Source organism: Oncorhynchus gorbuscha, linkage group LG08 (assembly GCF_021184085.1).
Source record: "Oncorhynchus gorbuscha isolate QuinsamMale2020 ecotype Even-year linkage group LG08, OgorEven_v1.0, whole genome shotgun sequence".
NCBI classification, from domain to species: domain Eukaryota; kingdom Metazoa; phylum Chordata; class Actinopteri; order Salmoniformes; family Salmonidae; genus Oncorhynchus; species Oncorhynchus gorbuscha.
In genome coordinates, this window is record NC_060180.1 from 24,502,128 (window position 1) to 24,790,485 (window position 288,358).

General features: G+C 42.9%; 5 protein-coding genes across 10 annotated transcripts in view; 3 read left to right on the forward strand and 2 right to left on the reverse strand.

The window, feature by feature from the left end:
* The first annotated feature begins 13,122 nt into the window (after positions 1-13,122).
* Positions 13,123-20,057, forward strand: LOC124041391 (placenta-specific protein 9-like). The gene is made up of 4 exons (XM_046358912.1): positions 13,123-13,273; positions 13,372-13,463; positions 17,137-17,228; positions 18,523-20,057. Exons 2-4 carry the CDS (start codon positions 13,400-13,402, stop codon positions 18,676-18,678), a joined length of 312 nt encoding a protein of 103 aa, XP_046214868.1. The 5' UTR covers positions 13,123-13,273; positions 13,372-13,399; the 3' UTR covers positions 18,679-20,057.
* A 3,740-nt stretch (positions 20,058-23,797) lies between these two features.
* On the reverse strand, positions 23,798-180,525 carry LOC124041392 (serine/threonine-protein kinase 32C-like). Its single transcript, XM_046358913.1, has 12 exons — positions 179,984-180,525; positions 124,573-124,628; positions 76,704-76,855; positions 61,671-61,844; positions 51,251-51,288; positions 50,090-50,179; positions 49,747-49,850; positions 49,383-49,499; positions 43,876-44,001; positions 42,385-42,513; positions 41,383-41,450; positions 23,798-27,284 (listed from the first exon to the last, which is right to left on the reverse strand). Exons 1-12 carry the CDS (start codon positions 180,063-180,065, stop codon positions 27,089-27,091), a joined length of 1,332 nt encoding a protein of 443 aa, XP_046214869.1. The 5' UTR covers positions 180,066-180,525; the 3' UTR covers positions 23,798-27,088.
* Positions 180,526-181,007: 482 nt separating this feature from the next.
* Positions 181,008-196,420, forward strand: LOC124041393 (PWWP domain-containing protein 2B-like). 3 transcript variants are annotated; one of them, XM_046358916.1, is made up of 13 exons: positions 181,008-181,091; positions 181,604-181,909; positions 182,012-182,142; positions 182,237-182,295; positions 182,547-182,699; positions 183,426-183,654; positions 184,097-184,237; positions 184,719-184,824; positions 185,125-185,283; positions 185,998-186,137; positions 187,009-187,135; positions 187,270-187,387; positions 190,957-191,039. In XM_046358916.1, exons 2-12 carry the CDS (start codon positions 181,703-181,705, stop codon positions 187,375-187,377), a joined length of 1,560 nt encoding a protein of 519 aa, XP_046214872.1. In that variant the 5' UTR covers positions 181,008-181,091; positions 181,604-181,702; the 3' UTR covers positions 187,378-187,387; positions 190,957-191,039. The 3 variants fall into 3 exon arrangements, with proteins under 3 accessions (XP_046214872.1, XP_046214871.1, XP_046214870.1); XM_046358915.1 differs by lacking the exons at positions 181,008-181,091; positions 181,604-181,909; positions 182,012-182,142; ... (7 more) ...; positions 187,009-187,135; positions 187,270-187,387 and adding exons at positions 187,403-188,127; positions 188,410-188,718; positions 194,866-196,420 and having other exon boundaries at positions 190,957-192,681; XM_046358914.1 differs by lacking the exons at positions 181,008-181,091; positions 181,604-181,909; positions 182,012-182,142; ... (7 more) ...; positions 187,009-187,135; positions 187,270-187,387 and adding exons at positions 188,186-188,718; positions 194,866-196,420 and having other exon boundaries at positions 190,957-192,681.
* An 11,617-nt stretch (positions 196,421-208,037) lies between these two features.
* Positions 208,038-218,220, reverse strand: LOC124041395 (cysteine sulfinic acid decarboxylase-like). Of its 3 annotated transcripts, XM_046358918.1 has the most exons (15): positions 218,000-218,217; positions 217,569-217,664; positions 217,212-217,366; positions 216,789-216,915; positions 216,214-216,304; positions 215,721-215,943; positions 215,557-215,636; positions 215,399-215,453; positions 214,994-215,110; positions 214,685-214,749; positions 214,378-214,459; positions 209,890-210,089; positions 208,905-208,956; positions 208,726-208,815; positions 208,038-208,584 (listed from the first exon to the last, which is right to left on the reverse strand). In XM_046358918.1, the coding sequence occupies exons 2-15, from the start codon at positions 217,648-217,650 to the stop codon at positions 208,411-208,413; spliced, it is 1,593 nt and encodes a 530-aa protein (XP_046214874.1). In that variant the 5' UTR covers positions 217,651-217,664; positions 218,000-218,217; the 3' UTR covers positions 208,038-208,410. The 3 variants fall into 3 exon arrangements, with proteins under 3 accessions (XP_046214874.1, XP_046214873.1, XP_046214875.1); XM_046358917.1 differs by having other exon boundaries at positions 217,569-218,216; XM_046358919.1 differs by having other exon boundaries at positions 208,414-208,584; positions 208,722-208,815; positions 217,569-218,220.
* Positions 218,221-266,096: 47,876 nt separating this feature from the next.
* LOC124041396 (inositol polyphosphate-5-phosphatase A-like) overlaps positions 266,097-288,358 on the forward strand; it is a 300,331-nt gene continuing 278,069 nt past the window's right edge. For both annotated transcript variants that reach the window (XM_046358921.1, XM_046358922.1), the window contains exon 1: positions 266,097-266,559. In XM_046358921.1, the coding sequence (XP_046214877.1) occupies positions 266,488-266,559 (72 nt within the window). In that variant the 5' untranslated portion in view covers positions 266,097-266,487. The remainder of the gene's footprint in view (positions 266,560-288,358) is intronic.

Below are 288,358 nucleotides of genomic sequence, written 5' to 3' on the forward strand. Positions count from 1 at the left end.
CAATGCCATACAACACTCCTTCCGTGGCCTCCAACTGCCCTTAAACGCTAGTAAAACCAAATGCATGCTTTTCAACCGATCGCTGCCTGCACCCGCATGCCCGACTAGCATCACCACCCTGGATGGTTCCGACCTTGAATATGTGGACATCTATAAGCACCTAGGTGTCTGGCTAGACTGCAAACTCTCCTTCCAGACTCATATCAAACATCTCCAATCGAAAATCAAATCAAGAGTCCGCTTTCTATTCCGCAACAAAGCCTCCTTCACTCACGCCACCAAGCTTACCCTAGTAAAACTGACTATCCTACCGATCCTCGACTTCGGCGATGTCATCTACAAACTGGCTTCCAACACTGTACTCAGCAAACTGGATGCAGTCTATCACAGTGCCATCCGTTTTGTCACTAAAGCACCTTATACCACCCACCACTGCGACTTGTATGCTCTAGTCGGCTGGCCCTCGCTACATATTCGTCGCCAGCCCCACTGGCTCCAGGTCATCTACAAGTCCATGCTAGGTAAAGCTCCGCCTAATCTCAGTTCACTGGTCACGATGGCAACATCCATCCGTAGCACGCACTCCAGCAGGTGTATCTCACTGATCTTCCCTAAAGCCAACACCTCATTTGGCCGCCTTTCGTTCCAGTACTCTGCTGCCTGTGACTGGAACGAACTGCAAAAATCACTGAAGTTGGAGCCTTTTATCTCCCTCACCAACTTCAAACATCAGCTATCTGAGCAGCTAACCGATCGCTGCAGCTGTACATAGTCTATTGGTAAATAGCCCACCCATTTTCACCTACCTCATTCCCATACTGTTCTTATACTGTTTTTATTTATTTACTTTTCTGCTCTTTTGCACACCAATATCTCTACCTGTACATGACCATCTGATCATTTATCACTCCAGTGCTAATCTGCAAAATTGTAATTATTCGCCTACCTCATGCCTTTTGCACACATTGTATATAGACCCCCCCTTTTTTCTACTGTGTTATTGACTTGTTAATTGTTTACTCCATGTGTAACTCTGTGTTGTCTGTTCACACTGCTATGCTTTATCTTGGCCAGGTCGCAGTTGCAAATGAGAACTTGTTCTCAACTAGCCTACCTGGTTAAATCAAGGTGAAAAAAATAAAAATAAAATAAATATATTTATATATTCTTATTCCATTACTTTACTTAGATTTGTGTGTATTAGGTATTTGTTGTGGAATTGTTAGATATTACTTGTTAGATATTGCTGCACTGTTGGAACTAGAAGCACAAGTATTTCACTACACTCGCAATAACATCTATGTGTGTGACCAATAAAATGTGATTTGATTTTGATTTAGTATGATATGTCATGTTTGGTATGGTTACATAAGACAGAAGGTTACTTAAGGCAAAAACTAATAATGTTTACGTCTAGTTACCCAAAGATTGCGTGTTCGAATCTCATCTTGAACTATTAGCAACTTTGCAACTACTTACTACTTTTTTAGGTACTTTGCAACTACTTAGCATGTTAGCTAACCCTTACCCTATCCCTAATTTGAACCATTTAACCTAAACCCTAACCTTAACACTAACCTCTTACCTAGTTAATGTTAATCACCCAGCAAGCGTTAGCCACAACAAATTGGAATTCGTAAAATATCATACATTTAGCAAATTCGTAATATATTGTACGAATTGCAATCTGTAATATATCATACAAAATGGATGATGGACATCCACAAATTACTACCGACTGCCTCGATTTGGTCTTATGTAGCAAATTTGGAAATTGTGTTTTTTACATTGGATAAAAGTAGAGACTCAGAGCTAGAAAAAGGTATATCATTCATTGCAGTTGAGGAACAATGGGAAAGTAATTCTGCTTTGAAAGTTGATCAGCATGTAAAAAAAACAGAAAGTGTCCAGATAAAAATATTTTATCAATATTAGATGCACTTGTCTAAATTGATGGGTCATGTAAAGGAAATGCTATAACCACCACCCAGCCACATCTATCTAGGTGGACGGGTCACTATTGTCTAGACACATGTTCATGATATACAATAGATGGCCCCAATCCCTCCCAGACACACCTGCTTTATTTGATGGGTCATGTAATAATCCAGCCAAAGTAGAGTCTTTTGTATAGACATGTAGACAGCTAGCTAAACAATGAGCCGACATAATCCCAACTCATAATACTACTAATACAAACATTGTCATAGCTGTTCTATAAATCTGCAGGTAGATAAAGCTACCAACCTCGGTTCAATCTTGTTTCCATTGATCATCCTTGAGATGTTTCTACAACTTTATTGGAGTTCACATGTGGTCAATTCAATTGATTGGACATGATTTGGAAAGGCGCACGCCTGTCTATATAAAGGTCTCACAGTTGACAGGCATTGTCAGAGAAAAAAACAAGCCATGAGATCGAAGGAATTGTCCATAGAGCGCCGAGACAGGATTGTGTCGAGGCACAGATCTGGGGGAAGGGTACCAAAAACTTTCTACAGCATTGAAGGTCCCCAAGAACACAATGGCCTCCATCATTCTTAAATGGAAGAAGTTTAGAACCACCAAGACTCTTCCTAGAGCTGGCCGCCCGGCCAAACTGAGCAATTAGGGGAGAAGGGCCTTGGCCAGGGAGGTGACCAAGAACCCGATGTTCACTCTGACAGAGCTCCAGAGTTCCTCTGTCGAGATGGGAGAAACTTCTAGAATGACAACCATCTCTGACAGCCACTCCACCAATCAGGCATTTATGGTAGAGTGGCCAGACGGAAACCACTCCTCAGTAAAAGGCACGACAGCCCTTTTGAAGTTTGCCAAAAGGCACCTAAAGGTCACTCCGACCATGACAAACAAGATTCTTTAGATTGATGAAACCAATATTGGCCTGAATGCCAAGCGACAAGTATGAAGGAAACCTGGCACCATCCCTGCGGTGAAGCACGGTGGTGGCAGTATCATGCTGAGGGGGGGGGGTTCAGCAGCGGGGACTGGGAGACTAGTAAGGATCGAGGGAAAGATGAATGTAGCAAAGTACAGAGAGATCCTCGATGAATACCAGCTCCAGAGCGCTCAGGACCTCAGATTGGCGCAAAGGTTCACCATCCAACAGAACAGCGACCTAAGCACATAGGCAAGACAATGCAGAGTGGCTTCGGAACACATCTCTAAATGTCCTTGAGTAGCCCAGCCAGAGCCCGGACTTGAACCTTATCGAAACATCTCTGGAGAGATCTGAAAATAGATGTGCAGCGATGCTCCCCATCCAACCTGACAGAGCTTGAGAGGATCTGCAGAGAATAATGGGAGATACTCCCCAAATATAGGTGTGCCAAGCTTGTAGCGTCATACCTGAGAAGACTCGAGGCTGTAATTGCTGCCAAAGGTGCATCCACAGAGTACTGAATAAAGGGTCTGAATAATTATGTAAATGTGATATTTCAGTTTTTTAAATCTAAAAACGTGTTTTTGCTTTGTAATTATGGGGCATTGTGTGTAGATTGATGAGGATTTTAAAAAACAATTTTAGAATAAGGCTGTAACAAAATGTGGAAAAATTCAATGGGTCAGAATACTTTCCAAATGCACTGTATAATGACAAAAGAGAAGCTCTGACAAACAGCGCTGTCGCACTGCCACTTTCCACCACAGATGTTGAAGGCTGAGATAGGTGGATTGAGACAATATCTCTAGCTCAAACTGACTGATTTTGATGTTTTTTATTATTATGTTAATTAGATTGACGCACAGGTTTTGATTGACGCACACCATCCTGATCCAAGATGGCGTAATAGTGCAGACGTGTTTGTCATTGTCCTTGTAAATGTTATGTTTTTTTAGTCTTTTTTTGTATATATTTCAATCTTAAATTAAATATACCTTCCGGGAACCCGCCTCACCCAATGTGATTCAAATCTGCTATTTTTATACCTTATAGCTAGAACCTCCATCAGAGGCTAGCCATCAGAAGCTAACCAGCTAATTAGCTACTGGCTATTTAGTCATAACAGCCTTTACCTTTTGCTCAGACACCAGCCGATGTTAGCCTGGATAATACCTGCCAGTCTGCACAGCGCAATATCAACCTTGAGCATATCGGACTGGTTTTCTCCACTACAACACCGGTTTCCTGCCGTAAACTCTGGACCATCCGGATCATCGCAGCTAGCTAGCTGCTACTGAGTGGCCCAGCCCCGAAGCAAGCCTTGAGCCAGGCCCAACTCCCAGCCTGCTCAGTGGATCCTATGATCATTTGGCTACACAGCTAATGGCTCCCGGACTCTTCCGGACTCTTTACTTCCGGCGCCGACAGAGATGGCCGCCTCGCTTCGCGTTCCTAGGAAACTATGCAGTTTTTTGTTTTTTTTACGTGTTATTTCTTACATTAGTACTCCAGGTCATCTTAGGTTTCATTACATACAGTCGAGAAGAACTACTGAATATAAGATCAGCGTCAACTCACCATCAGTATGACCAAGAATATGTTTTTCGCGACGCGGATCCTGTGTTCTGCCTTACAAACAGGACAACGGAATGGATCGCATGCAGCGACCCAAAAAACCGACTCCGAAAAAGAGGGAAACGCAGCGGTCTTCTGGTCAGACTCCGGAGACGGGCACACCGTGCACCACTCCCTAGCATTATTCTTGCCAAAGTCCAGTCTCTAGACAACAAGGTTGATGAAATCCGAGCAAGGGTAGCATTCCAGAGGGACATCAGAGACTGTAACATTCTGTGCTTCATGGAAACATGGCTCACTGGAGAGACGCTATCCGAAGCGGTGCAGCCAACGGGTTTCTCCATGCATCGCGCCGACAGAAACAAACACCTTTCCGGTAAGAAGAGGGGCGGGGGCGTATGCCTTTTGGCTAACGAGACATGGTGTGATGAAAGAAACATACAGGAACTCAAATCCTTCTGTTCACCTGATTTAGAATTCCTCACAATCAAATGTAGACCGCATTATCTACCAAGAGAATTCTCTTCGATTATAATCACAGCCGTATATATCCCCCCCCAAGCAGACACATTGATGGCTCTGAACAAACTTTATTTAACTCTTTGCAAACTGGAAACCATTTATCCGGAGGCTGCATTCATTGTAGCTGGGGATTTTAACAAGGCTAATCTGAAAACAAGACTCCCTAAATTTTATCAGCATATCGATTGCGCAACCAGGGGTGGAAAAACCTTGGATCATTGTTACTCTAACTTCCGCGACGCATATAAGGCCCTGCCCCGCCCCCCTTTCGGAAAAGCTGACCACGACTCCATTTTGCTGATCCCTGCCTACAGACAGAAACTAAAACTAGAGGCTCCCACGCTGAGGTCTGTCCAACGCTGGTCCGACCAAGCTGACTCCACACTCCAAGACTGCTTCCATCACGTGGACTGGGATATGTTTCGTATTGCGTCAGATAACAACATTGACGAATACGCTGATTCGGTGTGCAAGTTCATTAGAACGTGTGTTGAAGATGTCGTTCCCATAGCAACGATTAAAACATTCCCTAACCAGAAACCGTGGATTGATGGCAGCATTCGCGTGAAACTGAAAGCGCGAACCACTGCTTTTAATCAGGGCAAGTTGTCTGGTAACATGACCGAATACAAACAGTGCAGCTATTCCCACCGCAAGGCTATCAAACAAGCTAAGCGTCAGTACAGAGACAAAGTAGAATCTCAATTCAACAGCTCAGACACAAGAGGCATGTGGCAGGGTCTACAGTCAATCACGGACTACAGGAAGAAATCCAGCCCAGTCAAGGACCAGGATGTCTTGCTCCCAGGCAGACTAAATAACTTTTTTGCCCGCTTTTGGACAATACAGTGCCACTGACACGGCCTGCAACGAAAACATGCGGTCTCTCCTTCACTGCAGCCGAGGTGAGTAAGACATTTAAACGTGTTAACCCTCGCAAGGCTGCAGGCCCAGACGGCATCCCCAGCCGCGCCCTCAGAGCATGCGCAGACCAGCTGGCCGGTGTGTTTACGGACATATTCAATCAATCCCTATACCAGTCTGCTGTTCCCACATGCTTCAAGAGGGCCACCATTGTTCCTGTTCCCAAGAAAGCTAAGGTAACTGAGCTAAACGACTACCGCCCCGTAGCACTCACTTCCGTCATCATGAAGTGCTTTGAGAGACTAGTCAGGGACCATATCACCTCCACCCTACCTGACACCCTAGACCCACTCCAGTTTGCTTACCGCCCAAATAGGTCCACAGACGATGCAATCTCAACCACACTGCACACTGCCCTAACCCATCTGGACAAGAGGAATACCTATGTGAGAATGCTGTTCATCGACTACAGCTCGGCATTCAACACCATAGTACCCTCCAAGCTCGTCATCAAGCTCGAGACCCTGGGTCTCAACCCCGCCCTGTGCAACTGGGTACTGGACTTCCTGCCGAGCGGCCCCCAGGTGGTGAGGGTAGGCAACAACATCTCCTCCCCGCTGATCCTCAACACGGGGGCCCCACAAGGGTGCGTTCTGAGCCCTCTCCTGTACTCCCTGATCACCCACGACTGCGTGGCCACGCACGCCTCCAACTCAATCATCAAGTTTGCGGACGACACAACAGTGGTAGGCTTGATTACCAACAACAACGAGACGGCCTACAGGGAGGAGGTGAGGGCCCTCGGAGTGTGGTGTCAGGAAAATAACCTCACACTCAACGTCAACAAAACTAAGGAGATGATTGTGGACTTCAGGAAACAGCAGAGGGAACACCCCCCTATCCACATCGATGGAACAGTAGTGGAGAGGGTAGCAAGTTTTAAGTTCCTCGGCATACACATCACAGACAAACTGAATTGGTCCACTCACACAGACAGCATCGTGAAGAAGGCGCAGCAGCGCCTCTTCAACCTCGGGAGGCTGAAGAAATTCGGCTTGTCACCAAAAGCACTCACCAACTTCTACAGATGCACAATCGAGAGCATCCTGGCGGGCTGTATCACCGCCTGGTATGGCAACTGCTCCGCCCTCAACCGTAAGGCTCTCCAGAGGGTAGTGAGGTCTGCACAACGCATCACCGGGGGCAAACTACCTGCACTCCAGGACACCTACACCACCCGATGTTACAGGAAGGCCATAAAGATCATCAAGGACATCAACCACCCGAGCCACTGCCTGTTCACCCCGCTATCATCCAGAAGGCGAGGTCAGTACAGGTGCATCAAAGCTGGGACCGAGAGACTGAAAAACAGCTTCTATCTCAAGGCCATCAGACTGTTAAACAGCCACCACTGACATTGAGTGGCCGCTGCCAACACACTGACACACCTCCAGCCACTTTAATAATGGGAATTGATGGGAATGATGTAAATATATCACTAGCCACTTTAAACAATGTTACCTTATATAATGTTACTTACCCTACATTATTCATCTCATATGCATACGTATATACTGTACTCTATATCATCGACTGCATCCTTATGTAATACATGTATCACTAGCCACTTTAACTATGCCACTTTGTTTACATACTCATCTTATATGTATATACTGTACTCGATACCATCTACTCTATCTTGCCTATGCTGCTCTGTACCATCACTCATTCATATATCCTTATGTACATATTCTTTATCCCCTTACACTGTGTATAAGACAGTAGTTTAGGAATTGTTAGTTAGATTACTTGTTGGTTATTACTGCATTGTCGGAACTAGAAGCACAAGCATTTCGCTACACTCGCATTAACATCTGCTAACCATGTGTATGTGACAAATAAAATTCGATTTGATTTGATTTGATTTAGAAGCCACTACGTCACAGGATTCCTGCCGTAAGCTCTGGACCTTTGCATCGGATCATCGCAGCTAACTAGCTACTACCGAGTGGCTATAGTGGCTAACGCCCTTGTCCCGAAGCTAGTGTAACGGATGTGAAACGGCTAGCTTAGTTAGCGGTGTGCGCTAAATAGCGTTTCAATCGGTTACGTCACTTGCTCTGAGACCTTGAAGTAGTAGTTCCCCTTGCTCTGCAAGGGCCGTGGCTTTTGTGGAGCGATGGGTAACGATGCTTCGTGGGTGACTGTTGTTGATGTGTGCAGAAGGTCCCTGGTTCGCGCCCGGGTATGGGCGAGGGGACGGTTTAAAATTATACTGTTACATTGATGCTGTTGACCCAGATTACTGGTTGCTGCAGAAAAAGAAGGAAGGTCAAAAGGGGGATGAGTGTAACGGATGTGAAACGGCTAGCTTAGTTAGCGGTGTGCGCTAAATAGCGTTTCAATCGGTTACGTCACTTGCTCTGAGACCTTGAAGTAGTAGTTCCCCTTGCTCTGCAAGGGCCGCGGCTTTTGTGGAGCGATGGGTAACGATGCTTCGAGGGTGACTGTTGTCGATGTGTGCAGAAGGTCCCTGGTTCACGCCCGGGTATGGGTGAGGGGACGGTTTAAATTATACTGTTACACTAGCACCAGTTAGCCTCGAGCCAGGTGTTATGCAGGTGAATGAGGACCCAAAAGCGACTTGGCGAAAACAGAGTCTTTATTCCAGTAAAGGATATAAGCAATACTCCTGGACAATCAGAGCAGAAAACAAAACATAAAAAACTTAATTCCACTCGTAGTGACGAGGACAGACTGGAGACTCGACCATTAACTGTAGGTTGCCTCGGGAAGGCACCGACCGTAGCAGACTCAGACACCTGCTCACACGCAGCATCTGAGGGAAACAAGACACGACAGGGCGAGACAAAGACACAGCACGGCGAACATCATACAAGGATCCGACAGGACAGAAACGGAAAACAAGGGGAGAAATAGGGACTCTAATCAGAGGACAAGATAGGGAACAGGTGTGAAAAGACTAGATGATTGAGTAGGAGAATAGGAACAGCTGGGAGCAGGAACGGAACGATAGAGAGAGGAGAGAGAGGGAGGGAGAGAGAAAAAGGGAACTAACCTAATAAGACCAGCAGGGGGAAACGAACAGAAGGGAAAGCAAAATGACAAGACAATATAAGACAAAACATGACACCAGGCCCGTCTCCCGACTAGCAAACAAAATGACTCCAGCTACAATACCTCTTTTACCAATTGGCCTGGACCCTTTGTCGATACGGAGCCTCGCTGACCCATCACGACTCGTCCGCCGACGTAATTCCGTTCGATGTGCCCTCAACCGGCCTTTGCCGGACGTCGTTGAAGACGCTTCTGCTAGCCCCCGCTGTTAACTTTATGAACGCTGTGTCTCCCGCTTGCTAGCGTAGTAACTACTACCTAACGGCTTCCCTGTTTCATACATTGCTGTTCACTGGACCCTATGATCACTTGGCAACATAGCTGGTGCCTTCTGGACTGTTCATTAATCACGGTACTCCATTTTGTTTTATTTTGTCTGCCGGTCCCAGCCTCGAACCCAGGCCCTGTGTGTAGTTAACTGACCCTCTCTGCCCATTCATCGCCATTTTACCTGTTGTTGTCTTAGCTGAATTATCTGTTGTTGTCTTAGCTAGCTCTCCCAATCAAATCGTGTTTGCTTTATGCCTCACTTTATGTCTCTCTCTAATGTCAATATTCCTTGTATACTGTTGTTTAGGGTAGTTATCATTGTTTTATTTTACTGCGGAGCCCCTAGTCCCACTCAACATGCCTCAGATACCTCTTTTGTCCCACCTCCCACACATGCGGTGACCTCACCTAGCATAACTAGTGCCTCCAGAGATGCAACCTCTCTTGTCGTCACTCAATGCCTAGGTTTACCTACACTGTACCCGCACCCTACCATGTCCCTGTCTGTACATTATGCCCTGAATCAGTCCTACCACGCCCAGAAATCTCCAACGCACTAGACGACCTGTTTTGATAGCTTTTAGCCGTACCCTCATCCTACTGCTACTCTGTTCCTCGGGTGATGTAGAGGCTAACCCAGGCCCTGTGTGCCCCCAGGTGCTCTCATTTGTTGACTTCTGTAACTGTAAAAGCCTTGGTTTCATGCATGTTAACATCAGAAGCCTCCTCCCTAAGTTTGTTTTACTCACTGCTTTAGCACACTCCACCAACCCTGATGTCCTTGCTGTGTCTGAATCCTGGCTTAGGAAGGCCACCAAAAATTCTGAGATTTCCATCCCCAACTACAACAATTTCCGTCACGATAGAACTTCCAAAGGGGGAGGAGTTGCAATCTACTGCAGATATTCCTGCAAAGTTCTGTCATACTTTTCAGGTCTATGCCCAAACAGTTTGAGCTTCTAATTTTCAAAATTAATCTCTCCAGAAATACGTCTCTCACTGTTGAGATCATAGGATCCACTGAGCAGGCTGTTATAGACCCTCTTCAGCTCCCAGCTGTGCCCTGGACACCATATGTGAATTGATTGCCCCCCATCTATCTTCAGAGTTTGTTCTGTTAGATGACCTAAACTGGGATATGCTTAACACCCCGGCTGTCCTACAATCTAAGATATATGCCCTCAATCTCACATAAATGATCAAGGAACCAATCAGGTACAACCCTAAATCTGTAAACATGGGCACCCTCATAGATATTATCCTGACCAACTTGCCCTCCAAATACTCCTCTGCTCTTTTCAATCAGGATCTCAGTGATCACTGCCTCATTGCCTGCATCCGTTATGGGTCTGCGGTCAAACAACCCCCACTCATCACTGTTAAATGCTCCCTGAAACACTTCTGCGAGCAGGCTTTTCTAATCAACCTGGCCCGGGTATCCTGGAAGGATATTGACCTCATCCCGTCAGTAGGGGATGCCTGATTATTCTTTAAAAGAAAATTCCTCACCATTTTAAATAAGCATGCCCCTTTCAAAAGATGTAGACCTAAGAACAGATATAGCCCTTGGTTCACTCCAGTCCTGACTGCCCTTGGTCAGCATAAAAACACCCCTGTGGTGTACTGCACTAGCATTGAATAGTCAGGAACCAATACACACAGTCAGTTCCCAAAAAATTGGGACACTGTGAAGTCCATGGAGAAAAAGAGACCACCTCCCAGCTGCCCACTGCACTGAGGCTAGGAAACCCTGTTACCAACAGCTCCGCACCCCCGACAACTACTTGCCCAAGCCTCTCCAGCTTCTCCTTCACCAAAATCCAGATGTTCTGAAAGAGTTGCAAAACCTGGACCCGTACAAATCAGCTGGGCTAGACAATCTGGATCCTCACTTTCTAAAATTATCCGCTGCCATTGTTGCAACCCCTATTAATAGTCTGTTCAACCTCTCTTTCATATTGTCCAAGATTCCTAAAGATTGGAAAGCTGCCGCGGTCATCCCCTCTTCAAAGGGGGTGACACTCTAGACCCAAACTGTTACAGACCAATATCCATCCTGCCCTGCCTTTCTAAAGTCTTCGAAAGCCAAGTTAACAAAGAGATCACTGACCATTTCGAATCCTACTGTACCTTCTCTGCCGTGCAATCCGGTTTCCGAGCCGGTCACGGGTGCACCTCAGCCATGCTCAAGGTACTAAACGATATCATAACCGCCATCGGTAAAAAGACAGTACTGCAGCCGTTTTCATCGACCTGGCCAAGGCTTTCGACTCTGTCAATCACCATATTCTTATCGGCAGACTCAACAGCCTTGGTTTCTCAAATAACTGCCTCGCCTGGTTCACCAACTACTTCTCAGATAGAGTTCAGTGTGTCAAATCGGAGGGCCTGTTGTCCGGACCTCTGGCAGTCACTATGGGCGTGCCTCTGTATACGTATATCAATGATGTTTCTCTTGCTGCGGGTGATTCCTTGATCCACCTCTACGTAGACGGCACCATTCGGCATACATCTGGCCCTTCTTTGGACACTGTGTTAACAAACCTATAAACGAGCTTCAATGCCATACAACACTCCTTCCGTGGCCTCCAACTGCTCTTAAACGCTAGTAAAACTAAATGCATGCTCTTCAACCAATCACTGCCCGCACCCGCCCGTCCGACTAGCATCACTACTCTGGACAGTTCTGACTTAGAATATGTGGACAACTACAAATACCTAGGTGTCTGGCTAGACTGTAAACTCTCCTTCCAGACTCATATTAATCATCTCCAATCCAAAATTAAATCTAGTATCGGGTTCCTATTTCGCAACAAAGCATCCTTCACTCATGCTGCCAAAAATGCCCTCATAAAACTGACTATCCTACCGATCCTCGATTTCGGCGATGTAATTTTCAAAATAGGCTCCAACACTCTAATCAGTAAACTGGATGCAGTCTATAACAGTGCCATCTGTTTTGTCACCAAAGTCCCATATACCACCCACCACCGCGACCTGTATGCTCTCGTCGGCTGGCCCTCGCTACATATTCGTTGCCAGACCCACTGGTTCCAGGTCATCTATAAGTCTTTGCTAGGTAAAGCTCCGCCTTATCTCAGCTCACTGGTCACCATAACAACACCCACCTGTAGCACGCGCTCCAGCAGGTATATCTCACTGGTCATCCCCAAAGCCAACTGCTCCTTTGGCTGCCTTTCCTGCCAGTTCTCTGCTGCCAATGACTGGAACGAATTGCAAAAATAGCTGAAATTGGAGACATATCTCCCTCACTAATTTTAAGCATCAGCTATTTGAGCAGCTTATCGATCGCTGCAGCTGTACCCAGCCCATCTGTAAATAGCCCATCCAACTACCTACCTCATCCCCATATTGTTTTTATTTACTTTTTTTTGCTCTTTTGTACACCAGTATTTCTACTTGCACATCATCATCTGCATATCTATCACTCCAGTGTTAATTTGCTAAATTGTAATTACTTCGCTACTATGGCCTATTTATTGCCTTACCTCATTACTCCATTTGCACACATTGTATATAGATTTGTCTATTGTGTTATTGACCATACTTTTGTTTATCCCATGTGTAACTCTGTGTTGTTCATTGTCGCACTGCTTTGCTTTATCTTGGCCAGGTCGCAGTCGTAAATGAGAACTTGTTCTCAACTGGCCTACCCGGTTAAATAAAGGTGAAATATATATATATTTTTTAAATAGACTCTTAAGGATGATTTTTTCCTTCACTCTGAATTCACCCAGTGTGTCATTACATATCATATCGTTCCACAATGATTACAACCCCACCTTCATGCCCTTCCTGCTAAATGTTATCCGTGTTGGAGTATGCTTCAGTGCAGGCTCCAGCTAGGCTGAGGAGTTCCACCCTAGAAACAACCCCCCACCCCTCCCCTCAGATAAAGGGCTTTTGTTCTGCATCTAATGTTTTCATTAGGAAACTGGGTGCAGCCGAGGGAAGAGGAGAGACAGAGAGACTTTCAATACGTTTTTGGGCACTGAATACACTGTGAGTATTTCTTTCTCTCTTTATTCCTCTTTCTTTTCTACTTCCTCCATATTTCTCTCATTGCAAGAGACAGTTAAGACTCTGCTTTCACCCTCCAGCTGTACTCCAAGTTTCCTCTCCTACGCCATGACCCGCCCCTACACCATCTCACTTGGACTCCTGCTCCTCCTCATTGGCTACGCAGCGGCAGGTAAGAGACATGATTGGGTGTTGCTGGGGTTAGAGGTCATAGGGGAAAGGGCAGGGGGCACAGGAGATGGGTAAAAAAAACATCAATAGGTGTGTTGTTTACTCTGTCAGATTCTGTTTTCATCTGGAACCAAAAATGATTTTCCTATGGGGACACTTTTGTTACCCTGTTTTCTAAGAGTGTAGCAATGCAGAGCACTCACCATGCAATGGAGTTGAAGAGTTATTTGTGCTTAGTGAATCGCTGGAAATCATTTTTAAAATCAATCAATCAAATGTTTTTATGAAGCCCATTTTATATCTGCCGATGTCACCAAGTGTTGTACAGAAACCCAGCCTAAAACCCCAAACAGCAAGCCATGCAGATGTAGAAGCGTAATGAGATGTCGAAGCTTACATGAATTGGGGATCTTTCCACTGTGAAATGGACCTGCTCTTTAAGGAATATCAATCTTGGTCATTCAGCATATAGGTTACAGGATGTGTGTGTGCGGAGGTGATGGTTGGATGAACATGTGTGCGTGTGTGTGTGTGAGAGAGAGAGAGAAAAAGGCCGTGTCTGAATACCCAGACTAGAGTATTAAATAGTATGAGAAAGAAATGATGTTTTATAGTATGTGAAGTTTAGAAAGTAGTTTTCTGAATGAATCATTAAATGCGCAAATGCGATGACTCCCGCCATTCTTTAATTTTGGTGCAACGCGTCAATTTATCTGATTATCAGCTGTTGTGGAACACGTGAGTTGGAAAAGACAATTGAATTAAAATGCCAAAATGGGTATACAGTTTATGTAGTACGCTAGTCTGGGTATTCAGACACGGCTAGAGAAGAGAGAGAGACAGAGAGAGAGACAGAGAGAGAGAGAGAGAGAGAGAGAGAGAGAGAGAGAGAGACAGAGAGAGAGTGACAGAGAGAGAGACAGAGAGAGAGAGAGAGAGAGAGAGAGAGAGAGAGAGAGAGAGAGAGAGAGAGAGAGAGCGAGAGAGAAAAGGGACTCATGGGGTTAGAACATCTGTTTCTTATTTTTAAAGCGTCATCGACCATTCTCCATGTAGTACTTCATCAGTACAGTGTTTGACTACAAACATCTTCAATCGTATTCATATGTCCTGTGTCTGTCTCCAAACCTATCATTCCAACCTTGTTCATTGCTCAAACTGACTTCCAGAGAAAATCACAAACACTTCGGTCACTCCTCCATATCCTACTCAATATAGGCTTGAGTGTGACTTCATACACCAGGAATGGCCAACTGTGGCAACAACACATAGAACCACACATTTCTCGCTCTCTCTGCCAACACACTATCGATCCAGGAAATAGCCTGGAGATCTGACTAACAACTTGTTAGTCTTATTTTCATTGGCGGGCCTGTATTAGGCAATAGCTGGTTTGTGGGACCACTGGTGTTGTGTACTAACTGATCTAATGTTCTGACTCAGACTGTGTTCTTCATTATTCACTCCACCGCAAACACGCACGCCATCTTCCCGAACCCTGTCTCCCAGGGCAGAGTGTGTTAGATCAGGCTCCTGTGGGCTGCTGTTTTTTCCTTTCCTATAGCCGGTTTCCTCTGAGTGTGTGGGTCAGTATTTCTCAACCTCCTGGTGCAACTATGATAGAATACACAAAGGAGTGTGCACTTCATCAGGCATGTCATCATCTGCCTCATTTGCCTTTGTCCAACACACGCTCCCCCCAGACAAGCTTTAGCTGCAGTCTTAGGGCCTTTTGGTGTCCCGACATGTTGATAGCCAAACCAGAGAAGCACAGGCTGTTTTAACTAACAGAGCAGGGAATTCTGACATTCAACCGCAAACCACTACGCTCCGATTACATACGCTGGATAGCCATAGGACCGAGACGGCATCCTGCCTGCATCGGTGTGCCCGTGTGTTTGTTTGTTATCACGTGCTAAACTTCAATTCAAAGACAATGCCCTCCATGCATCTTTCACAGATTGTGATCAATTGACATGTCACACGTCTCCCTCAGGGAAAAAGCCTTGAAGTTTGCCGACCGGCTAATGTGTCCAGATGGATTTCACATACGGGAAGTTATGGGACCGTCTGTAGTACTGACGCAGAGACATGTGGTGCGTTTTTCTATTGAGAGAAATCCAAAGAGGAGCTCCATCTCACATTCATCCTTTGGGATTCCTTGGCTTTTCTCCCGGGTCCACTTGGCATGCTCTGTGGTGGTGTAATGGAGCTTATGAAATTGTACCGTGGGATAGCGCCATAAAAACAGCACAACTGGTAATTCATGACTGCTGTTCACAGGGCACTGGAGGACAGTCATGATGTTGGAAAAGTAAATGCTCCTTATGTTGTGTTACTTTTATGACCGGCAGGGAACAGACTACTATACATGTGAGAGAGGCCAAATTCAACCCTCAACAGACTGCTATATATATATATATGTTGTATGTAACGGTCTTTGTTCTGTGTTTGTAATGCCTTTTAGTGTGCATGTCTACATTTAAAAAACATTCCTACGGTCCTAGGACGATATATAGTAAGAAAGACATTTCCAGCTTGAATGCTTTATGTTAAAACGTTCTGTGACGTCATGGAAACCAGGTGCAACAGGAAGTGTGGCTGAAGAGAATAGACAGGGCTCCATGCCATAGATTATACTGTACATGCTCTATGCGTCATTAAGAAGACACCTGTCTTCACAGACAAACGGACCACACATCCCAGCCACATTCCTCACTGCCATAACCACCAGCCACCAGCGCTTCAGCTCACAGAGAAAAATAAGGGCTCTTAAAAAGGGGTAGGTGGTTAATTGGAACCATAAAACCTGCATGGAAAATGGAAAAAGGTGGTCGAACAACGTATGGATGTTTTTCCATGTTTCTCCACCACACCCAACCCATAAAGGTTCAAGGTTGATTCCAACTGAGAGCACCACACAGTTCACTGCCAGACAAAGTGTTGAGTTGTGTATCAAAGCTAAGCCAAAAGGTGTAGTCTATTTGGCCTAAGGTTATGCAAGTATGCAATGCTGCACTAACTCTGTCCCATACTGCACTGACTCTGGATCATCGGCATCTCTTCTGAATAAACTGGGTCACGGCCTGGTGAAAGTGAGGGTGTACTGATCCTGGTTCCGTTTGCTGGAGCGCCATGTCAGCAGAATGGCATGTGGCTAGGGGTTTGTGGTGAACTGATTGGCTGGGCAGCAGGCTGCCTGCAGAGCGGAGCTGTAGAGGTAATAGAAAACACGTTGAACGGTCTGTGAACCAGACAGACGGGAGAGGGAGGGAGAACAAGGGAGAGGAGACAAGGAAGACTTGTTTTGGTGACCTTTACAGATTAGTTGGATGCAGATTAGTTGGATTCATAATGGAACAGAACTGAGTTTTTTTCTCATTTCTGCAGAGAATAAATTAAGCTGTGGATAGAGATAGTATAGAAAAAAAATACACTGGGTTTTCTCAGGGAGGTTTTGAGAATTCTGCTCTGGTGTGTATTGAAGTCTATAAGTATGTCCTCTAGTCTAGCCTGTTTGAAGGATGTACAGTAAGACTAAGCTATTGAAATGATAAAAGAACAGGTGTTGGTTAAGTCAGAAATAAAGTGAGAAAACATGATCTGTTCTTCAAGATAACACATATTTGTCTTGTAATCCAAAATGATCCCTGCTGGCCTGTGTTTTCCATCAGGACCCGAGTCTGCGCTCCAACCCAGAGATGTCCGGTCGAGTGCCTGTCAGGACCACAGTACTCTTCATGACAGACTGGATGTAGTGGAGAAGGTGGAGTAGTAATCAATGCTGTTCACGGTCTTGTTTGGTCACACGTTAAACAAAACACATCTAATAAAGCCTTTAGAAACACGTTATAAGACATATGTTTCTGCTTCACAAACCACTCATAACCAAACCTCATGGCATAATAAAAGGTGATATAACAGGTCCTTACATATGCTGTGGTGTGACCTTTATGGCACTCTTTAGTATGACATAGTAATATTATATTATATTAATATATTATAATATATTCTTATTTAAGTAGTAGGACTTAAAGGGTTCAATCAGGAATTTGGAAGATTTCCCAGTGGTTTGTAACATTAATACTGTATATCAACTTGTTTTTCGTTTGATCGAAGGCCAAACTATCTGCACTATTTCCTTTTAAGGATCAGATTTTTTTTTAGCTAAAGAGCCCATCCAAACGAATCAGCAGTGGAATTCACTCAGTTACTAACATTTCTTCCTCTTTAAATTCACGCCACCCAGAGAGTATTGATGTTGAGTGAATATTGAGTGCATTTGAGGAGAACCTATCCTCGGCGGGTAGCCTAGCGTTGAGAGGCGATCCAGCAACCGGAGGGTTTCCAGTTTGAATCACGGGTCTGACAGGGAAAATATGTTAGGAAGTGAGCTGATAGCTGGAGGGTTGCTGGTATCAAATCCTAGATGCTGTTGTGCCCTTGAGCAAGGCACTTAAATCCTCAAAACAGTGGTGGGTATAGGATAGTTAAAAACAATGGTAATAGCTTCAGCTTGTACATTGATATGCTATATGGAAACTTTGCCATATCTTACTTACTATCCAATTCTTTAAAGAGATTCTCTGGTACTCCGATTCTCCGGTACTTTCTAGTCATTAGTTCTGAAAGTAGGCTCAAGACCCAAAAGTGATCCCCGAAAATTGCTTACTACGTCACATATGTGCAGATATGTGCACCGTGTCATTTCTCTCTCAATCGTTCTGCTAGCTGTCACTCAAATTGCTTGGGGGCTGGCCCATGTGGGGAGAATGTAGGGAAAATGGCACCACACAGCACCAGAAAATAATTGTTTTCATACTCGGGATTTCGTGGGTAATTAAGGTAAAACAGTAAATCTGCTCATAGTTTATGCATGTATGAACTACACATGGACACATCCAGCCCAAAGCGGGAGTTTAAAAAAATACTTACTAGTCGCTAAAGTTCCTTACTAGTCGCAAGTCTTTAAGATCGACACTCAGGTCTAGGTTAAAGGGACAGGGCCTAAGAATCCATGTGAGTTGGGCTGATAGATGGTCCCTGTCTGTCTCTTGCAGCATGTAGAGGACACAGTACAAAAGCTGGAGGCTGAGCTGGCCATGCTGCTGGATGCCATAGAAGCCCCCGAGTGGAGTCCCCTGCTGGAAACTGTTGGAAAACCATTGGTGGACATCCTGGACGGCCAGGGACTGGGAGAGAATGGCGACTCCTGAGAGAGGAAGAGGAGAAGATCTCTATTGAGCAGCTACTAATTCTACTTCACTTTAGCTTTAGGAAGTGATGAGGGTGCACCTGGCTAGGTCAAACAATGAAAGACTAAATGTACAGTCTCTGCTGTTTTGCTGAAGTTGTATTTTGTAAGTGGACAAAAAAGGTATAAAACAAGCCTTCTAAAGTGTAAACACAGGCTTAGTATATATTCTGTGGTATAGTCGCTGGATCACAACACGAAAGCTTATTTGTCCCCGTAATACACTGCTCTGTTCCTCGGGCACTCATCCTTTCTCTCGTCTTTGGCTGAACTTGAATCCCTACACCCAGGGGTAAGTGTGTCCCCAGCCTCTCCGGATGTTTACATTACCAGTTTCTCTGGTAATGTCTTCTGTTTTGGGTGGGATTGACCCTTTTCTGTCCCATGCCTCTCTTCCGCCCCCTGGTGGTGTCAGTCAAGAGTGACACATGCAGCACCGAGTCACAAGGTAGACCTTGCCCTTTAACACAGATCAAGAATCGGGTTACCCTAACCCCCAATCCAATACCAAACCATTAGGAGGCTGTAAATAATACCTGACCCTGTATCCGTGGTTAGGGACCACTAATCATCTCAATGTGGATGAATGACAAAAACAAAATCATTACAGAGACTACTAGAAGGAATGTATTTATTTATCAAAGCAGTTAAAGCACTATGTTTCAATACACAGAGCAGTTTGAATAGGTACAGTACAAGGCTTCCACTGAGACCCAGGCTAGTTGCAAGTGTATTTATTTAGTCACCATAAAAATCTTACAGAACATGTTCAAAATCGGATCACAAAAAGGAGAGGGGTCATAGATCATCAAACCAGTTTTTTTTTTGTTCTTAAAAATAATGTACACTATTTTACTAAATGTTTCTACAAAGATCAGACACTAATGTTAGATGTGAGAGCGTTGATCCTTATCCAGTTCACGGTAAAGGTGCTGTGGTAGTTGTTCACTCGCTCTGTAACAATGCTGTTTGAAACACCCAGGTAAATATACTTACAACAATGTTATCCGATAAACTAGAATGTAAACACATTGGTAAGAACATGGTTTCGATTTTTTTGCGAGTTAGGCAAGCAACATCCGATCAGGAATGGAGATGAATTTTAGATACCAAGGGAACGATATTAGGCTACAATATTGTTGAAAAAAGCTATCCAGGGTTCTATTAAATCCCATGACTATTCATTACAATTACTGAACATAATTACATGGCCATTTCTAGCAGTGGAGACTGAGCATCCAATCAACTTTTGAATCTAATCGTCATTAGAGAGGACAATGTAAAGAGATGTCGAAGAGCTGTATATATACTGTATATAATAAACCTGTGGTTTGAATTGAAGAGAGCGGCCCAGAAGTGTAGAAGAAGGTTATCAAGGGTCTGGAAGGATTCTGTATGGAGGAATGGTCTAAAATCCCCCCCCCCCAAAAAAAAAAATCCCTACTGTTATCCTCGTGAGGTATTGAAAGGTATTGAAAAAAGGGTGACAATAATTTTGACCCCTACCTTTTGAAAAAAGTCATAATATGATAGTATATGTCATTTAGCAGACGCTTTTATGCAAATATGAAAGTATTACTTGTTAAACAAAATATCTTTCTCTGAGCAGTTGTATTAGTATAAAATAATATTTTTAGCATACAATATAGCTCAGTATTTGAATTATTTATATGGTCATTTTTGCTAATTTTTTTCAAGGGTGTGATTTATTTCAGACCCCACTGCATGTGTGTGTGTGTGTATACATACATACATACATACATACATACATACATACATACATACATGCATACATGCATGCATGCATGCATGCATGCATGCATGCATACATGCATACATACATACATACATACATACATACATACATACATACATACATACATACATACATACATACATACATACATACATACATGCATGCATTGCATTCGTACAGTATTCAGACCCATTGACTAAGTTTTTGATACGTTACAGCCTTATTAAAAAATTGATTTAATTGTTCCCCCCCCATCAATCTACCCCATAATGACAAAGCAAAAACAGGTTTTTAGACGTTTACTTAAAAAATGTAAACTGAAATATCACATTTACAAAAGTATTCAGACCCTTTACCCATTACTTTGTTGAAGCACCATTGAGAGTCCTTTAGGTGCCGAGACTTCTTGTGTATGACGCTACAAGCTTAGAACACGTGTATTTAGGGAGTTTCTCCCATTCTTCTCTGCAGATCCTTTCAAGCTCTGTCAGGTTGGATGGGGAGCTTCGCTGCACAGCTATTTTCAGGTCTCTCCAGAGATGTTCGATCGGGTTCTTCAGGTCTCTCCAGTGATGTTTGATTGGGTTCAAGTCCGGTTTCTGGCTGGGCCACTCAAGGACATTCAGAGAAGCCACTCCTGCGTTGTCTTGGCTATGTGCTTAGGGTTGTTGTCCTGTTGGAAGGTGAACCTTCATCCCAGTCTGAGGTCCTGAGCTCTCTGGAGCAGGTTTTTTTCAAGGATCTCTCTTTCCCTCAATCCTGACTAGTCTCCCAGTCCCTGACGCTGAAAAACATCATGATGCTGCCACCACCATGCTTCACCGTAGGGATGGTGCCAATTTCCTCCAGATGTGACGCTTGGCATTCAGGCCAAAGAGTTCAATCCAGAGAATCTTGTTTCTCGTGGTCTGAGAGTCCTTTAGGTGCCTTTTAGCAAACTCCAAGCGGACTCTCATGTGCCTTTTACTGAGGAGTGGCTTCCATCTGGCCACTCTACCATAAAGGCCTGATTGGTGGAGTGCTGCAGAGATGGTTGTTCTTCTGGAAGGGTCTCCCATCTCCACAGAGGAACTCTGGAGCTCTGTCAGTGTGACCATCAGGATCTTGGTCACCTTCCTGACCAAGGCCCTTCTCCACCGATTGTGCAGTTTGGCCAGGCAGACAGCTCTAGGAAGTGTTTTGGTGGTTCCAAACTTCTTCCATTTAAGAATGATGGAGGCCACTGTGTTCTTTGGGACCTTCAATGCTGCAAAATGTTTTGGTACCCTTCTCCAGATCTGTGCCTCAACACAATCCTGTCTCTGAGCTCTATGGACAATTCCTTTTACCTCATGGCTTGGTTTTTGCTCTGACATCCACTGTCAACTGTGAGATCGTACATAGACAGGTGTGTGGTTTTCCAAATCATGTCCAATCAATTGAATTTACCACAGGTGGACTCCAATCACATTGTAGAAACATCTCAAGGATGATCAATGGAAACAGGATGCACCGGAGCTCAATTTCAAGTCTCATAGCAAATGGTCTGAATACTTATGTAAATAAAGGTATTTCTGTTTTTAATACATTTGCAAAAATGTCTAAAAACCTGTTTTCGCTTTGTCGTTATGGGGTATTGTGTGTAGATTTATGAGGAAAAACAACTATTTAATCGATTTTAGAATAAGGCTGTAACTTAACAAAATGTGGAACAAGTCAATGGGTCTGAATACTTTCCAAATACACTGTGTGTGTGTATACACACACTACTGATCAAAAGTTTTAGAATACCTCCTCAGTCGGGTTTTTCTTTATTTGTACTATTTTCTGCATTGTAGAATAATAGTGAAGACATCAAAACTATGAAATAACACATATGGAATAATGTAGTAACCAAAAAAGTGTTAAACAAATCAAAATATATTTTATATTTGAGATCATTCAAATAGCCACCCTTTGCCTTGATGGCAGCTTTGCACACGCTTTCTCCAAACCAGCTTCATGAGGTAGTCACCTGGAATGCATTTTAATTAAGAGGTGTGCATTCTTCAAAGTTAATTTATGGAATTTCTTTCCTTCTTAATGAGTTTAAGCCAATCAGTTGTGTTGTGACAACATATGGGGGTAATATAGAAGATATCCCTATTTGGTAAAAGACCAAGTCCATATTATGGCAAGAACAGCTCAAATAAGCAAAGAGAAATGACAGTCCATCATTACTTTAAGACATGAAGGTCAGTCAATCGGAAAAATGTCAAGAACTTTGAAAATATCTTCCAGTGCAGTCACAAAAACCATCAAGCACTATGATGAAACTGGCTCTCATGAGGACCGCCACAGGAATGGAAGACCCAGAGTTACCTATGCTGCAGAGGATAGTTTCATTAAAGTTATCCGCCTCAGAAGTTGCAGTCCAAATAAATGCTTCACACAGTTCAAGTAACAGAAAAATCTCAGCATCAACTGTTCAGAGGGGACTGTGAATCAGGCCTTCATTGTCAAATTGCTGCAAAGAAACCACTACTAAAGGACACCAATAATAAGAAGAGACTTGCTTGGGCTAAGAAACATGAGCAATGGACATTAGACTGATGGACATTTTTCCTTTGGTCTGGAGATATTTTGTTCCAACCGCCATGTCTATGTGAGACGTGGTGTGAGTGAATGGATGATCTCTGCATATATGGTTCCCATAGTAAAGCATGGTGGAGGAGGTGTGATGGTGTGGGTGTGCTTTGCTGGTGACACTGTCTGTGATTTATTTAGATTTCAAGGCACACTTAACCAGCATGGCTACCACAGCATTCTGAAGCGATACGCCATCCCATCTGGTTTGGACTTAGTCCCACTATCATTTATTTTCAACAGGACATCTAGTCTTGAAGGAGTTTCCACATATGCTGAGCACTTGCTGGCTGCTTTTCCTTCACTCTGTGGTCCAACTGATCCCTAACCATCTCAATTGGGTTGTGGTTGGGTGATTATGGAGGCCAGGTAATCTGATGCAGCACTCCATCACGCTCCTTGGTCAAATAGCCCTTACACCACCTGGGGGTGTGTTGGGTCATTGTCCTGTTGGAAAAACAAATTATAGTCCCACTAAGCGCAAACCAGATGGGATGGTGTATCGCTGCAGAATGCTGTGGTAGCCATGCTGGTTAAGTGTGCTTTGAATTCTAAAATTCTAAACCAGCAGAGCACCCACACACCGTCACACCAACTCCTCCATGCTTCACGGTGGGAACCACACATGCAGAGATCATCTGTTCACCTACTCTGTGTCTCACAAAAACACACCGGTTGGAACACAAAATCTCAAATTTGAACTCATCAGACCAAAGGACAGATTTCCACTGGTCTAAAGTCCATTGCTCATGTTTCTTGGCCCAAGTAAGTCTGTTCTTATTGTTGGTGTCCTTAAGTAGTGGTTTCTTTGCAGCAATTCGACCAGGCCTGAAGGCCTGATTCACACAGTCTCCTCTGAACAGTTGATGTTGATGTGTCTGTTGAAGCACTTATTTAGGCTCTAATCTGAGGTGCAGTTAACTCTAATGTTAACTCTAATGAACTTATCCTCTGCAGCAGAGGTAACTCTCGGTCTTCCTTTCCTCCGCGGTCCTCATGAAAGCCAGTTTCATCATAGCGCTTGATGGTTTTTCTGACTACACTATCCACGATTATTATTATCACTATTATATTACTTCACTATTATTCTACCATAAAGAAAATAGTAAAAATAAGGAAAAACCCTGGAATGAGTAGGTATGTCCAAACTCTTGACTGGTACTGTATATGTATGTATGTATGTATGTTATTTAGCAGCAATTTAAGACTTTTCACATAGCCAAGACCATCTAAGGGCATACTTAAACACTGCCCCAAACCTTTGGGCTTATACCTTTTCCATATACATAACTAAGCACATAAAACTCTAACTTACCCACATTGGAGCATAATTACTGACATATTAAAACATCAATTTAAGGAAGGAAAAGCCTGTGCACTTGAACATATTCTTAAGACAAACTACGGGATGTCAAAAGTTACTGCATACAATCTAAAATATTATACCATCCGTTTAACATTGGGAATAAATGATTTGTACAGTTGTAGGAGGTCGTAAATCTTGTTTTTAGTAAACCTAGACATCACATAGACAGGCAAACAGGGCAGGGCTACACTGATTGGACGAGGCGAAAGTCAAGGTATGCTACTGCCATAGACTTAGACGACTCATCTTGGTATCTATACCATTATAGCGTCTGAGAGCATGGGCATCGCCATTGAAGTGGTCAAATTTCTTCTTCTTTTGTGTTTGAAAAATGCATACAGCTTATATTAGTGATTTACCACCACCTGCAGTGCAGGAGTCCTAAACCAAATCTTGTGTGTAATTTATTTATTGTGGCCACTAATGGCATTGATACAGCTTAATTAAAGCCATTTACCAACCAGGTAATCTGGTTGGAAGTAGAATTTGAAGTAGAAGCAAATGCTCTGATTATTAACTTATTGCTCCCAAGCATAGGAATCCCCACCCAGTTGACTACTTTAAAATTGAGGAAGCCCTCAATAGCAATGTCCATGAAAAAACAGATTATTGCCAAGTAAAGATCTCTATCCATCTCTATGGCCGAAGCTTGCATGTGCACATACTGTAAGCCATGCAAACCCTAGCATTTGGCTCTCCTACAAAATCAGAATAAAACCTTGAATAGAGGTACATGCAGTGTTCGAGACACTATCGCTGTAGTTAATGCGCTTATTTTTATAGGAAAACTGCATTTTTTCCCACCTCACCTTTAAGAGGCATCTTGATTTTTTATTATATAATTAAATACTATTTAATTCCTCCCAAAAAACATTAATTTATCTATAATCACAATAAAATGGTTGTATACAAATGATAGTATTTTCACTTGCTGAAGAAACAGTGGTTCAAAGCACAACAGAGAGGAAACATACATTCACACACTCAAAGTTCCTAAGAAATGGCTATGCAAATGGTAGAAAAGCTTTGGCATATGTGCCTACAAGTTGTGCCTGCACACTTGGAAATAAGATCAGTACAACAATGTATGAAGGTTTGGCTTCATACAACTCTTAATTTAGTAACATTTACGTTAATTTAGTAAGAAGTCCCACATAAAACTGTGGAGAGTTAGGCTAGTCTATTTACACGTGTTACTTTGTTAGGCCTTAGGGTTTTAAGGCGGACTATGCTACATGTTCCCAGATGCCCATGCTGAGAGTAAATGGCACCACCTTAAATGTACCACTGTCTCTACTAGGTGAAAGTTTAAACTACACAACTCAAAACACTGCCCAATGATAACTTTCTATATGAAATGATCGAGACAATCATATTTGAGAGACAATTGTCAAATTCCACTAGGTTATAGCTATTGTTGTCTATTAAAGGATAATGTAGCTATTCAAAAGTTGATCATTTCTGATCCATAGAAATAGAATGACTAGAACGACTGATCCCCTGTTAGTGACGAGGTTTGTGTTTAACAGGTAAGAACTGAAGCAGTACGAGCATATAGCCCACAATGGAACAGTGTGAGAAGAACAGCATCTTGGCAACAGTCACAGAGATCGATGGTGAGGGAAACCTTCCATTTACACCGCAGTTTGGAAATCTAACACCGTAGGGGAATATGTTTTGGTGGAGGAGCGTAATCACTGTAGGAAAATCAAACTGGCATGCTGATGCATAATGTAGATATAATTACGTGTGATGAATGGCTATTGATTAACAATCAACACCATTTAAAGTGGTTTTACAGTATTGAACTAGGGATTTATTTACACTTGCAAAACCTCCTTATCCTTAATGGCCCATACAGTATTATATGCTAATAAGGCTCACTCTCTGCGACTGGAAACAGTATTAACCTCTTAAAGTCTCTATCCACTGCACTACCTTAGAAATAGAATCACATAGAACATAGTAATATAATAGTAATCCTATTTCTATGTGCACTACACTGTATATTGGCATTGTGATACAATTATATATTATCATTGAAATGAAAGGCATTTGGGGAAGGTAACCCAACAGTACTATTGTAGATCTGAATAGGGTGCACAGAGAGAATGAGAGGGATTGAAAGAGCTACACAGGCAAAGAAAACAAAGAGTGCCTAACTCTATTTGAATAATTCAGCATGTGAGTTTGCAGTGGGAGCTACATCTAGTCGAGGTTGAAAGAGCAGAGAGGCTCTGCTAAAAAATATCTTACACTCTTAAACCTGGCTCCTATTGCTCTGTATGTCATCAGGCTCATGTACTGCGTCTGCGGCTACTGCTGCTTGTTATCCCCTCTCGTAATGATACCTTACCTTCATGCTATACTGTACGTTGCATAGAAGAGAGTTAGCGCTTACTCTAGGGGCGTGAAGGGCAGGACCGCTCTGGAACCTGCAGTCCCATTCATGCCTTAACAATGGATGCTACAGAAGACGAAATAGGGGAGCCATTTTGTGTCCTGCTGTGTATTGTTGTTCTGCTGTGCGTCCCTGTTCCCACAGTCATCATGGCTACATAGGAGAGGTTAAAGTATCTATAGGCATGGTTACACACACACACACACACACACCAGCCTGTGAGACCACCAGGTGGCGGTGTGGTGCTAGGAGCTTCCAGGAGAGGAGCAGACCGAGCCGCACATGCTCAGTTTGGAGGAGGACTCAGGTTCGGGTTCGGGATCCTCATCCTCTGTGCCTCCCTCAGCCTCTCCGGATCCGTCTCCGTCACCATCATCACCCCCCTCGGCAGCTCCTTCACACTCCCCTCCCTCTGCACCCTCCTCCTGACTCTTTTTCAACCTGAGAGACAGATGCAGACACACGCACCAACGCACACACACACACACAAACACAGACAGACGGAATAGAGAAAAAAGCCCATTCGTGATTAAAATACATAGTGGGAGTCTAAAGACTATGATATACTCTCTGTTCAGAAATGATGCCCAAGTAGTAAAAATAGAACTCAAGCTCCATTAATTACAGCAATAAAGAAACTCCATTTGCCATGCAGGAAGAATTCCAAATTATGCTGCAATCTCAGACACTGGTAAATAATGAATGGGGTATTCATTTAGATCAGGGCTGAACCAATATTCTCTCCCTCATGATCACAGAGCAGTCCCATATAGGGCTGTGGCGGTTACAAAATTTCATCAGCCGGTGATTGTCAAGCAAATAACTGTCGGTCTCAAGGTAATTGACCGTTAATTAACATAAACACATTTAGCATCTGCTGGCTTCCACACATAGTCTACAAGCCATTTTAAAATGTCTAATAAATCCATGTAACATACAGTAGCAGTCAAAAGTTTGGACACACCTACTCATTCCAGGGTTTTCATTTATTTTTACTATTTACATTATAGAATAATAGTGAAGACATCAAAACGGTGAAATAACACATATGGAATCATGTAGTAACCAAAAATGTGTTAAACAAAACAAAATATATTTTGATGACCACTTTGCAGAATACTTGGTGGTTTTTGAGGCCGGTTTGGTTTTGGTTTAACTTCTTCGAGATAGGGGGCGCTCTTTTAATTTTTGGATAAAAAACATTCCCGTTTTAAACAAGATATTTAGTCACGAAAAGATGCTCGACTATGCATGTAATTGACAGCTTTGGAAAGAAAAAACTCTGACGTTTCCAAAACGGCAAAGATATATTATGGCTAAGCAGTTGCTAGGGACTCTCCTGGAAGAAGCTAGCTAGCTTACAAAGAATAACAACAAAAAATATCTAGTTAACAGAAGAAAGGAAGACAAAATAAGGACAAAAGAAGGACAGAAGAAAAAGGAAAAGAAAGAGGACAACAAAGTGAAACAGTCAGCACTTCTATTGCAACTTCGTATTTCGTCGTCCTAACGTAGTCTACACTGCTATCTGCCCAGCAGCTAGCCAGCTAGCAAACGTCCACTGTCTACCGAATAGCAGCACTGTAGAAACTATTACACTCAACTGAACGACTTGATTAGTGTAGTGTTAGCTAGCTACATAGTTGTCTTTGCTGTCTTCGTATCCAAGATAATTGTGTAGTTTAGAGCGTGTAGTCTTAGAGTGATTATCTTAATTTACCGAGGTTAGCTAGCCAGCTATTTGTCGTCCTTAACGTAGGAGACACTGCTAGCTAGCCAACAGCTAGCCAACGTCTATTGAATAGAACTTCCGCACTCAACAACCCGGTCGCATTCCGCTTCGCTCCACAGGTAGTATCACATTTTTCATTTCATTTCATTACAGCACAACGGTTTGATTTGTTTGATCGTAGCTAGCTACATAGCTAGCTACATAGCCGTCTGTGTATCAAAGATAATTGTGTAGTCTAGAGCGATTTTCTAGGTTAGCTAGCCAGCTATTGTCGTTCTTTTAACGCAACGTAACGTAATCAACACTGCTAGCTAGCCAGCTAGCCCCCGAATAGCAGCACTGTAGAAACTACTACACTCAACGGAACGACTTGATTAGTGTAGTGTCAACAACGCAGCCACTGTCAGCTAGCCTACAAAGTCAACAACGCAGCCACTGCCAGCTAGCCTACTTCAGCAGTACTGTATCATTTTTTATAATTTTAGTCAATAAGATTCTTGCTACGTAAGCTTAACTTTCTGAACATTCGAGACGTGTAGTCCACTTGTCATTCCAATCTCCTTGCATTAGCGTAGCCTCTTCTGTAGCCTGTCAACTATGTGTCTGTCTATCCCTGTTCTCTCCTCTCTGCACAGACCATACAAACGCTCCACACCGCGTGGCCGCTGCCACCCTAATCTGGTGGTCCCAGCGCGCACGACCCACGTGGAGTTCCAGGTCTCCGGTAGCCTCTGGAACTGCCGATCTGCAGCCAACAAGGCAGAGTTCATCTCAGCCTATGCCTCCCTCCAGTCCCTCGACTTCTTGGCACTGACAGAAACATGGATCACCACAGATAACACTGCTACTCCTACTGCTCTCTCTTCGTCCGCCCACGTGTTCTCGCACACCCCGAGAGCTTCTGGTCAGCGGGGTGGTGGCATAGGGATCCTTATCTCTCCCATGTGGTCATTCTCTCTTTCTCCCCTTACCCATCTGTCTATCGCCTCCTTTGAATTTCATGCTGTCACAGTTACCAGCCCTTTCAAGCTTAACATCCTTATCATTTATCGCCCTCCAGGTCCCCTCGGAGAGTTCATCAATGAGCTTGATGCCTTGATAAGCTCCTTTCCTGAGGACGGCTCACCTCTCACAGTTCTGGGCGACTTTAACCTCCCCACGTCTACCTTTGACTCATTCCTCTCTGCCTCCTTCTTTCCACTCCTCTCCTCTTTTGACCTCACCCTCTCACCTTCCCCCCTACTCACAAGGCAGGCAATACGCTCGACCTCATCTTTACTAGATGCTGTTCTTCCACTAACCTCATTGCAACTCCCCTCCAAGTCTCCGACCACTACCTTGTATCCTTTTCCCTCTCGCTCTCATCCAACACTTCCCACACTGCCCCTACTCGGATGGTATCGCGCCGTCCCAACCTTCGCTCCCTCTCCCCCGCTACTCTCTCCTCTTCCATCCTATCATCTCTTCCCTCTGCTCAAACCTTCTCCAACCTATCTCCTGATTCTGCCTCCTCAACCCTCCTCTCCTCCCTTTCTGCATCCTTTGACTCTCTATGTCCCCTATCTTCCAGGCCGGCTCGGTCCTCCCCTCCCGCTCCGTGGCTTGACGACTCAATGCGAGCTCACAGAACAGGGCTCCGGAAGGCCGAGCGGAAATGGAGGAAAACTCGCCTCCCTGCGGACCTGGCATCCTTTCACTCCCTCCTCTCTACATTTTCCTCCTCTGTCTCTGCTGCTAAAGCCACTTTCTACCACTCTAAATTCCAAGCATCTGCCTCTAACCCTAGGAAGCTCTTTGCCACATTCTCCTCCCTCCTGAATCCTCCTCCCCCTCCCCCCCTCCTCCCTCTCTGCAGATGACTTCGTCAACCATTTTGAAAAGAAGGTCGACGACATCCGATCCTCGTTTGCTAAGTCAAACAACACCGCTGGTTCTGCTCACACTGCCCTACCCTGTGCTCTGACCTCTTTCTCCCCTCTCTCTCCAGATGAAATCTCGCGTCTTGTGACGGCCGGCCGCCCAACAACCTGCCCGCTCGACCCTATCCCCTCCTCTCTTCTCCAGACCATTTCCGGAGACCTTCTCCCTTACCTCACCTCGCTCATCAACTTATCCCTGACCGCTGGCTACGTCCCTTCCGTCTTCAAGAGAGCGAGAGTTGCACCCCTTCTGAAAAAACCTACACTCGATCCCTCCGATGTCAACAACTACAGACCAGTATCCCTTCTTTCTTTTCTCTCCAAAACTCTTGAACGTGCCGTCCTTGGTCAGCTCTCCCGCTATCTCTCTCAGAATGACCTTCTTGATCCAAATCAGTCAGGTTTCAAGACTAGTCATTCAACTGAGACTGCTCTTCTCTGTATCACGGAGGCGCTCCGCACCGCTAAAGCTAACTCTCTCTCCTCTGCTCTCATCCTTCTAGACCTATCGGCTGCCTTCGATACTGTGAACCATCAGATCCTCCTCTCCACCCTCTCCGAGTTGGGCATCTCCGGCGCGGCCCACGCTTGGATTGCGTCCTACCTGACAGGTCGCTCCTACCAGGTGGCGTGGCGAGAATCTGTCTCCTCACCACGCGCTCTCACCACTGGTGTCCCCCAGGGCTCTGTTCTAGGCCCTCTCCTATTCTCGCTATACACCAAGTCACTTGGCTCTGTCATAACCTCACATGGTCTCTCCTATCATTGCTATGCAGACGACACACAATTAATCTTCTCCTTTCCCCCTTCTGATGACCAGGTGGCGAATCGCATCTCTGCATGTCTGGCAGACATATCAGTGTGGATGACGGATCACCACCTCAAGCTGAACTTCGGCAAGACGGAGCTGCTCTTCCTCCCGGGGAAGGACTGCCCGTTCCATGATCTCGCCATCACGGTTGACAACTCCATTGTGTCCTCCTCCCAGAGCGCTAAGAACCTTGGCGTGATCCTGGACAACAAACTGTCGTTCTCAACTAACATCAAGGTGGTGGCCCGTTCCTGTAGGTTCATGCTCTACAACATCCGCAGAGTACGACCCTGCCTCACACAGGAAGCGGCGCAGGTCCTAATCCAGGCACTTGTCATCTCCCGTCTGGATTACTGCAACTCGCTGTTGGCTGGGCTCCCTGCCTGTGCCATTAAACCCCTACAACTCATCCAGAACGCCGCCCGTCTAGTGTTCAACCTTCCCAAGTTCTCTCACGTCACCCCGCTCCTCCGCTCTCTCCACTGGCTTCCAGTTGAAGCTCGCATCCGCTACAAGACCATGGTGCTTGCCTACGGAGCTGTGAGGGGAACGGCACCTCAGTACCTCCAGGCTCTGATCAGGCCCTACACCCAAATAAGGGCACTGCGTTCATCCACCTCTGGCCTGCTCGCCTCCCTACCACTGAGGAAGTACAGTTCCCGCTCAGCTCAGTCAAAACTGTTCGCTGCTCTGGCTCCCCAATGGTGGAACAAACTCCCTCACGACGCCAGGACAGCGGAGTCAATCACCACCTTCCGGAGACACTTGAAACCCCACCTCTTTAAGGAATACCTAGGATAGGATAAAGTAATCCTTCTCACCCCCCTTAAAATATTTAGATGCACTATTGTAAAGTGGTTGTTCCACTGGATAAGGTGAATGCACCAATTTGTAAGTCGCTCTGGATAAGAGCGTCTGCTAAATGACTTAAATGTAAAATGTAAATGTAATATTATCTGTGAGTGCCCCAGAACTAATGCTACAGGCGAAACCAAGATGACGTTTCATATAGGAAATGCCCCAGATTCTGAAGGCGCTGTGTTCCAATGTCTCCCTATATGGCTGTGAATGCGCCAGGAATGAGCCTGCCCTTTCTGTCGTTTCCCCAAGGTGTCTGCAACATTGTGACGTATTTGTAGGAATATCATTGGAAGATTGACCATAAGAGACTACATTTACCAGGTGTCCGCCCGGTGTCCTGCATCGAAATTATTGCGTAATCTCCAGGTCCATGCTCGTTCCATTTCTTCAGAGGAGAAACTAAACTGCCACGAATTACTTATCATCGAATAGATATGTGAAAAACACCTTGAGGATTGATTCTAAACAACGTTTGCCATGTTTCTGTCGATATTATGGAGTTAATTTGGAAAAACGTTCGCGTTTTAATGACTTAATTTTCGGGTTTTTTCATACCCAAACGTGATGAAGAAAACGGAGCGATTTGTCTACACAAATAATCTTTTTGTAAAAACTGAACATTTGCTATCTAACTGAGCGTCTCCTCATTGAAAACATCTGAAGTTCTTCAAAGGTAAATGATTTTATTTGAATGCTTTTCTTGTTTTTGTGAAAATGTTGCATGCTGAATGCTAGGCTAAATGCTATGCTAGGCTATTAATACTCTTACACAAATGCTTGTTTAGCTATGGTTCAAAAGCATATTTTTAAAATCTGAAATGACAGTGTGGTTAACAAAAGGCTAAGCTTGAGAGCAAATATATTTATTTCATTTCATTTGCGATTTTCATGAATAGTTAACGTTGCGTTATGGTAATGAGCTTGAGGCTGTATTCACGATCCCGGATCCGGGATGGCTAGAATCAAGAGGTTAATCATTTAAAAAATAATAGCTTTATTTTATTTTAATAATGACAAAATGATTTTAGCTTTTCTTTATTGATTTATTTTTTGCTTTTGAATGGAAATTAGTTAACATTCAAAATATTCCATTCTCTGTCAAATCCACATTAAGTAGACATAAATAGGAAATTACTATGAAATAATAATATATTTCAGTTATTTATACTGTACTGCTTGGCATTCCTTAAAGTCATCATCTCATCTCGGCTCAGGCAGTAGCAGCCAGACCATCGAATGTTATCTCTGTGCTCCCCATACTGTAGTCTTTAGTCATCCTATTTAGCTTGGCTAGTCCGACTGAGTATGCTGCGGAGCTTTCTCGCTAAATAATTTGACTAGTTCTTCAAAATAGATAAGGCATACTTTGTCTCTATCCCTCTCATCATTGTGTTGTGTACTGTACATTCCTCTCTAATGTGGTCTATGCGGATCTAACCTGAAGTAGCAGGCATAAAAGTGTATCTGTCTGAGACAGAAAGAACAGGTGCAATGGATTATGTTCATTGTAGTCAATTACCACGTTTCTGCGCTAAACTAGGTTGAATATTTGCTTAATGAAAACCAAATCGCTCTTCAGCCCAGCGTCCCACATAGTTCTTAACCTGAAGTAGCAGGCATAAAAGTGTATCTGTCTGAGACAGAAAGAACAGGTGCAATGGATTATGTTCATTGTAGTCAATTACCACGTTTCTGCGCTAAACTAGGTTGAATATTTGCTTAATGAAAACCAAATCGCTCTTCAGCCCAGCGTCCCACATAGTTCTTGACTTGATTTCTCTCATTAATTATTTGATTTCTCTCTAGAGAAAATGAAAAAGAACTTAATGGAATTGATGTAATTGAACCAACGTCGGTGAATTAATTGTTTAGTAAGAAAGTTTAAATTAAAAAATGGGTTAATCGCTCAGCACTAATAGAGGAATGTCAGTGTCACTGGAAGCTACATGGTCAGGAAGGATGCAGAATATAAACAGTTATTCACCATAAAACTTAAAAATGGCAGAAACGAAAAACTAATGAGGCTAATTCATTCTACCACATTTTAACCCTTGATATGATGACCACATATTGCATCACTGTTCTATAAGGAATAGATACCATTGCAAATAATGGTCATAGCTCTATGATAAGGTTATATAAGTTAACAATGATTTTAATGTTAATAAGCTTTTCATTAGACCCTGGGGTTCTCTTTCAGTTGTTAGTTTAAATATCTCACAAGTGGGATTCACCAGAATCTCTAAGGAGCTTGAAGAACCAAATGTACACATCTGTCAGAGATAGACATGTCGAGTGGCGAATGAGGGAGCCGCTCCCCTCATACTAAAGAGCCACTCGCCCGCCCCAATCATACTTACCTCTCTTATTCTCAGAATAGTTATATCCAACTCTCCCCAGCACGACTTGACCTGTTTTCCTATTTAACTATTCACATGTGTGCCGTCAAGGTTATGATGCGGAGCGCAGGGTTTTCAGCTCTCGTATTTTGTGTTGGGTGAATTTACTGAAAATATTTTTACTTAGGGTTGTATGGCGTTGAAGCTCGTCTGGAGGTTAGTTAACACAGTGTCCAGAAGTATACAGAATGCGTAGAAGTGGATTAGAGAATCACCAGCAGCAAGAGCGACATCATTGATGTTTTCAGAGAAGAGAGTCGGCCCGAGAATTGAACCCTGTGGCACCCCCATAGAGACTGCCAGAGGTCCGGACAACAGGCCCTCCAATTTGACACACTGAACTCGGTCTGTGAAGTATTTAGTGAACCAGGTGAGGCAGTCATTTGAGAAACCAAGGCTGTTGATTCTGCGTGTGGTGTGGAGTGTGTGTGGTGATTGGAGTCGAAAGCCTTGGCCAGGTCGATGAATAAAGCTGCACAGTATTGTCTCTTATCGATGGCGGTTATGATATCGTTTAGTACCTTGAACATGGCTGAGGTGCACCCATGACCAGCTCGGAAACCAGATTGCATAGCGGAGAAGGTATGGTGGAATTCTAAATGGTCAGTGATCTGTTTGTTAACTTGGCTTTCGAAGACCTTAGAAAGGCAGGGTAGGATATATATAGGTCTGTAGCAGTTTGGGTCTAGAGTGTATCCCCCTTTAAAGAGGGGGATGACCGCGACAGCTTTCCAGTCTTTAGGGATCTCAGATGATACGAAAGAGATTGAACAGGCTAGTAATAGGGGCTGCAACAATTTCGGCGGATAATTTTTAGAAAGAGAGGGTCCAGATTGTCTAGTCCGGCTGATGTGTAGGGGTCCAGATTTTGCAGCTCTTTCAGAACATCAGCTATCTGGATTTGGGTGAAGGAGAAATGGGGGAGGCAATTACAAATACCTAAGTGTCTGGTTAGACTGTAAACTCTCCTTCCAGACTCACATTAAGCATCTCCAATACAAAATTAAATCTAGAATCGGCTTCCTATTTCGCAACAAAGCATCCTTTACTCATGCTGCCAAATATACCCTTGTAAAACTGACTATCCTACTGATCCTCGACTTCAGCGATGTAATTTACAAAATAGGCTCCAACATTCTAATCAGTAAATTGGATGCAGTCTATCAAAGTGCCATCCGTTTTGTCAACAAAGCCCCATATACTACCCACCACTGCGACCTGTATGCTCTCGCTGGCTGGCCCTTGCTTCATATTCATCGCCAAACCCACTGGCTCCAGGTCATCTATAAGTCTTTGCTAGGTAAAGCCCCACTTTATCTCAGCTCACTGGCCACCATAGCAGCACCCACACATGCTCCAGCAGGCAAATTTCACTGGTCACCCCAAAAGCCAATTCCTCCTTTGGCTGCCTTTCCTTCCAGTTCTCTGCTGCCAATGACTGGAACGAACAGCAAAATCACTGAAGCTCATCTCCCTTACTAACTTTAAGTACCAGCTGTCAGAGCAGCTCATAGATCACTGCACCTGTACTTAGCCCATATGTAAATAGCCCATCCAACTACCTCATCCCCATATTGTAATTTATTGATTTATTTTGCTCCTTTGCACCCCAGTATCTCTACCTTCACATTCATCTTCTGCACATTTATCACTCCAGTGTTTAATTGCTATATTGTAATTATTTTGCCACTATGGCCTATTTATTGCCTTACCTTCCTTAATCCTACCTCATTTGCACACACTGTATATAGACTTTTTATATTGTATTATTGACTGTATGTTTGGTTATTCCATGTGTAACTGTGTGTTTGTGTTGCACTGCTTTGCTTTATATATATATATAATAATATATAATATATGCCATTTAGCAGACTTTTATCCAAAGCGACTTTGTCATGTTATCATTCTACGGGGTGGTCCAGGGGATCGAACCCACTGCCCTGGCGTTACAAGCGCCATGCTCTACCAACTGAGCTACAGAAGGACCACATCTTGGCCAGGTCGCAGTTGTAAATGAGAACGTGTTCTCAACTATCCTACCTGATTAAAAAATATGAAATAAATCAAATAAAACTTTACACAGAGATCTGCTGAACCAGATGAACAGAGAGATTTTCCACCCTCACCCGGATGCAATGGCCTACCCTGTGAGAGGTTAAATCTGGATGCGACAGGCCTGCTTCCAGGAGTCATTAAGACTATCCAGAGTGCTAAGAGCCCTTCTAGACACTCACCGTATGGAAATACGTTTTAGAGAAGTGGTTTGTCCAAAAATAGATAATTCCTTACCAATACTCGGTATCCAAGGTTTTATGCTTTCTGCTGGACCTTTTAGACAGAGGGGAGGCCTTTCTTCCACTGTTAAGACCTTGCCCCTATCCCGGCCTGTCATATAACCTTCAACAAGAACATGGTGGGAAAACACCCCACAGTATGTTGTTTTATTTTTTATTTTATTTAACTAGGCAAGTCAGTTAAGAACAAATTCTTATTTTCAATGACGGCCTAGGAACAGTGGGTTAACTGCCTGTTCAGGGGCAGAACGACAGATTTGTACCTTGGCAGCTCAGGGATTTGAACTTGCAACCTTTCTGTTACTAGTCCAACACTCTAACCACTAGGCTACCCTGCCGCCCCAGGGGGTTATGAAGGGGGTGCCTTGCATACGACCAGTTACCAAGCTTTTACTCCTGGCAAGGGAATATCTTGTGCTTGAGGCTTTCATAGCCTTTTGTGCCGCAGGAAAGCGTATTGTTGAAATTCAGTTGAAGTCGGAAGTTTACATACATTTACATTTAAACTCAGTTTTTCAATTCCTGACATTTAGTCCTAGTAAAAATTCCTTGTCTTAGGTCAGTTAGGATCACCACTTTAATTTTAAGAATGCGAAATGTCAGAATAATAGTAGAGAGAATGATTTATTTCAGCTTCCATTTCTTTCATCGCATTTCCGGTGGGTCAGAAGTTTACATACACTCAATTAGTATTTGGTAGCATTGCCTTTAAATTGTTTAACTTGGGGTCAAACGTTTGGGTGAATTTTGGCCCATTCCTCCTGGCAGAGCTGGTGTAACCGTGTCAGGTTTGTAGGCCTCCTTGCTCGCACACCCTTTTTCAGTTCTGCCCACAAATGTTTGATACGATTGAGGTCAGGGCTTTGTGATGGCCACTCCAATACCTTGACTTTGTTGTCCTTAAAACATTTTGCCACAATTTTGGAAGTATGCTTGGTGTCATTGTGCTTTTGGAAGACCCATTTGCGACCAAGCTTTAACTTCCTGACTGATGTCTTGAGATGTTGATTTAATATATCCACAATTTTCCTCTCTCAGGATGCCATCTATTTTATGAAGTGCACCAGTCCCTCCTGCAGCAAAGCACCTCCACAACCTGATGCTGCCACCCCCGTGCTTCACGGTTGGGATGGTGTTCTTCGGCTTGTTAGCCTCCCCCTTTTTCCTCCAAACATAACAATGGTCATTATGGCCAAACAGTTCTATTTTTGTTTCATCAGACCAGAGGACAAAAGTATGATTTTCATCCCCATGTGCAGTTGCAAACCTTATTCTGGCTTTTTTATGGCAGTAATGGAGCAGTGGCTTCTTCCTTGCTGGGCAGCCTTTCAGTTTATATCGATATAGGACTCATTTTACTGTGGATATAGATACTTTTGTACCTGTTTCTTCCAGCATCTTCACAAGGTCCTTTGCTGTTGTTCTGGGATTGATTTGCACTTTTCGCACCAAAGTACATTCATCTCTAGGAGACAGAACGCGTCTCCTTCCTGAGCAGTATGACAGCTGCGTGGTCCCATGGTGTTTATATCCTTGCATACTACCTTCAGGAGTTTGGGCATTACTCCCAAGGATGAACCAGACTTGTGGAGATCTGCAATTGTTTTCTGAGGTCTTGCCTGATTTCTTTTGATTTTCCCATGATGTCAAGCAAAGAGACACTGAGTTTGAAGGTAGACCTTGAAATGCATCTACAGGTACATCTCCAATTGACTCAAATGATGTCAATTAGCCCAGCAGAATCTTCTAAAGCCATGGCATAATTTTCTGGGATTTTCCAATCTGTTTAAAGGCACAGTCAACTTAGTGTATGTAAACTTCTGACCCACTGGAATTGTGATACAGTGACTTTTAAGTGAAATAATCTGTATGTAAACAATTGTAGGTAAAATTACTTGTGTCATGCACAAAGTAGATGTCCTAACCGACTTGCCAAAACTATAGTTTGTTAACAAGAAATGTGTGGAGTGGTTGAAAAACGAGTTTGAATGACTTCAACCTAAGTGCATGTAAACTTCCGACTTCAACTGTATATCTCTTCTTTACGACGCCATTACTGGTCTCCCTTACATCCGCAAAGCCAGTGGGTGAGCTATACGCACCGTCAGTTCACCATTCCTGCCTACAGTTTCCCTAGGGCTTTTCCCCCCTAGGTTACCTTGTTGCCCAACCCCGCTAAGGTTAGTGGCAATTACAATTGTCCCCCCTTATGCTTGTGGCTTTCCACCCGCCGCCTTTCCCATCAGAAATACAGTGTAGACATTGTAAATGTTGTAAATGACTTATGTAGCTGGAAACAGCTGATGTTTTATGGAATATCTACATAATCTAATTGATTATTAGAAAACCCTTATGCAATTATGTTAGCACAGCTGAAAACTGTTGTCCTGATTAAAGAAGCAATAAAACTGGCCTTCTTTAGACTAGTAGGGTATCTGGAACATCAGCATTTGTGGGTTCGATTACAGGCTCAAAACGACCAGAAACAAAGAACTTTGAAACTTGTCAGTCTATTCTTGTTCTGAGAAATGAAGGCTATTCCATGCGAGAAATTGCCAAGAAAAGGAAGATCTCGTACAACGCTGTGTACTACTCTCTTCACATAACAGCGCAAACTGGCCCTAACCAGAATAGAAAGAGGAGTGGGAGGCCTCATATACAGTGCCTTCAGAAAGTATACATACCCCTTGATTCATTCCAAATTTTGATGTGTTACAGCCTGAGTTAAAACATTTATTGCATAGATTTTCTTTCTCACCCATCTACACACAATACCCTAGATTGTATTACCTAATTTACATAAGTATTCACACCCGAGTCAATACTTTGTAGGAGTCTTTTTGGGTATGTCTAAGAGCTTTGCACACCTGGATTGTACAATATTTCCCCATTATTCTTTATAAAATTCTTCAAGCTGTGTCAAGTTGATTGTTGATCATTGTTATTCAATGTTGTTTTGGTAAACAACTCCAGTGTAGATTGGACTTTGTGTTTTAAGTTATTGTCCTACTGAAATGTGGATTTGTCTCTCAGTTGCTGTTGAAAAGCAGACTAAACCAGGTTTTCCTCTAGGATTATCCTAATAAAAACTCCCTAGTACAGGGCCTCCCGGGTGGCGCAGTGGTTAAGGGCGCTGTACTGCAACACCAGCTGTGCAACCAGAGACCCTGGTTTCGCGCACCAGCAGTGCACGCTAACCAAGGTTGCCAGGTGCACGGTGTTTCCTCCGACACATTGGTGCGGCTGGCTTCCGGGTTGGATGCGCACTGTGTGGGTTGGTTGGGTTGTGTAGCGGAGGACGCATGACTTTCAACCTTCGTCTCTCCCGAGCCCGTACGGGAGTTGTAGCGATGAGACAAGATAGTAGCTACTAAACAATTAAATTGGGGAGAAAAAAGGGGTACAAAAATAAAATTAATAATAATTAATAATAATACAAATAATACAAATTTAAAAAACTCCCTAGTACTTGCTGATGACAACACGATGCAGCCACCACCATACTTGAAAATATGAAGTGTGGTACTCAGTAACGTGTTGTGTTGGATTTGCCCAAAACATAACACTTTGTATTCAGGAAAAAGGTGCATTTCTTTGAAGGATTACTTAAGTACCTTGTTGCAAACAGGCTTCCTTCTTTTCACTCTGTCATTTAAGTTACAATGTTGTTGATCCATCCCCAGTTCTCATATCACAACAATTAAACCCCGTAACTGTTTTAAAATCACCATTGACCTTATAGTGAAGGAGCAGTTTCCTTCCTCTTCGGCAACTGAGTTAGGAACGATACGTAGTGACTGGGTGTAAGCTGAATTAATACTTAACCATGCTCAAATGGATATTCAGAGTCTGTTTTTTTTATACACATCTACAAATCGGTGTCCTTCTTTGAGGCATTGAAATAGCTCCCTGGTCTTTGTACTTGAATCAGTGCTTGAAATTCAATACTCAATTGAGGGACCTTACAGATAATTGTATGTTAACCACTATAATTGAATACAGAATGAGTCCATGAAACTTACTATTTGATTTGTTGAATACTTAGACATTTCAGCTTCACATTTGTTATTAATTTGAAAAATGTTCTTCAAACAACATTCCACTTCGACATTATGGGGTATTGTGTGTAGATCAGTGACACAAAATCTACATTTGATCAATTTTATATTAAGGCTTTAACAACAAAATGTGGAAAAAGTAAAGCAGTGTGAATCATTTCTGGCACTACAGAGCTAAGAATGATGTAATATTAATATGTTTTGTATTCGTCTCCCAGGTTCAGTAATTGGTTCTGCGTTTATATAATCTTAGTATATTATTATAGAGCTAACAATGCTTGGGTCAGGTGAAACAAACATTTATAAATATCTATTCACGTCGTGTGTGTCAGGTGTCATATAGTCCTTATGTAGGTGGTATCTCAGTCTCATGCATACCACTTTTAAAAAAAAGCATTCCACAAAGGTTTAACATGAATATGTTTTGATTCGTCACCAGGCGAAGGGTTTGGTTTGTGGTCTTACTTCTCGCGGTTGAAGATCATGAACTCTGACTGCACGACTTCAAGGCACTCCTGTAGGTAGTCGTTCTCCTGAGGGCAGTGAAGGAAAGAGAATAGCCATTATCATCACCACCCGCACAGGTCGACAATGATGAAGTACGAGATCAACCTCACCTCAATCAATCACCAGTGAGACCTGAAAGATGACAAACACCCCCTTCTTCCCTCTTTTAAATTACACCCAGTGATATGTTTGTGTGCTTTCCCTCAAATTGGTTGTTTGGCACAGGACAAAAATAGAAGCTCATATTTCCGAAAGCACTTGGAGGCATGACATCACCACTGATGGCTTCATAATTTAATCATCTAGGTAATAACTGAGCCCCCTCGCACACAAGAAGACTGCTCAGGCCCGGAGTAAGATGGGGGCCTATTGTTAGAAGATACAAGCTTTACTGCTTTTACAGCGCCCAGAGATCACTCTTGATAACACCGAAGGTCGACTTTAATAATGTGGTGCTCGTAATGAGGGGCTTGGCCAATGAAAACCCGGCACAGCTCATACATATGGATGGTCTAAAATCCACGTGAAATAATGGAAATAAATAATCACAGATAAGGTGGATTTCTTATAATACTGTAATCATGTAAGAAAATAACCGGCCTTTAAGACAAAAAGAGATTCATGATATTCATGAAATGAAGGGAGAAAAATAACAACTGGGGAAGAGGAGGCTACAGACTGCCCTCGGTGTAAACCAGATCTGCCACACTGTCCTAGCACTATTTAACATTTTTTGGGGCAACATAGAACATTTCTAATTGGACAAATTCAGGTAGTCCCTCCATGTTTCCTTCCATTTGGTTGACTTGTCTGTATTCTGTTTGTACATTGTCTATTGCTGGCAGCACCTATTCCCTAAGTCAAATTCTGGGTATGTGTTAAATGTACTTGGCGAATAAAGGGATTCTGATTAACATGACCCAGGTACAGTCAGTAGTGACTGGTTGATGTGACACTCACAGACTGGGAATCCTTGCTGGCTTCCCGTGACCTGTTTTTGGCCAGCCTCTTCTTCTTCTTGTGGAGGGGACGAGATTCTAGTATCATCTCCTCCAGCTCAAAGGTGGGGTCGCAATGCAGACGGCCCTTCTGTGGAACCAAGACACACACAGTACACTAATGAATAACTATATACCTAAATCCACGCACGCACGCACGCACGCACGCACGCACGCACACACACACACACACACACACACACACACACACACACACACACACACACACACACACACACACACACACACACACACACACACACACACACACACACACACACACACACACACACACACACACACACACACACACACACACACACACACACACACACACACACACACACACGCAAACACCACACACACAAAAACATATTACAGACTCCACAGCATGAATAAAATGGACTAGCATAGTTTATTGGCTACAATAGACTTATTATAGTTATTTATATGTATTTATTTCAGTACAGTGAAGTGCTTAACTTGCAAGCCCTAGCCAACAGTGCAGTATTCAATATAAAAAAGTAATAGTAATAAGAGAGGACGCTATTTATGGGTTGCACAACTGTCCCTCGGTCGTGTCGGTTGCCTTTGTTATCAACGATCTACAGACACCACAGCAGTATTGATGCTCAAAAGTAGAACCAGGGTTAATGACTGTTTAGTTTAAATTACACTATAGGGGCTTGGGATTACGATGCCATTGCTAAAGTAGACACATTTAGTAGGAAACAACTTTGCCATCATCACGTTGTCAATATACTTTAGACGGCTGGCAATGTTGTCATTAGCGAGCAAAGTTAATAAAAAATAGCTAGCAATGCTAATGTTAGCTAGCTAAAATCTGGAGGTCTACCCTTAATCTTAGCTAGCTAGCTAACGTTATAATGCATCTAAAGTCCATCTAAAGTCCATCATTTAAATGATGACAAAAGGTTTTCCTACTAATTATTTGCCTTCTTTTGAAATGTAATGTGTTTTCAAGCCACAGTAATGCACTTTAGACCAAATCTTCATCAGCGCCCAATGAGGATGCATTGAGTAGAATGCTGAGTTGAACATCCGTCCTAAAACGAACGTTCAAAACAATATTGTGACGCAAATTGCAACCCATGAATATACAACGTCAGTGCCAGTACCACATGTATAATGTGCAGGGATACTGGAGTATTAGAGGTAGATATGTACAGGGATTAAATAATAATAGAAATAATAACAGCGAAACAAATACTGGACATTTCACAGAATGTAACAAGTGTGAGAGACTGGATTATGTTTAAGACTACATGTGTACGTTTATGTGTCTGAATAAATGAACAAGATGAGATAATGTAGTAAATCTTATATACTGTATGTGTGAAGTGTGAATCAGTGTTTACAGTCCATAAAAAGGTGAAAACGCAGCACACTGCATTCTATGCTCCCATGTGATAGATTTACGGTCCATACTTACGTTAGGGACAAAGCCAGCCTCTATCTTCTTCTCGTACACAGCGTCCCAGTTGATGTCAGAGAGGTAGGGAGCCGTCTGCATGTGAGACAGGCTGGAGAAACGATGCTCTGGGTTCACCGTCAGCAGCTGGGAGACACACACACACAGATTATACTATACATCATTTAGTTCCATTAAAGTCTCAAACACTATCACCTCTACAGTATCCACTACATTACTTTCTAATTTCTCCGCAGGGATTAATGAAGTCGTATTGAATTGAAAAACCTTATGGCTTGTGACTAAACAGGTTGAATGTTAAAATCAGATCCAATAATCTAGGTAGTATCGACATTAGGGGGCACTCTTAAATCAGCCACAGTTTTACTGTACAGGGATCCACCCCGATTAGCATACATTTAATTAGATAAGGATTGAGATCATTGTCAGGGATACAATAAACTTGTATCAATAGTATTGTATCTACAATGAAGGGAAATCTAGGGTATTTACGAAACCCCGGTTCTATGATAATATGAGATAGACGTCTCACATATGGGGATTTGCTCTAGCAGATTCACGAAATGAAGAACCAAATCACAGCATCTTTTGGAGACAGGCGGGTAAAATTGGAGAAGAGGTGAGCCCCTCCCCGCCTTATAAGGCACAACTCCTCTGGTCCGCCTCTGGTCATTCTCAAGCACGCCTCTCATCCAAATGAAAGGAGGATGAAGGCACTCTTAATATAATTCCTTTATTTGTATGGCATTGTTCAATGGAAACAAAGTTTAAAAACTCATGCCTCTCTTCCTTGCGAGCATGGAAATGCAGTGAGTCATCTCACTCACATTATCACAAAACCTCTTGTGCCCAAGAGGTAACCATACCTTTGGTGGAATGAGCCCTCAGGCCCTCCCGGGGCTGTAAACAGGGCTGGGTAGGTTACTTTCTAAATGTAATTCGTTACAACTACTAGTTATAGATATGTTACTAGTTACGTCCAAAATTGTATTCAGTAAAGTTACTTTTGGATTACCCAAACTCAGTAAGATAAAGTGATAATTTTCAGTTACTTTTGAATTACTTTCCCTTTAAGAGGCATCAGAAGAAGACAAAAAGCATCCATCAAACACATTTGACATGTCATCATAGTGGTCTTGTACTTGCGGTCAGACTCGTTCAGGACGAACAAACTTAAATTTGTGCCTTTTTCCAATGCTGAACTGAATGTCATTGAGAAAACAGAAAGGTGTCATAATGTATCTTGAATATAAAAGTATCCCAAAAGTAATCATCTAGTTTCTCAAAAGTATATGTAATCTGAATACAATATTTTTGCCTGTAACATAACTGATTACAAGAAAACGGTACCTGTTATCAGTTACTCTTCAACCCTGACTGCATACCCTTGCTATTATAAGGCAATACAATAGCAATATATATAATAATAATAATATATGCCATTTAGCAGACGCTTTTATCCAAAGCGACTTACAGTTATGTGTGCATACATTCTACGTATGGGTGGTCCCGGGAATCGAACCCACTACCCTGGCGTTACAAGCGCCATGCTCTACCAACTGAGCTACAGAAGGACCAGCCTCCACTGTCCAATGGGATAGCTGTTGACAAGAGAGGGGCCCACTCGAAGAGTTGGTCACTCTTTCGACATGCTCTCGTTCTTTCAAAGCATTGGACATAAATGGTGGAGACGCTCTTCTCCCGTAGAAGTGAAAGGTGGCTGCTGGAAAGCCATAAGCTCTAAGAAGAGACCATTTTAATTGCCTCTGACCTTAGGCATAAAGGCGGGGATGGGTAACAATGTTACCTTGGATAACACTGGGGCAAACTGTAGGCACGAATGGTGGACTGACAAATCATGCAGGTCACTCACTTGCTTTGCTGATGTAAGGTCAGTCACTAAAGCTGTTTTAAAGGAGAGATATTTCATCTCCACAGTATCCAGCGGCTTAAAAGGCTGCTGCAAAATTGCCTCAAGCACAATAGACAGGTCCTAAGATGGTGCCAAAGGCTTGGAAACTGGGCAGAAGCAACGCGCTCCCTTCAAAAAAACGATATAACCGAGGGCGTATCCCTACTATGTTAGGTTGTTATGTTATGTTGTCCAAGCCTATATGACAGGCCGAGATAGCAGTTAAATAGACCTTAACCAGTGGAAAATGAAAATGTCTTCCCTCTGCCTAAAATGTCCTGCAAGAAGCATAAAACCTTGGATACTGAGCATCGGTAAGGAATTATCTGAAGGCTATTGTTCACACCACTTCTCAAAAACGCACAACTTGTTTCCATACAGTGAGCGTGTCGAAGAGGCCCTTGAACTCTGGATAGTCTCAATGATTCCGATTGGCAAGCCTGTCGCATCCTCTCACGGGCCAGGCCCAGAGGGCCATAATTTCTGGGTGAGGGTGGAAAACATCTTTATTCACTTTGGGTCAAAAGATCCTAATAGTAGCAGCCTGGGCTTATTGTAAAGCAGGAGAGTAGAGCTTCCATGGCCATCAAGTGGCCATCGAGAGGAGGGATAAGCCTTGTTCCCTCACTCTGTCCAGAGTGGGGAGTATCAAGCAGAGAGGAGGAAAAGCGTAAATCATCACCCTTGGCCAAGGAGGTGTCAGTGGGTCCAACCCCAGTGGTGCATCTCCTGCTAGGAACAACGGACAGTGTGTGTGTCTTTGTTCGATGCGAAGAGATCTACAGTGACTAGATCGTGTATCTCCCAGATCTGGTTCACCACCTGGGGATGGAGTCTCCAATCCCCGTAAAGTGGATTCCCTCTGGACAATAAGTCTACTCCTACATTCAGTACACCCAGGAAATGAGTTGCGCATAATGGGAAGAGGTGAGCTCTCTTCTATTCTCAGTAGTCCTAGCGGTACAACTGAGATGGGGGACGCAATCAATCCCAGCACTCAGAGGCAGGTTTTGAGCGTGACCAAGTGGGAGAGGGAGAGGCACGTGATGTGGTTGTCCAATAGCGTAGCCCGATGAAAGAGAGAATCCTTGCCTGACAACTCAAACTGAATTAATCTGCTGCTCTATCATTCGCTACATACTTCAGTCTGAGACTGAAGTTGTTTGTGGTGACGTCAAAATGAGCGGTGTTGTACAAAACAAAGTAATCAGTGATTTAGTCATCTCTAACCAATCAGAGTAATTAAAGCCAATGACGAATTTTCAGTCATCTTCTTCCATGATAATAGGCTAACGTTTGGCCGGTGAGATGGGTTAAAAGGGAAGTCATGTCGCATACAGCTTTCTCCTGTGTTGGGGCTGCTTCCACACACTTGCTGAACGTTTGTGGAGCTAGTGCTAGCCCGAAGGGGACAGTGAGGTAATCGCAGGCTGTGTCTTGAAAGGAAAATCTGAGAAACTTCCCGTGTGCTGGCAGAATACTTATGTGAAAATAAGCATTGAGTAACATCGCCTCGACGAATAGAGCGAGACAGCACTTTGAGCGTAAGAATACGAAACGTGTACTTTCTCAGATAGCTGTAGAAGTAGGTCCAGAATGGGGTGAATGATCATTTGTCTTTTTGCCTCAGGTGCTTGTGAATGTGCTGAAGGAGAGCTATGGCACAGGGGACACTTGGGGACAGGCCAAAACATGTAGTGACTTGTTTGCTGCCCCTCTCTACAGCTGGGAACGCACCCCTAGGTCAGGTGACCCTTCTTCCCAGGGGAATCAGGTGGATGGGACCTGGATGCGGTAGCAGCGAAGGACCACATCCCCCCACTGTCGGCCTCTGTAAGGGGAACCAAGTGGTGGGTTCGCAGCCTGCTGTGTCGGCTGGGGGTTTTGCATTGTGTTTTGCCCTCTAACTGCCACGAAAAATCCCTGGTGCCAGTGTGATGCCCTCTACCTGCCACGTAAAAACCCTGGTGCCAGTGTGATGCCCTCTCCCTGCCACGTAAAAACCCTGGTGCCAGTGTGATGCCCTCTACCTGCCACGTAAAAACCCTGGTGCCAGTGTGATGCTCTCTACCTTCCACGTAAAAACCCTGGTGCCAGTGTGTTGCCCTCTCCCTGCCATGAAAAAACCCTGGTGCCAGTGTGTTGCCCTCTCCCTGCCACGTAAAAACCCTGGTGCCAGTGTGTTGCCCTCTCCCTGCCATGCTAAAAACCCTGGTGCCAGTGTGTTGCCCTCTCCCTGCCATAAAAAAAAACCTGGTGCCAGTGTGTTGCCCTCTCCCTGGTGCCAGTGTGTTGCCCTCTCCCTGCCACGTAAAAACCCTGGTGCCAGTGTGTTGCCCTCTCCCTGCCACGTAAAAACCCTGGTGCCAGTGTGTTGCCCTCTCCCTGCCACGTAAAAACCCTGGTGCCAGTGTGTTGCCCTCTCCCTGCCACGTAAAAACCCTGGTGCCAGTGTGTTGGCCTCTCTACATCCGTCAATGGCTCCTCTAATGAATGTGCAACAGACACGTAAAACATCTGGAAGATGGAGGCGGAAATGCGCTCTGTCTTCCCAGGAAGAGAAGTGTCGGTCTGTGACGCAGCACTGGGCTTGATGTCATTGGCCAGTGACGGCTCAACTACCTGGGGCTTGCTTGTGACGCTAGCTACCACCGGAGACTGAGGAGTAGAAAACTATTTATACTCTAAGCAAAACTTTCCTCTTGGTCAGTACTCAACACTATCGACAGGAGCTGAGGTCCTATGTTCTGCAGCTTTAACCTCACGGTTTCGCCTGAGAACAGTTCAGTAGGAGACAGTGATCTAGTCGCACTGAGGAGAGCTTCTCCAACAGACGCTGTGATTGGTTCTTCAGTTAGTGAATGTTCTAGAGTGAATCCCCATTTGTGAGACATCGACACAATTATTTGAAATAGAACAGCTGTTAAGTTTCGCCGTGGGATAGCTTAACATAAACCTAGGAGAAATGATTTTGGGATGTAGTTCAGTTGCCATGTCAACCATATCTCTCCCACTCTGAAAATTCAGACGAGTCATTTCTCCCAGAGGGCTGGTTAGGTCCGTCTAGGTGGGGTTCAGACATGGTAATCGATCCGCAGCCAAGCGGAAGATACAGATGCCATCGCCCTGGAGCCTCGTTGGCTCTGACTGGAGCAGACACGCACAGATTAGAGAGTAGTCCCTCACTACTCTGACTCCCTGCCACTCCATTTGTCTCTCCTCGTCCTTATATCTCTAAATCTCTCCCTCTGTTCCCCTCGGCCTCAGGAAACTCTCCCTCCATCCACTTTCACCTCAACTACTTTTGTGAGCCCCCCCTCCCCCAATGTCTTCTGACCACTGACTCGACTCTCTACTCCACTGTAGACTTTCCCCTGACAACTCTCCCCTCTACAGCAGCCCATCTCTCCACTTCTGCCCCTCATCTCCTCTCCTCACTTTTACTCTCCTTTCCTCTGCTCACCGCTCTTCTTGGACCCCAGTAAGACTAGCTGTTGCTATTGGCATCGACTAATGGGGATTGTAATAAATCAAACATCGAAATCCCCTCCGCTCATCTTTCTCCTTCCCCCTTCCACTTCCCCTCCCCACTTACCTTCCTCATGAGATGGACCAGATCCTTGGGCCAGGTGGAGTTGTACTGCACACTGACTGTACTGAAGAGCTGCATTAAAGACTCCACTGAGTTACTGGCATGGATCTCATAGGGCCTCTGACAGAGGGAGAGAGCGAGGGAAGGGGGAGAGAGGAAGAGAGAGTAAGAGAGAGAGGAAGAGAGAGGAAGAGAGAGATGGGGAGAGAGAGGAAGAGAGAGAGAGAGAGAGAGAGAGAGAGAGAGAGAGAGGGAAGAAAGCATAGACAGACTGAGAAATGGAAAGAAGATAGTATTAACCACCTACAGTAAGCTTCAGTTTTCGTTACTCAAGAACAGCTCCACTTCCCATAATGCCCTTCCTTACCCATCCACGCAGCACCTCAAAAACCGTCACGCCGAGTGACCACCAATCCACCTCAAAGGCATAACCCACCCCCCCGCTCACAAAGGACTGGAAGATCTCTGGGGCTGGAGGAGATACAACACAGACAGAGTCAGTCAGCTAGGCTACACCTACACGGGACCATCAAACACGAATGGATATTTACACAGTATGTTAGTGATACGGTTCCAGATCGGTCTCGTCATAGTCGTGACTAGGACCATAGGAGTTGGCAAGACAGTACAAACAGATCTGGGTCCAGGCTAGTGACAAAGGTTTCCAAGGGCTGAAGGAATAACAGGTATAACATTTTAAAAAGTCTTACCCATGTAGGGCTTGGTTCCAGCTAAGGCCGTGGCCCTCTCTCCATCCTTGATTATTGTAGCAACGTTGAAGTCTGTCAGGTGGGCGTGGCCTGGGAAGACAGCGCCCCTTAGAACTAAACTCAAATATACTGTAACACCACATCCATAAAACTCCCAAAAACATGTTTCTTTCTTTAAACAAAACGATCCAAAAGAAACTTAAAGCTACGGTATCTATTTTTGTCTGAAGTTGAGTAGGCATTCTCTCTTTATTGCCTGATGTAATCGAAATCAAATTTGTTGTCTCTGACTAACTTTGACTAACTAACTGACAAACAAAAACAAAACACAAATAGCTTTTAGTAAAAACATGATTCAGTGTGTCAACGAGACATTTGTTTGCCGGAGTCTGGTCTCCCCGCTGGCGACTCCACATATACCCGCTGGCGACAGGGTCAAGAATCCTGCCTCGGCCCTTACTCCCAGTCTCCCTCTGTATCTGTCTCCGTCTCTAATATAATAATATAATAATATATGCCATTTAGCAGACGCTTTTATCCAAAGCGACTTACGTAGAATGTATGCACACATGACTGTATGGGTGGTCCCGGGGATCGAACCCACTACCCTGGCGTTACAAGCGCCATGCTCTACCAACTGAGCTCTACCTTCTGCCTGTCACTGTCCTTAAAACAATAAAACACAGTACAAATATATATCTAAAAAAAGACTTGAAGCAGTCTGCCTGAGCATTTTACTGTAAGAGCTGATGTCTACAGACCACAGTAGTGAAGAGGACTAGTGTGTCCTTGTGCTTCTTTCTGCATGTCTTCAAAGCATGGTGGGGTGTGAGACACACATTCTGGCTATTCTGCATGAGTGCTGACCCCATTACCGTGGTGATACCTACAGTAACATCCTGCAGAGTCATGACTGTGCGTCCTATCTGTCACCTTGGACCATTTTCCTTCTCAGAAGCTCGCTTTACTGTACATAGGGACATTTTTCTCTTTCTCCTTCTCTACCCCACATACTGTACACATGCACATGAACAACAATGTCACTCAAATGGCCTACACGAGCCTTCAGAAAGCATGTGACAAAGGTAAAACACACACACACACATCGTAAACATCTAATGAGTACAAGATAAAGTCATCTCAAAGAAGAGGCATTCTCACCTTGCTCATCTAACAAGATGTTGTCTGGTTTGATATCCCTGTGAGATAGAAACAGAGAGAAACACAGAAATCATTGTCTAAGAATATGGAACTGCATGTTTGTGGAACAGAATGGGTAGCTGTAAGTGTTACATGTGTGTGGAACAGAATGGGTAGCTGTAAGTGTTACATGTGTGTGGAACAGAATGGGTAGCTGTAAGTGTTACATGTGTGTGGAACAGAATGGGTAGCTGTAAGTGTTACATGTGTGTGGAACAGAATGGGTAGCTGTAAGTGTTGCATGTGTGTGGAACAGAATGGGTAGCTGTAAGTGTTACATGTGTGTGGAACAGAATGGGTAGCTGTAAGTGTTACATGTGTGTGGAACAGAATGGGTAGCTGTAAGTGTTGCATGTGTGTGGAACAGAATGGGTAGCTGTAAGTGTTACATGTGTGTGGAACAGAATGGGTAGCTGTAAGTGTTACATGTGTGTGGAACAGAATGGGTAGCTGTAAGTGTTACATGTGTGTGGAACAGAATGGGTAGCTGTAAGTGTTGAGGCTTGTAAGTATTGCCTGGGTTGTTCAACAAAGAGAGATGCTTTTGGGGGCGTATAATGCTGTTAAGAAAAACCTTTTATTTCACCAAATGTTTATATTCTGACATAAAGAGAGCATGTTCCACTTAATATATATATATTTTTTAAAAGAGGTGAAATTAAGAAAAATGTTACAAGGTTTACCATTGATTATTTCATTTTAAATCAGCCATAGCTCCCCTTGTGACAGGGGGAATGGAAGTGCAGCAAGGAGAGGCAATTGAATGAAAGCTTAACACTTTTTTTTTTTTTTTTATTAACTCTTTTCTAGACCATCTACTATGGGTAACAGGGGTGACATGTTATGGTCGACTCTCTCAGTTTTCTACCACAAAACACCAGAAAATGCTCACCTGCTTTCTCACTATGATTTGAATGTTCAATGTTTCTTTTGAAAAAAATCATTTAAAAAGGAATAGTTTCACCATATTCAAATTATAGTTCAGTCTATGTGACAGGGTTGACCTTAAAATGAGGGACAAATAACGATCTACAGAAATGACTTTGTCAAAGCAACAAAATAACCTGGGCTTGACAATCATGGTGAAAACGTCAAATGGGGTTAAATGGGGTCAAATGTTCCTAGAAAAAGTGACGTGGGACATTTCCTTATTCATAAGAAAAATCAGATTCATTACATTTTCCATGTTGTTTATCTTAAAGCTAGGGCACTGCATTTAATATAACAAGCTTTTAAAATTAAACATTGGAACGACCAACCTGTGTGTGTATTACGTATGTGACTGTGTGCCGATGTGTGTGCGTATGCCCATGTACTGTTCCCTACACCACTATATTCGACATGGATGAATGGGAACATTGGGAACATGGCAATTTCCAATCCCAACGCCAGGGAGGCACTCCCAGGTTTTCTCCACACATGCTTTTTTATGTGGGGCACCAATGCAGTGGAAACCAACATAAACAACAATACCTTGGTGTTAACCCACATGCACAGCCCCCTCCAAGCCCACAGCCAATTAACAGAGCCAACCCCGCTTATTTAATTATGCAGCCTGTCACGAAAGTGTGAATAATACATTTAGTCCACATAGAGAGTCTCATACGCTACACTAACATGATATCAGGCTACAGTACGTCTTTTTTAACTGGTGTTTTCCTTAAGAGGTTTAATGGAAATGTGATCGCAAACCCAAGCCATTTAGTCCACAGAGTCTGTGTCTCAAAACCTACACTGATTTAAAAAGTAATGTATGCACAAAGGCTATGCTATACCAAGAAGGAAGTCTCTATGTTAACTGGTGTATTTCTCAAGAGATTTCAATGGAAATGTACGGGAGGAACTCAAATATGAAAGCCTCTACACCGCCACAGTGGTTATTTGATGCAAAATCAGCTCATACACTTCACTAAAGTAACATTCCTGTTAGCACTGACCCACTGGGAACACACTGGTAGAATCAATGCTTCCAGGTCATTTCAATGGGGAAAAAAACGAAATTACGTTGAACCAACGCGGAATAAACGTTGACTTGACGTCTTTGCCCATTGGGGAGGCTATACTGTACCATAAAAGTACATCTCTATGTTAACTGGTGTATTTCTCAAGAGATTTCAATGGAAATGTATTCAATTCACGTGCTCTATGGCCATGGGAGAAATTCCAATATGAAACCCTCTGCCATCCCGCCACCATGGTTATTTGATGTAAAACCATGCAGAGCATTGCACATTTAACACACTTCTTCTTTGACGTGACTAGCAATGCAGTCAAACGGGTTTCCTAAGTATGGAATGGAAACTCCAGCAGCAGACGACTAACACGTTTGAGGTCTAATTCCACCTCTAAGGCCTTCACTATAGAAGAGGGAAGAGAAATCAATGTTCACTTTTTAGTTTTTCTTCAGTGCAGAAGAAGTAAAGAGAGGGGGGCCATTCTTGTGTTCTTTGGGGACTTTTTTTTGTTGCTTAGACTAATTCCACCTTCCTCAGGCATCATGGCAGCAGCAGACTGTTGCTAGGAGACACTTCTTCCCCCATTTAGTGCAACAAAATAATAGTATTCTCCTGTCGCAAACCCACAGCGTGGAACCAAAATGCAGAGCAGGAGATACAGATAACCAGGGATTGGATTAGGCCTCCTACAGCAGACACAACTGTGTCAGAGTCAGAAGTGTTGATGCCAGGATGAGAGAAAAAAAAACACACAGAGACTTGGGCAAACTCCCTAAATCTTCTACCGAATAACTTAATTGGTATTTAAATAATGGCAAAGCACATTTATCAAGTTGACAGGGTGAATTACTGTTTTAACTTGAGTTGAGGACAAGTGTGTGTTCATTCTAGTTGGAACTACAGTGCCATCAGACAGTGTTCCCACTCTTGTACTTTTTACACATTTCGTTGTGTCACAAAGTGGGATTAAATAGGTTTATTTTTTTACACAAAATACTCTAATGTCAAAGTGGAAGATAAATGTGAACATTTGTTAAAAAAAAAAAAGAAAAATAAAGCACTAATATATCTTCATTAGATAAGTATTCAACCCCCTGAGATATTTCATGTTAGAATCACCTCTGGCAGTGATTACAGCTGTGAGTCTTTCTGTGTAAGTCTCTAAGAGCTTTGCACACCTGGAATGTCGAATATTTTCACATTGTTCTTTTAAAAATTCTGTCAAGTTGGTTGTTGATCATTGCTAGACAGCCATTTTCAAGTCTTGCATAGATTTTCAAGGCAAATTTAAGTCAAAACTGGATCTGGGCCACTTTCAATGTCGTCATGATGTATATATGGCCTTATGTTTTAGGTTATTGTCCTGCTGAAAGGTGAATTTGTCTCCCAGTGTCTGTTGGAAAGCAGACTGAGCCAGATTTTCCCCTAGGATTTTGCCTGTGCTTAGCTAAATTCCATTTATCACAAACAGGATTCCATTATCACAAACAGGATGCATGTTTTGGAATATGTTTTATTATGTACAGGCTTCCTTCTTTTCACTCTGTCATTTAGGTTAGTATTCTGGAGTAATTACAATGTTGTTGATCCATCCTCACATCACAGCCATTAAACTCTAACTGTTATAAAGTCACCATTGGCCTCATGGGGAAATCCCTGAGTGGTTTCCTTACTCTCTGGCAACTGAATTAGGAAGGACGCCTGTATCTTTGTAGTAACTCGGTGTATTGATACACCATTCAAAGTGTTATTAATAACTTCACCATCCTCAAAGTGATAGTCAATGTCTGCTTTTAATTTTTTTTAACCCATTTCCCAATAGGTGCCCTTTGTGAGGCATTGGAAAACCTCCCTGGATCTGTTTTTGAATTTCACTGCTCAACTGGGGGGGGGGGGGGGGGGAGTACAGTGATGAGATAGTCGTTCAAAAATTATGTTAATGCAACTTAATTAGGTTACTTCATAAGCACATGTTTACTTTGCCATGACAAAGGGGTTGAAGATTATTCACTTATTCCCTCAGCTTGTAAACATTTAGAAAAACATAATGGGGTATTGTGTGTAGGCCAGTGACAGAAAAAAATTAAATGGAATCAATTTTAAATTCAGGCTGTAACACAACAAAATGTGGAAAAAGTCAAGGCTTCTGAAGGCACAGTACATGATTGCTCAATGGCACAAATGCACAAACACACTCACCAGTACGCACACACCCAGATATTTATTTTGCACTTTAGAGGAGCAATTTGCTAAAACGAGCTTTGGAGTTAAAGGTTAAAACATCGAGGCCAAATGGTTAAAACATTTTGAGTGGAGTTTGTGGTCTACAGGGACCTAAACACTTTCATTTACAGCACCAACACTTTGCCCTGTGCTCAGCACTTTCAACAAAAGCTCACAACTGCAAGTCATACCATGCTGAAGAAGATTGATTTTAACAACTGCAGCAATATAGAAAAGCCTTCATTAAAAAGGGATTGCCCAGGTCCTTATAGAAAGAATACTATTCAGCAAACAACAGACTGTTGGACAAACAAATCGGCTACTAAAGCCATTTTAGTTTCATAATCCGATGGATAAAAACCACTGCCCAGTGATATACTAGTGAATTCAAAAGGTGTGGCTTTTCTTCCAACGAGCACCACATATTGGAGCCGACATCATTAGACCCAGAGCACAGGTTTTCCAGTACTGCAGTGCGGTGAGTATCTCCTGTAGCCATCAGGCCACACATTAGGTGTCAGAGCTGGGAGAGTGAAAAGGACGATGCAGGACTGCCCGTTCTGCCCGGGGACACTCAAGACAGATGAGAAAAGGATGATGATGAATCATTACACCCCTTAACACAGGGGATTCATCTCCTTTCGGGCATGATGGTGAGGAGATGTCTGTGTCTGAAACAGGGAGTAGAAGAGGGAGGCCCAGGAGTCCCAGACATGTCACCCAGGATAGGAGTAATCAGGGAGGTACGTACAACTAAAAGCAGACAAGCAGTGATCCCCTGCTGGGTGTCAGCGAATGATGGCTGTTTACGCCATTTCAGAAAATGATCAGAAAATTCTGGTCAGAGTGACCGGAATGTCGCTCTCTGCTTTTAACACAAGAAGCACAGAGGCAGTATTTTGACTGCATATTCATTTAAAATGTTAATATCTCTGCAATTGTTTAAGTCATGCCCCCCCCCCCTCTATCTTTGACTTTCGCTAAATAATTATATTTAACATACATATGTTTTTATATCAGAAACATCATGTGTTAAAGCTGTTTTAAGAGGACATCATTTTCACCCAATGCCAAAAAGTGACTTTTTCATAATCCTCCTACAGAGGCTCATTCAGGTAAGACGAGCAGACAGAGCCGATTCGGAGGTTTCCAACTATCACTTTTTCCAAGAATAATCACTGTTCCTTTGCGGTCCATACATGAGCACTCGCCAGCAATTTTCAAGTTTTATTGTCACGTGCACAAGTACAGTGAAATGCCTTTCTTGCAAACTCTTTCCCAACAATGCAATTATCAATATCAGTCGTACTATAAATAAAGTACAGTAGAACAAAAACCATGCGAGAAATAGAAATAAGAAGAACACGAGAAAGTAAGTAAACTAAGTGGTCAGTTCCAGGGTCAGTGGCAATACAATATTAACAAAGTGCAGGGATACTGGAGTGGTAGAGGTAGATATGTAAAAGGGGGAAAGTTGACTAGACATCAGGAGCATATATGATGATCGTATGTGAGTGTGCGTGTGTTTAGTCACTATTCTTTATTTCATTTAAACCTTTAACTAGGCAAGTCAGTTAAGAACACATTTTTATTTACAATGACGGCCTACCCCGGCCAACGCTGAGCCAATTGTGCGCTGCCCTATGGGACTCCCAAACACGGCCAGATGTGATACAGCCTGGATTCGAACCAGAGACTGTAGTAACGCATCTTGCACTGAGATGCAGTGCCTGAGACCGCTGCGCCACTCAGGAGCCCAGGGAGTATGAATGTGTGTGCATGTTGTGTGTGTGAGCAAATTAAGTGAGTATGTGTGAGTGTGCTGGAGTGTCAGTGTGTGCAAGTCCTGTGAGAGTTCATAGAGTAAGTGTGAAAATAAAGTAAAACAGTCAATGCAGATAGTCCATGTAGCCATTCTGTTAGCTATTTAGCAGTCTTATGGCTTGGGGATAGAAGCTGTTCAGGCACCTGTTGGTGTCAGACTTGTTGCTCCCGTACCGCATGTCATGTGGAAGCAGAGAGTACAGTTTATGGGCTTGGGTGGATGGAGTCTAACAATTTTCCAGGCCTTCCTTTCACAACGCCTGATATAGAGGTCCTGGATCGCAAGGAGCTCGGCCCCGTGATGTACTGGTCTAGCCGCACTACCCTCTCTAGTGCTATGCATTCGAGGGTGGTGCAGTTGCCATACTAAGCAGTGATGCAGCCAGTCAAGATGCTCTCAATGGTGCAGTCACCTCCCCGTTTCCTGTAGTCATTATCGCCAGTGATCAGGCCTATCACCGTTGCGTCGTCAGCAAACTTGATGATGGTGTTGGAGTTGTGCGTGGCTACGCAGTCGTGGGTAAACACAAGAGTGGACTAAGCACACACCCCTGTGGGTCCCCCGTGTTGAGGATCAGCGTGGCGGAGGTGATGCTGCCTACCCTCAATACCTGGGGTCAGCCCATCAAGAAGTCCAGGATGGTGACGAGCTTGGAGGGGACTATGGTGTTGAACGCTGAACTGTAGTCAATGAACAGCATTCTCACAAAGGTATTCCTCTAATCTAGGTGGTTGAGGGCAGTGTGGAGTGCAATTGAGATTGCATCATCTATGGCTCTGTTGTGGAAGTATGCTTGGAGTGTGTCTAGGATGTCTGGGATGACAGAGTTGATGTGTACCACAACCAGCCTTTCAAAGCGCTTCATTATTACAGATGTGAGTGCTACAGAGCTGTAGTCATTCTGGCAGGTATCCTTAGAGTTCTTGGGAACAGGAATGGTGGTTGTCAGCTTGAGACGTGGGGATTATAGACTGGGACAAGAGAGGTTGAAAATAACCATGAATATTCTTGCCAGCTATTCTGCACAAACATTGAGAATACACCCTGGAATAGTTCGGCCCCGTGGCCTTGTGAGCGCCGGCGGGGGCCCTCATGCACAGCTTGGTGTTGTATTTTGCCGAAGTGAGATTGTTTAGTAGAAAGGCACTGTTGGGCATATCACGGCTGGGTCTTCCTTTGTAATCCATCATGCCACATGCGGTGGGTGTCAGAGCCTGTATAATAGGATTCCACCTTATTCCTTCTGTCCTTTTGCTAGTTTGAAACCTCTGCAGCGGTCGTAACAGGAGTTGATTGTGTCCTCAGCCGTAGGCTCGGGGGTTGGCAGTGATAGCCCTCTGAACCGTAAGCCTGGTCTTTATCTTAGTGCCAACCTCTGTGTTAATCCAGGGCTTTTGATTGGGGAAGCAGCAAAACTTCACTATGGGGACAACATCAGAGGTGCATTTCCTAATGAAGCCGGTGACGGAGGTGGTTAGCTCGTCAATGTTATCAGAGGAGTTCCAGGAAATATTCCAGTCAGCTCTAACAAAGCAGTCCTGTAGTATAGCCTCTGATTCGGCGGACCATTTCTCTGTGGAGCGGGTAACGGATAGTTCCTGTTTGAGCTTCTGTTTGAAGACAGGAAGCAGGAGTATAGAATAATGATTGGCCGAAGGGGCGATACATTGCCTTTTATGCTGCTTGTGGGTAGAGTAACAGTGGTCTCGGACATTATCACCACTAGTGGTGAAGGAGACGTATTGATGGAAGTTGGGCATCACGTAAAAAGAAGCAGCCTCCGTCCGGGTGCATGGTTTTCCTGCTTGTTTATAGCCTCAACTACATATCACCTTTAGTAGCATAAATGCTATTGTGTTCTTGGAAATGCATTGTTTCTCGTATTCTAATGTTATCAAGACTTCCATAACCACAGCCAAAGGATTATTTTTCCGATAGAATACAGTATATGACTTATTTATTAGACTGTTAGCATGTTGCAGTCAAAAGGGCTGCTTATTGACATAGTAAGGGGGATAGCGAGGACTGGCAGTTCTAGTGTTAACAGTTCGCCATCGCAGTGTGTTTGAGCTCTAAAGGAGGGCCAGGAGACGCAGACACAATTTTGGTTAGCGATGGCTAAAATTAGCTGAAGTTAGTAGTGGCTGTTTATAGAAATCCGAACAGTGGATTACTGTCCTGGCCCATAGATTACTGTCAGGGTAAGAACCATATAACTGAAATCCTTTTAGACTGACATTTGGATTTAACACTATTACGAAGGCAAGGACACACTGTGTCATACACTCAATTAGTATTTGGTAGCATTGCCTTTAAAATGCTTAACCTGGGTCAAACATTTCAGGTAGCCTTCCACAAGCTTCCCACAATAAGTTGGGTGAATTTTGGCCCATTCCTCATGACAGAGCTGGTGTAACTGAGTCAGGTTTGTAGGCCTCCTTGCTCGCACACGCTTTTTTAGTTCTGTCCATAAATTCCCTATAGGATTGAGGTCAGGACTTTGTTGTCCTTCAGCCATTTTGACACAACTTTGGAAGTATGCTTGGGGTCATTGTCCATTTGTAAGACCCATTTGCAACCAAGCTTTAACTTCCTGACTGATGTCTTGAGATGTTGCTTCAATATATCCATATAATGTTCCTCCCATATGATGCAATCTATTTTCTGAAGTGCACCAGTCCCTCTTGCAGGAAAGCACCCCCACAACATGATGCTTCCACCCCCGTGCTTCAAGTTTGGGATGGTGTTCTTTGGCTTGCAAGCCTCCCCCTTTCTCCTCAAAACATAACGATGGTCATTATGGCCAAACAGTTCTATTTTTGCGTCATCAGACCAGAGGACATTTCTCCAAAAAGTACAATCTTTGTCCCCATGTGCAGTTGCAAACCTTTGTCTGGCTTTTTATGGAGGTAATGGAGCAGTGGCTTCTTCCTTGCTGAGCGGCCTTTCAGGATATGTAAATATAGGACTCGATTTATTGTGGATATTGATACTTTTGTACCGGTTTCCTCTAGCATCTTCACAAGGTCCTTTGCTGTTGTTCTGGGATTGATTTGCACTTTTCGCACCAACGTACGTTCATCTCTAGGAGACAGAACGCTTCTCCTTCCTGAGCGGTATGATGGCTGCGTGGTCCCATGGTGTTTATACTTAAGTACTATTGTTTGTACAGATGAATGTGGTACCTTCAGGCGTATGGAAATTTCCCCCAAGGATGAACCAGAGTTGTGGAGGTCTACACATTTTTTTTCTGAGGTCTTGGCTGATTTCTATTGATTTTCCCATGATGTTAGACATGTGACTAACAGAGATGGAATAATGTGTCCCTGAACAAGGGGGATCAAAACCAAAAGTAACAGTCAGTATCTGGTGTGGCCAGATCTCCTCATCATGGACTGCACCAGATTTGCCAGTTCTTGCTGTGAGACGTTACCCCTCTCTTCCACCAAGGCACCTGCAAGGCACCAATAAGCTCAGTCCGATGATGCTGTGACACACTGCCCCAGACCATGACGGACCCTCCACCTCCATATCGATCCCGTTCCAGAGTACAGGCCTCGGTGTAATGCTCATTCGTTTGACGATAAACGCAAATCCGACTGTCACTCCTGGTGAGACAAAACCATGACTCGTCAGCGAAGAGCACTTTTTGCCAGTCCTGTCTGGTCCGGCTACGGTGGCGATGTTGTTGCCTGTGATGTCTGGTGAGGACCTCCCTTACAACTGGCCTACAAGCTCTCAGTCCAGCGTCTGTCAGCCTACTTCGGACAGTCTGAGCACTGATGCAGGGATTGTGCATTCCTGGTCTGCCACTACGAGGATTATTATCTGCTGTCTGTCCTGTAGCGCTGTCTTAGGTGTCTCACAGTACAGACATTGGAATTTATTGCCCTGGCCACATATGCAGTCCTCATGCCTCCTTGCAGGATGCATAAGGCACATTCACGCAGATGAGCAAGGACCCTGGGCATCTTTCTTTTGGTGTTTTTCCAGAGTCAGTAGAAAGGCCTCTTTAGTGTCCTAAGTTTTCATAACTGTGACCTTAATTGCATAACGTCTGTAAGCTGTTGGTGTCTTAACGACCGTTCCACAGGTGCATGTTCATTAATTGTTTATGGTTCATTGAACAAACATTGGAAACAGTGTTTAAACCCTTTACAATGAATATCTGTGAAGTTACTTGGATTTTTACAAATTATCTTTGAAAGACAGGGTCCTGAAAAAGGGACATTTCTTTTTTTGCTGACTTTAAATATATCTATATTTTTTTCTAAAAACTTTGGGGGGACAAAATAAAACACTTTTGCCACCTGTTGCCAACCCCTGTTATATCTCATACCAGTGCAGCGGATTCTGTGTCTATGGATAATGTCCATACCTGTGGATGATGTGCTGGCTCTGCAGGTAGTCCAGTGCCAGGGTCATCTCACACAGGTAGAGTTTGACAGCGTCCTCATTGAAATGGACGTTCTGTTGGAGGTGGTAGCGCAGATCCCCTCCCAGCAGCAGATCCACCACCATGAACATGTCCTCCTCGTCCTGGAACGAGTACCTGGGACACAAGGCAGGGGTCAAAAGGTCAAGAGGGCTCAGCCAACATCCTGCTAGTGCCAGGACACTGACAAACAGTCAGACACTCAGACACTCAGGATTGAGAAACACACACACACACACAAACAAGGCACAGAAACACACAGAGACACACACAGACACACGGAAACAAAACTCAGAAACACACAGGTGCAAGACAACATGCTGACCACATGCATCCTGCCCAGATAAATAATAAATAAAACACAGTAGCAATAAAACATAGTAGCATATCTTACTCAAGAAACTCACTATGCATGTGTGGAACTAAGTGTGTGTGCACGACTGTGCATAGATCAGGGCTCTCAACCCAGTCCTGGAGATTTTCACTTATCTAGTGCACCTTATTTTAATAATTAGCTGGTTGAAAAACTGAGTCAGATTAGGGTAGCTCTGCAGGAACAGGGTTGGAGAACGCCGGCATAGATGAATAGCCGATAATGTGTTAATGTATCCAGGAGTTGGTGTGAATGTGTATTCACTTGTAAACTCAAAACAAGCACAGTGGGAGCCATTACTTTGAGATTGATCATCATCTTAATGAGCTGCCATTTGTTGGAGTGAATGCAGGAGAGTGACTGTCAAATTAAGGCAAGAACAAAGCCAGCCTTTGATTGAGGTCTTAACTGAAAATGGCTAGTGGACGGCTTAAGATCATACTGATCTGGGTGGGGTTTGTGACAATCTACTACACCATCTCGCCACAGGCATCTACTAAACATCAAGCTCTACTGGCACACTACAGCAAGCCTTGTACAATAGAAATCCAATCCAAACCACACAGTACATAAACAAAACGTCAGAAACCCACAATCACCCCTTTCTGTAATCATGAAAAGGGAGAGATCGAGAGAGCAAGAATAAGAAAGTGAGAGAGAGGCTTTCCGGAGGTTCTCAATCCGTAAAAGGTGAAAAACAACTGTATCAAACCCAGGTTCCAATCCTGGTCACTATTGCAACATTATAATTTATTTTTCATCTTGGCAGATTTCCTATATAGCTCCATTTCTCAGAGTTTAGCCCCACACACTCAGGGGAGGGGGCATTTTGATTGGCCCTCTCCAGGCGCAATTTCCTGCTATCTATATCTGACAAATGGAGCACCATGCTCAGAGCAAGCAAAAATAATTCCATCTCACTGGGACATCAGTTCTGCAAAGCCAAACACCATTCACAACACTATACAGGTCAAAAGTTTGGACACACCAACTTATTCCAGGGTTTTTCTTTATTTTGACACACATGGAATCACGTAGTAACCAAAAAGTGTTAAACAAATACAAACATATGTTATATTTGACATTCTTCAAAGTATCCACCCGTTGCCTTGATTATAGCTTTGCACACCCTTCTCTCAACCAGCTTCACGAGGTATGCATTTCAATTAACAGGTGTACCTTGTTAAAAGTTGTGGAATTCCTTTCCTTCTTAATTCGTTTGAGCCAATCAGTTGTGTTGTGACAAGCTAGGGGTGGTATACAGAAGATAGCCCTATTTGGTCAAAGACCAAGTCCATATTATGTCAAGAACAGCCCAAATAAGCAAAGAGAAATGACAGTCCATCATTAATTTAAGACATGAAGGTCAGTCAACATTTCAAGAACTTTTAAAAGTTCCTTCAAGTGCAGTCGCAAAAAACATCAAGCGCTATGATGAAAATGGCTCTCATGAGGACTGCCACAGGAAAGGAAGACCCAGAGTTACCTCTGCTGCAGAGGATACGTTCATTAGAGTTACCAGCCTCAGATTGCAGCCCAAATAAATGCTTCTCTTCTTCTTATTCAAGTAAGACACATCTCAACATAAACTGTTCAGATGAGACTGCGGGAATCAGGCCTTCATGGTAGAATTGTTGCAAAGAAATCACTACTAAAGGACACCAATAGGAAGAAGAGACTTGTTTGGGCCAAGAAACAAGAGAATGGACATTAGAGTGGTGGAAATCTGTCCTTCATCCTGGTCTGATGAGTCCAACCACTGTGTCTTTGTGAGATGCAGAGTAGGTGATCGGATGATCTAAGCATTTGTGGTTCCCACCGTGAAGCATGGAGGAGGAGGTGTGATGGCGTGGGGTGCTTTGCTGGTGACACTGTGATTTATTTAGAATTCAAGGCTCACTCAAGGCTCACATGGCTACCACAGCAGCTATACGCCATCCCATCTGGTTTGCGCTTCATGGGACTATCATTTGTTTTTCCACAGGAAAATGACCCAACACACCTCCAGGGCTATTTGTAAGGGCTATTGGACCAAGGAGGAGAGTGATGGAGTGCTGCATCAGATTACCTCTACAATCACCCAACCTCAACCTAATTGAGATGGTTTGGGATGTGTTGGACATGCAGCCAACAAGTGCTCATTATACTGTATGTGGGAACTCGTTCAAGACTGTTGGAAAAACATTCCAGGTGAAACTGGTTGAGAGAATGAATCTCAAAATATTTACATTTGCTTCCCCTTTTTGGTTACCTCATGATTCCATGTGTTATTTCATAGTTTTGATTTCTTCACTATTATTCTACAAATGTAGAAAATAGGAAAAATAAAGGAAAAACCTTGAATGAGTAGACGTGTCCAAAATTTTGACTGGTACTGTATATACAAAAATATGTGGACCCCCCTTCAAATTAGTGGATTCGGCAATTTCAGCCACACCCGTTGTTGACAGGTGTATAAAATCAAATATTGGCAGTAGAATGGCCTTACTGAAGAGCTCAGTGACTTTCAACATGGTACCGTCAAAGCATGCCACCTTTCCAACAAGTCAGTTCGTAAAAAATGTGCCTTGCTAGAGCTGCCCCGGTCAACTGTATGTGCTGTTATTGTGAAGAGGAAACGTCTAGGACCAACAGAGGCTGAACCGCAAATGGTAGGCCACTCATCTCACCGAACGGTACCGTCGAGTGCTGAAGTGCGTCAAAATGATCTGTCCTCGGCTGCAACACCCACTAACGAATTCCAAACTGTCTCTGGAAGCAAGATCGGCACAATAAATATTCGTCGGGAGCTTCATGAAATGGGTTTCCAGGGGCAAGCAGTCGCACACAAGCCTATGATCACCATGCACAATGCCAAGCGTCGGCTGGAATGGTGTAAAGTTCACTGCCATTAGACTCTGGAGCAGTGGAAACACATTCTCTGGAGTGACGAATTACACTTTACCATCTGGCAGTCCGACGGACCAATCTGGGAGGGCGCTACCTGCCCCAATGCATAGTGCCAACTGTAAAGTTTGGTGGAGGAGGAATAATGGTCTGGGGCTGTTTTTCATGGTTTGGGCTAGACCCTTTAGTTCCAGTGAAGGGAAATCTTAACGTTACAGCATACAATGACATTCTAGACAGTTCTGTGCTTCCAACTTTGTGGCAACAGTTTGGGGAAAGCCCTTTTCTGTTTCAGCATGACAATACCGCCATGCACAAAGCGAGGTCCATACAGAAATGGTTTGTCGAGATCAGTGCGGAAGAACTTTACTAGCCTGCAGAGCCCTGACCTCAACCCCATCAAACACCTTTGGGATGAATTGGAACGCTGACTGCAGTCCAGGCCTAATCGCCCAACACCAGCGGACGACCTCACTAATGCTCATGGCTGAATGGAAGCAAGTCCCCACAGCAATGTTCCAACATCTATTGGAAAGCCTTCCTAGAATAGTGGAGGCTGTTATAGTAGCAAAGGGCGGACCAACTCTATATTAATGGCCATGATTTTGAAATGAGACGTGACGAGCAGGTGTCCACATACACTACATGACCAAAAGTATCTGCCTGACATCAAAAGGAAAACACAGATCAATTGATAAAATGGTTAGATTTAAAAAAAGCCTCCCATCTTAATTAATATTCTCCATTATATTTCTGTTTAATATTTCTGTCTAAAGCATAGGTTCATAGGAAGTTCTTATGGACAACTGGTAGGGATTGGCAGAGATCCATGCTAAACAAAATATTTGACTTGCTGTGAACCGCATTGTATAAGGTTATAGTAAGTCAGTGATATCATCTATAGCCTAGTTGTAAAGTACAGCCTCTTGAAGCCAAAAACAGCATGACATTGGAGGATTTCCACCAGACCTTCCCTCTCTTTCAGACCAATAGCAATCCCATGCAGAATCCATCCGTCGACAGCCTGGTGACGTGTCCAATAGAAAGTCATCCGACCAAGCTAACAAACCTAACCTGTGCAAGATGACGGGTCCCCCACTCCAAACACATACAGCTTCAACAGATGGCCAGTCTGAGATTGGTTGAGATGGTGTTTGCTGTCCACAGGTCCAGATTATTATCACCCTATTATCACCTCCTTGTCATCCCCTGATCCGGAGAAGCATCCAGCTGATGGTGAAGGCCCTCTGTGGCATCCAGTGTGATGCCAGTGGTATTTGAGCCCATTTTCTGAGTCTCCTTGGTTAAGATTAGTGCAGTTTCCACATTTCCTTCACTCAATGACAGGTAAACTGTCAGACATGGTGCTGACATCTGAGCCATATGAAAGCATGGAGAGTGATAGCGGTGTCACCTTCAGATGTAACACCAAGGACAGAGAGAACAAGAGAGAAATAGAGTGAGAGAAATGAAAAGTGATCATTGCAGATGAATGTTTTTTCAAATACAGCATGTGTCTCACTCGATATGTTTGGGGAATTCAAAATCAGAGCCCACACACAATGTCTGTAAAAATTGTTCAAAGAGAGGCCAAGAACGCAGGTAAGACAAATGGATGAGACTAACACAAGTTAGTGAAAGATGAACATTATAAATCTGTGAGACCAGACCCAAATGGAGTTCTTTAAATGTCTCCTTTTGTCTCTTCTCCCATGCAAAAATATAATACAGAAGTTCAAGTTCAGACCAGAAACTTTAAAGAGAAAGTTATAAGAGGAAGCGGTTTGAGAATGGACTTGTCATGGGTCAAATATGCCCAAAACAGATGATTGGGGACCTGGCTAAGGCCTGAGCCCGGGGAGCACTGTGACAGAGCCAAGGATATGGGCCATGTGGAACAGCCAGGCCAAACTGACTGGGACAGCAGAGCACAATCAGGCCATGATGAAAAATGAGCTGAGGGAAGCAGAGAGAGAGGGCGAAAGAGAGAGAGAAAGAGAGATGAGTGAGAGAGAGAGGGATGCAGGGGAGAGAGGGTGAAAGAGAGATGGGGGTGATATGGGGAGAGACCGAAGTAGAGCGAAAGAGGAAGAGAAAATGGATGAGAGAGACACTGGGCTCTGAATGTGGTCTGCTTTGTGACTGTGGCCTAGATAGTCTTGTGATAGAGAGACAGCTTGGCTGAGGCTGGTCAAGGGGCTGGATCACAAGACACACCTGGCTCCTCTGAGGATCCATCTAACAATGCAGTGAATGTGTGAGCGCTGCCTCTCGCCCTGCAGTCCCCCGCCTAGTCCCCCATGTTACCCCCCTCTGGTCCCGTCAGCACATCTCTCTCTCCACCCCCACTGGCCTTATTTCACAAGGTGCACTTCTGACGGACGTCCTACAGGAACTTTAAATGGTAAGGTGGCACTGGAAAGTTCCAGTCGCAGAGAGAACAGAACACCACTAATGGTGAGGTGGCTTTGGAAAGTTACAGAGTCCTTTGACCGTGACGTTAACGCCTGTGACGTTCCGTCTACTGCAGAATAAATGCGTGTGTAACAGCAGAAGACGAAAGTGAAAAGAACTAAGCCCTCTGAGGAAATATCCTTCAGTTAGTTTTATGGATGACAACAGCACCTAAGCTGCCACTAGTGGCGGCTCGCCGGCTAGGGCGTTAGGGGCGGCACCCTACTTGTGATTGGTCCAACCCCAAAAATATTTACCCAACAAATATATATTATCATGTTTTAAATGCTTCTAAAAGTGTGGTAAATGTGTACATTTTCATGCTTCAAATATTGTTCAAAACAAGCTGTTTAGTTACTTACTACTCTGCCCCTCTGTGACTGCCAGCAGTGGCAGCTCCGCCTCCATTGGGCGCACAGGCCGTGCAAACATTGCTTGAATTGTTTTGCCAGCAATTTGCTATGAGGGGGAACTGCCCCAATGATAGGATTTCATAGCATAAATTATAACAGCACAAAGTAAATGGACTGTCCTGGGGTGCTCAAATGTGTGTTCAGTCAGAACTTCTGGGTCTGCTCTAGTCTCCTCCTCCCAATGAGTCTCTTGAACCAGACGGCTGTGAAGGACGAGATGCTCGATCAGGTACAGAAGGTGCTAAAGCCAAAAGCTAATTGTAATGAACTTGTAAAATAAATCATCGTAACAGTCATAGGAGCCTGGGGCCTGACAAACCAGGCAAGAGTCAAAAGACAGCGGGATACACTAGCTAGACCCTTCTCATCGCTGATCTGGTAGGACAAAAAAAATCATGGCATATATTTCCCCCTGATGTTTATCAGGTTCTACTCTTCTTATTAGGTTCCTCAGGGAGACATGTAATATATAATATATGCCATTTAGCAGACGCTTTGGATAAAAGCGACTTACAGTCATGTGTGCATACATTCTATGTATGGGTGGTCCTGGGAATCGAACCCACTACCCTGGCTTTACAAGCGCCATGCTCTACCAACTGAGCTACAGAAGGACCTAAACAGCATAAAACCTGTTGTATCAGAAAGCATTATCAAATTAGGCAGCTAGAGTCATTTTGAGAAACATTGATAAATAGTATGGTCAATTTGTTTTGTAAACTTCACCAGTTATTTGCTTTTGATAAGCAGCTGGCTAGCTATTGCTAGCTGGTAGCTTGCTAACTAGTTAGCGCCCACGTCAATTTCAAGCCGTTATAAAACTCATATCTGACTAACTCGGAAATATGAAACATTACTTTGTGACATTATGTTAGCTAGCTATCCCCAGTTTGATAATGTGTTTTCACTTACTGCATCTGCATGCTTGTTGGGTTAACAACCATATTGGTTAAATCAGATGTGGTCAGAGAGAGAGATCCCCTGTAGATCATGTACCTCTTGTAGCACCATAAGGAAGTGTAATAACTTTTTATGCCCACAGACTTCTAGGACCTATGAGATAAATTCAAGTATTTATATGTTAGTGTTCTTGTCATAAGAATTTTATTGGATAAACATCCCACGCCATCCCAAATCCATGATTAGACCTCAAGATATCACCTTGCCAGTTGCGAGACACTATATAGCAAAAAAACATTATATTAATTAATTGCATTGCGTAAGAATCAAAAAAGTTAATCCACCATGTAGATGAGGTGATTACAACAAAAAATGACTCCAAAGAGAAGCCATGTGGATATATAAGAGTTTCATTTATCTCCACACGGTCTAAATTAAGAATTCGATTTCACCTCCTTCTTATAAGCCAAATTTACTGTTGTACAAGAACACCGTCCATATCAGATTTAGCATATCGTTTAACAGTTGGCCCCATATATTTATGAACGGCTGTACCTGCTGTCCTCTGTGGTGAATCATCATGAATTGATATGTATTCAGGTGAGCGGACACCTGGGGCAGTTGATTTGTGAGTTGCCCTTCGTGCCCACTCCCATACCCTATAATTCTGTATTTCTTTGTGCCTAATTTGTATACATGTAGACCAGAAAAGCCACATCCAGATGAGTGGCAACCATGATTAGAAGCACCTGCTGCTAATCGGGTGTGTTCTCTATAAATGCTGTTTTGAATAAAACACATTTTTTTGACCTACACACTGAGGAAGGCTGTGAAGCAAAAACGTCTGTGTACGCTATCCCTGATGCAGTGAAAAAATAATAATAATGTAATAATGATGTAAGATTTTTGAGTGCGAACCCACAACACCTTTTTGAATTCATGGGTTTTACGCACCAGCCAAGCTTCTCTGGTTCTCTTTGATGCTCCTTGGGTTATCCCCTGGTGCACTCGTTCGTTCGTGAGCTGGCTGCTCATTCTAAATAGTATAAATCTGTTCAAAACAGTAGCAGCATGTGCAGCAGTGGTCATTCGTTTTTGACAAGCAAAAGTGAAATAGATGCATTTCTGCTGTTTGCACAGATCACTGTATATACGGTGCATTCGGAAATTATTCAGACCCCTTGACTTTTGCCACATTTTGTTACGATACAGCCTTATTAAAAAATGTATTACATTTTTTTTTTCTCATCAATCAACACACAATACCCCACAATGACAAAGCAAAAACAGGTTTAGACATTTTTGCAAATGTATAAAAATAAAAAAAAAAATATCTCATTTACATAAGTATTCAGACCCTTTACTCAGTACTTTGTTGAAGGACCTTTGCAAGCGATTACAGCCTCCAGTCTTCTTGGGTATATGGCTACAAGCTTGGAACACCTGTATTTGTGGAGTTTCTCCCATTCTTCTCTGCAGATCCTCTCAAGCTCAGTCAGGTTTACATTTTACATTTAAGTCATTTAGCAGACGCTCTTGTCCAGAGCGACTTACAAATTGGTGCATTCACCTTATGACATCCAGTGGAACAGCCACTTTACAATAGTGCATCTAAATATTTTAAGGGGGGGGGGGGGTGAGAAGGATTACTTTATCCTATCCTAGGTATTCCTTAAAGAGGTGGGGTTTCAGGTGTCTCCGGAAGGTGGTGATTGACTCCGCTGTCCTGGCGTCGTGAGGGAGTTTGTTCCACCATTGGGGAGCCAGAGCAGCGAACAGTTTTGACTGGGCTGAGCGGGAACTGTACTTCCTCAGTGGTAGGGAGGCGAGCAGGCCAGAGGTGGATGAACGCAGTGCCCTTATTTGGGTGTAGGGCCTGATCAGAGCCTGGAGGTACTGAGGTGCCGTTCCCCTCACAGCTCCGTAGGCAAGCACCATGGTCTTGTAGCGGATGCGAGCTTCAACTGGAAGCCAGTGGAGAGAGCGGAGGAGCGGGGTGACGTGAGAGAACTTGGGAAGGTTGAACACTAGACGGGCTGCGGCGTTCTGGATGAGTTGTAGGGGTTTAATGGCACAGGCAGGGAGCCCAGCCAACAGCGAGTTGCAGTAATCCAGACGGGAGATGACAAGTGCCTGGATTAGGACCTGCGCCGCTTCCTGTGTGAGGCAGGGTCGTACTCTGCGGATGTTGTAGAGCATGAACCTACAGGAACGGGCCACCGCCTTGATGTTAGTTGAGAACGACAGGGTGTTGTCCAGGATCACGCCAAGGTTCTTAGCGCTCTGGGAGGAGGACACAATGGAGTTGTCAACCGTGATGGCGAGATCATGGAACGGGCAGTCCTTCCCCGGGAGGAAGAGCAGCTCCGTCTTGCCGAAGTTCAGCTTGAGGTGGTGATCCGTCATCCACACTGATATGTCTGCCAGACATGCAGAGATGCGATTCGCCACCTGGTCATCAGAAGGGGGAAAGGTTGGATGGGAGCGTCACTGCACAGCTATTTTCAGGTCTCTCCAGAGATGATCGATCGGGTTCAAGTCTGGGCTCTGGCTGGGCCCCTCAAGGGCATTATGAGACTTGTCCTAGTACTATGAGTACTTGTCCAAAACCACTCCTGCATTGCCTTGGCTGTGTCCTTAGGGTTGTTGTCCTGTTGGAAGGAAAACCTTTGCCACAGTCTGAGGTACTGAGCGCTTTAGGAAGAGTCTTGGTGATTCCAAACTTCTTCCATTTAAGAATGATGGAGGCCACTGTGTTCTTGGAGCTCTACGTTGCTCAATTCATCTTTCCCACAATCCTGACTAGTCTCCGAGTCCCTGCTGCTGAAAAACAACCCCACAGCATGATGCTGCCACCACCATGTTTCACCTTATGGATGGTTCCAGGATTTCTCAAGACGTGACGCTTGTAATTCAGGCCAAAGAGTTCAATCTTGGTTTCATCAGACCAGATAATCTTGTTTCTCATGATCTGATAATTATTTAGGTGCCTTTTGGCAAACTACAAGAGGGCTGTGGTGCCTTTTACTGAGGAGTGGCTTCCGTCTGGCCCACTCTACAATAAAGGCCTGATTGGTGGAGTGCTGCAGAGATGGTTATCCTTCTGGAAGGGTCTCCCATCTCTACAGCGGAACTGTCAGAGTGACCATCGGCATCTTGTTCACCTCCCTGACCAAGGCCGTTCTTCCCCGATTCCTCAGTTTGGCCAGGCGGCCAGCGCTAGAAATAGTCTTGGTTGTTCCAAACTTCTTCCACTTAAGAATGATGGAGGCCACTGTGTTCCTGGGAACCTTCAATGCTGCTGTCATTTTGTTACCCTTCCCCAGGTCTGTGCCTGGATACAATCCTGTCTCTGAGCTCTATGGACAATTCACCTCATTGTTTGGTTTTTGCTCTGACATGCACTGTCATCTATGGGACCTTATAAAGACAGATGTGTGACTTTCCAAATCATGTCTAATCAATTGAATTTACCACAGGTGGACTCCAATCAAGTTATAAAAACATCTCAAGGATGATCAATGGAAACAGGATGCACCTGAGCTCAATTTCGGGTCTCATAGCAAAGGGCCTGAATACTTATGTATGTAAGGATTCTGTTTAGTTTGTTTTTTAATAAATTTGCAAACATTTCTAAAAACCTGTTTTCGGTTTGTCATTATGGGGTATTGTGTGTAGATTAATGAGGAAAAAAATAATAATTCAAGCAATTTTAGCATAAGGCTGTAATGTAACAAAATGTGGAAAAAGTCTAAGGGTCTGAATATCGTCCGAATGCACTGTATCTTCTCAAAGAAACTCCTGGTCGTTTTAAAACATATCATTATATTTCTGTCTTGATGCTTTGTTGACAATTCCAACCATCTTGCGTCCCAGGTATTCAGCCAATCAGCGGCTGCCGCTGGCTGCCACCCAGAGCTTGTTATGACTATTGTGTTTGGGGTAAAGCCTAATTCGTCTCAACGTCTCCCAGAGCTTTGTTCTGTTCAGCCGGGAATCAATATTCTAAATGGACATCGAGGAGGACAGGGTGTGCATCTATTCTCACCACAGTGACTGCTCTCTTGCTCTCTCTGAGATGATGGATCGACAGCGGATGATGACTGCGAATCAGCGGATCCCACTGATGACCTTACAACCCTCTTAAAAAGGGTCTCCAAAGCCGTAGCTCATAGACGACAAAAATCCCAGTGCTCAGCGCTAACACATTCACTCCCTCTTGCTTCCCTTCTTCCTCACTTTCCCACATGGCTGCTAGGCGTCTCACTTGGTTCAGCTTTCAGAGCCTCGATCCAGATCTCCGGGGAAACTGGCCAATGGTGTTTGAGAGTAATTTGTTGCAATGTAATGCTTAAGGCAAAACCTTGCTCTGGTGATGATTAACACTGGAAAGTGCAAGGGATCAATTTCACCGCGTACACTTACGGCATGTAATACTGTCCGTCTGGGTAGGGGAATATGACCTCCAATTTAGAAATACAAATTGATCGGGGTGGAAAGAAAGCATCTACAACCTACCTATGCTGTGATGGCTTATGGGATTTTTGCACGCTGCAGATAATACTTTCAAGGTGGCTAATCCATTTAAATATATCCCACTCCTACACATCATACGGTATCTATCATCAACAAGTGAAGGGTCACGGCAATTACTGCATGCAGCAAACTTGACAGTCCTCCAGGCTTAAGCAGTCTTGTTCTAGTTTTGTGGATTCAGTGCCAAGCATTACAGATTCCCTCTGATTTTCTCTGAAGCAATGGATGGAGCTTCAAAGAAACTCAGCAACATTCAGGACATAATGAAAGCAAACATAGGATTCAAAGCAGTGTGTGAGAGAGAGAAGAAAGCAAACCAATAGACGTTGAAACTCTGTTTGGACAAAGTAATCAAAATATATTTTTGATTTTAGATTCTTCATAGTAGTAAATTATATATTTTGATTTGTTTAACACTTTCATGGTTACTACATGATTCCATATGTGTTTTTCATAGTTTTGATGTATTCACTAGTATTCTACAATGTAGAAAATAAATGAAGAAAAACCCTGGAATGAGAAGGTGTGTCCAAACTTTTGATTGGTACTGTATATACAAAAACAACCATTCCCAAAGCAAAATAAAAAATGAATCACTTTGTCTCTGTGCTGAGCTCTCTTTCTCTGGCTTCAGGAGATAAGTCTGAACTCTCTCAAGAGATTTTTCACAGAGCAAGCAAGTTCGTCTCAGCAGGACATCAGATGTCACCTTCAGACATGCCTAGTAAACGCCAATTTATGCTTGATACGACCATGTGGTCCGGAGGCTCCGTACATAGGGTGTGACACAATTGCAATGTCTTCGGAGGCTTGCGGAGGCCGTATCAAGCTCCGTACCGCATCGCCGTGCGCCTCCCAAATGGTGTAACAATGCAGTGGGCTCCGTATAGCGCCGCGTTGACATGTTTGGTTGACAGTAGGGGGCGGTAAATCCCGTATAAACACAAACTCACTTCCTTGACAACAAAACATCATCTTTATGATACCTTGTGTAGGGATTTCAAAGAGATAGGGGAGGTAATGGGGATAGATGCCTGTAAAGAGGTCAATGGAATGCAGACTGTGGGGGAAAGATGGATCCCGTATTGGCGCAATTTTAAACAAATCTGATCTAACAAAGTGGATATTTGTAAAATCCTTCATGATTGCTGTATTTATTGTAGCAGGCTCACAATGTGGTTACTAAAATCAGATTTGGATATATTTGGCAGTTTTTGCTGCATAACATTTAAAATGAGTCCCTTTTAAGGTTTAGAAAAAGTGACAGGTAAATGCTAACTCCCATTCGTATAAGCTGGTAGCATAGCTAGCATACAGAAATCGGTGGTGGTAGTCTAAGTTGTTTTTAACTGTAATGCAGTTGATTGGTGAAGATGACAGGAACATGCATTGGGGTTGACATCCATACAGCATTATTCTCTGACTTTAACCTCAACATAGTGTGAAATACACATATATACAATAGACTAAATGTAGGCTAATTTTGCTGAGCGGCAATGGGGAGACTCGGGATGGAGATGCAGGTGGGAAAACAGTGCTGTCTTTTTACTATCTTGGCAGAGCTCCTATGTCAAGCACTGGGAAACGGACTCCAACATCTCAGAAGAGGTACGGTCTTGTCTTTTTGTTTATCCAGTTGCTTTTAATTAGCGGGATGGCTATAGAGATTAGCTTTGAATCACTATGAGTGGTGCAGCGCAGACCAATTCATTGGATCCACGACAGCTCCCTGAAGCACAAGAAGTATGAATGCTCTCACTACTGCCATGGCCGCATCGCAGTAAATGCTGTACGGCCACCGCAGACGTCGAATTGACCATGCAGAGCCTTTAAGAGTCCAACACAGCCACAGGAGGGCTGGCCAGTGAGAGCCTGCCTCTGCAGGAAAGATCCACAATGAGGCTAGCGTGATTGATACACTCTGTAAAGTTATTTTCAAAACTCCTTGAGCGGAATAGTTGGAATGGTAACAACTACATCAATCACATGGTTTCCAGGTGTTTGATGCGATTCTATTTTCTCAGTTCCGGGCATTATTATGAGCCGTTCTCCCCTCAGCAGCCTCAGGTGCTGTGGCCTGACAGGCAGGCCATCGCCATGTTTTTTTATTTATTTTTTCAGATTTCTCCATTTTGTTGCTCAAATCTGGTCAGTTTGATGGTGACGGCAGGCAGCCGCTTGCGAATGTGCCTCTCTATCACCTCCCCAAGATATTCACCAGCAAAGGGATACAGAATAACGCAAACGTTCTATGAACCGTCCAAAGCGTATACTGGATGAGAGTGATGTAACCAATTCCACAGCACACAGGAGTGTCTTGGGTATTGTTCAGGAGGCTGTAGGAGACTACGAGTGATTGTTGTTTTGTCCCAGTGTAATTTGAGATGGGCTGACCACTTTCACAATTCTTCCCTCTGAAGTAGACTTGAATTGCAGGAAGATGTGGTGCGATCTAAGGAGCCCGATAATTTCCGCCTATCCATAACGCTGCTGTCTGCTGTCTTTGTCGCTAATGGGGCTTTGATGTGCCATAGCCAAGCAGAGCAAAGCAGGGAAACTAGAACAAGGATGGGGCTGGCAGATGTACACTACTTGAGGGAACTATAATATTAAAAAAATACACTGGCCCTACTACCACCTCATTAAAAAACCCTCTGCTTATTTTAGTTGGGAGGACGCTTCTCATTGAGACACCCCCCCAGTGTTATTAAAACTTTGCCAACTTTGGAGAGAAAAAGAACATGCATACAAGACATACAGTAGTGTGCGGGTGCACAGTGGGTGCGGGTGCACAGTGGGTGCGGGTGCACAGTGGGTGCGGGTGCACAGTGGGTGCGGGTGCACAGTGGGTGCGGGTGCACAGTGGGTGCGGGTGCACTTTTGTCTTGGTCTATGTATCCGCTCAAATTCTTTATGTACTAAAGGATGTGTATGAAATGATTGATGCTCCCTATATCAATTACTCAGAGCGTAGATAACCACCGAGAGCAATATCATTCTACCAATTACACAGGAGTAAAGTGCTTTGGTGTAATTTGCTGTGAACATTGTGCCACCTGCCCAATTATATTTAGAATATGTGCTGCAGAGACACTGGAGATGGTTAAATAATGAAACGGGTTCCCTACTTCACCCAGATATCATACTCCTGGGAGGGAAATATGGGGTCATCTGACTTTACAGTGCAACAATTAAGAAATGTGTGGTGCAATGGGCCCGCATTCCCACATGCCCGAACACACACACACACACACACACACACACACACACACACACACACACACACACACACACACACACACACACACACACACACACACACACACACACACACACACACACACAGGGTTCCAGCAGTGGCATGCAGAATGTACGAACAGTATAGAAAATGAAAAGAAAACACAGGATAATCACCAGAGGTTTACTAAAAAAACATGTTCAATTTCCTGTAGGATCTCTAGCTCTCTAAAGACGTTTCGGACCTCGTCTCTCTCGATGCACTGCTGTTTGTTCATGTACTTCATGGCGTACATCTTCTCTGTGTCCCTCTTCTGCACAATGCACACCTTCAGGGGAAATAAGGACAGAAGAACAGAGAGTAGGTTACCCACTTAGGACTGGAACCAGACTTGCATAAAGCAAGTAAAGACAGATGCACACAGACACCTTAGTATACAATAATATACAGTATACCAGAGCATGTGACAGGATTGGCTTTTCATAATGGCTGATATTACTGCCCTCCATTAGAATATTTACAATGGGGCTTGGAAAACATTTACAAAAACACACAAACAGTCTCCGACCTCATGTGCTCATTAAAAGTTGATGTTTCGTAGAGTGGAGAAATGTCAATGTGAAATGTCAAGAGCAGGACAGGGGGTATGGGAGGGCAAGCCTCATTACTGTAACATTCAGTCATTAGGAAGCTATGACCTCAGCTGCTGTTACGCAAACAGTCGCTGCAGAAAATAAACAATGGTTTGGAAAGAAAAATCACTTCTATAAAGAAGTACTAATCTCCAATGAAGAACGCCAAATTCTGGCGTTATTACAGAAAAATCAACTGTACAGAGTAAAATATTGAAGTGATCAAATATTATATGAACACACTGCTGATACCTATCCCACACCCAAGTGGAGTAATGCAACAATTCATGCAAGTTTGGAACAATTTCAAAACTTTTATTTTTATATATACTTTATTTTTATTGAACACAAAAACACAAAACAGGAAGGCAGGTAGAGCACACATACGTACATCAGATTAGTTACAAGTAACATCATCTTTGAATTAGACAACTTCCAAGTATGGATCCCAAAATAATATTTTAGGTTTGGTAAGGCCACACTCCCACTGTGTTTTGGTAGTTACAATGTTGTACATTTAATTCTTGGTTTCTTACTGTTCCAGATAAACCTTGATATCCGTTTATCCCATTCTCTAAACTGTTTAGGTGGGATTTCTATAAGCAGTGATTGGAACAAATACAGTAACCTCGGCAGGATGTTCATTTTGATCGTTTCAATTCTACTACTAAGATCCAAAGGAAGTCAATTACACCTGTCCCGATCATCATACATTTTCTTGTTGATGGGAACATGATTTCTTTCATAAGATTTTGGTGTATCCTTTGGCAGATTTACTCCAATATACTTAATGGATGAAGAGGTCCACTATTCAGCTCTTGCTGTGGGTATACTTATATACAAGGGTTTGGGTCTTGTGTACCCTGAACATACCCTGAAAATGTTCCAAATGTTTATAAAACATTCGTCAATCTACTGTACACTTGAACCTGGGTCTTTAGGAAATATCAGAAGGTCATCAGCACACATGTATACCTTGTGTTCATTGCCTCTTATTGTTATTCTCCTGAGGATGGGTATTTTCTTACTGCCTGTGCGAATGACTCAATGTACAACGAGAAGAGCGTGGGTGAAAGTTCACAGCCTTATCTTGCCCCTCGTTTTAGACTTATTGTTTGTGACAAATGTCCATTCATCTTTATTCTGGCAGTCGGATATGAATGTAGTGTTTTGATGCACTGTATCACTTTGTTGAAATCAAATCTATCCATAACTTGGAATAGATAATCCCATCCCACTGAATCAAATTATTTCTCTGCATCTAGACTGTCCTCCATTCTTTTTGCTATTATTGATGCATACAGTTTATAATCCACATTAAGAATTGCAATAGGTCCTTTGAAATTGCATTCCTTTTGATCTTTACCCTCCTTTGGAATTACAGATATTATGGCTTCTCTCCATGATGGTGGTAGATCCCCCCACCTGCCTTCTTTGGTTGCTTGTACAGATCTGTATAGTATGATTTAAATATAGTATTCTGTGCTTTTTGTTTTCATTCTGGCAATTTTGTTGCCTTGAGCCGGCTTCCTAATATCGTAGTTTCAGGGACCTGGGCGTTTTCTCAACTTCTTCACTATAAATCTGATCATTACATTACATTTACATTTAAGTCATTTAGCAGACGCTCTTATCCAGAGCGACTTACAAATTGGTGCATTCACCTTATGACATCCAGTGGAACAGCCACTTTACAATAGTGCATCTAAATATTTTAAGGGGGGTGAGAAGGATTACTTTATCCTATCCTAAGTATTCCTTAAAGAGGTGGGGTTTTTGATCAATTTCCTGTTTAACCTTTTGAATCTCACGCATGCAATATACACTACATGACCATAAGTATGTGGACACCTGCTCATCCAACATCTCATTCGGTCCTTCTGTAGCTCAGTTGGTAGAGCATGGCGCTTGTAACGCCAGGGTAGTGGGTTCGATCCCCGGGTCCACCCATACGTAGAATGTATGCACACATGACTGTAAGTCGCTTTGGATAAAAGCGTCTGCTAAATGGCATATATTATTATTATTATTATTCCAAAATCATGGGCATTAATGTGGAGTTGGTCCCTCTTTTGAAGCTATAACATCCATTCTTCTGGGAAGGCTTTCCACTAGAGGTTGGAAAATTGCTGCAGAGACTTCCATTCATCCACAAGAGCTTTAGTGAGGTAGGGCACTGATGTTAGGTGATAAGGCCAGGCTCACAGTCAGGGTTTCAATTAATTCCAAAGGTGTTTGATGGGGTTGAGGTCGGGGCTCTGTGCAGGCCAGTCAAGTTCTTCCACACCGATCTCGACAAACCATTTCTGTATGGACCTCACTTTGTGCATGGGGGCATTGTCATGCTGAAACAGGAAAGGGCCTCCCCCAAACGGTTTCCACAAAGTTGGAAGAACAGAATCATCTAGAATGTCATTGTATGCTGTAGCGTTAAGATGTCCCTTCACTGGTTTTAAGGGGCCTAGCCCAAACCATGAAAAACAGACCATTATTCCTCCTCCACCAAACTTTACAGTTGGCACGATGCATTGGGACATGCGTTCAGATAGCCATCAAGAACATGTCACCGCCTACAGATCAAGAGGGTGCACAAAGTTTCTATGTGCACAAAGGTTCTATGTGCACAAAGGTTCTATGTGCACAAAGGTTCTATGTGCACAAAGGTTAACTATGTGGGCAAATTTGTACCTAATCTGGCAAAACCAAAATCTCAGCAGATGCCTCTATAGCAGGTTTCCAGTTCCTTGCAAAAGTAATCACCCCCCTTGGCTTTTTTCCTATTGTTTTGCATTACCTGTCATTTAAACGGATTTTTATTTGGATTTCATGCAACATACATTCACAAAATAGATCAAATTGGTGAAGTGAAATTAAAAAAAAAAATTGCTTGTTTAAAAAAAATGACATTAAAAAGAAAAATGGAAAAGTGGTGTGTGCCTACTGTATGTATTCACCCCCTTTGATATGAAGCCCCTAAATAAGATCTGGTGCAACCAATTACCTTCAGAAATCACATTATTTTAATTCATTAAGTGTTGTGAAAACAGTGGCAACCAGATCGATCATATGATGAAATGACACCCGAGGGAGTTACATACAGGATAAAATAAGAGACAAGAAGATACAACACACTACAAATAGAAAAGGTTGCCGACCCCTGGTGTAGCCTATTAGGAGCATAACAGCAGAAGTGTAACAGCAGAATCTGCCAAGGCCCGCAGCAGCGGGAGGATGAAGGTCGAGAACAGGGTTTTTTCCTTCTTCTCGTTAAGCTATCTTGATCTCTGTCTCCCTTGAGCCATTTGTGTCTTAGTTATTTAAATCACAGTGTGTTTGAAGCATCAGACAAGCTCAGTAGCCTTCATATAGTGGACTTCATTAAAACACATAGGGTGTGTCTATATAGGGAAAAATATGTTTAAACATTTTGACCAATCGATTAGTCGAAAGAACAGACTACTCTAGGTCGACCAATATTTGTTGTAGTTGACGGCCTACCAAAAGGCAATAAAGGCCTCCTACGGGGGCTGGGATTAAAAATAAAACAAAATACAAATATAGGACAAAAACACAGATCACGACAAGAGAGACAACACTACACTACATAAAGAGAGACCTAAGACAACAACATAGCAAGGCAGCAACACATGACAACACAGCATGGTAGCAACACCACATGACAACAACATAGCAAGTCAGCAACACATGACAACACAACATGGTACAAACATTATTGGGCACAGACAACAGCACAAAGGGCAAGAAGGTAGAGACAACAATACATCACGCAAAAGCAGCCACAAGTAACTCTGCAAGATCACGGTCGAACCAGGGCCTGAACCTGTTGTTAATTTTCATTTTCTTTATGGGGGTGTGTTTGTTAACAATAACACCGAAAATATAAAAAAAGAAGGTCCAAGCATCTTCTAAAGAGGGGATCAAGCTGATTCTATCAGTTCATGAAGGAAGGCTTGCTCATTAAAGTTTTATAGCAAGCGTCTATGACAAATCAGGACAGCTCGTTTCACTGAGCAGCCAATACAAAACACAGGCTGTAAAACAGTGATCACTAAGGTCATTACAGAAAACACCAGACTGATACCTATCAGGATTATTTGTGGGGATAACATCAAGAAGAGTAGCCTTTTCTGGGTGTTTGGAGTCAAACCTTGTGGGATTGGTAATAATATGAGAAATATTTAGAGAGTCCCATTGCTTTAGGACTTGGTCAGGTGGTTTAAGTATGTCCCAATTTAGGTCACCTAGAAGAACAAATTCAGACTTAGTGTAAGGAGCCAGGAGAGAGATTAGGGCAGGTAGGGTACAGGCCGGTGCTGATGGAGGACGATGGCACCCAGCAACAGTCAACAAAGAGCTATTTGAAAGTTTAATACTTAAAACCAGCAAATCAAATTGTTTGGTGACAGACTTGGTAAAGACAACTGAGCACTGAAGGTGATCCTTGGTAAAGATTGCCACTCCCCCAACTTTGGAAGATCTGTCTTGCTGAAAAAGACTATAATCAGAAAGGTTAACATCAGTTAACAACAAACACTCTTCCTTATCCACGTCTTAGTAATGACCAACACTTATTGATTGGAGCTGTGAACCCACACTTTCAATTGATCAATTTTAGGTAATAAGCTTCTAGTTTTAACATATAGAAAACCCAGGCTTTTATGAGAGCAGAAATCAGTGAAGCAGATGTAGATGGGCCAGAGTGTACATGCATATTTCCAAATATCATCAACAGTAATACAATCAAGGCACGGCAGAGGACAGGGAGAGCTCTGCAGTGCTGATTTATGACATCTGAATGTGCATCAGATGGCAAAAATATAATATTTTACAGCAATTTCATCAGGTAACATGAATACAAAGCCAGTGTAGAGGTGGTTAGAATGGGATGGGAGGCCAAAAATGAGTAACCAACAGAGAGTATGAGTCCCGAGTGTGGGAACAGTCTATCCCAGGGTTGGGAAATGCAAGTTCATAGTCAACAAAGCATGCAGGAGTCATGAGGCAAATAGCAGAATGCACAAAAATAATAATAATATATATAACGACTTGGGGCTAGCCACTAAGTTCAAAGTCACTCGCTCCAGTGAGTGTGTGCTGGAGGCGAGCGAAAGTTCAGGAGAGAGAGGGGGGGGGGGGGGTCAGAGGACTGTCTCCTGCCTATGGAGTTTAAGGGGGATGAGTCTGGGGGACGGGCCCCTCGGCCAAGTATCAAAATGCATGCAGCAGTTGCAACCAAAATGTATTGGTCGCCTAGACACATCGCTTGAGTCAAAGAGAAAGGTGTATTGGTATTGTGTGCTAAGGGGGTGAGTATATAGCCCATAATAACCTACTATGTGTTAATATAATCCATCAACCATATGCAATTCATTTATTGAATCCTCTTCATGTTATAGCCTTCCATGACGTTGTCAGTGTCATTCATCATTAGCTAATGGATCTGTTATTAACGTGACCATACCTAAGGTGCCAGTCGAGGCCACATACTTCAGGCTACTCACCCTTAAAGCAGTGGGGAAAAATTGGGGAGCTGTTTTATCTCTTGCAAAATCGACCATAACGGCCCAATATGTCTAACAGCTGGCTATAATTTAAGTCCGTTAAATCCTATTCAGTAACATCTATCTTCGCGTTGGAAATTTCTGAGTCTGAGTCAAATGTGAATGTCCTCTCGCCGAGGAAACCTCCCTCTTTCTCCACGACTCTGCACGCACACCACGGGTCATGTGGGGAGCTGCTCGAGTATTTCCAATGGTAAAGTCACCGTTCTTCTGGCGGTATACTCCACTGGGATGCCCTTCGACTTCAGGTCCTCAGACGCCTCGTCCACAGAAGCCAGCTCGTATAGTGCCATCTTGATAGCTGTGTATTCCTTCCTTCTTCTCAGTATCTTTCACACGTAGTCATGATCAAATGACACCCGTTGACCTGGGAAGTTAACAGGCTTTTTCAAGGCTGCACGGAGGACTCTCTCTTTGACGGAGAATTGTAGGAAACATGAAACTATGGATCTTGGTGGGGCAACGCTGAGGGGGTTTGAGGTCAGAGCTCTGTGTGTTCTCTCGATTCCCAAGTCAGTGTCATCTTCTAGTATGTCCTTGATTATAAACTGGATGGTTCAAGCCCTAAATGCTGATTGGCTGACAGCCGTGCTCTAAGGCCAATATACCCTCGGCCACAGAATAAAGTCTAATGTTATTATGACTTGAAAAAAACGGGTTCTACCACTTTGCTTGTAGTGCGTGTTGGCCTTTCAAAGACTGCACAAGTGTGTCCTTGACCGCAGTGTTCCACGTAACCGTTTCCCCAATGCGCTGTTCTGCATCCCCCAATTGTTGTAGATATGGGGTGAAGTTCCTCTTTTTTCCCTTTGAATTTCTGGTTAATGACCCTCTTGAACTCCTTCAGTTATTTTTGTACATCTTCTCAAAGCCAGCGAGCGCCTCATGCAATTCCTTCATCATATCACGGAATGAGGGTTCTTTTGCTGCTAGCTGTTTTGTGTTAGCATTAGCAATCTCTGCTTCGTAGACAATTTTAACTTCTACTAGAGGACTATCATTGCAGCTCCACTACCTTTTCCTGCTTTCCCCTTTTACATTTTATTATAAGTTACTAAAATACTCTGACTAAATACTTGAATTTATGAGTTAAATACCCAACCAATGTGTAGTTGCCATTTCCGAAATTACATCACCGGAAGTCTTTCACATAACCTTTCTTAGTAAAAAGTCACCTCAAACCCATTTAAGTTAAGAGTACTCAGAACAGGAGGGAAATAACTATTTTTAGAACAATTGGTACGCAATTATCTATCTATCTATGAGCAACAATGCCTAATTAATCATAAATATTACAGATAACTAATCCTAATTGCCTCATATATTCAGTCAATAAAAAACTATTTACATTTAATTTATTTATTGAAACCGTAATATAAACTGATTATATTATATCGTGGAACACAATCTTCAAAAAGGCAGTAATCTTGTAAAAGTCTATGTCTGTTTTGTTCATTTAGCAATACACTCTTATTTCCCGTGCCCTTATTACAGTCAACACACTATTTTATAGCAAGGAACATGATGTAATAACAGAATAAAAAATAAAACAATATTTTTCTCAATGAGAACATTTGCCAGTGCGAAGTGATGTGCATTTGGCGCTTCTGGAACAGTTTCAATGAGTGATCATTTGAAACAGGCTTAGTTTGGCACATTTAAATAAAATAACAAAATTCAAGGTTACAAACCAAAATCTGTATTTTCAATGTAGTTTATTCTGCCTGTTCTTTGGAATTTTCAGTTCCACATTGTACACTGCATGGTGATGAATTACAGCCACTATATCTGTTGGCTGAGTATGTTCTAATGAAAATACACTCTTTGTCTATGTTTAGGGGGTTTATAGCCTAGGCTAACCATTTCTAAATGGCACTAGCAAAGTAGCCTATGCGAAAATAGATTGGACGCAATTATTCTAAAACTTCAGCTCGTTGTTGGAACACATTTCCCTATTTTAATCCAGTCCATTTTGAATTTGTGATAAAACGGTCATCATTTGGCAAGGAATGTAGCTTGTGAAACCCATCAGTTAAAATTTCATTTTTTTCTCCACGACAAGCCACAAAAGCACATTCCACCAAATACTTTCACAGTATTTGAAATTTGGATCTCTGAATTAAGATGGAGTGTTGACGTCTGTTTGAGTACTAGATTACTCATGGCCATCCCTAGTACCAGGATGATACAGCCCACCCCAGCTGTCACGTCTCAGGTATTATCAAGTTACTGCGGCGCCAGAGGCAGAATGATGTGTTTGAGCTGCTCCAGCTATCCAGCACCATACAGCAGAAGGGTCTAACTGAATTGAATTGTCCACAAAGGCCCATGTCTCCTCATTACAGCTCAGCAGATGGCTGGTTTACAGCATTAGAGGAAGAAAAGTCAGGAGGAAATCTATTACCCTACAAAACACAATCTAATTGCCCGCCTCCCTTCGAGCAGGAGCACAAATAAGAGCTGCTCTCCATCTTGCTCTCCTTCCCTCTCTTCTTTCATACACAGGTTTTTCCTCCCTTTGGCTTTGTCATAGGCTCATTACAGTCTAGTATAAACTAATACCATTTCCCTCCTCCTTAAGGATCAATGTGAGTAAGGAGAGAGGGTGTGGGAAGAGACACATCAGGTAGATGACAGAGGACAGGTTTGTGGTGGAAGAGGAGAAGCTTGCGGAGTAAAAGCAGGCTCTGGTTTCGCCATCATGGAAGCCGATTGGTAAAATGGACAATTCAGGGGATGAAAGAAGTTTTTAAAAACCAATTTTGCCCTCTCATGGTGACACTGCGGTTCATGGCCCATTTATATTTCCTCCTTCCTCCCTTGTTGCCCTTCACACAGACCCACTTTCTCTAGCCAGTCATCTGCCCTTTGCGAGGGGATGGACGATAAAGGGAAATAAATGAAACACTGCAATTGCTAACCAAACGTCTAAAGCTTTTCCCTCTCGTCCAGCTCAGGCTGTTAGCTTGCCTTATGATTACACTTGTTGCTGTAAAGCATGGAGAGCTGGAAAAGGCTTGTGATTTCCTGTGGTCCCCAGAGCAAAGCAGTCTTTCACACTCTTGACAGTTAAACTAAACTATCTACTGCACCGAGGAGCCGGCGACCTATCAGACCTGTATCAAATCATCAGTCAAATACCCCATCTCTGGCCCCTCATTTGAGTTCAGATATGTTTCTTGACCGACCATCAGCCAGAATTATGATTTGTTAAGAGTTTATTCTATGTCTTGTGAATACATGCCCACTAAGAACATTGAGGATTGATCAACACTATTTTTCATTATAGATGTTTATGTAGTGTATCAAGAGCATACATAATGTATGGAGTCAATATAAGACAAAGATATGTTCAATACCACACGTGGTGGATAATACTGAAGATTTGTTATTTATTTTTGTTTTACCTTTATGCAAGTCAATTAAGAACAAATTCTTATATCCAATGACGGCCTACAAACAGATCTGCCAGAACGACAGATTTTAACCTTGTCAGCTCGGGGATTCGATCTTGCAACATTTTGGTTACTAGTCCAATGCTCTAATCACTAGGCTACCTGAATACATGAACGTGTGTGACATGGAATGTCAATGGAATTGTGCACCCAGCCCAAAATAATTACAGGGCCCAGACGTGCTCAATGGGATTGAGATCCGGGCACTTCGCTGGCCATGGCAGAACACTGACATACCTGTCTTGCAGGAAATCGTGCACAAAACGAGCAGTATGGCTGGTGGCATTGTCATGCTGGAGGGTCATGTCAGGATGAGTCTGCAGGAAGGGTACCACATGAGGGAGGAGGATGTCTTCCCTGTAACGCACAGCGTTGAGATTGCCTGCAATGACAACAAGCTCAGTCCGATGATGCTGTGACACACCGCCCCATACCATGACGGACCCTCCACCTCCAAATCGATCCCGCTCCAGAGTACAGGCCTCTGTGTAACGCTCATTCCTTCGAAGTTGAAACACAAATCCGACCATCACCCCTGGAAAGACAAAACCACCACTCGTCAGTGAAGAGCACTTTTTGCCAGTCCTGTTTGGTCCAGCGACGGTGGGTTTGTGCCCATAGGCGACATTGTTGCCGGTGATGTCTGGTGTGGACCTGCCTTACAAAAGGCTAACAAGCCCTCTGTCCAGCCTCGCTCAGCCTATTGCGGACAGTCTGAGCACTGATAGAGGGATTGTGCGTTCCTGATGTATCTCGGGCAGTTGTTGTTGCCATCCTGTACCTGTCCTGCAGTGATGTTTGGATGTACCAATCCTGCGCAGGTGTTACACGTGGTCTGCCACTGCGAGGACGATCAGCTGTCCGCCCTGTCGCGCCGTCTTAGGCGTCTCACAGTACAGACATTGCAATTTATTGCCATGGCTACATCAGCAGTCCTCATGCTTCCTTGCAGCATACCTAAGGCACATTCACACAGATGAGCAGGGACCCTGGGCATCTTTCTTTTGGTGTTTTTCAGAGTCAGTAGAAAGGCTTCTTTAGTGTCCTAAGTTTTCATAACTGTGACCTTAATTGCCTACCGCCTGTAAGCTGTTAGTGTCTTAACGACCATTCCACAGGTGCATGTTCATTAATTGTTTATGGTTCATTGAACAAGCATGGATAGTGTTTAAACCCTTTACAATGAAGATCTGTGTAGCTATTAATATTTTTACGAATTATCTTTGAAATACGGGGTCCTGAAAAAGGGATGTTTCTTTTTTTGCCGAGTTTATATGAGGTATCATGTCTTACATTTACATTACATTTAAGTCATTTAGCAGACGCTCTTATCCAGAGCGACTTACAAATTGGTGCATTCACCTTATGACATCCAGTGGAACAGCCACTTTACAATAGTGCATCTACATATTTTAAGGGGGGTGAGAAGGATTACTTTATCCTATCCTAGGTATTCCTTAAAGAGGTGGGGTTTCAGGTGTCTCCGGAAGGTGGTGATTGACTCCGCTGTCCTGGCGTCGTGAGGGAGTTTGTTCCACCATTGGGGAGCCAGAGCAGCGAACAGTTTTGACTGGGCTGAGCGGGAACTGTACTTCCTCAATGGTAGGGAGGCGAGCAGGCCAGAGGTGGATGAACGCAGTGCCCTTATTTGGGTGTAGGGCCTGATCAGAGCCTGGAGGTACTGAGGTGCCGTTCCCCTCACAGCTCCGTAGGCAAGCACCATGGTCTTGTAGCGGATGCGAGCTTCAACTGGAAGCCAGTGGAGAGAGCGGAGGAGCGGGGTGACGTGAGAGAACTTGGGAAGGTTGAACACCAGACGGGCTGCGGCGTTCTGGATGAGTTGTAGGGGTTTAATGGCACAGGCAGGGAGCCCAGCCAACAGCGAGTTGCAGTAATCCAGACGGGAGATGACAAGTGCCTGGATTAGGACCTGTGCCGCTTCCTGTGTGAGGCAGGGTCGTACTCTGCGGATGTTGTAGAGCATGAACCTACAGGAACGGGCCACCGCCTTGATGTTAGTTGAGAACGACAGGGTGTTGTCCAGGATCACGCCAAGGTTCTTAGCGCTCTGGGAGGAGGACACAATGGAGTTGTCAACCGTGATGGCGAGATCATGGAACGGGCAGTCCTTCCCGGGAGGAAGAGCAGCTCCGTCTTGCCGATTCAGCTTGAGGTGGTGATCCGTCATCCACACTGATATGCCTGCCAGACATGCAGAGATGCGATTCGCCACCTGGTCATCAGAAGGGGAAAGGAGAAGATTAATTGTGTGTCGTCTGCATAGCAATGATAGGAGAGACCATGTGAGGTTATGACAGAGCCAAGTGACTTGGTGTATAGCGAGAATAGGAGAGGGCCTAGAACAGAGCCCTGGGGACACCAGTGGTGAGAGCGCATGGTGAGGAGACAGATTCTCGCCACGCCACCTGGTAGGAGCGACCTGTCAGGTAGGACGCAATCCAAGCGTGGGCCACGCCGGAGATGCCCAACTCGGAGAGGGTGGAGAGGAGTATCTGATGGTTCACAGTATCGAAGGCAGCCGATAGGTCTAGAAGGATGAGAGCAGAGGAGAGAGTTAGCTTTAGCGGTGCGGAGCGCCTCCGTGATACAGAGAAGAGCAGTCTCAGTTGAATGACTAGTCTTGAAACCTGACTGATTTGAATCAAGAAGGTCATTCTGAGAGAGATAGCGGGAGAGCTGACCAAGGACGGCACGTTCAAGAGTTTTGGAGAGAAAAGAAAGAAGGGATACTGGTCTGTAGTTGTTGACATCGGAGGGATCGAGTGTAGGTTTTTTCAGAAGGGTGCAACTCTCGCTCTCTTGAAGACGGAAGGGACGTAGCCAGCGGTCAGGGATAAGTTGATGAGCGAGGTGAGGTAAGGGAGAAGGTCTCCGGAAATGGTCTGGAGAAGAGAGGAGGGGATAGGGTCAAGCGGGCAGGTTGTTGGGCGGCCGGCCGTCACAAGACGCGAGATTTCATCTGGAGAGAGAGGGAGAAAGAGGTCAGAGCACAGGGTAGGGCACTGTGAGCAGAACCAGCGGTGTCGTTTGACTTAGCAAACGAGGATCGGATGTCGTCGACCTTCTTTTCAAAATGGTTGACGAAGTCATCTGCAGAGAGGGAGGAGGGGGAGGGGGAGGAGGATTCAGGAGGGAGGAGAAGGTGGCAAAGAGCTTCCTAGGGTTAGAGGCAGATGCTTGGAATTTAGAGTGGTAGAAAGTGGCTTTAGCAGCAGAGACAGAGGAGGAAAATGTAGAGAGGAGGGAGTGAAAGGATGCCAGGTCCGCAGGGAGGCGAGTTTTCCTCCATTTCCGCTCGGCTGCCCGGAGCCCTGTTCTGTGAGCTCGCAATGAGTCGTCAAGCCACGGAGCGGGAGGGGAGGACCGAGCCGGCCTGGAAGATAGGGGACATAGAGAGTCAAAGGATGCAGAAAGGGAAGAGAGGAGGGTTGAGGAGGCAGAATCAGGAGATAGGTTGGAGAAGGTTTGAGCAGAGGGAAGAGATGATAGAATGGAAGAGGAGAGGGTAGCGGGGGAGAGAGAGCGAAGGTTGGGACGGCGCGATACCATCCGAGTAGGGGCAGTGTGGGAAGTGTTGGATGAGAGCGAGAGGGAAAAGGATACAAGGTAGTGGTTGGAGACTTCGCGTTAGAAAAATAAGACCAATAAAGAATTAGAAATACTAGAACAGAAAGAAAATAGCTTAGATATAAATGTTGACACCCTTCAACAGTTGAACACTTAACTTAAATATAATAAACACTCGGATGTTAGCATAGTAATTGATTTTTCCAGAATTAACTGTCTTTAAAACATTTTATGAAAAACTGTATCAATCCGAAAACAAGCAGGCCCATATTAACGTGAACAGGGCTGTAGTGGAGCCGGTCGAGAGTTTCAAGTTCCTAGGTGTCCACATCATCAACGAACTATCGTGGTCCAAACACACCAAGACAGTCGTGAAGAGGGCACGACAACATCTTTTCCCCTCAGGATACTGAAAAGATTTGGCTTGGGTCCCCAGATCCTGAAAAAGTTATACAGCTGGACCATCCTGACCGGTTGCATCAGCACCTGGTATGGCAACTGCTTGGCATCTGACCATAAGGCGCTACAGAGGGTAGTGAGTACAGCCCAGTACATCACTGGGGCCAAGCTTCCTGCCATCCAGGACCTATATACTAGGCGGTGTCAGAGGAAAGCCCCCAAAAATGGTCAAATACTCCAGTCACCCAAGTCATAGACTGTTCTCTCTGCTACCACGCGGTACTGGAGCGCCAAGTCTAGGACCAAAGGGCTCCTTAACAGCTTCTACCTCCAAGCCATAAGGCTACTGAACAATTAATCAAATGGCTACCTGGACTATTTACATTGACACCCCCCCAAATTTGTTTTTTTACACTGCTGCTACTCGCTGTTTATTATCTATGCATAGTCACTTCACCCCTACCTACGTGTACAAATTACCTCAACTAACCTGTACCCCTGCACATTGACTCAGTACCGGTAACCATGTATTTAGCCTCGTTACTGTTATTTTATTATGTCACTTTAATAATGTTTTACTTTAGTTTATTTGGTCAATCTTTTCTTAACTCTTTCTTGAACTGCACAGTTGGTTAAGGGCTTGTAAGTAAGCATTTCATGGTAAGGTCTACACCTGTTGTATTCGGCACATGTGACAAATAAAGTTTGATTTGAAACTGACACCATTTTGGGATAATGCCTGTACTATCATATCATTGTATCTAGGAATTTATATCCATCCATCTAGATTATGTCTGTTGGGAAATGTAAATATTGGTGACCAATATCAAAGAAAGTTTTGTAACTTTGGTGTAATTGCTGATTATTTTCTTTATAGCTATTCATAGGAAAGCATCATACTCACTGCCAATAACAAACTCGAGGGCTGAACTGTGTATTGAAAGGGGAGGCTACTGTGTTTTTGTACGTTCATGGACAGGTGTGGGCATGTTGTGGTGTGTATCGGTTGTGGTGGTTGTGTTGTTTTTGTGTTCTGTTGGTTTGAGTTTATGAAACCCCCCCCCCACCCCACCCCACAACATTAATTTATTCATATATTTATAGAGAATATTTGCAATTCAATAGCTCAGAGACCAAGGTATGGAAAATTGGAATATTTTTTTTTTAGCTGGTCTGTATCTGACATTTCCCATAAAAATTACCTCATGAATATAGAGTACAGTAAAGACCTTTCAACTGTCAAAACAATAACACGTTCTATATGCACGCACAAGCAAGAGGTTCCCCAGTGAACATCCGTTGCTGCCGCGCACCATAATTGCTAACTAGCACAGCAAATAACCACAGGTCTAGCGTAATGTAGGTAGAAAACGCTCACCGTACCTTCATTTCTGTGAAGACAGCCAACACTATAACTAAACTGTAACTAGCATACGAGTCCAATGTTTGACGGCCACATTGTTTACATCAAAGTTAGCGAGCAGCAGTAATTACCCTGCTATTAACCTCTCTCTCCCCCCTCACTAATCTCTCTCCTAGTTCTTTGTCTGCGTCCTCCAAAACTCAACTGTGTTTTACTCAGATGTATCGCCCACTTAGTTTCAATTAAGAAACATACTGTAGTTTTAATGAACCGCTAGCTTGTGCTAGGCATGTATTATCGACCTCCCCTTAGGACCTCTAGCTAAGCTAGGCTATAATACAAATGTTAGCGACGACACGTTGTGGTGATCATTTTGAACTGCATATAATTACACCAGGATGATACATAAGATGAAGCTAACAAATTGCAACTTTATTTCAAGCAACATGTATTTTGAAATTAAATCAAATGAATTTTGAAATATTCCTTTCTGCACACCCTCTTGATCGTGATATTTGCTGATAATGCTTATCTCCTGAGCATGTCATCCGTAAGGCCTACCTTAATTTCAAGGGTAGGGCTTGCACTAATCAATCAATTTCATGAAGGCATGTGCAGTAGCTGTAGAAGTTAAATGTGGTATCCTTCAACATGGCAATCCTCATTGTCTAATGAAAAAGAAAAACCCACACACTGATTTTAACAGTATAAGCCTTTTCTTTGATTTCAAGTTAGTAGCAAATGATTAACACACAAGTTCTCAGATGTGAGTGCTTTTCCTATTTCTTGTAGTATCATTTCAAAATGGAGAAAAGATCAGCAAAACGTTTTTTTTTTTTAAATGTGAGGATTTGCGAATCCTGTTTCAGTATAGAAATGACAAGCCACATGTACAAGTGCATTGGACATGCCCACGAGGCCAATACTAATCTCATCATGTCTGCATTCGCAATGCATGCCATAAATAATCTCTCATCCACTGTAACCAAAAGGGTAGAGCATGGATAGTGGAGGCAAGGGAAAACTACCCTGGAGAGTGACCACAGTGAAGGGTCAATTTTACAGGGCTGGAAATTAGCTATGTAATATATGAGTTCCATCCCTGTATGGCTAACCTGGCCCCTAATCCCTAATCAAATTACATTTGTAGCTAGCACGCCAACCACTGAAGGAGGACAGTGAGTGTAGCAGAATGAAGTAAATCGGCGCATAATTGCAGGAGGGGATCCTCCCGTAGCCGAGACGCTTACAGTATTAAAATATAGATCCATTCATGATTGACAGGTGGAGACACTACTTCCAAGTCTCAAGGGGGAATGACATCTCATCACAATGGCTATGAGAACTCAACTGCAGCTTAGGTCTGCTACAGTCACACCCCTTTCACCGACAGTATTCAACACCATAGTACCCTCCAAGCTCGTCATCAAGCTCGAGACCCTGGGTCTCGACCCCGCCCTGTGCAACTGGGTACTGGACTTCCTGACGGGCCGCCCCCAGGTGGTGAGGGTAGGCAACAACATCTCCTCCCCGCTGATCCTCAACACGGGGGCCCCACAAGGGTGCGTTCTGAGCCCTCTCCTGTACTCCCTGTTCACCCACGACTGCGTGGCCACGCACGCCTCCAACTCAATCATCAAGTTTGCGGACGACACAACAGTGGTAGGCTTGATTACCAACAAAGACGAGACGGCCTACAGGGAGGAGGTGAGGGGCCCTCGGAGTGTGGTGTCAGGAAAATAACCTCACACTCAACGTCAACAAAACTAAGGAGATGATTGTGGACTTCAGGAAACAGCAGAGGGAACACCCCCTATCCACATCGATGGAACAGTAGTGGAGAGGGTAGCTAGTTTTAAGTTCCTCGGCATACACATCACAGACAAACTGAATTGGTCCACTCACACTGACAGCGTCGTGAAGAAGGCGCAGCAGCGCCTATTCAACCTCAGGAGGCTGAAGAAATTCGGCTTGTCACCAAAAGCACTCACAAACTTCTACAGATGCACAATCGAGAGCATCCTGGCGGGCTGTATCACCGCCTGGTACGGCAACTGCTCCGCCCTCAACCGTAAGGCTCTCCAGAGGGTAGTGAGGACTGCACAACGCATCACCGGGGGCAAACTACCTGCCCTCCAGGACACCTACACCACCCGTTGTTACAGGAAGGCCATAAAGATCATCAAGGACATCAACCACCCGAACCACTGCCTGTTCACCCCGCTATCATCCAGAAGGCGAGGTCAGTACAGGTGCATCAAAGCTGGGACCGAGAGACTGAAAAACAGCTTCTATCTCAAGGCCATCAGACTGTTAAACAGCCACCACTAACACTGAGTGGCTGCTGCCAACACACTGTCATTGACACTGACCCAACTCCAGCCATTTTAATAATGGGAATTGATGGGAAATGATGTAAATATATCACTAGCCACTTTAAACAATGCTACCTTATATAATGTTACTTACCCTACATTATTCATCTCATATGCATATGTATATACTGTACTCTACATCATCAACTGCATCCTTATGTAACACATGTATCACTAGCCACTTTAACTATGCCACTTTGTTTACTTTGTCTACACACTCATCTCATATGTATATACTGTACTCGATACCATCTACTGTATGCTGCTCTGTACCATCACTCATTCATATATCCTTATGTACATGTTCCTTATCCCCTTACACTGTGTATAAGACAGTAGTTTTGGAATTGTTAGTTAGATTACTTGTTGGTTATCACTGCATTGTCGGAACTAGAAGCACAAGCATTTCGCTACACTCGCATTAACATCTGCTAACCATGTGTATGTGACAAATAAAATTTGATTTATAACTCAGTTCACACAGTCTGCTCTGCTGGCTGCTGAGGTTGATGAGGACAAGGTCAGTACTGATGAGGACAAGGTCAGTGAGTGTAACAGAGGGGTGAGTGTGTGGCACATGTGAGCTAGTTGACAGGTGAGTGCTAGGCTCTTTCTCAATTCATTCTTCCTCGATTCCTCATCTCCTTCTAAAAACCCAGTGGAGAAGAAAGTCAGGGGGGGAGGGACCTATTACCTTCTCCAATACAGTTGCTGCTTTGTGGATACAGGTGAGGAGATGGGATGCGAGTAATCAAAGAAAGACAAAGTGAGAAAGCCCTAGCCATCCTGTGGTGAAGTCACCCGCCCTGAGACCTAAAGTACTGTTATCCTAGCCCAACTAAGATCAAGGTTTTGGTATGATAATGGATGCTGCTTTGTGGATATGTAGTGCTGTTGAGGACAGTTAGGGGTGTTGCGGTGACCATAATATCATGAGTCATGGCCGCAGTAAAATTCCACATGACCGTTGAGTCGCGGAATCTCCTCTTATATATTCTTGGACATGCTAGGGTAGTATCCAACTAGCTAATGGCCTGGCACTCAGGGCTCTGTTGTCCTTCTAACCACTCGGACATCAAAGCAATCGAAAATGAAAAAAATAATAATCACAAAACAGTATCGTGCTTTTAACTCACCTCACTGTGATTGATCAATTTAAAGAAAGAAGATCAACAACAGGCTGAAACTGAGTGGAAAACAAGGTCATTGTGGATGTTGTTTCAAAGCCAAACAGCGAAATGGACAGCGCTTTCTAAAGGTGATGATTAATTAAACACATTAGAGCTTATACATACACAGGCCTACATATGAGCCCAAGCCTGAAATGTATTTTTATAAAAATAAAGATTGTGCCGTTCCTCATACAATACATATCCTACCGCATATTATGCACTGCTGAAACACATTTCAAAAACGGATTTAAGAGGTCTTTAATTAAACTAGCCTATAATCCCAAATTAAAAAATTCTAGTAAATCGGCTTTGAGAGTGGACTATGTTTTTATGCATACTGGATGGACAGGCTACCTTATGCTACGCTCCAAAGTTTCCATTCATGCATCTGGCAGAGAACGTATAGGCCTAGGCGATGCAGTTGGATCATTGATTGTGCAGGGTGGCTTACAGAGTTAGCCTACAATAGTGAATTTGTATTTGATTTTGAATAGCATAGTAATAGTGAATTTTTTATAATTAATAAGATGACATGAGCCTACCCTTAGCTACAGAATTTCTCACCACCGTGAGCTTCCATCTCCTCCCCTTTCTCCATCATTACTTTCTCAAGCATTGCAGAAGGTTTAATTAAATAGGTTGTTGTGAAAATGTGTTACTTTCAATGTTCCCTAACAGATTTCACATGGTTTCCCAAAATAAGCATGTGTTAGCTGCCCATGGGTTGGGGAGCCCATGGCATAGAGTTTGGATGGAGTTTCACCTGTCACACAGCGTGAGGCTGCTTGCTCCTCAAACAGTGGTTGATGTGGGAATGAAATAACCAGAGTAGCCTACCCGAACAAACAAATCAAATGTTATTTGTCACATACACATGGTTAGCAGATGTTAATGGGAGTGTAGCGAAATGCTTGTGCTTCTAGTTCCGACAATGCAGTAATAACCAACGAGTAATCTAGCTAACAATTCCAAAACTACTACCTTATACATACAAGTGTAAAGGGATAAAGAATATGTACATAAAGATATATGAATGAGTGAAGGTACAGAGCGGCATAGGCAAGATGCAGTAGATGGTATCGAGTACAGTATATACATATGAGATGAGTATGTAAACAAAGTGGCATAGTTTAAAGTGGCTAGTGATACATGTATTACATAAAGATGCAGTAGATGATATAGAGTACAGTATATACGTATACATATGAGATTAAACAATGCTACCTAATATAAATGTTTAACATACCCTACATTATTAAAGTGGCTAGTGATATATTTTACATCATTTCCCATCAATTCCCATTATTAAAGTGGCTGGAGTTGTGTCAGTGTGTTGGCAGCGGCCACTCAATGTCAGTGGTGGCTGTTTAACAGTCTGATGGCCTTGAGATAGAAGCTGTTTTTCAGTCTCTCGGTCCCGGCTTTGATGCACCTGTACTGACCTCGCCTTCTGGATGATAGCGGGGTGAACAGGCAGTGGCTCGGGTGGTTGTTGTCCTTGAGGATCTTTATGGCCTTCCTATGACATCGGGTGGTGTAGGTGTCCTGGAGGGCAGGTAGTTTGCCCCCGGTGATGCGTTGTGCAGACCTCACTACCCTCTGGAGAGCCTTACGGTTGTGGGCGGAGCATTTGCCGTACCAGGCGGTGATACAGCCCGACAGGATGCTCTCGATTGTGCATCTGTAGAAGTTTGTGGGTGCTTTTGGTGACAAGCCCAATTTCTTCAGCCTCCTGAGGTTGAAGAGGCCCTGCTGCGCCTTCTTCACGATGCTGTCTGTGTGGGTGGACCAATTCAGTTTGTCTGTGATGTGTACGCCGAGGAACTTAAAACTTACTACCCTCTCCACTACTGTTCCATCGATGTGGTTAGGGGGGTGTTCCCTCTGCTGTTTCCTGAAGTCCACAATCATCTCCTTAGTTTTGTTGACGTTGAGTGTGAGGTTGTTTTCCTGACACCACCCTCAGAGGGCCCTCACCTCCCTGTAGGTGGTCTCGTCGTTGTTGGTAATCAAGCCTACCACTGTTGTGTCATCCGCAAACTTGATGATTGAGTTGGAGGTGTGCGTGGCCACGCAGTCGTGGGTGAACAGGGAGCACAGGAGAGGGCTCAGAACTCACCCTTGTGGGGCCCCAGTGTTGAGGATCAGCGGGGTGGAGATGTTGTTACCTCCCCTCACCACCTGGGGGAGGGCCCGTCAGGAAGTCCAGTACCCAGTTGCACAGGGTGGGGTCGAGACCCAGGGCCTCGAGCTTGATGACGAGTTGAGGGTACTATGGTGTTAAATGCTGAGCTGTAGTCGATAAACAGCATTCTCACAGTGTGGTTGAGATTGCATCGTCTGGAACTATTGGGGCGGTAAGAAAACTTAAGTGGGTCTAGGGTATCAGTTAGGGTGGAGGTGATATGGTCCTTGACTAGTCTCTCAAAGCACTTCATGATGACGGAAGTGAGTGCTATGGGGCGGTAGTCATTTAGCTCAGTTACCTTAGCTTTCTTGGGAACAGGAACAATGGTGGCCCTCTTGAAGCATGTGGGAACAGCAGACTGGGATAGAGATTGATTGAATATGTCCGTAAACACACCAGCCAGCTGGTCTGCGCATGCTCTGAGGCCGCGGCTGGGGATGCCGTCTGGGCCTGCAGTCTTGCGAGGGTTAACACGTTTAAATGTTTTACTCACCTCGGCTGCAGTGAAGGAAAGTCCGCATGTTTTGGTTGCGGGCCGTGTCAGTGGCACTGTATTGTCCTCAAAGCGGGCAAAAAAGTTATTTAGTCTGCCTGGGAGCAAGGCATCCTGGTCCGTGACTGGGCTGGTTTTCTTTTTGTAATCCGTGATTGACTGTAGACCCTGCCACATACCTCTTGTGTCTGAGCCATTGAATTGCGATTCTACTTTGTCTCTATACTGACGCTTAGCTTGTTTTGGGTCACAGGCTGGGATCCATTCCGTTGTCCTGAGTGGAAGGCAGAACACAGGTCATATTCTTGGTCGTACTGATGGTGAGTTGATGCTGCTCTTATCTTCAGTAGTTCTTCTCGACTGTATGTAATGAAACCTAAGATGACCCTGGGGTACCAATGTAAGAAATAACACGTAAAAAAATATAAAGGAACGCGAAGCGGCCATCTCACAGGCACCGGAAGCGGGAAAACTGCTTCCCCATTCGAGTGTATAACCGGATGATGTCATTTTCCCCTCTGCCCCTGTTCCTGCCCATTTGATAACAGGCCATTCTTAATCAAAACATATTAGCCGCGTCCTCAGAGCATGCGCCAACCAGCTGGCTGGAGTGTTTACGGACATATTCAATCTCTTCATATCCCAGTCTTCTGTCTCTACTTGCTTCAAGATGTCCACCATTGTTCCTGTAACCAATAAAGAAAACCGAACTAAATGACTATCGCCCTGTAGCACTCACTCCTGTCATCATGAAGTGCTTTGAGAGGCTAGTTAAGGATCATATCACATCCACCTTACCTGACATCCTAGACCCACTTCAATTTGCATACCGCCCTAATAGATGCACAGACGATGCAATCGCCATCGCACTGCCCTATCCCATCTGGACAAGAGTAGTACCTTGGTAAGAATGGTGTTCATTGACTACAACTCAGCCTTCAACACGATAGTACCCTCCAACTCATCATTAAACTCTGGTCCGTGGGTCTGAACCTCGCCCTGTGCAACTGGGTCCTGGAATTCCTGACGGGACACCCCCAGGTGGTGAAGGTAGGAAACAACACCTCCACTACACTGATCCTCAACACAGGGGCCACACAAGGGTGTGTTCTCATTCCCCCCCTGTACTCCCTGTTCACCCATGACTGCGTGGCCATGCACGCCTCCAACTCAATCATCAAGTTTGCAGACAACAGTGGTAGGCTGGATTACCAACAATGATGAGCCTAAAGGGAGGAGGTGAGGGCCCTGGTGGAATGGTGCTAGGAAAATAACATCTCCCTCAACAAATAAAAGGAACTGATCGTGGACTTCAGGAGACAGCAGAGGGAGCACGCCCCTATCCACATCAACAGGATCGCAGTGGAGAAGGTGAAAGGCTTCAAGTTCCTCAGCGTACACATTACTGACAATCTGAAATGGTGGACCCACACAGTGTGGTGAAGAAAGCGCAATGGTGCCTCTTCAACCTCAGGAGGCTGAAGAAATGTGGCTTGGCCCCTCACATGCTGACCACACCACTCACGTCACGGTGCGGGAGCATTGCAAAATAAATGTACACATACATATTATTCAAATCATTGCACCCTCACTTACACGCATCAACGAGCGTCTGCATAGCCAGCCACTAAAATAGAACTTGATTCTATTTATGACACTTGACACGCTGCAGGTTCCGCATCTCCGATCTCCTCATTGGTTTTTAGGAGCATATACACACATGGACATATTCAACTCAACTCATGCTCAGATCCTCATTGCTTTTTTAGGTGCATATACCCACGTGGGTGATTGAAAGATGAACTGAGGTCCACACTCCAGTCCAGTTGGTGGCGGTAATGCACCTTAAAGTTGGTTGCCAAACGCCATATCAAGTCTGGAAGTCCTGCCTCCAATTAATTCGTTCTCACAACGAACGTACGTCCCGTACTTCCTGTAAACTAAAGCCAATGTGGGTGCTTTATTGTCCATCCAGGATGGATATTTTTATTTGGCATCACCTTCCATTAAAAGGATCACATACATTCTCACATCAGACACATTTAAACCAGTCAGTCCATCATGCTGCATGTTCACTCACAAACGACCACTGACCCAACTGCACTGGATAGAGAAGTACATGTACTGATGCAATTTCCATTGCATTTAGTAGTCCAACAGCACAGGGAACTAATTCATGTTTGAACACGCTCTGCTTGGCCATGAGAATTCTGAAGCGCCTGCCAGAGGGAAGCCTCTTGAACTGAGGGTGTAGAGGGCGGGTGTCGCCAACGGCAGCCAGTGCCTTCATTTTGGTTTACTTGTGGAACAGTCAACCAATTACTTTCCTGGCTGTGTTTACTGTTCTGGTCAGTTTTGCCTTTGCTCCTCATGCTCAGATTACCACACCAGACTGCCATACTGAATGTGAGGATGCTCTCCAACAAGCTGCTGTATATTCTCTCCAGAACATCCTGGCTGACCCCAAACCCCTTTAATTTCCTGATTAAGAACAGGCGCTGGCTTGCTTTAAAAAAAATACAGTCTGCATTCTCTGAAAAACTCAGCTTATCAACTGGTTGGTCGTTCAGAGATGGTGGTTGGGACATTGGTATGTTGCTGCCATTGATGATCGTCTCCTTTGTCTTTCCCACATTGAGGTGGCCACTTGACCGGCACCATTGTTGAAGGTTGATGGCCTGTTTAAAAATAGCTGTCCATATCTGACGTAGCAGCTTTTTAAAAAACAGACCCACCAGAGCCATGTCATATACATACTTAAAAACAGACCCACCAGAGCCATGTCATATACATACTTAAAAACAGACCCACCAGAGCCATGTCATATACATACTTAAAAACAGACCCACCAGAGCCATGTCATATACATACTTAAAAACAGACCCACCAGAGCCATGTCATATACATACTTAAAAACAGACCCACCAGAGCCATGTCATATACAAAACAGACCCACCAGAGCCATGTCAAAAACAGACCCACCAGAGCCATGTCATATGACATGTCATATACATACTTAAACACAAACACAGACCCACCAGAGCCATGTCATAGACCCACCAGAGCCATGTCATATACATACTTAAAAACAGACCCACCAGAGCCATGTCATATGCATACTTAAAAACAGACCCACCAGAGCCATGTCATACTTAAAAACATTTTTTCCTTGGATGTTCATCTCGTTAGTGGAGATAGAGAACAACAGCAGTGAAGCCTGTGTTCAGGGTCAGTTCATCAAAGTGGGCCCCATTCAGTGGGCGGGTAGTTTTAAAATCCTTGATCCAACCTGCGAAGCCTCCGTTGACATTCCGGTCCAGTAGTCGTTTCAGCAGTGTGTGTATTTGCATTGTATTGAAAGCTGAACTAAAATCAATAAATAAATGGTTGCATATGATTTTAAATGTTGAAGGTGACTAGCCACCATGCTCAGCAAGGTCAGGGTATCATCCTCAGTCCCCCTCTGTGCTTTATAGGCAAACTGCTATGGAAAGGGTAAGGTGCTTACTAACAACACTTTCCATGCATTTGGAGGGCCACAGGTCGAAAGTCATTTGGTGATTTGGCCCCCGACTTCCAAGATTTTGGCACTGTACAGGTGCTCAGCAGGAGTTGAAACAGTCGTGTGAAAACTCCCTTGAGCTGGTCAGCGCAAACCTTCAGTACTTTACCCCATTGTCTGTCTGGGCCCGGTGCGTTGTGTGCTTAATATTTAACAAGCACGAGGCCACATCATCCTCTGTTATCTGGACAGGAGAACATTTAGGGATACTCACATATTTGTTTACATTAGTCTTTAAAATCAATCAATAGTATCAAATCTTCCATTAAAAAAAAAGTTTAGGTCGTTTACAAAGGATGAACAGTCTGCCATATTACTGCTCTCTCTTTTCCTTTCTCTTCCCATCATTGCATTAAGCCCTTCCTATGCTAGTCTTGGATTGCCTGTACAGAACCTCTGTTCCACTTTATCCTTGGTTGGGTTCTGAGAATATGAAATATACTTATTCAAGTCACTGAGGGAGAGAGGGTAATGAATAACCTTTACATTATATCAGGGATTCTATTGAAATATTGAGTGCTTAGGGTTAGAGGGTCTACACCAGAAGTTAATGGTTATCTGTAGGAGGAGGGAACATAGTGTGTACAATTATGCTTGTAAGGTGCTGACTGCAGGGAAAGCGATCAGGTGGCAGGCATTGATAAGGGGAGAGCGCCATGGATTAGTGATGAAGGGGGTTGAGGTCAGGTCACGTTAAGGGAGAAAGAAAAGTGTATCGAACCGTATCACTTAGTGTCCTGCTGAGCAGTAAAGATAATGTTTTTACAGATGTGTAGGAGACTCAGCCTAGGAGGAAGGGTTAAATATCAGTGCTTGTGTGAAAATATCTTTGTCTAAATGCAGCTGTACTAACCCTCTGAAGAATAAACTTGGTTAAGCTTTCATAGTGTCCACAGAGTTTTTTTTTACATTTGAGAATTAGAACCGAACACCTTGAAGTCCTTTTTGTCTTTCATATTTCTGACCTGACTTAATTTTCTTTCTCCTTTACAGCATCAGTATCTCCTTTCAGGAATGTAATCTTCCTTTCATTGAGGCATATTTTCAGGTACTTAGACACCCAGGGCTTGTTGGGAAATACTCCGTTTTTGTGTTAATGACAGTATCCTCGCACGTCTTCAAGATACTACAAGGATCCAACTAAAAAATACGTGGTCTGGAGAGAGATGGCAAAGACCATGCGCATTTCAGGTAAAGTATAACAAACCAATGTTCATCCTCCAGTATAAAACAAACCAGCTAGCTGAATGTGAATGGCGTGGTGTGCTGTATGCTTTTGTTAACACAGAAATCCTCTGAAGCCAACAGTCATGTGAGAAATTAGGTGGAAAATTACTAGTATTTCCATTTTTCAAATGTTCATTTCTTTTTGTTCATTGTTGAAATAATGGTGGAATTGTACAATAGTTGCAAAGTGTAGAATGAATACACAAAACAAATGAAGATGTCAAAGTTGAACTTACTGTCCCATGTTGATAAATCAGGTAGAAGGATTTTTTTTTAACCACACACACACACAGCTTCGAAGTAGGCGTAGATACAACCATTCTTTCCTGGAAGTAAATTCTGCCTGCCACAGAGGTGAAATACTTTGTAAACTTTTGCCTGACAGAAACTGCTTCCTGACCTGCTCTGTTGGCCCGGATGGCTATGCCTCTCATGCCTTACCTCATCCCTGCCCCACCCTGCTGTAATGCCGCAAGGATCCCGAATGCCTTCTCCACTTTCATTCTAGCTCGACAGAGAAGATACAGATGTATTTCTCATAGCTGATGTTGTGCCCGGCATATGGCCTAATCAGGGAGGGCTTTAGTGGGAAGGCAGCGTCCCCCAGCATTTTGTATGGCATCTTTCCCAAATCTTCACCCCCAGGCAGAAAGGCATCTTGGGGCACCTGCAGAGTTTTTGACACCAGTGCCCTTCCAAATGGGGAGTTGGCATAGACTCCGTCGTCACAGTTTCTCCCAAAATCACTCACCTGAATAGCTGTGAAGCCGTATTTGTCATCCACAAGGGCGAGTAGCATCACGGAGAAGGTTCCTTTATAATAAAAATAAAAAAACATCTCCCTGAGTTTGGTGATCATAATATGTTTTATTAAACTCTTGAGAAGTTTGTCTCTACGTTTCCTCAGTGGGTCACCAGCATCCTTCTCTCTATGGCATCACAGGTCTCCATAATGCACTGCAACACTGTCTCGATTCCAAGACAATAGGTGAAGGCCAGGCTGCAAATAGAGTCTCCAGATGCAAAGTGACAAAATAAATGTTCTGTTTTTGGCTAACAATCAATTCTATTTTACTCTTCACAGAAGTTGAATTTTGCAAAACCAGATGGAAGTCCCTCCGTGACACTTTTGTAAGGCACCTACAGAAGGCCCAGCCCAGTGGTACTGGGGGAACCAATCAGAAAGAATGGAAATACATTAAAATATTATCATTCTTGAATCCTTACGTCCAGCCAAGAAGGTAAGTTATAATATACATTTGAATTGATTGCACTGAATTCTGAATCTCAAGGTCTTGCAGTGACCCTAGTCATAGACTGTTCTCTCTGCTACCGCACAGCAAGTGGTAACGGAGCGCCAAGTCTGGGACCAAGTCTACCTCCAAGCCATAAGACTGCTGAACAATTAATCAAATGCCACCCAGACTATTTACATTCACTATGCATAGTCCCTTTATAAATTACCTCAACTAACCTGTACCCCCGCACATTGATTCAACACCGCTAACCCCTGTATATAGCCTCGCTATTGTTATGTAATTTTCTTGTGTTACTTTTAAAAAAAAGTTTCTTTTGTAAATATTTTCTTAACTTATTTGTTGAACTGCATTGTTGGTTAAGGGCTTGTATGTGACAAATACAATTTTATTTGATTTATTACATTTCTGAATTAGTGACTATATCGGCCTATAGATTACAAATCAGTCTCTTATTACAGAGGAATGATGAAAACCATCAGTGTTAGACTTTGGCCTAGATTTGAGAAAGATTCATTGAGCCTGAGCTGAGGTTTTTAAAGTTTACTTAAACACATTTGACTTCACATTTATATGTTGACCTATTTTCAGCTCAAGAGGAAACCTTTGCCTTGAAAACGCTGATTCATCTCAGCTACAACCTGTGGAGCCCGATGACACTGAGGACGACATGGTGTCCCCGAGCCATGACCCTGTGCTTCAGATGCCTGAACAACAGTCAAGACCAACTACTAAAATACACAGTTCAAGACTAGCAGCCAAGAATTAGAAAACAGAAGGTCAACCATCAAAATGTGGATGAAGAGCTGCTTGCATTTGTCAGGAAGTCAATCCCTTCTGCTACTACCTTGGAGGATGAGTCATTTTTGCTCAGCCTTGAGCCAGAGCTGAAGAAAATAGGAAGAACCAAGGAACGTCTGAAATTGCAACTACTATCATTGATTGTAAACTGGGATGACCAGCATGCAACACCTCTGCTACCACCACAATGGCTCGTTGATGCTCCGCATGGAAAAGTTGGACTGCAGCCTATGATGTACGGCCAGCCTCGGCATCAATACTCCTACTCACCAGGATCTAGGTCTCCAACACATAACTGGCATAACCAGCAGGTAACACCACTGCCACCACCACCGCCCGCAAGTACTCTGCACAGAAGAGGTGGACTGCAGCCAATGATGTACGATGAGGCGAGGGATCAATACTCACCAGAACCTAGGTCTAACATATAGCTGGGATGACAGTACATTCAGTACATTCTCTCAAGAGACCTGTTACAGAGACTCCCAGTCACATCAATAATCACCTCCGAAAGGCAGAACCCAACCCTGCGCATACTTAGGCCTATGTTCTGTTTTAGAGTTTCAAAAAGGGAAATGTTTTTGTTTACATTATTTGCACTTCTTTGTTGTTGCAGTTATATTTGCATTGCACCTTGTATTTAACTTTCTTTTAAATTGTAATTGGAATACTGTCTTCCCTACCTTGAGTATAATGAAAATACACTATAGCACCTGGTGATCTTGCTGCTCCCTTAATGTAATGAAACAGACCTACATCTGTGGAGCATCATGATCACAAGTTTGCTGGAGTTTCTTTACATCCATGCACCTGCTTACACAATACAACCTTTTCCAATAACTAACCTTACCGAGTGACTGCTAATCTTTGCTTAGGCTCTATTTGGGTCCAGTAGTTGGTCGTCTGTTTGGTGAGGTCTGGGCCAACAAAAGTCTCCATGTCTTCTGCACTCATCTGGAACTATCAGTGATGTCGGGCAGGGTCCAAAAGCAACTCCTGGACAACTTGGTAGTATTGCCCATGCTCCCTTCTCAGCACATTTATGGGATGCACCCATAACCACCTCCTCCTTCCCTGTCTGAGCCTCAATAATTAATACAAGTGCGACCAACTTGTCTTAACAGGTGGCGTCTGCTCTTTAGAAAAGCATACAAAGTATTGATTATTTTTTTACTTCTTTGGGTGAGTATAATATTAGTTTCTATCTCATCCCAGAGTGGTTTGGTTGTAAGGTGAAAGGGACTGGCTAATTATAGTACTCAGCCTGTCATCATGTATACTATAGGAGCATGGGAGTCAGTGACAGGAAAGTGCCTAGATGTGTAAAACTATCATTTGCATTTATTAAAATATACTCCTGTCTTGGCAATACTATCACTATTTTACCATATGCAATCATGTACTTACCCATGTTACCACTCCTCAATCGCAGTGAAATCAGAAGAGTCAGAATACATTTCAACGGGGTAACTGAAAAACGCAGGCAAGAAAAGGCTCTATCAACATCGTCCCGCCCCAAAGTAATAGCATTGGTTCAGAGTTTGTTTTGATATTTCAAACTGCGTGTCCTGATCGTAGGCCGTCATTGTAAATAAGAATTTGTTCTTAACTGACTTGCCTAGTTAAATAAAGGTTAAAAATCAACATGCGCACGATCGCCAGCATGTAAGACCCAAACTTTTACAGATGCACCATTGAGCGCTTCCTGTCGGGCTGTATCACCGCCTAGTACAGCAACTGCACTACCCACAACCGCAGGGCTCTGCAGAGGGTGGTGCGGTCTGCCCAATGCATCACCGGGGGCAAACTACCTGCTCTCCAGGACACCTACAGCACACAATGTCACAGGATGGCCAAAAAGATCAAAGACAACAACCACTCAAGCCATGGCCTGTTCACCCCCTTATCATCCAAAAGGTGAGGTCAGTACAGGGGCATCAAAGCTGGGACCGGGAGACTGAAAAACAGCTTCCATCTCAAGGCCATTAGACTGTTAAATAGCCATCACTACCACCTGGCCACTCAACCCTGTACCTTATAGGCTGCAACCCCATGTACAAAGACATGGAATCACTGGTCACTTTGATAATGTTTACATACTGTTCTACTCATTTCATCTGTTTATACTGTATTCCAGTCAATGCCACTCTCCGACATTGCTCATCCTAATATTTATATATCTCTTAATTCCATTTTTTTGTTTTACTTTTAGATTGTGTGTATTGTTCAATAATACTGCATTGTTGGAGCTAGGAACACAAGCATTTCGCTACACCCGCAATAACATCTGCTAACTAAATGTATGTATTACTCATTCAAGGGTTTTTCTTTATTTTTACTATTTCCTACATTCTAGAATAATAGTGAAGACAAACTATGAAATTACTACATGATTCCATACATGTTAAAAAAAGTGTTAAACAAACCAAAACATGTTATATTTGAGATTCTTCAAAGTAGCCACCCTTTGCCTTGACAGCTTTACACACTCTTGGCATTCTCTCAACCAGCTTCACCTGGAATGCTTTTCCAACAGTTTTCCCACATATGGGAAGCATCCCACATATGCTGAGCACTTGCTAGTTGCTTTTCCTTCACTCTGCGGTCCAACTCATCCCAAACCATCTCAATTGGGTTAAGGTCGGGTAATTGTGGAGGCCAGGTCATCTGATGCTCCATCAATCTCCTTCTTGGTAGAATAGCCCTTACACAGCCTGGAGGTGTGTTGAGTCATTGTCCTGTTGAAAAACAAATGATAGTGGGACTAAGTGCAAACCAGATGGGATGGTGTATAGCTGCAGAATGCTGTGGTAGCCTTGCTGGTTAAGTGTGCCTTGAATTCTAAATCAGTGTCACCAGCAAAGCACCCCACACCATCACACCTCCTCCATGAGTCTCACAAAGACATGGCAGTTGGAAACAAATCTCAAATGCGGATTCATCAGACAGATTTCCACCAGTCTAATGTCCATTGCTTGTGTTTCTTTGCCCAAGCAAGTCTCAAACGCATTAAAAAGGAAAGAAATTCCACAAATTAACAAGGCGCATTCCAAGTGATTACCTCATGAAGCTGGTTGAGAGAATGACAAGAGTGTGCAAAGCTGCCATCAAAGCAAAGGGTTTAGAATCTCAAATATATTTAGATTTTTTTCACACTTTTTTGGTTACTACATGATTCCATATGTGTTACTTCATAGTTTTGATGTCTTCAAATATTATTATACAATGTAGAAAATAGTAAAAATAAAGAAAAACCCTTGAATGAGTCGGTGTGTCCAATCTTTTGACTGGTACTGTATATATAAAGTAATTATGCCCCCCCCCCCACTTCTAAAACCACATTTGTGCTCCTGCATATTACTCCAAAACAAAAGATGATTGAATAGTTAAATTAATAGTGTAAGTAATAAGCAGAATGTCAGGGCTGGGCTAGAACAGAAACTTGCACAACCATTAGCTAGATCTCTAGGAGCAAGGTTCCTCATGCATGTTCTAGTTCCATACATTGTTACTTTTAACAGACTACAAAAATTAACAGTAAACCAGTAGCATAAAGTGCCATCGGAAAGTATTCAGACCCCTCAACCTTTTCCACATTTTGTTACAGCCATATTCTAAAACTGATAAAATTGTTTTTCCCCCCTCAACAATCTACACAGAATACACCAATAATTGTACTAATTTATACAAAATAAAAATGAAATATGACATTTACGTAAGTATTCAGACCCTTTGCTCAGTACTTTTTTGAAGCACTTTTGGGAGCGATTACAGCATCGATTCTTCTTGGGTATGACTCCAAACTTGGCACACCTGTATTTGGGGAGTTTCTCCCATTCTTCTCTGCAGATCTTCTCAAGCTTTGCCACGTTGGATTGGGAGCGTTGCTGCACAGCAATGTTCAGGTCTCTCAAGAGACGTTCGATCTGGTTCAAGTCCAGGTTCTGGCTGGGCCACTCGGAGGACATTCCTACGGTCGTTGTCCTGTTGGAATGTGAACCTTTGCCCCAATCTGAGGTCCTGAGCAAGTTATCAAAGAACTCTGTACTTTGCTCCATTCATATTTTCCTCGATCCTGACTAGTCTCCCAATCCGTGCCTCTGAAAACATCCCAACATCCCAATGATGCGGCCACCCCCATGCCTCACCGTGGGGATGGTGTGTGTCAGTTTTCCTCTAGACGTGACACTTGCTATTTAGGCTAAAGAGTTCAATCTCGGTTTCATCAGTGCAGACAATCTTTTTTCTCATGGTCAGAGTCTTTAGGTGCCTTTTGGCAAACTCAAAATGGGCTGTCATGTGCTTTTTACTGAGTGGCGGCTTCCGTCTGGCCACACTACCATAAAGGTCTGATTGGTGGAGTGCTGCGGAAGAACTCTAGAGCTCTGTCAGAGTGACCATCAGGTTCTTGGTCACCTCCCTGACCAAGGCCCTTCTCCCCCAATTGCTCAGTTTGTCTGGGCGGCCAGCTCTCGGAATAGTCTTGGTGTTTCCAAACATCTTCCATTTAAGAAAGTCAAGGGTTCTGAATACTTTCCGAAGGCACTGTATAACCCATTGGCCATATACTCTTCAGTCTCTCCAGGACATGGGACTTTTTTGGGGACCTTCATCTACAAACAGGGTTTAGCAGAGTTCAGCGTTTAGCATGTCTCTCTGATTAGGAAACAAAGAAATTATACCAGAACTTGCTTCCTTATTATCAAGTGATATAACATTTGATATTTCGTTGTAATTTAGTTTTGTATTTTAATAGTTCTCTCTTTGGGACTGGAAGTCTGTTCATTAGCTAGTTAGATGAGCTACTGGTTAGGTGGCTAGCTTGTTGTTTTTAGCAGATCAAGCTAATGTTTGTCAAACTAATATTGGATTGCTGCCTAGCTTGTTAATATGTAGCTAGCTAGCTACCTGACATCACCTAGAATAGATGGTAAACAACTTACCCATGTGCTACACATCATCCTGGAACCGCCACCTCCTGCTGCTGCTAATGTTACTATACATGCAGGCAATGCCGCCCACTGCGATGCTGCTTTGGGAAATCTAGCTAAAAACGTTCTCAGGACGTAAGGACCATCCCACCCGCGAATACTAGCAGCTGTTAGTTTACTATCACACTGGAAATTCTTTGGGATTCCAGGGTTCACCTCCACTCCTCCTAAAAAAAGTTGTTAAAAAGGTCTATACACTATACTTTCTACGATTCAAATCATTGGAGATGGGCAAGGGCAGATAGATTAGCATGGTGGTGGTCTTAGGACTGTAGCACAGACAGTCAGGGCAATAGCTTCTTGGTATGAGCCTTTCTCACTGTAATAGACACCAACGTGAGCAAAAGGGCCATCTCGAAAATGCTAATGGTTGGTGGTCCAAAGAATGATGGTCCCACTGGCTATACTTCATTGTTAAATATTAATTATGAACACCTGCTATTTAGGCTAGGTCAACCCTTTTGGAAACTGGGGCCCAACCCGGATGATGAACTGGCATAATCTTAGGAACAGACGGGGTTGCCTGCTTCCAGATTCCACAGTTTCGGTGGCAGGAGAGGCACCGTGGTCAGCATTGCCTGGAAGTGAGGCACCTGATGTAGTGACAACGTTGGCTGAACGGTTGTCATCTCTGACCACCAGCTGCACAGCACACCTTATCTTACCCCTAAAAAGGCCTTTAAAAGGAAGGCCTGGCGAAGGTTTGATATTGATTTCATCACTGCAAAATCTTGGGGAGTAGGAAGTGTGCAGCAGCTGATCAATGTGGAAAGAGTCAAAGGAAAGGAGGATGCTAGGAAGCATGGAGGCTAATTTTTTTTTAAATATCTGCCCTAAAAGAGATCCACACCTCAAAGAAACACTGATTCACTGGGAAGGTTGTAACTTTTTTCTCTTCACACAATCAGTGTTCAGTGACCAGAAAGCAGATAATATACTGAACAGAAATAAAAACAAAAGAAGTAGTGTTGGTCCCATGTTTCATGGTTTGAAAAAAGAATATACATTTTGCATATGTACAAATTGGTTTTACGTCCCTGTTAGTGAGCATTTCTCCTTTGCCAAGATAATCAAACCACCTGACAGGTGTGGCACATCATTAATTGATTAAACTTGCCAAAGATTTTCAAGCAGACTAAGTCAAAACTGTAACTCGGTCACTCAGGAACAATCACTGTCTTCTTGGTAAGCAACTACAGTGTAGATTTGGCCTTGTGTTTTAGGTTATTGTCCTACTGATAGGTGAATTAACCTCCCAGTGTCTAGTGGAAAGCAAACTGAACCAGGTTTTCCTCTAGGATTTTGGCTGTGCTTAGCTCCATTTAGTTTGTGTTTTATTGTGAAAAACTCCCCAATCCATAATGATTACAACCATATTCATAACATGATGCAGCCACCACTATGCTTGAAAATATGGAGAGTAGTGCTTAATGTGTTGTATTGGATTTTAACACTTTGTATTCAGGACAAAAAGTTACGCAGTTATACTTTAGTGCCTTATTTTTATTCTGTACAGGGTTCCTTCTTTTCACTCCGTCAATGAGGTTAGTGTTGCAGAGTAACTGCAATGTTGTTGATCCATCCTCACTTTTCCACTATCACAGCCATTAAACTCCAACTGTTTTAAAGTCACCATTGGCCTCATGGTGAAATCCCTGAGCGGTTTCCTTCCTCTCCGGCAACTGAGTTAGCATTAAAGTATCTTTGTAGTAATAGAGTATATTGCTACGCCATCCAAAGTGTAATTAATAACTGCACCAAGCTCAAAGGGATATTCAATGTCTGCTTTTTACTTTTTTACCCATCTACCAATAGATGTCCTTTTTGTGAGGCATTAGGAAACTTCACTGGTTTTGTGGTTGAATCTGTGTTTTAGGATCACCACTTTATTTTAAGAATGTGAAATGTCAGAATAATAGTAGAGAATGATTTATTTCAGTTTTTATTCCTTTCATCACATTCCCAGTGGGTCAGAAGTTTACATACACTCAATTAGTATTTGGTAGCATTGCCTTTAAATTGTTTAATTTGGGTCAAATGTTTTGGGTAGCCTTCCACAAGCTTCCCACAATAAGTTAGGTGAATTTTGGTGTAACCGAGTCAAGTTTGTAGGCCTCCTTGCTCGCACACACTTTTTCAGTTCTGCCCACACATTTTCTATCGGATTGAGGTCAGGACTTTGTGATGGCCAGTCCAATACCTTGACTTTGTTGTCCTTAAGCCATTTTGCCACAACTTTGGAAGTATGCTTGTGGTCAGTGGCCATTTGGAAGACCCATTCGTGACCAAGCTTTAACTTCCTGATGTCTTGAGATGTTGCTTCAATATATCCACATAATTGTCCTCCCTCATGATGCCATTATTTTGTGAAATGTGCACACATGTCCCTCCTGCAAATGGCAAATTATTATTATTATTATAAGTGCACCAGTCCCTCCTGCAGCAAAGCACCCCACAACATGAAATCTAAACTGTGTAGAAATGACAATGGACCTACATTCATAAAGTTTCTTGAAGGTGTCCAGCTCATTAATAATCACTGAAATGAAAGCTAGAGTGTCAGGGAGCATCAAATTCCCAAAAGTATGGATAGAGGACCATTTTTGGCTAATGTTGACAGTGAGGAAATACACTGCTCAAAAAAATAAAGGGAACACTAAAATAACACATCCTAGATCTGAATGAATGAAATATTCTTATTAAATACTTTTTTCTTTACATAGTTGAATGTGCTGACAACAGAATCACACAAAAATTATCAATGGAAGTGAAATTTATCAACCCATGGAGGTCTGGATTTGGAGTCACACAAAATTAAAGTGGAAAATCACACTACAGGCTGATCCAACTTTGATGTAATGTCCTTAAAACAAGTCAAAATGAGGCTCAGTAGTGTGTGTGGCCTCCACGTGCTTGGATGACCTCCCTACAACGCCTGGGCATGCTCCTGGACAGTATGTGGTGCAGCGTGGCGTTGGTGGATGGAGCGAGACATGATGTCCCAGATGTGCTCAATTGGATTCAGGTCTGGGGAACGGGCGGGCCAGTCCATAGCATCAATGCCTTCCTCTTGCAGGAACTGCTGACACACTCCAGCCACATGAGGTCTAGCATTGTCTTGCATTAGGAGGAACCCAGGGCCAACCGCACCAGCATATGGTCTCACAAGGGGTCTGAGGAGCTCATCTCGGTACCTAATGGCAGTCAGGCTACCTCTGGCGAGCACATGGAGGGCTGTGCGGCCCCCCAAAGAAATGCCACCCCACACCATGACTGACCTACTACCAAAGCAGTCATGCTGGAGGATGTTGCAGGTAGCAGAACGTTCTCCACGGCGTCTCCAGACTGTCACGTCTGTCACATGTGCTCAGTGTGAACCTGCTTTCATCTGTGAAGAGCACAGGGAGCCAGTGGCGAATTTGCCAATCTTGGTGTTCTCTGGCAAATGCCAAACGTCCTGCACGGTGTTGGGCTGTAAGCACAACCCCCACTTGTGGACTTTGCGCCCTCATACCACCCTCATGGAGTCTGTTTCTGACCGTTTGAGCAGATACATGCAGATTTGTGGCCTACTGGAGGTCGTTTTGCAGGGCTCTGGCAGTGCTCCTCCTTGCACAAAGGCGGAGGTAGCAGTCCTGCTGCTGGGTTGTTGCCCTCCTACGGCCTCCTCCACGTCTCCTGATGTACTGGCCTGTCTCCTGGTAGCGCCTCCATGCTCTGGACACTATGCTGACAGACACAGCAAACCTTGTGTGGGTTGTAGACTCAGTCTCATGCTACCACTAGAGTGAAAGCACCGCCAGCATTCAAAAGTGACCAAAACATCAGCCAGGAAGCATAGGAACTGAGAAGTGGTCTGTGGTCACCACCTGCAGAACCACTCCTTTATTGGGGGTGTCTTGCTAATTGCCTATCATTTCCACCTCTTGTCTATTCCAATTGCACAACAACATGTGAAATTTATTGTCAATCAGTGTTGCTTCCTAAGTGGACAGTTTGATTTCACAGAAGTGTGATTGACTTGGAGTTACATTTTGTTGTTTAAGTGTTCCCTTTATTTTTTTGAGCAGTGTATATAAAATGTTCAATGTGGCTCTCCAGACCACATTGCAGACCGAATGTGCCCCCTGGGGGGACAAAATGAGTTTGGCACCCTTGCCTTAGAGCTTTGAGTAGGCCTATGCTTAATGAGGAGATTCTCACCTGCAAATACAAAATAACGATTGTCGGCTTGTCAGGATTGTGATTGGGAGCATCCACTTATGTAATCTCAAAGCATTCGCTTGTTGTTGCTAGCGTAATAGTCTCCTCCATTATCTACCCCAATCCCACACTTCATCCCTCTGACTCACTCTCTCCCTGTCAGGGTCTTTGGAATCTCTCTGCAATTCTAATGGAGTATAAATTCTTAATTGGACCTGAAAAGGTGACGGATACAGCATTTGACTGACAATTCAAAGAGAACCTGCTGCAGACGGGAGACGGTGCCAAGCGTACGCAGCAAAATTAATAAGAGGTTTATCCCACAACGAAGTAGAGCCTGTCACTGAAAAAGGCAGGCAAAGATTTGATACAGCCTATTGGCATGAATAACTACATATTACAAACGCAAAATGATTAATCATGCCCAAACCAGGCATTTAAAGAAAATAACTGGTTTTCAGAAAAGTAGGCCTATCCTGTACTGTGTATCAAACGAATACCCACATAAATCATAGGTGTCAGTTTACCCCTCTCTGCATTACTAAATTACTGTAGACAGAATTTTTTATTTGATTTTGACAGTAAGAACTATTGGAGCCCACAACCCCAAAACATAAAGGATTCCAATCTGTTGAAGCACACTGCGCCTCAGTTTTTACAATCAACATTTTAAGACGACCAGCTCTTGAAATACCTGTTTTATGGACCAATGAATAGTTTATATCCAATAGCAGAGCTTTGTACTGACACATTTATGGAGGTCGCTCAAAGAAGAAGAGGAAAAGACGATAGACATTTCCAAATGGATAAGCCATCCAAACTGGTCAACATGAGAAACAAGGCAGAAACCACTTCGGCCCTTATCTAACAAAACACCTTACCACCACACATATATAATCTGATATGAAATCATAACAATCCCTTAAATAACATTAATGTACCTGGGTCTTGGATGCCATGCAATACGTTACCTGAAAAGCAGCCATTTTCTGCTGCTAAAGGGGTTTGGCTAACAGGGCTTAGGAAGTAATATTTGTTGTTCTAAAATGTTATTTTATATCATTTGACTTGACTGATATGGCGTGTACCCTGCTACCAATCCCATTCCTCAGCCTCCTGAATTCATTTCTCCCAGCCCCCTCTGGCTCATTACCATGTTAGCAGCTACCAGCACATGCACTTACTAAATGCTTATTAGCTGAAGTACTACTTTAAAAAAAAAAAGCTCTTTCATGCCGTGCTTGGCTTCAAAGTGTGGTAATGAAAAATGGATCTCCAAGGTTGGCTCGGGATGTTTACCTTTTAAAGAACCCTTATCCCCTTGGTTCTGCTATAGTTAGAAGCCCTATCAATTGTTGTCACGGCCCAGAACTCCAGGGAGCCCTCGGCGCGGTGATGGAAAAAGGGTTGGCTATTCAATTCAGTGTAGTCAGGAAGCATAGGATTTATTTTTCTAGGTCAGCTAAGTGCCAAGTGACTTTTTTTGAGGACACATGGGGAAACATGAACAGCATCAGGCACCTGTCTTAAGAGATTACAAAGAAGAATTTCCTCATAGCAACCAAACTATGTGTTCCTTTTTCTGGGGGAATGTGCTCATATCTATCAACATCTCAGATTGGGCTTTCAGGCTAGGTGTTGCGTGAGAGGTTTGGTTGTGTCAGTATAATAGACTAGTGCTTGACATACTGTATGCAAACAGACAATGATTGAAACAGTGAGTGGTGCAAGCATAGAATAATATGCATCAAGACACACACACACAAAAAAAAATCGTGGGCTATAGCTGTCTGTTTTGTCGAGAGGCAGCGATGAGCAAGGCAAATATGTTTTCAGGCTCTGATGGACTTGTCAGCCACAGAGAGAAGACATAATCCCCTTTATTTCATTCATTCCCCTCGCCGCCGTCTTCCCTTATATCATTAGTGACAGCAGGAGGAAATTCAAGTGTTTACCAAGCTTGGGCAGCCATTTTCAGAGCTACACGACGCGCTATTAAGGCTGCCATTGTCATTAATAAACAACAGAGAGAGAGACTGGCCTCCATTTGACTGTTTGAGCGTGGCCTCAAAGTGAGATAGTAGAGGCCTCCTAGTGCTGGGGAAGGATGAAAGAGCTTTGTCATCTAACTAGTTTCTTCACACTGGCCTGTGGTTGCATGGAGGTCCCCACAACCTCCTGCATGCATAAATTAAACTGATGAATGCTTTAGTTGGGATATTTGGAATTAGTTGAAAAAATATCATATGACTTATTCCTATTTAGTCATTCAAACAGTTCCTTACAATACTGGAGTAGGATATTTCTAACAGTGATAGGAAAAGCACAGGTGAGAACAGGGAAATGGGCAGTAGTCGACTAAATAGCTGCAAGCTAGGATGGTTACAACAGGAGTTTGGTGGCACCTTAATTGGGAAGAACAGGCTTGTGGTAATGACTGGAGTGTAATCAGTGGAATGGTATCAAATACAGCAAACAGATGTTTTCCAGGTGTTTGATGCCATTCCATCTACTCCTATCCGGACATTATTATGTTGGAAATTTACCTGCACTGAGATGGTCTTTGACTGTGAGGAAACAAAGGACAAACGCTGGACGCAGGATGGCGAATATAGAAAAATGCACTCAAAGCAAAATGCTGAAACCTGTGTGCTTTGATTGCCTATGTGCAGCTGTACTTTGTACTTGAGTTGAGCCAGAAATGTAGCAGAGAAGGAGTATTTTGGGGCTTAGGCAGCCTATTAGGCCCAACTGTTACTGTGCCCATCTTTCCACAGCTCCACACTGCAATATGAAGCAATCTGCAGCCTGAGCACCTGCGGTACAGATGTACAGTAATATCTTAAATTGAGCTAGTTTGCTACAGCAGGAAAACAAATCTTGCACAAACAGGAAATGTAAATTATGTGGATTATATTTAATTGACCTTTTTGATACATTTTCATAAGGGAAAATCAAGTCTGAAATTTCAAAGTGGAAATTAAAAACTTCAGAAGCATTTATAAACCCCCAAATACACCACAAGTTTTAAAATGTCCTTCATTGCAGGAAAGTTCTCCTGGGTAATCAAATTAAGATCCTACATCTGTATGAGGCAAGCCTTCATAATTAACCAGTGGAAGCCTTTTCAGTCAGTCTCTATAAGCAGGCTCATGCATGTATCAGACTGCATCTGAAATGGGTCACATTAACCTATATAGTGCACTAGTTTTGACCAGTTTTGATAAAAAAAATAGTCCACTCAAAAGTAGTGCTCTGTACAGGGAATACGGTGCCATATCATGCTGTTCTGCCTGACTATAGATCCGCTCACAAAGATCTGTCAGTGATCACCAGTGGTGAGATCAAGTCACTGTTATTCGAGTCACAAGTAAGTCTCAAGTACCAAGGTCTGAGTCTCAAGTCAAGTCCCAAGTAGAATGGGTCAAGTCTAGAGTCTAAGAGCAAGTTGTGTCACAAGTAAAAAATATATATTTTTTTTTAACTATACATGTTCAATGACTTGTTCAACTTAGTATTGCGCAGTAGACCGAAACTTCTGTACTTTTTAGATACTAGAACATGAAAAACACTTCAGTATTAGAATGTTACTTTCGGTACTTCTGTCAAATGTGTCTCATGTCGTCTACTGATTGAGAGAGGCTATCGGCGGCGCAGCCGATGTCACCTTATAGCGAGAGCACACCGTGCCTGCACCATGCCTGCTCCACTTCCTCAATGCTACAGAAGCTCTAGCCTGTCCTGAGGAATTACTGCACTCACTGGGAGTCTGGGCTGCATCATATTAACTTCCCACTCATGCTGCACAGAACACACCTGAATAATGCAATGTAGCATGCAGAAACAAAACAATGTCCATTACAGGCTATAACACTTTACAATGCAAGATGGAATATATCGGTAGCTAGCTTCCATCTTTGTAGGCTAACTTTCCTTCCCAGCTAACAGCTGATGCTTACATAAATTCACTACACTAGTACTTTGTTATAATATGCAAACCATAACCCAAAATATGCTGATTTCAAAGCCGACCGTCACCAAAAACTATAGCTACAATCATTGCCAAAAACGTTATTCCTTCTCTTCGCCTCCCTCATGTCTCTCTCACTGTGTGTGTGTGTGTGTGTGTGTGTGTGTGTGTGTGTGTGTGTGTGTGTGTGTGTGTGTGTGTGTGTGTGTGTGTGTGTGTGTGTGTGTGTGTGTGTGTGTGTGTGTGTGTGTGTGTGTGATGTCATTAGGTATTTTATAAAAGAAGAGATTTATTCTATGCAAATGCTGTTAATCAATACAATAAAATAAGTCCCAAACGGAAGGGAAACAGATATTTGTCATCTGTAGCCTCTGATATCAGCCAAAACAAGTTTAACTCAAGGCACACACACACCTAATGAATATGCATTGTCCTGTATTGTGGATAGGCCTAGGCTACATCTTGATTTACCCAGTTTATCAGAGATTTACATTTAAAATCCATGATCACCATTGTGATGTGTAGTTAGATTGATAAACACAAAGTCAAATTTATTGTATGATTGTATAATTTATTAATTAATGCATACATGGCAGTAACTGAAAAAATGTACATAAAATAATGTTAAATATAATGATATTGAACTCTGGCTGGATCAAGGGCCATTCATATGCCTTCTTTGTTTTGATATAGTTTTGGTATAGTTTTGCTATAGTTTTGGTATGGAGTATCGTGATGGTATCAAGTATCATGATAATAAACCTGGTATCGGTATCAAAGTAAAATTTCTGTTATCGTGACAACACCAGTTCAACTACAAATCTTTGTCTATTTATTGATGCTACCTGACAACCCTTTTCATTATTTTGTCTCCAATATAATGATAATATAATAATATATTTTAAGCAACATTCTAAATGCAAGCTTCATAAGTAAATGATACATGTCAAGCAATTTTGACATACCAAAAGACCAGTAGTACTATGCTAGTAATTGTTGCTTGGTGCCCCATTGTTGGCGAGCTTGCAAAGTAAACAGTCAATATTCTTGATTCCCAAACTATTTTTGGAGCTGCATATTTATTTATGGCAATCCTCTCTCCCTACAATTTGACGTTTGCACTGCACCCGATCCTATAGCTGTACAGAAAATCAACAATCTGTTCGCTAGCTCACCCGACCTGTGTTGATTGACAGTTTGCTGGTTCAGTCAGAGGGCTGAATGTGCATTTCTATAGCCAATCTGTTGCATGTTTTTTGTATGTGCGGTGCTGTGGTGTCTGTCTCTGGCTGAATGTAGAGTAAACCGCGGAGACTCTGTGCCACAAAATGAGTGACAAAATGTAACAAAGTCAGTCTCAAGTGAAAGTCGAGTCCCGAGTCTCCAACTCCACGTCAAGTCTCAAGTTATTTTATATTAAACAGAGGGAGAGGCAATTCAACCGTGGCCTGTATGTGGGCTATTCCCCCTTGCCCAAGGAGGAGGATGTCAGGATGCGACCGGGGAAAATAAACACACACTGCGTGTGCGTGTGGAGAAGAGAGCCGGAGTGGACAGGCACAAGAACCTGTATCAGCACCGGAGGTCTTTTAGAAAGCCGGAGAGGTGGTGTCAGCAGGGGTCCGCAGCTCCAAACAGCTCTCCCACTGAGAGCCTCTTTTAAATTTCCTGCTCCCAGCAGGAGCTACAGAGCAGACCTGGGTTCAAATACAGTCAGGTCCATAATTATTGACACCATTGATAAAGATGAGCAACAAAAAAAGACTTTATAAAATAAATAATACAAATACTGAGCTATATTGTATGCTAAAAATAAATCAGGAAATAATATTATTTTATACTAATACAATGGCTCGGGAAACAATATTTTGTTTAACAAGTAATAAAGGCAATCTAAAAAAGATCCGGGTCAAAATGACTGGCACTCCTGTTTCCAGAACTCTAGTACCATCCCCTTGCGAGGAAAACGACACTAAGCCTTTTTCTCAAATGTTTTCTGGATTGGAGAACCTTGGGATGGATCTTCGACCATTCCGCCATACAGAATCTTTCCAGATCCTTGATATCATTGTGTGCTCTAATGGACTGCCCTCTTCAATTCAAACCACATGTTTTCAATGGGGTTCAAGTCCGGAGACTGATTGCCATTGCAAAATGTTGATTTTGTGGTCAATAAAGCATTTGTTTATATTTTATTAGTGATTGGGAATATTGTCACAAGTGTCAGCCTCCTGGCAGTAGGCAACCAGGTTTTTGAAGGCTAGGCCAATTTACCAGACACGGTATATAGTTTACAAGCCTGACATGCAAGGTTATTGAAGGCCAATTTCTTGGTCACATCTACAGTGCCTTCGGAAAATACTCAGTACTCACCTTTGGGAAGCGATTACTGTCTCGAGTCTTACTGGGTATGACACTAAAAGCTTGGCACACCTGAATTTGCATTCTTCTCTGCAGATCCTCTCAAGCTCTGCCAGGTTGAATGTGGAGCGTTGCTGCACAGCTATTTTCAGGTCTCTCCAGAGATGTTAGATCGGGTTCAAGTCTAGACTCTGGCTGGGACATTCAAGGACATTCAAGGACATTCAAGGACATTCAGAGACTTGTTCTGAAGCCACTCCTGCTTTGTCTTGGCTGTGTGCTTAGGTTCGTTGTCCTATTGGAAGGTGAACCTCCACCCCAGTCGGAGGTCCTGATCATGTTTTTGTCAAGGATCTCTGTAATTTGCTCCGTTCAGCTTTGCCTCGATCCTGACTAGTCCCTGCCGCTGAACAACATCCCCACAGCATGATGCTGCCACCACGCTTCACCGTAGGGATGGTGCCAAGATCCTCCAGACGTGACGCTTGGCATTCAGGCCAAAGAGTTCAATCTTGGTGTCACCAGTCCAGAGAATCTTGTATATCATGGTCTGAGAGTCTTAAGGTGCCTTTTTGGCAAACTCCAAGTGGGCTATCATGTGCCTTTTACTGAGGAGTGGCTTCCGTCTGGTCACTCTACCATAAAAGGTCTGATTGGTGGAGTGCTACAGAGATGGTTGTCCTTCTGGAATGTTCTCCCATCTCCACAGAGGAGCTCTGTCAGAGTGACCATCGCTGACCAAGACCCTTCTTCCCCGATTGCTCAGTTTGGCTGGGCGGCCAGCTCTAGGAAGAGGCTTGGTGGTTCCAAACATCTTCCATTTAAGAATTATGGAGGCCACTGTGTTCTTGGGGACCTTCAATGCTGCAGACAGTTTTTGGTACCCTTCCCCAGATCTGTGCCTCGACACGATCCTGTCTCGAAGCTCTACGGACCATTCCTTCAACCTCATGGCTTGGGTTTTGATCTGACATGCACTGTCAACTGTGGGACCTTATATAGACAGGTGTGTGCCTGTCCAATCAATTGAATTTACCAATAAGTTGTAGAAACATCTCAAGGATGATCAATGGAAACAGGATGCACCTGTGCTCAATGTCGAGTCTCATAGCAAAGGGTCTGAATATTTATGTAAAGATGGTATCACTTTTTTATTTTGAAGACATTTGGAGATTTTGTTTTAGAAAAACCTGTTTGTGCTTTGTCATTATGGAGTATTGTGTGTAGACTGCTTAGGATTTTTTAAGCCATTTTAGAATAAGGCTGTAACGTAACAAAATGTGGGAAAAGTCAAGGGGTCTGAATACTTTCCAAAGGCACCATGTGTAAAAGTGTGTGTTGTACATGCATGCGTGTGTGCCTGTATGTGCGTGAGAGAACCATCAGGGCTGCCCTCCCTTTCGCTCTGGGTTTTCATATCCAGCGAACGTCTGCGTCTCTTTCTGTAATACCTTTTTGGACACTAGTCTAGGGCCAGATGTGTCGAATGGCTCAGCCTTTAAACCCCTGGCTGGATGCGGTGGATTTCATGCCTTACTGCAGATACTCTCTCTGACATGATAAGGGAAGTGACAGCAGCTTGAGGGAAAGAAGCAATAAGTAAAATTAACATAAATTCAGATGGTAATGTATTCTGCAGCTGGGGCTGTCTTGCTGTGTAAAAGAGACACTTATTTTGCCAAAAGATTCCATTTTGAAAAGAGCAAAGAGGAAAGATTGCAAAAAGGTTCGCAAAGACTGCAAGTATAATGAACATATATTAGTCAGGATATTTCAGAGGATTTAAAGAGTTGTGGTATTAAGTTTCAATACCCGCACAAACGCACGTGCACACACAATTTCCCTATTGGCATTTCATTACACAAGTTAAGCATTAAGCAAAATGACGATCTGAGCTATTTTGCCTTATCTGTAATTAGATTTAATACAGAGGGTCAAATCTACTTACATCCCAACTGACACAAGATTATATTTAAAGAAACAAAATGCAGCTACAGTTAAATTAACCACTACGTTTAAGATTAATCAGAATTAAAATGTAATTACTTCAGGCCCAATTCACCAGACCTTCTCTGCTTCCTTGTCGAGAATAATGAGTGTGAGGGTTAATTAGTGCCACAGAATTACCCAGAGTCATTTGAATTCCATAATTTTGCATTTGTATTGGGATATTGAATTTGAATGTATTTTTTTACATTTGTAATGCACCAATTGAATCATTGAATTCAGAAATTGAATTAGCATTTAATGAATACTGCATTCAGTTTTAAAATTACATTTCAATTGAATCTACACATTACATTTTTACATATTCAGTTTCAATATGGTAGATATTGCATTCATTGTCCGTGTATCAAGTTCACAAACTTGATCATCATCATCATCAATTCCTGTTTATTAAAGTTTCAGATATTCAAATTCTCAGATGCATTCAGATTAAACTTTAAAATGCATTTCTTTAAATTCAGATTCAAATCCAGAGACAACATCCTGGTACTTTGCCAGCTAGGAAAAGTAGAGGAGAACAGATAGAATCAAAAGCTCTCTGTGGTAAACAGTATCTTCTGGCGCCAGTTTCTGGAGCCAGTAGGCAGGTTTCCATTGATCCAGGTTTGTTTGACAAAAGCAAATCGTGCCCAAAAACATTGACATGTGTAATGGAAATAGAGATATTGGAGAAATGATCCAAAGATTGACAACATTTGGATCCATTCGTCAGGGGTGTATAACTTTCTTTATTGGGACAAATTTTGATGGAAACTGTGCTTTTGAAATAAATGATGATTGTCAAATTATTTTGAAGGCACCTAGGACATGTGACGTCACCGTGTAACTATAAAGTTCCACTCACAATTCATTCTAAATGCCTCGGTCTTGCAAAATCCATTTTTTACCCAACTATAAAATGTTTCTTTGCACTACAAGGATTGTCCTGACTTTCAAAATTGCCTGAATTGCTTGGGCTTGCTTTTCTGGTTGGCTGGAAAGTTTCACTCTCCAAGTTTCACCATGGCACAGACCGTGGAGATACGTTGGCACATGAGATTAATTAGAATATGGCGAATATTAGTTAATTATTTCATTCTAACCATCCTGGCTTTCGTGTGCTACCTGAGAAGTGAAACAGGTGTTAGCCTGTTTGCCCTCCCACCTATTTATTAATGCGCAATTTGCCTAAATGGGCAACGGAAACACTTCAATCACTACAAATGTATTTGACACTAGTGAAATCATTACGTCCAGCTGTTTTCATCGACACAAGAGATTTAAATGTAAACACACCCTAGCAGGCAACTGTCGCATCTATTTTTTATGCAAAACTTTGTAAATATTGACAAATAAATACATAAAAATCCCTGGACAAGTTCATGGAAACATAGCTACTGTGGCATGCGGAATCCATTTTCTTCCTATGAATTTGACACTAGTGTTTGAATCGTTTTTGGCTATAACCTTTTGTGACCCCATTCCTGAAAGCTAAGATGCTCTGGAACTAGGTTGTGCCTTCTGTTCCCCTCTATAATTATCACAGGCTACGCAGGACACGTTAGAAGGGAGTGTCACAGAAATCGTCATTTGGCCTCCATTAGAATATAGTTGAATAGTCCACTCATAGCCCTTCTAAGGCTAGCTGTCACACTCACTATTTGATCTTGCTCTTGTGACCGAGTTCGAACCAGGTCTCCTGCACGTCACAAGATTGTGTTAGCCCACTTATGCCTGTGGGGAAGAGTTCAGGAAGTTTATATAAAAGGACAACTTTGTTCCCCCAGGGCACATCCATGTTTCAGATCGTCTTAGCTTTCAGGAATGGGGTCATAATAGTTTATAGCCGAAACGGTTCAAATGCTAGAGCCAAATTCAACAGAAGAAAATAAATTCAACATGCCACACTGGTTTCAGAAAATGACAGATGCTACTGTTTACCACAGAGAGCGTTTGATTTTATCTGCCCTCCTTCACCTTTCCTGGCTGGAAAAGTACCAGGATGGTGTCTGGTTTTGAATCGGAATTTAGAGAACTGCATTTAAAAACTGAATCTGAGAAGTTGAGTATATGAAACTTTGATACACTTGAAATAGTTTGTCAACTTGATACACAGACAATTATGACCTCATCTACCATACTGAAACTGAATATATAAATATTTAATTTGATTTGAATATTCAATTACTGAAATGGAATTTTAAAACTGAATGCAATATTCATTCATTTCAGTTTCAAATCGTGAAATACAAGTTCAATTCATGAATAAAATTACTACATTTGTGCATTCAAATGAAAAAAATATTGAATTCAAATTCAATATCCTAATACAAATTCAAAATTATAGAATTCAAATACAATATTTTGTGTGGCGCTGAAAGCACATACGCACACACAGAGTAGCTAGAGAGCAGAGGGAGTCGGAGCGCCGACTGCGTTACCTTTCCGAAGCTTCCCTTCCCAATGGCCCGGAGAATCTGGAAGTGGTCAAAGGTTACTGGGGAAACAAAGAAAACAAATCTGTCAGTGACACAGATCGGACAGGCAAGTTGCTTTGTTGGTGTCATACAGTAGTAGCATCAAACATTTTGAAAGCAGTTTAAGGAAAAACTTGGGATAGCAGTAACAGGGAAAAGGTTATTACAGGTTATTACAGAAACGTCTACAGACAATAAGCTCCATTTCTAAAGACTGGCTTGAGCCTTTTAGGATCTCGTAGTATGCTATTATACAGTAGATACAGTAGAACATAATCCATTACTGTGAAATAATTAGCTTTTTGTAACACTGGTAATTTAAATGTGTTATGTGGATAATTTGCAAAGCTCACAAGCGATTAGAGGGTATCATCTCGATTGCAGATCATCAGTAATAAAACGATCATGCCGCTGCGTCGTTGACTGAAAAGAAACAGTGTAGCAGAAAACCACTCATTTGCAACTGGTGCATCTGATTGGAATGTCATGAGCAGCGGGTTAGCGTTTTTCGGCATGAATCTTGTTCTGGAAGCAGCTATGCAGAGTGGTCACTATCTAGCACACCCACAAAGTAATCAACTCGAATTTAAACCTAACCCCAATGCCTAAACTTAACCTTAAATGAATACATTTTTGTTTTCATGAATTGTTTCAATTTTGCCAATTTTTTATTTGCAGCTGGCCTCTCTAAGGGAACATCTCAGTTCTGCCTCCAGGATACGACTCTTGACAATAATAGTCAACCTGCATGTCATGGTGGGTAAGGACCATGGAGAAGGGAGCCTCTGCTGCCCTGTCAGAGTGCGTGTTGTGTGGGTGTAATGAGGGCTTCCGCTGGCCTCACCCTGTGGCGTGTGTGTGTGTGTGTGCTTCCCTGGGCAGACAGCTTCTTACTAACTAACTTACTCCACGCTACGCCATCCACCAGATCAGACCTTGGCACACAGGCCGTGACTGAGAGGCCACTGCAGAGGCGCCACACAAAAGGCATCAGGCCTGGGTGGCATGTTTTGCTCTGGAAGACGAGCTAATCCTCCCTGGATTCTTCCGGTTCAACATTTTGTACATAGCTACTCTTTAAATATGGCAGGGCTTTGATGGAACCACAGCAGATGAACGCGGGAACAGTGGAGAAGATGGGGGGAAAAACTGACTGTACTTGTAATGTAACTAGATGATTTAAATGGATAGGTGCACAGAAACGTCAACAGACAGCACCAAATCCATGTTGTTGTTATACAGGGATCAACCTACATTGCAGTATTTATACAGCATAAACATCTCTCTATCCCGGGTCAAATAATGTTGCAGAATAGTTTGGGGCTCTGTGAAGTGGGTTCGGGAGCAATATTTGTGTAAACAAATACGCAACATAAAACAGGAAACACTATGACCGATTTGATTCAATACAGTTTCCAGTCTCAGATAGCCTACAGGGAAAAACATCATATCCACACCAGTGAGTTGGATTGCTATAGCAGAACATTCTCTAGGCTACAATATAAGTCTCTGTGTGTATTGAGATTGTTTGTCATACACCGAATCGAAAGGGGAAAATATACAGCATATTGCATTATGCCACCTCAACCTTTCCATCCATCTCATCAATCTGGATCTTCCTTAGAAAGAGTGAATCATTGTAAGATGGTTAACAAAACGGCCCCTGCCTCTGCCTAAGCATCAGCCGGTAGTAGCCCTGTGAAAATCAGGCCATTCTTTTGAATTAGTGTCAAGTAGGAAAGGCCTGGGGCCTCATGTATAAACGTTGCGTACAGACAAAAAAAATTACCCTAAAACATGCGTGCACCAGTTTTCACGGAAAAGTTGGCATTTAGAAACTCAACTTGACATGAGAATGTACTTTGCTTCCCATAAACCAGGCCATGTGTATGCAGTTTCTAATAGTTGAAGTCTTGCATTGCAAGTAGGAAAGTAACTGAAGCTTTTTCTGCAAATGGAGGACATGACATCCTTATGAAAAAAAGGTAAATATACTGAACAAAAATGTCACTCCAGCTGCAGAAGGTGCCTAAACTCTGAAAGCATGTTGCATGTTGTTCTTGTGGCAAAATGCAAATCCCCCAAGGTGCTAAAATGACTTTAGGCCAGTAGCACTGACATCATTAGTGATGAAATCATTTGAGAAGCTAATCAAGATGGATGTACTGTGTCAGATTGAGAATTCCCTGGACCCCCTGCAGTTTGCTTACAGGGCAAAGCAGGGGGGTGGAGGACGCCACTCTAACCCTTCCTCTACAAGCACCAGGAACGTCCACAAACCCATGCGATGCTTCCGTTCATCGACTTATCGCCGGCCTTCAATACTATTCCAGCCTCACATGCTAGCAGAGAAGCTTCTCTCCCACTTAAAGCTGGATGTGAGTATTGTGGGCTGGGTAGTGGACTTCCTTACCGACCGGTCCCAACAAGTGTGAGTAAATGGCGTCATGTCAAAGCAGCTCTGCTCCTCCACCGGATCCCCACGAGGCTGTGTGCCCTCTACTTCTGTACATACTATACACTAATGACTGTGGCAGCGAATAGAAAAACAGGCACATCAAGTTTGCTGATGACTCCGTCATCATCGGTCCACTACAGGATGGAGAGTCTGAGCATTGACCTGTGGTAGAGGACTGTGTCATGACACGGACATGTTCTGGTCTGGTTTAGATCTTATCTGTCGGAAAGATATCAGTTTGTGAATGGTTTGTCCTCTGACAAATCAACTGTAAATTTCGGTGTTCCTCAAGGTTCCGTTTTAGGACCACTATTGTTTTCACTATACATTTTACCTCTTGGGGATGTTATTCGAAAACATAATGTTAACTTTCACTGCTATGCGGATGACACACAGCTGTACATTTCAATGAAACATGGTGAAACCCCAAAATTGCCCTCGCTAGAAGCATGTGTTTCAGACATAAGGAAGTGGATGGCTGCAAACTTTCTACTATTAAACTCGGACAAAACAGAGATGCTTGTTCTAGGTCCCAAGAAACAAAGAGATCTTCTGTTGAATCTGACAATTAATCTTAATGGTTGTACAGTCGTCTCAAATAAAACTGTGAAGGACCTCGGCGATACTCTGGACCCTGATCTCTCTTTTGAAGAACATATCAAGACCATTGAGGACAGCTTTTTTCCATCTACGTAATATTGCAAAATTCAGAAACTTTCTGTCCAAAAATGATGCAGAAAAATGTATCCATCTTTTGTCACTTCTAGGTTAGACTACTGCAATGCTCTACTTTCCGGCTACCCGGATAAAGCACTGAATATACTTCAGTTAGTGCTAAATACGGCTGCTAGAATCCTGACTAGAACCAAAAAATTGATCATATTACTCCAGTGCTAGCCTCTCTACACTGGCTTCCTGTCAAAGCAAGGGCTGATTTTAAGGTTTTACTGCTAACCTACAAAGCATTACATGGGCTTGCTCCTACCTATCTCTCTGATTTGGTCCTGCCGTACATACCTACACGTACACTACGGTCACAAGACGCAGGCCTCCTAATTGTCCCTAGAATTTCTAAGCAAACAGCTGGAGGCAGGGCTTTCTCCTATAGAGCTCCATTTTTATGGAACGGTCTGCCTACCCATGTCAGAGACGCAAACTCGGTCTCAACCTTTAAGTCTTTACTGAAGAGTCATCTCTTCAGTGGGTCATATGATTGAGTGTAGTCTGGCCCAGGAGTGGGAAGGTGAACGGAAAGGCTCTGGAGCAACGAACCGCCCTTGCTGTCTCTGCCTGGCCGGTTCCCCTCTTTCCACTGGGATTCTCTGCCTCTAACCCTATTACAGGGGCTGAGTCACTGGCTTACTGGGGCTCTCTCATGCCGTCCCTGCAGGGGGTGCGTCACCTGAGTGGGTTGATTCACTGTTGTGGTCGTCCTGTCTGGGTTGGCACCCCCCCCACCCACTTGGGCTGTGCAGTGGCAGATATCTTTGTGGGCTATACTCAGCCTTGTCTCAGGATGGTAAGTTGGTGGTTGAAGATATCCCTCTAGTGGTGTGGGGGCTGTGCTTTGGCAAAGTGGGTGGGGTTATATCCTTCCTGTTTGGCCCTGTCCGGGGGTGTCCTCGGTTGGGGCCACAGTGTCTCCTGTCCCCTCCTGTCTCAGCCTCCAGTATTTATGCTGCAGTAGTTTATGTGTCGGGGGCTAGGGTCAGTTTGTTATATCTGGAGTACTTCCCCTGTCCTATTCGGTGTCCTGTGTGAATCTAAGTGTGCGTTCTCTAATTCTCTCCTTCTTTCCTTCTCTCTCTCGGAGGACCTGAGCCCTAGGACCATGCCCCAGGACTACCTGACATGATGATTCCTTGCTGTCCCCAGTCCACCTGGCCATGCTGCTGCTACAGTTTCAACTGTTCTGCCTTGTTATTATTCGACCATGCTGGTCATTTATGAACATTTGAACATCTTGGCAATGTTCTGTTATAATCTCCACCCGGCACAGCCAGAAGAGGACTGGCCACCCCACATAGCCTGGTTCCTCTCTAGGTTTCTTCCTAGGTTTTGGCCTTTCTAGGGAGTTTTTCCTAGCCACCGTGCTTCTACACTTGCATTGCTTGCTGTTTGGGGTTTTAGGCTGAGTTTCTGTACAGCACTTTGAGATATCAGCTGATGTACAAAGGGCTATATAAATACATTTGATTTGAGTCATGGTGTGAGAACTGATTCCTCCAACTGAATGTCTCAAACTAAAGATATGGCCGTTGACTTTAGAAGGCAGCCACTGAACCCCACCCTGTGGTCATGGGAAATGACTGGTCAGTACTGACGAGTACATGGGAAATGTGCTGGACAACAAGCAGACGTTTGAGGAGAACACAGATGCCATGCCATCTGTAAAATGGGACAGCAGCAGCAATTTGTTTTTTTGAAAGCTGAACACTGATTTACAGGACTTATATTGAATCCCTATTGATGTTCTCGATGGTGGACTGGTCAGGCAATCTTAATGTTTGCAACAAAAAATAGGTTGGACAGGGTGGTTAAGGTGGTCGGCAAGGTCATCGGGGTGCAACAGGCACAGGTCTTAGTGACATTCAGAAAACAAGTTGTGAGTGGAGCTAACAGTATCCTAGACTGTCCTGACCACCCACTCTGACGATTGTGAGCTTTTTCCCCTCAGCTTTGTCGTTTTAAAACTTCCCAAACTCAACAGCAACAGATACAAGACCTCTTTTATCCCACAGGCCATAAACCTTCTGAAACTGCACATGAAAGGAAATGTATATTTATTGCTACACTTTTGCACAATGATACTCCTTTTAACTGTTTTTAATGTTTTTTTTAGTAGTTGAACCCTGACTGCACAACCAATTTTACTTGGCTCATCGCGCTCTAGCGACTCTTTGTGGCGGGCCGGACACCTGCAGGCTGACTTCGATCGTCAGTTGAACAATGTTTCCTCCAACACATTGGTGCAGCTGGCTTTCAGGTTAAGCGAACGGATGTTAAGAAGTGCGGCTTGGCGGGTCATGTTTCGGAGGACGCATGACTGGACCTTCGCCTGTCCCGAGCCCATTGGGGAGATTCAGCGATGAGACAAGATCACAAAGGGGGGTCAAATTATGCTTTGGAGACAAAACATTGAATAAAATCAAATTATATTCCATGTATGCATGGTGTTGAAATATCATTCAAGTTATTGAATGATAAAGACGAAACTACTATTGTAACAATGGACTAACCGGCGCCCCCGCACCCCCTGTATATAGCCTCACTAATGTTATTTTACTGTTGCTCTTTAATAAATGTTACTTTATTTATTTATTTATTGTATTTTTTTAACTGCATTGTTGGTTAGGGCTTGTAGTAAGCATTCCACTGTAAGTTCTACACCGGTTGTATTCGGCACATGTGGCAAATACAATTATTTGATTTGTATATGGAAATTGCCTTTTACATTGTAGAACCGTTTATTGGTTGTAACTGCCAATTGGGTAATTGTATGGTCCTCGGGGAGTCCAAGTGGTCAAGTGATTATTAAATGTAGGCCTACCGGTTTGAGCTCCTGTTAGACAGATTTGATTTGGCTTTCTCAAGGAGAGTCTGTACACAGTCTTGCCCTCTACCGATGTCCATTCAAATAGGACAGGTTAGGGCTGATAAAGGCTTTTTCTTTTGGGATAATGACCATGCATATTTGGATACATCTACTTGTATATTTTGTATGATATGGCGCGTTCACCATTGGATCACCAAGACCAGTCCTTAAATGTACACTGAGCCAGTCTACCTGCCTTGCCTTCTGCTCATTTCATGCCCTTATGGCCCTATTTTACAATTACATAGGCTAATTACATAGGCTGTCTGGTAGCCTCAATAAATAGACAAAGATTTGTAGCATGTATAGATTTATCTTTTATTTCACTTGAAAACGTGCGACTCGACCATTTGGCTCTTAGAATGCACGACTTGGACTCGAGTCTTGACCCGTTCTACTTGTGACTCGAATAATAGTGACTTGGTCCCACCTGTGGTATCTGGTGTGACCACCATTTGCCTCATGCAGCACGACACATCTCCTTCGCATAGAGTTGATCAGGCTGTTGATTGTGGCCTGCGGATTGTTGTGCCACTCCTCTTCAATGGCTGTGAGAACTGGATATAGGGTGGGAACTGGAATAAGCTGTCATACACGTCAATCCAGATCATCCCAAACATGCTCAAGGGGTAACATGTCTGGTGAGTATGTAGGCCATGAAAGAACTGGGTCATTTTAAGCTTCCAGGAATTGTATACAGATTCTTGCGACTTGGGGCCATGCATTATCATTCTGAAACATGAGGTGATGGCGCCAGATGAATGCCACGGCAGTGGGCCTCAGGATCTTGTCAAGGTATCTCTGTGCGTTCAAAATTGCCATCGACAAAATGCAATTGTGTTGGTTGTCCGTAGTTTATGCCTGCCCATACCATAACCCCACCGCCACCATGGGGCACTCTATTCACAATGATGACATAAGCAAACTGCTCTCCCACACATGCCATCTGCCCGATACAGTTGAAACCGGGATTCATCCATGAAGAGCACACTTCTCCAGTGTGCCAGCGGAATTGAAGGTGAGAATTTGCCAACTAAAGTCGGTTACGATGCCAATCTGCAGTCAGGTCAAGACTCTGGTGAGGCAACGAGCACACAGATAAGCTTCTCTGAGATGGTTTCTGACAGTTTGTGCAGAAATTCTTTGATTGTGCAAACCCAGAGTTTCATCAGCTGTCTGGTCTCAGACAATCCCACAGGTGAAGAAGCCAGATGTGGAGGTCCTGGGCTGGTGTCGTTACATGTGGTCTGCGGTTGTGAGGCCGGTTGGGCGTACTGCCAAATTCCCTGGAACGATGTTGTATACAGAGAAATTAACATTACAGTCTCTGGCAACAGCTCTCGTGGACATTCCTGCAGTCAGAATGCCAATTAGATGCTCCCTCAAAACTTGAGACATCTGTGGGATTGTGTTGTGTGACAAGACTGCACCTTTTAGATTTAGTGGCTTTTTTGTCCCCAGCACAAGGTGCACCTGTGTAATGATCATGCTGTTTAATCGGCTTCTTGATATGCCACACCTGTCAGGTGGATGGATTATCTTGACAAAGGCTAAATGTTCAGGTACAGGGATGTAAACACATTTTGAACAGTATGTTCACAAATTGAAATATTAAATATTTCTGGGATCTTATTTCAGCTCATGAAACACTTTATATGATGTGTTTACATTTTTGTTCAGTGTAACAATTAAATAGACATACTAGGACAATGTTTAAAAATTCGCAGGCAGTGCAGCATATTTACGTTCAGAGAAAAAGTTCATGCAAAAAAAATGGAATTCAAACGATCTGTTTACAGGTTAACAACAAATTGCAATAGTTTTTTTATTTCAGAAACTGTCAGATACTGTAAATATCACTGTAACAGTTAAAAAACATTCTGCCAACAAGTCCAGAGACATTTGATCAAGTTCGACATTGCTATTTCCTTTAAAAAAAAAACTGCCTTGACCGAAATCCAATACTTCCAAAGTATACAGCAAATAAGGGCATTATTGTCAACTTTAAACGGTGAATAATGGGTATTTTTCAGGCAGAGTTTTAATGCTCATTCACACCTGCAGTTTCAGGATGGGTCTTGTATTATAACTGGAAACATGCTTATGTATGGCGTGCACAAGTTTATAAAACTAAATATTAATCCCAAAGATTGGAAAGCAGCTGCGGTCATCCCCCTCTTCAAAGGGGGGGGGGACACTCTTGACCCAAACTGCTACAGACCTAGATCTATCCTACCGTGCCTTTCTAAGGACTTCGAAAGCAAAGTCAACAAACAGATTACCGACCATTTCAAATCCCACCATACCTTCTCAGCTATGCAATCTGGTGTCTGAGCTGGTCATGGGTGCACCTTAGCCACACTCAAGGTCCTAAACGACATCTTAACCGCCATCGATAAGAAACAATACTGTGCAGCCGTATTCATTGACCTGGGCAAGGCTTGACTCTGTCAATCACCACATCCTCATTGGCAGACTCGACAGCCTTGGTTTCTCAAATGATTGCCTCGCCTGGTTCACCAACTACTTCTCTGATTTAGTGTGTCAAATCGAAGGGTCTGTTGCCCGGGCCTCTGGCAGTCTCTGGGGGTGCCACAGGGTTCAATTCTTGGACCGACTCTCTTCTCTGTATACATCAATGATGTCACTCATGCTGCTGGTGAGTCTCTGATCCACCTCCATGCAGATGACACCATTCTGTATACTTCTGGCCCTTCTTTGGACACTAACAACCCTCCAGAGGAGCTTCAATGCCATACAACTCTCCTTCTGTGGCCTCAAACTGCTCTTAAATACAAGTAAAACCGACCAGAATCACTACTCTGGACGGTTCTGACTTAGATATGTGGACAACTACAAATACATAGGTGTCTGGTTAGACTAATCTCTTCTTCCAGACTCACATCAAACATCGTCAATCCAAAATTCAATCTAGAATTGGCTTCCTATTTCGCAACAAACCATCCTTCACTCATACTGCCAAACATACCCTTGTAAAACTGACCATCCTACCAATCAGACTTCGGCGATGTCATTTACAAAATAGCCTCCAATACCCTACTCAATAAATTGGATGCAGTCTGTCTATCACAGTGCAGGCAGTTGTCACCAAAGCCCCATATACTACCCACCACTGCGACCTGTCACCCCCAAAACCAATTCCTCCTTTGGCAGCCTCTCCTTCCAGTTCTCTGCTGCCAATGACTAGAACGAACTGCAAAAATCTCTGAAGCTGGAGACTTACCTCCCTCACTAGCTTTAAGCACCAGCTCTCAGAGCAGCTCACAGATGACTGCACCTGTACATAGCCAATGAATAATTTAGCCCAAACAACTACCTCTTTCCCTACTGTATTTATTTATTTTGCTCCTCCTGCAAATCAACCATTCCACAGCCGGCTCCGGAGGCTCCTGTGCCTCGGCCGAAGCTACCGGGGATGTCTCAGCAGGCTGCCCACGCCTCAGCTGGCTCGGCAGGATCCCGCACCTCAGCCGAAGCAACCGGGGACGCCTCGGCTGGCTCCCCACGGCTGGTTCCCCTCGGCTCCCTTCTGCTCTACAGGTTCCGGCGCCTCAGCAGAGGTGACCGGCCCTCTTCTGGTCCTCGGGACCGTCCCTCTGGTCGACATTGTCCGGCAGCTGGAGCTGCGCGTCAGGGAGGGAGTACAATCATGTTTACTCCCGTTCACCCTCTGCAGCGGCCAGTTGTCTTATTATTACGCACACCTCCCACCATCGTTATGTGCATCTGCGCATAGTGAGATTCACCTGGACTCCATCACCTTCCTGATTACCTCCCCTATATCTGTCACTCCCTTTGGCCATTTCCTCAGGCATTATTGATTCTGTTCCTGTGTCTGTACGCTGCTCGTTTTTCTTGTTTTGTTCCATGTTAGTTTATTTATTAAATGATTCACTCCCTGTACTTGCTTCCCGATTATTAGCGTATGGGTTAAAGTTCCTATTAAACTCAACGACTGCACCTGCTTCCTGACTCCCTGCATCTCCGTTACAGTAACAACTTAGACATAGAAACACCATATTTTTTAAAAATTTGTCACAGACATGCATTTCAATTACAGACACATACATGTGTCATGATTAAATAAAAATATATGTACCACCACATCATGACCTAATGACAATCACATTCCTCAGTAACATGCGAGTCAACTAAACTTTTCAACTCCAAGGAAACAAGATCCTGGAGTTTCAAGCTGGTCTGGAGAGAATTCCAAGACCACCGAGCTGAGTTACTAAAACACTTTTTGCTATGACCCATTCTGATTTTAGGAACAGTTAAAAAGTAAGCAGGAGTGTAACTGTAACTGGCATTTATTTTCTGACCTTAAAGATCATAGTATACCAATGTTTAAGTCCACAAAGACCAGCCAACAGCACTATAGAGATCACAGTGGTGTGTCAGATGCTTTTGTTTGGTATGATACATGGTATCAAGTGCCTTCAGGGTAGTGCTTGAGGTCTGCATATAAACAGGAATGTACACCATATCAGCTCTTTTCTGGACTCCAAAGAAAAACAAGCCTTATGCCAGTAATAAAAACCTATTCTCAACTTGATCTTCTTTACCAGGTTCTCAAAATGACTAGACAAGCTCAGCTTCTCACCCACCCAAACTCGAAGATATTTGTTAGTCTTGACTTGCTCTATTGAATTTGCTTCCAAGGTAATAATAATAATATTATAAATGAGGTCCCTGGTCTTCTTTCTAATTGCCCACGGCATGAAACGACACGCTACTTCCTGTAGCCATCCATTCACTGTCAGAGGCCCTAGTCTCTCCACATGCCTTGCTAGCTCACAGTCATGCTGAGAGCTTGATTATGGGGAAGGCAGTGCCGTGCTTTCATGTTGCAGACCTCCCGGGCATGGATTAAGCCTGCTTCATAACGCAAATACTCTTTAGCTGAGGGTAACTCCTGACTAACACATCTCTCCCGCTGGGATTCGGTAAGTGTAGTTCAGTCCAGTTAAACACATTTCACATTATTTTTACCCAAAGCATTTTACTGCAGTCTGGGACGCAGATCCTGCCTCGTCTGTAGTCGTTTTTTCTACTGTCAACTCTTCCTAACCTTGGCATTATACCACCATTTCAATAATGTGTTTGCTTCCATTTACCTTCTCACAATGAGTGTCCTTCTTGCACAGACACAGAATAACACTCAAGAACTGATTCCTGTGAATCTAAAGTGAGAGATAGTGGTTGCCTATTTTAGGGTTAATTCACACTAAACGAAGGGACACTTAACGTAATTTATTGCAATCCATCTTCTGAATCAGCTCTTCTGTTACCTTTATGGGAACATACCTACAGTCAGAGGAGAAATGTTGATATTCAAACAACAAAAGAGTAAAAGCTTCCTGTAATTTGGGTTATTTCTGGGTTAAGTGGTGTTCAACGGAAGCTGGTAGCATCTGCAATCACGACATTGACTCTCCTCCCCTTTCTTGCCTCAGGTTTCTGTGAGTGCTGCATTAGGGCTGTGGGTTTTGGCCTTCATGCAGAGACAGAGTGGCATGCATGGTGTAGGGGATTTTGAACTTCTATAGTTGGAAATCTGCAAGCATGATGACGAGGATTGCACATTTCTGGGGAATATTCATAGGTGGAAACCTTCCGTGAGAATAAACGGAAATATATGGGAATATGCAAGTTAAAATTAATACCATTTTAATGTTTTTTTGCATTGGATATATTTACCATATAAGGAGACAGAAACAAACATGTAACCTTAGAAGAAGTCATAATTGAAAATGATTCAATCCTTCCAATAGAAAAAAAACTAATTAAACTAATTAAATGAGTCGACTTTTCACATGGGATGATTTCACTGAACAACAAAATTAAGGGAATATTGAATGATCCCAATGATCCATCGCATCTCCCAAAAACGTTTTAAAGTCTCAAAATATCCACTAGTACATATCAAATGGTTAAACAATAAGCACACAACATACATCTGTAAAATGATTAGTCTAGAAACTAAAGCTTTGGTTGTCTTCCTCTCAGGCTTCCATGTATCCTCCCTGGACCTCCTCAATGTCCACCTCTTGAACATCAGACTCTGAGGCCTCATCTGCACTGTCACTTTCAAACCTTGTTGAGGGTGTCTCATTGTCAGGCTCAAAAAGCCAAAAGTTTTCCCGAATGGCCACCGCTTTTTCAACCCTTATATTGGTCAGCCTGTTACATGTTTTGGTGTGTGTGTGTTCCCAAACAAGGACCAGTTGTGCTCGGAGGCGGCTGATGTTGGGGGATTTGGAGGATGGTGGAGGCCACCGGCAAAAGAGCCTCAGCTCCACAAAGTCCCTTCCACCAGGTGGCTGACGAAATATGTTGGCACGACTGCCATATTGCTTCTCCATCCCAAAGCCCTTGCTTGGAAGTGTACTTCGCCAGACTGCCAAGAAACTTGCCCTCATCCAGGCCAAGGTGGTGCGACACGGTAGTGATGACACCACAAGCCTTGTTGATCTCTGCACCAGACAGGATGCTCTTGCCAGTATACTTGGGGTCTAACATGTACGCTGCGGCATGTATGGGCTTCAGACAGAGGTCTTCACGCTTTTTGATGTATTTCAGAACTGCAGTTTCCTCTGCTTGGAGCAACAGTGAAGTGGGCAGGGCAGGACGGATCTCTTCTCTTACATCTGCAAGCAGAGTCTGAACATCAGACAGGATGCTATCGTCTCCATTAATCCATGCAATGGCTACTGCTATTTGTTTCAGGATGCTTACCACTCTCTCAAAATACATCATCCAGGAGGATCCTCTTGATGGGGCTGTCCATATCTGCAGACTGTGATATGGCCATTTCTTGGAGAGATTCCTTCCCCTCCAGGAGAATGAAACATAATGACAACACCACCCCAATGGGTGTTTCTGGGCAGCTTCAATGAGGTGCTCTTATTCTTCTCACTTTGCTTGGTGAGGAAGATTACTATTATAACTTGATGACCCTTCACATATCTAACCATTTCCTTGGCTCTCTTGTAGAGTGTATCCATTGTTTTCAGTGCCATGATGTCCTTGAGCAGCAGATTCAATGCATGAGCAGCACAGCCAATGGGTGTGATGTGAGGGTAGGACTCCTCCACTTTAGACAAAGCAACCTTCAAGTTCACAGCATTGTCTGTCACCAGTGTAAATACATTTCAAGTCGTAAGTTTACTTACACTTTAGCCAAATACATTTGAACTCAGTTTCACATTTCCTGACATTTAATTAGAGTAAAAATTCCCTGTTATAGGTCATTTAGGATCACCACTTTATTTTAATTATGTGAAATGTCAGTATAATAGGAGATATAATTCTTTATTTCAGTTTTTATTTCTTTCATCACATTCCCAGTGGATAAGAAGTTTGCATACACTCAATTAGTATTTGGTAGCTTTTCCTTTAAATTCTTTAACTTGGGTCAAATGTTTTGGGTAGCCTTCAACAAGCTTCCCACAATAAGTTGGTGAATTTTGGCCCATTCCTCCTGACAGAGCTGGTGTAACTAAGTCAGGTTTGCAGGCATCCTTGCTCGCACACACTTTTTCAGTTCTTCCCACAAAATGTTCTATGGGATTGAGGTCAGGGCTTTGTGGATGGCCACTCCAATACCTTGACTTTGTTGTCCTTAAGCCATTTTGCCACAAATTTCGAAGTAGGCTTGGGGTCATTGTCCATTTGGAAGACCCATTTGCGACCAAGCTTTAACTTCCTGACTGATGTCTTGAGATGTTGCTTCAATATATCCATGTAATGTTCCTTCCTCATGATGCCAGATATTGTGTTAAGTGCACCAGTCCCTCCTGCAGCAAAGCACACCCACAACATGATGCTGCCACCCCCGTGCTTCACGAATGGGATGGTATTCTTCAGCTTGCAAGCCTCCCCCATTTTCATCCAAACATAACAATGTTCATTATGGCCAAACAGTTCTATTTTTGTTTCATCAGACCAGAGGACATTTCTCCAAAAAGTATGATATTTGTAACCCATGCGCAGTTGCAAACCATAGTCTGGATTGTTTATGTCGGTTTTGGAGCAGTGGCTTCTTCCTTGCTGAGCGGCCTTCCAGATTATGCCGATATAGGACTCATTTTACTGTGGATATAGATACTTTTGTCCCCATTTCCTCCAGCATCTTCACAGGGTCCTTTGCTGTTGTTCTGGGATTCATTTGCACATTTTGTATCAAAGTACATTCATCTCTAGGAGACAGAACACGTCTCCTTCCTGAGCGGTATGATGGCTGCGTGGTCCCATTGTGTTTATACTTGCGTACTATTGTTTGTACAGATGAATGTGGTACCGTCAGGCGTTTGGAAATTGTTTCCAAGGATGAACCAGACTTGTGGAGGTCTACAATTTTCTTGCTTGATTTTCCCATGATGTCAAGCAAAGACGCACTGAGTTTGAAGGTAGGCCTTGAAATACATCCACAGGTACACCTCCAACTGACTCAAATTATGTTAATTGGCCTATCAGAAGCTTCTAAAGCCATGACATAATTTTTCTGGAATTTTACAAGCTGTTTAAAAAGCACAGACAACTTAGTGTAGTGTAAACTTCTGACCACTGGAATTGTGATACAGTAAATAAGTGAAAGAATATGTCTGTAAACAATTGTTGGAAAGATTTGTGTCTTGCACAAAGTAGATGTCCTAACAGACTTGCCAAAACTATAGTTTTTAACAAGAAATGTGTGGAGTGGTTGAAAAACAAGTTAATGACTTCAACCTAGGTTTATGTAAACTTCTCACTTCAACTGTACCTTCTTTGGTCCAAGGTCATTGATGACTGCCTTCAGCTCATCTGCAATGTAGAGACCGGTGTGTCTGTTGTCCCTTGTGTCTGTGCTCTTGTAGAGTACTGGTTGAGGGGTGGAGATGATGTAGTTAATTATTCCTTGCCCACAAACATTCGACCACCCATCAGAGATGATTGCAATACAGTCTGCTTTCTCTATGATTTGCTTGACCTTTACTTGAATTCTGTTGAACTGCATCCAGCAAATAAAGCATGTCTGGTTGGAGGGTGTATTCTGGGTGAAGAACCTTCATATATCTCTTCCAATACACATTACCTGTGAGCAGCAGAGGTGAACCAGTTGCCTACACAGGTCGAGCAAGACAATGATCAGCATTTCTCTGACTATGTTCCTCCATTGAGTAAAAAAACCTTTGATTTCAGGAGGACCATGAGCTGTTGCTATCGATAAGGATTCATCATTTCACCTCGAACAGAAGTGGGACATTTGTCAGACGTTGCTTGTTATGAGCACGGAGGGAACTTGGCCAGATGATTCTGCATCTTTGTTGCATTCTTCACATGATTTGGCACAGTATTTGCAAATGTACACAACTTGTCCTTCTACATTAGCTGCATTGAAATGTCTCCACATCAGATAGTGCCCGTGGCATTTTCCTGTAAAGTTTGAAAATAAATTAGTAAAAATGACCCAAATACAATTCCATGTACAAATAAATAGTTAAGCAGTTAGATTAAACAACTCCTTTGTAAGATAAATGTTTTAAACTGAAACATGTATGGAAACAGGTGAATTAACACTCCGGTTAGCAGACTCAAGCAAATCTAAAACCCACATGGTAGCAAAAACTAACTAGCAGAAATTGTTAACAAGTTAGAATTGATTTAAACACACTTTCCTCTAGGCTACTATTTACTAGTTAACAAAAATCATGATCAATATGTCATATAAAATATATTCACCCCACCCAGTATTGTAATCAAAACTTACCAGAAAGCATGTAGTCCTTGGCTCAGACAATGTAGTAGTGTGGGCTCAATAGCATCTCATTAGTGTGCAAGATCTTGAGAATCAGCTGTACATGTGATGGAAGAATGCACTGTGCATGCAGAGGGTTGCAATTCCATTGAATTGGGGATAGTTTAACTAAAATATGCCACAAGACCTAGAATTGCCATGTGTATCCCACAAAAAAAAGGTTGACTGTTATAAGCAAACTTTTTTGATGAATTTAAGCAAAATTCCCCAAATTCCCAGGCTTAAATTCCCATGGAAAATTTACCGTTAAGTTTCCGACCCTTTGCAACCCTAATGGTGACATCCACAATAAGAGTCTGATTGCTGACCCACCGGGAGGAAGTACTGAGCAGGCTTCACTGTGTGATGTGCTTCTCTCTGGGTGATTGGTTGGCTCCTGGGAGGTGTGCTGATGTTGGCCCAAAGCCCACAGAGTAGGTTACAGAAAGTGTGTGTGCGTGCGTGAAGTGCATGTGTGAGACCTCTCTATTACACTTGGGTTAGCATCCATGACATACTGCAGCCCGATTGTAAGATTTGACATGACACACTACGACTGCAAAGAAGGCATTTAACTTCAGACACCAGATAAGCCAGATTGTGAATATCATGATAAATCTTTTCATCAGCCTTTCTGATACTGCATTCCACTCACTGTGCATGGCACTACATCAGTTTGACAAATGGCTAGATTTGATGGGTGCTATGCAGAGGCAGCTTAGTGTAAAAAAAAATAATGCTTTGAGAGACAGCTCTACTGCAGGCCTCACGGGGGATATAAATGGTGGGTTGAGGGAAGGGGGCGAATCTCACCCTCCCTCTGGCTTGTTCTGTCAAAGGACAGTAGCTGTTCTGGGACTGGGAGCACAACACCCTGAGCAACTCTGGCTCCAGTGATAAAACAGGAAGTGCCCAGGGGGACAGAGAGAGAGAGAGTACCATACTGTAGCTCGCAGGTCTACGATCCTATAACCCTATCAAAACCCCCATTTCAACCATCTGGAGCTGCAGAAATGACGCTGATATTGAGCAATGACCACAACACGGTAGCAACCCTTGCTTAGGAAGGCTCATTACAATCTTCTCTAAGTAGGTTAACAATATTGGAGTAGTGGTTAGCAAGTTTACCTACGGGTTGGGAGACATGGTAACCTTGCTGAGTTGAGTGAGAGACGTCCAAGACCCTGCAAGGTGGGCAGGATCATTACCGAGACTCATTCTACCCAAGACAATACTGACAGGTACAGTTTGAGTTCTGGAAACACATCCAGAACTCATAAAACAAGGTTTTTCACACAGCAAGTTACAGAAAAAGGAGAAATGGAATGAGGAAACAGCAATGAAAACAATACAGTGGGAATCGTACTTAGATATTCTGTGCTTTAATAAAATAACAAATGGTCAATATATGAAAAACTAGAGACCGAAACACGGTGGGGTGTGAGACAGACTTTGTAAGGCTTTAAAAAAAAAAGTGTAATAGATTTATCACAAATGTATGAAAATTTATGAAAGTGTCATGTATAAAAATGACAAATTTTCTTCCAGGCGCTGAGCTTCTTTAGTCATATTTTGGCAGTAATTGTGTATCCAGAGATGTAATTTTCATGAGCCGTTCTTTATTAATCACCATCACAGTCACCACTCCCGGCACAAAGAGTTGGGTGAGGGGTGGGGGGGTGTCATCAGGAACGCAGATGCTGTTGAATTGTGAGATCAGTTCTATACGTTAATGTGGACCTGCAGTTCGGATAGTACAGAGATTATTAGCTAAAACATATGTTCAAAGCCAGGATGTTCAGGGTTAATGCAGGTTTTTAACCTTTTAATGTAACCTTTAATTAACTAAGCATAAAGCAGGGTCATGTTGGTGTTTGTGAGAATTGGGGTAGGAAACAAAAATAGTCAGAAGCCTTAAATAAACATAAGGACATGTCTATAAATTCTTAATGTTAATACCTATACATATTTAGATTGAATTATCACTTCACAATTCAATATCAAGTTCAAATAAACCTAATATCATTGGAAGAAGACGTCACCTGCCGCCACGACAGTTCCTTCGGACAGGGATTAAGGGCCCTCAATGGGCTTGAAGGGAAAACCACAGAGACTTGGTGACTAGCCAGCCATTAAATCATTTTCTTTGTAAATCATAGGCCACCAAAGACACGCCATGCTACGTACGGTATGTGGCATGACTGGCCTCTTAGATCTTACTTTTGTGGAACCCTGGGTAATTTAAGTGGGTGAGTGTCATCATAATCAATAAACTAGGCGGTCTGATACTGTCCTCCCTTTATCCAAAATGGAGGTACTATAGACCATATGTGGGACATTTTCAAGGACTAGAGAGAAACAGGAGTGCTTGCCTATGGACAGGGCAACTCGATACCCTCGCTGTCTGTGGAGCTACAACTGAACCCACAGAGAGAGAAATGCTATAGCCTAAGCCTACTGTATCGAGCTATACTTTAGGTCCAGCATCTAAGGAAATACTTTGAGAGCAGAGTAATGACACTAAAATGTATATTGTACCTTGTGACAAGCAAATGAGTACAGACGCTACTACTGTTACAGTCATTTATGTCTTATGTAAAGACTAGACCTGCCATTTTTTCAAACAGGTCAAATCCATATTCCACCATTTCCTTTTTTACAAGTTGGCAATTCAGTTCTCCACTCTTCCTTTAATTTTATTACGTTCACCTTTGACGTTGCTGTGGATACGGTCTGGAAAAATGAATAAATGTTCATTTGAGTAAGCGTCTTTGAGCCTTCCAGGGGGTGACCCTTGGCAGTTGGAAGGTGAATTGAAACTATTAAGAGGTCCAATATTCACTGCTGGTAAGAGGTCCAACATTAAATGCTTGCAAATTAAGTAAAAACACTTATTGAGTATGGATGAAAGGAGAAATTAAAGGCCTAATAGCCTTTGAAAATTCAACTGAATATCCAACTACAGGCTCTGACATTCACAGAATATACACTGAACAAAAATATAAACGCAACATGTAAAGTGTTGGTCCCATGTTTCATGAGCTGAAATAAAAGATCCCAGAAATGTTCCATGAGGACAAAAAGCTTATTTCTCTCAAAATCTTTGCACAAATGTTTACATCCCTGTGTGAGCATGTATCCTTTGCCAAGATAATCCATCCGCCTGACAGGTATGGCTGATTAACAGCATAATCAGTACAGAGGTGCACCTTGTGCTGGGGACAATAAAAGGTCACTAAAATGTGCAGTCTTGTCACAGAACACAATCCCACAGATGTCTCAAGTTGAGGGAGCATCCAATTTGCATGCTGACTGCAGGAATGTCCACCAGAGCTGTTGCCAAAGATTTTAATGTTAATTTCTCTACCATAAGCCGCCTACAACATGGTTTTAGAGAATTTGACAGTACATTCAGCCGGCCTCACAACCACAGACCACATGTAGGGCGTAGTATGGCTGAGCGGTTTACTGCTGTCAACGTTGTGAACAGAGTGCACCATGGCGGCGGTGGGGTCATGGTATGGGCAGGCGTAAGCTACGGAAAACGAACATAAATGCATTTTATCAATGGAAATTTGAATGCACAAAATGCACTGAGACAAGATCCTGAGGCCCTTTGTCATGCCATTCATCCACCACCATCACCTCATGTTTCAGCATGATAATGCATAGCCCCATGTCGAAAAGATCCTGTACAGAATTCCTGGAACCTGAAAATGTCCCAGTTCTTCCATGACCTGCATACTCACCTGACACGTTACCCATTGAGCAAGTTTGGGATGTTCTGGACCCACGTGTATGACAGCGTGTTCCAGTTCCAGCCAAAATCCAGCAACTTCACACAGCCATTGAAGAAGAGTGGGACAAGATTCCACAGGCTACAATCAACAGCATGATCAACTCTATGTAAAGGAGATTTGTCACACTGCATGAGGCAAATGGTTGTCACATTAGATACTGAATGGTTTCTTATCCACTCCCCTACCTTTAAGGCATATGTGACCAACAGATGCTTATCTGTATTACCAGTCAAGTAAAATCCATAGATTAGAGCCTAATGAATTTTTTCAATTGACTACTTTCCTTATACAGTGGCTTACAAAATTATTCACCCCCTTGGCATTTTTCCTATCTTGTTGTTTACAATCTGGAATTAAAATAGATTTTGTATCATTTGATTTACACAACATGCCTACTTTGAAGATGCAAAATATTTTTTCTTGTGAAACAAACAAGAAATAAAGACACAAAAAAAAACAGAAAACTTGACCGTGCATAACTATTCACCCCCGGAAAGTCAATACTTTGTAGAGACACCTTTTGCAGTAATTACAGCTGCAAGCCTCATGGGGTATGTCTCCATGAGCTTGGCACATCTAGCCACTGGGCTCTTTGCCCATTCTCCAAGGCAAAACTGTTCCAGCTCCTTCAAGTTGGATGAGTTCCTCTGGTGTAGAGCAATCTTTCAGCCATACCACAGATTCTCAACTGGATTGAAGTCTGGGCTTTGACCAGGCCATTCCAAGACATTGAAATGTTTCCCCTTAAACCACTCGAGTGTTGCTTTAGCAGTATGCTTAGGGTTATTGTCCTAATCAAATCTCTGGAAGACAAACAGGTTTCCCTCAAGAATGTCCCTGTATTTAGCGCCATCCACCCTTCTATTCTGACTAGTTTCCCAGTCCCTGCCAATGAAAAACATCCTCTCAGCATGATGCTGCCACCTACATGCTTCAATATGGGGATGTTGTTCTCGGGGTGATGAGGTGTTGGATTTGAGCCAGACATAGCATTTTCTTTGATGGCCAAAAAGCTCCATTTCTGTCTCATCTGACCAGAGTACCTTCTCCATATTCTTTAACTTCTTATGGCTGCAGGGGCAGTATTGAGTAGCTTGGATGAAAATGTGCCCAGGTGTCCAGAGTAAAGTGCCTGCTCCTCGGAAAACACTGAAGTTTCTAAAACTGTTTGAATGATGTATGTTAGTATAACAGAACTCATATGGCATGCAAAAACCTGAGAAGAAATCCAAACAGGAAGTGGGAAATCTGAGGTTGGTCGATTTTCAACCCAGCCCCTATTGAATACACAGTGGGATATTGGTTATGTTGCACTTCCTAAGGCTTCCACTAAATGTCAACTGCCTTTAGAAACTTGTTTGAGGATTCTACTGTGAAGTGGGACCGAATGAGAGAGGAATGAGTGCGAGGTCTGCCAGCTGGTCACGCACATTTCACATGAGAGGTAGCTGCGTTCCTTTGCTTTTCTGAAGACAAAGGAATTCTCTGGTTGGAATATTATTGAAGTTATATGTTAAAAACATCCTAAAGATGAATTCCATAATCGTTTTACATGTTTCTACGGACAGTAACGGAACTTTGACATTTTGTCTGGAACTAGGGAACGCACTTCATGACTTGGGATTTGATTACCAAACGTGCTAACAAAAGTAGCTCTTTGGACATAAATGGACATTATCGAACAAATAAAACATCTAATGTGGAACTGGGATCCCTGGGAGTGCATTCTGAGGAAGATCATCAAAAGGTAAGTGAATATTTATAATGTTATTTCTGATGACTCCAACATGGCAGATATCTCGATTTGATTTCTGAGCGCCGTTCTCAGATTACTGCATGGTTTGCATTTTCCGTCAAGCTTTTTTGAAATCTGACACAGCGGTTGCATTATGGAGAAGTGTATCTATATTTCCGTGTCTAACAATTGTATTTTCATTTACATTTATAATGAGTATTTCTGTAAAATGATGTGGCTCTGCAATATCACCGGATGTTTTTGAAACTAGTGAACATAACGCGCCAATGTATACTGAGATCTTGATATAAATATGCACTTTATCGAAAAACAACATACATGTATTGTGTAACATGAAGTCTATGAGTGTCATCTGATGAAGATCAAAGGTTAGTGATTCATTTTATCTCTATTTGTGCTTTTTGTGACTGTTGTTCTGCAGCTTGGCTCTGATCTAAAAATCGTTTGTGGTACTTTCACTGTAAAGCCCATTTGAAAAATCTGACACTTGTGGGATTTACAACAAGATTACATTTAAAATGGTATAGGATACATGTATGTTTGAGGAATTTTTATTATGAGATTTGTTTGAATTTAGAGCTCTGCACTTTCACTGGCTGTTGTCATATCAATCCCGTTAACGGGATTGCAGCCCTAAGAAGTTTAAGGCAAACAAACGTGTTCGCTTATTTTTTTCTTTATGCAATGCCTTTTTTCTGGCCACTCTTCCGTAAAGACCAGCTCTGTGGAGTGTACGGTGTAAAGTGGTCCTATGGACAGATACTCCAATCTCCGCAGTGGAGCTTTGCAGCTCCTTCAGGGTTATCCTTGGTCTCTTTTTTGCCTCTCTGATTAATGCCCTCCTTGCCTGGTCTGTGATTTGACAGGTATGTTGTGGTGCCATATTCTTGCCATTTTTTAATAAAAAGGATTTAATGGTGATCCATTGGGATGTTAAAAGTTTTGGATATTGTTTTATAACCCAACCCTGATCTGTACTTTGACCCTGACCTATTTAGAGAGCTCCTTAGTTTTCATAGTGCCGCTTGCTTGGTGGTGCCCCTTGCTTAGTGGGGTTGCAGACTCTGGGGCCTTTCTGAACAGGTGTATATATACATACACAGAGATCATGTGACAGATCATGTGACACTTAAATAAAGTCCACCTGTGTGCAATCTAACTATTTATAGTGACTTCTGAAGGTAATTGGTTGCACCAAATCTTATTTAGGGGCTTCATAATAAAGGGGGTGAACACATTTGCACGCACCACTTTAACAAGTTCTTTTTTTCATTTCACTTCACCAATTTGGACTATTTTGTGTATGTCCATTACATGAAATCCAAAGAAAATCCATTTAAATTACAGGTTGTAATGCAACAAAATAGGAAAAAACTCCAAGGGGGATGAATACTTTTGCAAGGCACTGTATGAACTCTAACACAGTAAAATCTTAGAAATTGTTGTATGTTGTGTGTATATCATTGTTCAGTATATTCTCTAAAGTGAAAGAGTAAATCGGATCTCGCAGTGAGTGAAAACTCCCGTGTGCACTACTGAACCGAGCTGGCACAGACCGATTGAAGCTGGATCACAAAATCTCCCATCAATCACCCTGTGTTTTTCTCGGAGAATATGCATGAACACATGAGAACCCACCACACCGCAGTGATCATAGTATCATATCGCTGTCAAGGCTGACCTATAAAAACTCTGGTTAAGAGACCTTGACTCTTTCGCACAGGATTACTGAATATTTCATTGTTGGATAACACACACACACTGCACAGGCTTTAGTAGAAGAACTACTCCAAACACAGGGACAGAGTCTTTGATGACGATCACCTGAACAAGGCCATCTAAAGCAGGATGCGGGAGACAAGTATGTTCAGCCGTGATCTGTGACAGCTTTGCTGGTGGTGTTCTTCATTTTTCATGAGAGCTCAATGTTGGAGTGCAACTTGTAAAACCGAACTCCTCTTGTGGCAGGCCTTGGCTTGGCTTTGATCTTTTTTTATCCACCTCTTATTGGGAGCAAGAGGAGAGAAGACTCACATGTTCTTTTGAACTCTTGTCTATGGCAGCATGAGGGCCAGCAATTCCCAATTTCTGTACCCGACACGTGCATTGGTCTACCCTCTCTACATGGTGAATTAGCTATAGCATCTTGTGTTCAAGAACGATAGTGAGTCATTGCCTATTCTCCTGAAATTGTTCTTCAACCTATGTGGTAATGCAATCATAAGACATGGTAGAACTACATAATTGATGGGCTTTAAATGGATTTGCCAATTTGCAAAGTGACAAACAAAAAAGAATGCAAAACAAGTGACAGCAAACACTTAACATAAAAGTTAGTCAACATGCCCAAAAAACAGGGAACAATGCAACATGAAAGACTACATCTGTTTCCTTCAATTCCTGTCATCATTAAGCAGTCATCGTCATTTTACCCTTTTACACTGCAGCCCTAATACAGTGTAATTGCTGGCTCTCCAAACAGACACTCTAATGCATACTTATGAGCACAAGCAGGTCCAATGTCTCTGCATGCTGGAGAATCTCAACCAGGCATTTCCACTAATCTATGGACAATAATGATGTTGAGATTAACAGAGAACATTGCAATTTGATGGGCATAAAGTCAGGAGGCCTATACTTGGTCCACTTTGGTTGACTTGCATGTGAATAAGCTTTCTTTGAGTCTCTGGCTTCTGTATTAATTGTCCATTGGACTTTCTTTCCCCCCCCTTTTTTAAATATCATCCTCAAATGCAGTGCAATACCCCACATCCCATGTCGGACTGCTTTCATGATAACACAAAATAAATAGACTTACAGGAAAATGAAAGTGGCCACTGAAGCTTGGATCAGACTGTTGTGCTATTCTGTGTAGAGGTCGACCGATTATGATTTTCCAACGCCGATACGGATTATTGAAGGACCAAAAAAGCCAATACTGATTAAAAATCGGCCAATTTATTTATTTATTTGTAATGACAATTACAACAATCCTGAATGAACACTCAAATAAAATCTATTTAGCCCCAAGTAAATAATGAAACATGTTCAATTTGGTTTAAATAATGCAAAAACAAAGTGTTGGAGAAGAAAGTAAAAGTGCAATATGTGCTATGTAAGAAAGCTAACGTTTCAGTTCCTTCCTCAGAACATGAGAACATATGAAAGCTGGTGGTTCCTTTTAACATGAGTCTTCAATATTCCCAGGTAACAAGTTGAAGTTATTATAGGAATTATAGGACTATTTCTCTCTATACCATTTGTATTTCATTAACCTTTGATTATTGGATGTTCTTATAGGCACTTTAGTATTGCCAATGTAACAGTATAGCTTCCGTCCCTCTCCTCGCTCCTCCCTGGGCTTGAACCAGCAACACAACGACAACAGCCACCATCGAAGCAGAGTTACCCATGCAGAGCAAGGGGAACAACTACTAGAAGGAACAGAGCGAGTGACGTTTGAAACGCTATTAGTGCGCGCTAACTAGCTAGCCATTTCACTTCAGCTACACCAGCCTCATCTCGGGAGTTGATAGGCTTGAAGTCATAAACAGCGCAATGCTTGACCCACAACAAAGAACTGCTGGCAAAACGCACGAAAATGCTGTTTGAATGAATGTTTACGCACCTGCTTCTGCCTACCACTGCTCAGTCAGATACATAGATACTTGTATGCTCAGTCAGATTATATGCAACGCAGGACACGCTAGATAATATCTAGTAATATCATCAACCATGTGTAGTTAACTAGTGATTATGATTGATTGTGCTTATAAGATAAGTTAAATGCTAGCTAGCAACCTACCTTGGCTTACTGCATTCGTGTAACAGGCAGTCTCCTTGTAGAAGGAAACGAGAGAGAGAGCCAGGTTGTTATAGCGTTGGACTAGTTAAATGTAAGGTTGCAAGATTGGATCCCCCGAACTGACAAGGTGAAAATCTGTCGTTCTGCCCCTGAACGAGACAGTTAACCCTAGGCTGTCATTGAAAATAAGAATGTGTTCTTAACTGACTTGCCTAGTTAAATAAAAAGGTATCTAAAAAAATATACACTGCTCAAAAAAATCAAAGGGAACACTTAAACAACACAATGTAACTCCAAGTCAATCACACTTCTGTGAAATCAAAACTGTCCACTTAGGAAGCAACACTGATTGACAATACATTTCACATGCTGTTGTGCAAATGGAATAGACAACAGGTGGAAATTATAGTCAATTAGCAAGACACCCCCAATAAAGGAGTGGTTATGCAGGTGGTGACCACAGACCACTTCTCAGTTCCTATGCTTCCTGGCTGATGTTTTGGTCACTTTTGAATGCTGGCTGTGCTATCACACTAGTGGTAGCATGAGACTGAGTCTACAACCCACACAAGTGGCTCAGGCAGTGCAGCTCATCCAGGATGGTACATCAATGCGAGCTGTGGCAAGAATGTTTGCTGTGTCTGTCAGCGTAGTGTCCAGAGCATGGAGGCGCTACCAGGAGACAGGCCAGTACATCAGGAGACGTGGAGGAGGCCGTAGGAGGGCAACAACCCAGCAGCAGGACCGCTACCTCCGCCTTTGTGCAAGGAGGAGCACTGCAAAATGACCTCCAGCAGGCCACAAATGTGCATGTGTCTGCTCAAACGGTCAGAAACAGACTCCATGAGGGTGGTATGAGGGCCCGACGTCCACAGGTGCAGCACGTTTGGCATTTGCCAGAGAACACCAAGATTGGCAAATTCGCCACTGGCGCCTTGTGCTCTTCACAGATGAAAGCAGGTTCACACTGAGCACATGTGACAGACGTGACAGTCTGGAGACGCCGTGGAGAACATTCTGCTGCCTGCAACATCCTCCAGCATGACCGGTTTGGCGGTGGGTCAGTCAGTGTGGGGTGGCATTTCTTTGGGGAGCCGCACAGCCCTCCATGTGCTCGCCAGAGGAAGCATGACTGCCATTAGGTACCGAGATGAGCTCCTCAGACCCCTTGTGAGACCATATGCTGGTGCGGTTGGCCCTGGGTTCCTCCTAATGCAAGACATTGCTAGACCTCATGTGGCTGGAGTGTGTCAGCAGTTCCTGCAAGAGGAAGGCATTGATGCTATGGACTGGCCCGCCCGTTCCCCAGACCTGAATCCAATTGAGCACATCTGGGACATCATGTACCTATGATGAAAATTACAGGCCTCATCTTTTTAAGTGGGAGAACTTGCACAATTGGTGGCTGACTAAATACTTTTTTGCCTCACTGTATGCATGTATTTTATTATTTATTTTATTTTTTAAATCGGCACCCAAAAATACCAATTTTCGATTATGAAATTGGCCCTAAATAAAAATCGGCCATTCCGATTAATCAGTCGACCTCTAATTGTATATTCCTTCTTCCACGCATGTTGCCCACTTACTAAACTGATTAACTAATGCAATGCACATCTCTTCTAAAACATACTGTGAGGCATATGAAATCCATCCTTTTTCCCCCCAAACCTGTCTAAACTGGCTGATCGCTTTAGAATGAACTCTAAATGTGTGAATCTCATTCGGATCAATAGAGGGCACAGATCACAGGCTTTCGCATCAACACTCTCCACATTATTGGGTGGCTCAGCAGCAGCAAATGGAAGTAATTGATTTTCCCCCCATGTGGTCCTGCCTGTTAATTTAAGGATCCACATCCTCAATGATTGTGTACCACAGACTCAGACAGAAGGGGGAAATAGGCTCAGTAACCAAGTTTCACAAGTCTACCACTACAGTACTCTCCAAATTGTCAATCTTACCCACAATCTCTTTTCAATTTCACCTCTTTATTGCTTTCAATAACACTCTTTAGCTTGCCTAGGTATTTGTTCTTCTAGATATTGCCTGTGAACCTACCAAATATTTGGTCTACTCTTTATACTCCATCTTACAATTCTTTGTAGGCCTATTAAATATTATAAGAGATGCCTTATCCCTGAACGAAGTTTTCACATGATGAGCCAACCTCATCCTGCCTGTCTCTCTTAGGTACCCTGCCTGTCTCTCTTAGGTACCCTGCCTCCCCACAATGCTGTTAGACTGATGTGCCTCGTTGGATGTTTGTACACACAAACATACACATACTCCGAAAGCACTGCTGCTCTACACATCTCATAAAGTGGCTTGTTTACAGCAAATTCTCCACACTCAGCAGAAAGAGATCCAATTGGCTGTGTGTGTGTGTGTGTGTGTGTGTGTGTGTGTGTGTGTGTGTGTGTGTGTGTGGCTCATTTGTAAAGTTGGAGGTACAAAGCCACATATAAATCCACACAAACAGGGATTCATGCAGGTGAATGTGAAATTTGACTTTGCACAAAGCATTCACAACAGGACACTCACTATACAGTGATTCTAAGGGGAAAGGCTGTCAAAATAGAGAGGGAGAAAGAGAGTACAGAGCCCTTCCTCTACCCTTCAGTTGATCGCTCTGTGCCGACGCATAGGGACTCATGCACAAAGCAACACGACCAAAATCCCAAGAAAACATCTGAGGTTACCATAGTAACAATATGACACATAGTCATAGAACACCATCATCCTCTGTTTGCTGGCTGCATTCTCTCTGCTGAAATGACATAAGTAATTCACTGTGATTCCATGATTTTACTATTATTCTCCTATTGGTCAGGTGAGTCCTCATGAAAGACACTCCGAGATCGTATTAATTAAGCACCACACAGAATGGACTGAAACAAAGCGGGACTACCGGATCTTGTCCAATATGAAATAAGGATGCACGATATATCGGTAAGGATATCGGAATTGGACGATATTAGCTAAAAATGCCAGTTTAACACCGATGTCCAAAAACCGATGTAAGTCGCTCTGGATAAGAGCGTCTGCTAAATGACTTAAATGTAAATGTAAATGTAAATCTGACCTGCATACCTATATAAAACGTAGGTAGATGACGTAATGACGCCACAAAAACACTACACTTGCAACACAGCATTCCTAACCTAGCCCACAATGTCTGCTGGGTGGAACTATTTTGAAGTTTCAGAGGACAATAACAAAAAGGTCATACGTTTGTGCTGCTATTATTTCACGAGGGGAGAAAGTGAAATCCTTCAATAACACAAACCTAATTACTCATTTGAAAGTGCATGACCCCCAGACATTCAGCGACTACTACTGATCATAGCATTTGTGTTCAAGACTGTCTGATCTGAAATCCCGTAGCTGTGGAATTGGACGGATTCATGTATCTTATTGTAATTCTGTCTTCTCAAATCAACGTGGATATTTTTTTTAATTACTTGGTTAAAAGTCTGTGCCAGACTGATATCTCTAAATGGATAGAATTTTGTAGATCTGACAGAGGTGTGGGTATTGCCATATTCCTAAAAATGACTTTGAATGTCGCTGTGTGTATTACCACCTCTGTCCCCAAGCAATTTGATGTCTTGTCCTACATGTGCGACTGGGTAATAACGCCCAACTAACGTCAGTGGGAGTTTATCACCCTCCGTCGGCCCTCCCTATTGCTCTTAGCAAGATGTGGGACTTGCTGTCTAACTATGCTAAATCTGAATTATTAATATTGGGTGATCTTAACCTGGATTGGTTGATGCTAGTTTTGACTTGAAATATATTTGTATTGAGCTAAATTGAACTAAGCCAACCTGCCCCACCATAAAACACCCGGATAAATCTACTCTTTTGGATATCATTCTTACAAACGCCACTCATATGTATACAGCCAATGGAATCTTTGCTAACGAGCTCAGTGACCACTGCCCGATTGGCTGCATCGGAGATGGTAGGTAAGCAACCTAAACGGCTCCGCGCATTATTTAAAAAATGCATTTTCGAACTTTGAATCAAGTAACATTTCCTGGAGTTTTGTGATTGGGAGGTTGTGTCCTCCATCTCTGATTCGGATCCTTAAATGTTTAACCTCTTTGTTTAACTCTGTTGCAGATAAGCAAGCCTCTTAACAGATTAAGGGTAAAGGACAGATCTAACTCATGGTTCAATCATGAATTGTCTAAAAGATTTCATGAAAGAAACTTGGGCTAAGGCTAGACTGACTAATTCTACCTTTGACTGGCAGTCCTTCAGACTGCTTTTCTAACCAGAGTCAACATACTTCTTGAACTGTATATCTGAGAGTGGTGGAAATCCAGCTACATTCTGGAAAGTGGTCAAATCTATTGAATAAAACTCCAACCCACATTGCCCCACCAGGTTATGACAGCCTCTGGTCACATAACAGACAAAAAAATTATTTGTGGGTACTTTAAATAACCATTTTGCCTCAGCAGGCCACCTATTTGAAATAATAGTTTATGAAAATAAGTTCCACTAGAGGGGGTCCGCTATTCACCTAGCAGAGAATGATGCTCTTCCAGGCACTGACTATTTTTTAAAAATAGTACATCATTGACAAAATGGTTAAACTAAGTGCCTTGTGGATTTTTGTTTAAAAAGGAATCACACGATTTACTGTAGCTTTCTTCCCCCTTCATTATAGAACCTTTGATCCAAATGTTGTATTCAACACTTGCTTCTGGTGCTATCCCTAAGATCTGGAAGGTGGTGCATGTCCTCCTCTTCACAAAGGTGGGGGATCCTGACCTAGATAAGTATCGCCCCGATTTCAAAATGATCTTACCTTGCAAAAATATTAGTCACTGGCAAACTCTAATAACTAACTTCAAAATGATATGCTTAACGTGCACCAATCTGATTTTAGATCTGGACATAGCACTGTCTTAGCAGCTATGCTAGTCTTAAATGTGTTAAATTGCTTAGATCATAGGAATCACTGTGCTGCCATATTTATAGACCTAGCCAAGGCCTTTGATACTGTCGACCATCCCCTACTCATCCAAAGGTTGTCTGAAATGGGCCTCGACCATCTTGCAAGTGGTTTGGGAACGATCTGTCAAACAGGACACAATGTGTGCTTTCTGATGGTGTGAAGTTACCTCGATTTTACTAAAGGTGTCCTGCATGGGTCGATTTTGGGACCTGTCCTCTTTACTATTATTTATATACATATTATTGGTCTATCTGCAAAACTAACATTCACCTGTATGCAGCTGACACTTATGTATGCTTTTGCCCCTACTGCTGACCAGGCTGTTAGAGCTACAATCAGATGTTGTTGCCTTGCAGAAAGCCTTGTTGATTGAGAATTGGTACTTATTGGAACTATTTCAGGTGGTTTACATATTTTTGTATTGGATAGTTCTCTCATTGAGCAAGTTTCTGCCTATAAATATCTGGGCAAAAATGTGATATTTACAAAACATACAGATGAACTAGTCAAGAAGTTGAAATTTAAAGTAGGCTTCTTTTATAGAAATAGATCATGCCTCTCCCTAAACCGCAGGTGCAGGCAGCTCTTGATTATGGTGACACCATTTATCAGAATGCAGCAGCCACCATTCTAAAACCCTTGGATGCAGTGTACCATCGCGCTTCGCTTTATCACAGGTGACAGGTTTAATACTAGTCACTGCATCCTTTATCATATGGTCAGCTGGACCGCTCTAAATTCACGTAGAGCACTTAATTTCTCCCAAAGTTCTGCTGCACAAGCTTCCAAAATATGGCACTTCTATGTTAAAGAATAAAAACACTAGGCACCAAACACACTCACAGGGTTTGTTAACTACCATCATAGGTAAATAAAACACCCCCCCCCCATGATTGGAATAATTTACAATCCTCATTACATCTTGAATCTGTGGCACCAATAGGGCAAATTAATATGCTGATGAGGAATGAATTCCCTGAGGTTAGCAAGTGTCTTGGTTGATTGTATATTTGTGTTGTATCTTGTAGTTTCTTTTGTGTGTGAATTGTTTGTTCTCAGGGCACCACTGAGAATGAGACCCTGATCTCAACTGGGCTCCCCTGAAGAAATAAAAGTTACATTAAAAAAATAACACCAACAAAAATGTGCTACATTGTTCCCTTATGAATACAACTCAGGCAAGGGCTCCACCCAGACCAATATTAAAGCCATTTGTCCTGAGTGCATCCTGAAATACCCTCTCTTAAGGTCATACTGCATCTCCACACTCAAGAGTCGGCAAAGCTGCAGCACTCAGAAAACAGATCAGCATTAACAGTCTCCATTCAGACCACAGAAAGCATAGTCAGGTCACGGGCTAAGAGAGTATGATTACCACCATCATCTTATTCATCATCATAGCACTGCATGGCGACATTGAGAGAGCTCGGAGTCTGTCTGCTGTTTTGTTTGTTCGTAATATGATCAAGCTATAAAATTGATCATAAACATCGTTATCAATCTGTCCTCTAACGTCTTCCTTCGCTCCCACTGAATCAACAAACCATTTGGCGGGAAGAAGTCCTGGTAAAGTATTGGCCCATGCTGCAGGGTTAAAATGTTATCCTCTTCACAGAACACTAGGGCTGTCACAGACTAAAAATCGATTGGTTGAAAAGTAGAAAAGAATTTTCAAAAAGTGTTTTTCCATATACAGACCCACCTTATGTTAGAATAGAATGAACTACACTGCTCAAAAAAAGGGAACACTGAAATAACACATCCTAGATCTGAATGAATGAAATATTCTTTGTTAAATACTTTCTTTACATAGTTGAATGCGCTGACAACAAAATCACACAAAAATAATCAATGGAAATCAAATTTATCAACCTATGGAGGTCTGGATTTGGAGTCACAATCAAAGTTCAAGTGGTAAACCACACTACAGGCTGATCCAACTTTGATGTAATGTCCTTAAAACAAGTCCAAATTAGGCTCAGTAGTGTGTGGCCTCCACGTGCCTGTATGACCTCCCTACAACCTCTGGGCATGCTCCTGATGAGGTGGCGGATGGTCTCCTGAGGGTTCTCCTCCCAGACCTGGACGAAAGCATCCGTCAACTCCTAGAAAGTCTGTGGTGCAAGGTGGCGTTGGTGGATGGAGCAAGACATGATGTCCCAGATGTGCTCAATTGGATTCAGGTCTGGGGAACGGGCAGGCCAGTCCATAGCATCAATGCCTTCCTCTTGCAGGAACTGCTGACACACTCCAGCCACATGAGGTCTAGCATTGTCTTGCATTAGGAGGAACCCAGGGCTAACCACACCAGCATACGCTCTCACAAGGCGTCTGAGGAGCTCATCTCGGTACCTAATGGCAGTCAGGCTACCTCTGGCGAGCACATGGAGGGCTGTGCGGCCCCCCAAATAAATGTCACCCCACACCATGACTGAACCACCGCCAAACCGGTCATGCTGGAGGATGTTGCAGGCAAAATAACATTCTCCACTGAGTCTCCAGACTCTGTCACGTCTGTCACGTGCTCAGTGTGAACCTGCTTTCATCTGTGAAGAGCACAAGGCGCAAGTGGCGAATTAGCCAATATTGGTGTTCTCTGGCAAATGCCAAACGTCCTGCACGGTGTTGGGCTGTAAGCACAACCCCCACCTGTGGACGTCGGGCCATCATACCACCCTCATGGAGTCTGCTCAAACGGTCAGAAACAGACACATGCTCATTTGTGGCCTGCTGGAGGTCATTTTGCAGGGCTCTGGCAGTGCTCCTCCTGCTCCTCCTTGCACAAAGGCGGACGTAGCGGTCCTGCTGCTGGGTTGCTGCCCTCCTACGGCCTCCTCCACGTCTCCTGATGTACTGGCCTGTCTCATGGTAGCGCCTCCATGCTCTGGACACTACGCTGACAGACACAGCAAACCTTCTTGCCACAGCTCGCATTGATGTTCCATCCTGGATGAGCTGCACTACCTGAGCCACTTGTGTGGGTTGAAGACTCAGTCTCATGCTACCACTAGATTGAAAGCACCACCAGCATTCAAAAGTGACCAAAACATCAGCCAGGAAGCATAAGAACTGGTCTGTGGTTATCACCTGCAGAACCACTCCTTTATTGGGGGTGTCTTGCTAATTCCCTATAATTTCCACCTGTTGTCTATTCCATTTGCACAACAGCATGTGAAATTTATTATCAATCAGTGTTGCTTCCCAAGTGGACAGTTTGATTTCACAGAAGTGTGATTGACTTGGAGTTACATTTTGTTGTTTAAGTGTTCCCTTATTTTTTAAACAGTGTATATCTAAGCTACTGAGCTTGTCTGATGCTTTGAGCACTGCGACAGAAGACAAAATGAAGACACAAATTACTAAAAAAAGGAGCAAGAGATCAAAATAGCATAACCAGCAGAAAAATAAACTGTTCCAGACCCTCCTCCCGTTGCAGCTGGTCTTGGCAGATTCTGCCATTACGCTCCTCAAGTTGCCAGTAATAGGCTACACCAGTGGCCAGCAACCTTTCAATTTGGAGTGCCAAGTTATTGTACCATTTATACTGATCTGCATGCCAGTTATGGTTTTCATGTGCACATTTTCGTGGAACAGCTAAATATCTCAAAATCAATGCCATGTGGTTAATCAAAATTATATCTAAATGAAAATTATACAAATCTAAAAAGTAACTTCTAATGCCAATATGTAAAAATGTACTACATAAACCAACAAACAAATTACATTGCAGCCTACAGATAGGATTTTTTGGAAGTGTCGCCACCGTGTAGTTTCTCCACAACGTCACTCGCCGTGGAAGTCGAAGAAAGTGTCCTCTGACAACGGGGGTCTCCTTGAAGATGTTAAGCCCGGACCTGACACAGACCGGAAATTACTTTGCCGGCCTGGATCCAGAGGTTCCGGCGCCTTCTTCATTAGGGGCTTCCCATTCGAGATCGGATCCGGAGGTACTGGCGTCTTCGTCCTCTGTTCTGTCTCCCTCTCTGGTGGGTTCTCCCACAGGTTCAGATTCTCGGAGCTCCCACCCTCAGACTGCGAAACTGCCTGCGAGACTGCCACCAGCTGTCATTATCAGCATCTCTATTGTGAGAAACAACATGTTCCCGTTGCAAAAACCCTGTGCTATCCAGGAGCATGAGTGCAGGACATCATAAGGCTGCTTCCAACCATTCTACAACAGATGCTGGGAGCTGACACTGTCGTAGTCCATGTGGGGTCAAATGACATCAGGAGGGCTAGCTCAGAAAATTGGAAAATAACTGATTTAAGCATTAAAAGAATACAAAAAAACTGCCAATAATTTTAAGTCCAGTACCATAGTTGGGCCGCAGGTGTGAAAGATTCAGCAGGTTACTGCATTACACGTGGCTAAAAGATTATTGTAGCTCTGCTGGAATAACTTTTATAGATAAATTTGACACCTTCTGGAAAAGAAGATACTCTACAGGAATGACGGAGTCCATCCAAATCCTCTTGGCTCCTGGAATAATGTCCACGCATTTCAAGGCTGCATTGAAACAATGACTTGAAACAAGACCATCTCAGCTAATCCCTACCATTGTGACAAAGAGTCTTGATGCTGCATCGAATGTATATTATTCTAGGGGCGTTGGCAGACAATGCAAGTAACTTAGCTTATGTCCCCCCAATTGCCTTGAATACCTCTGTGATCCAACAGTTATTGCATGCAGTAATCATGAGCCTATGAACCAGAGTTACTGTTAGCAATACGGTGGTGTGCCCTAATAGGAAGTCCATCGTGTGCAGCTCACCCTGCACTATCAGCTCCAATAGAAATAACATAAGCAAGTCTACTTATGATAACCTTCCCAGTAAAGCATTAAAAACAATCAAGCAAACCAGGAAAATGCTACAAAATAGCCCATATTAACATATGCAGCCTGAGGAACAAGGTCTATGAGGTCAAAAACTTGCTTGTAACAGATGACATTCATCTCTCTGAAATGCACTTAGATAATACCTTTGATGATACAGAGGTAGCAATACATGGTTATAACATCTACCGAAAAGACAAATGCCAAATGGGGCGGTGTTGTGGTCTATATTCAAAACCACATTTTAGTAAAGCTTAGAGACGATCTCATGTTAAATACTATTGAAGTAATATGACTTCAGGTTCATCTTCCTCACCAAAAGCCCATTCTGGTGAGAAGCTGCTATAGACCACCAAGTGCTAACAATCAGTATCTGGATAACATGTGTGAAATGCTTGATAATGTATGTGATATCAACAGAGAAGTATATTTCCAAGGTGATTTAAATATTGACTAGCTTTCATCAAGCTGCCCACTTAAAGAAAAAGCTTCAAACTGTAACCAGTGCCTGCAACCTGGTTCAAGTTCAGTCAAACTACCAGGGTAGTTACAAACAGAACAGGAATTAAATCATCAACATGTATTGATCACATCTTTACCAATGCTGAAGAAATGTGCTTTAAAGAAGTATCCAAATCCATAGGATGTAGTGATCACAATATAGTAGCCATAGGAAAACCAAAGTTGCAAAGGCAGGGCCTAATATAGGGTATGAGAGGTCATTCAACACATTTTGTAGTGATTCATATGTTGATGATAAATAATATTTGCTGGTCTGTGGTGTGTAATGAGGAGCAACCAGACGCTGCACTTGACACGTTTCTGAAATAGCTTATTCCAGTTGTGTTTTGTAAATAAGATTTTATTCCTAACTGACTTGCCTAGTTAAATAAAGGTTGCACACAATTACTAATAAGCACTTACCCATTAATAAAATTACTGTAAAAACTGTTACATCCCCTTGGATTGATGAGGAATTGAAAAATGGTATGGTTGAGAGGGATGAGGCAAAAGGTATGGCAAATAAGTCTGGCAGCCCAACTGATTGGCAAATTGAGAAATCATGTGACTAAACTAAATAAAAAGAAACTACACTATGAAACAAAAACTAAATGATATATGAATGATGGTAAAAAGCTTTGGAGCACCTAAAATTACATTTTGGGAAAAAGCCAAACTCGGCTTTCATTGAATCAGATGGCTCATTCATCACAAAACCCACTGATATTGACAAATACTTGAATTACTTTTTCATTGTCAAGATAAGCAAACTTAGGTATGACATGCCAGCGACAAACGCTGAAATTATACATCCAACTATATCTCTGACCAAATTATGAAAGACAAGAATTGCATTTATGAATTCCGTAAAGTAAAGTGTGGAAAAGGTGAAAAAAATTGTTGTCTATCAACAATGACAAGCCACCGGGGTCTGACAATCTGGATGGAAAATGACTGAGGATAATAGCGGACGATATTGCCACATTTTCAATTTAAGCCTACTAGAAAATGTGTGCCCTCAGACCTGGATGGAAGCTAAAGTCATTCTGCCACCCAATAATAGTAAAGCCCCCTTTACTGGCTCAGTTAGCCGACCAATCAGCCTGTTACCAACCCTTCGTAAACTTATGAAAAAAATGGTGTTTGACAAGATACAATGCTATTTCACAGTAAACAAATCAACAGACTTTCAGCACGCTTATGGAGAAGGACACTCAACAAGCACAGCACTTACACAGATGACTGATGATTGGCTGAGAGAAAGTGATGACAAAATGATTGTGGGGGCTGTCTTGTTAGACTTCAGTGGAGCTTTTGACATTATCAATCAGTCTGCTGCTGGGAAAATGTTTGTGTTATGGCTTTACACCCCCTGTTATAATATGGATAAAGAGTTACTTGTCTAACAGAAAACAGAGGGTGTTCTTTAATGGAAGCCTCTCCAACATAATCTAGGTAGAATCAGGAATTCCCCAGGGTAGCCGTTTAGGCTTGGAGTAAAGCCAGTGAGTCTATGTATGCGGATGAGTCCACACGTCAGCTACTACAGCAACTGAAATGACTGCAACACTTAAAGAGCTGCAGTTTGTTTCAGAATGGGTAGCAAGGAATAAGTTAGTCAGAAATATTTCCAAAACTAAAGGCATTGAAATTTGGGACAAATCATTCACTAAACCCTAAACCTCAACTACATCTCATAATGAATCATGTGGAAATTGAGCAAGTTGAGGTGACTGTCATGGTCAAAACATATTGATACAACCGTAGCTAAGATGGGGAGAAGTCTGTCCATAATAAAGCGTTACTCTGCCTTCTTAACAACACTATCAACAAGACGGGTCCTACAGGCCCTAGTTTTGTCACACCTAGACTACTGTTCTGTAGGGTGGTCAGGTGCTACAAAGAGGGACTTCACAGTTGGCTCAGAACAGGGTAGCAAGGCAAGCCCTTAAAAAGTACACAGAGAAATAACATGCATGTCAATCTCTCATGGCTCAAAGTGGAAGAGAAATTGACTTCATCACTACTTGTTTTTGTAAATTGACAAGCTGAATGTACCGAGCTGTCTGTTTAAAATACTTGCACACAGTTCAGACACCCATGCATAACCCACAAGACATGCCAAAGGTTTCGTCACAGTCCAAAAGAGACTATGGGAGGCGCACAGTACTACATATGACTCCATGGAACTCTATTCCACATCAGGTAACTGATGCAAGCAGTAGAATCAAAACATTTTTTTGTTAAGGTAAAAATACACCTTATGAAACAAGGTGGACTGAAGAGAGACACACAAATGTACAGACACATGCATACAGTGGGATATTGTTGTGTGGTGGTATTAAACATTTCGTATTTTAGATATGTAGATATGTAGTGGTGTAATAATGTCATGATGTACTGTTTTATCTTTAGTTTTATATGTAATGTAAGTGCTTTAATATGTAATGTAATTAGCTGCTGTGCTTTAATTAGCTACTGCTGCAGAGGCATCAGCTAATGGGGATCCCTAATTAACACAAAAATACAAACCAAACAATCGACCAGTCGACTACATGGGGTCAGTCCTACAGAGCACACAGGAAAAGGACTTGAGATCTATTTAGAGACCACAGGGAGAGAGGGATGGAGGGGAGGAAATGGAACAGAGAAACAAGACGGGGGCGAGAAGAGTATAGTATATTCATAGAGTATGTGTAGCAGCCTTCAGATTGGAGGAGGTTGCAGGGGGCTTTGGGTTGGATGTGAGGAGGACATTACACCATAGTTGCATTTTGTTACTCTCCCCGATGTGAAAAGTAGGCAGAGGGCTGAATCATGCATCGTTACACAAGCTGTCCACACACACACACACACACACACACACACACAATTATGGCATAAATTAAAAATATGGTGCAAAGAAACGGGAAGAATGAAAACCCTAAAAAGTATACTTTCTGGCATATTTGGATTCCTAACGAGAAGTGATGATGGCAGATACAAGCTTCAGATGTGGGGGTTCAGAGAGGAAATGGAGGCTGGCCTAGTTCTCTGTCCAGTTCTTGGTTGGGGCTGCGGCAGGACACGATGAGTTCTGGCCCAGATACACCTAACTTCTGTGAGCCTTCATAGATATCTAGGACACAGTGCTCCATTCACTATACTTTTCATGCATTCACACAAAGACACACACACACACAAACATATAATGCACATATGCATACTAATGCCACCCACACACACACACACACACACACACACACACACACACGCTGCAGCTACTATCTATTATCTATCCTATTGCCACTACCTATATGTAAATACCTCAATTACCTTGTACCCCTGCACATCAACTCGGTACTGGTACTCCCTGTACATAGCCTGTTATTTTTACTCATTCTACAGTGTATTTATTCCTTCCTTTTGATGGCGTCACATTTCAGGGCCGATTCATAGGTTCAGTGAGCAGTATTTCATCAATGAACCAAGCGTACTGCCACTGTGAGTGACACCACTCCCTCTGGCATCATGAGTGAGGCCCACAGCTCTACAGAGGCGTGGTGTAGTGAAGGGAGCTCTTATCATATCAAGGGGAATGTCCTAAGCCCAACAGGCTGCATGTCCGCTAACTCCAACACATTGGTTGGTTGTTTTAATATTATCACATCTCAAAACGTCTGGAACCATATTAAAGGGATAGTGCGAGATTGCCAATTCAACTCTTTTTCTACTTACCCAGAGTCAAATGAACTTATGAATACCAGCATGCTAGCTGTTCCAGTAGACTTCCAATCATTGTGCTAACGCTAGTTACCAATGGCTCTTCAACTTCCTTCAAACTGCACACAGAAACATAGAAATTGTATCCATGGGTTCATCTGATGCTGGGTAAGTAGAAAAAGGGCTTAATTGACAAAACCTTGCCCTATCCCTTTAATGATATGCCAATCAAAATGACATTAATTCAATAGAGCAATCAATATGCAAAGTGAGGGAGACAGGCAACTAGCCTGAGACTAAAGCACTACAGTAACCTCCCCTGGCCTCATTCTCTTACTGTTATAGTTGTGCTGCTGGACACAAAATACAATCTCTGCCTGTCCCTGACCTCCAAAGAGTCACATGAATAAATTAACACTCTAAACCTCTCAAAGGCATCTTATTCCTGTTATATAACACTAGTCAAGTCCAGTCACATGGTGTAGAACTTCCCTAGCACAATCTGAGGCTTGTTTAAGATGATCTGTAAGTGGAGCCTAATTGGTTTCAAGGGGCATCTCTGTGGAATGTCTAAAGCAGAGTGCCCCCCCCCCCCCAAAAAAAAAAAATAGAATGCAGGAATCTGGGCTGCTTTCAGCACACTCCCCAGGGGATTGAGAAGAAGCTCCAGTACTCTGTTCTGAACAAGCAACGCACGCACGCGCACACACATTAATGAAAACAGCTGGTCTGAAAAACAGAGCCTGGATTTACACATACTGTAAATTAAACAAAATTACATGATTTTGTAAAACATCATTGATTTTGTGGTTCAAAATCTACATCTTTATCCTTTTTCTTCTATTTAAAACTGTATCGTTCTCGCTTGCTTTCTCATGGACATGTGAATATGCACTTTGAATTTTACTAGGCTTGGGTGGTATACCAGGGTATTTTGAAACATTTTCAATGTTACCCTCATTTGAATATTTGTTATATACCTGCAGTCAACTCGTGCACTTGGTTAATAGATCAATTCTTCATTTCACATTTTGCATATTTTTTTCCATTATGGAGATATTCCCCAAAGCAGCTGATTGTAAAACAAACATACCATGTGACTGGCTCAAAGAGCATATGTCGGAAACGGAAGCGTCGCAAAGTGACGATTCACTGTTGTGCAGCGCAAACGAGATGAAATTCACTACTAATGTTTGCCAGCTAAATATCATAACTCAAAAGTTTAACTACCTAAAATGTGGCAAATAAATGTTCTCCAGCTCAGGGATCCAGCTATGCATTTGGTTTGCTAACTTGCTAGCTAAGTAGCCATTTTGCAAGCTTCTCAGTTACAGAGAATAAATCAAATCCCCTCCTGGATTAAGAGCCATGCTGTATAGTATTTGTTTTGTGCGTGCAGCAAACTGTGTGGCTTTTTTAGATATTTGTGTCACTTTATGAGATGGGTTGTCTGTCCTTGTATTCAGGTTGTGTTCACCTACACTTCACTGGTAATCATTAAGCTAGCATCCACTATAGGAATTCGCTTGTAATAATAATTGTACTTCGTTAGCATTCATTATTTAATTAGAAAGAAATAGCACCCCGTGTGTGCACTACCGGTAATACTGTATGCCCTGGTATGGTACAGCAAAGGTATGAAAATCAGAATACTGCCCAAACCTACAGGCTACCATTGGGAATAGTCAAGAGCTGTGTTCCTTTCTCTCACACTCAGATATAAAGTGGGGGTCTGAAATTATTGACACCCTTGATAGGGTTGTAGAGTCACAAGCTTGATGTACTTATTGCGAGCTAGGAATATGGGACCAAATACTAAACTTTGGACTACTTTATTTATAAAAGTATCTTTGGGGTGTCAATTTTTGACCCCTAAATTAAAAAAAAAATATTACTTGTTAAATCTAAGAAATTGTATTCATATAAAATAATATAATTCCCCAATTTTTGGGAGCATAGACGATAGCTCTGTATTTAATCTATTTTGTGCAGTAATTATTACCAATCTTTATCAAGTTTATCAATAATTTCTGACCCTACTGTATATTGTTGACTGTAAACTAAGGGGGCTATAAGCTATGTTAAATAATATGTTTTGGAGGTACGTCCAACCGGCCTCACAACCACGTGCAACCCAGGACCTCATCTGGCTTCTTCACCTGCGGGATTGTCTGAGACCAACCACCCAGACAGATAATGAAACTGAGGAGTATTTCTGTCTGTAAAAGCCCTTTGTGGGGAAAAACAAAATCTGATTGGCTGAGCTTTACTCCCCACCCATGGCTGCACCCCAGCCCATTTATGTGAAATCCATAGACTAGGGCCCAATGAATTTATTTCAATTGACTGATTTTCTTATATGAACTGTAACTCAGTAAAATGTTGAAATTGTTGGATTTACATACAGTGGGGAGAACAAGTATTTGATACACTGAGGGAAGAAGGTTGTTGGCCAAGATCTCATGATACATGGCCCCATCCATCCTCCCCTTAATACGGTGCAGTCGTTTTGTCCCCTTTGCAGAAAAGCATCCCCAAAGAATTATGTTTCCACCTCCATGCTTCAGGGTTGGGATGGTGTTCTTAGACCAAAAATCTCTATTTTTGTCTCATCAGACCACATGACCTTCTCCCATTCCTCCTCTGGATCATCCAGATGGTCATTGGCAAACTTCAGACGGGCCTGGACATGCGCTGGCTTGAGCAGGGGGACCTTGCATGCGCTGCAGGATTTTAATCCATGACGGCGTAGTGTGTTACTAATGGTTTTCTTTGAGACTGTGGTCCCAGCTCTCTTCAGGTCATTGACCAGGTCCTGCCGTGTAGTTCTGGGCTGATCCCTCACCTTCCTCATGATCATTGATGCCCCACAAGGTGAGATCTTGCATGGAGCCCAAGACCGAGGGTGATTGACCGTCATCTTGAACTTCTCCCATTTTCTAATAATTGCGCCAACAGTTGTTGCCTTCTCACCAAGCTGCTTACCTATTGTCCTGTAGCCCATCCCAGCCTTGTGCAGGTCTACAATTTTATCCCCAATGTCCTTACACGGCTCTCTGGTGTTGGCCATTGTGGAGAGGTTGGAGTCTGTTTGATTGAGTGTGTGGACAGGTGTCTTTGTACAGGTAACGAGTTCAAACAGGTAATGAGTGGAGAACAGGAGGGCTTCTTAAAGAAAAACTAACAGGTCTGTGAGAGCCGGGATTCTTACTGGTTGGTAGGTGATCAAATATTTATGTCATGCAATAAAATGCAAATTAATTACTTAAATCATATAATGTGATTTTCTGGATTTTTGTTTTAGATTCAGTCTCTCGCAGTTGAAGTGTACCTATGATACAAATTACAGACATCTAAATGCTTTGTAAGTAGGAAAACCTGCAAAATCGGCAGTGCATCAAATACTTGTTCTCCCCACTGTACATGCATATATGCAATATAATATTGCCTTTGTCTCAATCTAAATGAAAATGATTCAAATCTAAAAGATAAAATTCAACCAGAGCTCCCCGAGAGCATGGGAAAATGGCCACACTTGACCTTTGCACTTCAATCATACCCACAGTGAATAGCTAGGCCTGCTACGCGATGAAACCACACACTATTGCAAAGATTTTGATATTACTGGCCGCAATTGATATGGTGAAAACAATGTGTGGGGAAGCAGAGGCATGTGAACTCACATCAATACCTTTGTCATATAACACTGTTAAAAATGTCATAAATGCGATTGTTAGCAATCAAGAGGAAACTGACTGAAAGACTCAAACTCTCCAGCTTCTGCTCTCCAAATGGACTTTAGCTGTGCGGTGCCCATGCACTGACTTTTGTTCTCTATACATGTCGGGGGATTGTATTTACGAAGACATTCTTCCATCTCACGATTTCCGAGCATGAAACAGCATAGGGATGTTCAGTGGGCTGCTATATTGGCGAAAAACAGATTCCATGGGATCGAATGGTGGGAATTTGTACAGATGACGCTACATCTATGGTGGGACGGCGGGCATGCCTCTGCATTTTAGTTATGAATGTGTATCCCTCTGCAATATGGACCCATTGAATGATACACCAAGAGCAAAAGGTGACAAGAGTGGAGCACTTTGGAACAGTGGTGTGTATTCATAGATGCCAAGGGAAGCCAGGCTTCTTCAAAATTAACAAAGAAAAATTATTTAAACTCATTATTTATCTTTCGTCTCGTTGAGTTTCATACATTTCCTTCAATTCCCAGGAGGCCGAGCGAATGAAACAGCACCCCTCTGTCTCAGTATGTGTAGCGTATCCATCTGATGCTGTTTGGTCAAAATAGTATGGCATTGTTGCTGCCCGTAGCATTGAACATATTGGAAGCCAGCGAGCATTTGCCACCCTTGATAAAGAAATTATAGCCAATCAGCGAGTGAGCTCAGCTGTGAAATGGTCCTGCAGCACCCAAAAAAACATTTAAGGGAAGCCAGTTTGGATTTAGCTTCAGACCAACCACATCAGATGCCAAACGTCACTGAAGAAAAAAAATGTTCAATTGTTGCATCTCATTTTGCTGTTGTCCTTTGGGAGAAATTGGAATGCTGACTGCGACTCTGGCCTCATCTCCCACCATCAGTGCCCAACCTCACTAAAACCTGTGGCTAAATGGAAGCAAGTCCCAGCAGCAATATTCCAACATCTAGTGGAAAGCCTTCCCAGAAAAGTGTAGGCTGTTATAGCACCAAAGGGGGACCAACTCCATATTAATGTCCATGATTTTGGAATGAGATGTTCTATGAGGTGTCCACATACACTACATGACCAAAAGTATCTAACTAAGTGGTTAGCTTCTTCAAAAAAAAAAAAAATCAAGCATTTTCTTGGTAACAGCAGAGAATCCCCTACTGGATCAATAGCCTTGCTGGTTAATATTAGATTTTTGAGTGCATCAAACTGTGAGTAGCATTTTTTAGTTACTTGTATAGTTTAGGTCAGAAACTGTACTAAATGTTCGCAACGCGCTCGTTAGCATTTAGCAATCTGGATACCGCCCAACCCAAAGTTGAGGTTTGAATTAATTCTCCATACTGGCCAATGATTAATACCAGCAATTCTGACAACCAATAATCATACGTTGTGCCCCTGGCCTGAAAGTATGGAAGTTCAACATGTAGCTAGATGTAGTAGGCGAATGTTAACTAGCTGGCCTGGCGCATCGTTGCCCATGAAAGGAAGTTAGGCTTGTTCAAATGCTCGCTAGCCTAGGACTAGAGGTCGACCGATTATGATTTTTCAACGTAGATACCGATTATTGGAGGACCAAACAAAGTGTTATTTATTTATTTATTTTATTTTTTAAATAGGCAGATTTTTTACAAATGTATTTGTAATAATGACAATTACAACAATACTGAATGAACACAATTTGTAAGTCGCTCTGGATAGGAGCGTCTGCTAAATGACTTAAATGTAAATGTAAACACATTAACTTAAATGTAATACATCAATAAAATCAATTCAGCCGCAAATAAATAATGAAACATGATCAATTGGGTTTAAATGCAAAAACAGTGTTAGAGAAGAAAGTAAAAGTGCAATATGTGCTAGGTAAGAAAGCTAACGTTTATAATTCGTTGCTCAGAACATGAGAACATATGAAAGCTGGTGGTTCCTTTTAACATGAGTCTTCAATATTCCCAGGTAAGAAGTTTTAGGTTGTAGTTATTATAGGAATTATAGGACTACTCTCTATACCATTTGTATTTCATTAACCTTTGACTATTGGATGTTCTTATAGGCACTTTAGTATTGCCAGTATAGCTTCCGTCCCTCTCCTCGACCCTACCTGGGCTCAAACCAGTAACACAACTACAACAGCCACCCTCGAAGCAGCGTTAGCCATGCAGAGCAAACAACAAAAAAACTCCAATTCGCGAGTGACGTTGGAAACGCTATTAGCGTGCACCCTACTAACTTTGTTACACACAATATGTTTTGTGCACAGGACAGAAGTTGCTGTGTTTTTTAATTAAACAAATGTGTGGTTGAATTTATTCTGCCACCGTGTCTTCTTATAGTCTCAGAATTGGGCCTACAGTGGCTTGCGAAAGTATCAACCCCCCCTGGATTTTTTCCTATTTTGTTGCCTTACAACTTGCTTTTAAAATAGATTTTGGGGGGTTTGTATCATTTGATTTACACAACATGCCTACCACTTTGAAGATGCAAAATATGTTGTTCTCTTGTGAAACATACAAAAAAAATAAGGCAAAAAAACAGAACTTGAGCATGCATAACTATTCACCCCCCCCAAAGTCAGTACTTTAAAGAGCCATCTTTTTCAGCAATTACAGCTGCAAGTCTCTTGGGGTATGTCTCTAAACTAAGCAAATCTGGCCACTGGGACTTTTCCCCATTCTTCAAGACAAAACTGCTCCTTCAAGTTGGATAGGGTTGGATTGAGGTCTGGGCTTTGACTAGGCCATTCCAATACATTTAAATGTATCCCCTTACACAACTCAAGTGTTGCTTTAGCAGTATGCTTAGGGTTATCGTCCTGCTGGAAGGCGAACCTCTGTCCCAGTCTGAAATCTCTGGAAGACAAACATTTTTCCTCAAGAAATTCCCTGTATTTCGCACCATCCATCATTCTTTCAATTCTGACCAGTTTCTTTTTATCTTTTTAACTGCCATAGCTCCAAATAAATAATAGTTAACATTGGCTGTTAATTACACCCCCCCCCCAAAAAAAAATTAAAAAAAATAATTGGTTGCGAGAAATTTCAGAAATCAAAATGGGGTCATGGGCCAAAATAGCCTAATACAGGGGTTCCCAAACTATGTGAGAGGTTATAGACCTAAAGTCAGTGTCAAGATTTCAGTTAGGCTATTCGATTTAACCCACCTGAAGAGTTGCCTTCAGTTCCTTGATGTGCCATTTTGAAGTCCCCGTCTTGTGACTGTCGTATTTGTAATGCACCTCACAATCAAACATAACATAGCCGTGTAAAAAAAAAAAGATCCCACCCCCCCCAGAATTCTCACCCGCGTGAACGCACATGCACTCGATTCTTCATTGATGCGACTTGCTTGCTAGTTGATGTTTCTGATCACGTTCGGCTGCGTTTAATTAAATGTTTATGGGTTTGATCGAGGGGGAATAATGTCTGCAGTTTTCGGTTTGGCTATTTGTTTCAAGTATATTAGTCCATAAATAAATCTCTTTGCCAAAATGCGGCATCTCTCCCATGTCATATTCAACAAGTAGTTGTTCTGAAATGTTTATTGCTTGGCTACATTTTACTCCCTCTGTTTTAATATAGCACACATACATGGATTATTAACTTCAGTTGCCTATCCTGACATGAAATTTGTTCTATAGAAAGTATTTGACTCTAGCCACAAAATTAAGGAAATTAGAAGGGGGGAGATTTCAGCAAGGACCTCGATCAAATAAAAACATGTATTGGTCACATACACATGGTTAGCAGATATTAATGCAAGTGTAGCGAAAGACTTGTGGTTCTAGTTCCGACCAAGCAGTAATATCTAACAAGCAATCCAGCAATTTCACAACAACTACCTTACAAGTTTAAAGGAATGAATAAGAATATGTACATTTAAATATATGAATGAGCGACGGCCGAACGACATAGAAAAGATGCAGTAGATAGTACAGAGTACAGTATATACATATGGAGTAATGTAGGGTATGTAAACATTATATAAAGTGGCATTGTTTAAAGTGATACATTTATTACATCAATTTTTAATTATTAAAGTGGCTAGAGATTTGAGTCAGTATGTTGGCAGCAGGCACTCAATGTTAGTGATGGCTGTTTAACAGTCTGATGGCCTTGAGATTGAAAAACAGCTTCCGTCTCTGTCCCAGCTTTGATGCACCTCCACTGACCTCACCTTCTGGATGATGGCGGGGTGAACAGGCAGTGGCTCGGGTGGTTGTTGTCCTTCATGATCTTTTTGGCCTTCCTATGACATCAGGTGGTGTACGTATCCTGGAGGGCAGGTAGTTTGCCTCCGGTGATGCGTTGTGCAGACCTCACTACCCTCTGGAGAGCCTTGCGGTTGTGGGCGGAGCAGTTGCCGTACCAGGCGGTGATACAGCCCGACAGGATGCGCTCTATTGTGCATCTGTAGAAGTTTGTGAGTGCTTTTGGTGACAAGCCAAATTTCTTCAACCTTCTTCACCACGCTGTCTGTGTGGGTGGACCATTTCAGTTTGTCCGTGATGTGTACGCCGAAGAACTTAATTCTTACTACCCTCTCCACTACTGTCCCGTCGATGTGGATAGGGGGGTGCTCCTGTGGTTTCTTGAAGTCCACGATCATCTCCTTTGTTTTGTTGACGTGGAGTGTGAGGTTATTTTCCTGACACCACACTCTGAGGGCACTCACCCCCTCCCTGTAGGCCATCTCATCGTCGTTGGTAATGAAGCATACCAATCGTCGGCAAACTTGTTAATTGAGTTGGAGGTGTGCATGGCCACGCAGTCATGGGTGAACAGGGAGTACAGGAGAGGGCTCCGAACGCACACTTGTGTGGCCCCAGTGTTGAGGATCAGCGGGTGGAGATTTTGTTTCCTACCCTCACCACCTGGGGGGGCCTGTCAAAAAGTCCAGGACCCAGTTGCAGAGGGCGGGGTCGAGAACCAGGGTCTCGAGCTTAATGACGAGTTGGGAGGGTATTATGGTGTTAAATGCTGAGCTGTAATCAATGAACAGCATTCTTACGTAGGTATTCCTCTTGTCCAGATGGGTTCGGGCAGTGTGTAGTGTGATTGCGTCATCTATGGACCTATTGGGGCGGTAAGAAAACTTAAGTGGGTCTAGGGTATCAGTTAGGGTGGAGGTGATATGATCCTTGACTAGTCTCTCAAAGCACTTCATGACGGAAGTGAGTGCTATGGGGCGATAGTCATTTTGCTCAGTTAGCTTTCTTGGGAACTTGGAACAATGGCGGCCCTCTTGAAGCATGTGGGAACAGCAGACTGTGATAGGGATTGATTGAATATGTCCGTAAACACACCAGCCAGCTGGTCTGTGCTTGCTCTGAGGATGCGGCTAGGGACGCAGTCTGGGCCGGCAGCCTTGCGAGGGTAAACACGTTTAAATGTTTTACTCACGTTGGCCGCAGGTTTTGTTAGCGGGCCGTGTCGGTGGCACTGTATTGTCATCAAAGCGAGCAAAGCAGTTGTTTAGTTTGTCTGGGAGCAAGACATCGGTGTCCGCGAATGGGGCTGGTTCTCTTTTTGTAGTCAGTGATTGACTGTAGACCCTGCCACATACCTCTCGTGTCTGAGCCATTGAACTGCAACTCTACTTTGTCTCTATACTGACGCTTAGCTTGTTTGATTGCCTTGGAGGGAATAGCTACACGGTTTGTATTCGCCATGTTTCCGGTCGCCTTGCCCTGATTAAAAGCAGTGGTTTGCGCTTTCAGTTTTGCAAGAATGCTGCCATCAATCCACGGTTTCTGGTTGGGGAAGGTTTTAATTGTCGCCTTGGGTACATCATCACCGATGCACTTGGTAATAAACTCACCGAACCATCCCATCGTGCTTTTCCATCTTACTGCTTTTCCCAAAAAATGTTTTTAAAAATGCACACTTTTTCTGGTTTTAGTTTAAATTATATAGGTGCAGTAGTAATAATAAAATAAAATTTAACTCTGGGCGAAAAATTAAGTCCATAATCACAGTAAATTGTTATAATAGAAAAAAAATGTAATATAATAAACAAAACTATGGCCGAATGTGCCTACATGAAGAATCTCCTCCCCAATAGGTCCCTTCACCCTCAATAGAGCACCCCCAGTACCGCAAACATCAACTCCCCCCCCCTCCACCCATCAACCACAAAGCACAATAATGATTATGGGGGGGTTCAGCAAGGCTATTTTCTTGCCGGCCGAAATATCCCACCCCATCTTCTATTTTAGGACTGCAAGGCCTGGCACACTTCATAATCATTTTGGTAGCTCATGTTGACCAGTAGTGTGTGCCACAGAAAGCATTTGACTCTAGCCATAAAATTAAGAAAATTAGAATGGGGGGAAATTTCATCTGGCAAAAGAAATAGACTTTCCGAACCACCCCTCCCTACAAATGTCCTTAATTTTGTGGTTAGAGCCAAATACTTTCTGTGGCACACACTACTGATCAACATGAGCTACCAACATTATTCAGAAGTGTGCCAGGCATTCTATATACTTTCTATAAAACAAACTTCACATCAGGATAGGCAACCAAAATTTATAATTAATGTAGGCAAGCAATAAACCTTTCAGAACAACTACTAGTTGAATAAGACATGGGCGAGATGACAAATTTTGGCAAAGATATTTATTTATGGACTAATACACGTGAAACAAATAGCCAAACCGAAAACTGCAGACATTAGTGCCTCCCCCACAATTAAACCAACATAAAAAATGTTTTTAAATCAATGAAATGCAGCCTAACGTGATCAGAAATATCAACTAGCATGCAAGTCGCAGCAATGAAGAATCGAGTGCATGTGCATTCACGTGAAGGGGGGGGGGGGCCTTTTGGCACAACACCAGCACTGCTATCATCCTTCTTTTACAACTTCACCAAATCTTTACCAAACATTAAACTACTGCTCTGACCCGTCTATTCATTTTCAACTCTCCACTTCGCAACCTTTCACTTTTATTCAATAACATCAACTTGTCCTTTTTGCCTCAGTGAATCGCCGTTAACGTTTTCTGTTCACAAAAGCATCTGGCAATTGGTGTGTTTAGGGAATAGTTTTTTAGCACGCTACTGTTATGCCCTAATATTTAAGGCTACGCACTAACGGCATGCAAAAATAATTAAAGAAAACCTTAATATAGCCTATAAATATAAATTGCTCAATAATGATACATTTATGGAATGTTAATGCATTGATTTCTCTTTATTCAACCCTTTCCTCAAGCCACCCACCCACACAATATGTCATGACCCTAAAATCAGCACATCCCGCAGATATAACCACAGGGACTGCAGGTTATGAGTCAACCGTGAATCACTAACTCACACCATAAACCCCCCCCACACACACACACACACACACACACACAGTGACCTTTCTCCTTTCTGTTTTTATCTCAGCACCCAGCTGAGCTGATCTCTTTGAAGACACCTTTAGTCTGAAACTATAGTTTTGTTATGAACACCGTCTCCTGTTTATCACCAGCAGCGAGTACAAGGTTAGGGAATTGTAAATATTGAATACCTTTAGAAAGTGGCATCTTCTGTAAGTACAGAGATATATAATTTTAACATAATTTCTACAAAAAAGGGTTCCAAAAGGGTTATTCAGTTGTCCCCATAGAATAACATTTTTTCCCCCAGGTAAAAACCCTTTTTTGGTTCCAAGTATAACCGTTTTGGGTTCCATGTAGAACCCTTAAAAAGGGTTCTACATGGAACCCAAAACGGGTCTACTTGGAACCAAAAGGGTTTATTCAAAGGGTTCTTCTGAGGACAGCTGAAGAACCCTTTTAGGTTGTATATTTTTGTTAAGAGTGTAGCCTACTACTACACAAAAGGGGATAGTTCTAATCAGTCACCCAAAGTCCAAGGGTTGTTTGGGATGTTATTGCCTTCCTATTACAGAACAGTATGTCCAACTTGTGAAGTTGGTGAGGTATTCCTTTCCCACCACGAATCAGATACTACAGTTTGAACACCATATATCAGCCAGGGGAAATTAGTCAGTACTAGTAAGAGGCTAAAATATGCAGGCACAGGGCTACCGCTCTGTTTAATAGATGGAGAGAAAGAGAGTAAGAAATTGAGAGTAATGCTGAAGATGAAAGAAAACTGGGACTCCGTATTCCATGCAATCTTTCTCCATGTCTGCCCCGCTGTTTTGTTCTTCAAAGCCTCATGCTCATGGAACGCACATACCTGAGTCACAAACTTGCACACACACACACACACTACTACAATAGACCTCATTACACACACAGTGCATTACTGCAGTGGTAAGGTGAGGCTTTGTCAAAGCAAAGTGCTTCTTTCTCTTGGGACTTACCTTTGCTCATGCTTCAACACTTTCATCCAGCTACTGTTTGCATGACCTTTGTAAAGAAAGGCTTGAGTGTTGCGGTGGGATCCAGCCATATGATGGTCTGTTTATACGACACTAGTTTATACGACACTAGCTCTAAGTAGTTCAGAGAAATAATGCAATGCATAACAGCCATGCAAGGAGTTACACATTCAATCCTATAGGCTCACTCTTATTTCCTCACTATAAATAAATAAAATAATCTACTAAAATAGCCCTCCGGCAGCTTCTCTTGGACATCAATCTGAATACTTGATTATGGTCGAGACCTTTGTTGGCAAGGAACACTAATATTACTGCCTGATGTAGGCCATGTGCAGTTTTCCAGTAAGCCAAGAGATATTGTTTCTTTGAGACCCAGGTAGAAAACAAACACAACACTTAGTGGATGCTCTTGACATGAAACCAACTCAGCAACTTCCATACAAACGACCGAATGGCAGGTCGTCACTACCGTTTTAATGTGTAGAGATCAGATACGGCAGATGGAAAACGCATTAAAACTCCTACAGCCCCACCGTGACGCTGGCACGTTTTGGACTTCTAACCCCTTTTTAACATGGAGTGTTTGAGCTACAGACTGCTGGGTTGTGGACCCATCGGATTAGTCCATTTCATCTGCACCATTAGTCTGTGTGATTGACACGGGCAGAGCTAGAGCGACACAAGTGTCGTTATAAGGTATAAGATTCTACATAGAAGATCATGGGGAATACCAGGACAGTGTGTCTATAATGCTGTAATAAGCTTACAAAGTTGCTGTCACAAATCCCAAACAGTTGTCGCTGACAAGTAGGATATTCATGTCCCACTGAGCTAACAATTTCTGTACTTACAGCATTCTTATTATCAGGTTTTTGCTTGGCGGACATTTGTCAATACAACTCACGAATGCAGCTGTATACGTCAAATCCTTTTGTGTTGTACTTATAACACAGGATGTCCTGAAAATAAAATGGAAAAACACTTCCAAGTGAGGCTAAACTGGGACTGTCAAAGTCTCTCTCGCTCTCTCTGCAAACACAGTCTTGAATTAATGCCCTCAAAATGTTCACGATGTGAAAGGAATTCTATCAACCGCCCCCTTGCACCACGGCATAACATTCACTTAATGTATGTGCATCTACGCATAATGATAATGGGGAAGGTGATGAACATACACAGCATGCTCATTCTGGGTGAGGTGGAGTGGCGGCGGGGTTGTAACTGAAGTAATTAGGTATTCATGTAACTTGTGATTCAGAAATAAACAGTACGTTATAGAATGCGAAGCAATCACCCTGGCCCATAGAAATAATATAAGACTTGAAAATTGAGAATACATGTTGTTTCCTCCCCATTTTCTCCATGCCAGCCTTGAGCCTCAAGGCCCCTCCATTAATCAAAAGAAAAAAACAACTTATAACAGTCTCCCTTTTTCCTCTGGAAACAGAGCCTCCTCTATAACTTTGAATTTGACAAACTGTACATAGCTCCATATGAAAAAGAACACTGACAAAAACAACACATTGCACAGTTCATTGCTTCCCATTACACAACTTTCACTGACATTTGTTGATTCATTAAAAAGTACCATGGACAAAAAGGTAGCTTCTAAATGGGTAAACCTTGTAGCTAAAGGGCATTTCCATGTAAAGGACCCATGAGCAGCAACGTGTTCACGGGAACAAATTGGGTGTCAAATGAAAGCTAAGAGTCCATATTTTGTGAGAAGAAAAGGCATAGGCATAAGTAATGGCATTGATTTCTGGTCAAACAGATGCAAATGGATCTTAGAAAACATCTTAAAAGGGTATTAGAAATACATCAAAACACAATAATGTTGAAGTAAAGAACCCCGCAAAATAATATCAACACATATTCCGTTTGAGAAATTACTTGAATTAAATTAAGTTAAAGAAATATTTCCTTGTGCCGTAAAATTCTGTTACCAACAACCCATATATCCCTCATGAGGAGGGAGGATAATAAAAGTTCACACAAGTAAAAAGTCAAGGTAAACCAACCAATTAGTTAAGTTTTTACTGATATACATTTTTGTTTATAACTTAAGTAATCAAACTCCTAATTCTTTTACCAAATCGGTAACAGAATTACCGAAAAATCTGTAATGGGATTACTGCAATTGAATTGGCTACAATGGAAAATCATAGTAGTCACAAACCACAGTTCAGTCACCTGCTACTGTCCTCCCTTCCACTGGCATACTGTTATGGTCAGCTCATAACCGTTTTCTTTCTGTCATCTGGTGGTCAAAATGAGTGTGAAAACAGTCTAGACAACCTCTCTCTCTCCAGTTAATGTTACCTCTCATCTCTTTCCATTTACTGTAACCAGCATCCACACCCACCTGCACCAAACATCCATGGACATTGAAAAGCAGTTGAAATTTGGTCAGTCCACCATGTCCTTGATTTCAACGTCCACAGGCATGGTTTTTTGATTTCAACATCTCTCTACACACACACATACACACATATTGATTTTTACTCCGGGTGGGACCAGCCTTGATTTGGCCCAAACGTACTGTAGACGTCTATGATTGGTGACCAGATCACATCTGAATTAATCATAGACATCTGTGTTGTTGTTTTTTTACAAGTTTGGACAGCACAGTGAAGAATAGTAGAGTTCAGTACTCTAGTTTGATGTGCTCTTCGCCTACCAGACACTTATCCAAAACAACTTACAGGAGCAATTAAGTGCTTTGCTTTAAGGCACATCAACATATTACCTTTAGGTTACTGTCCCAACGCTCTTAACTGCTAGACTACCGGCGACCTGTCACCTCTACTGTGATGTCCAAACTTATGAAACGTAGACATCTATGGTTTGTTCAGATTTTTGTGAAATATTCTGTGTAAATTGTTCAAAGTAGTCCTCGTGCATATGGTTTTATAGTTTGTTTAACTTCGAAATCAAGGGTTTCTGTTTGGCATACATTTTAAAGTGAAAAATCTGAGTCTCAGCGTGATTCTGTTACCGTAGAATTGCCACCCCCCTTATCATATGACCTCAACTCTATAGTGAACAGACTTCATTTAGTAGGCGCTTCTGTCATTTTAGAAAACTATTTGGCAACATTATTATTTTAGCTCATTAAGGGGTATTGATGATTCAAAGCAAGGTATATTTGGTTAAGCTCCAATGGGCTTACTTACTCTCCTTTACACTAACAGCCATAAATTAGCTTTACTTTCATGCGTGCCACTGTTCGTGTCTTAATTCTTCAATTATTTTTATTATTCACTCCTGTGTCGTTCAGTTGGTGTAGCATGGCGTGTGCAATGCCAGGGTTGTGGGTTCAATTCCCATGAGGGATCAGTATTTTTTTTAAGTATGAAAACTGCACTCACTGCAAGTCACTCTGGATAAAAGTGTCTGCTAAATTACTAAAAATAACAACTTCACATGCTTATATTTCTTTGCATTCAGCCAACACTATCTTATTTTTTTAGAGAGAATGACAGGGAAAATGTTCCTTCTGGAAAGGCTGAAGAATAACAAGAAAACAATGAGACTTCTGCATTGTATGTAATCCCCATAAGTAATGAAAATGGCTTTAGACACTAACCACTTGATTGATCGACAATAAATAGATTGCAACCAATATTTCAGTGTCATCTTTCTGGAACAGTTGTTTTCTTGTCATAAAGAACAACACACATTACATTGGCATAGTTTGGCAGAGACAGGTGTGAAATATGATGTTAGTTGCTAGACTATGTATGCCCTACATTTTACATTTTGTTTCAGTGTCCAATCTAAAGTTTAACACCACACCCCCGACTCCTTTCATATCTAGGCTGCAAGCAAGACCTTGCTTGAGGAGGATATCATTTGAGAAATATTTCCTCCAAAATTCTCGAGGTGGAACGAGTTTAGCCTAGAATGCCCATCGTCACCGATTGTACAAGCAGTAGGCAACAGAGGGATGGAATTGCTTGATCCAATGAATGTAGCCTTCAGAAGGCTACACTGTAACTTTGACTCACGTGCAATTTGAGTGGCGCTACAACGTTGCACTGTAGTTCACCATGAACTCAAACGAATAGCAAGCAATGCTTTGTGTTTTCTTACCATCTTCCTTTTCATCGTAGACCGGTCTCTTAGAAGAACTATTCGCGCCCATCCTCTTCTTCCACTTGCCCCAGTGAAACATTGATGCGCGAGCTCAGATAGCATTCCTCGCTCGTTAAAAAAAAAAAACTACAGCTGTGCGTTGGACACGTTGAACAAATGCATCGCTCCCTCTGTTATTGTTTCAATTTTTTTATCTCATTTACGCACTGCGACTTTGCCTCACTAAAACAACAAAGACGATAGATTAGATCGGATAGTGAGCCTCAATACTGTTTTAAAAAGAAAAACAATCGGCTTCCCTATTTTTCTCTTCCCGTCCTCAACTGACTTATGTTCGCAGAGCCGTGTGTGACAGTTCTCTAGTCGACGTTTGAGTCTCACTGTCATGCATGTGAAGAACCCAGCCTCTCTGCAGCTCTCGTTCTAGCGGCTAGACCTTAAGAACATTTTTCAATATTATAGGAAGTGCTGCTGTATATTCTCTAACTGGATACGGTCATTGCGAAAATGCGAATCTAATTAGGAAAAGGGTGGCGCCAGATCATTGAAAATGGGGTTAACACTTTACTTCCCTGACCTTAGAATAGGCTACATCATTAACAGATGTGAGATTCCACTTCATGCTTCTCCATGCCATACAGTGTGAATGGGATATGTCTAGATTTATGTTTAAAAAAAATATTTAAAAATGCAGAAAATGATTTTGCTTTGCAAAAAAAGTAGGCTTACAAACAGGCATTGCATGCAGATAACATATTCACAATTCATCAGGTCAGACAACATCACAAGACACAACATATCTATGTGGATGATACTTAATGGGACATTATAATAATATTATAAATACTTAGATTTTCGTTCCTTTCCTCATTTAAAAACAAGTGTTTTTTTATTTTTACTTTTGGTTTGTCTGTCAACCTAAAAGTCAACAAAAATGGCCCCTCTCTAAGCCAATGATGCTGAAGAGACTTGTTAATTGCGTCACATGCCAATTGTACGCACTGTTTGATTATTGACACGCCCTGTATTTGATGTTGTCCTGCCACCACGGTTACCATGGTAATAGCTGATCACACGACTAGTTGGCTAACTACTAGCTAGCTAGGTAAATAAACTACCTAGCTAATGCCTCTACAAAAGTTGAATGTATTTACTTCAGCTTGTTGATAATCCTATAATTCATACGTTCTTATACATTTGAGTGATTGCTTGGTTTAGGATGATGAATGACGCTTTGTACAATATCTTCACCAAATGTTTTGGTTTTGCATATCTAACGCTAAACAGTAACGCTAAACGCGTAAGCTAACTAACGTTAGCCTACGTTTAAAATGTTGCATGTCAGAAATATTCCATGTGGACAAACTAGCTAACATAGCTATAGCTAACAGTTGTTCACATTTCAGTATCATGAGTTCAATTTTAGTTGTATCCAACAATTGGGTGTCTCACGGATGTGATCTATGCTTGTTAACGTTACATCAATATCCAGTCGAGAGTTTTTACACGTTTAATGATTCATTTCTCCCAAAGGGCCAGGACATTCATTTGACTGTCATTGTATTTAACTGGAAGATGAGTTTCATGTCTGACATATTTTCTTGTTTCTCCCTCTAGCCATCATGCGCGTTGACAATTTCAAGATGGCACTTTGATGATGGGCTGAAGGATACAACTGCTTACTAACTGACCAAATGAGATAACAGCACAGCAGCAATGTCTTCCTTAGAAAAGGAAATTACTGACCTTCATTTAAGCCTTGATTGTGGTGATAATGCTGTGAAAACACATACCCCGCACATTCTACCAGAGTGTGTTGGACCTATACAGATCACTGAGTATGTCACATCTGACACCCAATATTTCAGCAGAAGAAACTTCAAATATGTTGTGGATTGCATTTTGAAGAACACTACTTTAAAGGTAGGCCAAGCAGATTATTCCGATGCTATTATTTTCAAGAATATGCTTTGTTATTCAGAACTAACTGTATCCTCTCTAACTGTATCTTCCTGTTGTTTTAAGAATTTGTATCTTGAAGGTAATGAAATATCCAGGCTTCCGGATACCCTGTTCACCAGTTTGTCAAACTTGGTGTGGTTAGATCTCAGAAATAACCAAATCACAGCCCTTCCTGCGAAAATTGGTCTACACAGGTATTTTAGGCTAGATTGTATGGGCTTTTCAACCAAAATATTTGTAGATGTGCTGTGGATTTGAATGGATTCATGTATTCATTGGTTGATGCAGATGTCTGAAAACGTTGCTGCTAGAAGGGAATCCTATCACAGAGCTTCCACTGGAATTGGGTGAGTTGAATTCTGTCACCTTGTTTCCTTTATCCTTTACACAAGAACATCATTGCATTTTATCAACAGCATTCAGTGACTTTGACAGTATTTTGGCTAGGCTGCATGTCCTTCAGGATGCTTGGACTTAATTTCCTTTACTGGAAGAATGGGTGGGACATGTTGTTTTTTCCCCAGCTTATTCTTCAGTGACCCAACTCCAGCTGTGAACTGCATGACCTTTTTCTGACATATGTGTTTGTACTTCTCAGGTAACGTGATTACTCTTAAGGCCCTGAGTTTGAGGCATTGCCCCATCACGTTTCCACCTCAAGAGGTTGTGGGGCAGGGCCTCCAATGCATCCTACAGTACCTACGGAGTGCCATGGCCGAACGACCGGTTAGTGTGCGGAACTCTCTTCCAGGTGAATGATAACTGTAATGTCACCTGATGAAGTTGAACAATGTGACGGCAAGGTGTTTGTGTGGTGTCCGCCCTTCTGAACACGCCCACCGCCATCTGTTCGATTGTATAAGAAAGAAAGGCTGGCCACCAAAATAGCTCCTTGCCCTTGTTCCACTTCAGTGGTGTGACTTCTGTTCCCTTGGAGACGGTGCATGCAGCAGGCAGACTTTTTGTGCAGCTATAGCCAGTAATATTTTTAGCCCGATTAAAATGATCGATAACCAGTGGGCTTCTAACAGAGGCGCTTTGTCATCAACCACTGTCTAGTAGTGCCTATTGGTAACCAGCCAAGGCACCCCTCAGCAGAAAGCTTACACCTAGAACAAAGGTGCCCTATTATATCTTTATATATTCATGTTATTAAAAAAGAGGATCAAGGCTCACTGTCTCTCTGGAAAGGTAATTTCATCTTGATGGATATTATGTTGTCACTGCAAGGGCAATATGCCGGCATTCAGATCATGTCACACCATATTCCATCATGTTATTTTGTGAATGAGGGGACATGCTTACTTTGGGCTCATTACAGCTTCAACTTTACATCTAGTATTCACTAAAACGTTTATTTCAGCATCGATGCAAAAGATCCAGAAGAGGACAATTGTTTATATAGGAAGTGACAGATGTATTATTTTGCTACCGTAATCATTTTCATGGAAAGTTCTTGTTGATGTTTTGGTTGCAGACATGCCCCCAGTGGAGAAGCTACAGTTGACAGAGCTTGTAAAGTCCAGTTTGGACCTTTGTGAAGAGGTGGTGGATGAAGATGAACTGCAGAGGTTCAGAGAGCTGAGGCAGAAGATGAGCCAAATGGACAGAGCTGAGTTGGGCTATGCCCTCCCTATTTCACGCCTCCCTATAGCAGCAGAGGGTGATAGAGGCCACAAGACATACCCTCTGCCCGTCATTAAAAGGTCAAGTCAAAAAGGTTCAACCTCTGGTAAAGTTTTGGGAGAAATGACAGGCATCTGGTAACTGCAGATCTAGGGGAAACTCAGTAGTCTATGGTGTTCTCTCCTTATTTGAACTGCCAAACTCTTCAACCAGACGTGCCACTATACTCAGGACAGTGGACAGTATGGTTTACGAGGCTAGCAATGATAGGTGAAAGCAATATGGTGGATGCTTTCTCTGAGGAACTAAATGCTGTGAAGGAAAGGTGAAAGGAGAGGGAGCCACTGTAGACGAATAGGCTATTGAGATGGAAAATACTGCATGGACAGTTTAAGAATATTTTTATTTATGACAGTCTCTGAGGAGGAGGCCTAGCGATAAAATCTCCCAGGCTCTGTAGGGACACGGTCCTTCTGAGAGCAATAAAAAAATAAAACATTTTATTTTCGATTTCTTTGTCAGAAAGAAAGAGATTACCAGGGGAAATATATTTCCCGAGCTCCCTCCCTTTGACATGCAGTACTGGAAGAGGTCAGAGGAGAGAAGACTGGCTGCAATGAAAGAGTTTAAAGAAAAACAAGCCATTCTTGAACAAAGGAGGAAGTAAGTAAGTTAATAGTGTTGGATTTTTATAGAACCCAACAGATTATCTCACATCAGTTAGCTATACCTCTGACTCCCTACTTAAGAGAGTCAAGCCCTTGAGAGATCAACAATTGATAAATGCTACAGTAAGCAATGTCATGGCCTTTTGAATCACATGAATTACATACAGTATTTAGTTGCTAACTATGTTATACCAGGGGTGAGAGAGAATTGTCTCTCTACTTGCAGTTTCAGAAAGCAGGGGTGTATTGTGTCAAATTGGCATTTGATGAAGTCCCAGAAAGGGAGGGATCAATATTATGTGTCTGCAAAGGCCAATGCCAATAAGGGGTAGGTAAAGAAATCCAGCAAGGTCTAAGATGAGCTTATCCCACCCCAATCCTAACCTAAACAAAATAAAACCAAACTTAGATCAGTGTTTATAGGGTAATGAATTCCTCACAGTGCTTTATATGGTCCTGCCTTTCTTTTCCCTTAGAGATCAAGAGCTCCTCAAGGAATGGCGTACTCATGCTAGGGTCATGCAGGAGAGGAAAATCTTAGAGCACAAGCAGGAAAGGCGTGAGAGACATAGAAGAGAAGAGGTATGTCTGTTTTGTATGTCTGCTTTCACTCCCATTCTAATTTTGGAATACACTATTTGTTCACTCACAGAACTGAAAGCATTTTTCTGATTCAAATGTTCTCCCTTTCTAATGACCAGAGGAGGGCAGCATAACACCAGCCCGAGGAAAGGCTTTCACAGTCATTGGAAAGGGAGAACATTTGAATTATAAAAATGTTTTCAGTTCTGTTCTTGTTATAAGGAAACTGTCTGAGAGAAGTTAGAGTAGAAAGAGAGAGACTGACTGACTGGAGTCCTTGTTTTCATTCTGGGTGAGCAGACGTTGAAAAAGATAGCGTCAGGCTGCACAGACACTCAGTTGAGGCTGTCCAGGTCAGGGGCAGCGACAGGCCTAGCTAACGATGGATCACTGTGCCTCCAGTGTGCCGAGTCAGTCATCCTGCAGTCAGATGTCCCCAGCGAGGCTGCACCACAGCTGGTAAACATAACCCTTCCACAGAATGCTAGCGCACACGCACACAGTCAGATACAAAGCAGCAGATTAGACTGCGTGGCCGCACACAACTCCAACGCCATCATTAAGTTTGCAGACGACACGACGGTGGTAGGGCTGATCACCGACAACGATGAGACGACCTATAGGGAGGAGGTCAGAGACCTGGCAGTGTGGTGCCAGGACAACAACCTCTCCCTCAACGTCACAGACAAAGGAACTGATCATGGACTACAGGAAACAGAGAGCTGAGCACGCTCCCATTCACATCGACAGGGCTGTAGTGGAGCAGGTCTAGAGCTTCAAGTTCCTTGGTGACCATATCACTAAGGAATTGTCAGGCCATCATTGTAATATAATAATTTGTTCTTAACTGACTTGCCTAGTTAAATAAAGGTTAAATTAAAAAATCATGGTCCACAAATACCACCATAGTCGTGAAGAGGACATGACAACGCCTCTTCCACCTCATGAGGGTGAAAAGATTTGGCATGGACCCTCAGATCCTCAAAAAAAGAAAGCAACCCATAGCTGTATATCTAATATCTGACCTCTTCAGCAATGTGCCAGGATAGTAGTAGTCAATCTGTGTCACTGATAGACCCTTCATCCATCCTTAACTTACTGTAAGTTCACAGTGTCGGTTGTATGAAGAAAAGACCAGCTTTCTATAGAAATGAATATATTTTTTTGGTACAGGTACCGATAAATGCTCCATACGCCACAGAGTCTCTGTGTAGTGTTGTTGAAAGTGGTGAGGTCAAGACCCACAACCCCCCACCAAAGAGGATCCAGAGACAGAGATCGTTCCTGTCCCAGAAGGAACACGAGGAAGCCAGGTATGATGTAGCTAATCTACTGACAGTAGCCACCAAAGAAAGCAATGGCAGATCAATCAAAGATGTTCAGAGACATTTAGTGGAAAGAGGGTTTTTGGAAAGATCTCTTTTGTTCAAAGCATATATTTTGTCCCCTGTGTCAAATACTTTGGTTCAGCTGATTTGATTTAATTGATGACTTTTTTTCTGTTGTCCAGTACTATACCTAGTCCAACCGGCGCCCCTGCACATTGACTCTATCGGTACCCCCTGTATATAGCCTCACTATTGTTATTTTACTTTATTTTATTTGTTAGTTTGATTTTTGATTTTTGACTAATCTATTTTTTTACTTAACAATTTTTTTTCTTAACTGCATTTTTGGTTAAGGGCTTGTAAGTAAGCATTTCACTGCAAGTTCTACACCTATTGCATTGAATGTGACAAATACAATTTAATTTGATTTTGACCGATAGACCAGTACCTGTCTTGAATAAATACTGTTCATGTAAACTATTGATTCAAAAGAGTACACCTCAGTATAAGGTTTAGTTTATTGACAAGGTGTACAAGAGCTGAATTGCAGCGTACAGTCCATCGGAATAAATAAACAAATAATTAAATCAAACAATCGAGTGAAATCGTGTGATAAATGTATATGTGGAGGGAGGGAGCATTGGTCAGTCACAGCCAGGTTAACGTATCAGGAGTCTTGATTAGGGACAGGGTCAGACAGGTCCGGACTCCGAGCATCTGGTCTCTGTAGTCTGTAGCTAGCCAGCTAATCCTCCACCACCAACAACATGCAGCACCCACAGCAGTATGTAACTAAGAGAATCTTTAGTTTGTGGAATGGTGGTTCATTTGACCCTTGACCCCTGTGTGACCCCAGGGCAGCCCGCGACCGGGAGTTAGAGCAGCGGATCAGGAGCCATGTTCAGATGATCCAGGAGAGGCGCAGGAGGCCCAGTGGCACTGCCCAAGAGGAGACAGAAGCTGCAAGGCAGGACATGGAGGAAGTATGTTACTATTCTACTGTATATCAAGTAACCAGTCAAGTCATTTTCAGTGCTCAATGACAGCAGCCCCAGGAATTAAAGGAATGTCTAGGTGTTTCTTTCTTTGTGGTTTTCTTCCATTGCTTCTGTTTCAGGCCAAGAGATTGCAGTCGGAACTTGCTGAGAGGAAACAGGAGAGCGACATCGAGTATCGATTCATCGCATTTACTGGGGAGAACTCACCAAGATGCTATGACAAGTGAAAGTATTTGTGTGTGTAGACCTACTGCCATTTAGAATTGTTGCCGTATTAAATGAATTGACATTGCATGCAAAGAAGTCGTACAGGACAGGGTAGTATGGAATTATAGCACTCTACAAACAGTTTACAATGGCATCCGATACCCAGTCATCAATAAACATTTCAGCCTGTTACACGCACATCATTAGTTAAGTGTAAAGTGCTTGTGTTCCAAGATAAACACACCCTCATTCATCAAGTCAATCAGTGCTAAATAGCAGCCTAATAGGTCACTGTATTTCAGGTCCTTGCAACTGTACAGCAGCTATACAGGGGTTGATCATGTATACTTATTTGACTGTGTGTGTGCCTATAGCCTAAATTCAGTGCTTGACTTTGACTTCAATAGGTTCCGGTACTCCTTTTGGGTGCTGGAACTGTTTATATTAAGGTGCAGAAGCTCTATAAGAGTATTCTATAAGAGGAACAGGAGCTCAAGCAGTAGAGCTCCTGCCCAAGTCAAGCACTGCCTAAATTACTTATTGATACAGTTGGCTTGGATACAGACAGTAAATATGGGGGTGATTCATGTAAACCGGGGCAGTTTGAAGGTAGGAATATATGTAATTTGGAATGGCACGATAAAAAAAATGGCCTGACCCTAACATTAAAATGGAAGGGGGAAATGTATCAGGTGGCGGCTGGTAACCTAGTGGTTAGAGCGCTGGGCCATTTGCCGGTGTTTGCTAGATCGAATCACTGAGCTGAGAAGGTAAACATCTTTCGGTCTGAGCCTGAACAAGGCAGGTAAACCCACTGTTCCTAGGATGTCAGTGTAAATAAAATAAAAATGTTCTTAACTGACTTGCCTAGTTAAATTACATTTAAAAAAATGTATTAGCTAGATAACTAATAGTGATGAAATAGCTATTGTTCTGAAATGGTGGCTACATGAGCCAACAATAAACGGAAAGCCAAACGGTATAATTTTAAGCAAGATAGAGGGGCAACCTGAAAATATTTTTATCCTCTTGTCTTTGTGTGATGTCACCAGTGGCAGAACTGTTGTAATTGACTTGGTGGGGGGTGATGGCGTCATTTCGTGCCCTGGTGTACCCTCCCGTGCTCGAAAGTAGAAGGGAGAAGCATCTTTAGCAGAGGCGATCGTGGCTCCCAGGGCCGGGCTCGAGTACCGCCAAGCCGGACACCTCACGCCGGAAAATATGGAGGCTGTGGCCGAGGAGCTGCGGGCCGGCTCTCGGATTCCTGTCACTGTTGATCAAATAGTTAACGATACACTAGTAGTGACGCTTACCTATCAAGAAAGGTGCTACATGGGGATATTACTCGATTGCAACAAAAAGTGAGTCTTATTTATTCGAATAATTGAATACTTGTATCACAAAATAATTAGCTAGTTAGCCTGCTAATGTATGCTGGCTAATTTAGCATGCTAACTAGCTAGCTACATGGGCCATCATACAATAGACTCCAAGGGGTTGTAGCTAGCTTGCTAGTTAACGTTAGCCAGCTAACTCCGATTTGCTCACTTTTACAGCGAACATATTAATAACATATAAACACGTGTATCATTACTAGGAAGTTTGGATAAAGCCAACCACCCCGTGAAAGTAACGTGATGGTCATTTCAACAAAAGTTATGCTTACGTGGGTAACGTTACCTCATTGTTAGCTTAACTATCAAGCTAGTTCAATGTTGGCCAGATTTAGACTGCCAACAATGTAACCCAGCTATGGCTGGCCTTACTGAAACACCCTTTCTCATATTATACTTTTGTACATACATTCTTATTGTTACCTATCTAGTAATTATTACATCAAGGTTACATGTTTTAATACTAGATGTGCAAAGTGATGGGCATCACATCATTATTATTTTGCCTACTCCTGTTGTGCTTTCAGTAATGTAGGCCTATGTTAAACTCAGTCATCCAATGTTACCCTTAGCTAATGATACAATCAGTGTAGGCCTATTTATAAATGATTGACTTGAACCTCTAAATAAGAGATTATACAGCTGTGTTTTGCTGTTAAAGATCGCACTAATTGTTGCGTTTCCAAGGAAATTAGACACCAGAAAAACTAGGCTATAGGCCCACTTTGTACTTGACAAAGGGTGAACTACACAATGTTGGCAAGAAATCCCATTTATGCCTATGTATAGGGTGTTAACAATAGAGGTAAGGTATAAAATGTTATTTGAATGATTGGTATTCATATTGGGCATGTTATCTGGCTCGCAGTGTGTGTCACATGTACTGGCCTTGTGTTGCACAAGTACATGCTAGTACAGTGCAGTGGGTGCACCTTTTTTAAATGCCACAGGGTTTATTTATTTATAGACTCAGCATCAGAATCTTACCAGCTTTTCATATCGGTAGGCCTTCACTGAGACATGTAGGCCTACACATTCACGTGATGGATCACTCCAAATGCCTTGAGATTGACCTTCCCCAGTGGAAAAGATCTAAGCTTAAACAAAGAACAGTGGTTTGGCATACAGGCATATTTTGCTTTGGGAATGTCAAAATGTGAGTTCTTCTTTTAGGTTTATAGGAATGCATTTCCCTTAATTGTGCGTCTCCAGTTTCCATGTCATGTATCCTTTGAGCAGGATCTCTTTATTTGGTTGTAGTGCATGTACAGCATTCTATGTTAAATGGAAACAGGATTTGTCATGGCCTGTTAACCATTATGTCCAGCCTGTGTCAATCATTGTGATGGCTGAGATTGTGTTGCTCAAGAAGGGCCTTTAAAGGTCTCCTCTAAAGCACAGGAAACAGGCCTCGCCGGGCCTCTTTATTTAAATGTGACAATAGCCACTCATGGGGAAACGCCTTTCGGGCTGCCTAAATGTGCTTTAATTAATCATCTCATTACACACAAGCACCCAGCAGACACTGATGCAAAAACAAGTGAATCTCCTGGCACTCTCTGGGTCCCGAGTGATTCACGGGGTTGTTGTTTTTTTCAGTCGGATGGAGTGGAGGGGGCTCCTGGGTATCCTGTAGTCTCTTTGTCTGCTGTCTCTGACAGCAGAGTGGAGCACAGCCATGTTGCTGCTGCTGCCTTGGCTGCTCTCAACTCCCTTTTCAAATGGCTCCTTAGAGAAGCCCGGCCTGGACACGTCACGCCTGTAGGCCACTGGCATGAAAAGGAACATGTGAATTTACAGAGAGAACACGCACTTCAGCTTTTTCAGTTTGAAGCGCAAGGCTGTAGAGATGGGCTATAGGCGAACTAGACAACGACCTGCTTGCTTGCTGTCTCCCAACCCCCATTCCAGTAGAAAACCCAACGCAGGTGATAACTGTGCTGTCTTTTACACAAACTAAAGTGTTGCAACCATAAGAGGTTTGCTTGCATCAAGGTCAGAGGAGTGCATTTGTTATGCTTAGATTTAGTCGAGCTAATGTTCTTGACCCGAACAGGAACTTAAACTAAACAGTTTAAATTCTTGCTTTATCCACAATGATAAAGTTGAGTGCAAACAATTTGACTTCATCATGATTGGATCTAATAACCCAGAAGCTACAAAGCATACTAAAGTTTTTTTTTTTAATCTCACTTTTTGTCTTAGGACTGGGCTTTTCTGCCTACCGGATATCACAACAAAGCCAGTGGAATGCCCTGCATTGAAACCTGGTTGTGAAATCCCTGAAGTCCTGAGAGAGGAACCTGTTACTAAACCTCCCAGCCAGGCTTCACATCATAGACCAAAGGATGAAAACACGCTCCCTGAAAATGACCCACTAGGTGCCCATCTCCCAGCCCCTCTGCCCACAACAGTGCCTGCCGGGCACGGTCCATACCCTCCATATTTTGAAGGAGCTCCCTTCCCTCAGCCCATTTGGGTGCGCCACAGCTATGGTCAATGGGTACCTCAGCCACCTCCACGGACCATTAAAAGGAAGAAGAGGCGGACCCGAGAGCCCGGGCAGATGACCATGAGCACCATCAGACTCCGCCCCCGGCAGGTGTTGTGCGAGAAGTGTAAGAACACACTGAACAGTGACGAGGACAGTAAGGACGGGATGCCCACAACCAAGGCTTCCAGGAAAGAGAACGCTCCACAGAGCGATGAAGACTCCAAAGACGGGTCTATGAAGTTGACCAGGAAAGAGGATGCAGATGCCACCAAGGATAACGGCAAGAGGCGGGAGAATGGCCCCACCGGCTATGACAGCAAGCGGCTCCGGAAGGACAAGAGGGATGAGGAACCAAAGTTCCCTGCAGTGGACATCATTCCCCACAGCCCGGTCATCAAGATCTCCTACAGCACTCCGCAAGGTAAGGGCGAGGTGATGAAGATCCCAGCTCGGGTCCACGGCTCTGTCAAGCCCTTCTGCCCTAAGCAGCTGATGCAAAACGGCCTAAAAGGCCAGCTGGGCAAGGTGCCCGAGCCCACCACCCTAACCCAGACCCAGGAGCAGCGCCACATCCTGGACGCCACCAGGACGGGCCTGACCGTGTCCATTCCCAAACTCAAGCTCCCCAGACCACCAACGGCTGGCCTGGACTTCCCCTCCCCCAAGATTCGAGTGAGGACCCTGGGGGACGGAGAGGACAGCCTGACGGTCTACGATGCAGAGCTGGTAGAGAGGCAGAGCAGAAAGAGCCTCAGGGTCCCGGTCCCTCGTCCCCTGCCCCACTCGGAGGACTCTGGGGAGAAAACCCCCATGGAGCTGTGGTCGGGGAGCTCTGGAGAGGAGGCAGACCGAGGCCAAAGTGACCTTGCGCTGCTCATCAACCTTCGCAAGAGGAAAGCGGACTCCTCCAGCCTGTCCGTGTGCAGCACAGACAGTCTAGATGAATCCAAATCCTTCAGCTCAGATGGCACGTCCCCAGAGCTGTGCGACCTAGCGCCTGGCGAGCACATCTCCATGTCCTCCTCGATCTCACAAGACGACAGCAAGACTGTGCCGCCACTCACCGTGCGCCTGCACACACGTAGCATGACCAAGTGCGTGACTGAGGAGGGCCACGCGGTGGCCGTGGGAGACGTCGTGTGGGGGAAGATCCATGGGTTCCCCTGGTGGCCGGCGAGGGTGCTCAGCATCAGCGGCAACCGCAAAGAGGAGTCTAACTGCGAGGTCCAGTGGCCAGAGGCCAAGGTGGCCTGGTTCGGCTCGCCCACTACCTCCCAGCTGTCCGTTGCCAAACTCTCCCCCTTCCGGGAGTTCTTCAGGTCGCGATTCAACCGCAAGAAGAAAGGGATGTACCGGCGAGCCATCGTGGAAGCTGCCAAGGCCGTGGGCCACATGAGCCCCGAGATCACCTCTCTACTCACCTCTCACTGCGAAACGTAGGTGAGTCCACAACACTCAGACCATTTGTGAGTTTGTTCACTAAATCCACTATTCCGGTACCTTTGATTAAGGATACATGTTGGGCAAAGTTCAGGCGAAATACCCACCCTCTCTTTGAATGTCTAAACTACATTTTTTCTTATCTCATACATACAGGCATGGAAATATTGTATAGTAAAATATTCTTAATTACATTTTTTGGGGGTTGTAATTTGCTTAAAGAATGTTTGGCATTTTTACAACTAACTAAGCAGGCCCGGTTTCCCGATAGGGATGAAACTGAAGCTTACAAGTGTTTTAACGATGCATCGTTCTTAAACCGGCCGGCGACGTCCCATGCATTTCCCCGGAACGCCTCGTAGAGAGAACGCTCACCAAGTGCGTCCGTCGTCGTCGGAGCATCTGTCAATACTGATAGGATCAAAAGGAAGGCAGCGCTGCTCTCGGATCATAAACATTAGAATTCTTCCACAATACTGACAACGGATAAACTTTTAGTAGAGATATTATCACTTGACCTATATGGCTGCTAATATTGAGTCTGCTTATTCTTATGTTTAGACTACCCTATAATAATGCAGTAATTCACAGATATGGCACATTATTGCGCACACGCTGTTACACATCATGAAATAGTATATTGAGGCAACAGTTACAGACAGTAGCTTAGCCTTACAATTAGCACACAAAAAACTAATTTATTGAACATGGAATTGGTTTCAGTATGATTTAAATATACAACCCTATGTAGTGTATTTATCTTTTAATGGAGTCATCTGTTTTGATTTGAAGCATATTTTTGTCCTTACCTTGTTTGTAACAATTTCGAAGACATTGGCAACTTTGTAGTGGTAGTCAACTTTGTTCGGATGTTATCTGTGGGTCACAGAGACAGTGAAACATCTTTCTGTTTTTAATTTTTGTTATACATTTGCCGAAAATATCTAAACTTGTTTTCACTTTGTCATTTATGGGTTATTGTGTGTAGATGAGTGGGGGGAAAATATTTAATCCATTTTTTTAATCCAGGTTTAACACAACAAAATGTGTGATAAGTCGAGGGTTATGAATACTGTCTGAGTGCACTGTAGAATCATGAGAATTGCAATACATATCGTACCAACACTTAAGTATTGTGATAGCATCGTGAGGTGGCAATTCCCAGCCATATAAATAATGAGCGTTTTTTCAAGTGGAACTTTAGTTACAATGGTTTTGGGGAAACTGCTCAGATTTAACGAAGCGCCTAAGAAGGTTCTAACGATTAACTGAGCCTGTAAAAAAATGTATGCACGCCGGATTGTAAGTCTTTTTGGGAAAAGCTTCTGCTAAATGGCATATATTATATTACTTTAAACAGCCACTAAGAACTTAAGCTTATTTTAGCCATGGCTAACTAATAAATCAATGTGAGGTAAACCAAATCACCTTTTCAGTAACGTCACACCAAGTCATTGAGTTGATTTGGTCATGAAATTTTAGAAAAGTGCACGTTTGCACCCATCATTCTGGTAGATTCTTAGCTAGTTTCATGATTTTGGTTGACTGAACTCGGGGACTTATGATTTGGTCTCAGCCTGCCTTATCCCCCTAGTTGTCATAGAACATTGTTAGGCCTGATCAATCTAAAGCACAAGCCCATGTTCCCCTGGTATCTGTTTGTTGATTGTGTGGAATCAGACCCCATGTAGCCAAGCACCAGGCCCTTCACACACACACACACACACACCTAGGTTAAATATTGTCTCAGGGTGATATGATCCAGCCAGACAGCTCCCAGGACCACTGTTTGCTCTTGCGACGCCTCAGTATCTGTGTGACGGTACCTGTACTGAGCTCTGTTCAGAATGCTCACCAGAAGCTGTTGAGAATGCCACTCTTTCGAATCACTCATGATGGAAATAGTTTTTGCCATGTCAACTGTCCAGAGATTGTCCAAGCGTGACTTCTGAAAGTTAAGACAGTGTCTTGGACTCGCGTAGAAATGTTCTTTCTTGAATAGTAAAGTAAGAATCCATCTATTCTACATGCACATCTCTCTCAGTGCAAAGTCTAGGCCTGCAGTTAGGAATGTCCCTCCATGGGAAACTGCCATTATTTGCTCAAACTCATTACTCTGTTTGTTCTTTCTTTCTCCTTCTCTCGCCTCTCTCTCTCTCTCTCTCTCTCACTCTGTGTAGAGGCTGAAGGCGGAAGAATGGTCTTCTGTCAGAGGTTGCGGATCTCTGACTCTTGAGTCATCTATCCCCAGGAGAGCGGGAGCGTGTGCAGTTTCCACGGTCACTATTTATACAGCATTTTCCCAACCCCACATGGCTGGAGGAAAATGGCTGCTCAGGTGGAATGTTGTTGACTGGATAAGGGAGCAAGAAAGGGCAATTTTGAGGCATCTCATGGACTACACGGAACAATTCCTCAATTTTTTAATTTTATTTTTTAGATGTAACCACATTTCAATAGAACTGAATAGCAACATGCTACAAATCAGAATGTATTTATTATCTGTAACCATTTATTATCCATAACGATTTAAGTTGACCGTTCTACAATCCCCATGAGATCTCCATACTGCTGCTTTTGTGAACAGTCCTCTCGACCGATTGGTCGCGAAGCGGTTCAACGACAACCAGTCAGAGGACCTTGTCAAGTCCGTTCAGTCCCAGTGCCATCCTCATCGGAAGCCCAGCAACTCTTTTCGAATAGACCAGGAAGCATATCCACAACATTTCTGGTGAAAAGTCTTACTCTTTTAAGTTCATTACTTTCCAAATATGAAACTGTGAAACTGTTCCATCCAGAGATAGTACTGTAGTTTATTCTATCATACAGTGTTTCATCTTTGTAGCCTTCTTCAGCGTTGCTAGTTGGATACGTCGATGTAACGTTATTTATACGTTGTTTTTTTTTTCAAACGTTTCTCTCTTCCATTTCAGTTTGGTTTGAATACTTCAGAAGTGTGGTATCTATGGGTTATTTGTGAGCGATCCCAGAGTTAATTTTGACTCACTTTTAATTATTTGTGTCATGTAAAGAAAAGCACTTTATCTGTACCTTTTGTGGCCTGCTGTAAGCTCATTGTCCGAACACTAACTGGAGTTACAGCACTGACAGGCAGCGGGAGTTCAAATGTCCCACGTTGACTATCCATGGCCTTGGAGATGTACTTAAAAAAAAAAAAATTAAAAAAGGTTTTGGGATGCCAGAGATTGATCCTTTCAGGGGTGGTTGTGTACACTGTATTCTTGCATTTTTGTCTCCGGTGTGTCTTTGTACATTCTCTCAACCCACCCCAGTTCTATCCCCGTCAAATGTTTCCACTGGAGAGAGTGGACAAAAGTGTCAAACACTATGCATCAATTAAAGCTTTATGGTCACTCAGAAATGCTGTAAGAATACTGTGAATTCAACTCTTTTGAGTGTGCGTGTGAAGGTGTGGGGAGATGGGTGGCTGCTCACTACTGGCTACATGTCTGGAGATGGAGAAGACTGCAGGATCGACCTTTATTGATCTTAGTTGAACGCAGCACTATTTGGAATGTAGGGGGGAAGGAAGGGGAGTCGGGACATACTACATGGCCAAAAGTATAGGAACATTCTTGGAATTGGTGTATTCGGCTATTTCAGCCACAGCCGTTGCTGACAAGTGTATACAATTGAGCACACCGCCATGCAATCTCCATAGACCGACATTGGCAGTTGAATGGCCTTACTGAAGAGCTCAGTGACTTTCAACGTGGCACCGTCAAAGGATGATACTTTTACAACAAGTCAGTTTGTCAAATGTCTATCTTGCTTTAGCTGCCCCGGTCAACTGCAAGCGGTGTTAATGTGAAGTGGAAACATCTAGACGCAACAATGGGTTTCCATGGCCTAAGAGCCACGGACACCAGCCTAAGATCATAATGCGCAATCGCAAGAGTCTGCTGGAGTGATGTAAAGCTGGATGACATTGGACTCTGGAGCAGTGGAAATGCTTTCTCTGAAGGGACGAGTCACGCTTCACCATCTGGCAGTCCGGTGGACGAATCTGGGTTTGGCGGATGCCAGCAGAACGTTACCTGCCCCCGGTGCATAGTGCCAACATGTTTGGTAGAGGAGGAATGAAGGTCTGGGGCTGTTTTTCATGGTTAGCCCCCTTAGTTCCATTGAAGGGAAATCTTATCTGTGCTTCCAACTTTGTGGCAACAGTTTGGGGAAGGCCCTTTCCTGTTTCAGCAGGACAATGCCCCTGTGCACGAAGCGAGGTAAATACAGAAATGGTTTGTCAAGATCGGTGTGGAAGAACTTGCCTGGCCTACACGGAGCCCAGACCTCAACCCCTTCGAACAGCTTTGGGATGAATTGGAACGCCAACTGCCAGTCAGGCCTAATCGCACAACATCAGTGCCCAACCTCACTAAAGCTCTTATGGCTGAATGGAAGCATGTTCCAATATCTAGCGGAAAAGCCTTCCCAGAAGAGTGGAGGCTGTTATAGCAGCAAAGGGGGGACCAACTCCATATTAATGCCCATGGTTTTTGGAATGAGATGTTCAACAAGCAGGTGTCCACATACTGCTGGCCAGTGTCGGTAGTTCAGTAGGCCGCAAACGGAATAAAAAAGCAAGGACTACCTGTACTTGTCCAATAAAAAAATAGCAAATTTTAGTTTTCTGTTGCAAAATGTTTTCCGTTGCAAGCCCCAATGAACACGACCAAGAGCTCCTGATGCATTTTTCCCCCCCCATTTTGAATCCCTTTGGTTTTTGTTGACTCTTTAGGAGTGGGGAAGGAGAGAGTGCCTAGCTCCTTTCACCTGTTTTATGATTAAGATGGAAGCGGATGTCAGGAAATGTTGTGTTTTGATGAGCAACATGGCTGTCTGCTGTTGCCCTCGTTGGTCAATGTTATTGGCCATTTTCAGTTTTTTTTTTTTGTATATGTACTGTACGTAAAATAAAATATACAGGCAATACTTGGCATCTGCTGGTTTGTGTATTTCAACGTACTCCTATCAGTTATGACTACCTTTTTTATGTAGTTTAATTGTCATGTGTCCAGCCTAGCCAGGCTTAACTTTATGCAACAATTATCCACCTCTTTACTCACTTGAGGCAGTAGCCATGTCTGAAATCTCTTGCCTATTACTTAGTAAACTACATACTCTGTACAAATTATACTACATACTATTTAGAATGTACTATTTAGTCAAACTAATGCGATAAGCAACAAGTATCGGCAAACCATTATTATATATTATTATTATAAACCAGGCACACCCATCCTGAGAATGTGTCATCTAATGCCATTCGTTCATTTGGGTACAGCGTGTCCTCATCTCATTGTGTCGAACACAAGTCAGTCTAGAAAGACAATACTCTTCCTCAAAAGTGTGCAGTGAATTCTACTAGATGAAATGACACTAACATCCTGGCATTTAAAGCATACTCATTTTTTTTTTGTGTGTGTGTCAAATACTATAAGACTTTTTTTTCGCATACATAAAATGACTACTACACTGAACAAAAATATAAATGCAACATGCTACAATTTGTAAGATTTTCCTGAGTTACAGTTTATGTAAGGAAATCATTCAATAGAAGTTAATTAGTTGGACCATAATCTATGGATTTCACATGACTGGGAATATAGATATGCATCTGTTGGTCACTGATACCTGATAAAGGTAGGGGAGTGGATCAGAAAACCAGTCAGTGGGTGACGTGTCAGGTGAGTATGCAGGCCATGGAAGAACTGGGGACATTTTCAGCTTCCAGGAATTGTGTACAGATCCTTGCGACATGGGGCTGTGCATTATCATGCTGAAACATGAGGTGATGGTGGTGGATGAATTTGTAAGTCGCTCTGGATAAGAGCGTCTGCTAAATGACTTAAATGTAAATGTAATGAATGGCACCACGATGGGCCTCCAGGATTTCGTCACGATTTCGAATCTCTGCATTCAAATTGCCATTGATGAAATGCAATTGTGGTCGTTGTCCGTAGCTTATGCCTGCCCATACCATAACCCATCGCCACTGTGGGGGCACTCTGTTCACACATTGATGCCCATACAGCGCCAGACAGTCTGCCATCTGTCCGGTACAGTTGAAACTGGGATTCATCCATGAAGAGCACACTTCTCCAGCGTGCCAGTAGGAATCTAAGGTGAGCATTTGTCCATTGACATCGGTTGCGACTCCGAACTGCAGTCAGGTCAAGACCCTGATGAAGACAATAAGCACTCCAATGAGCTTCCCTGAGACCGTTTCTGACAGTTTGTGCAGAAATTTTGTTTCGCAAACCCACCGTTTCATTAGCAGTCCGGATGTGGATGTCCTGGGCTGACTTGGTTACTCATGGTCTGCGGTTATGAGGCCGGTTGGACGTAGTGCCAAATTCTCTAAAACTAAGTTGGAGACTGCTTATGGTAGAGAAATTAACATTCAAATCAAGCTCTGGTGGACATTTGCAGTCAGCATGCCAACTTTAGACATCTGTGGTAATTGTGTTTGGTGACAACTGAATATTTTAGAGTGGCCTCTTATTGTCCAAAGCTCAAGTTGCACCTGTGTAATGATCATGCTGTTTAATCAACTTCTTGATATGCCACACCTGTCAGCTGGATGGATTCTCTTGGCAAAGGAGAAATGCTCACTAAACAGGGATGTAAACAAATTTGTGCACAGAATTGTTGAGAGAAAAAGCCCTTTGTGCGTATGAAACATTTCTAGGATGTTTTATTTCAGCTCATGAAACATTGGACCAACCAATGTTGCGTTCATCATTTTGTTCAGTGTATTTAGAATTCAAGTATGGCTATTCAGACAAGCACAGTATCTGGTACATAGTGTAAATCAACTACTCGTCCTCCACTCGCCCCATTGGTGATATGATAGTCATCCTCCCCTTATTATCACAGTGATTGACGACCCGCGTTGAACTATTTCCAGGATTTTAAGTAAAGAACGAACTGCTAATCAAATTGAAATCTAAACTCTAATCTATCCATCCTGTCGTCCATACCTCTCCGCCTCGTCGTCCCCAATTTGAACCCTTGCTTGCATTATACTGAGTTGATACTAACGGGCTGCTTTGTTGCTCTACTCTTTCCAGCATCCTGGATGCCTCTCATTCATTTGAAGTCATGTCAGTGTTCATTTATATAACCCCCCCCCCTGACTGCTGGGTCAGATATAGGACTGTATCTATGTCATTATTGCATAACCAGAGGGATAGCAGCACGCCGGCCAATCCAGGATTAGGTGTTGTCCCCCCCATCTCCCAATCAGATCATCTTACCAGGAACCTCAGAAGCTCAGCCTCGTGCTCCCACCCCAGACTCCTCTTATACCACTGACCTGCTCTTCTCCCTGCTTGCCAGAGATTTCATAGCTCTCATTCCAAGCTGTTTCCTTTGGCCCTAAACTTGTCCAAATATGATGAAAAAAGACTGGATACTGCAGATAGCTCGAGGCGCACCCCGCTAAAATGTCAGAGAGCTATTTTTTTCCGCAACAGGCATACAGCAAATTGTGCTTTTGATAATTGCGTGTGATTTTTACTCCATGGTTGTTGTTGTTGTTTTGTCGGTTTTACGTGTTTTCATGGCTCGACAAGTACCGTCTTTGCCTGCGGGCATAGTGCTGACCATCATGCTCAGAGCTGCACTTTGCGCAGTAATTGTTGCCAAGCATCCATTCCACCCCCAGAACCTCATTCTATGCTGGTGAAGTAAGGGGAAGGAATGCAGGCTTGCAGTGTTTTCGAAACCCTGTGGTGAATATGGTTGTGTTGGTTGGTTCCAAGGATACCTATCTTTATTCTAGTTTGTGCTCAGAGGGGCACACAACACACATATACACACCTCCAACAAAGAGACTCTTAGGAGACCTTCAGAATGATGGTAGCGACCAATGGGGAAAGGAGAAAGATCTGCTATACAGATTGTGATATCCAGTGTGGCCTACATTAAGTGATACAATCACACTAGCAGCCTACATTCTAGCTTCAATTCACCGTAGTGCAGTGGTTATTTTGTAACGAGCACAGCATTCAGTTCAGAACCATTTATGTTCCCATAACCATATTTCAGTAGAGAAGAATATGATACTGAATGCCTATCTCAGCCAAAGGGTCTCTCTGCAGGTGCCCTGCCTGGTGGGACACCTCAGTGGGCTGCATCTCTGCTGAGTGGGCCCCTGCCATCTGTCTGCTCATGTAGAAAGGAGAGGGGGAAACAGGCTAATTGCATCTGGGTCTTTAAATCTACAGCTCCTTTTTGTCCTGCATGTCCCAACCAGTCCCCTGGAGCAGGGAAATGAGCGACATCAAGGTTAACCACTCCACTGTTTATATAAAAACACACATGCTCACACAACAAACACACTCTGCCTCTTTTTAATCCCCAAACTTCCTGACATTGAGCTAAGGGTCGTTCACAAATGCTCTCCACAACCACATGTGCATAGAGCCCACACTGATGCATGCTCACGTCCCAAGTATCTCACGTGTACTACCACTGAATAGGAGCATATACGAAAGCAAGCACACATACCAAATACACGGAACAAAAATTTAAACGCAACATGCAACAATATCAAAGATTTAGTGAGGTACAGTTCATATAAGGAAATCGGTCAATTGAAATAAATTCATTGCTGCCCAATCTGTGGATTTCACATGACTAGGCAAGTGTGCAGCCATGGGTGGGCCCGGGAGGGCATAAGCCCACCCACTGGGAAGCCAGGCACAGCCAGTCAGAATGAGTTTTCACCCACTAAAGGGCTTTATTACAGACAGAAATGCTCACTAACACAGATGTTATCAAATTTGTGCAAACATTTTTTGAGAAATACGTTTTTGTGCATATGGAACATTTCTGCGATCTTATATTTCAGCTCATGAAACATGGTGCCAACACTTTACATGTTGCGTTTATATTTTTGTTCAGTGTATGTATTCTATATATTTCACCAAAGTTACACCTCAAGCAGCATGTGTGGGGCAGTGGAACTGAACTGAAGGGGAGGCCCATCCTACTCAGTGAATTTCAGATTTTAAAAAAATAATGAGATACAACTATATTAAATATGTTCACGTCACCAAATACCTGATTAAAACTAACTGTTTTGCAATATAGCTCTACAATAGCACTCTAAGATAGCGCCATGATGTAGCCGGAGGACCGCTATTCCCCGTCCTCCTCTGGCTACATTGACTTCAATACAAAATTGAGGAGGCTACAGGACTTACCCCCTTCCATAGACCTAGAAGGTAATTATGACCACTTCCGGAGGATGTCCTCCAACCAATCAAATCTTTTGCATTATGAACTGACATGTTGTCCATCCAATCATAGGATTAGGATCAGTGAACGAACCTAGGGTGGTATGCTGTTGTTTTGCCGGTATTAATTTAGTCAAGGCGATAACACATCATTCTGGACAGACACAAGCAAAAACTATTTAAATAAATGTTCTTGTATAGGCACACTCAAACATTAGAGATCTGACATGCTGTATGGGATGAAAACAAGATGATTTTTCAGTCTGATCAACTGTAGAGTATACTGCCTATGCGCCCTGTCCATCTGGCTGGTGTAAACAAATTGTTAACATTATGTATTTATAGTCCGTTTGTTTGTCAGGAAAAAATGTGAATGTGATCAAATTTGGTTTATATGCTAAATTATTAACTGGAATTAATCAGTCAACATAATAGTGATGACACCGACTGTACATTTTTTATTAGGTCTACAGTTGCATAGGCCTGACATGCATAAAGCAAGCTCAGCTCTGTGAGTTGTATTGTCCATCAGTTGTTGTCTCTGTGTTTGGGTCGAGGAAACCCTCCTGTTAGTGTAGTCTAAATATAATTTGCTGTAGTTTGACAGGGTTTTCACCCCCTCATGGCCAGGATTTGTTTCCAGGAGTTTTTTCAAAACCATGTAACCTGATTTTAAAAACGGGTCCCATCATAGCCTGTATAAAACCTTTTGTTTTTACAACTGATTAATCACTGTTATACCTTATACCCTATAGGGTTCAAAGGTTTCCTGGTTAGGTTACCAGAAAAGGAAAACTCCGGGCCCCAAGGGAAAGAAATTGTCCCACCACTAAGGGACCTACAGTATGGTTCCACCACTCTGGGACCTACAGTATGGTTCCACCACGAAGGGACCTACAGTAGGGTTCCACCACGAAGGGACCTACAGTATGGTTCCACCACTCTGGAACCTACAGTATGGTGCCACCACTCTGGGACCTACAGTATGGTTCCACCACTCTGGGACCTACAGTATGGTGCCACCACTCTGGGAACTACATTATGGTTCCACCACTCTGGGACCTACAGTATGGTGCCACCACTCTGGGAACTACATTATGGTTCCACCACTCTGGGACCTACAGTATGGGTCCACCACTCTGGGACCTACAGTATGGTGCCACCACTCTGGGAACTACAGTATGGTGCCACCACTCTGGGACCTACAGTATGGTGCCACCACTCTGGGACCTAAAGTATGGTTCCACCACTCTGGGACCTACAGTATGGTTCCACCACTCTGGGACCTACAGTATGGTTCCACCACTCTCGGACCTACAGTATGGTGCCACCACGAAGGGACTTACAGTATGGTTCCACCACGAAGGGACTTACAGTATGGTGCCACCACTCTGGGAACTACAGTATGGTGCCACCACTCTGGGACATACAGTATGGTGCCACCACTCTGGGACCTACAGTATGGTGCCACCACTCTGGGACCTACAGTATGGTGCCACCACTCTGGGACCTACAGTATGGTTCCACCACTCTGGGAACTACAGTATGGTGCCACCACTCTGGGACCTACAGTATGGTGCCACCACTCTGGGACCTAAAGTATGGTTCCACCACTCTGGGACCTACAGTATGGTTCCACCACTCTGGGACCTACAGTATGGTGCCACCACGAAGGGACTTACAGTATGGTTCCACCACAAAGGGACTTACAGTATGGTGCCACCACTCTGGGAACTACAGTATGGTGCCACCACTCTGGGACCTACAGTATGGTGCCACCACTCTGGGACCTACAGTATGGTGCCACCACTCTGGGACCTACAGTATGGTTCCACCACTCTGGGACCTACAGTATGGTGCCACCACTCTGGGAACTACAGTATGGTTCCACCACTCTGGGACCTACAGTATGGTTCCACCACTCTGGGACCTACAGTATGGCGCCACCACTCTGGGAACTACAGTATGGTGCCACCACTCTGGGACCTACAGTATGGTGCCACCACTCTGGGACCTACAGTATGGTGCCACCACTCTGGGACCTACAGTATGGTTCCACCACTCTGGGACCCACAGTATGGTTCCACCACTCTGGGACCTACAGTATGGTGCCACCACTCTGGGACCTACAGTATGGTGCCACCAGTCTGCTTGCAGTTGTCAGTTATTGTCAGCTAGTATGTGGATGATCAGGGCTTTATACAGGAACATTTCTTGGGCTATTTTTGATGTGTCAAATGGGAGAGATGCGCAGTCTGTGTTGGACTTTGTGAATTCTGAGATGTCTGAGTTTAACTTCATGGAGAAACTTGTTGACCAAAACGATGGTGTTGCTGCACTAATGGAAGTATGTGCTATGTGTATGTTTCCTCTCCAAGCACTGTGAATAGACATGTCAATTTTCTATGTAGAGTCAATCACGTACACAAAGACAATCACATTATTACACATCAATGATTTTACTCCTTGATCGTACTAACTCATTCTTATCTCTTTTGTTTAACTGTGTAGTGTGTTGTTATTGTTTTTTGTCTTCCCAGTCAAATCCTGTCCTGCCCTCAGCGGATGAGTTGAGCTCTTCTCCATCCCCATCCATCCATGATGAGCCTGTCCTACACTGAAGCATATGAGCACCTCAACCCCTGTCCTGCACTGAAGTCAAGCCTCTGAAAACCTCAACTCATGCCTCATACCCTCATTCAATCACTGCTGTGATCCCTTCCCAGCACTGTGTAAGTAGCCCTCTCATTCCCATTCCCCATAATATTGCACTATAAATGTCTCTATGAAATGATTTAGGTTAAAATAATTAGTCTTTCACAATGTTTTAAACACGCATTGTCGTGTCCGTGCGTTCCTCGCTTATACCGTGGGTCTCCCATCCTCCTCAATTTTGCAAGTCACCAGCCTCCAGTGGTGTGGGGGTAATACGATGCTTTCGTGGATCACTGATAGAGATGTCTGTGGTGAAAAGGGAGGCACATGGCAGTAGAATTCTGTGTGCAATTACTGCTAATGATATGGCCCCATGCAAGCTGTGGCCAGAATTAATTTGGGATGAGGCCTGGGATGGGTGAGCTCTGTGGAAAAGAACAAAAAGCACCTAGGGCTCCACTTAGTCCAATGCTAGGAACCAAACATGCCATGAATACATTCAAATCTCATATTTGAAACTGATAATAGTGATTACTGGCTTATTTGGTGTCAAATTCAGGAGGGTACCTCGGTATGGAGCGTTCAGATAGAAAGTGTCAAATTCAGGAGGGTACCTCGGTATGGAGCGTTCAGATAGAAAGTGTCAAATTCAGGAGGGTACCTCGGTATGGAGCGTTCAGATAGAAAGTGTCAAATTCAGGAGGGTACCTCGGTATGGAGCGTTCAGATAGAAAGTGTCAAATTCAGGAGGGTACCTCGGTATGGAGCGTTCAGATAGAAAGTGTCAAATTCGGGAGGGTACCTCGGTATGGAGCGTTCAGATAGAAAGTGTCAAATTCGGGAGGGTACCTCGATATGGAGCATTCAGATAGAAAGGTAGGCTTTTGTGTAGAATAGTCATGATTCGATTTCATGAAGAATAGGGTGACATGTCAGCGATATTCACATTTCGAATAAGCCCCTAACTTCTAACCTTTCTAAATATCACTATCGTATTGCCCCATAGGCCTGTGTTCCCATAAGGACATTTTACTCCAGTCCATACTGGGGTTATAGTGCAAGATAATCAAGTCACATGTGGGATTTAAAGGACCGGGTATCTTTTCTCTTTGGCAGCACCTGTAATAATAGGAATCTGACCTCGGTCTGGTGGCTGTACATTTGAAATATCCCACCCGCTCCTAGTATAGAGTTGCTAGGCAAATGGTAAATGGCCCTGATATACAAACCAGAGGAGGCTGGTGGGAGGAGCATTAAGGGGGAGGGCTCATTGAAATGGCAGAATGTAACGGTATCAAACATATGGATACCACATGTTTGACTCCGTTCCATTAATTTAATTCCAGCCATTACAATGAGCCCATCATCCTATAGCTCCTCCCACCTGCCACCTCTGATACAACCAGAGATCCTGGCACATTTCCAGACCCTGATATACAGAGTTCTGTCTTCTGTCCTTGATACCTTGGTTTAATTGTACTGTCCTCGTGTTTTTTATTGGTTGGTTGATCTTTTTATCAGATCGGTTTAATTAATTCAGGCTCAGTAATCATTTGGAGTTTTTTGAAATTCTGTGAAACTCTGCTGATCAGTTCTGCTTCTACTGTTGTACTGTAGCTAACCACCGCATTGACTACATTTTACTCGGCTCGTTAAGATCAACTGATCAAGCTATATTGAAGAATTGCTTAAAATTAGAAAGTCATTACTAAGATTTGTTTTGAAACCAGCTGTCTATTTGCAAACTCACTAGGGCTTGCCTAACTTGCTGCATTCCCCAAATTGATTCATGTTACCACAGGAAGCCAAACTGTGTCCCTTTGAGAGTTTTAGGTGTGGCCCATCTCTTTGGCCCCAAATGCAAACATGGCCCTCAGGGTGCAGTGACCTCAGTCAACATGTACAGTGGGTTTGAAGGCAGGAAGTCTGGGCCGGCCCTAGGCATAAGCGACATAAGTTTTAGATTAGCTAACTTCAAATTAATGACTAGGGACGTCGGTTTTGATAAGAAAACTTCTTTTAGTAAGAATACTTGTTTACGTTACATTTAACAACAATGGTTTTGGTACAGAGCAATGCAGGTAAGTTGCTGTCGGAAAGTCAGCCACAATCACTCCCACCTGCACATAATTGGCGCGTTATCACTCATTCCTCTCACAAGGCATTCTGGGACTTGCAGTCAAAAAGCAGAATTCAACACAACCCAATACAATTACATATGCAAATAAATCTAAAGAATTATCTCAAATATCTCAGCTCAAAGAATGAACTTAAACATTAACTCAAACACATTAAAGTTACAACATCAAGCGGTCACTTAAGCCCCCCGATCGTTAGGGTTAACTGAAGTGTCGGGGTCTCAATTTACTGTTAGAATAGTAGAATACACCAGGTGCAATTTCAAAATGTTGTTGTGCATCAGCAGTTTCCGTCTTCAGCAGTCACTCAATTGGCCCATGTCAGCTAACATGTTTTAGATTTATAAATTAGTCAAGCCAGCTATCTAAATTTAGGGAGCCCCCGTTGATTTTGTTAGTCACTCTTACACAGATATCCTATCAACATGGCATAAGTCATGGCAAAATGTGTACAATTTCAGGAAATTAGCTTTAAAAAGGTAAAACATTAGCTCCACCGCATGGCGAAATTATTAAATGACTAAAACAATTCTCAGCCACATGGCAAAATGTGTAGAATTGTAGGAAACTTACTTTAAAAATGTAATTTTTCTGCTCTCCACCATCAAAGTAGGGGCCCCCCCAACCAAATTTTGCTGAGGGACCTGAAAAGGCGAGGGCCGGCCCTGCAGGAACTGGCCTCAGAGAAAGCTTCTTCATGGACTTGTGACCCCAGCAGAGTGTTTTTATCCATCACGCCCATGTCAGCTGCAAAGCCTTAGCTCCTCCCCACCACCCCTCCCCACCGTACACACTCACACAACTGCTTAAACATTAACATAAGCAGACACATTGAGTAAGCATCCGCCCTTCTCAGACAAGGCCATCTTTACAGGGGCGACTTCGTCCATGCAACCGTGTCCAGGATGTTGACATGGTTCCGCTGCAGCCCACAGCCCATGGGCTCCTCTGTCTGTCTCAATGCTTCATGGCATTGATCAGGCTTCCCTTGGCATCTGTTATGGGTATTTTTCAGAAGCACCTCCTACATCATGTTCTACAACCAAATAATACATAAAGGCCATACAATATATATATATATATTGTACCGGTCAAAAGTTTGGACACATACTCATTCAAGGGTTTTTCTGTATTTTTACTATTTTCTACATTGTAGAATAATAGTGAAGACATCAAAACTATGAAATAACCCATATGGAATCAGGGAGTAACCAAAAAAGTGTTAAATACTAACCAGAATAGAAAGAGGAGTGGGAGGCCCCAGTGCACAACTGAGCAAGAGGACAAGTACATTAGAATGTCTAGTTTAATGAAACAGACGCCTCACAAGTCCTCAACTGTCAGCTTCATTAAATAGTACCCACAAAACACCAATGTTTTAAAACCATTGAATGAGTAGTTTGACTGGTACTGTACTTTATCACAAAGTAGTTTGTATGTAGTGAGCTACTTTTTCAATGTAACTTTAGTTAAGTAAATTGCTTTTCTTAAGGGTATCTTAACTTCTTCCATTCTGAAGTAATTAGTAGCTTAGTAAACTATATTTTCAAAGTAGCTTCCCCAAAAACTGTAGAAAACAAGTCATATTATTATTAGAAAACAGATTCTGGGAGCCAGAGGAGTCAGTGACATAAATGGAGATGCAAGGCGATAACTAGAATGACTATCATAGATTATTCCCTAGCCTCTCAATCTCATCCAGAAAGAATGTCATATCTTGGTAGGAGAGCTGCGGAGAGATGACTATCATGCGGAAGAAGTTGACTCGTCCACCCAGAGGCTGGTAGCCCACCATCATAGTACCCTGCTTAATCATACGCTCCTTTATCACTGGAGCCACCTGGTGATGAAGATACAAGATCACAGCATTGTGTCAGCCAGACCAACAGAAACTAACTGGTTTAAATGTAGAATATGTCATAGAAATTGAGTTGAAAAATATGTAACTGGCATCATAGTAAACAACTTGACACACACCAACCTTTGACAATCTGTCCTGGTAGTCTGGACTGTTCTCCTTTCCCCTCAGACTGGGTGGTATGAACCAGAAACACACGTTCACAAACTCAGGCTGTTTTTAACAGGACAAAACCAGAAGACGGGTGAGATGAAAATGGGAGAAGAAAATGTTAGCATACATTTGATAAAACAATGACTTACCTTCCCTATAAGTTGAAAGCCCTCTCTTTTCATCATCTTCTCCACCAGATATCTACGTGTGGGACAGTCAACACACAGATCATTGTTCCATGAAGTTTGAAACGTCTTTAATTGACATTTAATTGACATTTAATTTAATTGAGAGCTCTGAGCTGTTTTAAGTGAGGAGCTTGACTAGTCAGAATTACAGCTGTAGGTTTTGTAAATGTCCCAGCTAGCACATAACGTTCTGAGAACCATATGTTTCTTAGAGCTTGGTGAGTGTGGTTATCCTATGGCCCTCAAGCTCACCTTTGGACCTAGAAGCCAGTTCCACTGCAGTTTCTCATTGTTCCCCTCTAATCAGGGACTGATTTACACCTGGGACACCAGGTTTGTGAATTTAGTGCAACAGAAACACAGCAGGCTCCGGACCTTGTAAGGTAAGAGTTGAATAACCCTGTCCTATGATTATTTTTCATACAACCTTCCCATAATGTTCTAGGAATGGTGCAGGATAGTTACTTGGCCATAGAACATTCTCAGCACATTTACGATATTTCACAAAAAAAAAAAGAATTCCATGGCTAGAGAACAGAATATAAAAGGTGTTTGCACGATTAATAGCTAATCCAATGAATGTCCATGTGTCCTAATTTCCACACAGTTAATCTAAGACGGCCGTGTTAAGTCTTATTGAAACATGTTCTCAGAATGTTATTTAATTACTTTTAAATCATCTTTGTTCTAAGAACATTAATAAAACTTCCAAGGAAAACTTTCAGGGAAACATAATAAAACATTCTCAGAACCTTCCTGCAAACAAAACATTTACATTACCAGAACAGATGGCATTTTCACTTCCTTTCTCAGGACATTTAAAAAAGTGACCTTTTACCAATCAGGAAACATATAGCTTTGTTCCCAGAACCAATGGGAAAGCAAAAATATACGTTCCCACAACTTCCAAGGAACCAAATGTGCTAGCTGGTGTTTGTGTTTGTACCTTGTATGGGCGAAAGCCCTGTCCACACGCTCTTCCAAGCCTTGTGACCCCACAGCTTTCCACATCAACCACAGCTTCAGGCAGTCAACCTTACGGCCGCACTGTATCGACTTGTCCCCTGTGTCCAGACTCATGTCATAGAACTTGTCCTGCTGGAAGAGGTATGTTGCATCTGCACTGTGGCAACGTTTCAACAGGTCCTGGGGAAGAGATCAAGAATAGCGGAGAATTTGCTCAATAATAATGGTAAGAAAAACAACAAAATGAATCTTTAAAATGTGTACAGTGCCTTTGGAAAGTATTCAGACCCTTTGACCCAAGCCGGCTGGTCGTTCGATCGGTTTGGTTGCCGGAGACGCGACCCAGTCGTAAAGTCTTTCGAGCCCTGAATACTGATTGGCTGACAGTCGTGGTATATCAGACCGTATACCACGGGTATTTTTACTTCCTAATTATGTTGGTAACCAGTTTATAATAGCAATATTATCACATCAGTCACAGGCTTCATTAATAATTGCATCGCGACATCGTCCCACAGTGACCATATGTACATATCCCAACCAGAAGCCATGGATAACAGTCAACAATCCTCACAGAGCTAAAGGCTCCAGCTGCGGCTTTCAAGAAGCGGGACACTAATCCGGACTCTTATAAGAAATCCCACTACAACCTCCGACTAGCCATCAAACAGGCAAAGCATCAATACAGGACTCTGATCGAATCCTACCACCCCGGCTCTGATGCTCATTGTGTGTGGCAGGGGTTTGCAAACTATCCCGGATTACAAAGGGAAATCCAGCTGCAAGATGTACAGTGACGCGAGCCTAACAGACGAGCTACAGTGCATTCGGAAAGTATTCAGACCCCTTCCTCCACATTTTGTTACATTACGGCCTTATTCTAAAATGTATTAAATCAATGTTTCTCCTCAATCTACAAACAATACCACATAATGACAAAGCAAAAGCAGGTTTTTAGAAATGTTTTCAAAAAACAGAAATACCTTACTTACATAAGTATTCAGACCCTTTGCTATGAGACTCGAAATTGAGCTTAGGTGCATACTTTATCCATTGATCATCCTTGATTTTTCTACAACTTGATTGGAATCCACCTGTGATAAATTCAATTGGAAAAACAAAGCCATGAGGTCGAGGGAATTGTCCGTAGAGCTCCGAGACAGGATTGTGTCGAGGAACAGATCTGGGGAAGGGTACCAAAAAAAGTCTGCAGTATTGAAGGACCAAGAACACAGTGGCCTCGATGATTCTTAAATGGAAGAAGTTTGGAACCACCAAGACACTTCCTAGAGCTGGCCACTCAGCCAAATTGAGCAATCGGGGGAGAAGGGCCTTGGTCAGGGAGGTGGCCAAGAACCTGATGGTCACTCTGACAGAGCTCGAGAGTTCCTCTGTGGAGATGGGAGGACCTTCCAGAAGGACAACCATCTCTGCAGAACTCCATCAATCAGGCCTTTATGGTAGAGTGGCCAGATGGAAGCCACTCCTCAGTAAAAGGCAAGATTCTCTGGTCTGATGAAACCAAGATTGAACTCTTTGGCCTGAATGCCAAGTGTCATGTCTGGCGGAAACCTGGCACCCTCCCTACGGTGAAGCATGGTGGTGGTAGCATCATGCTGTGGTTTGTTTTTCAGCGGCAGGAACTGGGAGACTAGTCGGGATTGAGAGGGAAGATGAACAGAGCAAAGTACAGAGAGATCCTTGATGAAAACATGCTCCAGATCGCTCTGGACCTCAGACTGGGACTAAGGTTCGCCTTCCAACAGGACAACGACCCTGAGCACACACGCAGGACAACGCAGGAGTGGCTTTGGAACAAGTCTCTGAATGTCCTTGAGTGTCCCAGCCAGAGCCCGGACTTGAACATCTCTGGAGAGAACTGAAAATAGGTGTGAAGTGATGCTCCCCATCCAACCTGACAGCGTTTGAGAGGATCTGCAGAGAAAAATGGGAGAAACTCCCCAAATACAGGTGTGCCAAGCTTGTAGTTTCATACCCAAGAAGACTCGAGGCTGTAATCGCAGCCAAAGGTGCTTCAACAAAGTACTGAGTACCGTTAACGCCTTCTACACTCGCTTCGAGGCAATTACCACTGAACCATGCATGAGCACCAGCTATTCCGGATGACTGTGTGATGATGCTCTCCGTAGCCGATGTTAGTAAGACCTTCAAATAGATTAACGTTCACAAGGCCACAGGGTCAGATGGATTTCCAGGATGCGCACTCAGAGCATGCGCTGACCAGCTGGCAAGCAGCTTTCCTGACTGACCCAAAAGTATTGGGACAAATTCACATGTGTATTAAGGTCGTCAAAAGTCTAGTATTTGGTCCCATATTCCTAGTACGCAATGATGACATCAAGCTTGTGACAAACTTGTTGGATGCATTTGTTGTTTGTGTTTCAGATCATTTTGTGCCCAATAGAAATGAATGGTAAATAAGGTATTGTGTCATTTTAGAGTCACTTTTATTGTCAATAAGAATAGAATGTTTCTGAAAACTTCTACATTAATGTGAATGCTACCATGATAATGGATAGTCCTGAATGAATCTTGAATAAGGATGAATGAGAAAGTTACATAAGCACAAATATCATATATCCCCACCAAAAATGCTAACCTCTCCTTTTATTTTAATGTTGAGAGGTTAGCATGTCTTGGGGGTATGATATTTGAACGTCTGTAACTTACAAACTAACATAACATTCAACCTTAAAATGAATAACACATTCATGGTCACATTAATGTTACTGAAACTATACAGTACATTCCTTCTAATGTAATCATATAAAGCGTGTATGTTCAAGATAGCAGGTCGTCTCAGGTCTGTGGAGATCTTCAATTGCTCTAATGCAGAATCTCGACTGGCATTGATCACTTGCACCATGTACTGTGCTTTTAAAGATGTGCTATGCAGAAAAATCGCTCCACTGTTTCCTGGTTGCTAAAACTAATAGTTTGCCTAATTTCAATGTATATGACAAAATAAGCTAATATAGTGTAGAGAATCATTGTACCATCCAAACCACTGAAATGTTTTCCATAAGCAAAAATATTGTTGTTTCTGTTGTTTGAAGCTGGTGTACAAAACTGGAAGTAAAATTGTATGGTAAGCATAGAAATTGCAGACATAGAACATATCTACCTCTTCTTATGCTTGCTTTCAAGTAGAATGATAGATCTACAACTTGCATTTCTATGTGAACTTGTCAGGTCGCCAAAAAAGTTACATATTGCCACTAATGTAATCTCAACTGCAATCCAGGACATTTGGTTATTTTATTAGATGATGCACATTGATAACACTAATCTGTTGTATAAATAAATGAATACATATGACATTGTATTCTCATTTGAACTTGCTTTGCTTTTAAATGGTTGAAAGTGCAGTGACAGACATCCAACTAAGCCAGAAATCAGACATAGTTTTTCCATTGTAATTTAGTTGGGCTTTAAGATGGTTGAAAGCATAGGGATAACGCATTCGAAAGTCAACTAACTTCGGCTGTCTTTTTGAGTGGGTGAATATATGTTGTAATCTCATTGATCAACTTCTAAACCAAATATTACCCAATTATCCACGTTGAAATGATGTGCCCAGTGGGTACCTTCAACTTCCTTCAAACTGCACGTAGAGACATAAAATGGTATTGAGAAGATTCAAACTAAATAAGTAGAACAAATGGCTTATTGACAAAATGTCTAACTATCCCTTTAAACAATGCAGGAACATAACATTTTTAATTATAAGAGAAATCAAATAAAGGACTTGCATTATGTTTTGTCATTGACAAACAGTTCAATTTAAACATGTATGAGGTGTAACTATTTGTAATTTTACAGTGTTTTCCATAATTGCAAAGGCGAGAGTGCAAATGCCACAGCAATTCAACAACAACTCTTTGGTTGATAAATCTGATGAAGCAACCTCGACTCAGGGGTAGACGTAACATAATAAACGTAAATATGGTACACTCCAAATAGTATGATATGTTATGTATTCATTTGTGGATGTCTGTCATCCATTTCGTATGATATGTTACAAATTACAATTTTTTAGAAATCTTAAATTACAATTTGTACAATATGTTACGAATTCTAATATGTTCTGGCTAATGTTAGCTCGGTGGATAACGCTATATATTAGCTATGTGGCTAGTGTTAGCTAACCTTAACACTAACCTAACGTGAAGTCATTTAAAAAGTACTAAGTAGTTGGAAAGTTGCTATTTAGCTAAAATGCTAAAGTTGTCAGTGATGAGATTCAAACATGCAACCTTTGGATTGCTGGACACTCATGTTATACACCTACCCATCCACTCAAAATGTGTTTTTGCCTTAAGTAACCTTCTGTCTTATGTAACCATACCAAACATAACCTACTAATTTGAGTTTCTCAGATTTACATTACAATGCTATGTCTAGTCTATGAGACCAGGCTGGGTGAAGGGATGTTGTGTTGTCTTACCGTGGTGTCCTTGAGCAGAATGGCTGAACACTGCAAGCCAGTCAGCATCATCTTGTGTGGATTCCAAGTTACTGAATCGGCTCTGATCACAAACATATTCACATAATTACACTCGGGAGTCAAAGTCATATGTTGAGTCAATACGGAAGACTAGCCCAGTCATGCGAGACATCAAGACACCTAACCTATACTTTGGTACACTTCATCTCACACAGGCTGAATTACATTTAGGTTTTTTGCAGCACATTTATATAGTGCAAAATTGCATTCAAGCAACTGTATTCCTGAGCATGCACCTGACTCCCACCTCTCAACTCCTCTCATGAGATGTCTGTGTTCCTTTGAGAAGAGAACACTCCCTCCCCAGGCTGCCTGTGCCAAACCACAAGACAACACCAATCAGTGTTCTTCAGCTCGAAATCACATGGGAAAAATGGTCACTGTTGCAAAGGATTTAATTCGACGGTGGCCATCTTGGACATTATTTTGGGTTATGAAGTTTGATCTACATAACAGATGCTGTTGGGAATCATCTTGACAGAAGACTACTTTTGTGGTCTGAAAACATTGGACAAAGTTTGATTTTGAATGAAAGATCACTTTATGAAGGACTCACATCAACATGCATCCATAACCCCTGTCTGTCACAGATGTCAGCGATGGGCTCCAGGGGGTCGAAGGCACCTTGTACAGTCGTTCCTGACGTGGCGTGGACAAGGAATGGTACTGCCCCCTGGTAGGTGAGGAGGGGTAATGAATGATATCCTTACATTTCTGCTTGGTGCTTTGCAGTGTGATATGTGCTTTGCCAATAGACTACTAGGAATTGCAGATAAAATACTTTGAATGCTGACAGAGTACTAGGAATTGGCCAGATCCTTTTGTAAGATATCACTGATTGTCTATCAGCAATTCCCATTAGTCTAGTGGCCATTCCAACTGTTATCTGTGTAATTACTGTATCACAGCAGATATAATAAAATTGACACAGTAAATTACAAGGTAACCACAGTAAACTTGCTTGAGATTTCGCCAGCTCAATTTTCTCACTAAGGTCATCTGTAATCATGCAACCCCTGTAGGATAACAGAGAGCATGAGTTAAAATCTGTAAATCATGCATGCCTAGGAATCATAGATGTCAATGATAGATGTCAAAGGAAGGTTCTTATCACTTTACCTTTCATCCACGTTGACCTTAAACACGTTCTCTGTCCCAATACCCTGAAAGGCAGCTGCTTTCATCACAGAGTAATGGCTCTGGAGGAAAGTTTGTGCAGAACGAATTAATATGTGAATGTGAAGTTAAATAGTGCATTATTTTACCATACTGTTTTCCCCCACCTCTTGAGATGTAAAGACAGCCAGTCGAGGGAGGGCCCTCTGCCCCTTAAGTTTAACTTCTGGGAAGGCCCGATAGCGTGCTAGGTTCATGGCATACATGTTAGACATGGTACCGCCTGGGCAGAAGATGCCATCTCCCTGTGCCCACCCAACTAGAGAACGTAGCTTGGAGAGTACCTCGTCTTCCATCAGGATGAACACTGGCGCTACTTCATAGGTATACCTGTCAAATAAACGATACAACTGTCCATCACAAGCCCCTTCATAACATACTTTATGGAATGTATATATGCATATACTGTATATCAGTGGAGGCTGGTGGGAGGAGACATAGGATGATGGGCTCATTGTAATGGCTGGAATGGCACAATATCAAACACAAAGATATGGAAACCACATTTTTTACTCCGTTCCATTCCAGCCGTTACAATGAGCGCATCCACCTATAACTCCTCCCTCCAGCCTCCACTGATATATAATTGCTCCCTCCTACTGGCTAGTGTTAAGAGCCTCCGTAAGGAATCGTCCTGTCAAGGCATGGTAGTCCACCCCTGCAAAGAGCTGATTGAAGAACCGCGGATGATCTGGAAAGAGAGATGCGCTTTACTTTAGTGCATGCATTCTGGACAGTCCAAAGCCATTGCATTTACCAAGAATCGGCTGTAACCAGAACCACACTCATCTCACTCTAAGGTTTCCCTGTGGGGTCGGGTGGCTCTGGTCTTGGTGAGGCCAGCAGCAAACCACCCTAACTCCCAGGACCAGAGCTAGGCCCGGGGTGGACTTACTGGTCTTGGTGAGGCCAGCGGCAAACCACCCTAACACCCAGGACCAGAGCTAGGCCCGGGGTGGACTTACTGGTCTTGGTGAGGCCAGCAGCAAACCACCCTAACACCCAGGACCAGAGCTAGGCCCGGGGTGGACTTACTGGTCTTGGTGAGGCCAGCAGCAAACCACCCTAACACCCAGGACCAGAGCTAGGCCCGGGGTGGACTTACTGGTCTTGGTGAGGCCAGCAGCAAACCACCCTAACACCCAGGACCAGAGCTAGGCCCGGGGTGGACTTACTGGTCTTGACGCTGTACTTGGCCACGTCCCGTACTCTCTGCAGCAGCTGGTGCTGTTGCTCCCCATACTCTCTCAGCTCCAGATCTAGCAGAGTAGCCAACTCCTCTGGCTCGCGCCACTCACACACCTATAACCAGGGGTATAACAAGCACAAGAAACCCCTGAAAATACAGTACTGAGTGTGTACCTCTATGGTTAGATTGTGATGCACAGTCAGGTGTGAAGATGATATCAGTTAACATAAGGGTACTAGCCCAGTGGTTCCTAAAGAAATGTTTGCTACATGACCCACCAGGACAGCAATCGGTCACTCAAGACTTACCAAAAGGCTTGTGCAGCAAAACATCTTACAATATGACACAGTGCAGAGAACAGTCATGTTAGGCTAGAGACAGTCAACAGTTTGATTTAGGGATGTGAGACCTTCTCGTTGACGTCTGTGCCCTTACATAGCACCTCCTCAAGGATGACTTTAAAAGCCTCGGTCAGGAAGAGCTGACCCTCTCTGTGGTCCAGAAGAGGTTCATTCAGGTGCTGCTGACCATAGGGTTGAGAAGGTCCTGTAGTTGTCACATAGTCTAATGAGGTTAAAGCAGAGAGGGTTGAATAGTCGTGGTAATATGATCCTAAAGTCAATAATTACAATCACCAACAAGTTCTTTGCATGGTTTCGATATTTATACAATACCAATTCATGGCATTGTAGATATCTATTCACAGGTTGAGAACTCTGGAAAGTACACTCTCCTCATCAGATATTACAAAAACATTTAAAATCACCTTGCTCTGAAGCACTCTGACTACTCCACCAGTCAATGAAGGAAGACCATCCCAGGTTCCAGAATCTAGGTAGTTGACTCATGACTTAAAACCACACTGCAAATAAGATCAAACAATTGAGCAAATGCATCCCTTAATTAACAATTTAACATTTCTAAAGGGGTAATTTACACTACGTACATTTACAAGAGAGTTTAATACCTGCGTGTACACATATTACTGTAGTATACATTTTTTATATCTCGTATGTCACCTTCGTAGGTAGAATGCGAGACTTCTAGACTTGCCCCGATCCCAAGCAGTAGAGTTTAGAATTGTCTCAAGCCAAATGCTCGTACAATAAAAAATCTTAATAGCAGAGAAATATTTTTAAAACAGCTGAACTGTATAGACATTTTCCATATATTTGAATCTTGTTTTATTGAGTTTACCTGAAATTGCAGTAATAGCCTGTTTAATGTTTTAATTGTCGCAGTAGCTTTTAGAAAAATATATATCAAAAGAATGGTCATTTCAAATGGAAAGGCATCAGCAAGCAGGTTCATCTCCCCAGTGAATGAAACAATTTCAGTCCCAATTCACTTTAATCTCATGTAATGATTTACATGATGTTAATCAAATTAAGCCTGTTTTGTTCTAAGCTCACTTTTATATGCTAAAGTTGTAATGTATAAGCTGTTTAGCTATGGTTCAGCTGGTAGCTAAAATTAGCATTCAGCTAATGATCGATATTGATTAAGTGGGTACTATGTGATACATACATAGCTCGCATGCAACCTGTCATGTCGCTGAGTCTACCTTTAACAAAGTCTATCAAAAATGTATATCTGACTCCATGAAGATATATCAATGTGCAAGAAAGTATTGTTGAGTTACAGGAACAGACTGTCAAGAAAGGTCTGAGAATTGCAGTCTGTGTACCAGTCTTTTTTGCTATCATTCCATTTGATAGACAATTCTATCAAAGGCAAACATTTAAATACATTGTAAAATGTATAAATTCACATACAAGGCAATCTGTGCAAATCTCAGAAACTAAAATCACGATGAACACACAGTAACATAGCTAGCATCACTCTTACTATATGAAGTCCACAGTACTGTGGTGTAAACTGTAAAAAAGCGAGCAAGAAATGACATCACCAAATCATGAACTAATCGTTCTCACCTGTGCCTGCTTGTGGACTGTGGCCAGAAACCTGGAGAGACTTTTATAAGGCAAAGCCGAGAGCACAAGCAGGTGATTGGGGGGGGGGTGCTTTGATGAGCATTGGGCAATGTTGCCCTTGCTTGTATCTTTATTGCACTCACTCAAATGGTGGGAGAGTGTCGTTTGCCGCTGTGTAGGGCCGCCGCCAACGAAGACAGGGAGGGAATGAGATAAGATAAGGTTATTATAGTTGTGTTTTTCCATTCATCTTTTTAAAAACTTTAGTTTCAGTTAATTTCCAGACCTACTTTGTTATTTAGTTTAGTGTTATTTAAAAAATATTTAGTTTTTCTATTGTTTAGTTATGTCGTTTTTGTGTTAGAAACAGAAAGTAGGAAAACATACAGATTAGCTTTAGAGGTAGCCTACAATCTAAATGTTTTATTAGGCTACCCATTGATTCTCAAAGAATAGGCTACCCAGTTTTATTAGGCTACCCATTGATTCTCAAAGAATAGGCTACCCAGTTTTATTAGGCTACCCATTGATTCTCAAAGAATAGGCTACCCAGTTTTATTAGGCTACCCATTGATTCTCAAAGAATAGGCTACCCAGTTTTATTAGGCTACCCATTGATTCTCAAAGAATAGGCTACCCAGTTTTATTAGGCTACCCATTGATTCTCAAAGAATAGGCTACCCAGTTTTATTAGGCTACCCATTGATTCTCAAAGAATAGGCTACCCAGTTTTATTAGGCTACCCATTGATTATTGATGAATAGCATCTAAACTTATAAATGCCTTATAAGCTTTAGCACAATTGTCTTTCTTGATCACAACCCAACCAATTTGACCTGAACATCATTTGTTGGTTTTTATTTTAGTTTGTTTTGCAGCAAAATATAGTTTCAGTATTTTTACTTTCTCAAACAGATCTGTTAATGATTTTATTTCAGTTCACTAAATAATTTGTTCATGGCTAGATTTAGTCTGCGTTTTAGTTTACTATAGTAACCTTGGTTTCTAGGAGTGCTTGCCCTCTCCCCTGTGTTTCTGTGAGTAGAGCATGCTGAAAATTGTATCTTGTTTTTCTATTCTAAGTAATTAGCCAAATCCCAGCATAGCTGTTGCTCTTGTCCAGTCTCTTAGCCCAATTAATCCTTGTTCACAATGTCAGTGACTCAAATCACATTTTTTTTGAATATCTGTCATTTTTCCTGAAGTCTGAACTGCCAAAAAGCACATGGAATCGGAATCTTCAAGCCACATTTCAAACCACCTTCGTAGGTGGTTTGAAATCTGATTTCTGGCAATGCGATTTGAGTCTGAACGGTAAAATATGATTTATTTGCTATCAAGTGGTTTTTAGACTTGTTTGGCATATATTGCTGCTGGCTAGCTATTCTTTTGACAGTTGACAAGAACATGTGGTGGTAACGTTAGCTCACTATCTTGTTAATTGTTTACAAACAAATTAGTCAATGTGCTAGAAAGCTAAACTGCTAGCTAGCTTGTTGACAGCTGTGGCTAGCCAAAAACGACTCATTTTGAATGTTGGATCATCTTATACTTTTTGAAGCTTTAATTGTTCTGACACTATGATTTTGAACATTCAAAGCAAATGGGAAACATCCATGGCAACTTGCAACATAACTTTTTAGTGATAGGAAGCACGAGCACCACCAATCAGTCTACACCACTGCGCACACACCTGTCATTACTATGACAACTAGCGTAGCCATGTCAGCAAATGACTGTGGTCTGAACGCACACATCCGATTTGGTCACTTTTAACTTGTCATTTGGACAGTCAGTATTCCATTATGGATTTCAAAAACAAAACTGATTTGAGCATTAAGGCCTGCAGTGTAAACAAGGCACTGTAGGTGCTTGATTACTATCGGCTTTGCATCTGCTATGCAGTCGGTTCAGGAAGGTGCACACCCACTGGTGCGCGGCGTCAGTTTAACGTTTAGTTCATTTACATTTGTTTGAGTTGTCAACCATTGTGAAATCAACATGACATTTAAAAAAAATGTCAGCATGTCATTCCATTTAGGTTAAAAATGATTAAATGGCCTTACATTGATGACTTTGGAAATCCAATGAGTTTTCCACATTAATTTAACGTCATCACATGGATTTTCTTTGGTTGAAATAACGTGGAAACAACATTGATTCAACCTGTTTTTGCCCAGTGTGCATCCTCAGACCCCCACTGGAGTGTCTCATTGGCTGGGCAAGTGTTTTTAAATGCAACATTTAAACGTTTAGTGTAATGTCTGTGTCTTATTGTTTTGGCCTACTCTTGTTTAATGTGTCTAAGCTGTTATGTTTAGCTTTTTAAAATACAATGTGGGTCAAGGGGGGGATGACAGTACCTCTATGGCGGACTCCTGTATTCAAGTGGGCAGAGGGGGTCTAAATAACACTATCCTGTTTGATATTGGCTTATCCTCTGGCCCAATTTGAGCGAGGTACACTGTTAAGGTTGAAAATGTATATCCCATGCATATCACATCAAAATGAGAACTCTGCATGGGAGAATAACCATCCATCCAAAACACAGGGCTCTGTCTTGAGCTATACTTGCTCCACCTCTTAGGTGGTCTCAAGGTTTAATGGAAGCGCTAATGTAATTGTTTTAAAGGGTTTCCATCATCTAGGGTGACACTGAGGACTTGGGGCGTACAGGGAGGAGTAAAACTATTGAAAGTCCCAGCGGCCTCCCATTGGCCCCCTTGTCAGAGCAGGGCCACCGAGACCATGGCCGAATTAGTCTTTGGAGCCGGTAGCGATGTGCAGTTTGAACAAATCGTTCTTTTTGAATGACTCTTTTTTCGATGCAATACAATTCATAGGGCTTTATTGGCATGAGAAACAGTTTTACATTGCCAAAGCACGTGGAATAGATAATAAACAAAAGTTAAATAAAAAATCTGAGTTAAAATAGAGTTGATCAGGCTGTTGATTGTAGCCTATGGAATGTTGTCCCACTCCTCTTCAATGGCTGTGCGAAGTTGCTAGACATTGGCGAGAACTTGATGTCGTACATGTTGATCCAGAGCATCCCAAACATGCTCAATGAGTGACATGTCTGGCTAGTATGCATGCCATGGAAGAACTGGGACAATTTCAGCTTCCAGGAATTGTGTACAGATCCTTGAAACGTGGGGCTGCGCACTATCATGTTGAAACATGAGGTGATGGTGGCGGATGAATAGCACAACAACGGGCTTCCAGATGTAGTCACGGTATCTCTGCACGCTCCCTCAAAACTTGAGACATCTGTGGCATTGTGCTGTGTGACAAAACTGCACATTTTAGAGTGGCCTTTTATTGTCCCCAGCACAAGATGCACCTGTGTGTACAGGCACCCAGGAAGACGTCTTGGCATTCCATGTTTATCTAAACTCTTTATCTAAACTCTTTGGATGAACACCTTCACTTCACCATGAACTATGACCTATCACAAATCAGTTTCTTGATGTGATGGTTATTAAGGACAAAACCTCACTCTCTACAGATCTCTATAGGAAACCTACAGACAGGAATACCCTCCTTAGAGGTGACAGCTTTCATCCACGTCCACTTACTAAAAGTCTCCCGATGAGTCAAGTCAGTCGTATCAGAAGAATATGCAGCTCTGATGCTTCTTATCTGAAACAGACATCGAACCTCAAACAAAGGTTTAAGGAAAGGGGGTACAAAGACAATTGTGTAAAACATGCTAATGATCGTTTTGAAGGACTAACACAGTTGGAAAGCCTTCGACCAAAAGTACAAATAAACTGGGATATAAATGGTCAAGATGTCACGCAGGGGAGGGGACATTGAGAGGAAACTTCTTCAAAGGGAATCGTTCTGGATCCACAGTCTGAACACACAGTCTCCTCTTGGCCTTAAATGAGGAGTTTGACTGGAAACTGTTTTTTATAGTTTCAATAAGTTTGAATTGTGTTTTTTAAATCCTAATTGAATATTGTATGTGTGAAGTGATGTCACTGAGTACTGCCCCTATATATAGGACCTTCCGCCCCCACCTGGGATATGGATGCCTGATGAAGAGCTAAGGGTCGAACCGTTGTAAATAAATATCACCTGGGAGCATGAGCGGCAGTGTGCAGCGTTTTCCTTTCTGTTTTCCATGAGTTTGCCTACAACTCTAACATCTGTGGAAAGTACCTGGATGTGTGTATGTTCTTCAGTTTTTGCACCTGTGTAATGATCCCGCTGTTTAATCAGCTTCTTGTCAGGTGGATCGATTATCTTGGCAAAGGAGAAACACTAACAGGGATGTAAACATATTTGTGCACACGATTTGAAAGAAATAAGAATTTTGTGCATATTGTACATTTCTGGGATTTATTTTAGCTCATGAAACATAGGACCAACACTTTACATGTTGAGTTTAGATTTGTTAAGTGCCTTCGGAAAGTATTCAGACCCCTTGACTCTGTCCACGTTTTGTTATGTTACAGCCCTATTCTAAAATTGAATAAATAAAACAATTTCCTCATCAATCTACACACAATACCACATAATATCGAAGCGATATTTAGACATTTTTGCAAGTGTATTAAAAACATAACACAAATACGTTATTTCCATAAGTATTCAGACTCTTTGCTATGAGACTCAAAATTGTGCTCAAGTGCATCCTGTTTCCATTGATCATCCTTGAGATATTTCTACAACTTGATTAGAGTCCTCCTGTGGTAGATTCAATTGATTGAACTTGATTTGGAAAGGCACACAAATGTCTATATCAGGTCCCACAGTTGACAGTGCATGTCAGAGCAAAAACCAAGCCATGAGGTTGAAAGAAGAGCTCCGAGACAGGATTGTGTCGAGGCACAGATCTGGGGAAGGGTACCAAAACATATCTGCAGCATTGAAGGTCCCCAAGAACACAGTGGCATCCATCATTCTTAAATGGAAGAAGTTTAGAATCACAAAGACTCTTCCTAGAGCCTGAATGCCAAGTGTCACATCTGGAGGAAACCTGGCACCATCCCTACGGTGAAGCATGGTGGTGGCAGCATCATGCTGTGGAGATATTTTCCAGTGGCAGGGACTGGGAGACTAGTCAGGATCGAGGCAAAGATGAACAGAGCAAAGAGATCCTTGATGAAAATATGTTCCAGAGCGCTCAGGACCTCAGTCTGGGGTGACGGTTCACCTTCCAAACGGACAACAATCCTAAGCACTAAGACAGACAATGTAGTTGTGGCTTCGGGACAAGTCTCTGAATGTTTTTGAGTGGCCCAGCCAGAGCCCAGACTTGAACTGGATCCAACATCTCTGGAAAGACCTGAAAATAGCTGTACAGCAACCCTCGTCATCCAACCTGACAGAGTTTGAGAGGATCTGCAGAGAAGAATGAGAGAAACTCCCCAAATACAGGTGTGCCAAGCATGTGGTATCATAACAAAAAAGACTCAATGTTGCAATCGCAGCCAAGGGCCAAACCTCTGCCCAACCAACTAACTCGAGAACAAATCATTTGGGGTGCTGCTGCAGTTTGCAAACAATACTGTGCTAATCTTCCTCTCAGCAGACAGGTTAGCTTCCAATCTACAAATGAACATATTGACATGCCCTAGTTTATCATTCGCCGGTAAAGGAGTCTCGCATGCTCTGGGCATTACCGACTCAAATGAGCAAAATTATTTGAAATATATATATTTTTTTGACTGAACAAGTTGAACAGATTGGAGTCATTAAAAAGCTGAACTTCCCATCACTCGGAGACGGGTTGTGGAGGTGGAAACACAACACCCAGCAAGCACAATATCCTAAGAACATGTTCCTTCGAGCTTGGTGAGAGAATGGTTGTCCTATGTTATTTTGCATACAACTTTCTGGAAATGGTGCAGTATAGTTGCAGTATAGTTGCTTGGCTTTGGAACATTCTCAGCACATTTCATTACGTAACAGAGCGTTAACTAAATTTACATTTTAATTTTGATAATGACCTTGGAACTTTTTCCAACTGGTGTGAATGTTCTCATAGTTCAGAGAATGACAAACTATTTTTCTTTGGGAATTGCAGTATTTATTTTTATCCAATTGTTTTAGTAGCTACTATCTTGTCTCATCGCTACAACTCCCGTACTGGCTCGGGAGAGACGAAGGTTGAAGGTCATGCGTCCTCCGATACACAGCCCAACCAAGCCACACTGCTTCTTAACACAGCGCGCATCCAACCCGGAAGCCAGCCGCACCAATGTGTCAGAGGAAACACCGTGCACCTGGCAACCTTGGTTAGCGCGCACTGCGCCCGGCCCGCCACAGGAGTCGCTGGTGCGCGATGAGACAAGGACCTACCGGCCAAGCCCTCACTAACCCGGACGACTCTAGGCCAATTGTGCGTCGTCCCACGGACCTCCCGGTCGCGGCCGGTTACGACAGAGCCTGGGGCACGAACCCAGGGTCTCTGGTGGCATAGCTGGCGCTGCAGTACAGCGCCCTTAACCACTGCACCACCCGGGAGGCCGGGAATTGCAGTATTTCAAGCATAATATTTCCTAAAGGTTTACTCGTGGTTGTTTAACGTTCTAAGAATAATTTAAAAACATTCTGTTCTCAGGACTTAAACTTCCCATTAAAACCACAAAACTTGAATGTTCTAAGACTGTTGTTTAAAAGCATATACAGTTGAAGTCGGAAGTTTACATCCACTTAGGTTGGAGTCATTAAAACTTGTTTTTCAACCACTCCACAAATTTCTTGTTAACAAACTGTAGTTTTGATATATCAATTTAGGACATCTACTTTGTGCTTGACACAATACATTTGTCCAACAATCGTTAACAGACAGATTATTTCACTTTTTATTCACTGTATCACAATTCCAGTGGGTCAGAAGTTTGCATACACTAAGGTGACTGTGCCTTTAAACAGCTTGGAAAATTCCAGAAAATGATGTCATGGCTTTAGAAGCTTTTGATAGGCTAATTGACATAATTTGAGTCAATTGGAGGTGTACCTGTGGATGTATTTCAAGGCATACCTTCAAACTCAGTGCCGCTTTGCTTAACATCATGGGAAAATCAAAACAAATCAGCCAAGACCTCAGAAAAAAAAATTGTAGACCTCCACAAGTCTGGTTCATCCTTGGGAGCAATTTCCAAACAACTGAAGGTACCACGTTCATCTATACAAACAATAGCACGTAAGTATAAACACCATGGGACCACGCAGCCATCATACTGCTCAGGAAGGAGACGCATTCTGTATCCTAGAGATGAACGTACTATGGTGCAAAAAGTACAAATCAATCCCCGAACAACAGCAAAGGACCTTGTGAAGATGCTGGAGGAAACGGGTACAAAAGTTTCTATATCCACAGTAAAACAAGTCCTATATCGACATAACCTAATAGGACGCTCAGCAAGAAAGAAGCCACTGCTCCAAAACCACCATAAAAAAGCCAGACTACGGTTTGCAACTGTACATGGGGACAAAGATCATACTTTTTGGAGAAAGGTCCTCTGGTCTGATGAAACAAAAATAGAACTGTTTGGCCATAATGACCATCGTTATGTTTGGAGGAAAAAGGGGGAGGCTTGCAAGTCAAAGAACACCATCCCAATCGTGAAGCACGGGGGTGGCAGCATCATGTTGTGGGGGTGCTTTGCTGCAGGAGGGACTGGTGCACTTCAGAAAATAGATGGAAACATGAGGGAGGAGAATTATGTGGATATATTGAAGCAACATCAGTCAGGTAGTTAAAGCTTGGTTGCAAATGGGTCTTCCAAATGGACAATGACCCCAAGCATACTTCCAAAGTTGTGGCAAATTGGCTTAAGGATAACAAAGTTGAGGTATTGGAGTGGCCATCACAAAGCCTTGACCTCAATCCTATAGAAAATGTGTGGACAGAACTGTAAAAGTGTGTGCGAGCAAGGAGGCCTACAAACCTGACTCAGTTACACCAGCTCTGTCAGGAGGAATGGGCCAAAATTCACCCAACTTATTGTGGGAAGCTTGTGGAAGGCTACCCAAAATGTTTGACCCAGGTTAAACAATTTAAAGGCCAAATACTACCAATACCAAATACTAATTGAGTGTATGTAAACTTCTGACCCACTGTGAATGTGATGAAAGAAATAAAAGCTGAAATAAATAATTTCACATTCTTAAAGTAAAGTGGTGATCCTAACTGACCTAAAACAGGGATTTTTTTTACTAGGATTAAATGTCAGGAATTGTGATACACCTTAGTCAAATACGTTTAAACTCAGTTTATGTAAACTTCCGACTTCAACTGTACATACCATTCTTAGCATCAACAAAACTATCTTGTTAAGTGTTTTCCGGTGTTGGCTGAGCCCACTAATTGGCCAGACACCTTAATGGGGTCTGTTTGAATAGACTAAAATTAACAGCTTTGTATGTGTAAAAAAACCACGGCATGCTAGCGCCATCCTGGTGGCGCATGGACAATAAATCATCAATTAAAATCCTACTGATGCCGCATCACAATAAATCTGTTGCATGATTAAATTAAATTAACTTCCATGTGTCTTATCTCTGCTTGGAGTTTAAAAGTCTTATTGAAACATTCAGTGAACATTTTAATTAAGTTATTCAATAACCTATAGTTTCTGTTTTCAGACCGTGAATAAAACCCCCAGGAAAACGTTCAAGGAACCAGAGTAAAATGTTCTCAGAACCTCCCTGAAACATAAAGAAAATGTTCCCAGAACAGGCAAAATGATAATTTCTGTTCTCAGAATGTTGAACATTTGTTTAATTTTACTAGTCAGGAAATGTATGGCTTTGTTCCCGCAACCAATGTGAAACCAAAAACATACATTCCCACAACTTCCCATGAACCAAATGTGAGAGCTGGGAAGTCTGAGGCTTTTAGGCAAAGCAGTGGAAAATCCCCAGTGGAAAATTTCCGGGGGAAAATCTCTAGTACAAAGTCTATATTCTTATCATGCGATGACAATGCAGTGTTGTGTTGAGCTTGACCATTTCATTACTAGGCTTGTGGTTGAAGAGTGACAGAAGATAAAAATGACCCCACTGGGCAAACCACATAATTTCAATGTGGACAATTGGGTAATATTTGGTTGAGATGTTGATCAATGAGATTACAACCTATTTTCACCCACTCAAAAAGATATCCTGAGGTTTGTTGAATTTGCATTGTGTTATCACTTTGATTTCAACCATCTAAAAGCACAACCAGATTTTTTTGGGACCCTTTCAAATCAGAACCAAGTACAAATGAGAATACAATGTCAGATATTTTGTTTATTTATACAACAATTTAACTTAGATTTTTGGTTGAGATGGAGAAGTGAATCCGACATTAATTATTAACTTGTAGATTAAATTGAAATCAACCAAAGCCTGAAACGCTAGGCCTATATTTATGCACCAATTGACCCTAGGTTACATCATTGATGATGTGTCCAATGTCTCGTCATCATTGCACACACCTGGCTCCAATCCAGTAACCGAAAGTTTGCTAGATCGAATCCCCGAACTGACAAGGTAATAATCTGTCGTTCTGCCCCTGAACAAAGTAGTTAAACCACTGTTCCTAGGCCGTCATTGTAAATAAGAATTTGTTCTTAACTGACTTGCCTGTTTAAAAAAATATTCTCTGCCGGTCATTTCAAATTTTGCGTGTTCTCCTGATATAACAAGTGCGCAGAGAGTCGGGAAGCAAGTTCAGGGAGTGAGTGTTTTAGTAAATATATTAAACACAAACAACACACTGACATGAAAACAGAGTCATTAACACCTGAGGAAACAACCAAGGGCAGTGACAGATATAGGGAAGATAATCAAGGAGGTGATAGAGTCCAGGTGCTTGTTATGAGGCGCAGGTGTGCGAGACGATGGTGACAGGTGTGCGGGATAATCAGCAGCCTGATGACCTAGAGGCCAGAAAGGGAGTATACGTGACACCTGAGAGGAATCTCTCCTACTATTTCCTGAGCACATTATTATTTTGCACTTTGGGTTTCGTCACCCACTTTTATATATGGTTCTTGAATAAATTCACTAGTTCTAAATGTTTTTTTTTTAATGGAACGTTTTCTTTATGTTCTGAGAACATAGCTTTAAATAGAACCATGTGGAAAGCTGCAGAAAACATTATCCTGAAGTACGGAAATTCCCACAGAAGAATGTTGTTTCTTAATATTCTCTGAACGTTGTGAGAACATGACAACCGACTACGAGCATAGCAAGTGTTTGTAGAAAGGTCTGCGAGAACAGCTGAGGCCTAAAGGTTCATCAGTCCCAGATGAAATATTTGGAGGCAGAGACACAACACTCAGATAGCAAACCTGGTGAGACGCAGGAGGAGCCAGGCCCAAGGAGGCCAATGAGGAGCGAAGACCTCTGTTGGCAATGCTACAGAGCATCCTAAGAAAGAAGCTGTTGACTTCGTATGGCTGACTGGCAAAGGAGATGCCGAAAAGAAAGAGCCAAGGATAACCTTCATAGCCAACCCCTTCAGCTTCGCAAAACAGCTGCTGACGCAGAAGAGCAGGGGGCACTTGGCGTGCTCCAAGGAGGAGATCGAGCTGCACATCCAGAGCACAAATAGCGACCCCGGCAGGGAGCAGGAGCTGGGTCAGTGAGTGCTTGATAGATCCACCAGCACCATTCACAGATTTCGACACGAGCACTGCCCTTTGTTCCTCAATCGGCTCTGGAAGATCCTAAAGGTCATCTGGAGGAGAGGATAGGTTGCTTAGCAACAGAGATTCGCCGAAGGAGTCTGGATCGCAAAGGATGAACATTCCAAGAGAATCGACCAATTCAGGATCATCTCCTTACTGTGTCAACTGAAGATTTTATTCAGCATTGTAGCTAGGCGGCTCGCAGAATTCCTCTCCAACAATAGCTACATCGACAATTCAGTGCAAAAAGGAGCATCTTAAAAGTACCTGGGTGTCTGGAGCACACAGGAGTGTTGTCCCAGCTCATCAGCTGTCACACCCTGACCTTAGAGAGCCGAGAGCAGATTTTGCTGCGAAGAGATAGAATCATTAGATCACTTATTGTGGTATTGCCCCTATGTAGCTTGTTTCTGGTCACCGGTTCAGGAATGGCTAAAGAATCACATTTACCTAAAAGTAACCCTACAGATAGCACTGTTGGAAGATTTGGAAAGCCATAGTCAATCGACAATATAATAATACTTTTAGTAAAAAATATTCATCTTTAACTTACAATCTGTATATACTATGCGATTAGGAAGGTTCAGAAGTCATGTGAAACATCACAGCACAGTTGAAAAATATATGGCACATGGAAATCATAAGAGGGCGGTTTATGGAGATGGGTGGCATGGGCTGAGAGTAGTTGGGGGGTCGGTTTAAAAGCTCATGTTTAAAAGCACATGTTCTATACTAGTTATGACTAAAAACATGATTTATAATGTATGTATGTGTTTGGCTACTGTCTATCCAGCTGTGCTCTATATCAAGTAACTATATTCTTGCCATGTAACTACCGTGAAGAAAATAAAGTGCCATGTATGTCAAATGTGTGTAGAATGTACATGTCACAACAACCTGAAAAAGCTGTAAAGTCATATGGGCAAAACATATATAATAATAAAATAAAAACATCATGTCCCAGGCAAAGTCTAATCAAATTGTATTTTTATTTGTCACAGCAGGTGTAGACCTTACCTTACCACAAACAGTTAAGCATGAGAGTCTCATCATGGTCGGTAACAACAGTATGACACAGACTTGAGGTGGGAATCAAATAGGCTGCACCGTCTCCATGATGCTATTTGAACATGATTGTGAAGTCTGCTGAAGCTGAGTACCAGTGCCCCAAAACCAAATACATACAATGTATATGATGCAACAACCACAAATCAGGTCCATCGTGGACGACCTGACAGTCACCACAGAGTCAGTGCTAGGAAGCAGGTGGATTCTGCAAGGGCTGGAGAAGCTGACCGGATGGGCGAGAATGAGCTTAAAGCCAATAAAATCGAGGTCTCTGGTGTTGAAGAAGCGCAAGGTTGTGGACAGATTCTGCTTCAACATTGGAGGAATACTGATCTCATTTCAGAAAAGCCAAGCGCCTTGGCAAGGTATTGAACAGGCTGTGCGCGCGTGCGCCATCGTGCATAAATGCATTTTGTCCCCCCACACCAAACGCGATCATGACACGCAGGTTTAAACTATTTTAGCCCTTGGCAACGCAGACGCTCGTTTGCGCGAGCTTGCAGTGTGGGTGCAATATTTGAATAACATAGATTTCGAAATGCATTTTGCGACGCTTGTGCATGCAACGCAAGTGGTGTGGTCAGCCTGTAACACGGAACCCAAACCGGCTGCTCGCCATTGTGCAGAAATGTATTTTGTCCCCCCCACACCAAACGCGATCACGACACGCAGGTTAAAATATCAAAACAAACTCTGAACCAATTACATTCATTTGGGGACAGGTCGAAAAGCATTAAACATTTATGGCAATTTAGCTAGCTAGCTTGCACTTGCTAGCTAATTTGTCTTATTTAGCTAGCTTGCTGTTGCTAGCTAATTTGTCCTGGGATATAAACATTGAGTTGTTATTTCACCTGAAATGTACAAGGTCCTCTACTCCGACAATTAATCCACACAGAAAACGGTCAACCGAATCGTTTCTAGTCATCTCTCCTCCTTCCAGGCTGTTTCATCTTTGAATTTCTATGGTGATTGGCATCTAAACTTTCATAGTATTACCACGACAACCGGCAAAAAAAGTTTGTCTTTCAATCATCCATGTGGGTATAACCAATGAGGAGATGGCACGTGGGTACCTGCTTCTATAAACCAATGAGGAGATGGGTGAAGTAGGACTGGCAGTGCGATCTGTGTCAGAAATAGGAATGACTTCTATTTCAGCCCTTTGTCATGTTTTGTCTTATATTGTCTTGTCATTTTGCTTTTCCTTCTGTTCGTTTTCCCCCTGCTGGTCTTTTTAGGTTCGTTCCCCTTTTTTCTCTCTCCCTCCCTCTCTCTCTTTTCTCTATCGTTCCGTTCCTGCTCCCAGCTGTTCCTATTCCCCCTAATCAATCATTTAGTCTTCCCACACCTGTTCCCTATCTTTTCCCCTGATTAGAGTCCCTATTTCTCCCCTTGTTTTCCGTTTCTGTCCTGTCGGATCCTTGTATATTGTTCACCGTGCTGTGTCTTTGTATCGCCCTGTCGTGTCGTGTTTCCCTCAGATGCTGCGTGGTGAGCAGGTGTCTGAGTCTGCTACGGTCAAGTGCCTTCCCGAGGCAACCTGCAGTTTATGATCGAGTCTCCAGTCTGTTCTCGTCATTACGAGTGGAATTGTTCTTTATTTTTTTGTTACTTTTTATTACTTTATTTACCGCTCCGATTTGTCTAGGAGTATTGAATATTTACTTTACTGGATTAAAGACTCTGTTTTCGCCAAGTCGCTTTTGGGTCCTCATTCACCTGCATAACACCCTTGGCAACACAGATGCTCGTTGACGCGGAATTATTGAATAACATAGATTCCTACATTTATTTTGCAACGCTCACACACGCGATGCAAGCGGTGTAGTCAGGGTATAAGACCAGGCAGACTATCAGGGGTGGGCTCTTTGTGATGGTGTTAATTTAATTAATTTTAACACTTGAATTGTGGGGTACTGTTAGGGTACATACACTAATGAAAATGCTATTGTTTACTTTGAAATAGATTTGATTTCCCATTCTAATGTTACCTAAGACCTTCATAAACACAACCAAATTATTATTTTTGCGATAACATACAGTATATGAAATGTATTTATTAGACTGTTAGAATGTTGACATCCAAAAGACTCATCATTGGCTCGAAGGGGGTTCCCTCGTAACCAGGTTTTTCTAGTGCCTGCATACCTGCTTTTGACGATGACAGAGGAGCACCTCTCTCGCCACGCTCTTCTTTTAATGGAAAGAGACATTACTGAGAATATCGGTGTGTACAAAGTGATAGACAAATTTGCCCAAATAAATGAGAAGATATGTGGCATACTGATTTGCCCATGTCGGGGGAGCTGTCCAAAACGGTTTCCTTATTTGTATCAACCCTGTTCATGAATTCTTGATGAATACTGTTCATTTCGTACCTTTTATAGCCTAATGTTACCATTGAGCGGGAGCTTCATGAGTTTTTTGTTGTTAGAGGCAGGCTTATATGAGATTATCATTCAAAGTAACAGGCTATTTATTTGGTTAATCATTCACCTGGAATGCAGGCCTAAATCAATTCAGCTCTTTGCAATTGAGCTGTTTGGCATGCATGGACTATTTGCTGTAATCATTAATTGAATTACTAACCTAATATGCCATTTATAGGCTACATCAAATCCTTTTGCCAGTGTGTATTATTTACAACATGGATATATTATATTGCTATACACAATGTATTTAGCTATAGTTTAGGCCTTGCCTTGTAACTAGAGGTATACGCATTTACAGTGCATTCGGAAAGGATTCAAACCCTTCACTTTCTCCACATTTTGTTATGATACAGCCTTATTCTAAAATGGATTAATTAAAAAATGTTCCTCATCAATCTACACACAATACTCCATAATGACAAAGTTAAAACAGGTTTTTACAAATCTTTGCAAAATTCTTATGTATAAAAAAACTGAAATACCTTATTTACATAAGTATTCAGACCCTTTGATATCAGACTTGAAATTGAGCTCAGGTGCATCCCGTCTCCATTGATCATTCTTGAGATGTTTCTACAACTTCATTTGAGTCCACTGGGGTATATTCAATTGATTGGACATGATTTGGAAAGACACATACCGGTCTATATAAGGTCCCACAGTTGACAGTGCATGTCAAAGCAAAAACCAAGCCCTGAGGTCAAAGGAATTGTCCGTGGAGCTCCGAGAAAGGATTGTGTCGAGGCACAGATCTGGGGAAGGGTACCAAAACATTTCTGCACCATTTGAAGGTCTCCAAGAACACAGAGGCCTCTATCATTCTTAAGAAGTTTGGAACCATCAAGACTCTTCCTAGAGCTGGCTGCCCGGCCAAACTGAGCAATCGGGGGAGAAGGGCCTTAGTCAGGGATGTGACCAAGAACCCGATGGTCACTTTGGCAGAGCTCCGGAGTTCCTCTGTGGAGATGGGAGAACCTTTCAGAAGGACAACCATCTCTGCAGCACTCCACCAATTAGGCCTTTATGGTAGAGTGGCCAGACAGAAGCCAATCCTCAGTAAAAGGCACACGACATACCACTTGCCAAAAGGCACTTAAAAGATTCTCAGACCATGAGAAACAATATTATCTGGTCTAAAAAAAACAAGATTGAATTCCAAGCTTCAATTCCAAGCTTCAATTCCAAACATGGCACCATCCCAACAGTGAAGCATGGTGGTGGCAGCATTATGCTGTGTGGATGTTTTTCAGCGGCAGGGAATGAGAGACTAGTCAGGGTTGAGGGAAAGATGAACGGCGCAAAGTACAGAGAGATCCTTGATGAAAACCTGCTTAGAGTGCTCAGGACTGGGTCAAAGGTTCACCTTCCAACAGGACAATGGCCCTATGCACACAGCCAAGACAATGCAGGAGTGGCTTTGGGACAAGTCTCTGAATGTCCTTGACTGGCCCGGCCAGAGCACGGACTTGAACCCGATCGAACATCTCTGGCGAAATCTGAAAATAGCTGTACAGCGACACTCCCCATCCAACGTGACAGGGCTTGAGAGGATCTGCAGAGAAGAATGGGAGAAACGCCCCAAATACAGGTGTGCCATGTTGTAGTGTAAAACCCAAGAAGACTCAAGTCTGTAATCGCTGCCAAAGGTGCTTCAACGAAGTACTGAGTAAAGGGTCTGAATACTTATGTAAATGTAATGTTTCAGATTTTTTTGTAATACATTTGGGGTATTGTGTGTAGATTGATAAGGGGATAAAAACAATTTAATCAATGTTAGAATAATGCTGTAACGTATCAACATGTGGAAAAGGGAAGGTGTTCAGTCCCAAGGTCCTTAGCTTAGTGATGAGCTTGAAGAGCACTATGTTGTTGAATGCTGATCTGAATTCAATTTACAGCATTCTCACGTAGGTGTTCCTTTTGTCCAGGTGGGAAAGGCCAGTGTGGAGTGCAATAAAGATTGCGTCATCTGTGGCTCTGTTGGGGCAGTATGCGAATTGGAGTGGGTCCAGGGTTTCTGGGATGATGGTGTTGATGTGAGCCCTGACCAGCCTTTCAAAGCGTTTAATGGCTACAGACGTCAGTGCTACAGGCGATATTCATTTAGACAGGTTACCTTGGCATTCTTTGGCACAGGGACTGTGGTGGTCTGCTTGAAACATGTAGGTATTAGCTGGTCGTGGACTACAGGAAAAGGCTGGTCGAACAGGCCCCCATTAACATCAACGGGGCTGTAGTGGAGCGGGTCGAGAGTTACAAGGTCCTTGGTGTCCACATCACCAACAAGCGATCATGGTCGAAACATACCAACACAGTAGTGAAGAGGGCACGACAAAACCTTTTCCCCTCAGGAGAATGTAAATATTTGGCATGGGTCCCCAGATCCTCAAAAGTTTCTACAGCTGCACCATCGAGAGCATCCTGACCGGTTGCATCACCGCCTGGTATGGCAACTGCTTGGCATCTAACCGTAAGGCGCTACAGAGGGTAGTGCAAACGGCCCAGTACATTACTGGGGCCAATCTTCCTGCCATCCAGGATCTATACAATAGGCGGTGTCAGAGGAAAGCCCATAAAATTGTCAGAAACACCAGTCACCCAAGTTATAATTTTCTTTGCTACCGCACGGCAAGCGGTACCGGAGCGCCAAGTCTAGGACCAATAGGCTCCTCAACAGCTGCTACCCCCAAGCCATAAGACTGCTGAACAATGAATAAAATCGCCACTGGACAACTTACATTGATCCCCCCCAATCCCTTTTGTACACTGCTGCTGCTCGCTGTTTATTATCTATGCATAATCACTTCATCCCCACCTACATGTACAAATGACCTCAACTAACCTTTCCCCTGCACAGCGACTCAGTACCGGTGCCCCTTATATATAGCCTCCTTATTCTTATTGTGATACTTTTTATTGTTACTTTTTATTGTTACTTTTTATTTTAGTCTACTTGGAAAATATTTTCTTAACTCTTCTTGAACTGCACTGTTGCTTAAGGGCTTGTCAGTAAGCATTTCACGGTAAAGTCTACACTTGTTGTATTCGGCGCATGTGACAAATAGAGTTTGATTTGATAGGTTGCTCTGAGTGCACGTCCTGGTAGCCCATCTGGCTCTGCGGCCTTGTGAATGTTGACCTGCTTAAAGGTCTTACTCACATCGGCTACGGAGAGCGTGAGCACACAGTGAGCACACAGTCATCTGGAACAGCTGGTACTCTCTCGTATTGTTCAATGTTGCTTGCCTGGAAGCGATGACATCTTCAATGCACTTATGCATGAAACCCGGTAACTGATGTGGGAAACTCCTCAATGCCATTAGATGACTCCCAGAACACATTCCAGTCTGTGCTAGCGAAGCTACATCGGGCGCATCACTGATACTTCCTGTTTGAGTTTTTGCTTGTAAGCAGGAATCAGGAGGATGTTAATTGCTTAACTCAGGAACCACACACCTGCTTTTAATATACTTTGTTTCCTTCATTTACTCAAAAGTTTCCTTTATTGTTTCAGTTACCTGTCGTTTGAAGGAAGTGGAGGTCTGCAAACGTTCTACTTTTAAACTCGGACAAAACAGAGATGCTTGTTCTAGGTCCCAAGAAACAAAGAGATCTTCTGTTGAATCTGACAATTAATCTTAATGGTTGTACAGTCGTCTCAAATAAAACTGTGAAGGACCTCGGCGTTACTCTGGACCCTGATCTCTCTTTTGAAGAACATATCAAGACCATTTCAAGGACAGCTTTTTTCCATCTACGTAACATTGCAAAAATCAGAAACTTTCTGTCCAAAAATGATGCAGAAAAATTAATCCATGCTTTTGTCACTTCTAGGTTAGACTACTGCAATGCTCTACTTTCCGGCTACCCGGATAAAGCACTAAATAAACTTCAGTTCGTGGTAAATAAGGCTGCTAGAATCCTGAATAGAACCAAAAAATTTGATCATATTACTCCAGTGCTAGCCTCTCTACACTGGCTTCCTGTCAAAGCGAGGGCAAGGTTTTACTGCTAACCTACAAAGCATTACATGGGCTTGTTCCTACCTCTCTCTCTCTGATTTGGTCCTGCCGTACATACCTACACGTACAAGACGCAGGCCTCCTAATTGTCCCTAGAATTTCTAAGCAAACAGCTGGAGGCAGGGCTTTCTCCTATAGAGATCCATTTTTATGGAACGGTCTGCCTACCCATGTCAGAGACGCAAACTCGGTCTCAACCTTTAAGTCTTTACTGAAGACTCATCTCTTCAGTGGGTCATATGATTGAGTGTAGTCTGGCCCAGGAGTGGGAAGGTGAACGGAAAGGTTCTGGAGCAACGAACCGCCCTTGCTGTCTCTGCCTGGCCGGTTCCCCTCTTTCCACTGGGATTCTCTGCCTCTAACCCTATTACAGGGGCTGAGTCACTGGCTTACTGGGGCTCTCTCATGCCGTCCCTGGAGGGGGTGCGTCACCTGAGTGGGTTGATTCACTGATGTGGTCATCCTGTCTGGGTTGGCGCCTCCCCCTTGGGTTGTGCCATGGCGTAGATCTTTGTGGGCTATACTCAGCCTTGTCTCAGGATGGTAAGTTGGTGGTTGAAGATATCCCTCTAGTGGTGTGGGGGCTGTGATTTGGCAAAGTGGGTGGGGTTATATCCTTCCTGTTTGGCCCTGTCCGGGGGTGTCCTCGGATGGGGCCACAGTGTCTCCTGACCCCTCCTGTCTCAGCTTCCAGTATTTATGCTGCAGTAGTTTATGTGTCGGGGGGCTAGGGTCAGTTTGTTATATCTGGAGTACTTCCCCTGTCCTATTTGGTGTCCTGTGTGAATCTAAGTGTGCGTTCTCTAATTCTCTCCTTCTCTCTTTCTTTCTCTCTCTCGGAGGACCTGAGCCCAAGGACCATGCCCCAGGACTACCTGACATGATGACTCCTTGCTGTCCCCAGTCCACCTGGCCGTGCTGCTGCTCCAGTTTCAACTGTTCTGCCTTATTATTATTCGACCATGCTGGTCATTTATGAACATTTGAACATCTTGGCCATGTTCTGTTATAATCTCCACCCGGCACAGCCAGAAGAGGACTGGCCACCCCACATAGCCTGGTTTCTCTCTAGGTTTCTTTCTAGGTTTTGGCCTTTCTAGGGAGTTTTTCCTAGCCACTGTGCTTCTACACCTGCATTGCTTGCTGTTTGGAGTTTTAGGCTGGGTTTCTGTACAGCACTTTGAGATATCAGCTGATGTACGAAGGGCTATATAAATACATTTGATTTGATTTTGATTAGATTTGATGGGTTCTGTTAAGTAAATATATATTACATTATATATATTACAACAAATCCAATAACATAATGTTTTGCAAAACATCTTCTCCGTCGGTCAGATTCATGTTTTGAGCATCAGTCTTTTGTATCAATCAGATTATTAACCAGTAACATAATAACTGGTTTACAACAGCTTCAAACATCACATGGGCCAGACGTGTGTGAATCTGGGGTGTGTACTGAGGGAAAGCTTTTGGATTGTTTTCACCCATGGGTGTGTTCATGTGTAACCTCTCAGACAATATGTCCCTCTGCCTCTGGCTCTCTCCCTTTCTTTCTATCTTGTTTTCTGTCTCTCTGTGTGCAATATCTATCCATGTGTGTTGTCCTGCTGCCTGCCAAAACTGATATCTGATATCTTCAGATTAACAATCGAGATTTTATGGACACACACACACACACACACACACACACACACACACACACACACACACACACACACACACACACACACACACACACACACACACACACACACACACACACACACACACACACACACACACACACACACACACACACACACACACACACACACACACACACACACACACACACACTATTGAGCAGCCAGCATGAAGACAAGCGGAGTGAATAACAATTCCGGTGAGTTTAGTTGGTCCAGATGTGCACACATGCTGTTCTACGTTGGGCCATGTTGTTACGGAACTGTTGAATCTACAATGTTCCAATGTACAGTATGTGCCATGGGTGTATGTCTGCGTGAAGGGAAAGAGCGAGCGAGAAAGAGAGCTCCGCCACTCTCACACACGTGCATGTCCTTCCTCATATTTCATATTCCATGGCCTTTTATGGCAGATCTGAGTCAGTTACAGTTACACAAGAGTATTAATGCTGCTAAATCCCCCGGGGTGGTCTTCCTCAACATTGATCACAACCACAGTGCAGAGAACCGTCTCCCAGTGTAGAGTCTGAGATCATGCTCCTAGTCTCACTTATGTAAGGAATAGCATAATACACACCATTTCCTCATTTTTAGTGACAGTCTGACAGACTCATTTACATTCTGAAACAGGGTGCTTTGTGAGGTCTCTCTCTGTCTCTGTCTCTCTGACTCTCAACTGTCTCTGCCCGGAACAGAACGGAAATGGCAATGTGAGCAGTCATGCCTGTAGCTGTACAGTCATTCACTCTGTGTCAAACATAGGCATTTGAGAGCACTGACTCATCAAGTGGTGTTGGAGGTTCATTCACAAATGTGCAACATCAAGATTCTGCCATTTTGTCTCTCTTAGCAAGGTAAGAAGTATGTGAAACATAAATACTCCATAACAAAGAATGAGTCATGTACACTCTAAAAAGAAAAGGTTCCTGGAATATCGTTAGGGGTTCTTCAAATTGAAACTGTGGGGGAACCCCTATAAGTTCTTAGAAGAACCCTTTAAACAGGTTCTTCAAAGAACCCCTTTTAATGGATCCTTGAAGAACCTTTTGTCGAACCTTTTGGGGTTAATTTTTTAACTAACCCTCCTCCCCTATTATTATTATTAATAATAATATAATGCATAACAATATCAACAATAACACATTATTTTAGTTGTCAGTGTTTTATGGTTTTAGTGGCAAAGCAGAATATATATTTTTTTATTGAGGTAAACTCCAAGCAGAGCCCCAAGTCCAATGGGTAATATGTTAAAGTTCTCCGTGTCCATAGCCAGAATGATTTTTCAGGGCATGGTGATCTAATAGGTTTCCTGTTATTTTCAGTGGTGGAAAAAGTACTACATTTTCATACTTGAGTAAAAGTAAAGACAGCTTAATAGAAAATGACTCAAGTAAAAGTGAAAGTCACCCAGTAAAATACTACTCGAGTGAAAGTCTAAAAGTATTTGGTTTTAAATATACTTAAGTATCAAAAGTAAATGGAATTGCTAAAATGTACTTAAATATCAAAAGTAAAAGTAAAATCATTTCAACTTCCTTATATTAAGCCAACCAGACGGCACAATTTTCTTGTTTTTATTTAATTTGTGGATAGCCAGGGGCACACTCCACTCAGACATCATCTTCAAACAGAGCATTTGTGTTTAGTGAGTCGGCCAACTCAGAGGCAGTAGGGATGACCAAGGATGTTCTCTTGTAAAGTGTGTGAATGGGACTTTGTGTGAAGTAATTTTGGGTGTCAGGGAAAATGTATGGAGTAGAAAGTACATTATTTTCTTAAGGAATTTAGTGAAGTAAAAGTTGCCAAAAATATAAATAGTAAAGTACAGATATCCACAAAAACTACTTAGGTAGTACTTTAAAGTATTTTTACTTAAGTACTTTACACTACTGGTTATATTCATCAGAGGTGTAGGGAGGGTAAAGTCTGTGAATCCATGTTTTTATTTTTATACAGATGATTAACAAAACATGCACACAACAGTATTCATATCTTGGATTTTGTGGTAAATGGTAAAAACTGTTTTGATCATTGTTTTCCTACACATACCCTGTCCATAATGTAGAGGCCTATGGGATATTCATTGAAGAGGAAAGGGAGGAAGATGGTAAATGTGATCTGCATAGCATACCAATACCAATTGGCATACCTTTGTATGCCTCCTCATCTATATACATACAGACACAACAGTGAGCAGATCAGTCATCTGCACCCAATACAGATAGCCTTCAACATATTCTTAATGCCTACATATTGTTACCTGTTTGTTGATTGATTGCCATTGAATTGTGTCCATGTTCTGTCTGTCTGCACCTTCTCTCCTTTCAAATCCAAATGTTTCATTCGGGAAGGTTCCTTGCAAGAACCCCCGCCAACTAAGGAGGTTCCATGATGAACCCTACCTCCTAGGGGGTTCTTGGAAGAACCTTTTGGGGGCAAATTTCAGGGCCAAGAACCCTAAGGTTCTTCAAAGAACTTTGAGGATCTTAGAAGAACCCTTGTTTAGAGTACTAAATGGAACAACTTGCATGGTGGTTTTTCAGAGCCACACAGATGTAGAATCTTAATTTGAGCCAGTTTGCTACAACAGGAAAACAGTCCTGCAGACAACAGGAAATGTAAATTATGATGTGGATTATAATTAATGGACATTTATGTAGGGGTTGATACATTTTTGTTTTAGGGCAAATCATGTCTGAAGTTTCAAAGTGGAAATTACAGACCTTAGGAGTATTTTTATACCTCAAATACACCAGACTTTTGCATTTCCTGCTGTGTATTTCTCAGCAACAAAATAGTGACCAAATTAAGATCCTACATCTGTACATTGTGAGCTGACATCTAACTGATTTTGTGGCATCCTTACAGGCTCCCGAGTGGCGCAGCATCTCAGTGCAAGAGGTGTCACTACAGTCCCTGGTTCAAATCCAGGCTGTATCACATCAGGATGTGATTGGGAGTCCCATAGTGTGGCTGACAATTGGGCCAGTGTTGTCTGGGTTTGGCCAGGGTAGGCCATCAATGTAAATAATCATTTGTTCATAACTGACTTGCCTAGTTAAATAAATAAAAATTACATTTAAAAGCCAAATTAACAAAGACATACTGTAATTTTGGGTTCTCTGAGACCCTTAGCCAAGTAATAAATCATACGATACCATATGATCTATAATGTGGGTCAACCACGTATTTTATCTGCCCATTACAGTACAGTAACAATACAGTACAGAAAATAATTTCACTGAAACTCTACCACAACGTTGGGGTGCGTGAGATGAGAGAAATGCATCTGAGGCCACATATTTCTCACACAGAATTCCCAGAGGCCCAGTGATATCTAAGTGCTATCTCAGTGGTATGTCCCAGCGGCTCAGGCCTCTGACAGGTCTTCTGTTCATCACATTGACAGCTCAACGCTCACAGTCTCCCTCCACAGCAGTGGGAAGGAAATCAATGGCCGACACTGAGACAAAGAAAATTCACTCTCTTCACTCCCCCCGAATACATCTAATGAATCATTCTGATTGGGTACAGGGTGGTATTTGCTACCGACTATATTTCCGATGGGAATGAAGATAGTATTTACTGTGATACTGAAGTAATTATAGTGTATACAAACATGTGTAACGGACACACACACACACACACACACACACACACACACACACACACACACACACACACACACACACACACACACACACACACACACACACACACACACACACACACACACACACACACACACACACACACACACACACACACACAACACACACACACACACACACACACAAACACACACACACACACACACACACACTCCTTCCCTTGACATCAAGTTTTGGGGTGAAATGAAATACTTGAATGTATTGTCCCGATACCCAGACTGTTTGGTGTTAATCCCCTCCCACATCTCCCACCCACATACCATAGAGGCCCACAAAGGGGAGCTGGCTGGGAGAGTCAAAGTGATTCACAGTGAGACTGTGGTATTATTTTCATATGCCTGTGCAACCTTTTGGATACTATCAGAGCCAGACCACCTTAATACCAGCCCTGTGATTCCTAGAGAATGGAACTGAATGGAGGAAATGTCTCAGGAAAGGACTCTCTGAACCCAATCACAGACATATGTAGCCTCCAGCTGTTTTGTTGACATTACCTGTGTTACCCCTAGAAGGGAACAGGTTGATAAGCACCTTTATTTGCCTTTTTTTCCCTGAATTCACAAGGTAATGTGAATTCACAGTGTGGGATCTATTAGGTATTTCTGGGCTTCCATTTCTCACTTGACTCTAGCTGCCCGGTGTTGAAATGATACCCTATAGACACGTGCAGTGGTCACTCTCTGTGACATTTACCTAATGAAGCCATGTGTTCAGTTTATGTGCATTAGAGGGTGTGTGTGGGTGTGGGTGTGTGTATCTTTTTGAATACGTGTGTGTGTGTTTTTTATGTGCCCAAGGTGACAGTGCCAGGGCCAGTGTCGCATTCATGCCATGAATCAACCGGATGATGGGAAAAGAGGGAGGGGATGTGTCATTGCCAGTGGATGAACCTGCTTGCAGATCCTAGTGCTCATGTACTGAGTCATCAGGTGTTAGGCAGGACTATACCCTTCTGAGCTGTACACTTTAGTACATTGGGCACAGGAATACCCTCTGTCCTGAGTCAGGATGTCTCTGACCATTTACTGTTAACACAACGCAGCACTATGCTAACTACGTCCACAGGGGATTCATGATTCATCCACCCCACAATGTTCAAAAGAAAGTTGGCAAGAGGCACAGAAAATAAGTACGTGTATGTATGTGTACGTGCTTGTGTGCATGCGTGCATGTGTGGGGGCACGGTGTTGCACTGTGCATGATTTAAGGAGTGGAAATTTCCATAAATTCTTCCAAGTCGTGATATTTCTTCGGGTTAACACTGTGTACAATATTGACATCTATGGGCCAATGAACAACACTGCTTCACTCTCAGTCATTGAAAAGGTGGTAAGATACTGTACATAATTGCTATTATGGGTGCAGGCCAACCTACACACTCCATTTCATCTTGTTGTTTTTCATCGGACAATACAAAATGACAATCACAAACATTAACACATAGCATAGGACAAAGAGAAAGAAACATATGAGTACACCAAACTACACAGCCTAGGCATAGTGTTCATGCCCACATGTTGTATGTATGTTGAAATAGTACAGAGATCACTGTTTAAATATATAGCGTATATACAGTATCTTTATTCATTATCATTTCAAAATAGATGTTTTCAAATACTAGTGAATTAAGTGAGGTAATCCAGTATTTGGACATTTTGAAAAGAGCTCTCTGAATCCATTACGAATACATTCAATAACAGTTCTTGACAGATGCAGGTTCTGTGTATGTGATTGTACTGTCATTTATGATTCACAGTACCGGTCACCAAGAGAATCACTCGACAGTCAAACAGTCAAACGTTAAAATGAGGTTCCTACTCTGATATGAGAACTGAACAGGATTGGCTGCCAATGGTAAGTGTTATGTATTGAGGATGGGAAAGGCTTGAATACAACCTTGCTTACAGAGCGATATCGATCGAACGTGACTGCATCCTTATTTGATGAATTAAGTTGACGGGTGTGCATCATCTCATGGAGTTTCAGGTCAGATGATCTAGTTGTTGGTCAGCATGCACACGCAGGAGGTGCACGCACGCACGCACGCACGCACGCACGCACGCACGCACGCACACACACACACACACACACACACACACACACACACACACACACACACACACACACACACACACACACACACACACACACACACACACACACACACACACACACACACACACATGGCTGTGTGTGTCTCTGTATGTGTATGTGCCGCATCTTTGTCTGTGACTCACTACTTACTAAAAAGCCACATCCTCCCATTGTTTTACGTCAGATCACGGCACTCTTACGGCGGAATCAACCTGACATTGACATCCGCCTTGCCTGAAACGCCCTGGCCTCAAATCAAATCAAATCAAATGTATTTATATAGCCCTTCGTACATCAGCTGATATCTCAAAGTGCTGTACAGAAACCCAGCCTAAAACCCCAAACAGCAAACAATGCAGGTGTAAAAGCACGGTGGCTAGGAAAAACTCCCTAGAAAGGCCAAAACCTAGGAAGAAACCTAGAGAGGAACCAGGCTATGTGGGGTGGCCAGTCCTCTTCTGGCTGTGCCGGGTAGAGATTATAACAGAACATGACCAAGATGTTCAAATGTTCATAAATGACCAGCATGGTCGAATAATAATAAGGCAGAACAGTTGAAACTGGAGCAGCAGCACAGTCAGGTGGACTGGGGACAGCAAGGAGCCATCATGTCAGGTAGTCCTGGGGCACGGTCCTAGGGCTCAGGTCCTCCGAGAGAGAGAAAGAAAGAGAGAATTAGAGAGAGCATATGTGGGGTGGCCAGTCCTCTTCTGGCTGTGCCGGGTGGAGATTATAACAGAACATGACCAAGATGTTCAAATGTTCATAGATGACCAGCATGGTTGAATAATAGTAAGGCAGAACAGTTGAAACTGGAGCAGCAGCATGGCCAGGTGGACTGGGGACAGCAAGGAGTCATCATGTCAGGTAGTCCTGGGACATGGTCCTAGGGCCCAGGCCAGTTGAAACTGGAGCAGCAGCATGGCCAGGTGGACTGGGGACAGCAAGGAGTCATCATGTCAGGTAGTCCTGGGGCATGGTCCTAGGGCTCAGGTCCTCCGAGAGAGAGAAAGAAAGAGAGAAGGAGAGAATTAGAGAACGCACACTTAGAGTCACACAGGACACCGAATAGGACAGGAGAAGTACTCCAGATATAACAAACTGACCCTAGCCCCCCGACACATAAACTACTGCAGCATAAATACTGGAGGCTGAGACAGGAGGGGTCAGGAGACACTGTGGCCCCATCCGAGGACACCCCCGGACAGGGCCAAACAGGAAGGATATAACCCCACCCACTTTGCCAAAGCACAGCCCCCACACCACTAGAGGGATATCTTCAACCAGCAACTTACCATCCTGAGACAAGGCCGAGTATAGCCCACAAAGATCTCCGCCACGGCACAACCCAAGGGGGGGGCGCCAACCCAGACAGGCTGACCACAACAGTGAATCAACCCACCCAGGTGACGCACCCCCCCCAGGGACGGCATGAGAGAGCCCCAGTAAGCCAGTGACTCAGCCCCTGTAATAGGGTTAGAGGCAGAGAATTCCAGTGGAAAGAGGGGAACCGGCCAGGCAGAGACAGCAAGGGCGGTTCGTTGCTCCAGAGCCTTTCCGTTCACCTTCCCACTCCTGGGCCAGACTACACTCAATCATATGACCCACTGAAGAGATGAGTCTTCAGTAAAGACTTAAAGGTTGAGACCGAGTTTGCGTCTCTGACATGGGTAGGCAGACCGTTCCATAAAAATGGATCTCTATAGGAGAAAGCCCTGCCTCCAGCTGTTTGCTTAGAAATTCTAGGGACAATTAGGAGGCCTGCGTCTTGTGACCGTAGCGTACGTGTAGGTATGTACGGCAGGACCAAATCAGAGAGGTAGGTAGGAGCAAGCCCATGTAATGCTTTGTAGGTTAGCAGTAAAACCTTGAAATCAGCCCTTGCTTTGACAGGAAGCCAGTGTAGAGAGGCTAGCACTGGAGTAATATGATAAAAAAAATTGGTTCTAGTCAGGATTCTAGCAGCCGTATTTAGCCTAACTGAAGTTTATTTAGTGCTTTATCCGGGTAGCCGGAAAATAGAGCATTGCAGTAGTCTAACCTAGAAGTGACAAAAGCATGGATTAATTTTTCTGCATCATTTTTGGACAGAAAGTTTCTGATTTTTGCAATGTTACGTAGATGGAAAAAAGCTGTCCTCTAAATGGTCTTGATATGTTCTTCAAAAGAGAGATCAGGGTCCAGAGTAACGCCGAGGTCCTTCACAGTTTTATTTGAGACGACTGTACAACCATTAAGATTAATTGTCAGATTCAACAGAAGATCTCTTTGTTTCTTGGGACCTAGAACAAGCATCTCTGTTTTGTCCGAGTTTAATAGTAGAAAGTTTGCAGCCATCCACTTCCTTATGTCTGAAACACATGCTTCTAGCGAGGGCAATTTTGGGGCTTCACCATGTTTCATTGAAATGTACAGCTGTGTGTCATCCGCATAGCATTGAAAGTTTACATTATGTTTTCGAATAACATCCCCAAGAGGTAAAATATATAGTGAAAACAATAAATAAAAGCCTCAGTGTTCTTGTGACTTTGTGCGCTCATTACTGTGGCTTCTACAAATAATGGCATTGATGAAATTGTGATTGGAACATCTTCATACCATAACATTGTCATCAAAGCATATAGTCATATTTTAAAACACTACACCACAGATACACATGAGAATAGAGAGATACATTAAAATGTACATTTTGATGTTTTGTGACAAGTTTTACATTTAACCGCATTCTCAGTTGACTGCTCTCTCGGGTCCTTCGGTCTTTTGGAGAGGTTACAGTATAAGGAGGAGTAATAATATGGAAAGCAGAGGAGGAGGAAGGGAAGGTGGAGAGAAGGAGGTGGGGGTAATGGCAGCTGTCACAGAGGCAGAATAGAGTAGAAATTCAGAAAGGGCCAGGAGTCGCCTCCACCAACCAGCTGTCCCAGACCTGTCAGATGAGATGTTATCTTACCCCAGATCTCAACAGCCTAATTGGATTTGGGCACTGTTGCATGCGTACTCAGCACTCAGATTGGTACCACTCACCCACAACTCCAAATTGATGTCTCAACCCAATTCACCTGGGGTTAATGAGGTTTGTGAGGCCCCTTGTGTAGGCTAAATATTGTGAAATTCCAGTCTAGTATCTGAATCTCTGTCCATCTGCTACTGTATTTCAATACCTAAAACACAGCAAATTGTGAAGCATGTTTTAGGAATGCACTTGATGTGTTCGCATGGCAGAGAAACACACCAATGGGAAGAAACAACCCGTATTGTTTTAAGGCTGCTGAATCTATGGCCTACTGTTACTTAGATGACCTCCTGACTCCATTATCCAACTGAGGACAGTTTACCAGAGCATGTGAAGACACTGCCACCCAGTGGATATCAAGGGAAAGTCACACCAGGTGTTGCCTGTCTAGTCGTCTAAAAAAATCCCAGACCTTGTCAGAACGTTGTTCACGTGGGAGACAACCCACCTGCCCTGGAAGACTACCTGTCTAGGGTTAAAAAGTTCCACAAAAAAAATGAGTAGGAAACCCAGAATCCTCCAACCAGGATTTCTCGAAAGTTACCAGAATTTTGCAATGCTATGCTTGTTACTATACCAAATCATATTGGATTTAATCCATGGTAAATAACCTCCATTACTATGACATAGGTGATTCCAGGTGAAGGCTATGATCCCTTATTGATGTCACCTGTTAAATCCACGCCAATCAGTGTCGATGAAGGGGAGGAAACAGGTTAAAGAAGGATTTTTAAGCCTTAAGACAATTGAGACATGGATTGTGTGTGAATAGGTAAGACAAAAGATTCAAGTGCTAGGCATACCCGGTTTGAATGTGTCAAGAACTACAACGCGGCTGGGTTTTTTCACACTCAACAGTTTCCCATGTGTATCAAGAATGGTCCAACATAAAGAAAGCTCGGGGGCAAATACAGTTGAGGCATGGGATGTATTATGCAAACTCTTGACCGAGCAGTGGACCTACATAGTAGGGGAGTGGGAGGACGCCATTTTCTTTTCTCAGAATAATATAGAATATGTTTTATTGTAAACTCTACTTCATTTCTGTAAATATCATATTGTGCACTCAAATAATTGACTTCTGACCGTATGTGAATAGTTGTATGTTAATGTTGTCATGTTGGCTAGTATTTGTAAAGTGATCCGGCCTTGTGTGTTGTATATTGTGAAATAAAAATCAAATGTTGATCACAAAAAAAAAAAAGAATGGTCCACCAAACAAAAACCATCCAGCCAACTTGACACAACAGTGGGAAGCATTGGGCCAGCATCCCTGTGGAACGCTTTTGGCACCTTGTAGAGTCCCTGCCTCTGACAAATTGAGGCTGTTCTGAGGGCAAAAAGGGCGTGCGACTCAATAGGTGTTCCTAATGTTTTGTTCACTCAGTGTAAGTGTACAGTTGGACACATTCTTAACTCACAATGGACCAGTACAGTTAACGGCCTATGATTCTATGATAAATCCTGTGATTTTCAGTGCCTTTGGAAAGTATTCAGACCCCTTGACTTTTTCCACATTTAATTAAATTACAGCCTTATTCCAATATTGATTAAATAAATACAAATCCTCAGCAATCTATGCACAATACTCCATAATGACAAAGCAAAAACAGGTTTTTCATGACAAATTAAAAACAGAAATAGCTTATTTACATAAGTATTCAGACCTTTTGATATTATATAAACTTGAAATTGAGCTAAGGTGCATCCTGTTTCCATTGATCATCCTTGAGATGTTTCTAGAACTTGATTGGAGTCCACCTGTGGTAAATTCAATTGATTGGACATGATTTGGAAATGCACACACCTGTCTGTATAATGTCCCACAGTTGACAGTGCATGTCAGAGCAAAAACCAAGCCATGGGGTCGAAGGAATTTTCCGTAGAGCTCCGAGACAGGCTTGTGTCGAGGCACAGATCTGGGGAAGGGTACCAAAACATTTCTGCAACTTTGAAGGTCCCCAAGATCACAGTGGCCTCCATCATTCTTAAATGGAAGAAGTTTGGAATCACCAACACTCTTTCTAGAGCTGACCGCCCGGCCAAACTGAGCAATTGGGGGAGAAGGGCCTTGGTCAAGGAGGTGACCAAGAAACCAATGGTCACTCTGACCAAGCTCTAGAGTTCCTCTGTGGAGATGCGAGAACCTTCCAGAAGGACAAATATCTCTGCAGCACTCCACCAATTAGGCTTTTATGCTAGAGTGGCCAGACGGAAGTCACTCCTCAGTAAAATGCACATGACAGCCTGCTTGGAGTTTGCCAAAAGGCACCTAAAGACTCTCTGGGCTGATGAAACCAAGATTGAACTCCTTGGCCTGAATGCCAAGCGTCACGTTTGGAGGAAACCTGGCACCCTCCCTACGGTGAAGTATGGTGGTGGCAGCCTCATGCTGTGTGGATGTTTTTCAGCGGCAGGGACTGAGAGACTAGTCAGGATCGAGGCAAAAATGAAAGGATCAAAGTACAGAGAGATCCTTGATGAAAACCTGCTCCAGAGCACTCAGGACCTCAGACTGGGGCGAAGGTTCACCTTCCCACAGGACAAAACCCCGAGCACACAGCCAAGACAATGCAGGGGTGGCTTCAGGACAAGTCTCTGAACCCAATCGAACATCTCTGGAGAGACCTGAAAATAGCTGTGCAGGAACACTCCCCATCCAACCTGACAGAGCTTGACAGGATCTGTGGAGAAGAATGGGAGAATCTCCCCAAATACAGGTGTGCCAAGCTTGTTGCTTCATACCCAAGAAGACTCGAGGCTGTAATCGATGCCAAATGTGCTTCAACAAAGTACTGAGTAAAGGGTCTGAATACTTATGTAAATGTAATATTTCCGTTTTTTTGTATAGATTAGTAAACCATTCAAAAAAAAAAGTTTCCTTGGTATTATGGGGTATTGTGTGTAGATTTATGAGGGGGGGGGGACAATGAAATCAATTTCAGAACAAGGCTGTGATGTAAAAAATGTTAAGGGGTCTGAAGACTATCCTGAATGCAAAGTTTCCCCAAACTGTAGGTTTCCCCAGGTTCTTCCCTTCTCTTTGGGCACAATCTGGACCTCTGTGGCAACATACATAGGAAAAGCCCAGTATAATATGTTGTATATTAACACACGTGACCTCCAGAGTGGCGCAGTGGTCGAAGGCACTGCATCACAGTGCTAGCTGTGCAGCTAGAGATTCTGGGTTTGAGTCCAGGCTCTGTCGCAGCCGGCCGTGACCGGGAGACCAATAGGGCGGAGCACAATTGGCCCAGCATCATCCGGGTTAGGATCGTGTGGCGGGCCGGGCGCAGTGCACGTTGACACGGTCGCCAGGTGTACGGCGTTTCCTCCGACCCATTTGTGCGGCTGGCTTCCGGGGGCATTGTGTCAAGAAGCAGTGCGGCTTGGCTGGGTTGTGTTTCAGAAGACGCACGGCTCACGGGCTTCAGGAGTTACTGTAAAGGGTTTCTTCCGTTGAAGGAGAGGACCAAAGCGCAGCGTGGTTAGTGTTCATGTTTTTTTAATAAGAAAAACTAAAGATGAACAATTACAAAAACAACAAACGTGGCAAAACCCGAAACAGTCCTATCTGGTGCAGAGAACACAAAGACAGGAAACAAAAAAACTATGGTCAGAACGTGACAGTTACAGTGATGAGACAAGACTGTAACTCAGCTCAGCGGTCGTCGTCACCGTCCTACTAGCCGCTACCGATCCTTTTTCGTTTGTCTGTTGGTTTTGTCTTATTAGTTTCACCTGTGTGTATTTTGGTTTAATTAGCTTCCCTATATGTAGTAGTTTGACCCGCCCTTGTTTTGTGCTGGATTGTCTTTTGTTACGTGTGTACATATTAGGTCGTAGTGTATTTTATTTTCTATACTGGACACCCTGTGAATTTGGGTTGTCTGGTATAGAGTCATGCGCCCTTTATTGTATTGGGCATATCAGTTGGGTGTGCAATAGTAAAGCACTTTACTCCGTTACTCTCTCTTTGCATCTGATTCCTGCATACACACCTAGTCCCGCGTGACAGAATCCCGCACCCAAACATGGAATCAGAGGAGCAGCCGCATCTCCTCTCCCAACGATGGAGGAAAGGTTCCTCCATCATACCAGCGTTCTCCATAGGATTGGTTCGGCCATGGAGCGATGGGAGAGGAGTGGCCTTCCCACCTCATCCTCAGCACCTCCTGTTCCTGCTACCGCATCTGGCTCCGGGGCTCTTCGGCTGACACTCCCACGGGAGTATGATGGAACGGCGGCAGGGTGCCAGGGTTTACTTCTACAACTGGAACTGTACCTGGCTACCGTGTGTCCTACTCCCTCCGGAGAGGAGAGTGTGAACGCCCTCGTCTCCTGTTTGACTGGGCGAGCTCTCGAGTGGGCCAACGCAGTGTGGAACGGCGAGGGATCATTACCCCGAGTTCACCTGCCGATTCCGAGCTGTGTTTGACCATCCACCAGAGGGTCGTGCGGCGGGTGAACGGCTGTTCCACCTGCGTCAGTAGACGAGGAGCGCGCAGGACTTTGCCCTGGAGTTCAGGACCTTGGCCGCAGGAGCAGGGTGGAATGACAGGGCCCTGATAGATCATTTCCGATGCAGTCTCAGGGAGGACGTCCGTAGGGAGCTAGCATGTCGGGACACCACCCTCACACTGGATGAACTCACTGACATGGCTATCTGTCTCGACAACCTGCTGGCTGCCCGCGGGCGTTCGGATATGGTCCTGTTGTTTCCACTTCCCAGCCCTCCTGCCCCTATCCCTATGGAGTTAGGAGGGGAGACTTCGAGGGGGACCGGAGGAGGAGTGTCCTCCTGCACCAGTTGTGGTCCGCGAGGGCACACGGCCGACCGGTGCTGGAGGAACTTGTCTGGGAGTCGGGAGGGCAGGTGGAGCACTACTCGATCACCCCAGGTGAATAAGCACCAGACTCACCCAGAGCTTCCTGTCGGTCATATGTATGTGTTAACTTCTTTCCCTGGGTTTCTTCCCTCTCTACAGCATAAGGCGCTAGTCGACTCAGGCGCAGCTGGGAATTTCATGGATCGTGGGCTTGCGTTAAGGCTAGGGATTCCCCTGGTGTCGTTAGACCTACCTCTCCCCGTGCACTCCTTAGATAGCCGACCATTAGGGTCAGGAGTAGTTAGGGAGGCTACGGTGCCGCTGGACATGGTAACGCAGGGAGGTCATGAGGAGCAGATTAGTCTGTTCCTTATAGATTCACCTGCATTTCCAGTGGTGTTGGGCATTCCCTGGCTAGCTCAGCACGACCAGGTGATTTCCTGGCGACAGGGGGCTCTTAAGGGGTGGTCAGAGGAGTCTTCAGGAAGGTGTATAGGAGTTGCCGTTGGTGCGACTACGGTGGAGAGTCAAGACCAGGTTTCCACCGTGCGCATTCCCTCTGAATATGCCGATTTGGCTATCGCCTTCAGTAAAAAGAGGGCGACCCAATTACCACCCCATCGTCGAGGTGACTGCGCGATAAACCTTCTGGAGAACGCTGCACTGCCTAGGAGTCACGTGTATCCATTGTCCCAGGAGGAGACAGTAGCGATGGAAACATATGTTGCTGAATCGCTGGGACAGGGGTACATTCGGCCCTCCGCATTACCCATTTCCTCAAGCTTCTTTTTTTGTGAAGAAGAAGGATGGAGGTCGGCATCCGTGCATTGATTATAGAGGTCTAAATTTGCGCTTCTTCACAAAACTGGACCTGAGGAGTGCGTATAATCTGGTACGTATCCGGGGAGGAGATGAGTGGAAAACTGCATTTAGTACTATGTCTGGTCATTATGAGTACTGCGTCATGCCATATGGGTTGAAGAATGCTCCAGTCATCTTCCAATCCTTCGTAGATGAGATTCTCTGAGACCTGCTCGGGCAGGGAATGGTGTACATCGATGACATCTTGATCTATTCTGCCACAGGTGCGGCGCATGTGTCTCTGGTGTGTAAGGTACTTGAGCGACTGCTGGAGCATGACCTGTATTGCAAGGCGGGGAAATGTGAGTTTTTCAAACAGGCCGTTTCCTTCCTGGGTTATCTTATTTCCACCTCCAGGGTGGTGATGGAGGATGACCGAGTTACAGCCATGCGTAATTGGCCGACTTCGACCACGGTGAAAGAAGTGCAGCGTTTTTTAGGGTTTGCCAATTACTACCGGAGATTTATCCGGGGTTTTGGTCAGGTGGCTGCTCCCATCACCTCACTGCTGAAGGGAGGACCGGTGCGCTTGCATTGGTCAGCAGAGGCTGGCAGAGCTTTCAGTCGTTTGAAGGAGCTATTCACCAATGCGCCCGTGTTGGCGCATCCGGACCCCTCTTTAGCGTTCATAGTGGAGGTGGATGCGTCCGAGGCAGGGGTCCGTGCTGTCCCAGCGCTAGGGCGTGCCACCCAAGCTCCGCCCTTGTGCCTTCTTTTCGAGGAAGCTCGGGGCGGAGCGAAACTATGACGTGGGGGACCGGGAGTTGTTAGCTGTAGTCAAGGCTCTGAAAGTGTGGAGACATTGGCTTGAGGGGGCGAAACACCCTTTTCTCATCTGGACTGACCATCGTAATCTCGAGTATATCCGGGCAGCGAGGAGACTAAATCCACGTCAGGCTAGATGGGCCATGTTTTTCACCAGGTTTCGGTTAACCATCTCATACCGGCCAGGTTCCCAAAACACCAAAGCCGACGCGCTGTCCCGCCTCTACGATACCGAGGAGCGGTCCCTTGAGCCAACTCCCATCCTTCCACCTTCATGTCTCGTGGCACCGGTAGTATGGGACGTGGACGCGGAGATAGAGAGGGCCTCACGGTTCTAAACGGCCCCCCCAGCGGGGGCTCAGTACGTGCCGAGGGGGGTCCGGGATAAGCTGATCCGTTGGGCTCATACTCTCCCCTCCTCGGGTCATCCTGGCATCGAGAGGACAGTGCGGAGTCTTAGAGGGAGATACTGGTGGCCCACGCTGGCTAAGGACGTGAGATTTTATGTCTCCTCCTGCTCAGTGTGCGCTCAGAGCAAGGCTCCTCGGCACTTGCCTAGAGGGACGTTACTGCCCATCCCCGTTCCACAACGGCCGTGGACACACTTATTGGTGGACTTTCTTACCGACCTTCCCCTGTCCCAAGGAAGTACTACAATCCTGGTCGTTGTGGATCGGTTTTCTAAGTCCTGTCGTCTCATCCTGTTGCCCGGTCTCCCTACGGCCCTGCAGACTGCGGAGGCCTTGTTTACCCATGTCTTCCGGCATTATGGGGTGCCTGAGGACATTGTTTCTGATCGGGGTCCCCAATTCACGTCCAGAGTATGGAGAGCGTTTATGGAGAGACTGGGGGTCTCGGTCAGCTTAACCTCAGGTTTTCACCCCGAGAGTAATGGGCAGGTGGAGCGCGTAAACCAGGATGTGGGCAGGTTTCTGCGGTCATATTGCCGGGACTGGTCTGGTGAGTGGGCAAGGTATGTTCCTTGGGCTGAGCTCGCTCAGAACTCCCTACACCACTCCTCAACTAACTTGTCCCCTTTTGAGTGTGCGGGAGCCGCTCCCCTATATGTAGTAGTTTGACCCGCCCTTGTTTTGTGCTGGATTGTCTTTTGTTACGTGTGTACATATTAGGTCGTAGTGTATTTTATTTTCTATACTGAACACCCTGTGGTTTTGGGTTGTCTGGTTTAGTGTCCTGCACCCTGTATTGTATTGGGCTTATCAGTTGGGTGTGCAATAGTAAAGCACTTTACTCCGTTACTCTCTCTCTGCGTCTGATTCCTGCACACACACCTAGTCCCACGTGACAAGCCGACGCAAATCGCGACAGACAATCTTATTGGGGTCTGACATGTAACGAAAAAATAACAGACAAAAATACTTTACAATGAATAATAATGTGTGGGTGTGTGCAGTGTTTGTTTTCATATTTTAGTCATTTAGCAGACACTGTTATCCAGAGTGACTTACAGTACTAGTACTGAGTGTATACAGTAGCAGTCAAAAGTTTGGACACACCCACTCATTCAAGGGTTCTTCTTTATTTGTACTATTGTCTACATTGTAGAATAATAGTGAAGACATCAAAACTATGAAATAACACATATGGAATCATGTAGTAACCAAAAAAGTATTAAACAAATCTAAATATATTTTAGATTTTAGATTCTTCAATGTAACCACCCATTGTCTTGATGACAGTTTTGTACACTCTTGGCATTCTCTCAACCAGCTTCATGAAGAATGCTTTTCCAACAGTCTTGAGGGAGTTCTCACAAAACGTATCAAATTTGGACTCACCAGACCAAAGGACAGATTTACACCAGTCTAATGTCCATTGCCTGTGTTTTTGGATCCAATCAAGTCTCTTCTTCTGATTTGGTATCCTTTAGTCGTGGTTTCTTTGCAGCAATTCGACCATGAAGGCCTGATTCACGCAGTCTCCTCTGAACAGTTGATGCTGAGATGTGTCTGTTACTTGAACTCTGTGAAGCATTTATTCGGGCTGTAATCTGAGGTGCAGTTAACTCTAATGAGCCTATCCTCTGAAGATGAGCTAAGCCTGGGTCTTCCTTTCCTGTGGCGGTCCTCATGAGAGCCAGTTTCATCATAGCTCTTGATGGTTTTTGCGACTGCACTTGAAGAAACTTTCAAAGTTCTGAAATGTTCCCCATTGACTGACCTTCATGGCTGAAAATAATGATGGACTGTAGTTTCTCTTTGCTCATTTGAGCAGTTCTTGCCATAATATGGACTTGGTCTTTTCCCAAGGGCTATCTTCTGATTGGCTCAAACGCATTAAGAAGGAAAGAAATTCCACAAATGTACTTTTAACGAAGCACACCTGTTAATTTAAATGCGTTCCAGGTGACTGCCTCATGAAGCTGGTTGAGAAAATGTCACGAGTGTGCAAAGCTGTCATCAAGGAAAAGGGTGGCTATTTTGAAGACTCTAAAAAAAGAATATGTAGCACTTTTTTGGTTACTACATGATTCCATATGTGTTATTTCGTAGTTTTGATGTCTTCACTATTTTTTTGCTATGTAGAAAATAGTAAAAATAAAGAAAAACACTTGAATGTGTAGGTGCGTCCAAACTTTGACTGCTGCTGTATATTTGTCATAATGGTCCCGTGGGAATCAAATACACAACCCTGGTGTTGCAAGTGCCATATTCTACCAACTGAATCACAAAGGACATTTGTAGTTGGTGGCCAATGTTATATTTGTAGTTGGTGGACAACAGTTGTAGTTGGTGGACAATGGTTGTAGTTGGTGGACAATAGTTGTAGTTGTTGGACAATAGTTGTAGTTGGTGGACAATAGTTGTAGTTGGTGGACAATAGATGTAGTTGGTGGACAATAGTTGTAGTTGGTGGACAATAGTTGTAGTTGGTGGACAATAGTTGTAGTTGGTGGACAATAGTTGGAGTCGGTGGACAATAGATGTAGTTGGTGGACAATAGTTGTAGTTGGTGGACAATAGTTGGAGTCGGTGGACAATAGATGTAGTTGGTGGACAATAGTTGTAGTTGGTGGACAATAGTTGTAGTTGGTGGACAATAGTTGTAGTTGGTGGACAATAGTTGGAGTCGGTGGACAATAGTTGTAGTCGGTGGACAATAGTTGTAGTTGGTGGACAATAGTTGGAGTCGGTGGACAATAGTTGGAGTCGGTGGACAATAGTTGTAGTTGGTGGACAATAGTTGGAGTTGGTGGACAATAGTTGGAGTTGGTGGACAATAGTTGGAGTTGGTGGACAATAGTTGTCGTTGGTGGACAATAGTTGTAGTTGGTGGACAATAGTTGTAGTTGGTGGACAATAGTTGGAGTCGGTGGACAATAGTTGTAGTCGGTGGACAATAGTTGTAGTCGGTGGACAATAGTTGGAGTCGGTGGACAATAGTTGGAGTCGGTGGACAATAGTTGTAGTCGGTGGACAACAGTTGTAGTTGGTGGACAATAGTTGTAGTTGGTGGACAATAGTTGTAGTTGGTGGACAATAGTTGTAGTTGGTGGACAATAGTTGGAGTTGGTGGACAATAGTTGGAGTTGGTGGACAATAGTTATAGTTGGTGGACAATAGTTGTAGTTGGTGGACAATAGTTATAGTTGGTGGACAATAGTTATAGTTGGTGGACAATAGTTGGAGTTGGTGGACAATAGTTGTAGTTGGTGGACAATAGTCGTAGTTTGTGGACAATGCTATGTTGTTTGTGTTAATCATTACTGCCATCTTCTGGAGCACCATGGTTATTACAATGATGCCATTTTTCATTGACTGTGTTTGAAAATGTTACTAACTCAAATCTTTGCTTCCCCCATCCTGGTATTGTTAATTCCTCTCAAAGCTCATTGGAGGAGAGGATCTGACCTCCTCCTCCAAAAAGCTATGAGAGGGATTGAAGGAAGCAAGGATTTAAATGTTTTCAGACACAGTCATTGAGTGCATCAATTGGCACAATTAACACACTAATGTAATGGACATCTTTCATTCTTTTTTGGTTACTACATGATTCCATATGTGTTATTTATAGTTTTGTATTTGGTGGACAATTGTTGTAGTTATTTTACAACATAGAAAATAGTAAAATAAAGAAAGTCCCTTGAATGAGTAGGTGTGTCCAACTTTTGACTGGTATATTTTTCATACTGGTCCCATGTGGGAATCAACCCCACAACCCTAGTGTTGCAAGTGCCATGTTCTACAAACTGAATCACACAGGGCATGTATAACACACACACACACACACACACACACACACACACACACACACACACACACACACACACACACACACACACACACACACACACACACACACACACACACACACACACACACACACACACACACACACACACACACACACACACACACACACACACGAGTAGTTGGTGGCCAATGTTATATTTGTAGTTGGTGGACAATAATTGTAGCTGGCAGTGGTGTAAAGTAATTAAGTAAAAACACTTTAAAGTACTACTTAAGTAGTTTTTTGGGGTATCTGTACTTTACTTTACAATTTATATTTTTGACAACTTTTAGTTTTACTCCACCACAATCCTAAAGAAAAAAATGTACTTTTTACTCCTTACATTTTCCTTGACACCCAAAAGTACTCGTTACATTTTGAAAGCTAAGCAGGACAGGAAAATTGTCTAATTCACACACGTATTAAGAGAACATCCCTTGTAATCCGTACTGCCTTTGATCTGGCTGACTCACGAAACACACATGCTTTGTTTGAAAACGTTGTGTTGAACTGTGCCCCTGGCTATTCTTAAATTAAAAAACAAGAAAAGCATGTCTTCTGGTTTGCTTAATATAAGACATTTTAAATTATTTATACTTTGACTTTTGTGCATTTAAAACCAAATACATTTAGACTTTTACTCAAGTAGTATTTTACTAGGTGACTTTTACTTTTACTTGACTCATTTTCTTTTCAGGTATCTTTACTTATGAAAATGCGATACTTTTTTCACCGCCTGTAGTTGGTGGATAATAGTTGTACTATAGTTGGCGGACAATGGTTGTAGTTGGTGGACCATAGTTGTAGTTGGTGGACAATGGTTGTAGTTGGCGGACAATGGTTGTAGTTGGTGGACAATGGTTGTAGTTGGTGGACAATAGTTGTAGTTGGTGGACAATGGTTGTAGTTGGTGGACAATAGTTGTCGTTGGTGGACAATAGTTGTAGTTGGTGGACAATAGTTGTAGTTGGTGGACAATAGTTGTAGTTGGTGGACAATAGTTGTAGTTGGTGGACAATGGTTGTAGTTGGTGGACAATAGATGTAGTTGGTGGACAATAGTTGTAGTTGGTGGACAATAGTTGTAGTTGGTGGACAATAGTTGTAGTTGGACAATAGTTGTTGGTGGACAATTGGTTGTAGTTGGACAATAGATGTAGTTGGTGGACAATAGTTGTAGTTGGTGGACAATAGTTGTAGTTGGTGGACAATAGTTGTAGTTGGTGGACAATAGTTGTAGTTGGTGGACAATAGTTGTAGTTGGTGGACAATAGTTGTCGTTGGTGGACAATAGTTGTAGTTGGTGGACAATAGTTGTAGTTGGTGGACAATAGTTGTAGTTGGTGGACAATAGTTGTAGTTGGTGGACAATAGTTGTAGTTGGTGGACAATAGTTGTAGTTGGTGGACAATAGTTGTAGTTGGTGGACAATAGTTGTAGTTGGTGGACAATAGTTGTAGTTGGTGGACAATAGTTGTAGTTGGCGGACAATGGTTGTAGTTGGCGGACAATAGTTGTAGTTGGTGGACAATAGTTGTAGTTGGTGGACAATAGTTGTAGTTGGTGGACAATAGTTGTCGTTGGTGGACAATAGTTGTAGTTGGTGGACAATGGTTGTAGTTGGTGGACAATAGATGTAGTTGGTGGACAATAGTTGTAGTTTGTGGACAATAGTTGTAGTTGGTGGACAATAGTTGTAGTTGGTGGACAATAGTTGTAGTTGGTGGACAATAGTTGTAGTTGGTGGACAATAGTTGTAGTTGGTGGACAATAGTTGTAGTTGGTGGACAATGGTTGTAGTTGGTGGACAATAGTTGTAGCTGGTGGACAATAGTTGTAGTTGGTGGACAATAGTTGGAGTTGGTGGACAATAGTTGGAGTTGGTGGACAATAGTTGGAGTTGGTGGACAATAGTTGTTGTTGGTGGACAATGGTTGGAGTTGGTGGACAATAGTTGGAGTTGGTGGACAATAGTTGTTGTTGGTGGACAATGGTTGGAGTTGGTGGACAATAGTTGTAGTTGGTGGACAATAGTTATAGTTGGTGGACAATAGTTGGAGTTGGTGGACAATGGTTGTAGCTGGTGGACAATAGTTGGAGTTGGTGGACAATGCTATGTTGTTTGTGTTCATCATTACTGCCATCTTCTGGAGCACCATGGTTATTACAATGATGCCATTTTTCATTGACTGTGTCTGAAAATGTTACTAAATCAAATCTTAGCTTCCCCCATCCTGGTATTGTTAATTCCTCTCAAAGCTCATTGGAGGAGAGGATCTGACCTCTTCCTCCAAAAAGCTTTGAGAAGAATTGAGGAAACAAGGATGAAGGAAGCAAGGATGTAATTGTTTTCAGACACAGTCATTGAGTGCATCAATTGACACAATTAACACACTAATGTAATGGAATGGTATTTTACATGATTGGCCATGATTTGACATTCACGTCACACTGTCTTTTTCAACAAATTGAGCTTGTTTACCATAGCAGTTAAATGTATAACAATTCAATGAAACAGACAGTGTCCTGTGAAAGGATGTTTGTAACAGTAAAGAGTCAAATCAAATATTGTCCCTCTTATCGTTATCTAGTTCGGTATTGACTGTAGGCCTATAAAGAAATAATGCTTTATCTGCCAGAACTCATTTCTGCTCCACATGCCAAAGGAATAAAGAACAGAAGTAGAGAACAAAGCCAAAGACTGAGATGAACAGGGTTGGTTCTATGATTGGCTACGAGCTGCAGCACAAACAGATGTCGGTCACAAGGTGGAACAATCCCATCATTTTGAGTCTGGTCAAGGCCAAGAGTTGATGTCAATTAAGTCTAAGTCTGTAGGGCATTTACGTAAGGGGCCAGAGTAGAGCACAGAGAGGGATTTGTTTCGGGTTTAGCAATGCTGGTTACCTAGCTACACAGGCCAGTTTTCAACACCTTCAGGATCCCTTAGCTAGACCAGCAACAAAAAAGGCTACATTTTGCAAAGTATATTTAGAACAGACCTTATTACTTGGATTCTGGATTGTGGAGGAGAAGGGCAGAAGTTATGGTTTTGTATGGAGGGGAAAATAAATAAGAGAGTGGGAAGGGGGTGGTCTTGGTTTGAGTGCTACCTGCTCTCTGTGTGTTAGCAGGGCGGCTGTTTCTAAAATGGTTGACATTTTAGGGCGGGAATGACAGTGTGAGTTTGACTGTATGCTAATGAAAGCATACTAAGTGTGAGGTTATTTGTACATTGTCTGGTGAAGCATTTCTTGTACAGTTACATTTTTGAACAATTCCCACCCCAAATAGTTGTTAGCACATTTCAAGTTATTTGTGCTCCCACTTATTACCTCTGTAGCACAAATGAGAGAGTATTTATAATTTACAAGTACAAGGAAAGGTTTGCAACTTCAGGTGCAGGATACAAACTTCTGATTTCAAGAGAGTTAAAACTTTCCACATTTTACTGCATTGGTTTAGACAAGGGCCCTGTTCGAATTCTGAAAATCTAGCCTTTCTTTCTCTCTTCCTCGAAGAATTCACCTATTAGAAATAAGTAGACAGATGAAAGCCAAGTGGTGGAGCCCTTGCTTTCATTTGTCAAATCTTCTTTAATTAGTGAAAATATAAAAGAAGTACAGTAACCACTTGAAAGAAGGAAGAACATCTCATCGGTCAGTCCTTCCAGAATGAACCAGATTTAGTCCACCAGCCTCTTTTGGGAAAATAACTGACATTTTGTCCCACAAGGGTACAGCGGTCCAAATTAAATGGTGAGAGAGTGTAAATTAGAAGAGGGGATATTAGACCTTTCCTGGGGGAGCGCAAAATAGGTCGGCCTCATGGTGGGATCCACCCAGGCCAAGAAAAGGAGAAGCAGAAATGTGTAATACATTTAAGGGTACAGGGATGGCAGAGAAGGGAGACGTTGTGAACTGCTCAAATTGAAATCATGGATGGGGTTAATTGCCTCCCCCGGCACTTTGTGGCCATGCTGTGTGTGGAGGGGGGTTGGGCCCCTTTCCAGGTTCCAGATCAGTACTGGGACCTCCCTGGTAGCGTAGAGGACACGTGCTGACCGGTGTGCATTGTGTATAGGAAAAAGACATGAATAGCTTTAGTGTAGCCTAATTTCCCCTTCAACAACTATGTGGGGAGTGAGAGACAGACCGATTCTCCAAAAACAACATGTGATGTGATTGACAAAAGGAGAGCACCTCGTCAGTCACAGAAAGACATACTCCAGATTCTAGACAAAGCATTACAGATGGACAAGAAGAAACGAAACAGCACATGTCAGGTCAACCACCTAACATCCTGGGAAGTGAACGTTAGCAATGAGCACCACCCCATTAAACATTGCATCACACAAAACACTACATTTCAACCAGAGAGCTATAACTGTTTATAACTGATTTACAGAAACTATAAACTGTAAATAAACTACTTACAAACGCATTGCATGCCGAAAAAGGTATACCCCGATGCAGAATTTCCCAAACTCGGTCCTCGGGACCCCAAGGGGTGCACATTTGAGTTTATGCCCTAGCACTACACAGCTGATTCAAATGATCAATGCTTGATGATGAGTTGATTATTTGAATCAGCTGTGTAGTGCTAGGTCAAAAAACAAAATGTGCACCCCTTGGGGTCCCCAGGACCGAGTTTGGGAAATGCTGCATCGGGGTATACAATGCGTTTGTAAGTCGTTTATTTACAGTTTATAGTTTCTGTAAATCAGTTATAAACAGTTATAGCTCACTGGTTGAAATGTAGTGTTTTGTGTATAATGTAAATTGTAATGGGTGTTATGTAGAATTCTAAGTTCATAAATTAGCTACACCTTCTTAATTAGCCACAGAGAGTTTAGACAGTTTCTATATTGGATGACATTCCCATACAATGGTAAAAGTTACGTCTTGGGAATAGGAAGTGAAACAGTGAACACCATACGAACATAAACATAAAGTTGAGACATTGTTGTCACAGTTTTATAAAGGGGCTGAAGAGCTTGACATTTTTTTATTTCCATGTTTTTCTATGTGTGTGAATTTGAGCAGTGGAGGGATAGGGGTCAAAGTGCACATATTTGCTCACGGACTGGAATTCCTACATCATTTGTTCCATTACCCCGAGTGGAGAGGGAGGGGCTTCAGCCAGTTGGACGTTGGAGTCCTTTATCAGCAAAATGAATAAAACACACACACACACACACACACACACACACACACACACACACACACACACACACACACACACACACACACACACACACACACACACACACACACACACACACACACACACACACACACACACACACACACACACACACACACACACACACACACACACACACACACACACACACACACACACACACACACACACACACACACACACACGCAAACAACAACCCTTGTGGGATATCCTGTCCAGTGCAAACAGTGTAGTATTTAGTGGGCCTTTTGAAACACATGACCTGAACTGTTATCATCATGTTCTATGCAAACCTCCTCACATATTTATACTGTACTTTTTTAGAGACATTTGCACTTGCTTTTGCCATCTCTGTTTGAATAATACAGTAGGAGGAAAGGGGTAAGGGCTGCTGTAGGCTTGGCAAAGACAACCCCCCCCCCAGCTAATGTGAATAGCAACACACCAACTTTATTTTCCCCTCCTACTCACTGCCTCCCTCTCTTTTATTCTCCCTAGCACTGTTAATGGTCTCTTTTTTACACAAGCCTGTTACCTCTTAATCACCCGACCGCAGCGGGATTGTAGCAAGTATGCCGAGTTGCTGACAAAATGTTGCTAACAATGATAAACATCAGTCAGTCTGATCAAGAACATTACACTAGAGTACCCCCAGTTTCAACAACCGGACGAGTACTTGGCTTCAAATGAATAAAGATATCAATATCATATCTGTGAGAACCATGAAAGAACATAGGCTACATTGTCACGTTCTGTACTATTCCGACAAGCAAAAGTAGGAACATCTAAAGCAGTAATCACTTTGGAACGAATAGAAACACAAATTAAATGAAGAATGATTTGCAAAATACTTGATAGGCTACAGCAGACCCACAACAACCAGCTCTGACTGAGAGCAGCAGGATAGTACTGGAGTGTTATTACCCTCCTCATGTCTGTGGTTGAGAGGTCAGCGGCCAGTCACACCTGGTGTGTCATGACAGCACCAACACATGCAAAGCAGCCGGAGATCATGTACACCACCCCGTCCGCTGCGGCTGGTCTACAACGGAAGGGCCTGGCACCCAATATCCCCTCCCTAAACACACGCAGCCACAGACACACAGACACACACACACGCGCGTACTGCCAGACACAGCTGTGAGCAATTTGAATAACTTGTGATAGCGATAATCTCCTTGCTCTCTCCACAAAATCTTAATGAGCCATGTGTACTCGCCCACTACCTCCTAAGATGGCAACACTCCAAAACATTTAGGGACTTCCACTGTGTCCCCGTATTTGCTCATCTTTTCTTTGGGGCTCATGCCTCTACCATCTTGACATCTTCTCACCAAATAAGACCCGTCTTGATTGGTTCTTGTATGTTCTGACCTCTTGACCACCGAGAATCCATTTTTGACCTCACTTTTCCCTCCAGACCATTAGGGGAGGATATGGCACAGAAGAGGAAACCCTTATGAGACCACAGCAAATGACTTGTCCCGGGCCATTTCGGAGGGTGAAGGTTGTAAGGCCTTTGCAAACTTGTTGTATTTGAGGTACATTTTCATGATTTATTTAGATTTATTTTCAATCCCCAATTTGTAGTTACAGTCTTGTCCCGTCGCTGCAACTCCCGTACTGACTCGGGAGAGGCGGAGGTCGAGAGCCGCGCATACTGCGAAACACGACCCTACCAAGCCGCACTGCTTCTTGACAAACTGCTCGCTTAACCCGGAGGCCAGCTGCGATGTGTCGGAGGAATCACTGCACAACTGGCATCCGAATTCAGTGTGTATGCGCCTGGCCCGCCACAAGGAATCGCTAGAGCGTGATGGGACAAGGACATCCCGGGACGGCCCCTGGCCCTAAACTGGACGACGCTGTGCCAATTGTGCACCGCCTCATGGGTCTCCCGGTCGCACCCAGCTGCGACACAGCCTGGGATAGAACCCAGAACCCCTCTGTAGTGACGCCTCTAGCACTGCGATGCAGAGCCTTAGACCGCAAGGCTACTCGGGAAGCCCTTGAGGTACATTTTTAATGAGCATTGAGAACACATATAAAATCTGAATGACAATAAATATAAAAAGGCCTCTAACCACTCAGATGACAACTTTAGAAAAAGAAATCAAACTCTTTTGTGGGCCCCACCAAATTCACACAAGCAAATGGCATGGGAGACGTTGTTCTCTTAAAGTGGTAAACATTTCAACTTCCCAGCTTGTAGAAATGTAGGTATAGGCTACTCAATGGCAAACATGTAGGCCTAAATGGAAGTGAGAAGATGAACAATTGATATATTACAAGTTTAACAATAACTAGTGGTTTAGAAAAGAACAGTTAATAGATAGTGTCATCTGTAATTAAAAATAATGTAGGCCATTCGTATGTCCTGCACTGACTCAAGCACACGGCAGCTGCAACACTGTTTGCATGCAATTTCTCCTACAACCCAGTTTTTAGGTACACTATTGACTATAGTACTTTCACTATAGTACTTTCATCTTGCTAATTAGCTGACCAGCAACGTTTTCTATCATGTATCATCTGTGTCACTACCAAAGGTCAGTAATAATCAGTCTAGGTTTTATTTGTTATGACATTGCCATATGTCAGAAGCTGCATTCACAGTGAATGAAATTGTTTAGGCAGGACAGTTAATCCCACAATTTTGCGAATTTAAAAAAAACATGTAAGCAACAACAAGTCAAGTGGCCTAATAAAAGTAAAGGCTCCGGGGCTGTCTGGCGTGGCTTTTCAAGTAATGCGTTGCCCTTTTAAAACAGCTCCGTCTTTCCATTCGCTTGGTGACGTCAGGACAGTGAAAGACTCCAGCCTATCCTCTCTGAACAATCAAAGGCAATGGTCCTTACGGAGTCGCGGTTTACGAGGGAGACTTTTTCACTGCAAAAGCCAGGGAATTAAACACTCACTGTTGGAATGAACCAGAGCCCAGTCAGTAGTCGCTATGGATTAAAACGGAAATAGTTGTGATGGCTGTAAATGTGAAAAAGTAGCCAGAACATCTACAGAGCAGCAAGACCGTCAGCAAGCAGCTAGATGCACGATCCTTGCTAGTATGAGCGAGCCGAACGGTCACAAACCTGGCTGCAGTCACAATTCCTCAATATTTTAACTCAACCAGCCTCGTGAAACCTTGAACGACTTTTTGCTACTTTCAATTCCGAACAGTCCAAAGTCGGCTACATTTTTGATTCTGACAGAATTATGGCGGGGAAGCTGACAGCAGGCTCGGGAATACTGCTCGTGACAGCCAACGTTGGATCGCTCTTTGAAGATGTAAGTTGCTTTGCCTGCGACAGTCCGTTACAATGTTTCTTCGCAACTAATGTGATTTGTTTTCCCTGTTGTTTTGGTTACAATGTATCCACCAATGCCGCTTTCAATTGATTCCACTGCGCCCGTGATATGGCCAGTAGTCTTTATCGTGGCGTCGTAAGCACCTTACTTTCACGTGTGAGCACAGCCACAGCGTGGGCCTCTAGCCAGCAATGTTGATAATGCTTGTCGTCTCTATCATTGTAGAAACCGTGATTTGGGGAAACAACTATTAATTGGACCTCCCGGTTTGGACGTTGCGGATAGGTTGCATGGGTTGTTCTCTGCCTTGCAGTTTGCTGTCGTAGTACAACATTATTGTGACAGCTACCAAGTAGAGGAGGTGTAGATTTATTTTAGCAGCCTACTGCACCGTGCCTGTTTTGACGTTCACCTAGGCCTTTAGGTTATCATAGAAGTCCACTATTTTCAAACAAAATTATATATGGAGATAATCTAGGCCGTGTTTTGTTGTATCAATGTTTGTCCATAGGCTAAACGTTTTCCACATACATGCAGATGGGCAACATGTATCTTCCTACATGGGTCCAGTGTGAGAAGGATCATGTTTTGGTAGCTTTTTCTTGACAACCATATAGGCCAACCTAATGATGAGGTGTGTACAGACTCCCGACTTTGCATTTGGGCATGGACTCTCCTTTTGTTTTATAATTACACACATGAAACAAACACATACTTTGTGTTGAGATAGCAGGTTTTGATGACTTAGGCCGTGGTCTATTCAACCAGATCTAACATGAGATGTAATGATGTTTTCCTTTTCACTTGTTGCATGTGGAATGGAAGGCCAGATAGACTAGGGTGAGCTAGGAGTATGTTAGGAGGACTGATATACTTGATTGGTCCAAAGCATGAAAATCAAATCAGCTGTTTTTGGGCATAAGGTCTTTTTCCTTTCACATTATGCTATGGTACTGTAGATGGGTTGTACAGCCAATTGGATGCCCTTTGACTAGTGTAACTTAGTAAAAAAATAAATTGTTAAACCTAATTTTTACATTCTGTCAAAAAGAGCAAATTTCCAACTTAATATATAAAAAAAGTTTCCTATCTCGAGGCAAAACATAAAAGAAGACTATATTAAGTGCCAAGTAAAGTAACAGGGTTGAGCGTAACAAAGTTGCCTTATTTCTCAGAATGAGTTGCCAGTTCCTTATATAATTGTGGTTTACGCTTATTGCACATTTATTAAACACAGACCTTACAGCTAGTTTAACAGTCTTTGGCTAAAATGCCATGTGACAAATTGACCATACATTTTTCCAGAATCAATGTTCATTGATACTCCTGTTTTAGTAGTGTCTGCCCTGCACGCAATTTGAGCAGTTGACACATAAAAATGACAAATTGAATATTGTGCAAAAACATACATTTAGATTAATTTGACATCGCCCAGCCCTACTCGCTAAGCAAGCAGTGTGACATCCTTTACACACACACACTTGTAGTTGTTTTGTTTGGAACACAGCCCTGCATCCTGCACATTTTCCACAATACAACAAACAGGCCCATTCTTTTCAGGAAAACCCAGGTAGCGCCCTGACGGTACCAACATCGCGATACTCGTTAGTATCGTGGCAAGTAAACAAAACACAAAGCGGACTTCACTTCTTTAGGGAAACAGCCCTAATGTTACAAACAAACATCATTATGTTGTCATCCAGAGTCACATTTATTTATTATCCAAGATACAGCACACAATATTTTATGTACAGGTTTTTAAAGGTCCAAAGAGTGAGTTCTGCTTCGTGTTTTCATTCGCGACACCGGTATTGTCCCGGCCCTAAACCCAGGGTATCCCAACCCATGTCATCTTGTAACTCTACATCACACATGGTGATTATAAACGTTGACACTGTATATAACATTAGTTTTATGATATGGAAATGTGAAGCGCACATTTGGACTCAAAGGTGTTTGGTTTGCTTGCATGACTTCAAATCGGTATTTATTGTAATCCTCAACATCTAATTTTTCAAAATACGTTGAGTCTTGGTAACTTACAGCATTTCCCTCACTCGGACAACAAACAATTGGCAAAAGCTGCCCAATTTAGCGGGAGGGATGGAGGGCAACTTCTTGTCGTGGACGGTCCTCATGTTCAGAATGGCTGTTAGTCAAAACCCATAAAGTGCGGTGAAGAGGAGACACTGAGCTCTGACATCATGTACACCATGCTACTGGATAGCCAGTTTAGGTGTGTGTTTGTGTCCAAATCTGACATTTTGAAACCGTATACATTTATGAGTGTAAAGTGCTACATAAATAATGATCGACGGAAATTACAATGTCAAAGCGACATATGAACTCGGTCTATACGATGATGGTGAAAACGTGGAGAAATGTTGAGGTTAAGAGGGTTAAAATCTTCCTAGAAGTCACATAGGTTGAACAGAGGGACATGTCAAAATGATTCATTTTGGCACTTTAGCAAGTCTTTACATAAAGATGTGATGTATTTAATTTCCCACGTGGTCTATGTTAAAGGGCACTTCATTTCATGTAACAGGGAAGGCTTTTAAAATACAATATTTGTGCACAATGTATTCTTAAAATATAAAAGGAACTCATTTTGTGGAACGACCCAGGTGCCTCTGTGTCTGTTGATGACTATTTTGCTTTTGCAGAGGCAGCATCTATTCTTCCTGTGGTCACAAAAAATAGAAAATATGACCAGTAACAAAACTCTGATAGACAAGGACAGTCACACACTTAAAAAAATAAATACAAATCCAGCAATATGCAAACAATATAACAAAAAATATCTATACAAACAATACAAAAAAAGTGTGTGTGTTTCAAAGTCCCTGCTGTTCTATGAGATGTTGCATTGTTGTTTGTTTTTAAAGGTAATTTTGCTGTTTGTATGAGTAATTGGAGATGGAAGGGAGTTCTATGCGATCATAGCTCTGTATAATACTGTACATTGTCGTGAATTTGTTTTTGACTTGGGGACTTTGAAAAGACCCCTGGTGGCATATCTTGTGGGTTATGTATGAATTGAACTTGTTTATGCAGACAATCTGGAATTTTCTCATAAAAAACTGGAAGAAGAGAAGTTAATCTCTCGTCAACCCTCAACCAGGAAAGACTGGCATGTTGTTGATGTTAGTTCTTTATTTGCAGTTCAGGGCAAGCCGTGTTGCTCTGTCTTGAGCCAGCTGCAGCTTTGCTAGGTCTTGTTCCCAGGGGTTGAGGAGGGAGTCAACCATGTTATATCTTTAGATATTTAAGCTTGTAAGCTTTTTCAAGGTACCACTAAGTGCTGATTTGTCTGGCTCCTTATTATATTTCAGCTCGTCAGTTTGGGAATTAGTTAGTTGATAACAACATACAGATGGAAAATATGTTAGTGAGTTGTGCTCATTGAACAGCATACTTCTCCTCCCACTGCCCAGCAATCACTATCAGTAGATCCAGGTTCCCTGGAACCGACTCATTCACTCCATGTTGATGGATCACGGTCCTAAGGTCTCAATAAAGAAAGGTGTGTGGGATGTTCAAACAGCCATTCAGCTGCAGGTGAATCTTTCACCGTACTTTAAAAAAATGTTCGTCCAAGTTCTCTGGATGCGAACATCAAACATTCATAATCTGCAAGGGTCCAGAGGCAAAGTCAAACATTCATTGTGAGACAACCCTGCTTAAGATGTTGGAAGGCAAACATTTATTTCCTGGAGTGCTTCAAATGTAAAGGGTAAATGTTAATCATTATTTACGTTTGTGAATGTCTTGCACACCCACTTAGTTTGATTTATTCACAGTTGGCCTTGCTATTGTACAGTACATTTGTGTCTGGTAAGTTAACCCCTTTCAAATCACATTTTATTGGTCTCATACACATATTTAGTTGTAGGCCTATGCCGTTTCCGCCCGAGTGAGTGGTTTCTCTGCGACATCCTGACCTAAACAGACCACTTGTAGGCTAACCCCATCCAGCCATCACCATGACTGACGAGTTTTGCACTGGTGCAGTGATTTAAACAGGATCACATAATGGCTGTGAGGTTGGAGGATCATCAGAGGAGATAACTGCCCCATAGCAATACTGTATGCCACTCCCTCCCTGCTGAACTCTAGACAGAGGACAGAAGGGCACCTTCCTCCACCTAGACACCCAGGTTGGCAACAAATTCCCTCCCTTCTCTAAAGAGACAACTCTGCTAGTGCTTACAGCGTCAGATGAATACCATCTGGCCTGGATGTCATTTTCTTCACCCACTACCGATCCATGTCATGTAGAAGGCTATGTCCTATACTTTGGAGCGGTGCAGTGGGAAACTGCAGATGCCTGTTTTGTCATGGGGCTTGTCTCTTTTGTTTTGCCCCACTATGGTACAGTTCTCTGGATACGGGCTCTGCTGTTTGACCTCTCTGGCTGGGCACTGTACCTAGCTCTGGCGTGCTGCTTCTGTCTTCAGTCTCTTTCACTGTAGTCCCCTGACAGCTCATTAGCTCCGGCCGTCGCAGTCTTGTCTCATTACAAGTGCACCCAGACCCCAGTTAGCTGGCATATTTACACTACTAAAGATAGAAAAGGGATGGAATGAAATGATGGAATGAAATGAGAAGAAAAATCTGTGTCCTCGAGCTTGGCCCTGATCTAGGCTTAGCTGCTTTGCTGGCGGCTTGGAACCCTGAATGACTATTAGGATTTTTAACGTTGCTACAGTAGGTGGGCCCGCTGCTAACACTCCGTTAAGAATCAGAGAGAAATGCCCCGGTAAAGCTCAGATAATTGTGCTTTTCTGGTAAACATGTAAGAATGTTATAGTGCATTTCAGATGGAACAGAAATAACCCCTGGAAAAAGCTGTTGGTTTATATTTAGGCCCAGATCACATGACTGATTCTAGGTAATGGGGAGGCTAAGTGAATCATATGATATAATAACCTGCAGTGTGTAGTTATAGTGCCGGAGGGATATTAGACCACAATATGTGTCTTGTTAGTTTATTGTGCTGAGTATTAGATCTGGTGTGAGAACATGAGTTTTGCTTCTTCCACAGTTCAGTCAGATTGAAAAGAGTAGGCTTGCTAGATGTTTATAATAGGGTAATTGCAGAGAAGAGGTTAACAGAAGTTTTGACAAAAGGGTAGCTAATAATTTAATGTAATTGGTGCAGAACTTCAGACCAATTGACAACTACTGACCTTAACTGCTCAACTACCGACCTTACCAGATTTTTTCAAAGCTATGGGCAATTCATGATATATACATTACACTATATATACAAAAGTATGTGGACACCCCCAATGAGTGTATTCGGCTATTTCATAAATTCGAGCACACCGCCATTCAATCTCTATAGACAAACATTGGCCGTAGAATGAAGAGCTCAGTGACTTTCAACGTGGCACCATCATAGGATGCTACCTTTCCAATCAGTCAGTTCGTCAAATTTCCGCCGTGCTAAAGCTGCCCCGGTTAATGCCAAGCATCGGCAGGAGTGGTGTAAAGCTCGCCACCATTGGACTCTGCAGCAGTGGAAACACGTTCTCTGGAGGATGAATCACACTTCACCAACTGGGTTTGGCGGATGCCAGGAGAACGCTACCTGCCTCAATGCATAGTGCCAACTGTAAAGTTTGGTGGAGGAGGAATAATGGTCTGGGGCTGTTTTTCCTGGTTTGGGCTATGCCCCTTACTTCCAGTAAAGGGAAATCTTAACTCTACAGCATACAATGACATTCTAGACGATTCTGTGCTTCCAACTTTGTGCCAACCGTTTGGGGACCGTTTGGGGAAGGCCCTTTTCTGTTTCAGTATGACATTGCCCTGTACACAAAGCAAGGTCCATAAAGAAATGTTTTTTTTTTTTTCGAGATTGGTGTGGAAGAACTTGACTGGCCTGCACAGAGCCCTGACCTCAACCCCATCAAACACCTTCGGGATGAATTGGGGTGTCGACTGCGAGCCAGGCCTAATCGCCTAACAGCAGTGCCCAACCTCACTAATGCTCTTGTGGTTGAATGGAAGCAAGTCCCTACAGCAATGTTATATCTAGTCGAAAGCCTTCCCAGAAGAGTGGAGGCTGTTACAGCAGCAAAGTGGGGACCAACTCCATATTAATGCCCATAATTTTGGAATGAGATGTTCAATGAGCAGTCACTTTTGGTCATGTAGTGTATCTCTTTATTGTATTTATTGTATTATTGTATATTGTGTTTAGTCCCAAATAAGCTTTGTGTCACATTTTAAAGATCAATACACTGCATGTAAAATGATATCTAGGCAAAATATAGGCCTTCCACAACCATGGAACCCTGACCTGTTCACCGGACGTGCTACGTTTTCCCGGACCTGCTGTTTTCGACCCTCTCCCTCCTCTCTCTCCCCTCTCTTTCTCCATCTCTTTTGCACCTACTGTCTCAACCTCTGAATTCTCAGTTATGAAAAGCCAAATGACATTTACTCTTGAGGTGCTGACCTGTTAAACCCTCTACAACCGTTGTGATTATTATTTAACCATGCTGGTCATCTATGAACGTTTCAACATCTTGAAGAACTACAGTGGGGATTTGATAAACTGCCGATTTTGCAGGTTTTCCCACTTACAAAGCATGTAGAGGTCTGTAATTTTTTTATCATAGGTACAGTTCAACTGTGAGAGACGGAATCTAAAACAAAAATCCAGAAAATCACATTGTATGACTTTTAAGTAATCAATTTGCATTTTATTGCATGACATAAGTATTTGATACATCAGAAAAGCAGAACTTAATATTTGGTACAGAAACCTTTGTTTGCAATTACAGAGATCATACGTTTCCTATAGTTCTTGACCAGGTTTGCACACACTGCAGCAGGGATTTTGGCTCACTCCTCCATACAGGCCTTCGCCAGATCCTTCAGGTTTCGGGGCTGTCGCTGGGCAATACGGACTTTCAGCTCCCTCCCTTTTCTATTGGGCAATCTGCTGATGTCGAAAGGGCATTATAAGTAAATGTAATTAACTAATGTTATTATTTTAGCAAAATAGTTCAACCAGCTTTTTTTGGGGGAATAATAACTGATCTGGCTTTGAAGTTGGTCAATGAAAATAATGTTTTGGTTACAAATGTAATAACCACAACCATTCACGATGCACATCCAATAATAACGACCAATTTCTAGGAGCAGGCATTATAGAAAATGAACACAGGTCTCATTAACAATCTCTCAAGCACAAGTCCAGGTGCTAGTGAGTAGCCAACTAATCTTTTACATTTAAAGTCTAGCCAACTTGGATCCATTTGCTTGCCAACAAGGTAGAAAGAACATTTGCACTGTTATGAATACACCCTCATGTTTGTCTCCAACTGTTTGAACAACATAGCCTGTTCACTTTGTTTAGATATTGATATCATGTGGCTACCTAGATAATATACTTATTTCTCAGAATGAGAACGAGTTGCCAAGTACTTATCTAGATGTGTGTTTTTATGCTCATTGCACGTTTATGAAACGCAGACTAGGCAGCTATAGCACATGACAGTCTTTGTCTAAAATATATATTTTTTCCAAAATCATGTCAATTGATCCTCGCGTTATAGTAGGGTCTGCTCTGTTCTACATTTTGGGAGTTGAGACACAAAAAGGGTATCGTTTGAAAATTCTCATCTATTACGTTAAAATAATGTCTCAAGCGGTTCGGTGTCCATTTGACCGATTTCTGTTGGACCAAGCCTCAAATGCAAATAGCGATTTTTAAACTGCTTTCTGTCAGAGGAAGAAGTGATCTTCTGTTGTTGTTGTTGTGAGTGGCAGGGGGAGGGGCTTGCTGTCTGTGTGCAAGTGGGAAGGTGCACAGTTCACACAGCAAAGAAGGAGACGAGACCAAAAAGACAGAACGCTCATAAAAATAAAAATATATATAAAAACCTTGATTCTTGCGATACAGGCATTTGGAATATAACGCGAAAAGATTAATTCTAATTCATATCATATATTGCCCAGCCCTAGATGACACCACCATCTCTCCTAGGTTTTTCAGCCTGAGAGGGTTCCAGTATGTTTTAGATGTTGCCAGAATGGAAAATTGCTGAAAGAAAGATTAGATGGTGCTATTTTTGTGGGCTCCCCATAGCTGCGGGAGGTAGGTGTGCTGAGGGTGCCCCCTGATAAATCGAAATTAAAACCATTATGTATATATACAGTACCAGTCAAAAGTTTGGACACATTATTCCATATGTGTTATTTCATAGTTTGGATGTCTTCACTATTATTCTACAATGTAGAAAATAGTAAAAATAAGGAAACCCTTGAATGAGTAGATGTGTCAACCTTTGACTGGTACTGTATGTTCTTTAAATACTCCCCTGCAAAATATGAACATTTGCCTTCATAACTCCTGTATGAGTGGAGAAAAATACTCCTCTGCACCCCCCCCTCCCACATCGACAGCAGCCTCGACCCGAAACATCCTCCTGCCCCCTCAGAACATGAAATTAGATTTTCAAAGGGAAAATGGAGTGAGATGGATTGGCCTGGCATCTCGAAGCCTGAATAATCAACGTCTATTGCCTGAAGAATATCTTAATTCCTCTCCACTGAAGCCCATGATGGTGTCTTTGACTGTTTGTGTGTTTAATAATTGTATCTTTTTAATAATAAGTTGACATCTTGGGCCTAGATTTAACCGTGATGATGCTGTTGATTATGCCTACACAGATTTTTCAGTAAAGAATACTGAACTCTTATGTTGCTGCATTTTTCCCCAATTGACTTAATAAGGAAAAATCGAGAGTGTAAACATGTTGTCTAGACATTTAGTAGATTCTTCTCTAATTGGCACAGCTGGGAGTTTAGAGGCATTCCATTTTGTCTTTTATAACCCTTAATCTCTTTGGAGGATGAGAATCTGAGATGTTCAGGAGACCTCTGCAGAGCTCGGCCATCACATTGATGTCAACAGGCCCATGATGCAGAGCCCCCTTTGTCAAAAGCATTATTTTTATTTGTGGAACTGCAGTCAAGCATCGATCATCATGTCTCCAGAATAAGATTTGATATTTATTGGAAAGGAGCATCAATCTCATATCCTTGAACTTGCACTGTAGTCTAATAAACTGCACACTTTCCCCAGTAGCAGTGGGAGGACCACACATGTCATCGTGTTAACTTTGATATGATGGTTATATCAATATTTGCGCATTAAAGCATTTCCACTACCAGTTCTCACGTAAAACATTTTATCAGCACAGAAAGTTTCCACCTTTTCTAGCGTATTTTGTTTTGTCTACATTTGGAAAGTTTACTGACCAATTTGCTGTTTCCAATCAGGTCGTTTGCATATATTGTTTTGGTCCTGATGTGACTAGAGTTAAAAAAGAAAAGAAAGTCTTAATAAAAAAAAAAAAATATAAAAAATATATATAAATGGATCTGGACCGGCCATGATTTCAACATCCATGGACCGGACCAACTCTGAACCATTCATAGACGTCTATGTTTGGTTTAGCTTTGGTCCGGTCGGAACTGGCCTTGATTTGGACCATACATAAAGTATATCTCAATGTCCACAGACATCCGGTCTGGATATTCCTATATTTGGCCCAAACATAATGCCTATAATTGGTTTAGATTTGGACCGGCCTTGACTTTGCCCAAACATTTGAAAGGCCCAAATCTGAACCAATCATCGACATCTATGTTTCACAAGAGTTGACTGCAGAGTACAGTTCAGTACAATACAATAGAGTATAGTACAGTATAATGTATTGTACCCTACTCTAATGTACTCGAGGCATCTGTTCACCTTTCATTCAGAACCTAAAATGAACCTAACTTCCATGTCTGGAATACTGATTTTAGCCAATAGCAGTAGTGTCAATTGATAATTGTCATCCATTGTTTTTCTACCTGAATCCGTCTGTACTCCGAGTCGCTATTCACAATTTCCCCAGCATGGAGGAAAACATGGGAGAGTTCTCATAGACCTGCAGCAAAAAAATCCTCCATTTACACATTTACACAATAATGTCTAGCTGCAGACTTTGGTTGATACATGCCGTGCCCACGACATGCTGCACCCATTATGCGTCACTTACTACATAATATATGGCATTTAGCAGACGCTTTTATCCAAAGCGACTTACAGTCATGTGTGCATACATTCTACGTATGGGTGGTCCCGGGGATCGAACCCACTACCCTGGCGTTACAAGCGCCATGCTCTACCAACTGAGCTATGCACACACTGCACACACTGCCATTGAGGCTGCTAGCACTGTCTCTGGCCCACATTCCAGCACAGAAGGTGGTGGTAGTGCACCAACATTCGATGCCAACCGTTGAAAAAAAAAACAGAGGAAGGAGGCTGCTAGCTAGCTAGGGAACACTGGTACACAGTGTTGTCCGCCCCCACAGTTCAGTTAATGTTACGGTGAGAGAAGTCGCTACCTAGGGTAATCACTACTACCAGGTAGTGATTACCCTCTCCACAGCGTTAGAATAACTGGAAAGACTGTGTCCTAGCTAGCAGACTCAATGGCAGAGACACGGCATGTAGTAAGTGACACATAGTGGGCGCTGCATGTAGTAAACGTGGTCTGCCGATAGACAGATCCTTTTCCATTTACATGAAGCTTATCTTATGTGTGCATTTCACACTACTTTGGGATTATAATTGCATTGTAAGGCTCGTGAATGTCCCGCTTAATTAATGTTTGTTATCGTCAAATCAACAGCAATATACTTACCAATTTTTCAGTTTTTGATTTGTTAAAAAAGTTTGAAATATCCAATAAATGTCGTTCCACTTCATGATTGTGTCCCAATTATTGTTGATTCTTCACAAAGAAATACAGTTTTATATCTTTGTTTGAAGCCTGAAATGTGGCAAAAGGTCGCAAAGTTCAAGGGGGCTGAATACTTTCGCAAGGCACTGTACATATGAGATGGGTAATGCAAGATATGTACACATTATTAAAGTGACCAGTGTTCCATTTATTAAAGTGGCCAGTGATTTCAAGTCTATGTATATAGGCAGCAGACTCTGTGCTAGTGATGGCTATTTAACAGTCTGATTGCCTTGAGATAGAAGCTGTTTTTCAGTCTCTCGGTCCCAGCATTGATGCACCTGCACTGACCTTGCCTTCTGGATGATAGCGGGGTGAACAGGCATTGGCTCGGGTGGTTGTTGTCCTTGATCTGCTTTCCTGTGACATCGGGTACTGTAGGTGTTCTGGAGGGCAGGTAGTTTGTCCCCCGTGATGCGTTGGGCAGACTGCACCACCCTCTGGAGAACCCTGCGGTTGCAGGTAGTGCACTTGCCATATCAGGCGGTGATCTAGCCCGACAGGATGCTCTAGATTGTGTAGCTGTACAAGTTTGAGGGTTTTAGGAGACGAGCCAAATTTCTTCAGCCTCCTGAGGTTGAAGAGCCACTGTTGCAGCCAGAGCCAGTTGACCATTTCAGTTTGTCAGTGATGTGTACACCGAGGAACTTGAAGCTTTCCACCTTGTCCACTGCGGTCCATGATCATCTCATTTGTTTTGTTGACATTGAGTGAGAGTTTAGTTTCCTGGCACCACACTCCCAGAGCCCTCACCACCTCTGCGCCGCCAGCCTGGCGAGGGTTAACATGCTTAAATATCTTAAACAAATCGACTATGGAGAAGGAGAACCTATAGACCTTGGTAGTGAGCCGCGTCGGTGGCACTGTGTTATCCTCAAGGCGGACAAAGGTGTTTCGCTTGTCTGGAAGCAAGACGTCGGTGTCTACGATGTGGCTGGTTATCATTTTGTAGTCCGTGATTGTCTGTAGACCCTGCCACATACTTCTCGTGTCTGAGCCGTTGAATTGTGACTCCACATTGTCTCTATATTGATGTTTGCCTGTTTGATTGCCTTGCGGATGGAATAACTACACTGTTTGTATTCGGCCATATTCCCAGTCACCTTGCCATGGTTAAATGTGGTGGTTTGCGCTTTTCAGTTTTGCGTGAATGCTTCCATCTATCCACGGTTTCTGGTTAGGGTAGGTTTTAATAGTCACAGTGGTTACAACATCTCCTATGCCCTTCCTGATAAACTCCGTCACCGAATCAATGTATTCATCAATGTTATTCTCTGAAGCTACCGGAACATATCCCAGTCCGCGTGATCAAAACAATGTTGAAGCGTGGATTCCAATTGGTCAGACCAGCGTTGAAAAATCCTTAGCACGGTTATTTCCCTTTTGACCATGCTGAAGTTATGAATTACACTTTGGATGGTGTATCAATACACCCAGTCACTACACAGATACAGGTGTCCTTCCTAACTCAGTTGCCGTAGAGGAAGGAACATTTTCAGGGATTTCACCATGAGGCCAATGGTGACTTGAAAAAGGTTTTGAGTTTAATGGCTGTGTTAGGAGAACTGAGGATGGCTCAACAACATTGTATTTACTCTACAATACTAACCTAATTGACAGAGTGAAAAGGAAACGTGTACAGAATAAAAATATTCCAAAACATGTAAAGTAAAACTGCAAAAAAATGTGGCAAAGCAATTTATTTTACGACCTAAATACAAAGCCTTATTTTTGGGAAATCAACACCACACATTAATGAGTACATAAAGGTATTTTCAAGTATAGTGGTGATTGCATCGTGTAATGGGTATGCTGAGTAATCGTTAGAAACTGTGGATTTTTATTCAGGATTGAAATGAAACGGAATGTAGCTATGCACAGGCAAAACCCTATAGGAAAACTAGGTTCAATTCCACCAGAAACTAGGAGATTAATGTACCTTTCAGCAGGACAATTACCTAAAACACAAGGCCAAATCTAAACCGGAGTTGCTTACCAAGAAGACCGTGAATGTTCCTGACGGCCTAAGTTACAGTTTTGACTTACATCTACTTGAAAAGCTATGACAAGAACTGAAAATGTAGCCATAATCAAAAACCAGTTTGACAGAGCTTGAAGAATAGTTTTAATAATAATGGGCAGATGTTGCACAATCCAGGCGTGGAAAGCTCTTAGAGATTTACCCAGAAAGACTCACTGCTGTAATCACTGCCAAAGGTGCTTCTACAAAGTATTGACTCAGGGGTTGTGAATACTTATATAAATGAGATATTTCTCTATATAATTTCTATACATTTGCTAAAATTTCATTAACATGTTTTCACTTTGTGTGTGTGCAGATCAATGAGAGAGGAAAACATCAATTTAATACATTTTGAATTCTGGCTGTAACACAACTAAATGTAGAAAAAGTCGAGGGGTATGAATACTTTCTGAAGGCACTGTACCATGCAGTGCATTTGGAAAGTATTCAGGCCCCTTCCCCTTTTACACATTTTGTTACGTTACAGCCTTGTTCTAAAATGTATTAAATACATACAAATCCTCACCAATCTACACACAATACTGCATAATGACAAAGTTAAAACTTATTTGATAAAAGTACAGAAATTAAGATCAGGTGCATCCTGAAACCGTTGATCATCCTTGATGTTTCTACAACTTCATTTGAGTCTACCTGTGGTAAATTCAATTGATTGGAAAGGCATAAACCTGTCTATTTAAGGCCCCCCATGAGGTCAAAATAATTGTCCGTAGAGCTCCAAGACAGGATTGTGTCGAGGCACAGATCTGGGGAAGGGTACCAAACCATTTCTGCAGCGTTGAAGGTCCCCAAGAACACAGTGGTCTCCATCATTCTTAAATGGAAGAAGTTTGGAACTACCAAGACTCTCTTCCTAGAGCTGGCCGCCCAGCCTAACTGAGCAATCGGTGGAGAAGGGCCTTGGTTAGGGAGGTGACCAAGAACCCGATAGTCAGTCTGACAGAGCTCCAGAGATCCTCTGTGGAGATGGGAGAACCTTCCAGAAGGACTTGATTCTGAATGCATGTGAGAGATTCTTATGGATACAAAGCCATAGATATACAATGTAGAGGTCGACTGATTAATCAGAATGGCTGATTTAATTAGGGCTGATCTCAAGTTTTCATAACAATCGGAAATCGGTATTTTTGGACACTGATTTGGCGGATTTAAAAAATAATAATAATAATAATTTAATAATAATAAAAAAAAAAGTTTTTTATTTGTACACCTTTATTTAACCTTTTATTTAACTAGGCAAGTCAGTTAAGAACAAATTCTTATTTTCAATGACGGCCTAGGAATGGTGGGTTACCTGCCTTGTTCAGGGGCAGAACGACAAATTTGTACCTTGTCAGCTTGGGGATTCAATCTTGCAATCTTACGGTTAACTAGTCCAATGCTCTAACCACCTGATTACATTGCACTTCACGAGGAGCCTGCCTGTTACGCGAATGCAATAAGAAGCCAAGGTAAGTTGCTAGCTACTATTAAACTTATCTTATAAAACAACTATCATAATCACTAGTTGACTACACATGGTTGATGATATTACTAGTTTATCTAGCATGTCCTGCGCTGCATATAATCGATGCGCTGCGTATTCACGAAAAAGGACTGTCGTTGCTCCAATGTGTACCTAACCATAAACATCAATGCCTTTCTTAAAATCAATACACAAGTATATATTCTTAAACCTGCATATTTAGTTAACATTGCCTGCTAACATGACTCGTTGCGAACTGTGTGAAGGCTATTTCTTCCTAACAAAGACAGCCAACTTCGCCAAATGGGGGATGATTTAACAAAAGCGCATTTGCGAAAAAAGCATAATCGTTACACGTCTGTACCTAACCATAAACATCAATATACACAGAAGTATATATTTTTAAACCTGCATATTTAGCTGAAAGAAATCCAGGTTAGCAGGCAATATTAACCAGGTGAAATTGTGTCACTTCTCTTGCGTTCATTGCACGCAGAGTCAGGGTATAAGCAACAGTTTGGGCCGCCTTGCTCGTCACGAACTAATTTGCCAGAGCTTTACATAATTATCACACAACATTAAAGGTTGTACAATGTAACAGCAATATTTAGACTTATGGATGCCACCCGTTACGTAAAATACGGAAAGGTTCCGTATTTCACTGAAAGAATAAATGTCTTGTTTTCGAGATGATAGTGTCCGGATTCGACCATATTAATGACATAAGGCTCGTATTTCTGTGTGTTATTATGTTATAATAAAGTCTATGATTTGATAGAGCAGTCTGACTGAGTGATGGTAGGCAGCAGCAGGCTCGTACACATTCATTCAAACAGCACTTTCGTGCATTTTGCCAGCAGCTCTTCGCAATGCTTCAAGCATTGAGTTGTTTATGACTTCAATCCTATCAACTCCCAAGATTAGGCTGGTGTAACCGATGTGAAATGGCTAGCTAGTTAGCGGGGTGCGCGCTAATAGTGTTTCAAACGTCACTCGCTCTGAGACTTGAAGTAGTTGTTCCCCTTGCTCTGCATGGTCAACACTGCTTCGAGGGTGGCTGTTGCCGATGTGTTCCTGGTTCGAGCCCAGGTAGGGGCGAGGAGACGGGCGGAAGCTATACTGTTACACTGGCAATACTAAAGTGCCTATAAGAACATCCAATAGTCAAAGGTATATGAAATACAATTGTATAGAGATAAATAGTCCCATATTTCCTATAATAACTACAATCAAAAACGTCTTACCTGGGAATATTGAAGACTCATGTTAAAAGGAACCACCAGCTTTCATATGTTCTCATGTTCTGAGCAAGGAACTTTAAATGTTAGCTTTTTTACATGGCACATATTGCACTTTTACTTTCTTCAACACTTTGCATTATTTAAACCAAATTGAACATGTTTCATTATTTATTTGAAGCTAAATTGATTTTATTGATGTATTATATTAAGTTAAAATAAGTGTTCATTCAGTATTGTTGTAATTGTCATTATTACAAATAAACAATTAAAAACAATCGGCTGATTTCTAATCGGTATCTGCTTTTTTTGGTCCTCCAATAATCGGTATCGGCGTTGAAAAATCATAATCGGTCGAACTCTAATACAATGCATTCGGGAAGTATTCAGTCCTCCTTGACTTTTTCCACATTTGGTTACCTTACTGCCATGTTCTAAAATGTATGAAACTGTTTTCAAACTTAGACAATTATCTGGTAACAGCTATTGTGGACATTCCTGCAGTCAACATGCCAATTGCATGCTCCCTCAACTTCAGACATCTGTGGCATTGGGTTGTGTGACAACACATTTTAAAATATTTTTTGTTGTCCCCAGCACAAGGTGTAAATGAACATGTTATTTATTCAGCTTCTTGATATGCCACAACTGTCAGGTGGATGGATTATATTGGCAAAGGAGAAATGTTTGCTGACAAGGATTTAAACAAATTTGTGCACAAAATTTGAGAAATTCTGGGATCTTTTTTTTCAGCTCATGAAACATGGTACCAACACATTACATGTTGCGTTCTTATATTTGTGTTCAAAACGTGTAGGGAATGACTCTCCATGGCACTGACATTTCCCAAATCTGTCTTTGTTGCCTCTCCACTGCTCCGTTCCTCTGCCACCCTCTCCTTCACAAAGACTGATGAGAACCCAGCCCAGGAATACATCACGGAACAAAATGTAACGTTTTAAACGTAACACATTTGTCTTATTAGACCAGTTAATTCCTCCTTGTTTTCTTCGGTGCCTACTGAATATGACTCAGGCATTAGTGAGAGCTGAGCTCCACAGGATCTACCAGGTCACCATGACCGAGAATCACAGCTCAGTACAGGGCAGGGTAGGCCTGGTGTAAACCAGGCGGTGGGATTGTTTCTATGACATTGAGAATATATTGTCCACTCCACTCACTCTGCCGTTCTAAACAAGCAGGACAATGAGGGCTCGATAGCCCCGGTTTCAGATAAGGAACTAGATAAGGGTGGGAGTGTCAGCAGGTCCTTTCTTAGTCATAATTATAAGGGATGGGAAAGACTGACAGCCCCCCCCCTTTCCACTCCTTTATCCATACACTTGCTGCCGGGAAAGGGGCTCAAACCCATTAATAATTCTTGAGTTAGAGTTGATTAAATCCACAGGTAGGATACTGATACCAATTGATTTATCTGTGCCAAACAGGCTGAAAAAGGTGAATGCTCAATGAAGTCTATGTTGATGCACAGTACAGCTGTGTAACTAGTGTATGGCCTACCTGTCAGGGGTTTTCTTCTGTCCCTTTTTCCACTGTTCTGGAATGTTCTTCTATAATGACCTCCAGTAGCCTCCCATCTCCTGTTGCTGCATGTTGAGCTGCAGAGAAGAGTTCCCAGGAGGAAGTTTCTGTCTCTGGCCATAATACAGTCTGTTTCCCAAGTGTGTCCCATGTTAAAGGCATGCCTGTAACGCCATTCTGTGTGTGTGTGTGTGTGTGTCTGTGTGTGTGTGTGTGTGTGTGAGTTCATGAATGTGAATGTTCACGCCCACCTACATCAGATAAGCTTTTCGTTTCAGGTAAGCGCCTAACACTGACTTACAGGGGGAGGTGACATGAGGGAAAGTGTGGGTTTTGGTGAAAATCTATCTAACATAGCAAGACTTCCTAGTTAGCATTACTTGTTTAAGTGGTGTCTCACTATGTTGTGTCAGCAGTGGATGAGAGTAGGGAGGGGGAAGTATGTACAGTATTGAGGGGTTTCTGTGGATCTCAGACTGGTTCGTTACATGATGTGTGCTTACAAGAGGAAGCAAGTCGAGAAGGACATGTCTCAAACTTTTCCAATAGGGCTGCACGATGATATGGACATGTAAAATATCAATTTCGCAAGTGGCTGCAATGTTCTTGCTTCTTTGGTGTTATGGCAGTATTTTCTGTCTACAGGAAAACCGATGTCAACCAAATGCAAAAGTTGCCTCAGAGTTGTGATGACAACGAGGCAACACGACTAGGGCTGTTACGGTGACCGACCGTATTACCGCCACAGTCATGACCGCAATCAAATTCCACATAACTGCTTTGTCACGGTAACTAATATAATAAATAATATATGCCATTTAGCAGATGCTTTTATCCAAAGCGACTTACAGTCATGTGTGCATACATTCTACGTATGGGTGGTCCCGGGGATCGAACCCACTACCCTGGCGTTACAAGCGCCATGCTCTACCAACTGAGCTACAGAAGGACCACTAGGACAACTAGGCTTCTCTCTTCTGCTGCTGATGGTCATTAGTAACCTTACTAAACTTGCTAACTGCATGGTACTCAGCACTCTCTTGTCCCTCTAATCACTCTGATGTCAATGCAAATGGTCTTGAAAATCAAATCAAACAGGTCATCAGACTAACTCGAATGAACGTATCCTCTGCAGCAGAGGTAAGAGCAGAAGTAAGTAAGGTAAGCAGAGATAATTAACTCTGCCTAGAAGGCCACATCCCAGAGTCACCTCTTCACTGTTGATGTTGAGACTTGTGTTTTGAGGATACTATTTAATAAAGCTGCCAGTTGAGGACTTGTGAGGTGTCTGTTTGTCAAACTAGACACTCTAATGTACTTGTCCTTTTGCTCAGTTGTGCACCGGGGCCTCCCACTCCTATTTCTATTCTGGTTAGAGACCATTTGCGCTGTTCTGTGAAGGGAGTAGTGCACAGCGTTGTACGAGATCTTCAGTTTCTTGGCAATTTCTCGCATGGAATAGCCTTCATTTCTCAGAACAAGAATAGACTGATGAGTTTCAGAAGAAAGGTCTTTGTTTCTGGCCATTTTGAGCCTGCAAACGAACCCACAAATGCTGATGCTCTGGATACTCAACTAGTCTAAAGAAGGACAGTTTTATTGCCTCTATAATCATAAGAACAGTTTTTAGCTGTGCTAACATAATTGCAAAAGGGTTTTCTAATGATCAATTAGCCTTTTAAAATGATAAACTTGGATTAGCTAACACAACGTGCCATTGGAATACTGATGGTTGCTGATAATGGGCCTCTGTACGGCCAATGAGATATTCCATAACAAATCTGCCATTTCCAACTACAATAGTCATTTACCAATTTGTAAGTCGCTCTGGATAAGAGCGTCTGCTAAATGACTTAAATGTAAATGTAAATGTAATTCTGGGTCTTCCTTTCCTGTGGTGGTCCAGTTTCATCATTGCGGCACTTGTAGAAACGTTCAAAGTTCTTGATGTTCAGCATTGACTTCATGTCTTTGTTTGCTGTGAGGGGAACGGCACCTCAGTACCTCCAGGCTCTGATCAGGCCCTACACCCAAATAAGGGCACTGTGTTCATCCACCTCTGGCCTGCTCGTCTCCCTACCACTGAGGAAGTACAGTTCCCGCTCAGCCCAGTCAAAACTGTTCGCTGCTCTGGCTCCCCAATGGTGGAACAAACTCCCTCACGACGCCAGGACAGCGGAGTCAATCACCACCTTCCGGAGACACCTGAAACCCCACCTCTTTAAGGAATACTTAGGATAGGATAAAGTAATCCTTCTCACCCCCACCCCCTTAAAATATTTAGATGCACTATTGTAATGTGGCTGTTCCACTGGATGTCATAAGGTGAATGCACCAATTTGTAAGTCGCTCTGGATAAGAGCGTCTGCTAAATGACTTAAATGTAAATGTCTTGACGTAATGATGGACTGTCATTTATCTTTGCATATTTGAGCAGTTCTTGCCATAATATGGACTTAGTCTATTACCAAATAGGGCTATCTTCTGTATACCACCCCTACCTTATCACAACACAACTGATTTGCTCAAATGCATTAAGAAGGAAATAAATTCCACAAATGAACTTTTAACAAGACACACCTGTTAATTGAAATGCATTCCAGGTGACTACCTCATGAAGGTGGTTGAGAGAATGCTAAGAGTTTGTAAAGCTGTCATCATGAAAAATCTAAAATACGTTTTGATTTGTTCAACACTTTTTTTGGTTACTTACTTCATGCTTCAATATGTGTTATTTCATAGTTTTGATGTCTTCACTATTATTCTACAATGCAGAAAATGGTCAAGTAAAGAACACCTTTGCATGAGTAGGTGTTTAAATGTTTTACTGGTACTGTATATTATTTAGTAGACTGATGGGTGACAATATTAGCCTAACACTTGTGAATGATGCCCAGCGTGTGCATTAAAGCAAGAAACAGTGCATGCCTTTGTTACTTTTTCAAATCATAGTTGCACACCTTATGTAGCTTAGCTCATAGGCCTTTGTTTTGGTAAGTTTTGTATCCAAATAGCCAAATAACTTTTTTAGCTGAAATGCCTGTGAGAAGGATCTGACGTGCATTGGCTAATAAGAGTTGAGATATCTGAGAGCCATGCGAGTGAGAGGTGCTTCGGAGCACGGCAGCTGGGAGAAGATAATTATACTGATTATATTCTGCACAATGGACTTTGGCTGCAAAATGCGTGGATTTTTTTAGGGGGCATTACGGCCACACAAGGGGGAATTCCATCAGGAAATTCGAGGACTGAAAGAATATTGTCAAGTGCTTATCAAATTGTGAATGAGAGACTGATGACGTGTGTGCAACCTGCACAAGAAACAAATCGGAGCTCATGTGCCTTTTTTCAAATCATCATTAGTCGCATCATGCAGCCTTAGAATGTATTAATCTAAACATGTAAAAAAAAAAAAATCTAAACATGTAGCCCAATGTTTATCATAACTAAAGGCTATATTAAATAGCCTGACACCTCGTTAAGCAGTCATTGATTCCCACAGATACATCGGTGATCGCCTCTGTGATTTCTATCTGTCACATAGACAAAGACATGATTCCTATTTACACTGTCTGCAAAGACATCATCAAGAGCATGATAAACAAGCTGGACCGGAGATAAAGGATTCCATCTCGCGCATATTTCTCCCAAGTTGCCATCACAACACTGTATAACAAAATTAAAGGTGCGATATGCAGAAATCGCTCCGTCATTACCTGGTTGCTAAAATTCTAATAGTTTGTCTATTTTCAGTTCATGTGACAAAACAAGCCATGTATAGTGTAGAGTATCATTGGATCTAAACCACTGTGAAATATTTTTCCAATAACCAAAACGATTATATTTTTAGCTGTTTGAAGCTGGTATACAAAAGTAAAAGAAACAAAAACAAACTTGAGAATGGGAAGCATAGAAATAGCTCACATAGAACAGATCGATCGCTTCTTAGACTTGCATTAAATGAGTGACAGATCGATAACTCATTTTCTATGTGAATTTCGTCAGGTCACCCAAAAAGTTTCATAATAGCACTATTAAAGGGGATTTTTTTAAAACCTTCATATTCATCTCCAGGACCACCCCAACATCAACATATGTGAAAATGGTGAATTTCTATGTTTTGTCACATTGGTGTGCATTGTGGGATTTTTAAAATATTTTTCAAACCAATTATGAGTAGGCATTGCCTATTAATTGTCTACTAATTGGTTGATGATGTCATTGGAAACACTTATCTATCTTTTTTTTGCGACAAAAGAAAGATGATATTGGGTGTGGTAATGGGGAGGATAAATATGAAGTTGACATCACTCTGGGGTTGAGAGAAGCTTTAGCCGCCTGGGGCCTGAAATGAGGAGCAGCAGTAAGTGTGCATAACGATAACTGTGCAAACGTGGTAAAGGCCAATGTTTTAAATCATTGGTAGGGTAACATGTTCATGTTTTTAAGTCACTTTGACTTAATTTGAATTATAATAATGATTGGGCCTACTTATACATAATTACACAACCATACACTTCGTATTCCATCTGCAGCCAATGGCTACCTGTATAAATAATTCATGGGAAATAGGAACGCATAATGTTAATTAATTATGTAAAAAATTAACGATTGGTAATACTGTATTTAGATGTAATAATCCTATCATCATCATATGTATGAATGTTGG

Bases quoted from the DNA above. Each gene is read 5' to 3' on its own strand.
- LOC124041391 (XM_046358912.1), top strand. From the start codon at position 13,400: ATGACCCGCCCCTACACCATCTCACTTGGACTCCTGCTCCTCCTCATT. The intron at 13,464-17,136 runs GTAAGAGACATG...GTTTTCCATCAG, and splicing joins CATTGGCTACGCAGCGGCAG to GACCCGAGTCTGCGCTCCAA. The intron at 17,229-18,522 runs GTGGAGTAGTAA...TGTCTCTTGCAG, and splicing joins GACTGGATGTAGTGGAGAAG to CATGTAGAGGACACAGTACA.
- LOC124041392 (XM_046358913.1), bottom strand. From the start codon at position 180,065: ATGTTTCACTGGGGCAAGTGGAAGAAGAGGATGGGCGCGAATAGTTCT. The intron at 124,629-179,983 runs GTAAGAAAACAC...TTGTTTCCCCAG, and splicing joins CTACGATGAAAAGGAAGATG to TAACCTTTGACCACTTCCAG. The intron at 44,002-49,382 runs GTAAGTGGGGAG...TGTGTCTCCCAG, and splicing joins TGGTCCATCTCATGAGGAAG to CTGCTGACGGTGAACCCAGA.
- LOC124041393 (XM_046358915.1), top strand. From the start codon at position 188,579: ATGGAGGCTGTGGCCGAGGAGCTGCGGGCCGGCTCTCGGATTCCTGTC. The intron at 188,719-190,956 runs GTGAGTCTTATT...TTTTTGTCTTAG, and splicing joins TTACTCGATTGCAACAAAAA to GACTGGGCTTTTCTGCCTAC.
- LOC124041395 (XM_046358918.1), bottom strand. From the start codon at position 217,650: ATGAGTCAACTACCTAGATTCTGGAACCTGGGATGGTCTTCCTTCATT. The intron at 214,750-214,993 runs GTGAGTCCTTCA...GGTTTGGCACAG, and splicing joins GGTTATGGATGCATGTTGAT to GCAGCCTGGGGAGGGAGTGT. The intron at 208,585-208,725 runs GTTGGTGTGTGT...CTTCATCACCAG, and splicing joins ACCAGGACAGATTGTCAAAG to GTGGCTCCAGTGATAAAGGA.